This window comes from Hemitrygon akajei, chromosome 12, assembly GCF_048418815.1.
Source record: "Hemitrygon akajei chromosome 12, sHemAka1.3, whole genome shotgun sequence".
Taxonomy (NCBI): domain Eukaryota; kingdom Metazoa; phylum Chordata; class Chondrichthyes; order Myliobatiformes; family Dasyatidae; genus Hemitrygon; species Hemitrygon akajei.
Window position 1 is genome coordinate 19,548,946 of NC_133135.1, and position 288,358 is coordinate 19,837,303.

Below are 288,358 nucleotides of genomic sequence, written 5' to 3' on the forward strand. Positions count from 1 at the left end.
ATCTATCCAGATCAAAAGGAAGCAGCAGTATTCTTTCTTGCCAGTTTTAGGACATTCTATGCCCAAATCACTTTACAGTATTCTGTTAAACAGTTTAATGGGATTTGTATTCATGTCCTCAGGATTTCTGATTGATGCCATAACATTATGCTATTCTACAAATGTGTTATGAATCTAGTCAAAAAGAATTAATGCATGATTTGGCTTCACCACCCTTACCTTATGTTCATAATAGCAAATGCCACATTATTCATTTGCTAGGAAAATTACACCTAAAAATAAATGCAGTCCCTTTAGCAGGGAAAAAGCAGACGTGGATATTAAGGTATAGATTTATGGTCTAAAATATTAGCCTGTAACATCTTTTGAGTGATTGTAGCTACAATTTTTAAATACTGTTTGATTTTCTTTAGTACTAAGTAATGACGAACTTTGCTTTTATTTAACCCATTAAGAGAAAGTGATTTCACATACAAGATGCTTGAATTTGAAGAAGATTGTTTGCTCCCCTTGGAATCTTTGTTTTTTGAAAAACCTGAAGGAAACAAGTACGTACTTTATGCATTACCTCATAAAAAAATCTTTATTTTGGCACTTACTGTCTACAGATCAAACATGCCAAAGACCAAATAATTTTGAGCTTGTAATGCTTCAGCTGTTATGAAATGTTGAGTTAAGTTCCTGCTGAACCATAGAATATACTCTTGCTTGCATTGAGACGTGGTCAATAATCCCAAAAGTAACATTGATCTGAGATCTCACCAAAGCCAGTCAAGTTAGCAATGTGAAAAATCAACATTGATCCTACCCCTTCCTGTCTGACGAATACAGTATTTACCAGTTTTTTCAACTGACACACATTAAGGTCCATTTTTATAAGTTAATATAGTTTCAGTTACTTAAAGGACGGCTCCATATCAATAGTGTTGGTTTCTGTGCACTTTCATTGGCATGTATTCCACTTAATATTAACATTTCTGCTTCTTTATTGCAACAATCTTATTATCAGACAATTTAAAATTCTTTTGTCATATTTTTCTACATTACCAAATTAATGCTGCTTCTCAATAATTCATGTTACATGAAGCTCTAGGATATTTCTATGAAATTAAGCCCAATTTAAATGCAAGTCTTTGAACAACTTGTAAGCCTCTTCCTTTTATTTTTCAAATCAACCTCTCTGCACACATGAATTGATTGGTAGGATCATAGTTAATAGAAAGAGGATTATAAGTTTTTTATCATTAATTCAAAGCTAAATTAGACGATGAGAAGCATTTGACAACAGCTTATTTTAGATAGCACATTTGACATTGTAATATGATCCTCCCGGCAGATGATCGAACAAAATTTGAATGATGTAAGATGTCTAAGAAGGTGGGAAGACATATGTAGAAGCTTAGGGGTAGATATTTCAGAACTTGGAACCCCAGCAGTTGCAAGCATTGCCAGCAAAAATGCTACATTAAAATTTAAATACTCTAGTGGCCAAAAGTGGAAGGCTGTAGAGAAATTTGGTGTTTGCACTCCTGTAGGAGATTGCTTAAATAAAAATAGATATCAATCTGCTTGATCTAAAGTATGATGTTTAAAAGGCATATGTCATATGTACAACATTTGATGTTATGCAAATGATAATATTGTATGATCAGGACTTTTCTGCTGCTTTCTTGTTTTACCTCATCATATTCATGACAGAAATGACAGAAATTAAAGACCATAACACCATAAGATATAGGAGCAGAATTAGGTCACTTAGCCCATCGCGTCTGCTCTGCTATTTCATCGTGGCTGATCTAATTTTCCTCTCAAGCCCAATCTCCTGACTTATCCCCGTATCCTTTCATACATTGATCAATCTAGAATTTATCAAACTCTGCCTTAAGTATACATGCAGGCTTGGCCTCCACAGCTGCCTGTGGCAAAGAATTCCACAGATTCACCACTCTTTGGCTAAAGAATTTCCTCCCTATTTCCGTTCTAAAAGGACAGCCATCCATTCTGAGGCTGTATCCCCTGGTCTTAGACTCTGCCACCATAGGAACTATCCTCTCCACATCCACTCTATCAAGGCTTTTCACCATAAGACAAGGTTACTCCTCTTTCTTCTGAATTCTAATGAATACGGGCCCAGAGCCATCAAATGTTCTTCATATGAAGCCATTCAATTCTGGAATCAATGATTCAGCATCTTCTGATCCTATGTCACCTTCTTCTAGTGATTTGATTTCATTTTTTACCAACAAAGCAACACCGCCCCCTCTGCCTTCCTGCCTTTCCTTCTGATACAATGGGTATCCTTGGACATTAAGCTCCCAGGTATAATCTTTCAGCCATGATTCAATGATACTTTCAAAATCATACCTGCCAATCTGCAACTGTTCTGCAAGTTCATCTACCTTATTCCATCTACTGTGAGCTTTTAGATACAACACCTTCAGTTCTATATTCACCCCTTTCGATTTTGTTGCACCATGCTCAACCTTTTGATTCCTAACTTTGTCTGAGGTCTGCCTCCACAATCTCTTCACCAAATGTTCAGGCACTTTGGTTCCCACCCCTCTGCAACTCTAAATTAAACTCCACAGTGCAGCATCAACAAACCTTCTTGCTAGGATATTAGACCCCTCCAGTTAAGGTGCAAGCCATCCATTCTGTTCAGGTCCTACCTTTCCTGGAAAAGAGCCCAATGATCCAAAAATCTTATGCCCTCCCTCCAACACCAGCTCCTTAGCCATGTTTTAAACTGTATGATCTTTCTAGTTCTAGCTTCACTAGCACATGACATGGATAGCAGTCCTGAGATCACAACCCTGGAGGCCCTGCCCTTTAATTTAGTATTTAACTCCCTGAACTCCCTATGCAGAACCTCATCATTTATCCTACCCACATCATTGGTATCTTCATGGACCAAGACTTCGGGCTGCTCACCCTCCCACTTAAGAATACGGAGGACTTGATCTGAGATATCCCAGACCCTGGCACCCAGGTGGCAACGTACCATTGGGAATCTCATTCTCATCCACAGAACCTCCTGCCAATTCCCCTTACTAATGAATCCCCTATCATCACAGTGTGTCTCTTCTTCCACCTTCCCTTCTGAGTCATAGAGGTAGACTCAGTGCCAGAGACCCAGTCACTGTTACTTTCCTCTGTTAGATCAACCTTCCCTCCCCCACCTCCATCAGCATCCAAAGTGATAAACCTGTTGTTGAGGGGTTAGCTGCAGGGGTACTCTGCACTACTCTACACTTTCCCCTTCCTGACTGTCACCCAATTTACTGTGTCCTACACCTTGGTTGTAACTACCTACCTACATATCTTGTCTCTTACCCCTTCAGCCTCCTGAATGATCTGGAGTTCATCCAGTTCCAGCTCCAACTCCTTAACGCGGTTTCTTAAAAGCTGCATCAGTTGTAGTGGTCAGGGATACTGGTTGTTTCCCTGCCTGCCTGCTCACTGTAAGAGGTGCTTGACATCTCTACTGTCTTAGCTTAGCAGATATAAAGAAGAGAAGGAAAAAATGAGGGTTTCTTTCCTTTGCTTTCTCTAAGTGAAGCCTCGAAGAGCTAAAGCCTTAAGATCACCACTCTGACTATGTCAACTCAGAACATGGCCGCTGCGCTTGCCCTTACCTTCCTTTAATTTGCTCTTATTAATCAATCCCAAACACTGATTGGCCACTGGTCAAAACCTTATTACGCTATTATGAATCACTCTTGCCTTTTATCCTCGTGCAGTGGACCTGTTTGAAGTTCCTCCTCTCCAAACCTCCGACGTCTGGATTGGCTGCTGGTCAAGACACTATTCATTAAAGTGGCACTGTTGCATGTAAACTACTTAAAGTAGAATCAAATATCAAAATGTAGAAATATTAACTGAGATGGAACTTTATTAAATTGGCAGCATCATAGGTAGCTTTAATGTAAGGACAGGGTAGAAGATTTGAGGAATAGGACTTATTTAACTGGTAGTTGTAAAGATGTTGATGATGTTCTAAGTAAACATTTTAACATCAGTCAAAGAATGGGGTTTTCCTTTTTCCACCATTGGAGCTGCCTTATCAGTATTTTACCAGATTCCTCTCCTTCATTTCCCAGGCATCTGCTCTCTCCCCATCTTCCCTTTGCCTTAACAGGGATAGAATTCCTCTTGTCCTTGCATACCAACCTATGAGCCTCATGCTCCACAACTTCCACCATCTTCAATAGGATCCTACCACCAAATACATCTTTACCTCCTTCCACCCCCTCCCACTTTTCTGCTTTCCACAGGCAGTAGTCTCTTCATGATTTCCTTGTCCATTCATCCATCCCCATTAATCTCACTCCTGGCAATTATCCCTGCAAATAGAAGAACTGCTAAACTTACCCATTCACCTCCTCCCTCACCTCTATTTAGGGCCCTAAGCGGTCATTCTAGCTGAGCGAATACTTCATCTGCAAATCTGTTGGGGTCATTTACAGTATCCAGTGCTCCCGGTGTGGCTTCCTCTACATTGATGAGACCTGATGTAGATTGAGGGACCGGTTAGTTGGGCACTTTCATTCCATCCACAACAAGAGCATTTCCCAGTGGCCAACAATTTTAATTCCAATTCCCATTCCCATTCCAACATATTAGTCCATGGTCCCCTCGACTGCCACAATAGGATCACTCTCAGCTTGGAGGAGCAACACCTTATATTCCATATGGGTAACTTCCAACTTGATGACATGAACATTGGTTTCTCTAATTTATGGTCATTATCCCTCTTCCCTTTCCCCTCCCCACTTCCATTTCCCATTCTGGCTCCCCTCTTATCTCTTCTTTTCTCTTCACCTACCTATCACCTCCCCCTAGTGCTTCACCTTCTTCCCTATCTCCCATGGTCTACTCTCCTCTCCAATCAGATTCCTTCTTCTTCAGCCCTTTATCTTTTTCACCTACTCCTCCCAGCTCAATAAAAACAGTATAAATAAGCCAGTTCTAAAATCTGCAGATGAATCATTGCAAACTCCACATTGTCAACACTGTCCATGTCAGAAACTGGAAAAGGAAATGTAATTGTGTACAATCGTGAAACATACTTACCATACCAAGGAGGTAAAGGGTAGCAACCTTTTGTCACAGTTTAAATTCCTTTTGTGCGCTAGTAGCAAAAGGTGTGTGCATGTACTCACACATCTCTTTGCTCAGGAATAGGCCCTTTGGCTCATGATGTTGTTCCAAACTAATTAAGGTAATAATGCCAAATTTAACTAATCCCTTCTGCCTGTATATGGTCCATATCCTGGCCTATTCACATACCTAAAAGCCTCTTTTACAGAGAGAGTGATGGTGCAGATGCAATTCAGAATTAGGAATGTAAAATACCCATCATAGAAACTTCTATGTGCTTCTACAGTGAGCATAATTTGGGGAGCTTTGAATACAGTGGGTGGTAAAACATCTGGTTATTGATGAAACAGAACAGGAACATATTAAAGTGGAAATGACATTTCCTCATAACACTTTATTTCCTTTCTGACAATATTGATGAGAAGTACAGTATGTTAAATTGTAGAAAATCATATATATTGACATACTAAAGTAAATGAACTATATTAATATTTTGATAGGAAACTTGTCAACAAAGAAACAACAAATTGGCAGATAGCACCTCCTCCACCAATTTCTGAAATACCAACTGCACAGGAATTGCAGAGAGAGCTAGAAAGGCTATCATCAGGTATAATGTATAATTTTAACATTCTAGAACTCTTTTTGTGCTTTTTATAATGTATTGCTTTTTCTGTAATTTTTTGACATTTTTAAATTTAAAAGTTTTACAAATCATTGTGAAGAACAAACTATGGAGAAACTCAGTGAGTGAGGCAACATCTGTGGAGGGAAATCAACAGTCAACAGTTCAGGTCAAGAACTCTCATCTGAACCGCCTGATACATTGACTGTTTATTTACCTTCTCAGATGTTGGCTGACTTACTGAATTCCTCCAACAGATTGTTGTTACAGATTCCAGTATTCACAGTATCTCATGTCTCCTTTTTAAAATCATGCTTAGCTGTTTCCATTATTTTGCCAGACTCTCAGCCCTGTTGTTGTCCTTGCATTCTTTGGAACAGAAAGCAAATTTAGGCAATTGTATAATTGAAATATCAGTTTCATAGCTAATCAAAATCTGTGCACTGAAGATAAAGTTCAAAATTTAACAAATATTATTTTGTAGCAGTGTGCTACACACAGCGCTGGAATAACGACACGCAGATGGTGAGTTGCAGTTGCGTAAAAGATTTATTCAAACTTCGCGGCCTCGCTTTTAAGCCTTCCCGTTTCTGCCCTTTCCGGGCGGGAGTGCGCTGGAAAGTGGGTCACCACAGAACTCCCCCCCCCAGAACCGGCGATACACCCCCAATGTCCACAGTCTGAGTCGGCCTTTGTTTGGGAGGTCTGCTTCTGCGCCGCGGTGCCTGAGCTCTGACCGGCTGCGCCAAGTCCACATGGGCCGGTTTGAGTCGGTCCACTGTGAAAATCTCCTCTCTCCCCCCAATGTCCAGCACGAATGTGGACCCGTTGTTCCTGATCACCTTAAACGGCCCCTTGTAGGGCTGCTGTAGCGGTGCCTGATGTCCGCCCCGTCGTTCAAAAACAAACTTACAGTGCTGCAGGTCTTTGGGTACGCAGGTCGGGCTCTGTCCATACTGTGAAGTGGGTATGGAGGCCAGGTTACCAAGCCTCTCACGTAGTCTGTCCAGGACTGCTGCGGGTTCTTCCTCTTGCCCGCTTGGGGCTGGTATGAATTCTCCTGGGATGACCAGGGGTGCATCGTACACCAACTCGACCGACGAGGTGTGCAGATCCTCTTTGGGTGCCGTGTGGATTCCGAGCAGGACCCAGGGAAGTTCGTCCACCCAGTTAGGCCCTTTCAGGTGGGCCATGAGAGCCGACTTCAGGTGACGGTGGAAACACTCCACTAGTCCGTTCGATTGTGGGTGGTAGGCAGTTGTGTGATGTAGCTGTGTTCCCAAACGGCTGGCCATAGCTGACCACAGGCTGGAGGTGAACTGGGTGCCTCTGTCGGAGGTAATGTGGGCTGGTACACCAAAGCGGGATACCCAGGTTGCAATCAGTGCTCGGTCGCAGGATTCGGAGGTGGTGTCGGTGAGTGGGACTGCCTCTGGCCATCTTGTGAACTGGTCTATGATAGTTAGGAGGTGCCGTGCTCCTCGCAACACTGGCAGGGGCCCCACAATATCCGCATGAATGTGGTCGAAATGCGTTGGATGCGTCCACTGTGAGGGCAGTAGGGATGTCTGTTCTGGGGTGCACTAGTATCGCGGCATTTGCCAAGGCTTCTTTGGTTTTAACAAAAGTGGCTGCGGTCTCTTCATCCCAGGTAATGTCCTTGCCCTTACCCGACATCAGGGTGAACAAGGGGCGCATAATTCAGGCTGCTGAGGAAAGGAAGTGGTGGTAGAAATTCACCATACCCACGAATTCCTGCAGGCCTTTGAGCGTGTTGGGTCGGGGGAAGTGGCGGACCACGTCTACCTTGGCGGGCAGAGGGGTCTTTAGTATTCCTGTGGCCTAGGAAGTCGATGGTGTTGAGTCCGAACTGGCATTTGGCCGGGTTGATTGTCAGGCCGTATTCACTCAGTTGGGCATAGAGTTGACGGAGGTGGGACAGATGCTCCTGATGACTACTGTTGGCTATGAGGATGTTGTCCAAATAGATGAATGCAAAGTCCAGGTTGCATCCCACCACGTCCATGAGCCGCTGGAACGTCTGTGCGGCATTCTTCAGGCCGAACGGCATTCAGAGGAATTCGAAAAGGCCGAACGGAGTGATGAGTGCTGTTTTAGGGATGTCATCCGGATGCATCGGGATTTGATGGTATCCCCGGACGAGATCTACCTTGGAAAAGATCCATGCACCGTGCAGGTTTGCTGCAAAATCCTGAATGTGCGGCACAGGGTAGCGGTCCGGTGTTGTAGCCTTGTTCAGTCTGCGGTAGTTGCCGCATGGTCTCCAGCCCCCTGTTGCTTTGGGCACCATGTGCCGGGGGGAGCCCATGGGCTGTCGGACCACTGTATGATCCCCAAATCCTCCATCCTATTGAACTCCTCCTTCGCCATTCAGAGCTTGTCCGGGGGAAGCCTTTGAGCACGGGCGTGGAGGGGTGGTCTCTGTGTCAGGTTGTGGTGCTGTACTCCATGTCTGGGCATGGCTGCTGTGAACTGCGGTGCCAGAACTGATGGGAAGTCCACCAGGAGTCTGGTGAATTCGTTGTCGGACAGCATGATGGAGTTCAGGTGTGGGGCAGGCAACTCGGCTTCACCCAGGGAGAACGTTTGAAAAGTCTTGGCATGGACTAGTCTCTTCCCTTGCAGGTCGACCAGCACAGGCTGTGAGCTCGCAAAAAATCTGCCCCGAGGAGTGGTTGGGCCACAGCAGCCAGTGTGAAGTCCCACGTGAACCAGCTGGAGCCGAACTGTAGCTGCTCCGTACAGGTGCCGTAGGTCCATATTGTGCTGCCATTTGCGGCCCTCAGGGTGGGTCCCAGTTCTCTGTTGTGGATGTTGTAACTCGTTGGAGGTAAGGCGCTGATCTCGGCTCCGGTGTTGACCAAAAAGCAGCGTCCCAACTGTTTGTCCCAGACATACAGGAGGCTATCCTGATGGCCAGCTGCCGGCTGGCTACAGCGGTGGGCTTCTGTGCCCACCACTGGTGGTAGAACACCATTGTTCGTTGGCCTCCGCACTCCTGCCTCTAGGTTTTGTGGGCTCTGCTGCCGGGCCTGGTCTGGTCTGCTGTTGGGCGCGTGGCTTGGTGATCTGTGTGACGGATGCCCCACTCTCCTTCTTGGCTTTCCACAGCACATCTGCCTGGGCCGCCACCTTCCGGGGGTTGCTGAGATCCGCGTCGGACAGCAGCAGGCGTATGTCCTCAGGCAGCTGCTCTAGCTGAGGCAGGGCTTGTGTCCTTCAGCCAGGGCCAGCATCTCGTTCATTAATGCCGACGGCGGCCTGTCTCCCAAACCATCCAGGTGCAGTAAGCGGGCAGCTTGCTCGCGCCGTGAGAGTCCAAAAGTCCTTATGAGCAGAGCTTTGAATGCTGTGTATTTACCGTCCTCCGGGGGCGACTGTATGAACTCCTCAACCTGGGCGGCTGTCTCCTGGTCGAGGGAGCTCACCACGTAGTAGTAACGTGTGGAACCCGAGGTTATCTGCCGAATGTGGAATTGGGCTTCTGCTCGTTGGAACCATAGGTGAGGTCGCAGTGTCCAGAAGCTTGGCAGTTTTAATGAAACTGCATGAACAGATGCGGCGTCGTTCATCTTCGGTCCAAATATCGTTTGGACCGTCGGGGTCACCAATTGTAGCGGTGTGCTACACACAGCGCTGGAATAATGACACGCAGACGGTGAGTTGCAGTTGCGTAAAAGATTTATTTAAACTTCGCGGCCTCACTTTTAAGCCTTCCTGTTTCTGCCCTCTCTGGGTGGGAATGCTGTAGGGGGCGCATATTCACAACCCCTTCCTGTGCGCGGGCTTTTCCCCTTGCTGGTGAAGAAGGCCTAGTGCCCTTTTTGGGGCCGGCCTCTCTGCCGGCGCATGCCATTTTGTGAGCTGGTCCGAGTGCGCTGGAAAGTGGGTCACTACAATTTAATTATTTAAACCTTTCTGTATTACAGATTTTTATTATTGTTTTGTTACAACTTTTAAAAAATTAACTGTTTCTCTTATCCTTGAAAGCTATCAAACACAGTGGCAAGTGGTCAGAACAGGTAGAACTGCTGTCTCACAGCTATCCACAGGTGCTGCTTGTGTGGATTTTACATGTTCTCTCTATGACCACATGGGTTTCAGCTAGGTGATCCTATTTCCCTCACATCACAAGAACAATTGATTACTGTGAATTAGCCGTTATGATAAATGAGTGGCAAAAGAATCAAGAGTTAGCAAGCATTTGAGAGAAAATATGTCATGGAATTACTCAAAAATAGAAAGGAAGAGTGGGATTAATAGTAACTGGCACAGACAGAATTGGTTAAATGTCTGATCTTTATGTAGTAATAAGTCAATCAATATAAATTCGGAAAGAATATGCATCAATTTTAGAATATCTTTTCAGATTTAAAACATCCATTTTAAATGCAACAAGTTAATTTTGTTATCACAAAGATTGTTACAATGCTAGCAACCTCTTGACCTTCAGAGACTGAGCAATTTTCCTAATTTCTCTGTCTACATCTGAAATACTGGGCATTTCCAGTAAGTATAATTTTTTAAATGGATTTATGACATTTGGAACATTTTCTTTACATTTATCTTTAATTATCACACTTATAAATGTTTTATTTCTGAATTTTAACAGTTGGAACTTCACCACTGTCTCATTTAGATTGCTTTACTTACATTTATTTTTTATCAATCTGATCAATATCTTCACTATTTTTGAGTTTTAATATTCCTACTTTTCAGAATGAAACCAGTTCAGTTTCATGTAAATTAAGTCTGTTCTCAGAGTGCCATTTGATGTTCTTGCAGTGGCTCCAAGTGGTTGGAAAATAGAAGGGCTGTCTTTTTTTGTGAATTATTTGTGATAGCTAAATTTAAGTGATCTCAATATTAAGTAAATAAAGTGAAATGTTTTGAAATTTGTGGTAAATCCAGATATAAACATTCATTGGCCAGGTTACTAGGTACTATACATCTGTACATTTGCTCTTAATGCACATATCTAATCAGTCAATCATGAGGCAGCAACTCAGTGCATAAAAGCATGCAGACATGGTCAAGCAGATCAGTTGTTGTTCAGACCAAATATCAGAATGGAGAAAAAATGTTATCTAAGTTACTTTGACAGTGGAATGATTGTTGGTGCCACAGGGAGTGGTTTGGGTATCTCAGAAACTATTGATCTCCTGGATTTTCACAAACAACAGTCTCCAGAGTTTACAGAGTGGCGCAAAAAGCAAAAAAAAATCAAGCGAGTGACAGTTCTGAGGGCAAAACGCCTTGTTAATGAGAGAGAACAGAAGAGAATGGTCAAACTGGTTCAAGCTGACAGGAAGGTGACAGTAACTCAAATAATTACACATGACAACAGTGGTGTGCAGAAGAGCATCTCTGCATGCACAACATGTCAAACCTTGAAATGGATGGACTACACCGGGTTCCACTCCTGCACCTAATAAAGTTTGCCCCCATTCTTGGAACAATACAAAACTCAAATTTATTTTATTTAAAGTCAATGTAAATTGCTTGACTATCCTTCCCAGATAATGGCAGTACCTAACATCAAACCAATCCTTAGAAGACTAGTCATATTTGCACTTTGTGGTGGAAACGTAGCATATTTCCTAGGTTCAACATTTCAACCTTTTATAATAGTCTGCAATGACAGATTGTCACTTGATAGCCAAATCATGGCCCTTGTATTGTCAATCAGACAAGGGCTTTTCAAACAGCATGGTAAATTCACAGCACTGACTTAATTATCATACAATCAGTGGATTCTATGACCTCAAGATTCAATGACGAACATAACAGTTTAATTTACATTTCTGAGTTCAAGGAAAATCAAAGAAAATGAGACTGGATCGACGGAAGTAAATTTGATCATGACTAACTCAGTTTTATCAGGAAGATGCTTCCAAAAAGCCCTTCTTAATTAAGTAAGATAAATATACACATAGAAACTACCATTCAGGATCTGGTGGTTCCAGCACCCACTCATTTGGCAGTAATAAAATTCAATAGTTCATTGATGCCATATGGAATTTCTAATTTGAACAGCCAATTACATTTTCAGTTATGTAAAAACTACTACCTCCCCCAGGTCTTTTGTATGATTTGGTTTTCATGATCAAATGTAAATTATGTCTTTTATAGTATATAAACCTTTCTAGGCTGTTTCATTTTCGAATGTTCTAATTCATGGGTGATGGTATCACTGTGCATGCCCATATTTTACAGCAGTATCTAGACTGAAAAGGTCTATTGCTTTGTCAGTCACTGTTGTACTATAATGAAGTAGTTGCTTAATGTTGTAGATAAAGGCATTAAAAAAATTGGTATAACCTTGCAACAAAACCTTGGCTTTGAGTTGCTTGCTGGCTGGGCTTTTGTCTAAATTTGATTGTGTAATGATGGGGGGAAATGAAGTACAGTAGTAGGCTTTTTAATGTATAAAGCAATCATTATAAATTAATTGAAAGGGTAACAAGTCATTCTGTATGCGCAAATGAATCATATGCCAAAACAATGCACTATTCATCTCCAGTTATATGTCCTTCACTGTACACTTGATGAAGTGTTTTGAGAGGCTGGTGTATCAATTCTGTTTGAATGGCGACTTGGATCTGCTCCAATTTGCATACTGAAGCAACAGGTCTACAGCAGATGCTATCCCAATGGCTCTTCATACAACACCATAACATCTGGAGAGCAAAGATGCATTCATCAGGATGCTCTTTATTGATTACAATTCGACATTTAACACCACCATCCGCTCAAAACTAATCAGTAATCTCCAAGACATGGACCTCAATTCCCACTTGTGCAATTGGATCCTGATTTCCTCATTTGTAGACCCCAGTCTGTTTGGATTGGCAAAAGCATCTCCTCCACAATTTTCATCAGCACAGGAGCACCATAGGGATGTGTACCTGGCCCCCTGCTCTATTAGCTTTGCACCTATGACTGTGTGGCTAAGTACAGCTTCACACCGTATGCAAGTTTGCTAACAATACCACTGTTGTGGGCTGTATCAAAGGTGGTGATGAATCAACATACAGAAGGGAAATTGAAAACTTGGCTGAATGGTGTAAGAACAGCAACCTCTCACTCAATGTCAATAAGACCAAGGAACTGATAGTAGACTTCAGGAGAGGGAAACCAGAGGTCCATAAGCCAGTACTTGTGCAGTTTTATTGCTTAGATACTTGCAGGATTTAGAGCCAACAATTATGAGGGGCTTGCAATATAGTAGCCAGTCAGTATTGTGTGTTACTTAGAGGGCAACTTGCAGACTGTCTTATTCCATGTTCTTTTTGGTGATAGAGGTTGCAGGTTTGAAAAGTGCATTGGTGTAGCCAACAAGGGTGACTGCATATATTTTGCAGAAGCAGTACAGTGCAGGCACAGAATGCAGGGAGTGTAAGGACTGAATATTTAGGATGGGATATGGGCTATTTTGCTCAAGTGGCATGGGCCTTCTTGAATGCTATTGGGGCTGTACTCAATAAGGCAAATATTTCATTACATGCCTGACTTATGCCTTCAAAATGAAACAAAGGCAGTTGTCACAGGATGTTTAACTGCGGATTTATCCTTGCATCATCAACTGCATGTATTTAGTTACTCTAGTTATGTTTCTAGACATTGATGAATAACCCCGGGATGTTGATGGTGGGAAACTCTTCACTGCTAATCCCATTGATCATATTTAGGTCTTTGACTATTTTTGGTTAGAGATTAGCACTTGTGCAGTATGAATATTACTTCCTAAGGCTGACTATGTTTTATTGCATGGGCATGGAATGTTTCAGTGTCTTAAGCATGGTGAAACAACATAGGAACATGAAAGAGGAACTGGAATAGGCCATATGGTACCTTAAGTTGGATGCATCACTCAGTAGGATAAAAACTGATCTAATCTTAGCCTTGCCTTCACTTTCCTTATTATTTAATACCTTGAATATATTTGATGATGGCATAGTAGTATAGTGGTTAGCACAACACTGTACAGTACAATAACCTGGGTTCAATTCCCACTTCTGCTCATAAGAAGTTTGTACATTCTCCCTGTGTCTGCATGGGTTTCCACCAGGTGCTCTAGCTTCATCACATAGTCCAAAGATGCTGGTTGGTAGATTAATTGGTTATTGTAAATTCTCCTGTGATTAGGCTAGGATTAAATCTGGGGATTGCTGGTTAGCTCGGTTCGAAGGGCCAGAAGGGCCTTTCCTGAGCTGTATCTCAATAATATGAAAACTAAAAATAAAATATTCAGTTATTCAATCTTCATGCCTCTTGAGGGTAGAGAATTCCAAGATTTATGGCTCTCTGAGTGAAAACTTCCTCCTCTTCACCATTTAAAATGAACAATCATTCTGAAACTATACCTTCTAGTTTTAGACTCCATCAAAAGGAGAAGCAACATCTTAGCATTTACTATGTCAAGCATTTTGAGAATCTGAAATGTTTAAAACTAGATCATCTATAAATTTACTACAATCCAATCAGCTCCATCATCCCTGGCATTAACCTATTAAATTTACTTTGAATTAAAATAAACAATTGTATCATCACTGGGGCAAACATCCATACTTCTGATATAATGATGTAAGGAATGTCATATCTTAAGCAGCTGAGAATAGTTGGTCCTAGAATACTGTTCAGAGGAACTCCTTCAACAATATCCTTGCTCTTGTATTCTAGTCCTAGTGAAATGAATGCAAAAGTTGCATTGGCTTTCCTTTCTGCTGACTCAACCTGCAAGTTAACAATTAGGGAATTCTGCACAAGTACTCTGAATTCCGTTTGCTGCCCTGATTTGTGAATTTTTTTCCTGTCTAGAAAGTAGTTTATGCCTTTATTCCTTCTACCAAAGTGCATGATCATACACTTCTCTACACTCTATTCCATCTGCCTCCTCTTTTCCAAATCTGCTTCGGTCCTTCTTCAGACTCCCTATTTCCTCAACACTGCTTGTTGCTTCACTTATCTTTGTATCATTTGCAAACTTGGCCATAATGCCGTCAATTTTGTCATCTAAATTATTCACATATAATGGGAAAAGAAGCCGTCCCAACACTGACCTCCCTGCAGAACACCACTAGTCATTGGCAGCTAACCAGAAAAGGCCCTCTTTATTCCCACTCTTTGCCTCCTTCAATCAGCCAATCTTCTATCTATGTTAGTATCTTTTCCTGTAAGACCATGGGCTCTTATCTTGTTAAATAGCCTTATGTGCGGCATGGATACATCTGATTTTATCTTCTCCCTCTCAAGACACGGCGAATTCCATCATATAACCAGTGCTTCCTTAGGGTTCCTTTATCTTAAGCTTCTTAATCATATTTGGTTCATTACACAACACCCAATCCAAAATTGTGTTTTCCCCAGTGGGCTCAACCATAGACTGCTCTAAAAAGCCTTCTTGTAAGCATTCTACAAATTTCCTCTCTTGGAATCTGTACCAACCTGATTTTTCCAATCTACCTGCATATTGAACCCCCCCCCCCCCGACTATGGTAACATTGCCATTTTTACATTCCTTTTCTATCTCCCGTTTTAATTTGTATACCACATACTGGCTACTATTTGAGGCGCCAAGCTGTATTTGAAGTGCCAAGCTGTATAGTTCCTAATGCCCTTCCCTTGGACAACATCGGTGGCGTGGAGAGGGGGGACTTGCAGCTTGGGCAACTGCTGGTCTTCCATAAAAAAAAACCTTGCCCAGGCTTGTGCCCTGGAAGCTTTCCAAGGCGCAAATCCATGGTCTATCAAGACTAACGGAGGCCTACTACTACTATTTGAGGCTTACCCCCCATTGGGGTCCTTCTACTCTTGTAGTTTCTTAACTCTACCTACAAGGATTCTATAACTTCTGATCCTACAGTATGTCACCTTTTTCTAAGGATTTGATTTATTTTTTTTACCAACAGAGTCACCCCAACCTCTCTGTCTACCTGCCTGTCCTTTCAATGCAAGGTGTATTCTTGGATGTTAAGCTCCCAACTACAATCTTCTTTCAGCCACGACTCAGTGATACCCACAGCATGGTACCAGCCAAACTTTAAATGTGCTACAAGATTGTCTACTTTATACCATATACTGTGTGCATTCAAATATAATACATTCAGACCTGCATTCATGACCTTTTTCGATCTTGCCCCAAAATTACACTTCAGTACATCCCACTGACTGCAATTTTGCCTAATTATTTGCCTGTCCCTCTTAGTCTCACTACCACAGCATCTACTTGTATGCTAACTGCCACATCCTCAGCCCTATCATTTCTGGTTCCTATCTCCCTGCCAAAAACAGCTCTAGCAAACCTGGACTACCTGATATTATCTAGAACTGAGTATTCCTGGCAAAACTTCGATAATGCTATCATTTTACATTGAGTGCAACCTTACACTCATTGTCAGGAAGACTAAATAATTGATTGTGGTCTTCAGAAAGGGTAAGATAAGGGAACATATACCAATTCTTACAGAGGAATCAGAAGTGGAAAGAGTGAACAATTTCAAGTTCTGGGGTGTCAATATCTCTGAGGATCTAACTTGGATCCAACATATTGATGCAGCTGCAAAGAAGGCAAGACAGTGGTTATATTTCATTAGGAGTTGAGTTGAGGAGATTTGGTATGTCACCTAAAATACTTGCAAATTTATGCAAATTATATTGAAAGGACAGACAGGTAGACAGAGAGATTGGGGTAGCTCTGGTGGTAAAAAATTAAATCAAGTCCTTAGAAAGAGGTAACATACTGTAGGACCAGAAGTTGTAGAATCCTTGTAGATAGAGTTAGAATAGAGAGCATTCTAACTGGCTGTATCACCACCCAGTATGGTGGGTGGAGGGGAGTGCGCGGGGGTGTTATTGCACAGAATCTAAGTAAGCTGCAGAGTTGTAAACTTAGTCAGCTCCATGATGAGCACCAGCCTCCATAGTATCCAAAACACCTTCAAAAAGCAATGCTTCAAAAGGTTGGCATCCATCATTAAGGACTCCTATCACCCAGGACATGCCCTCTTCTCATTGCTACCATCAGGAAGGAGGTACAGAAGCCTGAAGGCACACACTCAACGTTCAGGAACAGCTTCTTCCTCTTTGCCATCTGATTTCTGAATGGACATTGAACCTTCTTTCAGTGAGTGTAAATATTTCCCATAATGGTTTCAGGACAAGAGGTTTTAGCGACAAGATTAAACTGGATTATTCTTCAAGCAAAAGTAGATAGATTGATAGATAGATAGATAGATAGATACTTTATTCATCCCCATGGGGAAATTCAACTTTTTTCCAATGTCCCATACACTTGTTGTAGCAAAACTAATTACATACAATACTTAACTCAGTAAAAAAAATATGATATGCATCTAAATCACCATCTCAAAAGGCATTAATAATAGCTTTAAAAAGTTCTTAAGTCCTGGCGGTTGAATTGTAAAGCCTAATGGCATTGGGGAGTATTGACCTCTTCATCCTGTCTGAGGAGCATTGCATCGATAGTAACCTGTCGCTGAAACTGCTTCTCTGTCTCTGGATGGTGCTATGTAGAGGATGTTCAGAGTTATCCATAATTGACTGTAGCCTACTCAGCGCCCTTCGCTCAGCTACCGATGTTAAACTCTCCAGTACTTTGCCCACGACAGAGCCCGCCTTCCTTACCAGCTTATTAAGACGTGAGGCGTCCCTCTTCTTAATGCTTCCTCCCCAACATGCCACCACAAAGAAGAGGGCGCTCTCCACAACTGACCTATAGAACATCTTCAGCATCTCACTACAGACATTGAATGACGCCAATCTTCTTAGGAAGTACATTCGACTCTGTGCCTTCCTGCACAAGGCATCTGTGTTGGCAGTCCAGTCTAGCTTCTCGTCTAACTGTACTCCCAGATACTTGTAGGTCTTAACCTGCTCCACACATTCTCCATTAATGATCACTGGCTCCATATGAGGCCTAGATCTCCTAAAGTCCACCACCATCTCCTTGGTCTTGGTGATATTGAGACGCAGGTAGTTTGAGTTGCACCATATCACAAAGTCCTGTATCAGTTTCCTATACTCCTCCTCCTGTCCATTCCTGACACACCCCACTATGGCCGTGTCATCAGCGAACTTCTGCACATGGCAGGACTTTGAGTTATATTGGAAGTCTGATGTGTACAGGGTGAACAGGACCGGAGAGAGTACGGTTCCCTGCGGCGCCCCTGTGCTGCTGACCACCGTGTCAGACCTACAGTCTCCCAACTGCACATACTGAGGTCTATCTGTCAAGTAGTCCACTATCCAATCCACCATGTGAGAGTCTACTCCCATCTCCGTTAGTTTGTGCCTTAAGATCTTGGGCTGGATGGTGTTAAAGGCACTAGAGAAGTCAAGGAATGTAATCCTCACAGCACAACTGACCCCTTCTAGGTGAGAGAGTGATTTGTGTTTTTTGAGAGGAGACCACAGAGTTATAGATTATAACAGGTTTAGATAATGTAACCAGTGGAAAAGCTACTTACTTAAATTGATGGTGTAGGAACTAGGGAATACTGAGAGGATGCAAGGAAGAACATTTTTTACACTATCTGGAACACTGTACATAATAGGCATTCTGGAAGTACAAAATATTAATAATTTGTAAAGGAAATTAGATAAGCACAATAAGAGTAGGAAAATGGGACTGATTAGATTACACTATAGAGACAACATTTCCGGGTGCACACTTAAGAAGAGAGTTAAGATGAATAATTTACTCAATATTTCCAGGTGGTTACAAATGTTTTACCCTTACCTTCAACATTCACATACTAGCCTCTGCCATCTTTCATGATAAGTGAATCATTGGATTCTCATCTCGTATTAGCTGTTCAGTTTTCTAGCACTGTATGCAGTAGACTGCAGAGCTTTGACCCAATCTGTTCATTGTGTGATTGCTTTATTCTGTCCATGACATGCCACCATTGTTGATATAGCTGCCTCTTAATTGTCTGTTGTAACTCCAACAGATTGGGACAATTTTTTTAAGCTTGTGCTTTTTAGCTCTGTGTATTAAGCTCAGTCCACAGGCTTGACAGTAGTGATAGAATGAAGAATGTAGCACCACAAGATAATAGATCTTGTTGGTATACACTTTTACTGCTGCAGATGGTCCACAATTCCTTGTGGGTATTTTTAGAGCTTACAGTTACCAGATTTGTTTTATGTCTATCACATCTAGCACCAAGATGTCCCAAGAGTGAAGATGTAATCTTATCGATACACGGACTTTATGATGGTTACTCCTCCCAGTAATGTTATTAACTGATGCATCTGCAGCAGATACATTAGTAATAATTGGGTCAACGTAGATTTATTTTGATTCACTTAACATCTGCAGCTGTGTTCTTTAAATCCAGCCATCTCATTTAATAAAATTGTACATTTGTACACTCTTGTGTTTGGACATTGCAGTCTCCCATCCATAGCAAATTCTGTGCCATTGCTACATTCAATACTTCTTCTATGTCATGCTCAGTGTTGAGGGGTACTGGCAAATCTGTTGAGGGAAGGTAATTGATAATTTTTAGATTTCTTTACTGATTTTTCGCCTGATACTTTGGAATATTTTGGAGGTCTGTGATTATGTTGAAGACTGAATGTTCTTACTGACTTCATACAACAGTGACACCACCACTGGATCTGCATTGCAATTGAAATAGGACCTAACCAGAAAATTTAATGGTGGTATTTGGGATTATGGCTAATCTACTGTTTGAATAGTCAGTGGGATAACTCTTGCAATTGAATGACTTGCTTGTCCAGATCAACTGATATTCTCACCAAGTAGCCTGTCTAGTTTTAATTTAATTGTGTATTAATAAGTGATCTTCATTACACCTCAGTAATTTATTAGGCTAAGAGTCAACCATATTGCTGGAGACTGACAGATTTTCCTCCTTGAAGGAAATAGTGAACCAGTTGGGTTTGCAGTTTCATGATCACCATTACTTTGGATAAATTATTTAATTTTAATGTAGATGATTTAATTAAATTAATGTAAATCTCCCAGCTAGTATGGTAGGATTTTAACTTGTATCCTTGTTTTTAGTGCTCTGGATTACAATCCAATAATTCATGAACTATGATGTTGTTCTATGATCTAGGATCTCTGATCTTCATCAATCTCAGGAGCTTGGATTTGGGACATATTAAGAGACTTTTTGAGATTTTGTTTATGCCAAAATAGACATAATCTTTGAGGATAGGTAAACACTTTGTTGTTTATTTGAGGCTATAATGGAGATTCATTGAATAATTTGATATAAGACGGAACTTTGATAATGTGATAGTTGAAATGAATGGTATCTAGATATTGGACAAACATGTACATGATAGTTAAATATCATTGTGCATCTATAATCCATGCCCATTTCTCAAATTTGTGGTTCTTGAATTGCTAAAGGAACTTGCCTTTTGTTCATTTTGCTTTTTGCTAACAAAATAGCAACTAGAATCAAACAGTGACATGAATGATATAACTAAAATGACAGCGATATTCACTGTGCATTGCTTCACTTACAGAAGCCTGTTCCTGTAGGCCAGGCAGTAGACATACTGCAGTGTTAATAAATGGGAAAGTATTTCTTCCACTGAGAAAACAATTAAGAAACTATAAAATCAGTGAAAGACCTATTTGAATAATTTAACAAGCCTTGGGAATTTGCACAGGCCACATCTGCAGACTGAAACTGGAGCTTTTTCTGGCAGGAAATGCAGCCAGGTGATGAATAAGGCATGCTAGTCTAAATGGTCAGATTTGTACCAGCAGGACCTCATAAACCTGGTCTGTAATATACATATAATGAAGATGCAGAGGAAAATACAAGTGAATTGATTGTAGATTCACTTTTCTTGCCAAAGTACTTTTTTTTATTACAGCATCACTTGCTTTTGCACTGTGCTTTGTTATAATTCACCTTTGTTGATTTGATATATTATAACTGGATTTAAGGGTAGACTGTCTAAGTCTGAAATATATCTAACCAATAGTAATAAAGAAATGGCCAAATGTTTGATAATAAGTCGATAGAGGAAAAACAAGAATAAATTCCAAGTTAAATTTCAACTTAATGCACAAATGAATAATAAGGAATTTTATGGAAGCCTAACACAGAAAATCAAGTTGAAATAAAAAGAATCAAAAGTGATAGGCTATGAGAATGAGTTTTGATATTTTAAAAAAATAAATCTCTTTTCTTTGAAATTACTGTATATAGTTGTGCAAAAATTTGGTGTGGCTTATCACAAAATTTTAGAGTTTAATTAAGCTAATGATACTTGCAACATTTTTCCACTTCATCTCATTCCTCTCAACACAATTTTTAACTTCAGATAGTTAAAGGTTTTAATATGCTGTACTTCCTTGGTGCTTTCTTATAGAACTATCTGTTAAGCCCTAGATTTCACCTGGCATAGAACCTTGGATATAACAATGTCAAAAAAGAATGTAAATTGATAATGTTGTGTAATTTTTATTTCCAGATTAAAGGCAAATTCACTGTACCAATACAATAGCTATATGTGTTGTTTAACACTTCTCAAAAATTCTTTTATTCCACAAATTTCATTAAGAACATTTTCTAATGTTTACTCTCTGAAATCTTGTTGAACGTGATTTAGTGCTTGCTTTTTCAGATTACATCTTACTTTTTGCTTTATCTTTTCAGGTATCAAGCAATCAAAGAAATTTGTGCCACCTTTAAAGAAGAATATGGAAAGTGATTGTCAGTCGCAAATGGTTTTTGATTCCCAATATATGCATACCCCAATCAAACGAAAAACATTTGAAATAGGGTTAAATAATTCCCTGAAAGATCAATCTCAGTTTAGATTCAGAAATGACAATTCTATTCCTTCAACGATCCTGTTAAATGACAACAGTAAAGGTCACAGCAGACATCAGAATGAAGAGACATTTGATAATTTGAATTGTCTTAGTACTTCACATCATAACCCTGTGGAGAAAGATGAAAGTGAGAAGTCTTTGTTCAGAAAAAGGTAGTATTCTTCTTTTTGTATTATGCAGGACACCCAGTGTTTTTTTTTGAAACAAGATTTGACAATGACTGTTTCCCTCTCAAAATGAATTTCCAAAGGAAAAGGGTTTTGCTTTAGCAAATATGTGTCAATATGCACCATCAAAGAAGTTTATTTTGAGGGCAAATCCAAATAAATACTTTAGTCACTCATGTTTAGACAATAGCAAATGGAATAGATGTTTGATTTTATTTTGGTTTAATTGATAGCATCAGAGCATCTGTCTACTTTGCATGCCTCCCGTTTTCCCTTTCTGTTGATTTCACTGGAAAATAACGGGGCAGGGGGAAGGGAGAGAACTGGAATAGTGGTAAAATGAGTTATGGGACCAATTCTGTTAGTTTCCGTCAAGCGTGCTATTATACTTTGAGAAGCTTATGGTAAAACCAATATGTAGATTAGTGATTTTTTTAATCAATCATCCTATAGAGTTCATAGGAGTAAGTGATTAAGATTATTAAAGTGAATACAATTTGCACCTGCCACTCATAAAATTTTGAAGAGGAAATAATCCTGTTTATATCAGGAAAAAATTCGGTAGTTTAGGTTATGTGCTCCATCAGCTGTCGTTGTGCCTATTTTAAGTGGGCTGGGTGAATTGCTTATTGCAGCACATGGTTTAAATGTAGGTTTGCTGAGTGAATAGAATTTGATAAGACTTCTGATGTAAATCTGTACACCCCTTCAATCCATTGTTTCTCAATAAACACTCTGCTTCCCAAATGAATTTACCTAATGAGTAGTAAACTATATAAACCTCAAATGGCCAAGATACAATCCCATGTGTGTAAAGTAAATTGACTTCAATTGAGGACATGGTTAGAGGACAGCAGCTGATGGGTGTTCCTTTTGGGCAAGGTAGGGGAGAGCTGGCTAGATTGGTTACTGGTAAAATGTTTGCCATACTTGCTTGAAACATTCCTGTACTCATTTACAGAAAGAACAGAATCAGCTGTGGTATTCTCTCTGATGAAATACCATGACTCACTGCCAAATTTTCCAGCTGTCTTCTTCGATGATTATGGCGTCAATGGATTTTCAATAGAAATGTTAACATTTAAAAATGGCTTTAATCCTTTTAGTACTGACATGAGGAGGCTTTTGATCAAACTCGTTTACACTTAGTGGCCACTTTATTAGGTACCTTCTGTGGTTATTTGAATTACTGTCACCTTCAGTCTGGCTATTCTCCTCTGACTACTTTCAGTTACAAGGTGTTATTGCCTGCAGAACTGCTGCTCATTAGACATTTTTTTTGTTTTTCCTGCCATTCTCTAGAGCAGGGCTTCCCAATCTGGGTCCATGGTTAATGGCTAGGTTAATGGTGGGGATCAATAGCATAAAAAAGGTTGGGAACTCCTGCTCCAGAGACTGTTGTGTGTGAAAATCTCAGGAGATTAGCTTTTTCTGAGATACTCAAACCACCCTGTTTGGCACCAACAATCATTCCGCAGTCAAAGTCACGCAGATCACACTTCTTCCCCATTCTGATATTTAGTCTGAGCAACAATTGAAGTTAAATTGTAAGTTAAGAGAGGATGATATAAATTTTTTTATATCAGGACTTAAATATTTATGACCTGTTTCAACATAAGCACTTTAATTATACTGCATACTGGTTGAGTTAAGTGGAAGTATTTCCCACAGGACACACAAGTTTTCTTCATACATTGGGCACCTGTAATCAAATTCCTCCACCTTAGAGTAGCAGCTTTGTGTGATGTCCAATATCCTATAATGTTCCATTGCTCTTGCAGTCAACCAAATCATCCCAATCCACTCCCCCAATCCCCCACCATAAGTATCATAATGTTCATTCATTGCCATCATCGATCCACTCACAACTTCTTCTCAAGTCCCATCATCCTACAGTGGCAGACTTAACTCATTTGCACTCCGTGCAGCTTTCCCCTTCATAGATAGATAGCACATAAATCTGACTGGTGAGAAACTGCTTTATCAAAGTATTTCTGCAATTAATTTCTTTAGGATGTACTGTCAATCTTTACTTCCATGTTTTCAGTCCAAAAAATCATATTCATGAACCCAAACCCTACACAACTGCCAACCCACTGATGCCCTTACTCCCCAAGCTTTTTCACTACCCCTGAGAAAATATCAAGGTTATAGATACTTTTTGAAGTGTTAAACCAATACGTTCACTATTTTCCTTCTTAATTACACATCTAGTGCCTGAAAAATAATTGTATGTGTTTTGCTAGTATTTTAAGAAGTTTGAAAAGTAATTTCATTGTATTTGGTAAATAAAATAGTGTTTCTTAAAGTCTTAAATTTTCAACACATAAATATATGTCACTCTTCCTGCAGATTATTTAAAATGCCAACACCAACCAAAGCGGCAATTGATAACCGTCCAGCTTTTCTTGAGAAGTCCCTGTTACATGATGAAGAACATGAACTTATAAGCTTTACTGAAAAACACAGTGAATGTAGTGTAACAAATGACATCAGACAAAAACAGCAGAATGGCACTCAGTATGTGATAAAAGCACATGTACTTCCTATGATGCCACATTCATTTAATGTAAAAGGTGAGGGATATTATAATAGCAGATACAATTGCTTTTTGTGAATTTTAGTAAAGCCACTAAGTACAAATTAATCCAAATCAGTTTATTATTATTGACATATGTCGTGAGATGTTTTGTGGCAGCAGTACAGTACAAATACAAAAAATTACTATAAATCGTAAAATAATTAAATAGTGCAAAATAAAGGAATAACAAAGTAGCTTTCATGGGTTCATAGACCTTTCAGAAATCTGATGTTGGAGTGGAAGACCTGTCTCTTAATGTGAACAAAACAAAAGAGATGGTTGTTGACTTCAGGAGGGCATGGTGCGACTAATCCCCGCTGAACATAGACAGCTCCTTGATAGAGATCGTTAAATTTCTTGGTGTTCACCTGATGGAGAATCTCACCTGGTCCCTCAACACCAGCTCTATAGCAAAGAAAGCCCAGCAGCGTCTTTACTTTCTGTGAAGGCTGAGGAAAGTCCATTTCCCACCCCCCATCCTCATCATATTCTACAGGGGTTATAATGAGAGCATCCTGAGCAGCTGCATCACTGCCTGGTTCAGAAATTGCACCATCTCGGATTGCAAGACCCTGCAGCGGATAGTGAGGTCAGCTGAGAAGATCATCAGGGTCTCTCTTCCCGCCATCATGGACATTTAAACTACACGTTGCATCCTCAAAGGAAACAGCATTATGAAGGACCCCATGCACCCCTCATACAATCTCTTCTCCCTCCTGCCATCTGGAAAAAAGCACCAAAGCATTCGGGTTCTCACGACCAGACTGTGTAACAGTTTCTTCCCCCAAGCGATCAGACTCCTCAATACCCAGAGCCTGGACTGACACCTTGCCCTATTGTCCTGTTTATTATTTATTGTAATGCCTGCACTGTTTTTGTGCACTTTACACAGTCCTGTGTAGGTCTGTAGTCTAGTGTAGCTTTCTCTGTGTTAACTTTTTACATAGTTCAGTCTGGTTTTTGTACTGTGTCATGTAACACCATAGTCCTGAAAAACATTGTCTCATTTTTACTATGTACTGTACCAACAGTTATGGTCGAAATGACAATAAAAGTGACTTGACTTGACTTGATTTGACTTGAAGAAGCTCTTCCTAAATTATTAAGTGTGGGTCTTCAGGCTCCTGTACCTCTCCCTAATGATAGTAATGAAACCAGGGCATGTCCCAGATAGTGTGGGTCCTTAGTGATGGATGCTACCTCCTTGAGGTGCCGCCTCTTCAAGATTCCTTGATGTGGGATGATTTTGCCATGATTGAGCTGGCTGAGTCTATAACCCTCTGCAACCTCTTGCAATCCTGTGCATTGGGTTCTCCAGTCTTGATGCAATCAGTCAAAGTGCTATCCACCATGCATCATTGCAAGAATCTTTAGTGACATACTAAATCTCATTCATAATTAAGTAGAGCCACTGGCATGCCGTCATGATTGAATCAATGTGTTAGGCCCAGAGTAGACACACAGAGATGTTGACACCAAGGAACTTGAAGTTGCTCAGCTTTTCCACAGCTGACCTTTCAATGAAGATTGGTGTGTGTTTCCTGACTTCCCCTTCTTGAAGTCCATAATCAATTTCTTTGTCTTGATGATGTTGAGTGTGAGGCTGTTGTTGCAACACTACTCAACCAGCTGATCTCTCACTCCTGTACACCTCCTTATCACTAACTGAGATTCTATCAACAACAGTGGTGTCATCAGCAAATTTATAGAGAGTGTTTGTGCAGTACTTAACCATGCAGGGATGAGTGTAGAAAGAGTAGGGCAGTAGGTTAAGCGCACATACTTGAGGTATGTTTGTGTTGGGTGTCAGAGGAGGAGTTGTAATGATTGAGAAATCTGACTAGCTTTGGAGGCAAAAACTAAACACTAATCAGCTTCATATAATTTATTATTTAATTTTCTGTATTATTTAGTATCTTTTTAACCTTATTAAGTCCTCTTCCATTTTTCTTAATTTCACTGGTGATGTCTAATTTAGACAAACTTACACAGGATTTTACCTGCTATTGCAGCCCTATATTAACTAGTTTCATTGAAGAAGAATAGTTAACTGCCTGCCTAATACAATTCAATAACTTAGTAATGGGATATCCAATGTAATGTTTCACAGAATGCTAGTCATTAGAAGGTCAGAAAGCCTCACATACAGGGTTCTCTGAAGTCAAGAAAGAAAATACTCATTGCTGGACGTTTACTCTCCAGTTTTGGCAGTGCCCAGAGTCTATGACATACCATGCCGCTTCCACCAAGTCTCCCCTGAGGTCAATAGAAGGTAAAAGTTCAGAAATTTATTGGCTTCCTAGGACAATCCCTATGGTTATCTGAATCTCATGGGATGGTTATTGAGAGGTAGGAAAAGCATGAGAAAATATATGATTTCCTTAACCATTTTATTTTGTTTCTCCTCAAGTATATTGCATGTAGTCTTAAACACCAGTTTTTTGTATGAGTTGAGCTGTTTTCATCAGTAGGATATGCTGTGATGATAATTTGTTCTACCTCAGGACTAATTGAACTTGTAGATAACAGGCAGTATGCTTGCTTACATTGTGAACATGAACAAAATGTGTATATCAGCAGATGTGTGTGATAGCAGCAGAAAGAAATTTGGAGAGGAAAGGAGGAAAGAATTTTTAGGTAGATACCTGACAATAAGCTGGTTGAAGATGATACTAAGTGGTTACAAGGAGACTGAACTTACTAATGAAAGGAAATTAAAGAGAAACGGTGCCAGGGTGGTGGTAGAGGCAGATAAATTTGGGGCATTTAAGAGACTCCTAGATAGGCACATGGATGTAAGTGAAATGGACTCAGGACTCAATTTCAATTGCATAGCCCCTTAACCTGTCTTTCAAATAAAAAGATGGTTCATTGGTAAATTAAGAAACGCTTTCACAACATAGTTGCATGGAAGTAGGCACAAGAGGGATGTCAGAGGTAAGTTTTTCACACAGTGTGGTGGGTGCGTGGAATGCACTACCAGCAAATGTGGTAGAAGCGGATAAAATAGGGTACATGGGTAGGTACATGGAGCTTGGAAAATTAGAAGGCTATGCAGTAGGGAAATTCTAGACAGCTTCTAGAGTAGCTTACATGGTCGGTACAACATTGAGGGCTGAAGGGCCTGTAATGTGCTGTAGATTTTCTATGTTCTATATGAAATACAGTATATCTCTTGTTAATCCTCTCTAGTAAAAGCAGGAAACAACAAGATGCAAATGTTACAAAATGCAGATAACTTTTGTGAAAGTAATTCAACAAAATAATGACTGAAATGCTGTCCAGTTTTCCTTGATTCTTCAAAGATTTTTAATGTTTTTTCTTGTAGATGTAACAGGCAAGAGTTCAGGAACTTTGAGAGCAGTTACTGAAATTCGTATCCTTTCAATATTTGTGAGCTTTTTATTGTTAATCAAATGAAGGAGACTAATTTATTAAATCCTTTATTTAATTAGAATTTGAATAGTTTTAAAATAATTTCTGCAACAATACTTGTTCTCTTTCAGAAGCTTAGTGAGAGTATTAATTCCAAAAAAAAATCTATTTGAAAGAATTTTAAAGTTATGTAGACTAGACTTTAAAAATGTGTGGTAAAGTGTAATAGGCAATAGAAGCTTTCTCGTTTCTTGATGGAAATATTGCCACTAGATGGCAAGAGCTGCACATGTTACACTATTCTTTTTTAAATATTTGTTTGCTGTTGAAAATTAGTTATGCTGAGACTGGAAAAGACCGCACATTGTTAAATTTTCTGTTTCATTACTAAACATTTAACGATGTATCAGTTGGTAAATGCTGTTATTGAAATGACATTAACTTAATCCTTAACACGAATGTACACAGCGGTACAATTTAGAAGCATTTTCAAAGAATTTCCTTACTTCAACTATATACAGTCCAGAGTGCTAGATGATGTATGTACAATAATTAATAGCTTTATGCTTTTTTAAAATTAAGGCTCTTAAGAAACTTATGTGCATTTATGGAAGAACTGGAAAGGAAAATGTAATGATTGGGTAAGGCTTGACAGAATAAGAAGTTTTCAAAATATTAGCATTTTTCAAAATTGTGCAATTTAAAAACAAGAGGTTTTTGTGAAAACAATTTAATTAGAGGTAACGCGAAAAGTTATCGACTGCAGCCTTCCTACACATTAATCTTCATCATTTCTCAAGCATCTAACAAATCATATAATTGGTCTAAATTTGGAAAGTTTGTTAATCTTGCTCTGGATTTTTCAGTGTTTGTAAAAACAATATTGCAGCACATTCAAATAGAAGAACAATTCAACATAAGAAATTAAAACATGAATATGAAATTTAACTCCTTATGCATGTTCCACATTTAATAAGGCGATGGATGATTGTTTTTCTCAGTGCCATTGTCCTGCACTAATTTCTTGATTCCCTAATATGAAAAAGTTTGCTGATTCCTGTCTTCATTATTCTCAATGCCTTCCTGGGTTTGGAATTCTAAAGGTCTAAATCCTTGAAGGAATTTATTTTTATCTCTATCCTGATTGGTTGACACCTTTTTTTGAAACTGGGACCTCTGTTCCTGGATACCCCAGCCTGTGGAAACATCAACTCATCATCCCCATGCTCAGCCCATTTAGACGTTTCTGTGTTTCAATGAGGTCACCTCATCCTTCTAAACTTGAATAGATGCCCTGTTTAATTTCTCTTGCCATCTCAGGAATGAATCTATTCGACATTTGCTGCACTCCCATTTTGCAAATGTCTTATTTTAGATAGGAAGACTAGATCTGTGCACAAGATTCCACATATACTCTCTCCATACTGTTTATCTTCCTAATTCTTGCTATACTAGCAAGTTAACCTTTTTTGCTTCTTACACAGTCCCTCAGGATTGAGGATGTCTTACTTCTAATTTAATTTTGTAGATTCTGCAATGAGTAATGAAGGCGCTGTTGGATTTACAGAATCTTCTACTGATGAGGCAGATGGTGGCTGAGAGAGGAGTGATCCCCTGCTTCCACCACTTAGGCAAGGACCTCTTTGTGGTCCTGGTGCATGGCCTCAAGGTTTTCAATACATTAATAGAGTATAGAATGCAAAAACAAGGAAGTCATGATGAATGTTTACAAAACACTGGGTTACCCATGGCTGGAGTATTATGTTCAGTTCACAGTGTTACTCTCTGTGTGAAACTTCCAAAGCAGATAGGAGATATTTACTGAAACAATTTTAAGAATAAGGACATTAGTTTCAAGGATTTCTTGGAGAAGCTGGATTGTTTTTCAAGGGATGGATAAGATGGAGAAGGAATCTCATGGAGTTATTGAAGTGTTTTAACAGAACAGTTAGAGAATAACTGTTCATATCAGTGAAAATGCCAAGAAGACATAAAATGCAGGTTTGTGAAAAGAAACAGAAATGGCATGAAGAACAGCTTTGTTTTGAAGGGAATGATTAGTGCATTGAAGGCACAGCCAAGAGTAATAGTAGGGTTATTGTCAATTGTGGCATTCAGAAATGAGTCTGATAAATATGAAATGGAAATAGTTTGCAGGCCTCAGGAGAAAAAGAAGGGACTGTATTTCTTTTGTATACTGTATGGCCATGATCTTTATTGTAATATATCTCTGATTTCTGGCATTGTTATTTAGGAATGTCAAAGATACTCTACTAATGCAGTAAACAAGGATATAGAGAGTGTAGCAAGCCAGTGTGTTTAAATTAATATAATTTAAGTACTAATATATCATACTACCTATATACCTTGGCTAGTTAGCAACTTGCATGAAATGCCGTGGTCTGTCTGATGAAAGTAATCCATATTAAAATCAGGTAGATGCTTCAAAATTTTGACCCAATGATATGTATTCTAGTATGGATGATGTATGGTTTTGGAAGCAGCTTTAATGTGCTGGCATCCTAATCAAACATCTACTTTTCCCTTTGTGGTGGTATTCATAGGTTTTTGAGGTGATGTTGAAACTTTGGTGAGTTTTTAGATGAGCTATGAAACAAATAGAAATTGTTCAGTTCCTTGACTGTTCTTTTTGAATCCAAAAAAGCAAGCAGAAGCTATTCTATCATATTCTTGGCAGGTGCTTTAAATGATGGTAGGCTTTGTGCAGTCAAGAAGTGAGTCAGCGAGAAACCATTCACAAAAGAATACACAGACTTTTACTTTGTGTTGTAGCTGTAGCATTTATGTGGCTGGTTCAGTTCAGTTTCTCATCTATGGTGTTTCTCCAGATGTTGAAAGGTGTTTTTGTGATTAAAATGTGAGTGAACATCAAATGAGATAGATTTATCCTTGCCCAGCAGTTGCAAGGGAATTTTTACTTGGCACTAATCAGCTGGTCTAGATGTTCAGCTTTTGCCAGATGCAGCCATGTTTTATTTTGTATGGATCTGTGAATGGAGCTAATAAAGGCTGAAGACAGACCCTGCCTTGCACAGCATATCCAAGGGCTGAGACGATTGACAAATACAAACAACTTCCTTAGTGCTGTCAGTTTTACCAGGAGATCTTTTTGAAACATACTGTTCAATGATGTTATGATATTAAAGCTGACCTTACCACTGGAATTCTGTTTATTTTTTCTGCGGACCACTACTGCAATAAGTTTGGAAGCTGAGTAATCAAGGAAGACACTTAATAAGCAGATTATAGAAGTACTGTTAAATACACAGTCAATGATTGTCTTCGGCCTTTCACTAACGATCAAGAGCAGGATAACAGAATGATAATCATAAATCTTGGATTTTGTGTACAATATAATGTATAGTGCAAAAGTTTTAGGTAAAAGTATTCATCCCCCTTGGAAGTTGTCATGTTTTATTGTTTAATAACACTGAATTGCAGTGGATTTGATTTGGGTTTTTTTGACATTAATCAACAGAAAAAGACTCTTTTGTGTCAAGTGAAGACAGATCGCCACAAAGTGATCTAAATTAATTACATATAAAAACACAAAATAATTGATTGCATATATATTCACCCTCTTTGAATACAACACACTAAATCATCACTGGTGCAGCCAATTGGTTTTAGAAGTTACATAATTAGTTAAATGGAGATCCATTTTTGGAGACCTGTGTGCAGACAAGGTGTTTCAATTGATTGTATTAAAAATACACCTGTATCTGGAAGGTCCAACAGCTGGTGAGCCAGTACCCTGGCAAAATCTACACCATGAAGACAAATGAAAAATCCAAGCAACTCCGTGAAACAGTTATTGAAAAGCACAAGTCAAGAGATTATATAAGAAAATTTCCAAGTCACTGAATACCCCTTGGAGTACAGTTAAGTCAATCATCAAGAAATGTAAAGAATATGGCACAGCTGTAAATCTGCTTAGAGAAGGCTATTCTCAAAAACTGAGTGACCGTGAAAGGAGGGGACTAGAGAGGGAGACCTATACAACTTTGGAGGAGCTATAAGCTTTAATGGCTGAGATGGGAGAGGCTGTGCATACAAGAACTGTTGCCTGGGTGCTTCACCAGTCGCAGCTTTATGGGAGAGTAGCAAAGAGAAAGCCACTGTTGAAAAAAAAACTGAAATCTTGGCTAGAATCTTCCAGAAGACATGTGGGAGACTCTGAAGTCAGCTGGAAGAAGATTCTATGGTTTGATGAAAACAAAATTGAGCTTTTTGGCCATCAGACTAAAAACAATGTTTGGCGTAAGCCAAACACCACACATTTTCAAAAGTACACCATCCCTACCATGAAGCATGGTAGTGGCTGCATCATGCTGTAGGGATGATTCACTGTAGCAGGCCCTGGATTGCTTGAGAAGGTAGAGGATAAAATTAATGCAGTAAAATATAGGGAAATCCTGGAGGAAAATATGATGCAGTCTGCAAGAGAGCTGTGACTTGTGAGAAGACATTTCTTTGGGTTAATCATCACAGATGGAACCTCAAATCGGGAGCAAAAAAGCAAGATAGGTATTGTGAAAGAATAATCCATTGTTTCAGTTTCATGGGAGATTAGAGAGGAATGTTGTTAAAGACCTGTTAAAATCTCCAAAGTCATCGCGGCTCTTCTTTGCAATTTTGCTCTCATACAAAATTAGTCATTAAAGAAACTAAAAAGGGAGAGCAAAGAAAAGCAGAAGAAAGTAGTTATACTTGCCTTTCCGTTGGCTACATGGAACTATCCATATTCCAATCCTTCACTAGTAATGCTCCCCAACTCTTTCTCTGCTACATTAACGAACTCATTGATGCTACTTCCTGCACCCATGTAAGGCTTGTCAATTTTATCAACTTTGCCACCAACTTCCACTTCCACTCCACCTTCAGATTTATTAGGTCCATCTCTGACACATCTCCATCCTTTCTTGATCTCTCTGCTTCCAAGATCTTTTACAAACTCATTGACTTCCACAGTTATGTTGACTACACCTCTTCTCACCCTGTCACTTGCAAGGATGCTATTCCCTTCTCTCATTTCCTCTGTCTCTGCTCCATATGTTCTCATGATGAGGCTTTCCATTCAGGACATCTGAAATGTCCACCTTTTTTCAGAAAACAATGTTTCTCCTCCATTGCTATCAATGCAGCCCTCATCTGCACCTCCTCCATTTCTGACACATCTACCCTCAGCTCATTATCCATGCTCATCCATGTTCCCCTTGTCCTCTACAAACCTCAGCAATAATATTCTCCACAACTTTTGCCATCTCTAACAAAATTCCCCATCAGGCATATCTTGTCAACCCCTCCCGTCCCCTCTCCGTTTTCAGAATTGTTTGCTTTCTCTATGACTCCCTTGTCAGCTTGATCCTCCCTACCAATATCCTCCCAGGCACTTATCCCTGGAACTGTCCAAGTATTACACCTACCCCGATACTTTCCTCCCTAACTAATTTTCAGGCCCCTAACTAGTCCTTCCATGTGAGGCAGTACTGATGAATCAAGGCTATCATTTATTGCATCCAGTACTCCTCCTACGTGGTCTCCTCTTCATAACTGAGGCCCCACACAGATTGGGGAAATTGCTTCATTCAGCACTGCCACTCTTTCTACATAACAACTAGATTCTCTCAGTAGCCAGCCATTCTAATTCAATTTCCCTTCCCTCAATGACATATCTGTCTGTGGCCTCCTCTACTGCCAAGTTGAGCTAGATGCAGATTGGAGAAACAACACCTCATATTCCATCTTTGTAGTCTCCAACTGATGGCATCAACATTAATTTCTCTCACCTCTGGTACAAACTCCCCTCTCTTTCCTTCCTACCCCTCCCCAGTTTTCCCTTTTCCCTCTAGTCCCACCGTCTTGACCTGCTCATCAGCCTTACCTTCCTTCCCCTGGCTCTCCACCTCCTTCCCTTTATTCCATGGGCCATCATCCTCTAATCAGTTTTCATCTTCTTCAGCCTCTTCCATTTAACACCTTGCAACTTCTCACATCATACTCACTATCCTACCAAACCTTTCTATCTTCCTCTTGTCATCTGGATTCATCTAGCACCTACCAGCTGGTGTAGTCTTGCTCTCACCCAACCTTATTCTAGCTCCTGTCTCTTTTCCAGTCTAGATGAAGGATTTCAGCCCAAAACGTCAATTTCACTTCCCTCCACAGATGCTGCCGGATCTGCTGAGTTTCTCCAGCATTTTGTTCGTATTTATGTGTGTTGTTCCAGATTGGCAGTATATTGTGTCGAGAAAAGTACTTGAGGGCAAACTTTCAGGGCAGATGAGTAGAATTAATTTGACACTTCCAAACAGCACAATAAACTGAACTCCCTTATTCTGTAGGATGGATTCACATGGGAAGGACGTACCACAAAGCAGAATTAACGACTGTGATTAAGAACTATTGCACCTGTGTTTTTTGCAAGATTTACTAACTCTTTAAATTTATTTTTCAATCATCCTGTTTTTTTTCTTGAAAGGAATCTCTTTTTCCTTCACCTTGCAGTTTTTATAGGGAGTGGGTTTCTTCTTTGTTTAATAATTTGTTAATCTGGTTAAGGGTATTTATTAGATTGAGATTTTTGATTAATTTTATATATTTATGCTATGTTCTCAAATATTTTTCTCAATTATAATGCATGTTCTTTACTTTATTGATTGCTCCATGCCTGTTATTTGGAAAATAGAACAGGGAAAATGTACGATCTAAATATGGCATGATGTATTAAAGATGTCATCTTTGCATCCGGGAGAATTTCACTCATTCACTTGCAGGACAAGCAATGATTACCAATCCCTAATTATCTGAACTCATGCCTATAAATTATTCCTCCAGACTTCTGGATAATACGAATAAGATGCTGCAAAAAGAAAGTTCTACAAGTTGTAGATTGTTGTCTTCCAACATTTAATTAATTAGGTTTAAAATTTTCTGCATTTTCTTTAGCTTCTTTATGGTGAAAAGAATTTTGTGATTTGTTCCCCAACTGGTTCTGGAAAGACTGTCATATTTGAACTAGCAATCGTCAGAATACTGATGGAAGTTCCAAAACCGTGGTCCAATATAAAAATTGTATACAGTAAGTTTAATACAAAGGTTTAAATTAAGTCCTTTTATACTAACACAAAACACTTTATTTCTACTATAATTTAAAAAAATAAATGCAAAACCGGTGCTGTGTTTCCACCTATATTCTGTTAATTCTGTTGGTATATTCAGCTGGCATATTTCAACTAAAATACAGTTTATTCACAATGAAATCTGTACATAGATGTGATTGTGAGATACACAATTGCAGAAATACAGCCAAACCATTATAATAGCCCCCTATGAGAAGAAGGAATGATTTGCATTTTTAGTCAATAATTCTGAACTGGTTTACAAAATGAATACTGTGAGTATGTACAGTATAATTGTGCTTTATCTTTAATTTTGAAAGGAACTTGTCCAATTTGTTCCGTGACGTTTCTTCAAGACACGTAATGGAATCTTTCCTTTTCCTAGTGGCTCCAATCAAAGCTTTGTGCAACCAGCGATATGAAGATTGGAAAGAAAAGTTTGGATCTATTGGATTAATGTGCAAAGAACTTACTGGAGATACAGAAATGGATGATTATTTTGAGATCCAAGATGCACATATTATCTTAACTACTCCTGTAAGTTTCTGCACTGAGGAAACAATGCAAATATAATAAAAATATAAAAAGGAGTGATAACTCAGTAGAAGCTACCTTTATTAGAATGTTTCCTTAAATTAAATTCCCTTAAGTTTATTTTCTTTGCATTTACAACAATATGATGTTTCATTGGGCTTCATAGACACATAAATACTTTTGAACTGGTAGCTAACCAGGATTATTAGAGAATTTTGTAATGAAAGCATCCTCCTAGTGATCTCAAGTTCCAAGTTTCATTCATTGCATTATTTAGAGCAGGGGTTCCCAACCTTTTTTTATATACCATAGACCAGTACCATTAAGCAAAGATCCATGGACCCCAGGTTGGTTTAGAGCAATTACAGATTGTAATTATTCGGAGCAAATAACACAAAATGTTAGAAAACAGAAGAGTGCTATTGCTGAATTATGGAAATTTATGTAAAGAAGGAAGTAATTCATGCCATTGTGTCTTTGCTGATTATTTGCAGGAACTGTCAATTGTATTTATTTTTATATTTCTTATGCCCTTTTCATTCTGTTTCCAGTATTTTAACATTGTTCCTGTTTGGACATTCCATATCCTTAAAACTTAAACTGAGAATAATGTTAACCGCTTTCTTTACTGTAATTTTAATTTTATGTCTTCTAGTTCCTGGCTCTCAGATTAGTGGAATTAACAATTTGCAGTTTAATAATCTAAATACTTAAATTAGTTTTCACTGGATGAGCAAATGTCCGTGTAACTAAAGCCTTTCCTTATCATCTTTGGAGTTATTTTTCACCAAGAATCCCAAAAGTGGACACAGTAGCAAAGGCATATCAATGACTTAATTGGTTTAGGATTATCCCTTTTGCAGTCTTTACTCCTGTAGATAACTCTAGAATTTCATATGCTTAATTTTTTGTTTCTTATCCTCATCTGTATCAGTATAACTAAATTCAAATGATAAATTAAGCAGAATAACGAAGACAAAACAGAACCTTGAGAAATATCAGTGTTTACAACCCTGCAATTAACCATTGTGCATTGACCATATGCCCAACCGTATTCTCTTTAATAAAGTATGCTGTCATTTTATCAACATGTTCCATGGATGTCACATTTTTAAATGCTTTTGAAATTTCATATCTAAAGTACTTTTATCAATATTGCTATTTCTTCAACTTTACTTAAATTTATGAAATATGACTGACTTTTTACAAATTTATCTTGAGTGTCCTTAGTTAACTGTTGTCATTCAGAGCAGCTATATGACCTTACTAAAATAACTATATGACTTCTAGAAGGTTATCCACTACCAACATTTGACTAAATTACCTAGTTATTTTCTTTATATCCCTAACATGTGTTTTGAACAAATGTGTTAAATTGACAAGCTTTCCATTTTCTTATATATGAAGGCTTTTTGGTGATTGTGGTCTTGGTCTTTTCTACTTCCAGAGTACAATATATAAATAGGTACGGTAGAATATCAATGTTCACAAATAGGGTATTAGAGTATAGGTTTGATGAATGTATTCCTACATGAATTTTTAATTACAATAACTAAGGAATGGAGCATACCCCCATTGATAAATAAGGAATGCTGCACACTCAAACTAATTGAACAAAACTATTTTGGGAATGTTCTTATGGTCCTATCAGAAGTTGTAGCCATGTAGTTTATATAAATGTATTTTTGACAAATTTTGTCGAGTTTCCAATTTTTTTTCAGGAAAAATGGGATACTATGACAAGAAAATGGAGAGACAATTCATTAGTACAGCTGGTACGGCTTTTCCTAATTGATGAGGTAATGGTGTATATATTGCACAGTGAAATGTTCCAACTTTTGAAGTCATTAAGCTAAAAATTGTGCGGTACCTATAAGAGGCATGTCAAAGTATACTGCATGAGCTTAAATGGCAAATATATTATGGTAAACTATGTATACCTGTATGGACACGCCCCTCTGCTGACTGCTCCTATGGCTCCTCCTACAGACCCCTGTATAAAGGCGACTGGGGCACTGCTCCTCCCTCAGTCTTCGACAAGTCGCGCTCTCTTTTCGCTGTTAATAAAAGCCTATCGTTCACTTCCAGTCTTCTATAGTTATTGATGGTGCATCATATATCTCCAGCTGTCATTGGAGAACTAGCAAAAGAAAACTGTAGATGATAGGGCTATGGTGTAATCGAAAGGATTGGAATAGTAGTTGCTGTATATAGGGTTAGTCCTTAATTGCTTGTTTTCTTCAAAGATTCTGTCCTGGATTGCTTGAATGGTGTGGATGGGAAGAAATGGGGGTTTGTCAGCCTGGGCAGAAGGAGTGAACAGCCCATATGACCTCCTATTCAAGTTAGGCATAATGACCCTATTCATTTCACAGAACTCAAGCTCAAAGTGAAATGCCTTAAGTGGTTTGTTAACTATTTACTTTAAAAGTGTTGTTACTGAATTGGTTTGAGTTGTTTTTGTAACCATTAAAAAACGAATTTAATGCTATTTGAATTGTTGTTATATATCTTTGATTATTATCAGTAATTTAAAACTGATTTAACTTTTGACAATAGCAGGCTATCAAAAAGCCATTAGAATATGCTTGGGGCAAATCTCAGGGTTTGCGTGATCTACATTATGAAGCAAGCCACTTGAGGCTGTATATACCAGGAAAATGTTGTAATAGGATTTACAGGAACAATTATACTAACTTGAAAGCAAGCTTAGTATGAGGGCCAATTCATTCTTGGGCCTCATCTGTGCAGAAGAATCTTGTGCAAGTGATATCAAATCATGCATTACATGCCTTTGTTCTGTATAGTCAATAGTGTCCTATGTATTATGTACATTTAGCAATCTAGTTTTGTGGCACATGAAAATGTTGCTATATGTTGTAGCACTCTAGGCTATTGTTCATTGAAGTTAAAAGTTGCTGTTCATTTCACCAAGTTATTACTTTTTTTTAACCTTTGAAGAAATTTCGGACATTTTATATGTTTAGACCTTTTGAAGAAAATTCAAGTTAATTCATTTCCATTTTCTGAAGTGGCAAATTTCTATTACTGTAGGCACATGTTGTGAAAGATGAAAGTCGTGGTGCAACCCTTGAAGTTGTTGTCAGCAGAATGAAAACAATTCAGTCAATTGTCTTGCGTTCATCTGGTCAGCCTGCAGATAAAGTACTGAGATTTGTTGCAGTTTCAGCAACTATTCCAAATGTTGAAGATGTAAGTCTATTCACATCTTTCTGGATAAAGTAAGATTTCAGAAAGAAAGTAGAATCATTTATCATGACATTTTAAATTTTATTTGTACATCTTTTGTTTTGCCTTCTAAGATTGCAGAATGGTTATCTGATGGAAAGGGACCAGGAATTTCCATGAAGATAGATGAAAGCCATCGACCTGTAAAGCTCCGCAAAGTTGTACTTGGATTTCCTTGCTCGAATAATCAAACTGAATTCAAATTTGACCTGAGCCTGAATTACAAAGTAGCTAGCGTTATACAGACATACTCTGAACAAAAACCAACTTTGGTGGTATTTATCCTTTTAATTCTGATTATGACTTTTAAAGTTGATTATCAATAGTTCAATGATGTTTTATTAAAGGACATTTTTAACTTTTAGTTCTGTGCTACAAGGAAAGGCGTACAGCAGTCTGCATCCATACTTGCAAAAGATGCCAGATTTATTATGACCATGGAGCATAAGCAAAGGTAATATTGAAATCATGTTGAAGGGCACACTTTTTGAAGTTTGGAAGGTGAATTTGTAAATTCACAGACCTGGATGAAATCTCAAATGTTACCCACCGTAATTCTTTTTTATATGATTAGACAGTAAATAACTAGTCAATTTCAGACCTTAAGATAACTTACTTATTGCCCGTTATGTTGCTGGCTGTTACGGCAGCAATGAAGGTCTTCCATCTTTGTCTGTCCAATCTATTACACACAGATGTAGAAGAATTACTGTTCATGTAACAATTTTTTTGACCAGTCAGGTTTATTAACCCTGAGTTGAGGATTGGTGGTCCACTCTTAGTCTTTGATCTGTTTGGCATGGGTGACCCTACCAAGAACCAAAGCACAAGACCCTGACTCTAGCCAACATAGTTCTCTGGGTCATTGAGGCATGGAAGTCACCAAACCCTACAGCACAGTTTTGGTCCTCTTGGATAAAGATCATAAGATATAGTAGCAGAATTAGGCCATTTGGCTTATCGAGTTCTCTGCCATTTCATTATGGCTTACTCCCAATATCCCTTCTTGCCCTGACTGATCAAGAATCTATCAACCCCTGCCTTAAGTATACCCAATAAATTGGCCTCCATAGCCACCTGTAGCAACAAATTCAACCGATTCTCTACTCTCTGGCTAAAAACATACCTCCTCATCTCCATTCTAAAAGGACACCCCTCTATTCTGAGGTTGTGTCCTCTGGTCTTAACTCCCCCACCATAGAAAACATTCTCTCCACATCCACTGTAATGAGGCTTTTCAACATTTGATAGTTTTCAATGAAGTCTCCCCTCATTCTTCTGAATTCCAGTGAGTAGAGGCCCAGAGACATCAAATGCTCCTCATATGACAAGCCTTTCAATCCTGGAATCATTTTCATGAACCTCCTTTGAACCTTCTCCATTGTCAGTACATCTTTTCTTAGGTAAGTGGCCCAAAACTGCTCACAATATTCCAAGTGAGGCCTTTCCGATGTTTTATAAAGCCTCAACCTTAATAATAAACATAATCATAATAAGTACTTTATTGATCCCGAGTGGGAAAGTCTTTAGTTAAAGCAGCAACATTTTAAAATGCACTAAGCAGTGTGCAGACTTAACTAATAATAAGGTACAGAATAATAATATCCACAATGATAATGTATGAAATAATAAAGCAGAGACTATTGTACTATGATGTATGATTGTACATAGAAAACCTACAGCACAATACTTTCCCTTCGGCCCACAATGCTATGCCAAACATGTACTTATTTAGAAATTACCGAGGGTTTTATATTCTAGTCCTCTTGAAATGAATGCTAACTTTGCATTTGCCTTCCTCACCACAGACTCAACCTGCAAAATATAAATTAAGAAAAGCCATTTATTTTTGGCTTGAGATGTTGAAGTGACTATTATTAGGTACTAAAGAGAAACTGACAATCATAGCTTTAAGTAAAGTCTTTATGTTCTTGTCACATCCATTTATTTATACCTTGCACATGACATATAATATGGAGGGAATATTTTGTGCTAAATGATTTTGATTTGTATTGGTCTAGTAAAGGCTGTTTTCTTTTCAAACATTTTCTTTCTTTTGTAAGGAATAATTTATGCATAGAAATAAGAAGGTAAAAAAGGATTGTACAATCCAACACATTATCCCCCAGAACTTCCTCTATCTCCAAAGGGATCCTACCACTAACCATATCTCCATATCTTTACCTCCCACCCTCTCCACCTTCCACAGGGATCACTCCCTCCATGATTCCCTTGTTCATTCATCCCTCCCCAGTAATCTCCCTCCAGGCACTTATCCCATACACCTCTTCTCTCACCTCTATTCAGAGCCCCAAACTGTCTTTCCAGGTGAGGCAACACTTCACCTATGAACCTACTGGGGTTGCCTTTTGTGTCTGTTGCTCCCAATATAGCCTCCTCTACATTAGTGAGACCTGTCAAGCACCTCCATGCCATCCACCACAAGCAGAACTTCCCAGTGGCCAAACATTTTAATTCTGATTCCCATTCCTGTTCTGACGTGTTGATCCATGCCCTCCTCTTGCCAAGGTGAGGCAACCCTCAGGGTGGAGGAGCCTTATATTCTGTCTGGGTATGCCTCCAAACTGATAGTATGAATAGTGATTTCTCCTTCAGGTGAACAAAATTACTCCACCCCCTCTCTATTCCCCAATCTGACCTATTATTTCCTCCTTGGTCTTTTCCCTCCCTTTCTCCTATTGTGTACTCTCCTCTCCTATCAGATTCTTTCTTTTCTAGCCCTTGACCTTTCCCACCCTCTGGTTTCACCTATCACCTTCCAGCTAGCCTCTTTACCTTCCTCCCACCTTTTAATTCAGGCACCCCCTTCCCACTCTGTCCTAAAGAAGGGTCTCAGCTGAAACATTGACTGTTTATTAATTTTCATAGATACTGCCTGACTAGCTGAGTTCCTCCAACATTTTGTATGTGTTGCTTTGGATTATGTAACTCTCAAAAATAAATCTGTGGGATTAGTGGGTTGCTTCCTTTAACTCTTGCAGAACCAAAGGCAGTCCTACACCTTCTATTTTGAGTCCTTTGACAGTTTGTTATTGGCACTTATTGACTTAAGATATTTGACCTTCAAGAAACATACATAAAATATTGTGCTTGCGCTTATTTGTAAGTCTTTAAAGAAACATCATCTTGAATTTTTAAGGAAAAACTTGTTTTGTTTCAAAAAGTAATATCTGAATTTATTCTTTTATCCAACTCTTCTGAACACAATAGACTGCAAAAATATACTAATTCAATCAAGGATGCAAAGCTGAGAGGTAAGTTATTTATATTTTGAATTGTTTTATAAATGCAATTCTATGTTTTTCCTGAAGCCTAAAATGTGTTTTAATAGATCTGTTCACATATGGAGTTGGTTACCATCATGCTGGCATGGATCTATCTGATAGAAAAACCACTGAAGCTGCCTTCACTGCAGGAGATTTACCAGTACTTTGTAAGTCCTTTTGGATGGTGCTTTTCTTATTCAACTTTCTTTAAAAATGTTTAATTGTTATAATATCTTGTTTGCATCTTTTGGGCAGTTCAAGGTAAATAGTTTTAGGAGGCAATTAAACATGATTAAAAGTGTATTTTTACTTTCAAGTGTCTTGGAAAACAATAGCAAGATCTGGGGATTGTAACATGAATCCTTACATTAAGCTCCAACTACAATGTAACATGTGACTATCCATTCCTTTAGTTGACCAAATAACAACCACCAACGATGAAGTAGTAAATAATTTCTATAAACTTAGATAGATGAGCACTATACAAAAATGTCTATTTTGGAAAGCTACATTTTGAACTCAGAATATCTGATTTTACATTAGAATCAGTATTTTTTAGATGTGTGCAGAATTACCTAAAACAGAAATTAGATACCGTGACAGCCTACTAAGGTTATCAGTGCTTGCTTTGTGACTTTATGGAAAGTAGGATTTTCTTCAGTAACAAAGTCTTTGGCCTGAACTGCTGAGAACTGCTACACATAAATGCAGCAAAGTAGAAAACTGTGATCTTATAGTTAAAATAAGTTTTGTTTCAATTCCCTATGGAGAAAAGGAGAACAAGAATACTCCTGGATCGACAGGATTCCCTCTCCATAGAGTTTGCCCTGGTCTCTTTCCTTACCCCTCACTGTCCTCCTACACTCAGGATATACTGAAATAAAATTCTTCACCCAGGTGTGTTGCCTATAAACGTATGATAGACAGTGGCTGATTGTCATTATTAATTAAATGGAACCCAGGGTCTCGTTTATCAGATTCACAGATTGCTAATCTTTGGCCATAGAAGTCCACAGTCAGTAGCTCACAATGTATTAGGAAATTTGTGATCATTTAGTCCAATTAACTTCGTAGAAAGCGAACTATATATCATACATCCTCACATTTTCCCAAAATGCATAATTTTTGTTTTGAAGAGCTATGACAGTTGTGCAGAGTAAGATCTTGAGAACATGGGGACAAGTAATCTTTCAGTTTGTTTAGGTTGACATTGCTGCATATTATTCCTCCATGTTTGAAATGCTTTCCCTTGCCAGAGGGTAATGTGCCAAAAGCATTTCTGGGCAATAGAATACTCCAGCTGTATCTGGCAAGGAGGGGGGAGGTGTACCAGTGTGGTTTTGTTCCAGGTCTGTTCATCAGACCTTGACCTTCTATCATCTTAGAGCTCCTTGTTATTAGCTAGTTCCGTCATGGGCAAAACCTTCCAACTCATAGATGTCAACAAAATAGAGAGAGTACAGAGAAGATTTACTAGAATGTTACCTGGGTTTCAGCACCTAAGTTACAGAGGAATGTTGAACAAGTTAGGTCTTTATTCTTTGGAGCATAGAAGGTTGAGGGGGGACTTGATAGAGGTATTTAAAATTATGAGGGGGATAGATAGAGTTGACGTGGATAGGCGTTTTCCATTGAGAATAGGGGAGATTCAAACAAGAGGACATGAGTTGAGAGTTAAGGGGCAAAAGTTTAGGGGTAACACGAGGAGGAACTTCTTTACTCAGAGAGTGGTAGCTGTGAGGAACGAGCTTCCAGTAGAAGTGGTAGAGGCTGGTTCGATTTTGTCATTTAAAAAAAATTGGATAGGTATATGGACAGGAAAGGAATGGAGGGTTATGGGCTGAGTGCAGGTAGGTGGGACTAGGTGAGAGTAAGTGTTCGGCACAGACTAGAAGGGCCAAGATGGCCCATTTCCATGCTGTAATTGTTATATGGTTATATGGTTATCAGAGATCTTCAAAAGGCGGTACCTGAAGAGGGTGGCATCCATCATTAAGGACCAGGACACACCCTTTTATCAATACTAATATCCAAGAGGACTCACAGGAACCTGAAAACCCACACTCAATGTTTTAGAAACAGCTTCAAACCCTCTGTCATCAGATCTCTGAACAGTCCATGAACACCACCTCGTTATTAATTTTTACGGTATTTTTTGTAGCTTAGAATCATTTTAATATCTTGCAATGTACTGTTGCTGCAAAACAACACATTTTACAGTATACATCAGTGATAACAAACCTGATTCTACATGATCTCCCTTTGTCAGAGCCCAGTGTGCAACACCAACCACATCTTAAAAATATTCATGTTCCAGCATCTTCCACTGCTTTGAACTGGAGTGGAAACAAATTATTCACTACTTTGTGAGGCTGAGTAAAAGTTTCCTCATTCATATCTAAATATAAGCACAATTTCAATTTTGAAGATTTATTGATTTGTGTTTATATATGAGCTTTTCCAAGCTGATGATTGGAAGTTTTCTTCTGTGATTATTTTCAGTTACTACCAGCACTTTAGCCATGGGAGTGAACTTGCCAGCACATTTAGTGGTCATTAAATCCACAATGCATTACGCAGGAGGGATGTTTCAAGAATACAGTGAAACTGATATACTTCAAATGATGGGCCGAGCTGGCCGACCTCAGGTAGTGATGTAACAAATAACATTCTTCTGGAATCTATATCGGGTCCCAGTTTTGCACCATGTATATCAAATAATGAAAGATTAAATGTCTGGATATCAGTGACTCTTACAGGGTGACCAGAGGTCTTAATAATATTGGGGCTGTCTGGAATTAAGGGCTTTGCCATGTCACGCAGTCTGTATTATTTGGAAGTTATTTGGCTTCAATTCTCAATCTTATTCTTTACTCACTTAGGATTTCCAGAATAATGTTAAAAGTTTTGTACCACTTGGGCCTTAATTTTGAGATGCGGTGTTTGTGTTTTCGACTGTCTCTGTCATGCAAAGAAGCAAAATATTTGAAATACCAGTTGGAAAATGTGAGGAAGGATAGAAAGGAGCTGTTTCTCTTAGTCGGGCCTTGCCTCCCTTCCATGCTGCTATAGTCTTCACTGAACTCTCATTTATTTCCTTTACTACAGGCTCCTGCATCTAGCCCAAATTGAGGCCTTGTAAGTTCTCAGGATATGGTTTACTTATGCCTTGTTTAGTTACAGTAACACTTACCTGGTTTGCTAACCCCCTTCAGATAAAAGTCAGCATTCCTTGAGTCTTCCTATTTGCCTATTGCACCTGCATGCTAGTCTTCTGTGGTTTGCAAGCGAAGACCCACAAATACCTTTCTTCATTTAAATCAACTTTTATAGTTTTCCTCCTAAAGTAAGCACCTTCACATTTTCTCATATTATACTCCATTTGCGAACGCTTGCCAAGCCTATCAGTGTTTCTCTGGAAACTGTAGAAATATTTCTCCTCACAACTTGCCTTTTTTCCAGATTTTCTATTATTCACGCATTTGGCTGCAGACATTCTCTTCCTTCCTCTAAACCATAGATACATTTGTAAGCAATGGTGATTCTAGTATTAATATCTGCGGCACCCCTCTGATTATAGATGGCCAACAGACACTTTTCTCCTTACTCATGATTCCTGTTAAATTGCCATGCTTGTTCTGTATATAAATTTCCACACTATAAAGATTTATTTTACAAAGCAACCTTATGTGGAACCTTGTTGAATACTTTTTAAAAATTCAAAATGTATTATATTCACCAGTTCTCTTCCATCTAGTCTAGCCATGTTCTCTTTGCTCAATCACGCTACAGTATATCTTTTCAAAAGTTCTTTTTCCACCTCATGTATGATGGCTTCTCAAATATTTCTTAGCAAGAATTTTTAAAAATTCTTCCCATATTTGCCTCTTTGTTTATTTTCCTTTTCTTAATTAACTTTTTTTAGCCCTTTCTTGTTGGATACTCAAACTTCCCTCAAATCTTTGGGCCTATCTCCAACTGTTGTCACTTTTTGTTTCTTTTACTTCCAAGCCAAACTGTTTGGATTCCACCCAGTAAAGCTTGGGATTTCTTTTAAATTGATAGATGGAGAAGAGTAATTTAAACTGGCAACACACCTAGATAGTCCATGAGCCTTTGAATTGAGATCAATCTACCTAGCACTGCCACTAGCAGTTTTACAAGATGTTTGTGCCAGCATGCCTTATAAATCTAGAACATTACCCAGCATAATATACATATATATACTTACTGTAATTGATTCACTTGTTCATTTATTTTTTTCTGTATTATCATGTGGCACTGTATTGCTGCCACTAAGTTAACAAATTTCATGACATATGCTAGTGATATTAAAACCAATTCTGATTCCTTTGTTGATGGACACCTAATCACCTTAAAAGTTATTCAAAGATGAATCTCTAATCTTTTTTCAAGCAATTAAAGTTTAGAATTAATTGACACAAGTATTGTGGTTGATACTTTGCAGCAACTTCAAAGTCAAAATCAAGTTAATTGTCATGTGTGTGCAGGTGCAATGAAAAACTTAACTGCTACAGCATCACAGGCACATAGCATCAAATGCACAACATTTACAAGAATTTTTTACATATATTAACATACATTATACAAGAAAAAACAGAACAAAAAAGAATGAAAAAATAATCAGTCATTAAGGAAAAGGAAAGACTTCCAGTTGTTTTTTTAACTACTTCTTGGTATCTAATTGTGTTCTTGTCTGGATTAACATATAATGAAGTTAATTTAATTTCCTTTTGAAAATTTACCTTCTTGGTTGAAAGTGTTACGAACCCCGTAACTGGGTCACTTACCAGCAAAGATAGAGAGGTCCGTTGAAGTCTGATGGTACTATTTTTAACAGTATTTATTGGTAAAAATACACAAAAATAATATCAATGCAAACATACAGATAATATACGTCGTCAATACTAATTCTAAAAGTGCGGGTATAATGATAATCAATAAGAAATAAGCTCTATCGTTGTCTAGGGGATAATGTATTGTCCAATGGAAATATAAAAGTCACTCAGTTCATTCAGGCTGCAGCCTTTGGTTGGAGTCAAGAGAGAGATTTTTAGAAACTTGCCAGCTTTTCCTTTTTATGATTTCGATCCTTCGAGAGTTTTGTTGGTGTGGCCTCTTCCTTAGCTAAAGCCGTTCTTCCATGGCGAGCCCTCCAATTCCCAGGCAAGGGAAAAGGACGCACGCGAGCCCCACCGGCTGTCGCTGTTAAACGCTGTCACGGGATTTCTAGCGTTTCTCCTGGTGCGTCTGAAGGGGTTGTTCCCCAGACCCTCTTTTATCCTTACTCACTGGGTCTCAGATGTCAATCAGGTTGGGATGATGCAATCCCTCAACCAGCCCACTCTGGTCACCCCCTGAGGGCTTCAATGAATAGTACAGTACTCAATACACAATTCCGTCTCCAAGAGACAATAGCCATTATCAATGGTTCCGTCTTGCTGAGGCCAGGACACATCCCAAACCCTTGTGGATTCTGCGTGTCTCTCTCTCATTTCCTGGGTCCCAGACCCGAATTAGTAGCGATCTTGCGATTCTCAAAAAGGAGGGGGCTACTTTGTACCCTTCGGCCCCTCAGAGTTGTGGCACATTCGTAACAAAAGCAATTTATAAACTTTATTGCTTGTTACCATTTTAGTCTGAAAGATGAAAGGAAGATCTATGTGTCTCTGTTCTGTGGCTTGCACTTCTGCAGGACAATTCAATCACATTTTTGCTTGTGAAAGTGCCAGTGTTCAACTTTACTCATGATGCCTACAATTGTGGCAGCATTTAGTAGTACCTATGCTATTTCTTAATAAAATTGTTGAACCACTATTTGCTCATATTCATACCTGTGAGATATAAATTTGTTTTATGTACAGAGCTGCTTATTGTCATAAGAAATGTTTGGTTTATGGATGCATAAGTAGAAACACTCTGGGAGTGAACTCACATATAAAATACAAACTGGATATATGAAAAATTCCTCTGCTACAAAATACCGTCAACATGGTGGAAATTCAGTGGTGCAAATGTTTACATGACCACTGTAGTAACAAGAAATTGTATGTCTAATACAAATTTGAAACAATAGAACATAAGTTTAGGGTGATATGTACCCTGCTGAGTTTAAACTGTTTTTTTGGATAATAAATAGGGTAGTCCTTTGGTGTGGTCACGTGTTCAAAAGTCATGGTCAGCTGTAGTGATCAAAAGTAATAAGGCTCCAGAAATACATGCAAAATAGTTGCCTAACCTGAGTTAGAAGAATGCTAGGGGAGATTTGATCCCTGACTCAAGAAAGTGACTCTGATTATTGCAGGATCAGAAGTATTGGAAGATTCTGTAAAGGTAATTTCTGGACTTTTTAATATTCTGTATATACAAGTGTAAAACATTAGTCACAATCAGAATCAGGTTTATTATCACCAACATGTGTCATGAAATTTGTTAACAGCAGCAGCAAAACAATGCAATACATGATATATAGAAAGAAGAAAAAATAAGTAGATCAATTACACTAAGTATATGTGTATATTAAGTAGACAGATTAAAAATTGTGCAAAACAGAAATTATATGTGTGTGTGTATCTATATATCTATATGAGGTAGCGTTTATGGGTTCAATTTCCACTTAGGAATTATATTGCAGAGGGGAAGAAAGTGTTCTTGAATCACTGAGTGTGTGAGGTAATTTCCAGACTCTTTAATACTCCGCCTAATCATATATAAAACTTTCAGTTTTTGAATATTGTCTGCAATTTCTTTCAGTTTGATACCAGTGCCACGGTAGTCATAATGACTAGAAATCGAACAAAGGACAAGTACACACTGATGTTAAATGGAGCATATACTATTGAAAGCAGGTACTCTTTTCTATATAAAAAAAACAGAGAATGCTGGTGGTTCTGGCAGGGTAAGCAGCAGCTGAAGATGAAAAATGGAGTCAAATCCTTAAGTATCCTTCATGCAAGGCATCAACTCTCTCTCTCCAGTGATGCTTCTTGGCTACCCAGATACTTAGAGCATTCTCAGTTTTTACTTTAGAATCAGAATCAGATTTATTATCACTGGCATGTGTCGTGAAATTTGTTAACTTCGCAGCAGCAGCAGTTCAATGCAACACATAATATAGATGAAACGAATAAATAAATAAATAAATAAATTACTGTGTATGTATATTGAATAGATAAAAAATCATGCAAAAACAGAAATAATATATATTAAAAAAATGAGGTAGTGTTCACAGGTTCAATGTCCATTTAGGAATCGGATGGCAGAGGGGAAAAAGCTGTTCTTGAATCGTTGAGTGTGTGTCTTCGGGCTTCTGTACCTCCTACCTGATGGTAACAATGAGAAAAGGGCATGCCCTGGATGCTGGGGGTCCTTAATAATGGATGCTGCCATTCTGAGACATCATTCCTTGAAGATGTCCTGAGTACTTTGTAGGCTAGTACCCAGGATGGAACTGACTAAATTTACGACACTCTCCAGCCTCCTTCAGTCCTCCCATACCAGACCATGAAGTAGCCCTTCAGAACACTCTCCATGGTACATCTATGGAAGTTTTTGAGTGTTTTTGTTGACATACCAAACTCTTCAAACTCCTAATGAAGTATAGTCGCTGTCTTGCCTTCTTTATAACTGCATCGATATGTTGGGACTAGGTTAGGTTCTCAAAGATCTTGACACCCAGGAATTTGAAGCTGTTCGCTCTCGCTACTTCTGATCCTTCTATGATTATTGGAATGTGTTCCTTTGTCTTGTCCTTCCTGAAGTCCACAATCAGCTCTTTCGTCTTACTGATGTTGAGTGCAAGGTTGTTGCTATGACACCACTCTACTAGTTGGTATATCTTGCCTCTGTACACCCTCTCATCTCCATCTGAGATTCTACCAACAATGGTTGTATCATCAGCAAAATTATAGATGGTATTTGAGCTATAAGTAGCCCCACAGTCATGAGTGTAGAGAGAGTAGAGCAGTGGGCACCCCTTAGGTGCATCAGTGTTGATCAACAGCGAGGAAGAGATATCATCAATCCACACAGATTGTGGTCTTCTGGTTAGGAAGGATCCAATTGCAGAGGGAAGTACAGAGGCCCAGGTTCTGTAACTTATCTATCAGGATTGTGGGATTGATGGTGTTAAATGCTGAGCTATAGTCGATGAACAGCATCCTGTCATAGGTGTTTGTATTGTCCAGGTGGTCTAAGGCTGTGTGAAGAGCCATTGAGGTTTTTAACATCTGCTGTTTTATACTCCAACTCTAATTTCCTTAGTTGAATTGAATGATACCATAACGGGCTTACAGAAAATTCTTCCTACAAGGAAATATTTCCTTTTAAAATGCTACTCAAAATAACTTTAACACTGAAATGTAATATATTTCATGTATTCCACATTCCTGTCATGCTCAGACTCTGAAAGTGAAGCTTTAACTGTTAGTTTTGGTTTATTTGGCATGAATATGGACAAGAAGTCAATGACGATAAATGGCTGGCAGTATTCAGAAAGTATTGAGATAAACATTTAAATCCCCTAGGCATAGAAGGCGATGCACCAAGTACTGAAAAATGGGATTAATACAGATGGGTGCCCGCTGGTCTGTGTGGGTTGAATCTTTGTCATTTATCTATCCAATTTCTCTAGAAGATCATGGTGGAACCAGCCTCTACCACAACTGTAGTATGTTCCAGATTCCAATTGTATTTAAAACAGAAGTTTTTCCTATGTCACTGACTTCTCTTCCCTGATAGTTGATATTTGTGATTTCTCATCCTCAACCCACCCACCAAAGGAAATGGTCTTCCACCATCCATTCTGTCTAAACCATTCATCATCTCTTGCAGGTTTCCAAAGAAAACATCTTCTCCAAAGAAAACATTCCCTGCCCATATAATCTGTTGTTGCAATAGTAGATCCTCAACCCAGCAACCATTCTCATAAATCTTCCCTCGATTCTCTATATGTCTTTATATCCTCCTTATAATGAGGCAACCAGAATTGCATACAATACTCCATTTGAGGCTTGACCCAGTGTTTTATAAAGATTCTGCATGACTTTTCTGCTTTTATACTCTATACCTTAATTGATAAAGCCCATAATTGTATATATCTTATTAATTGTTGTCTCAGCCTGTCCTACCACTTTCATTGACTTTTGCACCTATGCCCCTAGAACCCTGTGCTCTAGCACCCTTTTCAAAACAGTATTTCTTATTCTGTATTTGCCTCTCCTTATCTTTCTTACCAGATGGATCACCTCACATTTCTCACATTAACTGTATTTAGTATAAATCTACCCATTCAGTCAGCCATTAATATCATGGCACAATTTATCACTATCCTCTTCATAGTTAACAATATTCCATTTTTTTGTCACCTGCAAATTTAGAAACTACAAATTACAACCCAAATTGAAATCATTAATGTAGAACAAAGAAAACAACATGCTGACACCAATCCTTTGAGAACTCACTATCTTGGGTCTGATAAATAACCTCACTACAATTGGTTTTTTTTGCCAATTACTTAACTAACTTTGTATATATGTTATTAATTATTATGTACTTCTGCTTTGCTGATAAGCCTCTAATGTAATCACTTATCAAAAACTCTCTGAAAAACAATGTACACCACATAAACTACATTTACCTCATTAACTCTATTAGTTACCTCTTCAAAAAATTGGTGAGACTTTATTTGTCCTTAACACAGCTGTGCTGCTTGCCTTAATTAATCCATTGAGGGATGACCATGAGGAAGTGAACTTTCAGTGGAAACTAGCAGCAAAGGTGATGGATCTTGAAAATATGTGTTCCATTCTGAATTTCATAAAAATGTATTTTATTGTTTTGAGGAAATAACCATACACTCCTAATGTCTTTTTAGAGATAATAGAAATACATGGAGCTCACATGTACAGTGCATATGTTACAGGCAAAATTACAAACAAATACAAATAGAATTAAAATCTAGTTCGCAAGTATTAAGAATTTATTTGTCATTGGTGATGTCCTCTTTAATTTGTAGATGTTCACGATGTAGGTCACATCCCTTAGACTGACTTATTTCACCCATCCAGTATTAATCCAAAGTCATCCAATGCAGCTCTTGAACAATTCCATAATTTTTCTGTAAATTTATATTACATATTGATTACATTGCGGATGGGTTGTTTTTCCTTTTATCAATTCCATTTAAGTTTTGGAACTATATATTCCAAAGTCCCGATGACTGATTTCAGACTCTGAGGCTGACAGGTGAACCTACAGAAAGCATCCAGCCCAGATGGAGTAACTGCCTGAATACTAAAGACCATTCCGATCAACTGACTTAAATGTTCATCAATATCTTTCGCCTCTTATTTAGGCAGTTTAAGGTACCCTCCTGCTTCAAGCAGGCATTAATTATACCAGCGCCTAAGAAGAATATGGTAACCTACCTCAATTACTGTCATTCAAAAGCACTTACATCCACTGTGATGAAGTGATGAGATTGGTGATGAAATATATCAACTCTTTCCTGAGAAGGGTCTTGGATCTGCTCCAGTTTGTCTACCATCACAACAGGTCAACAGCAGATGCCATTTCATTGGCTTTTCATTCAACCTTGGAATATCTGGAGAGCAAAGATGCATGTATCAGGATGCTCTTCATTGACTACAGCTAGGCATTCAAGACTATCATCCCCTCAAAACTAATCAATAAGCTTCAAGACCTTTCCCTCAATACCCCCTTGTGTAACTGGACCTTTGATTTCTTCACATGCAGACTCCAATCAGTTTGGATTGGCAGCATGTCATCCACAATCTCCATCAGCACAGGTGCACCACAAGGCTGTATGTTTAGCCCCCTGCTCTACTCACTTTATATTTATGACTGTGAGGCTAAGGACGGACCCAATGCCATATTCAAATTTGCTGATGACAACATTGTCATTGGCTGAATCAAAGATGGTGATGAGTCAGCATATAGGAGGGAGATTGAAAATCTGGCTGAGTGGTGCCACAATAACAAATTCTCACTCAATGTCAGAAAGACCAAGGAGCAAATTATCGACTTCAGGAGGAGGAAACCAAGGAGTCAGTCCTCATCAGGGGATCAGCGGTAGATAGGGTCAGCAACTTTAACTTCCTCTGTAACTTCCTCTGGAGGAACTCAGCAGGCCAGAAGAGTAAACAGTTGATGTTTTGGACTGAGACTCTTCATCAGGACAAAGAACCACACACCTATAGAAGTTTGTCAAAGTTTTAGATAACATGCCAAATATTTGCAAACTTCTATGAAATTAGAGGTGCTGTCATACTTCCTTCGGTACTTAAATGCTAGACCCAGGACAGATCCTCTGAAACAGTGGTCCCCAACCATCGGGCCGCAAAGCATGTGCTACCGGGCCACGAGAAAACAATATGATTTGGCGATATGAAACGATATGAGTCATCTGCACCTTTCTTCATCCCCTGTCACACCCACTGATGAACTTGAATGCAAGCAAGATCATTACCCATGTGAGGTCATCAGTTGCCTAAACGCAGTGGTACCCTAGCGCCAGGGATCACTGGTTGGCCTCGGGTAACCGGCCACCTCATGTGGCCAGCGAGAAGTGCCGTTGCTACTGGCCTGGAGCACAGACAGATGGGCACCACCTCTAAACCTGTTTAGTACACTGAATGTTCGTGGGGAACCCAGTGCTAAAATATTGGCAGACGACCTAATTCGGGCTCAGGGTTTCGTAAGTAGCAGAGCAACTACTTCGTTGCAATCTACTGAAAGTCATCCCTTGAGCCAAACTTTTGTCGGCCGATAGATCCTACCTACCTACGGGGGGAGGGGGCGGGTGCGCGCCTCCTTGCACTCCTGCCGCACTCCTCCTCGCTCGGTTGGTCACTCACTCCAGACTGCAACCGCCACGGCCCCAGCACGGGGACCTCCAGCCCTTACCTTGTCCTCTCACCCCACCCACGACCAGCCGCACCTGGCCAAGGCATCTGGCGGTGAGCGGGTGGGCGGGAGGCTGGAGTTTGGGCCCAGAGGCTATCTAATGAGGCAATGATGCCCTCAAAACTGCTTTGGCACTTTAAGTCCAAGCACCCTGCACTTAAAGACAAACCCGCTTCGTTTTTTGAGCGGAAAAAACGTGAGCAAGCAGAACAGAAGCAAGTGCTGAGAGCCATGAAAACTAAATTGCAGAATAGACTGGACATAAGGAAACCCCTTCGAGTATCGCTGTCTCCCATCACCCTTCGAAGGAACCGTCTTGTTGCAGGGAAACAAGGCCAGGGCTCCCACTGATTCAGCGATATTGGTGTGTTGCAATGCTTTTATATGTTCATACGAGGAAAATATGTGCTGTGTGTTTAATATTAAATTTGTTAGATAAACCCTTTTAGAAACAAAATTGAGTGTTATAAGTGACTCATAGTTGCCTTATCACCTATATTCCGGTCATGATTAACACCCCTCCCCCCCCGTTGGCCGGTCCGCAAGAATATTGTCAACATCAAACTAGTCCGCGGTGCAAAAAAGGTTGATGACCCCTGCTCTGAAATAATAACAGAGGAATTTACAAACAAGAGAAAATCTGCAAATGCTGGAAATCTAAGCAATACACACAAAACGCTGGAGGAACTCATCAGGCCAGGCAGCGCCTATGGAAAAGAGTAAACAGTCAACATTTTGGCAAAGACCCTTTGTCCTTCATTTTCTAAATTATTGTACTTCAATGCTATTAATTCTTTAAAAGTGTTTTACTTTATTTTTTGAAACATTGAAATATTTTTCTATCTCATTCAATTTTACGAGTCTTTAAATGTGAAATTTAAAAATATTTATTAAGTTATTGATAGTTCTTACAGCCATGAAGTTTAAAAATACTAAAAGCCACTGACAGATTTTTTCAGCCAGCAAGATGCCACCTTTGTGCCAGTGTCTGCTGATCTATTGTGTTGTCCAAAGCCTTTTTTGCTGTTGAGATTCCTCCAAAAGACTCCGGGATGTGAAAGACCTAAGTGGCTTGTCTTCCACATTTAGTCAATGTAATTGCTGCCTTCGAAGCAGTGATTTCCAGTAAGGGTGCCAGGTAACGTCCATCTTAAGACCCCCTGTTATCAGCCTTGTTTTATGCTCACTTCTGTCTTCCAAGTGGCCAGAGTAGAAAAGCAGTGCAATTAATCAGCTGGCTGTTCTCATGGTTTTCTACAAGGATGATCAAATACAGTCATCAATCCAGTATATTATTTCTTGCTCTTTCTTTACAGATGCAGCTTGACCATCTTTTACCCAGAAATTTTATTTGTTGTTACTAATAATATTTAAAAAGTCTAAATCTTGAAATATAGTACAGAAGTTTGGCTTGGACACTAACTTGGAAAGCAACACGTTATATTTATTTTTACTGTAATTGAATTAAATTTCAGATGCTACAATCAACACATGACTAATCACATATTGGTAGATATTCATAATTTCTGTAATGTATTTGTTATCCAAAATACTTTTTTTTTCTGGAAGCATTAGATGGTAAGTATTTAAGTTGATGGATTTTGAAATTTCCCATTTCCTTCTTTTGGTAGTTTACACAAGCATCTTGTTGAACATTTGAATGCAGAAATAATACTGAATACCATCACTGATGTTAATGTGGCCTTGGAGTGGATACGCTCAACATTTCTTTACATAAGAGCTCTTAAAAATCCAAATCATTATGGTAAGATTTAATATTCCTTAAGTAAAATGCTATAGAATTTTGTGTTTTCAAATTGGATTTGCCTTCTAAGTGTGCCCAAGCTGTTGAGTTAATTTCACACAATTTGAAGGCAAATCCATTTTTATGTTGTTAATTATGAATGGCTGATATACACATTTTAGCATAATTTGTAATGGATAGAAAGTGTTTTAGCATTCTGTAAATGCAATAAAACACAGGTTGTAATAAATTAAAGATCTGTCCGATGGATTAATATACTAAAGTTAGTGTACTAAAGGGAGATGATACTAAAGACTTTAGATTGTCTTAAGGTGTGTCCACAAAATATCAGACATCCTGCAACTGGAGGGGCATAGCATGTTGATTACTACACTGATGACTCTGACTATCCTGGTATAAATATAAATTGTTCCACAGTTGTTATCCACTTTTTTACTATAGTTCACTATGGTCTTGCATTTAATGAAATAAACATAATTATGGTAAATGGCACGATTTCATGAAGAGATAATGTCAGCAAAAATATTTATCAGAAAGGGTAAGATGAGGGAACAAACACCAGTCCTCCTAGAGGGATCAGAAGTGGAAAGAGTGAGCATTTTCAAGTTCCTGGGCACTAACACCTCTAAGGATCAAAACTGGTCCCGACAATTTGATGCAGCTATAAAGAAAGCAAGACAGCGGCTATATTTCATTAGGAGTTCGAAGAAATTTGTTACGTCACCTAAAACACTTGCATATTTCTACAGATATACCACGGAGAGCATTCTAACTGGTTGCATCACTGTCTGGTATGGGGTTGAGGTGCTATTGCATAGGATTGAAGTAAGCTACAGAGAGCTGTAAAATTAGCTAGCTCCATCATGGGTACCAGCCTCATTTGTATCCAAGACATTTTCAAGGAACGATGCCTCAAAAAGGTGGTATCCATCTTTAAGGACTCCCACCAACCAGGGCATGCCCTCTTCTCATTGTTACCATCAGGAAGGAGGTAATGAAGCCTGATGACACACACTCAATGATTCAGGAACAGCTTCTTCCCCTCTGCTATCCGATTTTTGAATGGACAGTGAACCCATGAACATTACCTCACTACATTTTTTACTTGTTTTTCCACTACGTATTTAATTTAGCTATTATATAATTTTTCACCTCCTGTGGGTGGTGTGAATGTCTATTTTTTCCTTAATCTTGAGTCCTCTACCAGAGGCCCGGGAGCTTGATGGTTCGGCACAGTATCCTTGCTGTTCCTAGTAGTGCTCTCTTCTGGACTGAGATTTCAGATGTTGTTCCTGGGATTTATTGCAGCCACTTTTCCAGTCCAGGTGTCACAGCTCCAAGTGACAGTTCACCACCAGGATTACTCTGTCTTTAACCTTCCACATTCTTTCAATCTGCTCTTTCAAGCCCTGGTATTTCTTCAGCTTCTCATATTCTTTCTTCCTGATGTTACTGTCATTTGGGATTGCCACATCTATTACTATTGATTTCTTCTGCTCAATGTCCAGTATTACTATGTCTGGTTGGTTTGCCATTACAGGTCGACCTTCTATAATCCAGCACCATTGGGGCATGAGGAGTGCTGGATTAGTGAAAATGCCGAATTACAGAAGGGTCACGTTAAGCAATAGCTAACCACCTCATCATATTTTTAAAATATCATGTAAATCAGTACAAATTAGGTAATAATGGAACAGAATATTAAATTGAAGCAAGTGAAATTTTAATAAAGTAATGTAATGTACAGGCACAGATAAAATAAAGGGTACAGGTAAATGTACAGGAATTAACTCATACAGAACAGTTGAGCACTTCCGCTTCTAAAGTGAGACGTTTAATATACCTGCAGGCAAAGTCACATGTTTGCAAATGTGGGGTTGTCAGGATCATCAACATCTTCATCATGAAAAATGAGTGAAGCATCAGGAACTGGTGCTGAAACTGGCACAACAGTTTCTTCAAAAACTGTTGATGATGGTGGCAGCACATCTGGGTGAGCAGAAGCAGAAGTCGGAGAAAGGAGGTCTTCTATACGCCACATTTCATGCGACCTCCAGGCGGCCAGGGATTCGGCACTAAGCTCTTCCCTCTTCACTCACAGTTTCTGAGGGAATCCTCATTAGTTTCTTTTCAACAGCTTAGTAATATGCTTAAATTCAGCGGGTCGCCACATCTGATCTGAGGTCGTAGGCAGAAGAGAACTGAGCGCCGGCTGGGCGACACCGGAGAGCAGTGCACGACTGCTGGCAGGTGGGCGAGGAGGCGGACTGACCCAGTGCGCACCAGCTACCCCGCCGCTGGTGGGTGAGACGGATGGCTGCCGGGCGGCCCTGCCTCACTCAAATGACATTAATAAATGCAGGAAAACAAGCAGGGATCGCCTGTCTGTGCTTATAAGAGCACGCCAATGCATGAACAGATCTAGCGCAATCAAAACTGCGCAGCAGATTGGTACGGTGGCCTGGGAAATTTGGAATTACAGTTGCGCGGAAAATTTGAAATCAGTGCCGGATTATCGAAGGAACTGGATTACAAGTACTGTAGTCAGATTAGTGAAGGTCGATTGTACCTGCTTATCAGACTGTATTTGGAAGTCCCATAGGTTCTCTGTCATTCTGCACTACCTTCTCGGGTGTTTCCCATTTGGACTTGGGAGTGTCCAATCCATACTCATTGCAGATGTTCCTGTACACAATTTCTGCAACTGGTTCTGCTATTCAGTGTACACTGTCCCTGCCTAAATCTTGCACCCTGCTACAATGTGTTGGATAGTTTCAGTGGATTCCTTGCGCAGTCTGCATCTTGGGTCTTGGCTGGTGTGATAGACCCTTGCTTCTGTTGCTGTTGTGCTCAGTGCCTGTTCTGTATAGCCATGTGCAGCACCTGTTCTGTGTAACCTTGAGCAGTGCCTCTGTGCTGTTCCTTAGTCCTGTCATTTCCAGCCATTGGTAGGACTTTCTTGTAACAGCCACCTCTGACAACTGGCAATAGTACATCCCACCAGTGGCTTGTCCTGCCAATGTCTCTGGTCCTCTGGCTCTGCATCACCCACTTCCATTTCCATGTCCTTTGCCAGCTGTCTGAGTTATTCTCCTAGTAGGTTGGCCTCAGGATCTTTCTGACATTTTTTTTGTTTGATCAGTCATCAAGTTGAGTCCAACTCTTTGTAACCTCATGGACCCCTGCACACCGAACCTTCTTGTTGGAAGCTCCCTGTCTAAGATCCCCCAAGGTCGTACGCATTATCTGAGTAATATTATCTATCCATCATAGCTTCTGTCATCCTCTCCTTCTTTTACCTTCTGTTTTACCCAACATGAGTCTTCTCTAAGGAATCCTGTCTTCTCATGATGTGGCCAAAATATTTGGGCTTTTGTCTCATAATCAAGTAGTCTGGCTGTATTTCTTCAAGTATTGACTTGTTGGATCTTCTTCTTGTCCAACAAACTCTTAACAATTTCCTCCAGCATCCAAGTTCTAAGGCGTTGATTCTTTTGTATTCAGTCTTACTAATAGTCCAGCTCTCACAGCCATACATCACAACTGGAAATACCATAGACTTGACTATACAGATCTTTGTAGACAATGTTATGTCTCTGCTCTTCAGTATTTTATCTAAATTTGCCATTGCTGACCTCCCCAGAAGTAAACGCCATTTGATTTTGTGGCTGCAGTTACCATCTTACAAATCTTTGAATCAAGGAAGACAAACTCCATCACTGCTTTCACTTCCTTTCCATTTATTACCATGGAGTTAATAGGGCTGGTCAACATAATCGTGGTTTTCTTAATATTGAGCAACAAGCCAGCTTTTGCACTCTCTTCTTTCACTTTGATTAGAAGCTTCCTCAGATCCTCCTCACTTTCAGCCATTAGAGCATATCTGAGGTTGTTAATATTTCATCCGGCAATTTTGATTCCAACATTAGGGTCCTTTAGACCAGCTGTCCTCATGAATTGAATTGAATTGACTTTATTTCTTACATCCTTTTCATACATGAGGACTAAAAATCTTTATGTTACGTCTCCATCTAAATGTGCAATGTACAATCATAATAATTTATAATAAATAGAACAGTCTATGTAACATATGTTACGGATTGATTCAGCAACAATAAATATATAAGTGAGGCTGGGTTTTTATAACAAATAAAACATTTATTAAACACTGAAAAACAAACCCCAAAAATAAACAAACCACTAACGCAACCGGAAATCAGCTGCTGTGCGGCAGCTTAAACAGTTCTTAAAGGAATAAAGCGAAAACTGTTCTTCAAAGTAGTACTGCAAAAGTTCAAAATGCTTACAGTCCATTTAAGGGAGAGACTTTTTAGACGATTTAAATTCTCTTTCACGTCGTGTTGCTGCGGCTCCCAGTCGAACTATACTTTTCTCACGGAGAATTTACAAAGATGAAAATGAAACGGCTTAAAGGCACTGACCTTTCCTTGACAAAACTGTACCCAAACCCTTTCTGCTATTCACAGGGGTTATCAGAGGGACAGCCAACGAATTCTTTCCAAATGAGGATCAAACAAGATCAAACCTGTTTCACCGTCGAAATCGACTTTCCTCGATCTTTTAGCTCCCGAACTCCGATCTTCACTCTCCACTGATTTTTTAACTGGCAGTATTATAAAGAAACTGCCGGCAATGACCTTTTAAACTTTAGGCATTAAATAAAACTCCATCTTTCAACCAAACTGCATCATAATATTGGACCACGCAGTGGCATGGAGTCAAAATGGCAAATCCAGCCACGAACTGCCTCTCCTCACAGGGAAGAGTCCTCCTTTTATACCCTGTAAAAAAAACCTGTCACATGACCTCTACTGGCGGGGAAAATGACGTCACTCCACCATCACAAGACCACTACCTTAAGTCCAGTATAGCTTCAACACCACTGTCACGTGACAGGTACAAGATACCCACAGGTACGTAACACATAGAAATGCACTCAAGTCAGTGTGAGTTAATCAGTCTGATGGCCTGGTGGAAGAAGCTGTCCCGGAGCCTGTTGGTCCTGGCTTTCAGGTTGTGGTACCATTCCCTGGATGGTAGCAGCTGGAATAGATTGCGGTTGGGGTGGCTTGGGCCCCTAATGATCCTACAGGCCCCTTTTTCACACCTGTCTGTGTAAATGTCCTGAACCATGTGAAGTTCACAACTACAGATACACTGGGCTGACAACACCATTCTCTGCAGAATCCTGTGATTAGGGGAGGTACAATTCCCATACCAGGCAGTGATGCAGCCAGTCAGGATGCACTCAATTGTGCCCCTGTAGAAAGTTCTTAGGATTTGGGGCCCATACCAAACTTCCTCAGCTGTCTGAGATAGAAACATAGAAACATAGAAAATAGGTGCAGGAGTAGGCCATTTGGCCCTTCGAGCCTGCATCGTCATTCAGTATGATCATGGCTGATCATCCAACTCAGAACCCTGTTCCTGCTTTCTCTCCATACCCCCGATCCCTTTAGCCACAAGGGCCATATCTAACTTCCTCTTAAATATAGCCAATGAACCGGTCTCAACTGTTTCCTGTGGTAGAGAATTCCACAGATTCACCACTCTCTGTGTGAAGAAGTTTTTCCTCATCTCGGTCCTAAAAAGCTTCCCCTTTATCCTTAAACTGTGACCCCTCATTCTGGACTTCCCCAACGTCGGAGACAATCTTCCTGCATCTAGCCTGTCCAATCCCTTTAGAATTTTATATGTTTCAATAAGATCCCCCCTCAATCTTCTAAATTCCAGTGAGTATAAGCCTATTCGATCCAGTCTTTCTTCATATGAAAGTATTGCCATCCCAGGAATCAATCTGGTGAACCTTCTCTGTACTCCCTCTATGGTAAGAATGTCTTTCCTCAGATTAGGGGACCAAAACTGCACACAATATTCTAGGTGCGGTCTCACCAAGGCCTTGTACAACTGCAGTAGAACTTCCCTGCTCCTGTACTCAAATCCTTTTGCTATGAATGCCAACATACCATTTGCCTTTTTCACCACCTGCTGTACCTGCCTGCCCACCTTCAATGACTGGTGTACAATGACACCAAGGTCTCGTTGCATCTCCCCTTTCCCTAATCGGCCACCGTTCAGATAATAATCTGTTTTCCTGTTCTTGCAACCAAAGTGGATAACCTCACATTTATCCACATTAAATTGCATCTGCCATGAACTTGCCCACTCACCTAACCTATCCAAGTCACCCTGCATCCTCTTAGCATCCTCCTCACAGCTAACACCGCCACCCAGCTTCGTGTCATCAGCAAACTTGGAGATGCTGCATTTAATTCCCTTGTCTAAATCATTAATATATATTGTAAACAACTGGGGTCCCAGCACTGAGCCTTGCAGTACCCCACTAGTCACTGCCTGCCATTCTGAAAAGGTCCCGTTTACTCCCACTCTTTGCTTCCTGTCAGCCAACCAATTCTCTATCCACATCAATACCATACCCCCAATACCATGTGCTTTAAGTTTGCACACTAATCTCCTGTGTGGGACCTTGTCAAAAGCCTTTTGAAAATCTAAATATACCACATCCACTGCCTCTCCCCTATCCACTCTACTAGTTACATCTTCAAAAAATTCTATAAGATTCGTCAGACATGATTTTCCTTTCTCAAATCCATGCTGACTTTGTCCGATAATTTCACCTCTTTCCAAATGTGCTGTTATCACATCTTTGATAACTGACTCTAGCATTTTCCCCACCACTGATGTCAGACTAACCGGTCTATAATTCCCCAGTTTCTCTCTCCCTCCTTTTTTGAAAAGTGGGGTTACATTAGCCACCCTACAATCCTCAGGAACTAATCCAACATCTAAGGAGTTTTGAAAAATTATCACTAATGCATCCACTATTTCTTGGGCTACTTCCTTAAGCACTCTGGGATGCAGACCATCTGGCCCTGGGGATTTATCTGCCTTTAATCCCTTCAATTTACCTAACACCACTTCCCTACTAACATGTATTTCCCGCAGTTCATCCATCTCACCAGACCCTCGGTCCCTTACTATTTCCGGAAGATTATTTATGTCCTCCTTAGTGAAGACAGAACCAAAGTAGTTATTCTGCCATGTCTTTGTTCCCTATGATCAATTCACCTGTTTCTGACTGTAAAGGACCTACATTTGTCTTGACCAATCTTTTTCTTTTCACGTATCTATAAAAGCTTTTACAGTCAGTTTTTATGTTCCCTGCCAGCTTTCTCTCATAATCTTTTTCTCCTTTCCTAATTAAGCCCTTTGTCCTCCTCTGCTGGACTCTGAATTTCTCCCAGTCCTCAGGTGTGCCGCTTTTTTTTTGCTACTTTATATGTTTCTTCTTTGAACTTGATACTATCCCTAATTTCCCTTGTCAGCCACGGGTGCACTACCTTCCCTGGTTTATTCTTTTGCCAAACTGGGATGAACAATTGTTGTAGTTCATCCATGCGATCTTTAAATGCTTGCCATTGCATATCCACCATCAACCCTTTAAGTATCATTTGCCAGTCTATCTTAGCTAATTCATGTCTCATACCTTCAAAGTTACCCTTCTTTAAGTTCAGAACCTTTGTTTCTGAATTAACTATGTCACTCTACATCTTAATGAAGAATTCCACCATATTATGGTCACTCTTACCCAAGGGGCCTCGCACGACAAGATTGCTAACTAACCCTTCCTCATTGCTCAATACCCAATCTAGAATGGCCTGCTCTCTAGTTGGTTCCTCGACATGTTGGTTCAGAAAACCATCCCTCATACATTCCAAGAAACCCTCTTCCTCAGCACCCTTACCAATTTGGTTCACCCAATCTATATGTAGATTGAAGTCACCCATTATAACTACTGTTCCTTTATTGCATACATTTCTAATTTCCTGTTTAATGCCATTCCCAACCTCACTACTACTGTTAGGTGGCCTGTACACAACTCCCACCAGCGTTTTCTGCCCCTTAGTGTTATGCAGCTCTACCCATATCGATTCCACATCCTCCAGGCTAATATCCTTCCTTTCTATTGCGTTAATCTCCTCTCTAACCAGCAATGCTACCCACCTCCTTTTCTTTCCTGTCTATCACTCCTGAATATTGAATATCCCTGGATGTTGAGCTCCCATCCTTGGTCACCCTAGAGCCATGTCTCTGTGATCCCAACTATATCATATTCATTAATAACTATCTGCACATTCAATTCATCCACCTTGTTACGAATGCTCCTCGCATTGACACACAAAGCCTTCAGGCTTGTTTTTACAACACTCTTAGCCCTTATACAATTATGTTGAAAAGTGGCTCATTTTGCTTTTTGCCCTGGATTTGCCTGCCTGCCACTTTTACTTTTCACCTTACTACTTTTTGCTTCTACCCTCATTTTACACCCCTCTGTCTCCCTGCACTTGTTCCCATCCCCCTGCCACATTAGTTTAAAGCCTCCTGAACAGCAGTAGCAAACGCTCCCCCTAGGACATTGGTTCCAGTCCAGCCCAGGTGCAGACCGTCCTGTTTATACCGGTCCCACCTCCCCCAGAACTGGTTCCAATGCCCCAGAAATTTGAATCCCTCCCCCTTGCACCATTTTTCAAGCCACGGATTCATCTGAAATATCCTCCTATTTCTACTCTGACTAGCATGTGCCACTGGTAGTAATCCAGAGATTATTACCTTTGTGGTCCTACTTTTTAGTTTATCTCCTAACTCCCTAAATTCACCTTGTAGGACCTCATCCCATTTTTTACCTATATCGTTGGTACCTATGTGCACCACGACCACTGGCTGCTCACCTTCCCATCCAGAATGTCCTGCAGCTGCTCAGAGACATCCTTGACTCTTGCACCAAGGAGGCAACATACCATCCTGGAGTCTCGTTTGCGGTCACAGAAACGCCTATCTATTCCCCTTACAATTGAATCCCCTATCACTATAGCTCTCCCACTCCTTTTTCTTCCCTCCTGTGCTGCAGAGTCACCCATGGTGCCATGAACTCGACTGCTGCTGCCTTCCCCTGATGAGACATCTCCCCCAACAGTATCCAAAACAGTATATCTGTTTAGGAGGGAGATGACCTCAGGGGACTCCTGCACTACCTGCCTACTGCTACGCTGTCTAGTGGCCACCCCTTCCCTTTCTGCCTGTGTAGCCTTTACCTGCGGTGTGGCCAACTCACTGAACGTGCTATTCACGACTTTCTCAGCATCGCGGATGCTCCAGTATGAATCCAATCGCAGCTCCAGACGCTCAATGCGTTCTGCCAGAAGCTGCAGTTGGACACACTTCCTGCACACATAGTCGTCAGGGACACTGGAAGTATCCCTGATTTCCCACATGCTGCAGGATGAACAAACCACGGGGCCGATCTCAGCTGCCATGACCTACCCAATACTTGCCTCAACTTTTGAAACTTTCTCCTTTGAAAGGAACTTACCCAGCCTTACCTCATCTTGAAAGAGACGCTACTGTGCCTTTTTCATCACACAGCTAGTGTGTACAGACCACGTAAGGTCTTCGGCGATGTGGATGCTGAGGAACTTAAAGCTGTTTACCCTCTCAACCCCAGATCCATTGATGTCAATAAGGGTTAGTCCGGCTCCATTTCTCCTGTAATCCACAACCAGCTCCTTTGTTTTTGTGACATTGAGGGAGAGGCTGTTTACTTGACACCACTGTGTCAGAGAGATAACTTCTTCCTTGTAGGCCACCTTGTTATTGTTTGAGATTAGGCCAATCAATGTAGTGTTGTCGGCAAATTTAATTAGCAGATTAGAGCTGTGGGTGGCAACACAGTTGTGGATATACAGGGAGTAAAGGAGGGGACTTAGTACACAGCCCTGAGGGACTCCGGTGTTGAGAGTCAGAGGGGTGGAGATGAGGGAGCCCACTCTTACCACCTGCCAGCGATCTGACAGGGAGTCCAGGAGCCAGCTGCACAAGGCAGGGTCAAGGCCAAGGTCTTTGAGCTTCCTGTCAAGCCTGGAGGGAATTATGGTGGTGAATGCTGAACTGTAGTCCAAGAATAGCATTCTCACATAAGCATCCTTCTTCTCCAGGTGTGTAGAGCAGTGGCTATTGTGTCATCTGTCGATCGGTTGAGTTGGAGGGTGAATTGTAGGGGGTCCATTTTGGGTGGTAGCATGCTGCAGATGTGTTCAGCATATAAATTAAATAAGTAGGGTGACAGTATGTAGTCTTGTTGTAATCCTTTCCCAATCTTGAACTCGTTTGTTGTTTGGTGTTCAGTTCTAACTGTTGCTTCTTGATCTTCATACAAATTTCTCATAAGGCAGATCAGATATCCAGCTACACTCATACTCATTCCTGACATACTCATGGATATTTTGGCCTTGGTACTTGCTAGTCCCCAAACTCTATTATTCTGGTGGGTACAGTCACTCGACATTGGACTTGGGATGGAATCCTCCATGTATTGTCAGAAGTTTCAGGGTCTTGAAGTCTGCGGCTTCCAGTTTGTTCCTTGGCTAGCACACTACTGCAGCTGGGTATCTGATGACTGGTAGGGTGAATGTGTTGATGGCTCTGATCATATTCTTCCCATTCAGCTGGCTTTTTAGGGCCTGTCTCACTCTTTGGCGGTTCTTGAACATTGCAGCCTTCCTTGTGTCCTCATTGTGGTGGCTTCCATGTGCCTGCAGGATCCCTAGGTATTTGTAGTTGTCCAACTACACTTTTCTAGTCCCAGTTTCTCTCCTGTACACCCTTGTCAGGTGGATTAGTGAGTATATGTCTCTTTCATTTCTAGCATACAGCTTGATGTCATCCATGTTTAAGAGGTGGATGATGGTTATTCCACTCTTGAACCCGTACCCATATCCACTCTTTGAGATGAAATGGCTGAGGGGGTTCAATCCTATGCATAACGACAGTGGGGATAGTGCAACACCCTGGTATATTCCACATCTGATGGTCACATGTGGAATGCAAAAGTTTTTCAAATACGTAAAAAATTAAAAGAGAGATGAGAGTGGATATAAGACCGCAAGAACATGAGGCCGGAGAAATAATAACAGGGAGCAAGGAGATGGCAGATGAACTAAATGGGTATTTTGCATGAGTCTGCATTGTGGAAGACACTAGCAGTCAGCCAGATATTGTAGAGTGTGAAGGAAGAAAAATGAGTGCAGTTACTATTACAAGGGAGAAGGTGAACTGCACCCTAGGGTTGTGATAGTGATACTTCACTACTAGATGAACTCAACGCCTTCTACGCATGCTTTGAAAGGGAGAACATAACTATGGCTGTGAAGATCTTTGTTGCACCTGATGACCCTGTGATCTCTGTCTCAGAGGCCGATGTTAGACTGTCGTTAAAGAGAGTGAACCCTCATAAGGCAGATGGTCCTGATGGAGTGCCTGGTAAAGCTCTGAAAAAGTGTGCCAACCAACTAGTGGGAGTATTCAAGGACATTTTCAACCTCTCACTGCTACGGGCAGAAGTTTCCACTTGCTTCAAAAAGGCAACAATTATACCAGAGCCAAAGAAGGACAATGTGGGCTGCCTTAATGACTATCACCTGGTAGCACTCACTTCAACAGTGATGAAATGCTTTGAGAGGTTGGTTACGACTAGACTGAACTCCTGCCTCAACAAGGACCTGGACCCATTGCAATTTGCCTATCGCCACAATAGGTCAACGGCAGACGCAATCTCAATGGCTCTCCACATGGCTTTAGACCACCTAGACAACACAAACACCTATGTCAGGATGCTGTTCATTGACTATAGCTCAGCATTTAATACCATAATTCCCAGAATCATGATTGGGAAGTTGCAGAATCTGGGCCTCTGTACCTCCCTCTGCAATAGTCTATGCAGGTTGGTGATAACATATTCTCTTCGCTGATGATCAACACTGGTGCACCTCAGGGGTGTGTGCTTAGCCTACTGCTCTACTCTCTGTATCCACATGACTGTGTGGCAGGCATAGCTCAAATAACATCTACAAATTTGCTGACGATACAACCATTGTTGGTAGAATCTCAGGTGGTGACGAGGGGACGTACAGGTGTGAAATATGCCAACTAGTGGAGTGGTGCTGCAGCAACAACCTGGTACTCAACGTCAGTAAGATGAAAGAGCTGATTGTGGACTTCAGGAATGTTAAGATGAAGGAACACATACCAATCAGTAGTGGAGAGAGTGAGCAGCTTCAAGTTCCTGAGCATCAAGAAATCTGAGGATCTAACCTAGTCCCAACATATTGATGTAGTCATAAAGAAGGCAAGACAGCACTATACTTTATTTGGAGTTTGAAGAGATTTGGCATGTCAACAAACACACTCAAAAACTTCTATAGTTGTAACATGGAGAGCATTCTGACAGGCTGCTTCACTGTCTGGTATGGAGGGGCTACTGCACAGGACTGAAAGAAGCTGCAGCTGGTTGTAAATCTAGTCAGCTTCATCTGGGCACTAGCCTACAAACTACCCAGGACATCTTTAGGGAGCGGTGTCTCAGAAAGGCAGCGTCCATTATTAAGGACCTCCAGCACCTAGGGCATGCCCTTTTCTCACTGTTACCATCAGGTAGGAGATACAGAAGCCTGAAGGCACACACTCAGTGATTCAGGAACAGCTTCTTCCCATCTGCCATCCTTTTCAAATCTTTTTTATTATTATTATTATCCAAAATAACAAGAGTACATCGAAGTAGGTAACACAATGTCTCAAAGGAAAAAAAAACAATGTTTTAAAGATTGAAAAATATAGTGACACAAAAAAAAGAAAAGGAAAAAACCCTACTAAAACAAAGAAAAGTGAGAGAAAAAAGAACCCATTAGGTGTTGAACCCCGGAGCCACGTGTCATACAAAAAGCTTCTAAGGATAAACATCAAACTGCCAGCAAAAAAATTATTCCAAAATTTACAATTAGATCGTGGAGGAAATCTATCAATTAACTCAAATGGTAGTAATGAGCAAATGAACCCCATCTTTTCTCAAAATCAAATATAGGTTCGAAGGTTGGACTTCTAATTTTCTCCAAACTAAGACATAACATCACTTGAGAAAACCATTGTGACAGAGTGGGAGCCGATGTATCCTTCCACTTCAACAGAATGGCCCTCCTAGCTATCAATGTAACAGCCGCAATAACATGTTGGTCAGACAAAGAAATATTGTGGATATTTTGAGGGATTATTCCAATGAGCACATTTAATTTGTTAAGTTGTAAATTAATTTTAAGTGCTTTAGAAATTGTAGAAAAAACTGACTTCCAAAACTGTTCCAGTATAGAACAAGACCAAAACATGTGTCAGTGTAGCTGTCTCAGTTTTACATCACAATCACAATCACTATCAACATTAGGAAAGATTTTAGACAATCTCTCCTTCGTCAAATAGTAACGATGTACAATTTCAAATTGAATCAGAGAATGACTTAGCACAAATCGAAGAAGAGTTAACCAGCTTCATAATCTGCATCCAGTCCTCTGCCATAAAAGTCAAATTAAGTTACTTTTCTCAATCTTGTTTAATCTTAAATAAAGGACGCTTATCCCATTTTAATAATAAATTATAAATTCTTCCAATGGAACCCTTCATCAAAGGGTTCATATTTGTAATAGTATCTAACATGTCGGCATCCAATATGTAAGGAAAATTACTTAAATATTTTTGTAAGAAATGTCTAACTTGAAGGTATTGTAAAAAGTATGAGTATAATAGACAATAGACAGTAGGTGCAGGAGTAGGCCATTCTGCACTTCTAGCCAGCACCACCATTCACTGTGATCATGGCTGATCATACACAATCAGTACCCCGTTCCTGCCCTCTCCCCATATCCCTTGACCCCGCTATCTTTAAGAGCTCTATCTAACTCTCTCTTGAAAGCATCCAGAGACTTGGCCTCCACTGCCTTCTGGGGCAGAGCATTCCACATATCCACCACTCTCTAGGTGAAAAAGTTTTTCCGCATCTCTGTTCTAAATGGCCTACCCCTTATTCTTAAACTGTGGCCTCTAGTTCTGGACTCACCCATCAGCGGGAACATGCTTCCTGCCTCCAACGTGTCCAATCCCTTAATAATCTTATATGTTTCAATCAGATCCCCTCTCATCCTTCTAAATTCCAGTGTATACAAGCCCAGTCGCTCCAATCTTTCAAGATATGACAGTCCCGCCATTCTGAGAATTAACCTTGTGAACCTACGCTGCACTCCCTCAATAGCAAGAATATCCTTCCTCAAATTTGGAAACCAAAACTGCACACAATACTCCAGGTGGGGTCTCACCAGAGCCCTGTACAGCTGCAGAAGGACCTCTTTACTCCTATACTCAACTCCCCTTGTTATAAAGGCCAGCATGCCATTAGCTTTCTTCACTGCCTGCTGTACCTGCATGCTTGCTTTCATTGACTGATGTACAAGAACACCTAGATCTTGTTGTACTTCCCCTTTTCCTAACTTGACTCTGTATAGATATTAATATGCCTTTCAGTTCTTGCCACCAAAGTGGATAACCTCACATTTATCCACATTAAACTGCATCTGCCATACATTCGCCCACTCACCTAGCCTGTCCAAGTCACCCTGCATTCTCATAACATCCTCCTGACATTTCACACTGCCACCCAGCTTTGTGTCATCGGCAAATTTGCTAATGTTACTTTTAATCCCTTCATCTAAATCATTAATGTATATTGTAAACAGCTGCGGTCCCAGCACCGAACCTTGCGGTACCCCACTGGTCACAGCCTGCCATTCCAAAGGGGACCTGTTAATCGCTACTCTTTGTTTCCTGTCAGCCAGCCAATTTTCAATCCATGTATGAAAGAGAATATTTATCAACTAATTGTTCAAAAGATATCAGTCTATCTTCTTTAAATAGATCTAAAAAAGAATTAATACCTTTATTTTTCCAAAATAAAAAATTGGATCATTCAAAAAAGGCTTAAAAAATAATTTTGATAAATTAAACTACAAAGTTTAAATTTTTTAAGATTAAAAAAATTACAGAACTGCAGCCAAATTTATAAATAATTCTTAATCACAGGGTATAAATTTAAGTTAACAACTTTAGCTAATCGTATAGGTAGAGCAGCTCCCAATAACGAGGTTAAATAAAACTGTTTCACAGCTTTCAATTCCTGATCTACCCAAATTGGCCGCTCGTTCTTATCAACCCAGTGTAACCAAAAGGACATATATCGCACATTAACAGCCCAGTAATACATTCTTAAATTAGGCAAAGCAAGACCTCCATCCTTTTTCAATTTTTGTAAGTGACATTTACTAATTCTTGGTCTTTTATCATCCCAAATAAAAGATGAGATGATAGAATCAATTCAATCAAAAAACTTCTTAGACAAAAAAAGGGATATTCTGAAATAAATATAAAATATAAAAGTTAGGGGGCAAAAGTTTAGGGGTAACACAAGGGGGAACTTCTTTACTCAGAGAATGGTAGCTCTGTGGAATGAGCTTCCAGTAGAAGTGGTAGAGGCAGGTTTGATTTTGTCATTAAAAAAAAATTGGATAGGTATATGGACAGGAAAGGATGGAGGGTTATAGGCTGAGTGTAGGTAGGTGGGACTAGGTGAGAGTAAGCATTCGGCACGGACTAGAAGGGCCGAGATGGGCTGTTTCTGTGCTGTAATTGTTATTTATGGTTATAATTTTGGTAAAATCATCATTTTGACTATATGGATGCGGCCAGCAAGTGAAAACGTAAGTGGGTTCCATCTACTAAATAAATACTTCATAGAATCTACCAAGGGAACAAAATTAGCTTTATAAAGATCCTTGTATTTTTTAGTGATTATAACGCCTAGATATCTAAGGGAATCCGTAACTTTGAAAGGAGTATTATCATACATAGAAACAGATTCATTTAAAGGAAACAGTTCACTTTTATTAAAGTTAATTTTATATCCTGAAAAATCTCCAAATTCATTAAATAATTTTAGCAAGGCAGGGATCCCTCTGCCATCCGATTCCTAAATGGACATTGAAGCTTTGGACATTGCCTAATTTTTAAAAATATATACAGTATTTCTGTTTTTGCACAGTTTTAAAAATCTATTCAATATATTCAGATTCAGATTCAGTTTATTGTCATTTAGAAACCACAAATGCAATGCAATTAAAAAATGAAACAACGTTCCTCCTGAATGATATCACAAAAGTATATGACAAAACAGACTACACCAGAAAATCCACATAACGTTTGGCAATCCCCAATCCAGAGTCCGGAGAGGCTGCTGCGTATTAATATCGCGCTACCGTCTTAGCGCGTTCCCCAGAAAGGAGCTCCAAATCCACCAGACAAACAAGACCAAAAACTAAAGCTACAAGACTTGCACAAAAACCACATAGTTACAACATATAGTTATAACAGTGCAAACAGTAGCATAATTGATAAAAAACAGACTATGGGCACAGTAAAAATAGTCTAAAGATGTTAAAGGACTATGAGTTCAAAAGAAATCACCACACAGTTTCCACAAGTCCCGAGGGTCCCGACAGACTCGCCATCTCATGCCGGCGGCAAAAGGGAATACCCCCGCTATGGACTTCCACAGCGCTGCACGACTCAGCCTCACAGACGCAGCACACAACGAAAGCTCCGTCGAACCCAGCCTCGCAGACACAGCACACACCGAAAGTGACCTGACCGCAGCGGACTCCGAGTCCGTCGAACGACCATCCCCTCCGGCACAGCTTCTCCGAGCACCATCGTATGCCGAGCGTATTAAGATGGCCCCACCAATGGCCATCGGCAACGCGACCCCGAGGACTGGGGGCCTGTTCTTCCCAGCAGAGTCCCGGACCTCACAGCAGCAGCAGCAATGAAGAAGAAGGTCTTCCTGGAGATTTCCCGATGTTCCTCCGTGCTCCCATGTCCATTTTCAATCGATTATGATTGCGCACAGCACCCCGCTTCACAAATAACACATAATCAGCTCCGGAGTGGCCGCTGCAAGCTGTGTCGTGCCACCATCTTGGAAAATATGTAATTGATTTACTTGTTTATTAAGTTTCATTTTATTTATTATTATTATTATTATTAATTTTTTTCTCTCTCTGCTTAATTATGTATTGCATTGAACTGTTGCTGCTAAGTTAACAAATTTCATGTCACATGCTGCTGATTCTGATTCTGAAAGAGGCAACGTTAGAGATTGTGGAGGAATTAGCAATTATCTTTCAAAACTCACTGGACTCTGGAGAGTTTTCTTTCTCCTAGATGAGCTACCAACCATGGCTAACAATCCCCATTTGCCCGAAGCAACTGGTTTTAAGGCACCAGTAACACAGCTTTGCTCCTTCTCCTGTCAGTAGAAATGGTTTTTCTGGGCTTAGGAGCTAAGCCACATGTGAATGCCAGGCGCTGGCATTGGTATTCAGAGGCTATTTGAGGCACATGCCTTTGGGAGCATTTAATAGGTAGTGGCAGCTTGTCCACATTACCATCCCTGATTAAAACAACCTTAAGGAACCATTAAACTAATAACCAACCACAATTTACACAATAGATTTTGAAACTGCGATCTAAGAATTAAATGTAATGTGTATATGGATACATGAGAAGTGATAACTTATAACTACCTAAGAGTTCAGTGATTCTAAACATTTCTCTTCCTCAGGTTTTGCTACTGGTCTTGACAGAGCTGGAATTGAAGCAAAGTTGCAAGGTACTTGATGTAACTTGTGTCATTGGAACATTGTGGAAGCCTATTTACCAGAATTTCTTTTTAAATCAATAAGACTAATTTTGATTAAAGGAATCTGAGGTGTAATTGTTGAACTTAATTTTTTTGGCATCATGATCTTTGTTGATTAAGGTTGAACAATGGCAACAGTTGCAGCAGAAAGGAAATAGATTTCACTTTGATTTAACATGGCTGAATTTAAACTGGCCTATGTGTTTGAATATTTTGTGGTTATTGTACAGTTTGTCCACGGGGTTGATTGTTAGGAAAATTACAACAATTTTCACACCTTGAGCAGGGAAGGAGATAGGAATGGATTTTACCATTTGAATTTAGAATTATAATCTTTGCCATCACATTGATCCATGGTGTCCCTATTTGTAATTTACCCATAAGCTTTTGATATTTTTGTTTTCTGCTATTTCTGATTTGTTACTCATTCTTGAATTTATTTGATTTTTTTTTCAAAACCTCTTGATCATTTGTCCTATATGACTTGGTGTCAAACTTTACTAGATAACAAAGATGCAGAGTACTTTGAAGCATTTTGCCATGTCTGAAAGGCGGAATAAATGAAAATTTTGTCACAGTTGATAGGGAAATGCCTAAATTCTTATATCCATTGCACAAGTGTGGAGTTTTACTGTTGAAACACTGGGTATCCATTTCAAAGCTACCTTCTCAAAGATCCCCTTATTCAGAGTATTAAGAAGAGATCTGCGAATGAATGAAAATAACTTATTAGTTAGATTTCACACACCAATCAATGAATGTGTGATAAAATCCAGTTTTTATTGTTGAAACAGAACTATGCCTGAAGAATTTGCAAGCATTGTCTTCTATTGGATTGTTAAGAATGGATGAAGAAATCAATTTCAAACCTACAGGTGCAGATTTATTTACATATTTTCTAATAACTTTAAAAATACATCTGTTAATGATCAATTAAATGTGTAACCTTCTCCTTTATGTTTAATAGAAACTGGAAAGTTAATGGCCCGCTATTCCATTGCATTTGAAACAATGAAGCTCTTCTTCTTGGTCAGTGGAAATGAAACTCTATCTGAACTGGTAATTTGCTAATTTGAAAACAAATTATTAGAATATTTGAATGATTTGTTGAACTAATTATTTATGTTGCATGATTTTTAAAAACGAGTTTGTAGCATAATGGTTGTTACTGGGTTAATGGCTGGAGTTTAGGATCATTGATGCAGAGATGTAAGTTCTAAAAATACTGCTATACCAGCTGTAGAATTTGAATGCAAATCTATAAGGGATTACACAATGACACAGCAAGTAATGCAGCTCTAATGACCCAGGCTCAGTCTTGACCTCTGGCTCTGTGGAATTTGTATGTTCTCGCTTTGATTGCATGTGTTTCCTCCAGGGTTTCTGGTTACCTCCTACATCCCAAAGATGTGCTAGTTGTTTGCTTGATAGGCTGATATACTTTGTAAATTGTTATTATAATAGGTGAGAGGCAAAATAATTTGGGAGAGCTGATGGGCACATTGGAGAGAATAAGTTACAGGGAAATATGTAAGTGGATTGCTTGGCGGGTCAGATGGTCTTCTGCATTATGAGAAAACATTTGAGGATGATATGAAACTTGAAAATATCTAAATAATTTTTCTGACCACTATGAAGGAGGAATGCACCATTTACTGATAGCTTTTTTTTTCTGGTTGGAATTGGCCACCTGATTCCCAGTTGAGTGTTTGATTATACCCTAATTTGGACTATATTTCTGAGTTTTGGGATTTTCTTCTTACGCACAGAAAAATTTGTAATGAAATTTAGCAAATTCTCTGTGTCATTATTCTTGAAGTTAGGCAATATTCTTTTTTGTTATATCAGGTAAAACATTGTATTGTGTCCTATATGTTTACTGGAAAGGACCAGTCAAGTTTAACCTACTTTGCGAGCTTTTTCTGAGGAAATTAACAAATCAGTAGGTTTTTGCTACTTTCTGACCACATTTTACATATTTAAGTAAGAAATGCTTTTTTTTGCCTTTTTAAAAATATTTCCTCATAGATAAGAATTTATAAATGGATTGTTTTGAGTTTGATGTGAGCATCCATGTATTATATTAATACTGATATTGTTTTGCTGCTCCTGTGCTCAACTGTTGTCTTTCCTATGTTTATCTCTGATTTTTATCGCTACACATTCTACTCCTAGCATGATCTATTGTGTGTGGTTCTAGCATTTTAAATTAATTTTGTGCCACTTTCCATTCCACCTTTATGATTGTAGTTGGATATTCTTATTTCTCTTTGACTTTTATTTTCCAAGGGTTAAATGCCTTAAATATCAAAATCCTGCTCTTCCAATTTCATGCAGTAACCAATATCCAACTTCTCATACTTGATATGTACAATGCAGAGAGAAAAGTTTAGAAGATTTGCAATCCATCAATATCAATAAAGTAGCCAATGGCCATGAAAAATTCATGGGGAAAGATTAACCAGTGGAGGTGACAGTTAGGTTGTCTTGTAAGTTACTCTCTCTGTACCGCAAGGCTTAGTGCTGAGACTGCAGCTATTTACAATATACATTAATGATTTAGATGAAGGGATTAAAAGTAACATTAGCAAATTTGCAGATGATACAAAGCTGGGTGGCAGTGTGAAATATGAGGAGGATGTTAGGAGAATGCGGGGTGACTTGGACAGGTTGGGTGAGTGGGCAGATGCAGTTTAATGTGGATAAATGTGAGGTTATCCACTTTGGTGGCAAGAACAGGAAGGCAGATTACTATCTGAATGGTGTCAAGTTAGGAAAAGGGGAAGTACAATGAGATCTAGGTGTCCTTGTTCATCAGTCACTGAAAGTAAGCATGCAGGTACAGCAGGCAGTGAAGAAAGCTAATGGTGTGTTGGCCTTTATAACAAAGGGAGTTGAGTATGGGAGCAAAGAGGTCCTTCTGCGGTTGTACAGGGCCCTGGTGAGACCACACCTGGAGTATTGTGTTCAGTTTTGGTCTCCAAATTTGAGGAAGGACATTCTTGCTATTGAGGGAATGCAGCGTAGGTTCATGAGGTTGATTCCTGGGATGGCGGGACTGTCATATGTTGAAAGATTGGAGCGACTGGGCTTGTATACACTGGAATTTAGGATGAGAGGGGATCTGATTGAAACATATCAGATTATTAAGGGATTGGACACGCTGGAGGCAGGAAACATGTTCCCGATGTTGGGGGAGTCCAGAACCAGAGGCCACAGTTTAAGAATAAGGGGTAGGCCATTTAGAACAGAGTTGAGGAAAAAGTTCTTCACCCAGAGAGTTGTGGATCTATGGAATGCTCTGCCTCAGAAGACAGTGGAGGCCAATTCTCTGGATGCTTTCAAGAAAGAGTTAGATAGAGTCCTTAAAGATAGCGGAGTCAAAAGATATGGGGAGAAGGCAGGAACAGGGTACTGATTGTGGATGATCAGCCATGATCACATTGAATGGAGGTGCTGGCTCAAAGGGCTGAATGGCCTACTCCTGCACCTATTGTCTATTGTCTCTGTGTTCTTATTTTTTTCATTCCTCATCTATCAGTGCATAGTATAATTAGAATAGCTCCAGAGGCAGTATTTAGTGTGGTCTGAGAAACCGCCAGACTCCCAGATAAACACATCTGCACCAGGTGTACTGAGCTACAGGTCTTGAGAGCTGCAGCTTGATGGCCTTCAACTCATACTGGAGAATGAGGAGATGATAGACAGAAGCTGCAGGGAAGTTGTCATCCTTAGGTTGCAGGTAACTGGGTGACTGTCAGGAGAAGTAGGAGAAGTGCACAGCTAGTACAGAGAACAACTGTGGAGGTTCTCGTCAATAATAAGTATGTAACTTTAGGTACTATTGAGGGGGATGACCTACCAGGGGGAGCCACAATGATCAGGTCTCTGGCACTGAGTCTGGTGCTGTGGCTCAGAAAAGTGGAGAAGTGAAGAGGACTGCAATGTTGATAGGAGATTCTTTAGTTAGAGGAACAGGGATGAGGTCTGTGGGCACAATAGAGATGCATGGATGGATGTTGCCTCTCTGGTGCCAGGATAAGGGATGTCTCAGATCATGTCCATGGCATTCTCAAGGGCGAGGGTGAGCTGCAAGAAGTCTTGGTACATATCAGTACCAATGACATAGATAGTCAAGGTGAGAAGGTCCTGAAGGTAGATTTTAGGAAGCTAGGTAGAAGGCTGAGAAACAGGACCTCCAGAGTAGTAATATCTGGATTGCTGTCTGTGCCAGTAGGGGTAAGAATAGGATGATTTGGCAGGTGAATGCATGGCTGAGGAACTGATGCAGGGGGCAGGGGTTTTATATTTATGATCATTGGGATCTCTACCGAGGAAGGTATGACCTGTATAAGAGGGACGGGTAACACCTGAACCAGAGGGGGATCCAATATCCTTGTGGGCAGGTTGGCTAGAGTTGTTCAGGTGGATTTAAACTAATTTGGCAGGGGGATGGAAACCAGAGTAGTAGTGCTGAAGATGAGGTAATCGGTTTACAAACAGAGGCAATGTATAATGAGATTCCAAGCGGGAGAGTCTGATTATAGGGAAAAATTGCAGTCAACAGCATGAGTTGCAATGTAAAAGTGGACAAAACCAAAAAGGGTGAAAACAAGACTAAAGATGTTATATCTGAATGCGCACAGTATACGGAATAAGGTCAATTAACTTGTAGCACTGTTAGAGATTGGCAAGTACGATGTTGTAGGCATCACCGAATTATGGCTGAAAGAAAATAATAGCTGAGAGTTTAATTTCCAAGAATATACATTGTATCAAAAGGATAGGCAGGAGGGCAGAGGGGGCGATATGTCTCTGTTGGTAAAAAATGAAATTAAGTCATTAGAAAGAGGTGACGTAAGGTCAGAAGATGTTGAATCATTGTGGATAGAGCTAAGGAACTGCAAGGGTAAAAAGACCTTGATGGGAAAGTATATACAGACCCCCAAACAGTTTAAGGATGTGGTCTACAAATTACAATAGGAGAGAGAAAATGCATGCTAAAAAGGCAATGTTACAATAGCCATGGGGGATTTCAATATGCAGGTATATTGGGGAAATCAGGTTGGTGCGGGATTCCAAGAGGGGGAATTTCTTGAATGTTCATGAGATGGCTTTTTTAGAGCAGCTCATGGTAGAGCCCAATAAGGGATCAGCTATTCTGGATTGGGTGTTGTGCAACAAACTAAATTGATTAGAGAGCTTAAGGTAAAGGAGCCCTTAGGGCAAGTGATCATACTGTAATTGAATTCACCCTGACATTTGAGAAGGAGAAGCTGTCATATGTATCAGTATTATAGTGGAGTAAAGGGAATTACAGAGGCATGAGAGAGGAGTTGGCCAGAATTGTTTGTAAAAGAACACTGGCAGGGATGACAGCAGAGTATCAATGGCTGGAATTTCTGGAAGCAGTTTGGAAGGCACAGAATATATACTGTACATCCCAAAGAGGAAGAAGTATTTTAAAGGCCTGATGACACAAGCATGGTTAGCAAAAGAAGTCAAAGCCACCATAAAAGCCAATGGGAGGGCCTACAATAGAGCAAAAATTAGTGGGAAATTAGATTGGGAAGGTTTTAAGTACCAACAGAAGGCAACTAAAAAAGTCACTAAAAAAGATGGAATATGAAAGTAAGCTAGCCTTTAATATTAAAGAGGATACCAAAAGTTTCTTCAGATACATAAAGTGTAAAAGAGGTGAGAGTGGATATTGAACCGCTGGAAAACTATGCTGGAGAGGTCGTAATGGGGGACAAAGAAATGGCAGGTGAACTGAATAAGTATTTTGCATTAGTTTTCGCTGTGGAAGACACTAGCAGTATGCTGGAAGTTCCAGGTCATAAAGTGTGGAAGTTACTGTTACTGGGGAGAAGGTTCATGGAAAGCTGAAAGATCTGAAGGTAGATAAGTCACATGGACCTGATAGTGTACATCCCGGGGTCCTAAAAGAGATAGCTGAAGAGATTATGGAGGCATTAGTAATGATCTTTCAAGACTCATTGGATTCTGGAATGGTTCCAAAGACTGGAAAATTGAAAATGTCACTACACTCTTCAACAAAGAAGAAAGGCAGAAGAAAGGAAATTATAGGCCTGTTAGTCTGACCTCAGTGGTTGGGAAGATGTTGGAGTTGATTACTGACGGTGAGGTTTCAGGGTACTTGGAGGTACATGATAGAACAGGCTGTAGTCAGCATGGTTCCTTCAGGGGAAAATTTGTTAGAATTCTTTGAAGAAATAGCAAGCAGGATAGACAAAGGAGATTCAGTTAATGTTATGTATTTGGATTTTCAGAAGGCCTTTGACAGAGTGCCATACATGAAGCTGCTTAATAAGCTACGAGCCCATGCTACAGGAAAGATTCTAGCGTGGATAAAACAGCGGCTGATTTGACAGGAGGCAAAGGGGGTTGCTTCTGGTTGGCTGTCGGTGACTAGTGGTGTTCCACAGGGGTCTGTGTTGGGACCGCTTCTTTTTACAATATATGTCAATGATTTGGATGATGGAATTGATGGCTTTGTTGCAAAGGTAGAGGTCAGGTAGTTTTGAGGAAAAAGAGAGTCTACGGAAGGACTTAAACAGATTTGAAGAATGGGCAAAGAAATGGCAGATGGAATATCCTGTCGGGAAGTGTATGATCATGCACTTTGGTATAAGTAGTGAAAGGGTTGACTATTTTCTAAATGGGGAGAAAATACAAATCCTAAGGCGTGAAAGGATTTTGGAGTCCTCATGTAGGATTCCCTAAATGTTAATTTGCAGATTCAGTCTGTGGTGAGGAAGGCAATTGCACTGTTAGCATTTATTTCAAAGGGAATTTGATATAAAAGCAAGGATGTGATGTTGAGACTTTATAAAGCACTGGTGAGGCCTCACTTGTTCTTACAGAAACATCTTCTTCTTGTGAGCAGTTTTGGTCCCCTTATCTTAGAAAAGATGTACTGAAACTGGAGAGGCTCAAAGAAGGTTCATGAAAATGATTCCAGGAGTGAATGACTTGTCATATGAACACTGTTTGATGGTTCTACAGCTGTATTCACTGGAATTCAGAAGAATGAGAGGAGTCCTCATTGAAACCTATCGAATGGTAGAAGGCCTTGATAGAGTGGATGTGGAGAGGATGTTTTATAAGGTGGGACAATCTGCAGTCATAGATGACAAGAGCTCTACAGAAGTTCAGTATTTTAGGAGGAGGACATCAAAGCTTCATGAGCCAGTCCTCAGATGATCAGAGGTGGAGAGGGTCAGCAACTTTAAATTCCTCAGTGTTATTATTTCAGAGCACCTGTCCTGGTCCAGCACATAAATGCAATCAGGAAGAAAGTACAGCAGCACCTCTAATTCCTTCGGAGCTTGCAAATATTCAACATGACATCTAAAACTTTGACAAACTTCTGTAGATGTTAAAATACGAGGAACATTTGATGGCTCTGGGACTGTACTCACTGGAATTTAGAAGGATGAATGGGGATCTTGTTGAAACTTTTGGAATGTTGAAAGTCTAGACAACATAAATGTGGAAAAGATGTTTCCCATGGCGGGGGAGTCTAGGACAACAGGGCACTGCCTCAATATAGAGGGGCATCCATTTAAAACACAGATGTGGAGAAATTTCACAGCCAGTGTGGTGAATTTATGGACTTCATTATCACAGGCAGCTCTGGAGGCCAGGTCATTGGTACTTAAGGCAGAGATTGATAGGTTCTTGATAGGACACGGCATCAAAGGTTATGGGCAAAAGGCTGGGATTTGGGCTGAGGAAGGGAAAAATGGATCAGCCATGGCTGAATGGCAGTGCAAATATGATGGGCCAATGGCCTAATTCAGTTCCTATGTCATATTGTCTTATGTGTGGTGGAGAGTATATTGACTGGGTACTTCACAGCCTGGTATGGAAATACCAATACCTTTGAACAGAAAATCCTACAAATAGTAGTGGATACAGCCCACTCCATCACAGATAAAGCTCTCCCCACTGTTGAACAGATCTACGCGGAAGCATTGTTGTAGGAAATCAGCATCCATAGTCAGGGACTCCCACCACTCAAGTCATGCTCTCTTCTCTTTGTTGCCATCAGGAAGAAGGTACAGGAGCCCCAAGCCTCACACTGCCAGACCCAGGAACAGTTAATACACCTCAACCATATGGTTTTTGAACCACAGGGGATAACTTCACTCAACTTCACTTGCTCCATCATTGAAATGTTTCCACAACCTCTGGACTCACTTTCAAGGACTCTTCATCTAGTGATCTTGATATTTATTGCTTATTTTTGTATTTGCAGTTTGTTGTCTTTTGCACACTGTTTGAGTGCCCAGGTTGATGTGGACTTTCATTGACTCTATTCTGGTTATTACTCTATTATGGATTTATTGAGTATGCCCACAAGAAAATGAATTTCAGGATTGTAAATTGTGACATATATGTATTTTAATGATAAATTTACTTTGAATATTGAAATAGTATCCATGTAGTTGTTACTGATTTTGCAGTTGAAGATTAACATGTATCCTACACTTAAACACTTCTGGAAATTTTAACTATTTATTGCTCACTTTGTCTAAAGCAGAAACAAATTACAGATTTTCATCTGACCTCTAAAGGAGGACAATATGTACAGTATGCTAGTAGGGTATTGACATACAAAAGCCTTAAGATTATTTTGAAATAGTACTGGTAGTACAACAGGGATAGCAATAGGCTGTTACTTCTCTCAAGCTTATTCTTCTATTCCATTAGGTAGTGGGATGATCTCCTTCTCCATTTACTTACATTTATGATACATTTATGCATCAGATTAGATTTAAAATGTTAACATTCTTCATTGTTGTAATTGAAATGATAAGACAAAGTAGTGTCCCTGTCAAGAAATCGTCTGTTTAAAAAAATAATAAAAGCTTTCAGCTGCAGTTGAGAATTGGGTATATTATTGTCATCAGATTAAATTTTTGTGATATTTTAAATCTTGCATTATATTTTATATAATAGGTCACAGTAATATCCCAATGCAAGGAATTTGCAGATATTCAACTAAGAATCAATGAAAAGAAGATTCTTAATACTTTCAATAAAGACAAAAATAGAATCACGATCAGGTAATCCCAGTCATGTTCTTTCCATTTCCAATGTATTTACTGATGCTCTGCCTACACAGTATATGAGATAAACATTCCCTAAAACAAAGATGGGAGTTACCATCAGATGATGTTGACAAGACTGCTTTGAGATACTTTGGTATGTGAATTGCCTTTGCACTACTAAGCAGCCTTAACAATTTAAGAAAGTATTTTGTAAATGACCGGTTTAGAATTTAGCTTTACCAGTTTTAAAATGCTTACACAATGTTTGCTACCTTCAATTTTGAAATTTTCAAAGGTCATAGAACTTGGAAAAATGGCAATTCATGAGGAGGATATCGATGGAATTTAGGAGAATACAGACAGTTAGTGAAATGGGCAGATACATAGCAAATGTAATTCAATACAGAAAAGTATGAAATAATATATTTTGCCTGGAAGAATGAAGAGAAACAACACATAATATCATAATAAATCATAATAAGAATAACTTATTTGGTTCATTATGCCTTTTGCTCTGATAAGCAAAATAATGGCTGATCAAAGCCATTATTTACTGCGCAAAGCCAAACACGAGGAAATCTGCAGATGCTGGAAATTCAAGCAACACACACAAAATGCTGGTGGAGTGCAGCAGGCCAGGCAGCATCTATAGGAAGGATCATGGGACGGGAGGCCTCCCCCTTTCTTTCTCCCTAGGCCTCCCATCCCATGATCCTTTCCCTTCTCCAGCTCTGTATCCCTTTTGCCAATCACCTTTCCAGCTCTTAGCTTCACCGCACCCCTCCTGTCTTCTCCTATCATTTCGGATCCCCCCCCACTTTCAAATCTCTTACTATCTTTCAGTTAGTCCTGACGAAGGGTCTCGGCCTAAAACGTTGACAGTTCTTCTTCCTATAGATGCTATAGATTCTTCCTATAGATTCCTATAAGGTCATGTTTGACAAATCTTATTGAATTTTTTGAGGAGATTACTAGGAAAGTTGACGAGGGTAAAGCAGTGGATATTGTCTATATAGACTTCAGTAAGGCCTTTGACAAGGTTCTGCATGGAAGGTTAGTTAGGAAGGTTCAATCTTTAGGTGTTAATATTGAAGTAGTAAAATGGATTCAACAGTGGCTGGATGGGAGATGCCAGACAGTAGTGGTGGATAACTGTTGTCAGGTTGGAGGCCGGTGACTAGTGGTGTGCCTCAGGGATCTGTACTGGGTCCAATGTTGTTTGTCATATACATTAATAATTTGGATGATGGGGTGGTAAATTGGATTAGTAAGTATGCAGATCATACGAAGATAAGTGGTGTTGTGGATAATGAAGTAGGTTTTCAAAGCTTGCAGAGAGATTTAGGCCAGTTAGAAGAGTGGGCTAAAAGATGGCAGATGGAGTTTAATGCTGATAAGTGTGAGGTGCTACATTTTGGTAGGAATAATCCAAATAGGACATACATCATAAATGGTAGGGCATTGAAGAATGCAGTAGAACAGAGTGATCTAGGAATAATGGTGCATAGTTCCCTGAAGGTGGAATCTCTTGTGGATAGGGTGCTGAAGAAAGCTTTTGGTATGCTGGCCTTTATAAATCAGAGCATTGAGTATAGGACTTCGGATGTAATGTTAAAATTGTACAAGACATTGTTAAGGCCAAATTTGGAGTATTGTGTACAGTTCTGGTCACCGAATTATAGGAAAGATGTCAACAGAGAGAGTACAGAGGAGATTTACTAGAATGTTACCTGGGTTTCAGCACCTAAGTTACAGAGAAAGGTTGAACAAGTTAGGTCTTTATTCTTTGGATCGTAGAAGGTTGAGGGGGGACTTGATAGAGGTATTTAAAATTATGAGGGGGATAGATAGAATTGACGTTGATAGGCTTTTTCCATTGAGAGTAGGGGAGATTCAAACAAGAGGATATGAATTGAGAGTTAGGGAGCAAAAGTTTAGGAGTAACATGAGGGGGAATTTCTTTACTCAGAGAGTGGTAGCTGTGTGGAACGAGCTTCCAGTAGAAGTGGTAGAGGCAGGTTTAATATTGTCATTTAAAATAAAATTGGATAGGTATATGGACAGGAAAGGAATGGAGGATTATGGGCTGAGTGCAGGTCGGTGGACTAGGTGAGAGTAAGCGTTCGGCATGGACTAGAAGGGCCGAGATGGCCTGTTTCCATGCTATAATTGTTATATGGTTATATGCTGCCTGGCCTGCTGCGTTCCGCCAGCATTTTGTGTGTGTTACTGCACAAACCCCTTGATTCCTGTAATGTTTGGAAATCTATCTCTGTCATGAAAATACATAGTAATAGTGTTCCCACAGCCCCCTTCAGCAGTAAATTCCAAAGATTCACCACCCTCAGAGTGAGGAAGTTTCTCATCTCTGTCTCAGATGTGAATGACCAACTCCCTATTCTGAGTCTGTCATCTTACGGGAACTTCCACATCTATCCTCTCAATTCCCTTAATAATTTTACACAATTCAATGAGATCACCTCTCATTCTTCCAATTTCAAGAAAGTGCTGGATGTTCATCATACTACAAACACACCATCCTAAGAATTAAAATGGTGATTTTTTTTGCTGCATTCCGCATTACACAATTGTGTCTTTCCTCAGATAGGGAGAAAAGATCATGACACACTGTAATGCCCTGGTTAACAACATTACTTTATTGTGTTTCTACTGCTATGCTGTGAGCTATTTTCATTTTATCAGTTTTTCTGCAAATGCAGTATGTTCTGTTAGTTAAGGTTCATAGACTAGTGTTTTGGCTTAGGCTGAGAAAAAGAACATTTGCTCAGCCTAGGAAAGGTGTGTTCCGGGCTAATGCCATGGAACATTCGAGGGAGCTGGGCAGGATCAGATATCTGAGGTACAGGGATTGGTTTGGGGTTTTTTGTTGGGAGGAGGTGCAGAGCAGAACATAAGGGAAAATGCTCACGGAATGCCGCTTGAAGGAGAGACCCATTGTAAGAAGTGCTTTGTGCAGACAAATGGTTCTAAGGAGGAAGTGGCAGGAGTTAGCCAGTTCATTACAAACAGTCTTCGAGACAAGTTCGAACTGTGGCAGGGGACGTTCAAGCAGAACGTGGGTTCAGCACAAGAGTAATCAAAGCGAAGCACCTGACTATTCCAGAAACGAGCGTCAACATTTATGTGCACATTTAGACTGCTTTAACTGTATGGCCCTTTTCTATTTTTCCTAATTAACTGTATGTTAAAGTTGAAATATCAGTAAGTATGCTTCCACTTTAATTTTATGCTAGTGTACAATCTGTTTTTTCCTGGTGAATGATAACTTTGCACAGGGCAGCACTTATACAGCATTCACCACAATTTTCATTCCCTCATCGAACATCCCAACTTTTCTGTTTGGTTGAACCCAAATCACACCAACCCTAGACATATTTCTTCTTGAAGGTGGCCTTCTCTCTGTTACCCATATAATGCTGAGTCAGGTGGCTGTTAGCTAGATTTAGCTAATGAGCCAAGTTTATTCCGAGCCACGGTGAGAGGGTCACATTTTTTGGGACTCTTCCAGGATTGGAATGCTGTATGAAGCTGTATAAAAATTGATTAAGCGCCGTATTTGTGTGTTTAAGCCAGTGTTTTATGGAAAGTGAGGTACTTTATTAAGGATGGCATGGAGATTAACGTTGGGTGCAAAACGACTACCAGTGACATGACTGAAGTCACGCTGCCCGATAGGATAGGAGTACCTGGAGAGGCCAGCCCATGGCTAGTTCATATTTCTGGAATTTGTGAGAATGTAGCTGAGGGTGAAGATTTTAAAAACAAGTTGTTCTGTTTTCTGTGGAGTTAAAGGAAGACTTGTCTGATATGAAAAGTCTAATAGGTCCTTCAGCTGTTGATTTATGTTCTGAGCTGGTTTTGGCTATTACAGCACTGGTTGATAAATGCCAAAGTGTACCTGTGGAGAGCTAAAGTTATTGTCGGCTAAGTATGTTTTCTGGAGTGAAGCGCACACCTGTTGGGGAAGAAGAATATGAGGCTTGGGCTGAGCAGACATCTCATTTACTGGATGAAAAGCAGACGGGTACAGAGTTTAAACGGTCCAATGGCTAAAGACAGAAAATCCATTAGCCACCTCAGCTAATTATATGCAAGCTCTGGAAGATGCTTTTTGGCACTGCTGAAAATTCAGCCAATCTTGTGATGAAGATTAGGCACACATTCCAGGAGGAAGGAGAGAAGATTACTGCCTATCTTTTCAGAATAAAGAAATTGCTGCACTGGTTGAGAGCAATTGTCTAAGAGCAACTGCTTGAGAGTAGAACAAGTTGTTGAGAGTGCACTATCACATGACATGATTGCTCTAGGTATGCAAATGACCCATAAGATGCACCTTCCTCCATCTTTTACTAAGTTTCTCAGAGAAGTTAGAGCAGAGGAAAAAGTGATTGAGGAATGGAATGTTTTCAAAAGCCAAATAATGTCTTCTGTGGTAGCCTCTGTTGCTAAAGTGACCCCTGATGCCACAGAGATAGAGCTTTTGAGGACTGAGATGAAAAACCTTTAAGCTGAGTTGACTCGGTGGACGTCTACTAATTGTCAGCTAAACTTGACTCATCTGTAAGGAACCTTGCCCCACCTTACTAAGCAGAGGAATACTGTTGAAAAGGGACTTTTGACAAGAGAGGCAACCAATATTTTCTGTTACAACTGTGGAGATGATGGACATTTCATGTGAAACTATGAGGGACAGGAAAATCTTCAAAAAGTAAGTCAACGGTTAATCAAACAGAGAAGAAAAGAAGCAAAAGTACGGAGGGACCCAGTAAAGGAATGGCCTCTCGTCTTGGAGAGAATACTATTTCCTGAAGGTTTAGTGGGACGGAGCTCTGATGTATCCATGTGGATGGAAGGTATTTATGCTAGAGCCATACTTGACAAAGGTTCTCAAGTTACTTTACCTTACTGACCCTTTTACAACCGGTATTTGACCCATTTACCATTGATGCCACTCAGTGCCTTTGAGATTTGGGGGCTTAGTGCTGATGATTACCCGTATGATGGTTAGTTATTGTTGAAACTAGAGTTCTCAGTAACAGATGTTGGAATAGCTAAGGCTATTGATACACTAGTGTTGGCCTGCCCAGATCCGGTTGGAAAAATTGAAGCTTCTATTCTTCTGGGAACAAATACTCCCATTGTGAGAAGGCTTGTGGGGCATGCAAGGAGAGAAATGGGGAAAATTTTTTGAAAATCTTGTCCATTCACCTGGGGTGTTTAGAACGGCTTTTAAGAAAGTGCAAGTTCTTCTTAAGCAGCAAGGTGAGTATAAATGAGGAACTGTTCAGTATACCCAGTCTAAACCTGTCATGTTAAACTCTGGAGGAGTAGCTAGAGTGACAGAGGACACCCTTTTCTGAGAGAGGTCTCACCAGTTAGCAACAGCGGAGATTGAAGATGTTCAGCAGCGCCTGCTTAAACTAAAGGAAGCTAAGTTCAGTCAGAGGGCAGGGGGAACTGAGTCGCCGGAAAGTACGAGTGATAGATGGGGGAGGTATCCCCAGGTAAACTGGAACAGTCACCAGGAGTGCCAGAGGCTGAAGAAGCTGAAGATGAAATAAGGAAGTCTCAGTGAGTTAGGAAACCCCCAGATAGGCTGGCGTATGATGCACCTGAGAAACAGAGTGTTGTGCCAATTCCAATAGTGAGATATGTTACTTCCATTTACAAATGAATTGGGCGTCCTGAAATCATGAAATTTATTTGAATACTGTGTATTAATAATGGATTTATTAGTCCCAAAGGCTTACAAAGTCACCAGGACATGACTGTTTTGGTGGGGGGGGGGGGGGGGGGGGGAAGGAGGTTAAAGAATATAATGCCCCGGTTAAGAACATGTTTTATTGTATTTCTACTGGTATGCTGTGAGATACTTTTATTTTAGCAGTTTTTTCTGCAGATGCAGTATGTTCTGTTCATTAAGGTTCATTGACTAGTGTTTTGGCTTCAACTGAGATGAGGAGCATTTGCTCAGCCTAGGAATGTTGTGTCAGCCAGTCAGTCGAGGATGCCACGGAACATTTGAGAGAGCTGGGTGGGATCAGACTTCTGAGGGACAGGGTCTGGCTTTGGGCTTTTGTTGGGAGGAGGTACAGAGAGGAGCACCCAAGGGAAGATGTTAGCAGAATGCTGCTCGAAGGAAAGACCCCATTGTAAGGAGGCTTTGTGCAGATGAATGGTTCCAAGGGGACATGCCAATACTCCTGAATTAGCCAGTTCAAAATGGTCTTTGAGGGAAGTTCGAACTGTAGCTGGTGTCTTTTATGCAGAACATGGGTTCAGTGCCATGAGTAATTAAAGCGAAGCACCCGACTACCCAGCAATGAGCTTCAGTATTTATGTGCACATTTAGATTGATTTAACAATACTGGGCCCTTTTTTCCCCTATTAATTATTTGTTAAAGTTGAAATGTCTGTAAACATACTTCCACTATAATTTTATACTGGTGTAAGGTCTGCTATTTCCTGGCAAACAATAGCTTTGTATGGGGCAGTATTTACACTGCATTCACCACTATTTTCATTCCCTCATCAGAACATCCCAACTTTCCTGCTTAGTTGAATCTAAATCATACCGACCCTAAACGTGTGTTGCTTACTGAACGTGTCCTTCTCACTGTTACCCATGCAATGCTGAGTCACGTGGCTGTTAGCCAGTGTTAGCTAATGAGCCAAGTTTGATACAAGCCACAGTGAGAGGGTTACAACAATATTTAGGGATTATGTAATTGAAGCAAGATATCATCATACTTTTACTCAAATCCTTTTAGAGTACAGATCAATATACTGTTTGCCTTACTAATTACTTGTTGAATATTAACCTATTTATTAATGTATAATGAAACCAACACTACTTAATCTTCCACCATTTAAAAAAAGTTTTTCTAAACTCTGATGGATATATGTGGGGCTTTTTTCTGGAAAGGAATTATGCAGACTAGGAAAACAACACAGAATACGTCATAATGTAAAAAGGTGGACATGTTGTGTGATCGCGACAGGTAAATAAAGATTTTTTACTTATCCCTTTGATGACAAAGTCTAACAAAAAGATCAGTAGTTTGGTTGAGAAAACTCAGCACAGCATGCACAACAATTGTCAACCAAATTTAGAAATGGCTTGAAATAGCCACTGGATCCAATTATATCCTATGTGGCCTCTTGTCCATACATATGTAAAAACAGAAAAAAGTGAAGACAAATGTATTTGCAAATTCAGAGACCCAATTCATAATGGGGAAACAATGAGATGCTAGAGGCTTTAATCACCAGTTTTATGTGTATCTTTACAGTTGAAGATATTTTTGAAAGAAGTGGATATGGCATGAGGAGGTTGTGAACTCTCTGGTTATCTTCTTTCACAAATTTATCTATTTTGGAATGGTTCCTGTAGGTTATGATTCCACAGTTTAGGAATGGAGGGCGAGTAGAAACAAGGAACTATCCATTTGTTAGCCCAATTTCAGTGGTAGAGAAAATGCAAACATCGATAATGGAGGGTATAAGAACAGAATACCTTGAAAAGATAGATATGAATGCGTAGAGTCAGAATGGGTTTATGAAAGAAAAATGACGTTTGACCATCCTACTGAAGTTCTTTGAGGATCTGACAAGTAGAATAGATAAGGGAGAACCGTAGGCTGCCGTATATTTGGATTTTCAGAAGGCTTTTGATAAGGTTCCCCTTGTTGGTCAACAAGGTTAGAATACACAGAAAGAGGTAAATTATATAGATGAAGGTTTAAAACTGATTATCAGACAGAAAGGGAATAAACCAACAATTCTCGGTTGACCGGCTGAGGGGCTGAGAATAGAGGGGTAAGCCATTTTAGAGGATGATGAATCTTTGCAATTCTCTTCTCCAGGGGACTGTGGTGGTTCAATTACTGACCATTCAAAACAGATATCAACACTTTTCTGGAATTTAAAGGTATCAAGGAGTAAGGGCATATTGGAGTTGACATAGATAATCAGCTATAGGAAGTGTTTCACAAAGTTATTAACATAATGTAGTTATTTTCAGAAAAGTTTATCACCATATTTTCCCTATGATAGAGTTACTACTTTTGAATAGTTGAACACTGACTGCATTAATATTCTATCAATCTTTAATACAGGTTTCCTATAGAAGGAAAGATTAAAACAAATGAAATGAAAGTTAATTGGTAAGAAAAATTGCAAGCATGGTATTTATTTAACATGTAGTTTAAACTTTGATGCCCATATTTTTCTAGATTGCAAGTGTCTAAAAATTAGGAATCTATAAATTATTGAAAAAGCTGTTCAGTACATGGACAGACAGACATACTTTATTGATCCCGAGGGAAATTGGGTTTCGTTACCCAATACTTCCAGCAAATGCAAAAATACCAGACTTGTTCACCTCCAGTTGGTTAATCCAGGTGGATATTATCTTAAGGATTGTTTTTGGAATCAAATTAAATAATTATGTTACTAGTTTTTCAGCTGAGCATAGGATATGATATAGTTTTCAGTAGAAGTAAACTAGCCACAGCAGTGAGAAGTTCACGGCAGCTCAGTAAACTACAACTGTCCCATAACAAGGGGAAGTTTTTAATGTGTGTTGCTTGAAGTTTTTAATGTTTGTGTCTGCTGACCCTTTAAGAATGTTGTCATATTCTGTTCCAAATCTTTATAAGGATGGCTTAAAATAAATATTTTAAAAATCGAAGTTATTTATAGGATCAGGCTGAAACTCAAGTGAGGATACTTTCTGCTGGATGGTAATCAAGTGACATTTCTTATATCCTGTTAGCTTTCAGTAGAGTTTTAATCATGTGTTTGGATTAGAATCAAGATTTTTCCCCAAACATATCATCGCACCTCTTATTCACTGCCCATCCCAGCCTTTTAAGATTCTCTGTCACAAAAGCCAGCATTGGCAGAGTTTTAAAAAATCTGCAGATGCTGGAAGTATGAAATTAAAACAGAAAATGTTGGAAGCTGTCAGGAGGTCAGGCATCATTAATGGGGAGAAAAACAGAATTGATGTTTCAGGTCAAAGAGATTATCGAAATGGAAAAGTTAGAAAATAAACAAAGTTTTAATTTCAAAGAGGGCAAGATGGCAAGAACAGAGGGAATATCTATGTTAAGGTGCAGAATTAAGTTATTAAGTAATAATATTTTTGAAAATTGGTAGTTAGAACCAAGTGTTACAGACAGAAATAGCATAATTGAGACAGAAAGGTAGAGACACATCTATAGCTGATAAAAGATAGGGGTTGTTTTAAGGTCTCAAGAAATGAAAGAGAAATTTTAGAAATGTGGTATGAACTTTAGAGTGCAAAGGTAATGAAATTTGAGTTCTGTACAAATACAGGAAGTAGCATCTGTGTAATGGAAAAAGAATTAAGGAAGGGGCCCTAAATAGGACTGTGCCACATGTCCAACCCATGAGATCCAAATGTACTGAATTTTCCTATGAGGGCCTTAGAGGTTAACTGGGATGGAGCAAACTTGCCTTGGTCAATGCTTTAATGTGTTAGATAGATAAAACTATGTGCTGAGCCAGTTAAGTTTGAGTATCATGCAAAATTGAAGTTATGGTAAGTATGGGGAGCTTTTGGAATTATTATTTTTTTTTACAAACATTGAGTAATTTTGTGGTCATTGTTACTAAGACTTGTTTTTAAGTTCCAGACGATTAATTGAATTTAAATTCCAGTTACCATGCTGTGATTTGACCTCTTATTCTTGGATATTTTGTCCAGCTGACTGGATTCCTGGTTTTGTGACTTAACCACTGCACCTCACTACAGCTTTCTCTAGTCATTCAGTATTTATAAACACAACAGATTCTGCAGGTGCTAGAAATCCAGAGCAACACACACAAAATACTGGAGGAACTCAGCAGGTCAGGCAGCATCTATGTTAATGAGTAAACAGGCGACATTTTGGGCTGAGACCCTTCATCAGGAGCTGAAATGTCAACTGTTTAATTACATAGATGCTACCCAACCTGCTGAGTTCCAACATTTTGTGTGTGTTACATTTGATACTTATTACTTTTATTCCTTTAGTTTTAAAAAATAATACTTCTGCTTTATATTGCTCTAAACATAATATATTTCATTTTTTACAGTCTAATACAAGCCCATTTAGGATGCATTCCAATTCAAGAATTTGCATTAACTCAAGATGTAGCGAAAATATTTAAGTGTGGTATAAGAGTCACTAAATGTAAGCAAAAACTAAATTTTACCTTTTGCAATATACATTGTTTACTGGCCTTTCCTGATTGCTGATAGAATAAAAACCATTGAAGTTGTGTCATCACTAAGCTTAAATTTTAAATATTAATCAGAACTACTGACATTATAATATTAATTGTGAATATAAGCAGGTTAGTATCACTATCACAAAATTATTTTTCCACACCAATCTTGCTAATTTTTTTCTCTCTGACAGTTTATTCCATCTATAAACAATTCAAACTATGAATGGAAATTAGATATTGAAATTGGAAATGTATGTGTTTTTTTGCATCCTTAATACTTAAACATTAATGTTTGAAGGATCATTTAAAGAGTGAAATATTTTCTGAGCTTACTAATTAAGTATCTTGTGTAATTACTTAACCAATAGGCCTTTCTGAATTGCTCATGCAAGAAGAAAAGAAGAACTTTTCAGCATTGTTGAATTCACTAATTTTAGCCAAATGTTTTAGGGCTAAGCTTTGGGAGAACTCTTCCTATGTATCAAGACAACTTGAAAAAATTGGTATGTTTATATCAAAGCAGTATTGTTGGAAAGATTATGTGTGTATTTGTTTCTTGCTTATTAATTATATTTCATAAATTAATTGAAGTTTCAGTAGTAAACTTTGCATTGCTTTTCTTTGAATGACCATAAGTCATGTGTATAAATTCATTCCCAGTCAGTCGCGTTAAACCCAGTGCTTAGTACTCACTGTATGCTCCACACTGTTTTGGAAACTCTATTCCAGAATGGAATCAAATGTTGGAAATAGAGTAGAATGTGCAGCTGCTACAGACAAGAATTAAGTTCTCAACAACATCCCAGATGTCAAGCATTTGGCCCATGTAGCTAGTACAACTAGTTCCTGTTCCACACAAGCAATTTCCAACCCTTTCAGCATGCTCTTTCTCACTCATAAACTTTTGCTTAAGTACTTTAATTATTTTTGATTATTTTGATTATTCTTTATGGTAATAAGTTTCACATTCTATGGGTAAAGAAATTCATCCTGTGTCCTCTGTTGTATTTGTTAGTGACTGTTGTTACGTACCCTGTAACTGGGTCACTTACCAGCAAAGATAGAGAGGTCCGTTGAATTCTGATGGTACTATTTTTAACAGTATTTATTGATAAAAATACACAAAAATAATATCAATGCAACCATACAGATAATATATGTCGTCAATACTAAATCTAAAAGCGCGGGTATAATAATAATCAACAAGAAATAACTCTATTGTTGTCTAGGGGATAATGTATTGTCCGATGGAAATATAAAAATCACTCAAGTTCATTCAAGCTGCAGCTTTTGGTTGGAGAGAGAGACGGAGTTTAGAACTTGCCCGTTTTCCTTTTTATGATGTTGATCCTTCGAAATGTCGTCGGTGTCCTTTTCCTTTTAGCTAAGCCGCCTTCCGTGGTCAGCCCCACCAATTCCGAGGCAAATGGAAAAGGACGCACGTGGGCTTTCCACCGGCTGCCGCTATTACGCTGTCACGGGATTTCTAGCGTGTCTCCTGGTGCGTCTGAAAGGGGTTGTTCCTCAGTCCCTCTTTTATCCTTACTCACAGGGTCTCAGATGTCAGTCAGGTTGGGGAGGATGCCATCCCCCCCAACCAGCCCACGTTGCTCATTCCTTGAGGACGTCGATGAATAGCACAGTGCTCAATACACAATTCCGTCTCCAAGAGACAATGGCCGTTTCCCGTGGCTTTGTATCGTTGAGGGGCCAGGACATTCCAAACCCTCTGTGGATTCTGCGTCTCTCTCTCTCATTTCCTGGGTCTCCTGACCTGAATTAATAGCGATCTTGCGATTCTCAAAAAGGAGGGGGCTACTTTGGACCCTCAGAGTTGGGGCACAGGCATAACACTGTCTTGTGTTTAACGGCCTGTGGTTGTGGACCTTCCAGAAGTGAAATATCTTCTTAATGGTCTATTAAAGGTTTAATAGTGGTGTATTAAACCCTTTATTGTCATAATTATTATGTCCCTTTTGCTTTCCAGAGAAAAGAAACACAATTTGTTCATTCTTACTTGATATTTACAATTTTGTACAATAAATTTCCTTGTAATTTCTATGAGCTGTTTTTCAGTTTCTCATGCCTCTATATCCTTTGCACAAAATGTAAATAAGAACTATATGCTTTGTGCCGAATGTTGTCATGCTATTGCTGAAAGAACTTCCATTAGCATAACCTATTTGTTCATCATGAAATGTTAGATAGACAAATGTGGCAGCTGTTTTGAACATATCAAACAATCATGGAATAATTGACTAGGTAGTCCATTTTGGTGGTATTGTTTGAGGGTAAATGCTTTTCCAGATGTCAATGTAGCCCTTCTGTGTGTGTAGTTATGTATTGTAGGGGACTGAAATGTGGAGTTCAATGCACCATCCCAAATGAAAAATGTCAATGGAGTATTGCACTGAAAAGTCAGATTAGATTACGTGGCTAAGTCATAACAATAGGGCCTCAGTCCACCATGTCCAGGTCTGCAGTAAGAGGACTGCCTTTAAACCATGCTGACAGACCAAGGATTAGTATTTTGAGCATTAAGTCGGCTTGATGTTCAGGTATTCCAAGAGCTATTTCCAGCTAATAGCATGTTAATTTAATATTGGAAAAGCAGCTAGGAATGGGTGCAATATAAATGTATTTTCTACAATTTCTAACCCCAATGGAGCATGCAACACCTATGGGGAAAATAATCAGCTTCCCCTCGGGGAAATTGGCTAGTGATTTGAGGCCTTCAAGCAGTAAATGGCAGAATTCCCAGAGCAGTCCAGAAACTGTTCCAATTCCTTAGCCCCGAGGCAAAATATTAACTACTCTATGCTCATGGAGTTTATGTGTTTCAGGCCTAGTCTATGAGTGATGACATTTGCAAATATATTTCTCAAGGAGAAATTCAAGATGGTAAGCAATTTAGTTTGTCCTGCAGACAAATGATTACATCCAAGGTTCATTAATGTTACATGTTAATTTGGCCATTTCTCATAAGAAAATAACATTAAAAGTAGGATTAGGTGAAGGCTAAATAACCTCCTGAGCCAATCTATCATTAAATAAGATCAGGGTTGATCTAATCTTGGCCTTGTTTACACTTTGCTGCCTGTTCTTCATAAGCCCTAACTCTCCTAAGTGACTTAAAACTGTTTTGTTTTGTTCTATATATTATAAAAGTAAGTTTTTGATCAAGCCTAATAACTTCTTTATGGTTTGGTGTCATTATTTGTGTGCCTTGTGCTTTGTATAATTGTTAGTACTATGTCTTGCACCTTGACCCTGTTCTTTTTCGTTTGTTCGTTAACATGGGTATTCATGTATGGTTGCATGACAGTTATACTTGAACATGAACTTATTTCAGAATGTGTCTGAGGATTCTTGGGAGTTTTTTTTTCCTCTAAAGACACTGTTAAATGTTGTGGCTGATGCACCATCAATAACTCTCCGAGACGTGAGGCGAGATATAGGCTTTTATTGGCTGGAAGAAAGAACAAGCAGCAATTGACCACCACACTACATCCTGGAGACTGAGACCAGGGCTCAGGCTCCAATCGCCTTTATACCGTGGTCCGTGGGAGGAGCCACAGGAGCAGTCAGCCGGGGGGGGGGGGGGGGGGGGCGTGTCCAGACAGGTATATGTAGTTCACCACAGAGGCAAATAGAATGCAAAAATCCTGCATGTTTAAGAACATTCTGAGAAGTTCCATGTTGTTGAGCTTGTGCCTGGAAGTGTGCAATGGTGGGTTAGAGTAACTAAACTATGTTTTATGCATAGGCCCATTCACCAGAGCAGTGTTTCATTACACATGAAGCCTAAGAAACATTAAACTTTACACTTAGAAATGGACCTGGTGATTTGATGGACTAGGTAAGGATGAGGGATGGGTATTCTGATCAGATCAGAATTCAGTGTCATGGGGCCTGATGGACATTTCTTCCAAGGAATGAGTACACATCTTAAACAGGATTTAACTGTGGGAGCATCCATTTGCCTGGTTCCACTACCTCAGAACACATCAGATCAGTCTGATCTAACTTATGCAGTTGAGTCAATCTTGTTTAGAGAATGGACTTTTAATCCAATATATTTTGAGTAGTGCAAAATAAAATCTGTTAAAAAGCCAAGGAAGAGAATTCCGATACTTAAGAGTCTTATTGGCTGAAGGCACTATCACCAGTGATGATGCAGATAAATTCACACCTGCTTAAGTGACTAAAGTGGGAGAAGTACAGATCTCTCAGGGGCTTATATAGCTGAGGGAATTCTACAGGTACATGGGGAGGAGACCATAGAGGAGCTTGAAAACAAGGATGAGAATTTGAAGAGGGAGGGATTGCTTAACTGCAAGTCAATAAAGCTCAATAGACATAGAAATACTTCCTTATGGGCAAAACAATATCAGCTTTCACATCAGACTCAGTTTTATTATCACTGACATATGTTCTGAAATTTGTTTTATAGCGGTAGTACAGTGCAGTGCAAGGCATAAAAATTACTGCAAGCTACAAAATAAATTGTGCAAAAGACAAATAATGAGGTAATCTTCATGGGTTTATGGAACATTCAGAAATACCTTCTCATCACCATCTGAGATTCTGTAAACAACAATGATATATCATCAGCAACTTTATAGATAAATATAAATAAACATTGCTGAATAATTTGGTAAATAAATGTATAATGCAGTTACTACTGTGGATGTATTTATAGGTGCTACTTTGTCCTGTGCCATGGTAAATGCAGGCCTCTCTACATTTCAGAAGATAGAAGATACAAATGCAAGGGAGTTAGAATTGGTATATTAATTTTTCTTAAAACATTTGTACATCTAATAGATGACCATCCCTGATGTTCCCCACAGTGCCGAACGTATCCATTATCTCACTGCTTCTTGTTTCCCCAGCCATTCTGTTTCTCTGGTATTGCTTGGGTGGTAAGCTTGATGTATTATTTTAGCTTGAAGGGTGTGAAGGTATAGAAACATAGAAGACCTACAGCACAATACAGGCCCTTCAGCCCACCATGCTGTGCCAAACATGTACTTACTTTAGAAATTACCTAGGGTTACCCATAGCCCTATATTTTTCTAAAAATAGAAAAATATTTGGCAATATTTGTATATTTGGCAAGTTTATGTTTATACCTCAAAGTATCTTCCCAAAGCACAATCTGTAGTTGCCCAATTAACATGAACAGGCCAGCAGGTATCATGTTCAAGCCAGCAAGGCAGGAGTAGGAAGCCCATCTCTCTGAAAAGATATTATTGAGATTATGATTATAGTTAACAACTTCTACGATTACTTTCCCCAGTTCTAGCCAAGGTCATATGACCTAGGATAAATGCAAATTTGTGATGCAGAATTAAATGTTGGCTTTTAAATTGATAGTCCAGCAAGACTATCATTGCAGCAATTTCTTACTGTCCTGACTATAATGGATGTTTTACCAAGAGCTGAAGTTGACAGAAATGGGATGAAATTTAATAGTGTTACAGTGCCTATAAAATGTATTCACTTCCCCTTGGAAGTTTTCATGTTTTATTATTTTACAACATTGAATCACAGCAGATTTAATTTGGCTTTTTTGACACTGATCAACAGAAAAAAATTCTTTCATGTCATCGTGATCTAAATGAATTCAAATATAAAACAGAAAATAATTGATTGTTTTCACCCCCTTTAATACGATACACCAACAGGCATAGCCAAAATGGGTTTAAAAGTTACATAATTAGTTAAATGGAGATCACCTGTGTGCAGTCAAGTGTTTCAATTAATTGTAGTAAAATACACTTGTATCTAGAAGGTCTAACTGCACACTATATAGGAATATGGGTTTGCGAGATTATGTAATTTATCCCACTGTAGCTTTTTCAGTAACCCACCATGCTTTTTTTCAATGTCTTTAGTCGATTTTAGGTTCCATGATTTAATGAAATCCAAGGATCCTGATATCCCCAAGAGTCTGTTAAGGAAAATTCTTGTGATATGTTAACCATTTTTACTGATGGATCGAAAGATAATGTAACTGGGAATGTTGGTGTAACTGTTTTTATGCCTGAATTACAGGTAACAATAAAGGAACATCTTATTAACTATTTATCAGTGTATACTGCAGAACTGGTTGCTATTATTTTGGGCTTAGAGTGGGTGGAGGAAATCTGTCCTTACCAAGTTATAATTTGCTCAGATTCTTTTTCAGTTTTGACTAGTCTTAAAGCAGCTAGTTCTAACAGCAGGTCTGATCTATTGCTGGAAGCTCTTCAAACTTTATTTCATATTCAAAGTATTGGTTTTCATGTCTGCTTCTTATGGGTTCCTGCATGAGAATGAGGTGAAATTGAGGTGAATGAGCAGGTTAATTGTTTGGCCAAAATAGCTGTTAAAAGTTCGTCTGTGGATATAGACCTTCCACTTAGCATATCAGAAGCTAAGGGGTTGGTGGGACTAAGAATTAGGGGATTATGGCGAGATTTGTGGGATAATGGGCATAAGGGGAGACACCTTTCCAGAATACATAAAACTGTTGAAGGGGGTAAGACAAGAAGGGAAGGAATTAAATTGATTGGATTTAGAATTCGGCTTATTATGCTTAATTATTCCTTGTATCTTGTTGGAAAACTTCACTCTGGGGTGTGTAGGTGTTGTCATCATTATGAAACAGTTGAACACATTCTTTTACAATGTGAAGCATACAAGGTTGAAAGAAAGCCAATGCAGGCTGCACTACTAGCTTTGGGGGTTGACAGTTTTCATTAAAAAATTTGACTAAGCTATGGAAGTGACTTTAATTCACAAAATTGTCTTTCATCTTTAAAATCTATGGGGCTTTTGGGGTAACTTAGATTTTAGTTGATAAAGAAAGTAGTATGGATTTTATTTCCCAACTCTCTACATCACACTCCAGTCCAGTTGCTGGTGGTAATGCACCTTTAAGTTGGACTGCCAACTGCCATTAAAAGTCAGAAGAAGGAGAAGATGAAGGTCCAAATGCGTGTGAGTCAGTATCCTGGCAAAAACTACACCATGAAGACAAAAGCACACTCCAAGCAACTCTGTGAAAAGGTTATTGAAAAGCACAAGTTAGGAGATGGATACAAGAAAATATCCAAGACACTGAATATCCATTGGCGAACAGTTAAGTCAATCATCAAGATTATGGCACAGCTGTAAATCTACCTAGAGCAGGCTATCCTCAAAAACTGAGTGACCATGCAAGAAGGAGACTAGTGAGGGAGGCTACCAAGAGATCTATGACATCTCTGGAAGAGTTACAAGCTTCAGTAACTGCATACAACAACTGTTGCCCAGGGACTTCACCAGTCTCAGTTTTATGGGAGAGTGACAAAGAGAAAGCTACTGATGAAAAAAACTCACATGAAATCTTGGCTAGAGTTTGCCAGAAGTATGCGGGAGACTCTGAAGTCAGCTGGAAGAAGGTTCTATGGTCTGATGAAATCAAAATTGAGCTTTTTGGCTATCAGACTAAAAGCTAAGTTTGGCATAAGCCAAACCCCACACATCTTCAAAAACACACCATCCCTATTGTGAAACATGGTGGTAGCTGATCATTCTGTGGGAATGCTTGAATGCAGCAGGCCCTGGAAGACTTGTGAAAATAGACAGTAAAATGTATGCAGTAAAATCATGGAGGAAAACCTGATGCAGTCTGCAAGAGAATTGCAACTTGGGTGAAGATTGTTTTCCAGCAAGACAATGACATCAAGCATAAAGCCAAAGCTACACAATAATGGCTTAAAAACAACAAGGTTAATGTCCTAGAGTGGCCAAGTCAGAGTCCAGACCTCAAACCAATTGAGAATTTGTGGCTGGACTTGAAAAGAACTGTTCACTCATAATCCCCATGCAATCTGACAAAGCTTGAGCAGTTTTGTAAAGAATGAGGAACAAATACAGTGTCCAGATGTGCAAAGCAGATAGGGACCTAGCCACACAGACTCAAGGCTGTAATTGCTGTCAAAGGTGCATCTACGAAATACGGATTTGAAAGGGGTAAGTAATTATGCAATCCATTATTGTGTTTAATAATTGTAAAAAATTCAGACCAATTTATAGAAATTTGTTTTCACTTTGACACAAGAGTCTTTTTCTGTTGATCAATATCTAAAAAGCCAAATTAAATCCTCTATGATTCAATGTTGTAGAACAATAAAACATGAAAACACCCCTGGTGAATACTTTTTATAGGCGCTGTATATTTAAGAACTATTTGTTATTTTTCCTTCAGTTTTTTTTTCTACTTAATTGTTTAAACAGTATTTTGAAAGTAAATATTGTGGGGTAAAATTACAAGATTCTGCATCTGATATTAACTTCTTTCATCAATAAATCATAATCAAAATTGTTATTTGCAGCATTCTATTGCCGAATTCATCTATTTTCATTTCTCTCACAAATGCATATTTCAGATATGAAAGTTGTTACAATTTGAATACATTTATTTTCTTAGCAGACATTATAGAAATACTAATGTTATTGAATGCTGATTTTCTTGAACTTAGCTCTACCTTGATTATAATATATTAAATGTATGCAGAATTTGAAAGAGATTCATAATCATTATTATTTTGCAGATTGTAAATAGACACCCTCCTTTTGGAAACCAGATACGAGAATCTGTTATTCACCTCCCAAAATATGAACTAAGTGTTGAACAGGTGATCATACCATTCTTAGTTTTTCACATTAAGAAGTGACTTTCCTTTGGCAAACATTTTGACAATTGTTTCTTATAAATTCCTTCCAAAGGAGTTTTTAATTCAGTATACACAATAAAATGCTGTTCCTTTTATATACTTATAACATTGCAATAAATACAAGCAGTATAAAATTTCCTCCATTGAAATTAATTCATCTGTATTTATGTGTTTGATGGTAATGATGTTAAATTCATTCATTCGGAGTTTTTTTTCTTTTGAAGCTTGCAAAATACCATGATTCAGTGGCAGAAATCGTTGTGACAATTACCTTAACAAATTATCAGCAACTACAGAAAAAAAGAACAGCATCTGATAATCACTATACCTCCCTCATCATAGGAGATACAGACAACCAAGTTATTTACAAGCAGAAAATCATGCAAGTATCTAAACTGCTTAAAAATACCCAATATAGAATATTGCTGTTTCTCCAGTTTTGATCTGAGCATACTCATTTTTAATCTTAGTTTAGATGCTGTACATGGAGTTGGTAGAATTGAAAAAGAGGAAGAGGATAAAATATTAAAATGGTTTCAAAAGTAAAAGACTGAGGTTAAACATAAAACCATTCTGCTGATCCAGCTAATATTAATTGGATAAACAGAAAACACTGGCAGTGTACTGAAGTGGTTGCATCAGCACCATGTGAATCCAAAGCACTTGCTTGGGCTGCAGATCAGTTGATTTGCAGGACAGACTGCTCTTGGGATCACCACCATCTAGAACCAAGCTACCAAGTAAGGGAAGAAAAATTCTACCATCACTATAGTGCATCCACAAGAAATGAGAACTAAAGGAAGAAAATAGATGAGCACTGATGGCTTCTTCAATATATTCTAAGGGTAGAGTGAGAGTATGCTCACTGAAAGTCCTTCTTTTGTTTGGTTAGTACCATTTTATTTTGTCATTCTGAGCTACTCAGTGGTAGTCTTTAGAAACAGCAGTAATGGGCTTCGTGCTCCGCCTGTACCATTTTTATTCAGCAAGCGAGGAAAGAGCTGCTAGAGAATCCCTGTATTCTATCAAAAGTTCAATGTTTATATGTACTAAGGAAATTAAATACAATGAAAATGTTTTCTTTGCTAAAGAAAATCAGAATGTATTGTATGAATCACAAGTTATTGATTTTCCTTCCGTTTTACCTCCATCAGTCTGATGGATCAACATATAGGCAACCAGCCTTCGGCAGTGATTTTTTTCAATGGTGCATATTGTAGTCTATGCATCAGAAGCAGGGTTTCACACCATTTCTGTGGTCTGATTGTTGTTAGTGAAGGAATTCCAACATCATCTGGAAGAAGTTTGTATCTTCTCCCCATGAACCGCATGGGATTCCTCCAGGTGCTCTGGTTTCCTCCCATGTTCCAAAGTTGTACTGGTTAGTAAGTAAATTGGTCATTATTAATTGTCCTGTTACTAGACAGGAGTTAAATTAATGGGTTGTGCCAGTAGGACCTATTCTGCACTATCTCTAACTAGAATAAATGAACTTGCTGGAACAGCTCCAAAACTGTGGATTCCTATTCTGGGAACCCAGTTTAGTTGTCCACTAATTTTAAAAACTTGTTTTCTCTTGGCAGTTTCCACTCATGTCAGCCACAATCCAACTCTACCCATAACATGATCATAACCCAAACTTCCAATTCCAAGTATCTAGTACTGACCCCAATAACCCTCTTCCCTAATGATCCTCGGATAATGAATTCTGAGGTCCAAATTTCTCTCCCAGTCTACAGCCAACCTGTTTTTTTACCCCATATGCTCCACAATGGTAACCCTCATGAAAGAAGAACTTGGAATGTATTATTGGTGAAGTCCTATTCAATAGCATGTGAAGTAATGGATGTAGTGCCCTATGAAACTTTGCAGCGTCAATCCCAAGAATAAAGCAAATTTTTCTGCCATGCATTGCCCACTTAATAACCCTTCTAAGAACTAATGAATATTATGAATAACATTTTCCATTTAGTTTAGCTCAGTACCACACCCACTAAACCTAAAAGGTGTTGACCTTGTTTTCTTTCAAAATAGGGATTTAGTGCTACTTAAAAATGGAAGTTGGTCAAAAAAAATTGAAGTTAAAAGACCTCTTAAGGGTGAAGAACTAAGTATTAATCTTATCAGTTCAGACTATGGTAAGTTGAGTTTTATAGTTAATACTTTATATTCAAGAGCTTCAATTTTGCTAGCCTGAGGAAATTAGAGGACACCAGTCTTTTCATGAAATTTCTATCTAAAATCTATTGTGATATTTTTAAGTAAAAGAAAATGTTCAATAGGTTCAATTTAATGTCAGAGAAATGTATACAATATACATCCTGAAATTCTTTTTCTTTTTATACAATACCAACCATTGTACAATATAGTAGAACTCAAACTTCCCATCACTACAGTGGATATAGAAAGCTGTAGACCTAATGCACATAAATGGGCAATTTTATTTATTTAAAATGGTACAATATACACTAAGGGAAGTGGTAGGTCAAAGGGCATATTTCTATGCTGTACAACTTTGATTCAGTGACACTATGTTGCATTTCACTGCTTTTTTTATTGTTAAATCCTGCTTTATTGTTAAATACTCAGCCAGTTTTTTATTTGAGAAAGAATTAGATTCCTTTTATGGAGATCCATTCCATAAATTTGCAATTATAGATTGGGGGGAAAATTCTGATGCCCTTAGGGCTGCAGATTTTATTTTTCTCTAAACTGTAAAAAAAAAGTAGATAATTTGAAAGTAGACCTGTTGCAATTTGCCTAATGCACCAATAGGTCAATGGCAGATGCAATCTGAATAGCTCTTCATATGGCCTTAGACCACCTGGACAACACAAACACCTATATCAGGATGCTGTTCATCAACTATAGCTCAGCATTTAATACCATCATTCCCATAATCCTGATTGAGAAGTTACAGAACCTGGAGCTGTGTACCTCCCTCTGCAATTGGATCCTCAGCTTCCTAACCAGAAAACCACAGTCTGTGCAGATTGGTGATAATATCTCCTCCTCGCTAACTATCAACACTGGTGCACCTCAGGGGTGTGTGCTTAGCCCACTGCTCTACTCTCTCTATACCCATGAATGTGAGGTTAGGCATAGCTCAAATACCATCTATAAATTTGCTGATGATGCAACCATTGTTGGTAGAATGTCAGATGGAAATGAGAGGGCATACAGGAGCAAGATATGCCAACTAGTAGAGTGCTGTTGCAGCAACAACCTGGCACTCAACATCAGTAAGATGAAAATGCTGATTGTGGACTTCAGGAAGGGTAAGACAAAGAAACACATACCAGTCCTCCTAGAGGGATAAGAAGGGGAGAAAGTGAGCAGTTTCAAGTTCCTGGGTGCCAAAATCTCTGAGGACCTAACCTGGTTCCAACATATCAATGCAGATATAAAGAAGACAAAACAGTGACTACACTTCATCAGGAGTTTGAAGAGATTTGGTATGTCAACAAATACACTCAAAAACTTCTTTAGACATACCGTTGAAAGCATTCTGACAGGCTGCATCTCTGTCTGGTATGGGGGGGGGGGGCGACTGCACAGGACCGAAAGAAGCTGCAGAGGGTTGTAAATTTAGTTGGCCCCATCTAGGGTACTAGCCTACAAAGTACCCAGGACATCTTCAAGGAGTGGTGTCTCAGAAAGGCAGCGTCCATTATTAAGGACCTCCAGCACCCAGGGCATGCTCTTTTCTCACTGTTACAATCATGTAAGAGGTACAGATGCCTGAAGACACACATTCAGTGATTCAGGAACAGCTTCGTCCCCTCTGCTTTCCGATTCCTAAATGGACATTGAACCCGTGAACATTACTTCACTTTTTAAATATATATTATTTCTGTTTTTTGCATGAATTTTAATCTATTCAATATACATATACTGTTATTTACTGATTTATTTATTTATTCATTTTCTTCTATATTATGTATTGCATTGAACTGCTGCTGCTAAGTTAACAAATTTCATGACACATGCTGGTGATAATAAACCCGATTCTGATTCTGATAGAGTAACAAGTGTTTTCCAGTATAATTCCTGCAATTTTTATGAACTGTAAAGAGTTTGTAAGTTAATATGAATTATGTTTTAGATTTTGTAGTGAAGGTCTGTGGTACCTTGGTTTCATAACAACATGTAAGCATGTAGATACAGCATAGAGAATGGCAGAGGTTTATTAGAAAGTAATCCATTTAAGATTCACATGTTGAGATTCAAAGTTGTGGTTCAAACTTTCAAGTCATTTGTAGCAGGTGACTGGATTAAAGGAAAGGGCAAGAAAAGTGCTATCCTTATGCAGAAAATATAATGTAATAGAATGGGGAGAAAGATGGAACCTAATCCTTTTATTACTTGAAGAAAGATGAGCTCGCAACACATTGACCATCCTTTTCCTCACACAGATGCTGCAGTCAGTATGTTCTTCCATGTGTTGGTGTTTTGCTTCAGATTCCAGGATCTGCAGTTTCTTATTTCCTGCAGTCTCCAAATTGGCTAGAGTAGTGGAAAAAAGACAAGCTAAGCAAACCAGCTTTTGTTAAATAACAAAATTTTAAAATAACATCAGTGATAAATCTGATTTATAAATTACAGCTCTAATTTATCATTTGAAACTAATTTTCTTGAATTAAAATCATAGATATTTTGCTATGGATTTTATATGGTGCATTTGAACATTACTTAATGAAAAAAATTAGAACGGTGGATTCCGGTTAACTGGGACACATCAGGACCAATAAATTTTGACCCTATTGAGCGGCTACCCTAATTAGCCAAAGTTTCATGGAAATAGCTGAAAGCTATATATAAAAAAAACAATCTACCTTTTAACTGAGTAGCAAATGAAAAATTTTAATGGAATACAGAACAATTTGGAACTCTACCAATACTACTACTATAGTACGATAAAACTGTGTATTCGTTCCTAAAAGATATGGGCAGAGGATGCTGTCACATTGTTTTGGTTGACTGTAAATGAACACATTCAGCACACACCTTGTGTAGGTTATGGACAGTTCTTGTACAATACTTTTGACGATTGCATCCTCTAAATATTTATTTTCATTGCAACATTCAAGATGATTGTCAGTATCTTCAAATTCTTCGTAGTTTCTAACTTGTTGCAGAGGTGAAAGCATTTCATTTTCACTCATGGCTGCTTCTGGCATTTCCAAGCATGAATGCTTCAAACTGCAGTGAGCAAAACAGTCTCGAATAGTCTCACTGCTTATTACTCTCCAACTAACGGTGACAAAAGTCACTACTTCTGAACACAAACACTTAAGTAACACTATTTACATATTGTTCACTTTAAGCACGATGTAGTGTCTAACGGCCACACAAGTGCACATATCTGACAGTAGTTAGAAACTGCTCGGCAAGAGTCTCCTGCTCCAATTAAGAGGCACAGTGTCCCAAATAAACAAAGGGAATCCTGGCTATTTTCTCAATTAGTTTTTGTTCTTTGTCACAAATATGCTGCAGCCCTGTTTAATCGTTGGCCCAATTAACAGGAATCCACTTGAATAAGAATTTCATGTAAATAAAAGAAGTAGAGCAGTTTGCCATATTGTCATAGGATTAATGGGGAAATCAATTAAGCCATACTGTTATTTAAATATTTTCTTCCTTTCAGTAAGATCATGGCTAATATTCAGCATTAGTTCCACATTCTCCCAATTTGCTGGCCGTGACAACTCAGCACCCTCCCCTTGTCTGACACAAACAAACACACAAGATCTACTAAGTTTGTAGAGTCTATTAGTAGATGCATGCTGATGTAATGATTAGAACTATATAAAAAAAACCCAGAATGTAGGATGCTTGTATAGTTCATTTTGTTGCAAGTAAAGCTTTTTTGCATGTGAAATCACAGGCAGTTGTCTTTGCATAGTGGAATTAAGGCAACATGAGCCCACCATTCACCCTGCTTGCATTGCCATCCAACCCTCCAGCAATTCCTCTTGAGGTTTCTGTACTTCCCTTTATGGGAAAACACTGACTTTTAGCTGTACTTTGTTTTCACTTGTGCATTCTTCAGATGAAAGTTGTTAACACAATATGTTGTTTCTACTTTTCCACCTAGTTGGATTGGATATTCAGCAAAAGTATACAGTTTTTTATTCAGGACCAAGGAAGTTTGGAACACATATTATTCATGGTAAATCAGATAGACAAAACTCTCAGTTAGCAAAACGAAATGGCACAGAAAATTCATCAGCAGTTTCCTCTAACCATGTGATTAAAGGTATTCTTTAAATTCTTAAAAAGTTGATGTAGAAAATTACCGATGTCATGTGTTTTTTTTAACAAGACAGCTAATTATGTTTATCCGGTTGTGTTGGAGAGAGTCAAAAACTGGATACTTTTTGCAAGACCTTCCATGAAACATTTCTTTTGAAGTGTACTAAGGGATAAATTTAGTCTAATACATCAGTAACTTCTAATCTTAGGATCCATTATTGTCAACAATAGTTGTTTCTATATTGGAATTTAATAGTACTATATTTCTCTTCACTTTATATATTTGAAAAAAATATTTTGCTGTTAACTTTATTAACTAAGTGTATGTTTGAGATGCAAAACAGTTAGTAACAGATACATAAAGTAAATGGGGTATGAAAAAACAATTGACAATAGACTGTTTCATAACACAAAGAAACAAAATGAAAGTCTGCTTATAGAAAGTCTTTAAGAAGGCAAATAAGATTTAGGCTATTATTTTGAGGACAATGGAATACAAGAGTGACAAAATCTTACTACAGCAATGCAGGTCTTTTATGAATCCCCATTAGTACTGTCTATGATTTTGATCTTCCTTTTTTTTCATATAAGAAAGGACATACTTCATTTTAAAGGCATTGCAGCAATTAGGGTGTAGTCTGATTATCGAAATAAGGAAGTTTTCTTATGGGGAACAATTGAATAGAAGTTTATAAGAAAAATAAATCAATCTTACTAATGGATAAGATATTGACAAGGCTTGTTAGGCTTGGTGCTGTGAAGATGTATACTCTGGTTGTGGAGTGTAGAGTTCAGGAAATAGTGTCAGGTTAAGAACTGTCACAAGACTGAAATAAGGAGAAAGTTCTACTCAAGGATTATGAATCTTAGGAATTCTCTATCTCAAAGCTGAGGACATATGGTCACTAAGTACAGTTGGAGGCTGAGGTAGTTATTGGAATACATAGTATTTGGACAGGAGAATAGAGTTGAGCTCTAGATCAGTTCAGCCAGGGTTTGAGGGGTCATTTGGAAAAGGAAGCAATATAGTGAATATCTTCAATTTTGGTTACTTTGCTATTAACCGAACATTAACGGGACCATGCAGTGTTGGTATATTGTGATGAGTAAGCAATCATTTCTACAGAAAAAATGGTGAGAAATTGTCAGTAGTTTGCAAAATATTTCAAAACAATAATCTTCAAATCAATATCTTATCAATATCTCTAAGGTGACTGAAAAAATTGAGACAGTCTGACATTTGAAGATTAAACTTTGCATTGAACTTCCTTATCTTCATTATATCTCAATTATAAATACAGGATTTTCCAATGATGTCAGTTGCACAGCACCACGAAAAAGACACTGTAATCATTACTGCAAGAATAAAGATAAATGTGGTCATGAATGTTGTAAGTACTGAAATATAGACACTAGTAGTTTTGTGCTATTAAAATTGTATATATCCAAATGTAGGCCTAAAATGTGAAGAGATATTTCATCTCCATTCCCATGTTGGGAGCTGAAGGAGGGGGAGAGTGGGGTTTGATAGCCATAATCCTGCAGTCCCACTTTTACAGTTCTCCTATGAGCAGTCAAGAAAAATGCCTTTTGGATACCTTTGTGGGCCTTTAAGTATTTAGCAAGATTCATATAAAATCCTGGTTCAAACATGATGCCACTCTTGCACAGAAAGGTGTTATGCCATTTCTATCAGACCAATCTGGTTGAAGAAAGAAGCTAACAACAAGATAGCAGCGTGACTGGTCACAGCAGATTCTACGGGTTCAACAAAAGGCGCTATCATTCTACTTAAATAATGTCTAATGATCACAAGATCTTCCTATACATTAAGAACTCAAAGTACTGCAGGTCTACACCATCAGCAAGTTGCTCGTTGGCAGAGATAATGAAGGAGCTGTGCAACATGCTGCTGCCTGAGTCGATGGAGGCTTACAGTCAAGTAGTGAGTGGCCACCACGGTCACTTGTGAGTGCAAGACCTCTTTGAGCATTGTTAATCTGGAACACTGCAAGTTTGATTCGCTAATTTATTGGATGTGAGCAGTGAGAGATGGAAGAGGCCTAGTCCTTAGTCATAGCGAGGATTAGGCCTGAAGCCTCAGTGTTATCTGTTTGCAGCCAGCCAGAGTGAAGGTCGAAGTAATTGTACTTCACAGGGGTGGTATGGCACAAAATCCAGAATGGAATTGGAGCTGCCCTCCCAGGGTTTTGCTCAGCAGAAGACAAGCTCATTGTGGCCGAATGCAAACTTTTTAGCAGCACTCAATGGACCTGGGCCTCAGGCTGCAGGGATGCTTGCTTTTCAGCTGCCAGAGGGGAGGAGTCCAAACCTTTGCGCTCTACCAGGAAAGCATAGCACAGTTATGGTGAATGAAGATTTAAGATGGGTCTGGACATAGAAACGTAGAAAATAGGTGCAGGAGTAGGCCATTTGGCCCTTCGAGCCTGCACCGCCATTCAGTATGATCATGGCTGATCATCCAACTCAGAACCCTGTACCTGCTTTCTCTCCGTACCCCCTGATCCCTTTAGCCACAAGGGCCATATCTAACTTGGACTATATACATGTATATTTATCTGGTTATGTTTTTATTGATATTCTATATGTGCTTGTAAATGCGAGGACCAGTCCTCAAAAGCCACAGATTTGCCCCATGGGAGTCAGTTGTCGGTGCGAGAACTGGGCCTCAAAGCCATGGTGTCACGTAATGGGCATCAGGTGCCAATGGATAGATGATATCGATGGGCTGGGGTGGGAGTGGGGGGTGTCTGGACTAATATTTATCAATGCAGAATTGTATATTCTGCGCCATTGTATTTTTATTGGTTTTCTTATGGGTTTGACTTGTATGCATCACGTTGCGACGTTGCATTTGGGTGGGGGGTGGTGGGCCTCGGAACTTATTATGTAATCTTTTACTAATGTTTTTATGTTTTTATGTAACTCTTATTATGTGATCTTGTGTGTGCTTACTGTATGTGACTGATGGTAATGTGTCTTTGTACTTTGACCCCATAGTAGCGCTGTCTCTTTTGGCTGTATCCATGAGTATTCATGTATAGTTGAATGACTATTAAACTTGAATTGAATTGAAGATTAGTCTTTCTATATCTTAAAACTTCCCATGTTAAACCAGGGAGTATCAGAAAATTTATGCCCCTATGACTCTTTACTTCGAAATACCACTGCCTTCTAGCCTATGAAGAAGATTCTCAACCCCTTATTTACAATTTATTTGCTCCTTCTATATGTGGTGTTGTACAAAATCAGCATTCCTGTTAGCCAGTTGTTGTTTGTCATTAGTTCTGGTTAGGACTGCCGAGATGAATCTCAGAAGTTAAAACCTCCAAGCCTAATGCCACCATTGGTAGGATGGTTTCCTGCTAATTGAGATCCCTCCAGTATCTTCAACCACACCCAAACTAATACCACAGCTATAATTACTTGAACTTTTCCATATTTTTTCCCAATGCTTTTAGATCTATCCCAAAAGGTCTCATCACTTTAGCTTGATCAAATCTTAATTTTTGTTGCAATTGCTAATCTAGCGATTTTTTTTTTGTTTTGCTTGCAGGTAAGTTTGGTGTATCAGTCATGCAGACTGATATTACAAGAGAAGCAACAACAAAACTTTCTTCCTATTTCGGTGACCTTAAAAGTAGAAGTGAGACTTCCTCAGCCCCGTCAGTTAAGCGGCTGAAGGTAACTTTTCTCTGCATAGTGAAGTTTCAACAAACTACTTCATAAAGATTAAAATAGTTTAAAAATTACACTTTCTTATAACAGGTAGAGATGCTAAATGAATTGGGATCAGTAAATCTTCAGCAGTTTGCATATGTGCCAAAACGTCCATTGTCAACAATACCAAGGTAATATGATTCACCTCTTAAATAAAAAAAAGTTTATTACATTCAATATGAAGATTAAATTTTATCACATTATGCTTTTCATGTGGAATTATCTTCAAGGTACTATGAAACAAGCCTTGCTCCAACAGCTCAAGCACAAAACTGGGATCAACTAGACATCTGTAAAAGAAGTTATCAACAACTACAAACACATGGTGATGAAGGTATGTTAGTGCATTGAAGAATTTTCTTTCACTTATGCTGGTAGTAATACTATCTATGTCAATTTTCTCTCTCTAACACAATATACTTCTGGTTTAGTGGAGTTCCACAGAGATCTGTGCTGGGACCTCTGCTGTTTGTAATGTATATAAATGACATGGATGAAAATGTAAATGGGTAGGTTAGTAAATTTGCTGCACTTGGAGGATGTCAACAGTTTTGGGTACCTTATCTCAGAAAGGATGTACTATCATTGGAGAGAGTACAGAGGAGGTTCATGAGGATTATTCTGGGAATGAAGGGGTTAACATATGAGGAGCATTTGGCAGCTTTGGGCCAGTACTCACTGGAATTTAGAAGAATGCGTGGGGATCTCATTGAAACCTACTGAATATTGAAAGGACTAGATAAGGTGGATGTGGGGAGGATGTTTCTTATGGTGGTGTATCCAGAACTAGGGGGCCTCAAAATTCAGGGGCGTCCTTTTATAACAGAAGTAAGGAGGATTTTTTTTTAGCTGAAGAGTGGTGAACCTGTGGAATGCTCTGCTGCAGACTGCAGTGGAAGCCAAGTCCATGGGTATATTTAAAGCGGAAGTCGATAGATTCCTGATTGGTCAGGGCATCAAGGGATATGGTGAGAGGGCAGGTGTATGGAATTGAATGGGATCCAGGATCAACCATGACTCGATGGGCTGAAAAATGCCCTAATTCTTCTCCTATGTCTTATGGTCTTAAATATCTAATACTAGTGTTGAAGGTAAGAGAGAGTAGGTTCAAGGGGGATGTGAGGGGTAAGTTTTTTTTTCTCAGAGTGGTGGGTGCCTGGAATGCGCTGCCTGATATGATAGTAGTGGCAAATACATAAGAGGCTTTTAAGAGATGTTTGGATAGGCACATGGATATAAGAACATATGAGCATAAGAAATAGGAGCAGGAGTAGGCCATCTGGCCCATCAAGCCTGCTCTGCCATTCAATAAGATCATGGCTGATCTGGCCATGGACTCACCTCCACCTTACCTGCCTTTTCCCCATAACCCTTAATTCCCCTACTATCCAAACTTGTCTTAAATATATTTACTATGTTAGCCTCCACTGGGCAGAGAATTCCACAGACTCACCACACTGTGGGAAAAGCGGTTCTGCCTCATCTCCTTCCTAAATCTACTCCCCAAAATCTTGAGGTTATGTCCACTAGTTCCAGTCTCACCTATTGGTGGAAACAACTTTCCTGCCTCTATCTCATCTATCCCTTTCATAAATTTATGTTTCTATAAGATCTCCTCTTATTCTTTTGAATTCCAGTGAGTACAGTCCCAGACGGCTCTATCTCTCCTCATAGTCTAACCCCCTCATCTCTGGAATCAACCTGGTGAACCTTCAAAGCCAGTATATCCTTCCTATGGAGACCAGAACTGCATGCATTACTCCAGGTGCAGCTTCACCAGTACCCTGTATAGTTGCAGCATAACCTCCCTGCTCTTAAATTCAATCCCTCTAGCAATGAAGTCCGACATCCTATTTGCCTTCTTGATAGCCTGCTGCATCTGCAAACTAAACTTTTGTGATTCATACACAAGCACTCCCAAGTTCCTCTGCACGACAGCATGCTGCAATCTTTTACCATTTAAATAATAATCTGCTTTTCCATTTTTCCATCCAAAGTGTATGACCTTACATTTACCAACATTGTATTCCATCTGGCAGACCCTTGCCCACTCACTTAACCTATCTGCAGCCTCTACGTATCTTCTGCATAATTTGCTTTTCATTCAATTTAGTATCATCAGCAAACTTAGATACACTACCCTCTGTCCCCTCTTCCAGATCATTAATGTATATAGTGAACAGTTGTGGGCCCAGCACCGACCCCTATGGCACACCGCTCACCACTGATTGCCAAACAGAGTAACACCCATGTATCCCAACTCTCTGCTTTCTATAAGTTAACCAATCCTCTATCCATGCTAATACATCACCCCCAACTCCATGCATCCTTATCTTATGGATAAGTCTTTTATGTGGCACCTTATTGAACACCTTCTGGAAATCCAAGTAAATAACATCCATCTGTTCCCCTTTATCCACTGCACTCATTATATCCTCCAAGAACTCCAGAAAGTTTGTCAAGCAGGCCCTGCCTTTGCTGAATCTATGTTGCATCTGCCTAATGGATCCATTTCTTTCCAGATGCCTCACTATTTCAAGTCAAGTCAAGTCAAGTCACTTTTATTGTCATTTCGACCATAACTGCTATGTACAGTACTTAGTAAAAATGAGACATTTTTCAGGACCATGGTGTTACATGACAGTACAAAGCCTAGACTGAACTACGTAAAAACAAAAAAAAACTACACTAGACTACAGACCTACCCAGGACTGTATAAAGTGCACAAAACAGTGCAGGAATTACAATAAATAATAAACAGGACAATAGGGCAGTAAGGTGTCAGTCCAGGCTCTGGGTATTGAGAAGTCTGATAGCCTGGGGGAAGAAACTGTTACATAGTCTGGTCGTGAGAGCCCGAATGCTTCGGTGCCTTTTCCCAGACGGCAGGAGGGAGAAGAGTTTGTATGAGGGGTGTGTGGGGTCCTTCATAATGCTGTTTGCTTTGCGGATGCAGCGTGTTGTGTAAATGTCTATGATGGCGGGAAGAGAGACCCCAATGATCTTCTCAGCTGACCTCACTATCCTCTGCAGGGTCTTGCGATCCGAGATGGTGCAATTTCTTCTTTAACGATAATTTCAGGCATTTTCCCAACTATAGAAGTTAAACTAACTGGCCTACAGTTACCTGCTTCTTGCCTACATCCTTTTTTGAACAGTGGCATGACATTCTCCATCTTCCAATCTGCCGGGACCTGCCCAGAGTCCAAAGAATTTTAGTAAATTATCACCAAAACCTCTACTATAACTTCTGCCATTTCTTTCAGTGATGCATTCCATCAGGACCAGGGGACTTGTCTATCTTCAGGTTTACAAGTTTACTCAGCACTACCTCTTTATCGATGGCTGTTGTATCAAGGTCCTCTGCTAAAGACAGATATTATAGATGTGATGGGAGGCTCTCCCCACCCTTACTGTCCTTGCTTTCACTGAAATATACTTTTGTTGAGCACCATGATAAATCTCTGAAAGTTAGATGTGTCCTCCACTGTGAAGACAGACACAAAATAGTCATTCAAAGCCTCTGCCATTTCCTCACTACCCAATATCAATTTCTCCTCTCATCCTCCAAGGGACCTACATTCACTTCAGCCACCCTTTTCCGCATTATATAATTATAATAACTTTGACTATCCGTTTTTATATTTTGTGCTAGTTTATTTTCATAATCTATCTTTCCTTTCTTTATTGCTCACTTTATGGTTCTTTTAATGTCCTCACAATCTTTCAAGTTTCCCTACTCTTGGCGACTTTGTATACACGAGCTTTTAGTTTGATGACTTCTTTTATTTTAGTTATCCAAGGTGGCTCTCCCCACCTTTACTGTCCTTGTTTTTACTGAAATATACTTTTATTGAGCACCATGATAAATTCTTTGAAAGATTTTCACCGTTTCTCAACTGTCCCACCATATAACCTGTGTTCCTAGTCTACACTAGCCAAATCCTCCCTCATCCCATTGTAATCTCATTGTAGTCGTATAAGGAACATGTTGCAGGTAGGAGGGATTAGTGTCTGGGAGTTTTTGATTTGCTTTTTAGCTGGTTTGGCACAACATCATGGGCTGAAATGCTTGTTCCTGTGCAGAACTGTTTTTGTGTTTAAACATAGACCATAGAAGAGGGGCGAATTGGTAGTGTAAAGGTTAATACAGTGCTTTACGGCACCAGTGACCCGAATTCAATTCCCACTGCTGTCTGTAAGGAGTTTGTACATTATTCCCATGACTTGTTCCATGATTAGGCTATTGTTAAATCAGGGGTTACTGGGCGGTGCAGCTCAAAGGGCCTACTCTGTGCTGTATCTCAGTAAATAAATAAGTGAGTTCAGTACAGGGACAGGCTTTACAGCTCTCTATGCACTGGTCCATAATGTCAAATGAACTTAATCCCTCTGCTTGCACCTAGTCCATATCCCTCTATTCTCTGCCTATCTGTGTGGCTGATTAAATGTCTCTTGAATGTTGTTCTCACAGCTGCTCCCACCACCTGTCTGGAAGGGTCCAGACACCTACCACTTTATTTAAAGAAAAACTTGTCTCACACCTCCTTTAAACAATCCCCCTCTCACAGGCATCCTTCATGTTATGGATATTCTGGTAACAGAAATTCACTCTTATAGAATTCACAAAATGCAATTCACAAAACGCAATCCAAAAAGTTGCTTTGAGATATGGAACAAAATTGGCTCTGACAAAATTTACACGGATGAAAAAGTAAATAATAGTACATTTTTTTCAAACTCTGACATGTGCACAGATGGGATGCAGAAAATCGCAGCGTGAAATGTTTTCAAGAAAGGAATCCCACCCTTTTATCAAGACCCTTTCTACATTCTGGATATTGCAGATGTCTCAGTATCAGCCTTTCATCAGAATGAGCTGCATTGTCTGATACAGTTCCACTTCCAGCGTGTTGGGCCTCAATGAGCACTTTCAGTTTCTTACCCTCCTCCTTCTCCTCTCCTGGAGCTTGCTACTCCCCAACAATCCCAGATCGCAGATTCATGTATCTGAAGCAGATGCCATGAGCCAAACTATCACATCTCTGGATTGAAGCAATTAACTGCTGTGTTGCAAGGGATATGAGTTGGGTGCAAAAAGCAGTAATGAGGTTAAACACTCCATGTTATCAAATGTATCAAAGAAGTATACATTCTTTGTGTGTTTATATTGGTTCCTCTTCCTCTAGAAAGTCAACTGACTTTTGCAAATTAACATGATTAATACATCAAAAAATCTCTTTTCCACAATTTTCTCTATTCTATCTGCCACGGGCATACGTATTTCTAAATATTTGAAGTTTAACTTGCAGTTTAGGTAGGATTTTAGCATTCATGCATATTCTTTCTTGTTAAATGGTCCCTTGGGATCAAGAAAATAGATAGATAGATAGATAGATAGATAGATAGATAGATAGATAGATACTTTATTCATCCCCATGGGGAAATTCAACTTTTTTCCAATGTCCCATACACTTGTTGTAGCAAAACTAATTACATACAATACTTAACTCAGTAAAAAATATGATATGCATCTAAATCACTATCTCAAAAAGCATTAATAATAGCTTTTAAAAAGTTCTTAAGTCCTGGCGGTTGAATTGTAAAGCCTAATGGCATTGGGGAGTATTGACCTCTTCATCCTGTCTGAGGAGCATTGCATCAATAGTAACCTGTCGCTGAAACTGCTTCTCTGTCTCTGGATGGTGCTATGTAGAGGATGTTCAGAGTTTTCCATAATTGACCGTAGCCTACTCAGCGCCCTTCGCTCAGCTACCGATGTTAAACTCTCCAGTACTTTGCCCACAACAGAGCCCGCCTTCCTTACCAGCTTATTAAGACGTGTGGCGTCCCTTTTCTTAATGCTTCCTCCCCAACACGCCACCACAAAGAAGAGGGCGCTCTCCACAACTGACCTATAGAACATCTTCAGCATCTCACTACAGACATTGAATGACGCCAACCTTCTAAGGAAGTACAGTCGACTCTGTGCCTTCCTGCACAAGGCATCTGTGTTGGCAGTCCAGTCTAGCTTCTCGTCTAACTGTACTCCCAGATACTTGTAGGTCTTAACCTACTCCACACATTCTCCATTAATGATCACTGGCTCCATATGAGGCCTAGATCTCCTAAAGTCCACCACCATCTCCTTGGTCTTGGTGATATTGAGACGCAGGTAGTTTGAGTTGCACCATATCACAAAGTCCTGTATCAGTTTCCTATACTCCTCCTCCTGTCCATTCCTGACACACCCCACTATGGCCGTGTCATCAGCAAACTTCTGAACATGGCAGGACTCCGAGTTATATTGGAAGTCTGATGTGTACAGGGTGAACAGGACCGGAGAGAGGACGGTTCCCTGCGGCGCTCCTGTGCTGCTGACCACCGTGTCAGACCTACAGTCTCCCAACTGCACATATTGAGGTCTATCTGTCAAGTAGTCCACTATCCAATCCACCATGTGAGAGTCTACTCCATTAAGTATAAAAGATCTTGCAATGGATTCTGATTGAATTGGCCATTGGTTAATTTGAGCAGCCACTTGTTTAAAACATCACCTAAAGAACAAAAGCTAATTGACAAAATAGCCGGCATTTCCCTTTGTTTATTTGGAACACTATGCTGTTTAGTTCAAGCTGCAGACTCTTGACAAACAGTTTCTAAGTAGAGTCAGTTGCATGCACTTGTGTGGCTGTTAGACACTACATCATGCTTAGAGCGAACAGGTCTTAAATAATGTCAGTTGTGTGTGCTTGTGTTCAAAATCAGTGATTGTTGTCACTGATAGTTGGCAAGAAATATGTAGTAAAACAATTCAGAACTGTTTTGCTCACTACAGTTTTCAAGCTTGGAGATGCCAGAAACAGCCGGGAATGAAAATGAAGGTATCGACAATCATCTTGAATGTTACGATGAAAATTAAGATCTGGAAGATGCAATTGTCAATAGTATTGTATGAAGACAGTCCATTATTAACACTAGGTCCTGCACTGATTTTGTTCTAACATTTACAATCAATCAAAAGAACATTCCAGCATATGCTGGATGAATTACTCCCTTGATAACTAATGCAGAGTTCTACAGTACTGTAGTAGTATTGATTGTGTTCTAATTTGTACTGTTTTTTCATTTAAATACATTGTCTTTTTTACATACCTTTTTAACTATTTCCATGAAACTTTGTCTAATTGCGACAACCACTTAATTGGGCCAAAATGTACTGATCCTCGTGTCCCAATTAACCGGAATCCACTGTATATTAGTGTTGCCGATTAATTTTTGACCAAGTAATTGAAACTTACTTTATTTTTGTTAGGAAAATATTCCTTGATTTCATCAAAACCCAGTTCAGCTGTGATTGTGCCACACCAAAATATGCTCAGGACTTTCAATTACAACTCTTCCAATGCAAACGACAGTGGGTACTGGTCATCAGAAGGTATAAATGTGACTTTTGACCTAGGAGATGATTTATGGAGTGACTTTGATGATGAGAAGCTGGTACAAGCTAGCAATTTGGTCAGTTCAGAAGAAACCAATATTAATTACCAAAAAGGTAATAATATAACACTGAAAAATTTGACTGTGCAACAGCCAAAAGAATTGTATATTGAGGTTGATAATACAGTTATTTTAGAATGAAATAATTTTACACAATTGTTGAATTTCTTGACACCAGTCAGTACCATTTTAGGTGAGATTTACTGTTCACTTGCACTGTTTGGAGGTGCTGCAGAGGAAATTCACCAGGTTGATTCCAGAGATGAGGGGATTAGACTATGAGGAGAGATTGAATCACCTGGGACTGTACTCACTGAAATTCAGAAAAATAAGAGGAGGTCTTATCAAAACATATAAAATTATGAAAGATTAGATAAGATAGAACTAGGTGACATAGCCTCAAGATTTGGGGGAGTAAATTTAGGACGGAGATGAGAAGCAACTGCTTTTCCCAGAGAGTGGTGAATCTGTGGAATTCTCTGCCCTATAAAGTAGTGGAGGCTACCTCAGTAAATATATTTAAGACAAGATTGGATAGATTTTTGCATAGTAGGGGAATTAAGGGTAATAGGGAAAAGGCGGGTAGATGGAGATGAGTCTACAGTCAGATCAGCCATGATCTTATTGAATGGTGAAGCAGGCTTGATGGCCAGATGGCCTACTGCTGCTTCTGTTTCTTACATTTTTGTGTTCTTATGTTTTAATACGTCACAATCAGTATGATTTTCAAACATGTTGGTTTGAAAATTGATAATCACTGCTCAGTCACGGAAGAACAATCTTTTCCTAATACTGAAGTTGAAAAATAACATTATTTGAAGGCCAATTCACATGAAACGTATTCATATTCACACTGAACTTGTATTCATAATCACACTGCTGCATATTCACTACCATTGTACACTGATCATTGACCCTTCCTTGTATCTTTAAGATTTTGCTGCAACCAATACCACCTTGTAATCTCCATTTTTCTGAATCTAAAATTCCTATTCATAGTGCTCCAAAATATACTTTGCAGGCACCATATGTGGACCTCTTTGATGGAAACACAAACCATCAGTTCACAAATCATTTTCCACCGAGCTGTCTTGGAGGAAACACTTTTGCTGGATACACTACCACAAGATAATCCTCACTCAGATCTAACCATGTTGTTTATGGAAGCGTACACATCTGACTAGATTGCATGCAGGTCAAGCTCATTCTGACTCCACTTCTCTAAACAAGCCCTTTTAAGCTGATTTATGCCGTGTCTCAGAGTTTCATAATCACTACTATATTAGGGAGGACATTAATCTATCTGTTCCACAAGGCTGGATCTCACCTACTTCTCTGTCAACTCCCAGGAGCAGGCAGAATGGTGACAGGCTTTTCCTTTCATTGCAGTCTTCTCCCAAATTGGGGCATTCATTGTCTTCACAAGTAACTTCCTGATAACTTACTACCTGGAGGACCTGGTTGTAAGAAAAATCAGAAATCAAATGAATTTTAAGTGAGTAAAAAAGGGAAGGGAAAAACTGCGTTACACCTTGCCAGTAGTAGAATGAAGATAAAGGGCATTAATTACACCAACTTTAGCAATGTAACAAAATTGAGAAATCTCCAGATGGTGGCATATTCAACTCACAGCCATCATTTCTTGTGGGAAAGAATCTGGCAATGTCCTCGGAGTTTGAAGTCTGTTCATTCCTGGGAGCTCGAAGCTTTCAACCCTCTCAATGTGTATTCATCCTGGCAAAGAATGGTGCACAGCATATGACAGTAAAAAAAATTGTAAATGGAAGAAATGTATCCTAAAGAGTCATTGGAGTTATAGGGGGGAAAAACAAACCAATTGTTTGAAATTCAAGGGTTACTTATAAAGTCATTTTAAGATTTTGGTTTCATCCCGAGCCATGTGTAAGTGTCACTACCGTGTTGAGTCTTCTTGAACAGTACATATTGCTTAAATGTCTAAGAGAAAATAATATTAGTAGTTCTATACTTTATGTTCAGAGTAATAAAGTCTTTTAGCTGTGGTCAATTGAATGTATAGTAATATCTTTATATTATTTATATAGATTCTTCCTTTAGTACATATGCAGATTTTACAGACTACATCCAACTCCAGAACCAAACAATAAACAGTAAACAAAACAGGTAAGATTTACAAAGTAAAAGCCTGTTGATTAATTGTCTAGTTTTCCAAAGTATATAAATAACAATGGCATTCTTGGATGAATGCTTTACACATCTACATCAGATTTAATCTCCCTTCTTCTGATCTAAATATTTACATGGTGGAGCTGCACGGCAGACTGAAGAGGCTGGACAGTTGTAGCAATAGAAACGTGATCCATTTTGAGGTATGTCCCTTGTCGACAAGAAATCACCAAACTGCAGATTCAGTTGGTAAAAAATCCCATATGCACCATGTTTGGGACTCTTCAGATGTCCCAGACAACTGAATTTCTATTTAAGTGATACATGATGTTGGAATAAATTTCCAGTGTACCAGCTAAGTTTCAAGGCAGTGTAAGAACCAGAGCCCTGCTGAGTGCAAAGGACACGTGGGAACTAGGACTCCAGGTAGATGAAAGCAAGCAAATGTCACCCAGGTAACAAGATGCTGAAGCGTGGGGATTTCCAAATAGTTGGATAATGGGATTGTCAGAGTTTTACTGGTAGCCAAGCTTCTCTCTCTCTCTGAACCCTGAAGAAAATAGCTCAAAAGGGAAAAGAGGTGTCAACACTATTGAAAGGCAGGCATAAAACTTAATTGAATATTCTGTATTCATCAAAAGCAAAAGTTCTGTCAATGTCTGTTACCTATTGAATGTAGGGTAATGGTGATGGGTAATTTACTGGGCAAACAATTCAGAAGCTTAGACTAATGAACATGAGTTGAATCCCACCACAACACAGCCAATTAGTTCATATGAAATAAAAAGTTAGCCTCACTAATGGTAACTGCTAAATACCAGATTACTGAATCAGTAAATACCAATACTAAATGCTAATTACTGAATCCTTTGCCAATTCTGGCCTCTCTGTCAGCTTCAGACCCACAATAAAGTGATTCTTAAATACCTTCTGAGATTTCCAAACAAGCCTCAACGCTGAAGAGCAATTAGGGCTGGACATTAAATCCTGGACTTCCAGTGATCCTTGAAAGCAATGAAAAATCAATAATTGCATTTCCTGCACTTTCTGTTACTAGATTGATGTATTAAAATCTGTATTTGTGTTGTATCCTTATAGTATAAGTCTATACTCTGTAAAATAACAATGCGGCAAGTTTAAAAATGTTTAGTGTTAAACAGGTCAAAAACTAATTTTGGTTACAGATTGCAGATCACAATTTTTGTTGTGATTTAAGAAGTTCACAGTCAGCCCGGGGTTATTTTTAATCTTGATTTAAATAAGAAGCAAAACATAATAAGAAGAATCTCTTTCTGACCAGCGAGTCTTTTGTGTAGTGTAGATCCAGTCATAGCATTAGATTGGAATATCTCAGTGTAACACTGTGGCTGGAGCCACATTACACAATCTGAGAGGTCCAGCAAAAGCACCAGAATGGTTTTGACTGCTGGCGAGGCACCAGATTCAAAGCTGATGCTTAAATTAAATGCATGTGATTGACATTCACAAACTTGCAAAAACAATGGGACAAACATAGAAAAAACAATATAAAATACAAAAATATATTTTTGAAAAATTAAAATATGATTAAAGGCAAATAAGTACTTTTAATTCAAGTGAATTAGATCAAATAACAAGCAAATTAACATTTTACTTGCTATTCTCTCCACTGGTATTTCTTCCCATTGATTTAAATGGGCCCCTGAAGCTCGCATAGGCTCAGCAGATAGATTTCCCAACCCAAGTACTAGAAAATCTAAGGAAGTCTGCTGGCAGTTAACCAGAGCAGAAGACTGGATTTTAAAACTTGTTCAGAAGTCCTGATCTGCCACCCAATTAAATGGTTAAAGCTAAGCTTGTCTGAGAACAACTCTCACCTTCAAAAATAATAACACCATAAGGCATAGGAACAAAATTGGGCCCGTCAGGTAAGTTCCTCATCAGGACTACTTAATCTTGAGATGAGTCTCAAGAATATTCTTGTCTCATTGGCAAATAACTATATCCTGTCTTTGTTTGTCCAGAATGGAAAAAAAAACAGATGCAATTTGCAAATCAATTTCACAGCAAAGTTTAGGTAACCATTGTATTGAAACAACAAATATGGCATCCTGACTAATGACTGCAGATTTATATTCCCAAGGAGAACAGTCAGACCATCAGGTTGTAATATCAGTCTATTGGTTTTGGACTCATGTTTGCTGATATTAGTTTTTTATTTCCAGATTTATCTTTTCATCTGACTTGCAATTCTCAAACTATTATGGTGGGATTTGAACTCCTGTTGTATGAATGAAAAGGATGTATCACTGGTTGATTAACTAGGTTCATGTTTACATACCCAATTTGAATTGTTAGTTCAGTTTGCAGAATGCTATAAGATTTAGAAAATAAGGTTTTTTTTCAGGAGCAACACACAAAAATGCAAGAGAAATCCAACAGGTCAGGCAGCAACTACGGAGGGAAATAAACATGCAATATTTCAGGCTGAAATGCTTCATCTGGACTGGAAAAGAAAGGGGCAGGTCAGAATTTCTTTCAATCAGCAGAATTTGAAATGAAAGAATTGATAGCTCCCTTAAATAAGTGCATAGTTAATAATATCATTATACATATTTTACATAAACTTCCCTGAATGGAATGTAGATCTTTTAGTCCTTGAATTTGCTGCAGTGAGCCTCATGATGAAAAACAAGATTTCAAAATACCTTATTGAGAGTATATTTGTATAAGAGATTAATAAAAGCTGCTCTGAGCTTATTTGGGAGTGCATTGTGCTCTTTTATTTGAAATAGTCTTATAATCCTATTTTAAGTAGAGTGTTTTGAAACAAGCAATGGAAATACTAATTATTTCAGGCAATGGAGAGAGAAAAACAGAGTCAATGTTTTAGCTCAAGGACCTTTCATCAATACTGGAAATCAAGTTTGTGTTAAGTTGCAGAGAAAGGGAGGGTAGATTGAACACAAATGCTGGCTGTCTGAAATTCCTGAATTCCACTTTGACTCCTGATGACTTGATTGTGCCCAGACAAAAAATGAGGTGCTGTTCCTTAAACTTACCTTGGGCTTTTTATCAACTTTGCATGAGGCTAAAAGCACACTCAGAGTGGATAATTAATGTGAATTTGTAGTTTGAGAGTCTCCCTCAAACTGAATGGAGGTGTTCAGCAAAGTGGTCATCCAATCTGTATTTAGATTCTCCGCTGAAGTTTTGGACCCTTTATCTAAGAAAGTTTGTGATGACATTGGACAGGGTTCAAAGGAGGTTTACCAAAATGCTTCCAGGATTGAAAGGCTTGCCATATGAAGAGCAGTTGATGGCTCTCTGACAATGTAAAACACACTTGTTTTTCACTTTTTCATGTTGTTTCTGTTCTCACTCCACATACATGTTGCCTGACCTGCTGACTATTTCTGACATTTTATGGTGTTGTTTCAGATTTCCAGCACATGCAGATTTGCATCAATTGTATTCTCAAAATTTGTTACTTCCAGTGTATATCATGATTATGGGTTTCTAAATATATGTGCCATTGATGCTTTTAGGCATGGATACCTACAAACAATGGAAAAACCTTGCTATTTATCTATTAACTCAACAGTTCAAGAAACAGTAAGTTATAATTTAAGAGATTAAACACAGTTAACAGTCATTTCATTTTCTCCAGCCCAGATTGTAGCTTGAATCCCAAATGTCACTCAAATTTGCCATTGTGAATGATGGTGTCTTTTTCATTTATTGATGAACTAACTTGCCATAGTGTTGGTGCATCCCAGTTTGGGAACAAAGAAAAAGGTTGCTGCTTATTCATTGTTGAATTTATACTTACGCTTGCATAAGTTTAAAAAAAATATATTTATATATCATTAAACATGATAAAATAATAAGAAAAAGGTATCTGATTTGAAATTAAGTTTTTAGTAGATTGTTCAGTGATTCTGATCAAAGTCTATTGATAATTCCCATCTCAGCCTTCCTACCCTACCTCCCTCCCACTCATTTTAATACAGATAATAACTCCACTTTGAGAATTAGTGATTTGAGCAGGGTTGCTGTCTGCAGCAACTTTAGCAAAAGCTAAATTACTTGACACTACAGTATCAATGTACTCACAATTTTAGATTTTACAAACATTTAATTTACCCTTTACTATTTTATTAGAAAGTTAGCCTGTTCAAAGCTTCCATGACTATAATATGGAAATAATCTTCACATGAATACACTATTTACACATTAGAACAGAATTGTGCAGTATCAGTAGCAAATAGAGTGTGGAAAAGTACATTGAAAAAACTTAACCAGATATCAATGACTTGTAAACTTCTAATTGTTGAGGGCCCTGCTATTCTCTGTATATTTTCTGATCTGGTTAAACTTCTTATTTGCCTGAGTTAAACTCTATTTACCATTCCTTTGTCTATTTTTCTGGTTGACCTAGATCCTATTGTAACCTTAGACAAACATCTTTGCTCTCCACTCTACCACCAATGTAAATCAACTGCAGACTTACTAATTATAGCACCTACATTCTCCAGATCACTGACATAAATGATGTACAATAAAGGACCAAGAGCTGAACCCTATGGCACACCACAGACAACAGATCTCCTGCCACCTGTCTCCTACCACCAAGCCAATTTTGTATCCAGTTTGCTATTTCGCACTGGATCCCATGTATTCTCACCTTCTGGATCAACTTACCATGCTGTGGTGAACTAGATATACCTGTCTGACTGCTCCTGTGGCTCCTCCCACAGACCCTGCTGACTGCTCCTGTGGCTCCTCCCACAGACCCCTGTATAAAGGCGACTGTGGTCTGCTGCTCTCCCTCATTTTCCCAGGATGTAGTGTTGTTCTTCAGTCAATAAAAGCCGATATCTCACTTCCTAAGTCTCAGCGTGAGTTATTGATGGTGCATCACATGCAGGACCTTGTTAGAAGCCTTGTTAAAGTTCATACAGACAATGTCCACCGACCTTTCCTCTTCGATCCTCTTGGCATTTCTTCAAAAACAAACTCAGTTAAATAAATGAGACATTGCCTCCCACAAACAAACCATGCTGACTATCCCTAAATCCTATCCTTCAGAATCCCTTCTTGTAACTTTCTCACCACTGGCCTTTAGTTCCCTGACTAGTTCTTGCAACCCTTCTTGTATAAAGGCATAACTTCAGTTGTCTTCCAGTCTTCTAGTATTTCACCTGTGTCTAACAAAAATACAAAAGTGTCTCACAGGGCCCCAGACATCTTTTCTCTTGCTCCTGACAAACTCCTATGAAATAAGTCATCAAACTCCATCAGAGATTTATCCATCTTTATGCACTCCAAAGAGACCTTAACTAGTTCCTGACTAATGCCATCAACATTAGCTTTATCCCCACTTATGACTTTAACTTATGGAGCTGTTCTGTCTTTTTCCATAACTTTCCTGAAATTAATTGTATTGTGCTAAATAATTACAATATGCAGAGGCTTCTAGAACACAAGGTTAATTAGAATAAAAGTAATTTCTCATCATTTATTGTTTACAAAAATGTTAATTTTATATTGCAGTCTAAAATCTGTGAAACAATAAACCAGACAATTCTTGACCAGGATTTAGAGGAAAATACAAGTTCTGCATCTTCCAAGGCAAATGCAGTGAAGTACTCCAAACATAGTAGGCCCTTGGACTGCTTTCATCAGATTAATAAAACTACTGCATCAGAACCCAGGTAGGAGCATGTGTTTCATCTATGTGTGCTCCCTTGAGCAGAAATCAGTTAGTGAAATGAATCTGTGAACATCTAGAATATTGCATGATAAACAGCGTTAGATTTATTATGTATATTAAATTATTTTGTTTCACTGTGGTTTTCTGTCTTTCAGATATGCTGCAGAAGAAGAATATGATGCTCTGCTTAGCATTTTTGATGGCATATTTTAGAATACACTGAAAACTTGGAGTTGTAAATACGTTTTTGTTTTATCGACAAATTGCAACAGGTTTAAATTTGTTAATTCCTACCGGCATGTGCTAACTGGAATACAATTTGAAAAAGCTAAAAGAAAGAAAAAAAGTCTGCTTCTATTGTCATTTCTCAAATTAAACTTAATGTTTTATTTAGTCAATAGATCAAATCATTTTAAGTATTATATTGCTGAAATGAGAAGACAAATACCACAAGATACAACTGACCAAAAACTAAATTGTGCATCAGAAATTCCCCTTTACTATTTTAGCAGAGGTATAATTCTGTTTAGTTTTAATGAATTGGTGCTTCTCATTTAAAAACAGAGCATTGTCAGGTGAATGTATTAGTCTTGCAAGTTTCCTAAAGTTTGTAGTCAAACCTTGAGATTATACTCCTTTACTATTAAACGATGGCTGTTAAGTTGTATGAAAGAGAGTTGAAGTCTTCCTACATATGTAATTGCATGTAAAGTGTAAAATATTTCCCTTCATTCTCTTAATTATCTTAATTATAGCTAATTTATGTCAGTTGCAGAAGTATTCTTATTCCACTTGAAGAACTGGTAGACTAGGCTGCTTTTTCTGTAGCACTTAGTGAAGAACAGTAGCTAGTGGAAACCTGGGAGCTCAAGACTCTGCCTATTTCGTGTGTGTGTGTGTGTGTGTGTGTGTGTGTGTGTGTGTGTGTGTGTGTGTGTGTGTGTGTGTGTGTGTGTGTGTGTGTGTGTGTGTGTGTGTGTGTGTGTGTGTGTGTGTGTGTGTGTGTGTCCAAATAATTACTTGTAAAAATAAAGCTGACAAATGTAAACTAATTTAATGAATTAATCATTATATTTGTCCTTTTTAAGTCACCTTATTGTATCGAAACTTATTGCAATTTAACTTCAGCAAAGATAATTGCGTGAATAAAGGTGTTTTTTCCTTCAAGTGTCAGTCCAGTTTATTGAAGATCTAATTTCAATCTGTTATTCAAAATAATACATTTTCTATGGTTGCGAGAAATGATTGTCTGATTGCTTTTGCCTGCTCACTGACAAAAGGATTCCATTTCTAAAAATCCACCTTTTTTTCTACTTTCCCAGTTTCCAATTCCATTCCTGTCCTATGGGTATTGATTGCACAATTTGGTATTTTTCCATATTTGAAATTGGAGAGAGCCAACTAGCTATTTTTCAATTTGAAACCGCAAAGTTGAGCCAAATGCTATCCTCATCCAACATTCACATGTGTGCACTTTCTAGAGGGCTGATGGTAATTGGTTTATTGTTGTCATGTGTACTGAGTACAGTGAAAAGCTTTTGTTTAAGTGCCATCTACACAGATCATTCCATACACTGTATAACAAAGTACTACAAAACATAAAACAAAAAAGCTAAATGCAGGATATAGTGTTAAGTTACAGAGAAAGTACAGTGCAAGTAGGCAAGTGCAAGGGCCAGTTAAAGATCAAGAGTGTATATTTATTATACAAGAGGTTTGTTCAGGGGGCATATAACAAGGGGTTAGAACTGTTTTGGAGTATGATAGTATCTATTCTCAAGCTTTTGTATCTTCTGTCTGATGGGTGTTGGGGGTGAGAAGGATCCTTGACTATGATGATTGCTTTCCTAAGATAATAGCAAGTGTGGACAGAGTCCACAGAGGAGTGTCTGGTTTTTGTGATAGATTGCACTGCATTCACAACTCTCTGCAATTTCTTGTGCTGTTTTGGGCTGAGCAGGTGCCCAAGCTGTGATACATCCAGGAAAGAGCTTTCTGTAGTGCATCTGTAAAAACAGATGAAGGTTATTGAAGACATGCTGAGTTTCTCTAGCCCTCTGGTTAAAGGTGCTAGTGTGCTTTCTTGGTCTTAGTTTCCAAGAGTGAATTTTTGGGTTTAGGTCATTCACAGTTAGCAAATGGCTTCGGCCACCAGTCTTCTGTTCTTTGACAAAGTACTGTGGATTGAGTTCATAACAATATATTTCCTAAAAGCTGTGAACCCAGTTCATTTGTAACAATGCTGTTCCTAAAAGCTGTGAATACTGGAATACTAGCCCAGACGCTGTGGATGGAAGTGTGAAGTTTACGGGTAGTTTTGAAGATGGCATTATCTATACTTTGTAAATATGAATTGTGCTCTATGTTAACATGTAAAATACCAAATAAATGTATTGTGGATTTAACTTGCATTCCTAAAGGCTGTGAATACCAGCCCAGATATGTTGGTGTCGGGAGGAATGGATGAAGTCAGAAGGTGTGATGTTTTGTATATAGCTTCAGAAGAAAGCATTGTCTATACTTTGTAAATAGGGATTGTCCTTTATGTTTAGCAAATAAATATCGAGTCCACATTGAGCCAGCAGACTTTTTCCACCAAAGGGTCTCTGTATGATGTTTGTTGTACCTTGTTGTGTCAAATAAAGAAGCTGCTTTGTACCTACCAGTAACGCTCTCTCCCATGATTTCATTCAAGCTACAACAGTTTCCATGTGACTGGACAAGCTTATGGCATTTAAACTAAGGAACTTGAAGCACTCAGCCACTCCACCTCAGAACCATTGATTCAGACTCTACCAGAATCTTTTGTTTGCTAACAAATAAAGAAGAAAAAAGTAGTAAAACTCAATCATTTTTTCTGGTAGTATTATTTAAAAGCTTATACATCCTAGAGATCTGGTTATCTACATTCTACAATTTTGAAAGGAGTGATATATATGGAGCTAGGGGATGCATTGGTTATCATCTATTAAATTTTGGAACAGTTCCTGTAGGTTGGAGACTACTGTATATGACCCCACTATTTAAGAAATGAGTGTAGGAAAGGAGGGAAACAATAAAATTGGTAGGTGGGAAAATACTGGAATTTATAATAAAAGATATGGTATCTGGACACTTAGAAAATAATAACATAATTGTACAAAATCAACATGGATTTATGAAAGTAAAATTATGTGGCTAATCTATTGGAAAATTTTCAAATAGATTGCAGATAAGAGGTTGCTGAACAAATTACAGTACAAAAGAAAGGGGGTAATATATTAGCTTGGCTTAAAATCCAGTTAACAGATGGAAAACAAAGAAACATGACCTTTTCAGTGTTGTAGACTGTGACTACTGGGGTAACACAGGGATCTGTGCTTTCGCTCCAACTTTTCACAATCTTATTATCAATAATTTGACGAGACCAACTGTAACATTTCCAAATTTACTCATGACATAGAACTCAGTGTGAACATGAAACAGCAAACGAGAATTCAAGGAGTCTTCAGGAGCATGTAGTTGAGCTGGAAAAATGTGAAGTTATCCAATTTAAGTAAAAACATACAAAAGTAGTTAATTTTTTAAAAATGGAGATCGGGAAGTATTGATGTTTAAAGAGATCAATCCTGGTGGTATAAGCTTTGGGGCTTTTGCCTGATTTAAAAGGGGAGAAGAGGGAATATTTTGGGTGGGTGGGGTCTTTGACCTTTGATTATGCTTATACTCCTTCAAAAATTCAAAATTGTTTGAAGTCATTTGCAGTATACAGTGTGAAGGAGAACAAAATAATTGTTACTCCAAATTGCATGCAGTACAAATAAAAACAATAAGATAAAGAACACAATAATAATAAAAAATAATAAATATAAATATGTAAATAGCTTATATACATTGTATGTTGATAAAGCGACACTAGGCATATGAGTGTCTGTACATTAGGTGACTGACAGGAAATTATAAAGTGGTGGTGGGGGTGTAGAGGGGTGGCTTAATATGTAGAGGTGTTGATCAGCCTTACTGCTTGGGGAAAGTAACTGCTTTTGAGTCTGGTGGTCCTTGTGTAGATGCTACTTGCCTTCCTCCCTGATGGGAGTGGGACAAACAGTCCATAAGCAGGGTAGGTGGGAATCCTTCATGATGTTACTGGCCCCTTTCGAGCACCTTTCTATATATGTCCTTGATGGCAGGGAGGCTAGTGCTGGTGATGTGTTGGGCAGTTTTGACTACCCGTTGCAGAACCTTTCTGACCGCCACAATGCATTTTCTATACCATGCAGTGATGCAGCTTGTTGAGATGCGCACTACTGTGCATCCATAGAATGACGTATGCACAGTCCACCTCTCTTCTCCCTCCTCAGATCGGAGAAGTGTTGGTGAGCTTTCCTGATTGTGTATAATGTGTCCTGGGACTATGAGAGGTTGTGCAAGATATGCACTACAAGGATTTTGAAACTGCTCGCAGTTTGCCCTGCTGTGTCACCGATGTAAAGAGGGTATGAAAGATACTTGCTCTGGAGAAACTTGTTTCTAAGATGGCAGGTCTATGATATGAGGAGAGATTGAGCAGGCTAGAGGCTAGGCCTCTATAGGCTGGAAGTTAGAGAGATGAAAATGCTTAGAAGATTCAACAGGGAAGATTACAAAAAGGATGTTTCCTTTGACTGAGGTGGTCTGAACATAACCTCACAGTCACAAAATTAGGTGTGGAGAGGAAAAAAATCTTCACTCAACTGGTGAATCTCTTGAAGTCTCTACCTCTGGAGGGGATAGGAGGCTTGGTCATCAAGTTCATAAGAAAAAGAGATAAGTTGACTTCTGGATGTTAGAGGAATGAAAGGATAGGTTGATAGGGCAGGGAATGGTATTTGGTGGAACATGCTTGGGAAGGTGCAGACAGAAATGGACTCTGCCCAATACATCATGGGCACAAACCTCCCCACCTTCAATAGTATCTACAGGAAGCACTGCTTCAAGAATGCAACGTCCATCGTCAAAGATCTCCACCAATCAGGCAATGCCATCTCCTCATGATCACCTTGAAGCAGAAAGTACAGAAACCTGAGGTCTCACACCTTCGGGTTCAAGATCGCTATTTCCCTTCAACCATTTGGGTTTTGAAACAACTGGCAAATTCTAGTCACTGGAGTTTAGCAACAATATGACCACTTTTGCACTAAAATTGACTTTTTTTCTGCTATAATTGTCTTCTTTCTTGTGAAAATTGTGTATAATTTATGATTTTCACGTGAATACCACTTATATGATGCTGTTGCAAGTAAGTATTTAATTGCATCTGTGTATTCATGTACAGTACTTGTGCAAACAAACTATTAACTTGACTTTGACCACTGCTTCTCTTTCTCAGACTCTTACGATCTATTCCACTTGGCAAAGGAGTCAAAACCTAGAAGGCATTGATTTAAAGCAATTGATAGGTTTTCTGGAGAGATGACCGAACTAATTCAGAATTTTAAAAATGCTGATCTCAGGACAATGACTCTATGAAACCACCTCATTGTGAAAACTCATCTGACTCATTAATGTACTTCATGAAAGGAAATCTGCCATCCCTATTAATGTGACTTATAAGGAACTCCAGATCTATCAGGGTGATTGACTGTATTTCCCTCCTCAGGTCAGACCAGTAAAAGGCTTCACTGTGATGTCCACATCCTGAGAATGAATACATATTTTTAAAAATAGTATTTTTCCAAACTCTTCTGTCAGCGTGCCTTAATGCCTTGGGATGCTTAAAGGAAAAATATGCTTACCTTCACAAAGTACTTTTTGGGACATTGAAATGCAGTAATTAAGGAAATAGAGCAGCCAGATTACTTGCAAGTAGGATGTAAGGCAGGAATAGCCACAAGGCCATAAGACATAAGAGCAGAATTAGGCCATTTAGCCCTTAAGTTTGTTTGGCCATTCCATCATGGTTGATTTATTACCTCTCTCAAGCTCTGCTCCATAACCTTTGATGCCCTTACTAATCAAGAACCTATCAAACTCTGCTTTAAATATACTCAATGATGGCTCCACAGCTGTCTGTGGCAATGAATTCCACAGATTCATCACCCTTGGTTGAAGAAATTCCTCCTCCCCTCTGTTCTAAAGGGACATCCTTGTATTCTGAGACTGTGCCCTCTGGTCTTACACTACCTCTCAACAGGAAACATCCTCTCCATTTCCACTCTATCTTGGCCTTACAATATCCATTAGCTTTCAATGGGATTCCCCACTTGTTCTTCTAAACTCCAGCGAGTTCACGCCCAGAACTATCAAACACTCTACATATGTTAACCCTTTAATTCCTGGGATAATTCTCATGAACCTCCACCGGACCCTCTCCAATGCAAAACAATCTATTTTTAGTGGTATCACAAATACAAGAAAATCTGCAGATGCTGAAAATCCAAAACAACACAATCAAAATGCTGGAGACCTCAGCAGGCCAGACAGCGTCTATGGGAAAGAGTAAGCAGTGGATATTTCAGGCTGAGACCCTTCATCAGGACTGGAAAGACAGGATAAGAAGATGGGGAGGAGGAAAAACAAGGTAATAGGTGATAGGTGAAACTGGGGAATCTGAAGGAGAGGATAGAAGACTATGGAAGAAAGGGAAGGGGGAGGCGCACCAGAGGGAAGAGATGGGCAGGTAAGGGGTGAGAGTAGGAAACATGAATGGGGAATGGTGAAGGGGGGAGTAAATTATTTACCACCAGAGACCAACTATAAGAAAACATTCGCAACACTCCATAATGTTGTCTGCAGACAAGAAACAGCCCATCCCAACATATTTCAAATTACAGTTAGTGACTAACCAGGCCTGTTTGAAGAAAACCCTGCCGAGTTATCACCAGTATGTAACCTGTTGCACCAGAGTTCCCAACGTGCAAGACTAGTACTACACTATGATAAGAAATGCTTATCATTCCTTCCCTAAACTGTATTTTGGCAAGTCAGATCATTTGGCTCTATCTGCATTTAGACAAAGCCTAAAAGCAAGGTTGCAGAGATTCAAAATGGTGGCCATGGGAGACAGTGGAATGACTACAGGATTGCTTTGAACCAGTGGACAGGGCTGTGTTCAAGAATCTGTGGACCTGAATGATTACACCAGGGTAACAGACTTTATTAAAGCAGCTGTCATGAGTGTGTCCCCATGAAGTCATTCAGGGTCTTCTCCAATCAGAAGCCCTGGATAAACCATAAAATCTGGAATTTGCTGAGGGCCAGATTAGAGACATTCAAGTCTGGAGATCAAGAATGCTACGAGAGGTGCAGATATGATAAACAAGAGAAAATCTGCAGATGCTGGAAATCCAAGCAACACACACAAAATGCTGGAGGAACTCAGCAGGCCAGACAGCATCTATGCAAAGTAGTACAGTTGGCACTTGGGAATGGGAAGTAGAATTAAAATGGGTGCTATTCCTAGTGCTGGTAAGTATGGAATACAAACTGACTAGGAAACTGTAAAAATTCCCTGATCTCCTTAGAAGTCATTAATTTTGTTACTATTTTTGTTACATAGGAGGCCATTTTGCTGAAAGTCAATGCAAGCACTCAGAGCATTCACTTCAGTTGTCCTTCCCCTCCTCCCCACCCCCACTTATCTCCATTCTTATCTCATTTTCTCTCATTTGCTCATCAACTCCCTCCACTCTTCCTGCCTCAGGTACACGAAGGACAATTTACAATTTGCCTGCTTTTCTTTGTGATGCAGGGAGAAACCCAATGGAAACCTTTGTATGTGTTACTAGGAAACATGTCACCTCTACCAGAGAGGAAAATAGAAATTTGATATAAAGTCCTATTACTCTTTTTTTGGCTTTGTTAAAACCCCCAACTCTGGTATAACTTGATCAAGTACCAACAAACGTGTAATGGTTAAATTGATACATAATCTTGGTTGCCTGCATTTAAGTTTTTAAACTTATTTTGTTTACTTAGAGAGATAACGTGTGGAGCAGACCCTACCAGCCCAGTAAGCCACACTGTCCAGCAACCCACATATTTAACATCAGCCTAATCACAGGACAATTTACAATGACCAATTAGCCTTCTAACCAGTATGTCTTTGGGGGGGGGGGGGGGGGGTGGGAGGGCCACAAATAAACCACATAGTCTCGGGGAGAACATACAAACTCCTTACAAACAGCGCCGGAACTGAACTCCAAGCTCCAATGTACAGAGCTGTGACACTATTGCACTAACCGCTACACTACAGTAATAACTTTTAATACCTCTACAAAAATAAATTTTTGATTCACTTGCCAGGTTGAGCATTTCTTCACTAATATTTCAACTGGCCTGTCAAGTAATAAGCTCAGAAAGAATTCTAAAATAGAACAAGAACTTTCCAAACATAAGCACTTGGGATATTGCTTTGTAACAGAGTAAAATAAAAGCATGAAATGATTAATTTCACTGCCTTGAAGCCAAACATAATGTGAAATATTTAAAATTTTGAAAATTTAGTTTAAGGAGGTAATTATGGAATCAAGGTTGACAGAATTTGAAAACAGAAAAAGCTGTAAACATTCAGCAGGCCCAGCAGTATCTGTGCAAAGAGGTACAATTAATGTTTAAAGACCAGGATCTCTCATCAGAACTGGCAAGGTTTCCCCAATTCCGATGAGCTATCGCAGATCTGAAACATTAACTGTTTCTCTTTCTGCAGGTATTTGCTGACTTTGCTGTATGTTTCTGGCACTTGCAGTTTTTCTTTGATTTTCAGTGGAAATGTAGATAATGTACCTCCACATTCAAAAGAGAAAACAGTATATTGTTGAGTGGTAGAAGAGAGAACAGGTTTATCTTCTAATCTGAAACTTGGGTTTTTAGGTAATTGGTTCATTCCAATGTAAGAATCTTGTTTACATTTTAGAAAGACAGCTGGTGAAAGCTAGCCATTTGCAAGGAGGGGAGAAAATACAGGTACTGTGTCCATACAAGGTCATCTGGCCATCTTGACAAATGCCGGAGGGGCTGGTGGACTGAGCTTTCTGTAAAAGGCAGCGCAGTAGCGTAACAGTTAGCGTGACGTTTACAATGCCAGTGATAGGGGTTCAGTTCCAGCTGCTATCAGTAAGGGGCTTGTACATTCTCCCTGTTACTGCATGAGTTTTCTCTGGGTGCTCGCGTTTCCTCCCACATTCCAAAGACATATTGGTTAGTAAGGGTTCATAAGTTGTAGGCAGGCAATGTTGACACCAGATGTATGGCAGCACTTAAAGGCAGCACAATTCTCGGACTGTATTGGTCGTTGATGCAAACGACACACTTCATTGCATGCTTTGACGTGTATTTGACAAATAAAGTTAAACTTCATCTTTAAAACATTAATGATACAACTCACCTAATCAATGTCAAAGCAACAAATACTCTGTCTAGGTCCCTTATAAAGTGGCCACTGAGTGTACTTATGACCATGGCCTTCTGTTGCTGTAGTCTATCAGCTTCAAGACTCAACGTTTTGTGGGTTCAGAGTTGCTCTTCTGCACACCGCAGTTGTAATGTGTGGTTATTTGAGTTACTGTCCCTTTCCTGTCAGTTTGAAACAGCCTGGCCCTTCTCTTCTGATCCCTGTCATTAGCAAAGATTTTTGCCCACAAAACTGCTGCTCGCTGGATTTTTCTTTGTTTTTTCACACCATTCTCTGCAAACTCCAGAGACCTGTGCATGAAAATCCCAGGAGGTCAGCAGATTCTGAGATGCTCAAACTACTCTGTCTGGCCCCAACAATCATTCCACGATTAAAGTCACTTAGATCACACTTCTTCCCCATTCTGATGTTTGGTCTGAACAACAGCTGAACCTCTTGACCATGTCTGCATGCTTTTATGCGTTGAGTTGCTGCCACGATTGGCTGATTAGATATTTGCATTAACGAGCCGGTGTACAGGTGTACCTAATAACGTGGCCACTGAGTGGATGTTTTTCGTTATCTTTATTCGCACAGATTTTTATGCATTATTTATAAAGTCAGAGTCCTGGAGCACTACAGCACAGAAACAAGCCCTTTGGGCCCATCTAGTCCATGCTGAACTGTTATTCTGCCTAGTCGCATTGACCTGCACTTGAACCATAGCACACCCTGTTGGTGTCGATGTGTTGCTAAAAATCATGGCAAGCGTCATATTTCAAGCTTTACCTGTGATTTTCATTGGATGACCTGATTAGTTGTCTGATGATGGAGATAAAATAGACAGCCCTAAGCAAGACACACAAAATGCAGGATGAACTCAGCAGGTCGGACAGCGTCCATGGAAGTGAATAGACAGTCGATGTTTCGGGCCAGGACCCTTCTTCAGGACAAATCGAAACTGGCTGCCACAAGTAGGGACAGTAAGCCTCCACAAAACAAAAAAGGGAAAGGAACAATAGATGGCTCTGGAGAACAATGCCACTAAATGTGTGAAAGCAAATTATTTGCCCTTTCATGGTGCACCATGTCATTGGCAGTTTTCAGAGAGCACATACGTGGAAGATACTCCTGGGCATAGAAAAATGAGCAAATCTGCTCAAGAAAGAGGCTCCTGAAACACGCAAAAAAAGATCATCAAGAGATAACTGTCACAGTTGAAGCAAGAGAGCAGGAGGTGACGAAACTCCAGGTCAAAAAACAAACAGTAATGTAATACAGATGGTTCTGTTCCTCTGTTTGTTACTATTTCATTTGAGAAAGTCAAGAAAATAAATGAAATTGTAGTAGCGGAGATAGGAAGTCCTATGGGCAATGAAATAATTAACACAGGTGAATAAAAATAAAGTGTGTTTAACTATTTACAGACTTCTTTTATTAAACGCATAGTTGCACTAAAAACTACAGTATTAAATTAAGTACAGAAAAGTACTTTGGCATAGAGCCTAAAGCTTGAATTTGAGCTGTGTCATATAAATGCTAGAGCTGAATTTTAGTCCCATTCCATGAGGTCATTGTTTCAACCCTCTTGTGTAAGAAACAATAAATACTATTGAGGAAACCCGATTGGAAGTTCACATTTAATGGTGAGGAATTTTTAAACAAAAAAATCTGAGGCCATATAGTTCAGTCAGTTTCACATCTGCAGTCTTTGGCAATTTAGGCTTTGGAAAAACTGCGGAATAAAAAGGAAGAATGTTACTCTAAGTGTATCTTAACAATGCTACCCCAAAGCATTTTTCTTACAATTCTTTAAAAAATAAGATCTACACTCAGTGGTCACTTTATTAGGTACACCGGCTCATTAATGCAAATATCTAATCAACCAATCATGTGGCAGCAATTCAGTGCATAAAAGCATTTAGACATAGTCAAGAAGTTCAGTTGCTGTTCAGAACTAACATCAGAATGGGAAAGAAATGTGATCAAAGTGACTTTGACCACGGAGATTATTAATGCCAGATCAGGTGATTGGAGTATCTCAGAAACTGCTGATCTCCTGGTATTTTCATGCACAACAGTCTCTAGAATTTCCAGAGAGTGGTGTGAGAAACAAAACAAAACATCAGGTAAGTAACAGTTCTGAGGGCAAAAATGCCTTGTTAATGACAGAGATCAGGGGAGAACGGCCAGACTGGTTCAGTCTGACAGGAAGGTGACAGTAACTCAAATAACCACACGTTCCAACAGTGCTGTGCAGAACATAAGAACATAAGAAATAGGAGCAGGAGTAGGCCATCCAGCCTATCGAGCCTGCCCCGCCATTCAATAAGATCATGGCTGATCTGTCCGTAAACTCAGCTCCATCTGCCTGCCTTTTCCCAATAACCCTTAATTCCCTTACTATGTAAAAATCTATCTAACTGCATCTTAAATATATTTAGTGAAGAATCCTCAACTGCTTCCCTGGGCAGAGAATTCCACAGATTCACTACTCTCTGGGAAAAACAGTTTAGAACATAGAACATAGAACATAGAACATAGAACATAGAACAATTCAGCCCTTCAGAACCTTCAGCCTGCAACATTGTGCTGACCCTTAAACCTTGCCTCCCATATATCCCATATATATATAACAGAAGAGCACCTTTGAGAGCACAACATGTCGAACCTTGAAGTTGATGGGCTACAGCAGCAGAGAACCATGAACATACCCTCAGTGGCCAATTTATTAGCTACAGGAGATACCTGATACAGTGGCCACTGGATGTATGTAAGTTACCAGTTAGGATATTGAGTGGTATCAAAGTGAAGCACCAACAGTGGAAATCTGAAACAGAACAGCTCCGATAGCATTTTAAACAGCAGGATGAGTTAATTTCTGAAGGACAAATCCTAAATGAAGGTGTCAATCAGAGCATTAGTCTAGCTCTTTCTCCCCCCAATGCTGACAAGTTTGCTTTGCAGTTCCAGCTGTTCCCATTTCTGTACTTTCACAACCTTGTTTTTGTACCATTCAACATCATTTTCACCTCGCACTTTGTTTGTATAGTGCTTGTGGAGAGTGGTGATGTTTTGATTACCCATGAGGATAACAACCAGGAAGTTTATATTACTTTTTTTTAGAAAATTATGTTTCTGTAGTGGAAACAGCTGGAGTTATGTTTTCATTGAACCCGACATCTGAATGACAAACTTGGAAGACAGAAATTCCTTCTAGATTTTTTCACTGGGCTTGTACCGATTTGTAACTTTTATAGTGTTGCTATTAGTCCTCTCTCTACAAAGAGAAATTAGTTCCAGCAGAGATGGTAATTATTTTGTACCAGCAGCAAGCCAGCACAACCTACAAAACAAAATTTTGTGAGTTATTACTTTTCAGCAAGGAAACAGGCAATTCATTTCACCAGAATACACCTTTCATTTCTTTTCCTTTGCAATGCACACAAAATGCTGGTGGAACTCAGCAGGTCAGGCAGCATCTATGGAGGGGAATAAACAGTCAACCAGTCAACATCTTTTCTTCCTTAAGACATGGGAGCTGAAATAGGCCATTTAGCCCATTAAACTCTTCTGCCATTCTATCTTGTCTGATTTATTATCCTTCTTAATCCCATCCTCCTGCCTTTTCTCCATAACCTTTGACACCCTTAATAATCAAGAACATATCAATGCTGGAGGAACTCAGCAGGTCAGGCATCATCGATGGAAAAAAATAGAGTCAACATTGTGAAATCCGTTCAGTGTTGGGGTGAGTGAAGTTATCCACTCTGGTTCAGGAGCCTGATGGTTGAGGGGTAATAACCGTTCCTGAATCTGGTGGTGTGGGACCCATGGCTCCTCCATCTCCTACCTGATGGCAGCAGCAAGAAGAGAGCATGGTCTGGGTGTTTCCTGCTTTATATAACCAGTTTGTTACCCAATCACTCCCATGGGGTTGAGTGATGTGGTCATCTCTACATGACCAGCTCAGTGACATTAGTAGAGTTACTGGCCCTCTACTCCAGGGACCCAGGTGCAATCCTGACCTCCAATCCTGTCAGTACGTTCATTGCATAAACTCCCTGAGATCACCAGCCTTTGCTCTCATGTCCCAGAGATATACCGACTAGTAGGTAACTGGCCATTGTAAATTGTCCCAGTGCATGAGTAATTATGAGAATCTTGCGGTGTAGATGGGAACATGTGGAGAATAGACTTGGATTAGTATAGAACATAGAACATAAGAATAGGCGTTTTGGCCCACAATGTCTTTGCCAACCATGATGCCAGTTTAAACTAATTCTATCTGCCTACACATGATCCATATCTCTCCATTTCCCAGCCTGTTCATGTGGCTGTGTAGATGCCATTTAATTATTGCTATACTACCTGCTTGCACAATCTCTGACAGCATTTTCTAGTTGCCTTTAACCTGCTTTGTAAAAAAAAATCTTGCCTCTTAAGATTCCTTTAATTTTTCCTCCTTAAAGCTATGCCCCTCTATTAGAGGGAAATCAAAATAAAGAGCTGCAGACACTGAAAGTCTGGAAATAAAAGCAGAAAAAAAAATTGTTTATCTAACTTATCCTTAAATGCATCTATGTTAATCTTTTGCTGACATTCATCTGCAAAGAACTTGCACAATCTTTGTTTCCCAATATCTTATACAATATTGATATGAATATATAAATGATACATCTAATACCCAAATCACAACCGTTTATATAATTGATAAAGGACAATGAACCCAGCAGCCACCCTCATAAAATAACACACACAAAAAAATTGGATTGTTTTCTGCAGATTGGGCAGCACATGTGGAAAGAGATATGGAACCCTTCATCGGATGAATGACATAATGGACTATTGATGCTGGAATCTGAAACAGAAAATGAGCTGGTGAAGGAATTCAGCAGGTCAAGCAGCACTTAAGGAAAAAAAGGAAAAGAAATATTGACAGTTTGTTCCACTCCATAGATGCACCCAGGCCTGCTGAGTTCCTCCAGCATCTTGTGTGTGTTTCAAACAATAACATATGTAATACACACAAAATGCTGGACAAATACAGTAGGTCAGACAGCATCTATTATGTGTGTAAGCCTCAGAATACAAGGACATCCTTTAGAACAGAGATTACGATTCTTTAGCCAGAGGGTGGAAAATCCATGAAATTCATTGCCACAGATGGCTGTGGAAGCCAAGTTGTTAGGGGGAGGAGGCATGAGAATGGGGTTGAGGGACAATAACTCAGGGGAGGGGTGGGAGTGGAGGAGGAGAGAGAAAAAAAATTGGGCCAAGACCCTTCATCTGGACTGGAAAGGAAAGAGAAAAGTTAGACAAGAAGGTGGGAGGAGGGGTGGAAGAAGTACAAGTACTTGTTCCACTTGCAAGGATGCAAGGCAGTGTTCATGATTTCATGGACTGTTCAGAAATCTGATAGCAGAGCGGAAGAAGCTTTGCTAAAATGTTGAGCGTGGGTCTTCTGGCTTTGATAATCAATTTACTTTGAACTTTAAAAGTATAAAATGTGGTTGTGCTACCGCATCTGTGACCTGCAGCCACAGTGTGAGGACGTGCAGCTCTTTTTGGTCTCTGGTTTGTACAAAAACAGTCCAGAAGTTACTGTTGCATTTCCGGGACTTTTTGCACTTGACCCATCACATTAAAGTATCAGTTGCACTTGTGACCTACTTTTGTAAATCAATTCCATTGAATTCCATGGAACAGTATTTTGACAGGAGAGTTCAATTGCAGCTATGAAGATCTCAAGGAAAACTCCTTTCTGCCCTTTTTAACTGAATAATTAATCCAACATTTTCAGCAAACCAACCTTCCCTGTTTTATCAGTATTTTCTGTTTTTAGTTCAGAGTTCAAAGTAAATTTATTATTTACTAACCTGAGATTCATTTTCTTGCAGGCATTCAAAGTAGAATGAAGAATACAATAGAATCAATGAAAAACTACACACGAAGACTGACAAGCCACCAATGTGCAAAAGAAGACAAACTGTGCAAGTACAAAATAATGGTAATAAATAAATAACAGAGAGAGCAAGTTCTCAAGAGTCCTCGAAAGTGAATCCATAAGTTGTGTTGAATAATCAGTTCAGTATGAAAATGTCCATTCTGGTTCAGGAGCCTAATAGTTGAAGGGTATTAACATTTCCTGAAACTGTTGGTACGGGAGGTAAGGCTCTTTTACCTCCTTCCTGATGGCAGCAGTGAGAAGAGAGCATGGCCTGTATGGTGAGGGTCCTTGATGATGGATGCTGCTTTCCTGTGACAGTGTTCCTTGTAGATGTGCTCAATGGTGGAGAGATTGGTGTGATTTGCCACCTTTAGTCGACTCTTTCGTTCTTGGGCATTGGTGTTTCCATACCAGGCTGCGATGCAACCAGTCAATGTGCATCTGCTTTTATTTCAGATTCTGGACAGTTTTTTTGGATTTTCAATTACATATAAATTACTTGAATCTGCATGGGTGAATTGTATTAGCTTATTGCTGCAAGAGAAAAAAAGCATCTCCTTCTCTGAGAGAGACTTAGAATCATAGAGAAGTACAGCACAGAAACAGGCCCTTCAGCCCACTTAGTTGGGCTGAACCATTTAAACTGCCCACTCCTGTCAACCCCTGTCCGGACCCTCCTTACCCCTACCATCCATGTACCTATCCAAATTTCTCTTAAATGTTGAAATCGAGCTTGCATGCATCACCTACACTGGCAGCTCGTTCCACACTCTCATGGCCCTCTGAGCGAAGAAGTTTCTCCTCAGTCAGTGAGGCAACCATTTCCTACCACTCTCTGGATTCTCCCACTGTGGTGAACTACATATACCTGTCTGGACTGCTCCTGTGGCTCCTCCCACAGACCCCTGTATAAAGGCGATTGAGGCCTGATGCCCGGCCTCATTCTCCAGGATGTAGTGTTGTTCATTCTTCCAGTCAATAAAAGCCAATACCTCGCTTCTTACGTCTCAGAGTGAGTTACTGATGGTGCATCACCCACAAAGTGAATGTCTAATCCAATTTACAACATCACCTTGAATGCCGAATGACTGAACCTTCTTGGCCAACTTCCCATGTGGGACATTTTCAAATGCCCTGCTAAAGGTCATGTCAACAACATCCACTGCCTTGCCTTCATCAACTTTCTTGGTAACTTCCTCGAAACACTCTATAAAATTGGTTAGATGTGACCTACCATGCACAAGACCATTCTGACCATCCCTGATCAGTCCATGTCTATCCAAATATTCATATTCTTAGAATACCTTCCAATAACTTTTCCATTACTGATGTCAGGCTCTGGATGAAGGAGCTTCACCCTTCTTTCTTTCTGCAGACACTGCCTAACCTGGTGGGTGTCACTATATCTTAAATATGATACATATCATAAAATGAATAAACTTAATCCATCCTAATTAATTAGAGCTAAAGTAAAATTTGATTAGCAATATTATAGTGGAACCAGTTAAGACAATACTATTGCGAGTACAGTACAATCAATTATTCGCAATTGGTTTTAATAAATGTGCTGCTGCAGTCTATTTAATAGAAACATGCTGTTATGAAGACTTGAACTTTTGTAATGCAAATTACATTTTAGTTCTTAGGATGAGCACAAAACTTCCACGGTTTTCCAGTACTGTATCCTCACTTGCAGATCTTGAAACGGTTTATTAGTCGGGGTGTCAAAGGTTATTGGATGATTGCAGGAGAATGGGGTTGAGAGGGTTAATAAATCAGTTGTGATGGAATGGCAGAGCAGACACAGCCAAATGGCCTAACTCAGTTCCTGTGTCTTTTGGTCTTATGTCTTATGGAGAAAAATATTCAGTCAAGGCCAAATGGCCTAATTCTCCTCCAGAGTCTTGTGGTCTTATGTCATGTAAGGTGAGCATGAATAATTTAGGCCAGTTATTGCAATGAGATTGTTGGCAACAATTGGCATACAAATTTCTCTGTCCAAAGCAAATAGTTTGAATTTAGTTGGAAAATGTATATGTTTCACTATATTACTGTGAGTTATTATGCGGTGTCTAAATAAATTATCACTCAATTACAGTCAAACATTTTACCTCACCACAAGTGACTGCTTTTCTATTCAGAGTATGACATAAACTGACATATAAATAGTTTATAAACTCAGTACAGAAGACCAGCTGGTGGAGCATGAATAGAATTTCCAGGTGGTGATATCAATTTTAAAAATGTTTAACTTGATCCCCAATATTCTTCCTTACTTTATTTTTTTAAGTCAAGTTAATCCATGTTTAAAATCAGTGTGCATCAGAGTTGAAATATATGTTATACAAGCAAGTTGAACATTTTGCATAATCTTTATTGAATGTTCTAGCCTTTAAAAGAATGGGATTCAATATGTCATATAGGGATTTTTTTTCCATATCTGTTTCGATTTTGCTTTCAATTAGCATTATGAGTCAGGGTCATTTCAGAGTCAGTGTTTCATGGGAAATGTTATCTTTAGTTATTCGTTTTCTTCAGGAAATTAAATGAATTATAAAATCTGCTGGAAACAGTGAGCTTTCCCTGTTTCATTCTAGGTAATGTAACTTCAAGGGGGCACAAGGTTTCTTTTCCATGTTTTTATTCAGTTTCTCATTGAAAATCTGAAAAGCAATTAACCTACTAACACCCGGTACATGTTTGGACTGTGGGAGAAAACTGGAGCTTCCGAAGGAAACACATGCAGTCACAGAATGTACAGACCTCTTATAGGCAGTGGCAAGAATATGATCTAAATTATTATTGTTACTCTTTCATACATGTGATTACTAAAGTGAAAAGAAATTTATTATGTAAATCACCTGCAAGTGTACCATACTGCTGAATTTAAAATTACATTCATTGAACTCGGTAGCTGGTTTCCAGTTCAAATGGAAATAGTTAGACTATTATGTTCTGTAACTCCAAAACGTAGAACTAAATTGAAAGAAAAAGGTAGAAGCCCAGAGAAAACAGGCTTTTACTTTAAGTGTGTTGACATGGTGGCATGATGACATTAGCCATTCATATACTTTTACTTGTAACCCATAATTAATTATTTAAATGAACAGGAATGCTAAATCAAATAATATATTTACAATATTACTCAAATATTACTGAAATATTAAGTACACAACATTCCTTCCTAATTAGCTATAAACTCCACTTCAATACAGAATTTATATTATAAATTGTACAGTATATAATCTATGAACCATAATTATACAATAGAACTATTATATATTCACTCACTGCATAGTAAATTTTAAATGATCCCATTCAAGCCTGAAGACGTAATCGCTAGGGAGGATTTCTCAGTCTTGTGGCTTTCTTGGCAAGGGTGGGAGTGCCCACTCTGCTTGGCAGGTGAGACTTGCGGGTTCTGAGGCCTCCTCCGTGGTAGTTGTAGGAGTTCACTCTGCGACTGCAGGAAATGGTTCTGACAGCTCTGAATACCTTTCCTCTGGACATGTGGCATCCCGAACACTGCACGGCAAGCTTCTCGATCTGCTGATCTATCCCAGGCTACCACACAAAACTTTGAACCTATGTTTTCACTTTGACGGCTGGCATGTAGCTCCTCCAACACTTCAGCTCTCGGCTTGGATGGTACAACAACTGCCAACTTTCACATAAGGCAACCTCTGTCAAAGGCGAGTTTATCCCGGCGCTGTTGAAAATGAGGGAATTGGAGTTTCTGCTGCACATTAGATAGATAGATAGATAGATAGATAGATAGATACTTTATTCATCCCCATGGGGAAATTCAACTTTTTTCCAATGTCCCATACACTTGTTGTAGCAAATTACATACAATACATACTAATACATACATACTAATTACATACAATACTTAACTCAGTAAAAAATATGATATGCATCTAAATCACTATCTCAAAAAGCATTAATAATAGCTTTTAAAAAGTTCTTAAGTCCTGGCGGTAGAATTGTAAAGCCTAATTACAGCCATTTTGGGTTGCCATGAGGACATGGGACAGTGTGGGCTCTTTTCTGGTTTCCCATTGGATGATCTCTGCAGTAACTGGGAGACTTTCAATTTGCATAAGAGAGAATATATAAAGAGGAGTGTCCTCTTTTGTAAATTTTTCAAGTACTTCTTTTCCAAGGGTGAACAGGACAACCTATCAGTATTTCCATCATAAGTTATTCACTTGAATTTGATATTGTAATTGTGTTCTCCAAGAGATAGAGCCCATTTCTGCATTTGTGTTGCTGCTGTTAGTGGAACACCCTTCTCTGAATTGAAAATGGACACCGGTGGTTGATGAGTAATGAGGGTAAACTCTCTCCCATACAAGTACTAGTTGAAACATTTTACACACCAAACCAGCATTAATGCCTCTCTGTAAATCTGAGTGCAATTTTTCTCCCCCAGCAGTAAGGGAACATGATGCCACGGCTGTATGGCGTTCACTTCCATCATTCATAAATAACACCTGACATACTGCACCTATACCATAAGGCACAAGGTCACAAGGAAGCTTCACTGGAAGATCTGGATCATCATGTGAGAATACAGTCTCTGACATAATCATTTCCTTTACCATTTGAAAAGCTACCTCACACTGCTTTGTCCATTGCCATTTCTTCCCGATCTGTCGTAATGAGTTCAAGACATGGAGGACAGGCACCTGTTATAGTAATTGACAAATCCTAAGAAAAAGACCACAACTGTGTGATGTCCTTTGACCACTGCTTGTTTTTTCTCAGCACACGTGTGTAATCCTTGTGCATCAATAGTGTGACCACAGTAATCGATGCCTGGTTTAAATAATTCACACTTGTTGCTTTGTGCTCTATAATCTTCCAATCCGTTTAACACTATCATGGGATTTTGATGATGTTCCTTGTCATACTTACCAGTAACAATGAAGTCATTCAGATAACACTGAGCACCTGGGCAGCCTTGCAGCACCTGGTCCATAGCTTTCTGCCGGAGTGCAGGTGCAAATGCTACTCCAGAAATAAGCCTATTATAGCAATAACACCCTTTTTGAGTGTTTATGGTGAGAAAGACTTTGGATCCTCTTCTATCTAGTAACCTTAAAATAACCACAGAATCGAAGAGGATCCATTCTTCTTGGCTACTGAGAAAACTGATCTTGCCCATGGGCTCCACTCAACCGTGGAAAGAATTCCTTCTGCCTCCATGCGATCTAGCTCACTGGCTACTTTATCATGGATGGTATGAGGAACTAGACGGACTTTGTAAAATTTGTGTGGCATTTTCACTTAACACTATTTTACCCTTGATGTGTTTGAGTTTTCCAAGTACCTTGAACACTGCTGTGACATCATCCAGTACCTTTCTCATTTCGTTATCAGTTGACTCTGTTGCAGGGGATGTGGCATGCAAATGGTGGATGGATCTCCAATCAAGTTATCCTGGTCTCAGCAATCACTTCCCCACAATGATGGCCCTCTTGATTTTACTACATACAAGCCCAATGTGGCTTGTTGGTTGTTGTATTTCACTGCAACAGATGTCATTCCTACAGAAGTTATCTTTTTTTTCCAGTAGGTGTTCTTAGTTGGATATCAGTTTCTTTGAAATGCCGTCCAAACTCATTTTTGGAATGAGTGAAACAGCTGAGTATGCCCGGGTTGTATGTAGTGACATGTATATACTGTACTCCGATAAGAAACTTTACTTTGAACTTTGATGTGTCTGCCAATACACCTCAAGCAAAAGGAGATGCCTTGGACAACCTGTCACCAAGCCTTTCCCCTTGAGGGAGGTAATCTAACCGCCAATGGAGAGACCTAATGCCGTCTGGTTACATGAACTCCTACGAAGATAGATTAAAATCCATTTTCGGTGTATTAATTAAAGCGCGTTGAAGTTTGTCATTGTACCTGTAGCTCAACATACTTTGTGCATATTGAGAATAAATTCGATTTGGGATTGAATTTCATCGTGGGGGTTTTCCCCGATCCGTGGAGAGCGATTTGTGTTTTCCAGTGGTGTCGAAGGGCGACAGGCGCAGAACCATTTCACCAGATGCCCCAGAGCAGGCGTTCTGATATGCGTTATACAGAGTCCTGGGCGACGACGCGTATGCGTAATACAGGTTGCGGAGCGTGGCTGCGTCAGTTTCGGCGGGGAGTTTGCAGGAGCGATGGCGGCGGCGCTCGGGGCTTTCTGAAGCGTGGATTCAGCTCAGTGACGGCTTGTGGTTACCGGTAAGGGACTGGCGGCGCACGGCAGGCTGGGAAAAGTGGGGTACAGCCCGGTAACCGGCGGCGTTGTTTGGGGTTCAGTATGGCCGCTCCGGTAACAAAGCGCTGGCCCCTCGTTTGTTGTTGGGATGGCGCCAGGTTCGCGTTTAAATCAGATGTAGATTAAAGGGGATGGAGAATAGAAGATCAGCATGTAGCACGGGTAGACAATGGGTTGCTGGAAGTGTATTAATGGGATTTTATTTGTAAATGTTCATTTTGGTAACTTAGATGTGTATGATTGTCATTAAACGTCAACATTTTAAGATGAGAGGAACGTCTATAATTTAAACAGGTTGTGTTTGTCAATTATTGTGAGTTGGATGAAGATCAGACCATATTTTATGAGTAATTAATGCAGAAAACCAGGTAATTGCAAAGGGTTCATAAACTTTTGCATGCAACTGTAGCTCTTTATGGCTTAAGTACAAAACCCATACTTTAGAGGCCTCTCATTTCTACAATAGGGGAATGTCCTCTTAAACATCATATATCATTGGCATGGAAGGAAACCATTTGACCCTTTGACCCTGTTGTCTCAGAGTAATCTCATTAATAACATAATCTCCATCTGACCCCTACCTCTACGTCTACTGTATTTCTTCTGTATGAGTCTTCTCAGTGTGCACTGGATCACATTCTTGCCTCATTCTGCTGAATCCCAACTCCTGAAGAGTTTATGAACTGTCAATTCAGGCCCAGGAAATTTGTTGAAGCTCGATGGCCTTGGCATATTTGTACAATTCGCTTGCACCACTACTTTCCAGAAAGTAACCTTGCTTTAATATTCAAATTTCAAAGTAACTTTATTATCAAGGTACGTGCAGAACTGTGCAAACGTCTTAGGCACATATAGGGTGCCTAGACTTGTGCACAGTACTGTATTCATTAATGTGGAGCGAAGAGTGGGTTTGTAACTGTGACAGGTGCAAAGGAGGGTGGAGTGCCGCAGGATGGATGTGGGACAGGTGGCAGAGAAGGGGTGCCAGGGCCAGGGTGGCATGGGTGCAGACACACCCACCCCTGAGACATTAGGCAAAGTCATTTGATTCTGAACAACTGGTTTACTGATCGTTACAGAATGTCTCTCTGGTGCTTCCACTCCTCCTCTCTCCCTTCCCCTTTTCCCAGCCATGATTCCCTCCTTCCTGTCACCTTCTGCTTTCAGTCCACAATCGAGATCCAAATCAGAATCAGGTTTATCATCACTCACATATATCATCATATGAGGCAGTAGAGACAGGATCATCATGGATGTGGACCAAGTACGTCCAGAGGGGCAGGTAATCGGACAGTGTATCCATCTTTCGCAAACTCTTCAGTAGTTGCATAGATACCTGAAGAGTAGACTATCTGTTGGATGAAAGCAACCAACAACTCTGATAGAGGCAGATGCCAGGTTTTTAAGCTCACCAGTAGGAGGTGGTGCTTTAGCACAGCTGGCCCACCACCTCGAGGGGGTCTTAATCATAAGCTTCAGGAAACTCCTGAAGACAGGTGGCAGATCAACTGATGATCCCACTGGTGATAGCACAGGACAGTGTATTTTCAATTCTTTTATATATATATATATATATATATATATATATATGTGTGTGTGTGTGTAAAAGAAAAAAAAAATTGCACAGTACTCTATATGTCACCGTATAGAACCAGGAGATTCTTCTTTCTGTGCTTTCACAGTAGATATAAAGAAACACTATAGAATCAATGAAAAACTGCACATGAGCCAGAAAAACAACCCATGTGCAAAATATATTTAAAAAAGCAATAAATATTGAAAACATGAGATGAAGAGTCCTTAAAAGTGAGTCCATCGGTTGTGGGAACATTTCAGTGTTGGGTTGAGTGAAGTTATCTTCTCTGGTTCAAGTGCCTGATGGTTGAGGAGCATTAACTGTTCCTGCACTCAGTGGTGTGAGTCCTGAGACTCCAGTACCTCCTTCCTGATGGTAGCAGTGAGAAGAGGGCGTGGCCCAGTTGGTGAAAATTGATGACGGTTGCTGCTTTCCTGCAATACAGCTCCTTTTGGATGTGCTCAACAGCAGGGAGGGCTTTACCTGTGACGGACTAGAACGTATTCACTACTTTTTGTAGGCTTTTCCGTTCAAGGACATTATTGTTTCCATACCAGGCTGTAATGCAACTGCACACCTATAAAAGTCTTTCAAGGTTTTAAATGTCATGCTGAATTTTCTCCAACTTCTAAGATGGTAAAGGTGCCAGAATCAAGACAGATTCTCTGAACTGAAAGCAGTGTGGGATTTTAAAGTTGCTTACCCTTACCACCTCTGGATCCCTCGATGAGGACTGGCTCATGAAATTCCAGTTTACTACTGTAGTCAATAATCAACTTCTTGGTTTTGCTGACATTGAGTGAGAGGTTGTTGTTATGGCATCGTTAGCCAGATTTTCAATCTCCCTCCTATGAGCTGATTTTTATCCACCATCAATGAGAGTGGTATCATCTACAAACTTAAATGTGGCATTGGAGCTATGCTTAGCCTCAGTTGTAGGTATATAGTGAGTAGAACAGGTGGCTAGCACACAGCCTTGTAGTGCACATGTGCTGATAGTGATTGGCAACAACATCTCCTGCACAATCCAAACTGACTGGGGTCTGCAAATGAGGAAATCAAAGATCCAGATGCACACGGAGGTATTAAGGCCTAGGTCTTGGAGCTAATTGATTAGTTTTGAGCAGATGATAGTATTAAATACAGTGCCGTAGTTAATGAAGAGCATCGTGATGTATGCATTTTCACTGTATGCATTTCCATAGTTGAGTAAAGATCCAATGAAATGGTTTTTGCTGTTGACCTGTTGTGACAGTAGTGATTCACAACTTTTTCAACTTCAGCTCTCTCTTCTTGTGTGCCTGGATTTTGATGAACATTTCCATGGCCTTGCTTGAACTTTGTTAGAGTAATCTAGCTTTTCATGCTTTGAGATTTAGTATAGAAACAGAAAATGGTGCTGTATTTGCCCATTGTGCCTGTGCCACCATTTTATGGCTTTCAACTAATTGGACTCTTGGCTCATAAACATTTGGGTATTGATTATAACTGCTGTTTCGATGACAAACTTTGCCATCTTCAGGGATGATAGGGTTTATAATCAATACCTGTACCCAGTTGGAAGCCTGAGAAGAGTTTACTCATAGTATATACTGGGAATGCACTAGTTCCTTTTTATTTGGGTATTTCACGCTATTCTTCACTTCTAGTATTCTTGATGCTGTACCACATGAACATCTTTTTAAGTAATATTTTTACCAATCTTTCCTCAGTTTTTAATGTCTCTTTTTATCTCTTCTATCATGTTAAAATTGTACAAGGCATTGGTAAGGCCAAATTTGGAATATTGTGTACAGTTCTGGTCACCGAATTATAGGAAAGATATCAATAAATTAGAGAGAGTGCAGAGACGATTTACTAGGATGTTACCTGGGTTTCAGCACTTAAGTTACAGAGAAGGGTTGAACAAGTTAGGTCTCTATTCATTGGAGCGTAGAAGGTTGAGGGGGGATTTGATCGAGGTATTTAAAATGTTGAGAGGGATAGATAGAGTTGACGTGAATAGGCTGTTTCCATTGAGAATAGGGGAGATTCAAACGAGAGGACATGATTTGAGAGTTAGGGGGCAAAAGTTTAAGGGAAACACGAGGGGGTATTTCTTTACTCAGAGAGTGATAGCTGTGTGGAATGAGCTTCCTGCAGAAGTAATAGAGGCCAGTTCAGTTGTGTCATTTAAGGTAAAATTGGATAGGTATATGGACAGGAAAGGAGTGGAGGGTTATGGGCTGAGTGCGGGTAGGTGGGACTAGGTGAGATTAAGAGTTCGGCACGGACTAAGAGGGCCGGAATGGCCTGTTTCCGTGCTGTGATTGTTATATGGTTATATGGTTATCTGGTAGCAATATATCTGGTTTATATTCTGTCCATCCCATATTCGAAGTTTGCCTGCTGCTAACGTTTTTCTGTTTGCAGATTTGCCTGTTGAGTTAATCTGTACATACTTCAGCAAAATCCCTCCCTGCTGGCACTCTCTGACATCTCAATTTTCTTTGCTGTTTTCACTTGTAAACTTAACTACAACAAACCAGCCACAATGCATAAAAGCAAGAGCACAATGTGGACATGCTAAACTGAGGCATTGGGTACACTGATCAAGTGTTTTATCTAATTATTTTTAATAAGTTTACACATTTAGTCATTTATCTAAATAATTAAAGGAGATTAATGTCTGAATGTTTTTGTTAAGTAGACTTATTAAAAATATAACACAGTAAATCCCAAACACAAGATTGTGCAGTTGCTGGTCCAGAGTAACGCACACAAAATGCCAGAGGAACTCAGCGGGTCAGGCAGCAACTCTTGTTACTTGCTGAGTAGTAGTAGCGGTTGGCCAATGTGCGCTGTGCAAGGCGGCAGCACGTTACAGTAGCTCCATTTGTTTGTTTGTCTTAACGTTCTTTCGTTTGTTTTTGTACTGGCTCGCAACACTGCGAAATAGCAATGGACATTAATCTGTTTAAGAACATTTTCATCATCCTTCTGGCTCTTGGGATACTTTATTCCATCAAGTGCTGTGACTGTAGTAGCGGAGGCAATATTGTACATATGAGAGAGCAGCCACTAGTAGCCGGGAAGCAGCAGAAGCTTGATATTCCAGACGAGCTGAGATGGAGATACCGAGGCTGCAGATCAGTTAAAAACCAGCACAACAAGAGATGGAGATACAAACCATATCTCCCGTCTATCATTGGGGAACATAAGATCACTGACAAATAAAATGGAGGAACTAGCAATACTCATGAGGACACAGAATGAATATTGGGAATGTAGCGTTATATGTTTCACTGATACATGGCTACCCGAGTAAATCCCAGATTTCAGCGTTAATATGAATGGGTTTTCAATACTGCGAACAGACAGCGTTAATCTATAGTGCGGTAAGAGGAAAGGAGGTGGGCTGGCTATGCTTGTGAACAGCAGATGGTATAATCCTGGTCACATTTCTGTGAAAGAACGAATCTGCAATCTGGACATCGAATTGCTTGCTGTGCGTTTACGTCTGTATTATCCGCCACGTGAGTTCAGCCTCGCCATGTTCCTCATTGTTTACATTCTGCCTTCCAGATGAAGTCCCAATGCTGTGTGTGACGTCTCACACACACTACTATCGCAAGATTCCATACCCAACACCCCATTGTGTTCTTTTCAGTATCAGAAGAGTTCAACCATGTTTCTCTCTTGACAACTCTACCCACCTTCGATCAGTTTATCAAGGATCATGCAAGGGAAAATAAACCACTGAACCTCTTGTATGCAGTATTAAGGATGCACACAGCTCCACAGCTTTCCCCCAACTTGAAAGATCAGATCACAGCCTGGTTCACCTCATGCCCTTGTATGAGCCCAAAGTATAGCAATAGCTAGTTACCACTAAGACACTAAAGAAATGCTCTCCAGAGGCCATCAAGGCTTTGAAGGGCTGCTTTGTGGTTACCGACTGGAACGTGCTTTGTGAACCATATGGGGAGGACATTAATGGACTTGCTGATTGCATCACTGGCTCCATCAATGTGTGTGGACACTGTAATACCATCAAGGACTGTTCGCTGTTCCCCTAACAACAAACCATGAATCACTAGTGATCTGAAGGCTCTTGTCAACCACAAAAAGAGAGCCTTTACATCAGGAGAAAGAGGAATTGAAACTTGCAGAGGGATCTAAAGTAAGAAATCAAGGTGGTTGAAGAGAAGTACAGGAGAGAGCTGAAGAACAAGCTTGGCCAGAGTAGTGCAAGGGTGTTGTGGAGGGGCATGAAGAACATCACTGGCTTCAATCAGCTTAGCTGTAGAGCCTTGGAATGCAGCTGTGAATGGAGTAATGAGTTGAACTAATTCCTCTGTAGGTTTGACAATTGCCGTCCTGTTCACACCCCCCCCCCCCCCCCCCCCACCTCCCTGCACACCAGCCCAGGTACCGAGGCACCCAGAACTTCCTCAGCACCAATGCCTCCCCTCCTCCCTACTCTCCCCTCCAGTTTAACACATGGATAAACAACACAGGCTACCACTCTCTACACCCTCTCCTTCCCCTACATCTACTATCCACACCTCCACTTATCAACTACTATTATCCCAATCTTCAGCTCCCCCAGCCCCCACCTTCCACCAGCTCCCCAGTTATCGTGGACTCACCTTCACTGCTGAGCAGGTGAGAAGGGCTCTGGGGAAACTCAGACATGGCAGAGCATTAGGACCGATGGTGTGAACCCCAAGGCCCTGAAGGAGTGTGCTGAGCAGCTGTGTGGAGTTCTCCAGCACATTTTCAATCTGAGTCTCTGCCTGGAAAGGGTCTGGACTGTGTGGAAAACATCATGTTTGGTCCTAGTATCCAAGAAGGGCTGACAAAAATCTTGAATGACCACCGTCTAGTAGCCTTGACCTCATACTTCATGAAAACCCTAGAGAAGTGGGTCTGGCTCACCTCCGACCGCTGGTCAGATCAGCCCTTGATCCCCTGCAGTTTGCCTACCAGGAGCACATTGGAGTCGTTGATGCCATCATCCACCTGCTGAAGTCAAGTCAAGTGGAGTCACTTTTTATTGTCAATACAAAGTACACTGCAGATGCTGTGGTCAAATCAACACATACAAAAGCTGGATGAACAGCAGGTCGGGCAGCATCCATTGAAATGAGCAGTCAACGTTTCGGGCCAAGGCCCTTCATCAGGACTGAAGAAAGAGAGGACAAGGGCCCTATAAAGAAAGTGGGGGGAGGGTGGAAGTTGCCAGGTGAAAAACCAATCAGAGGAAAGATCAAGGGGTGGGGGAGGGGATAGGTAGGAGAGGTGAAGAAGGAATGTAAGGGGAAAGCACTATGGGTAGTAGAAGAAGGCAGAATCATGAGAGAGGTGATAGGCAGCTAGAAGAGGAGGCAGAGTGAAAGTGGGATGGTGGAAGGGAGAGGGAGGGAATTAGCAGAAGTTGGACAGTTCGATGTTCATACCAAGGGGCTAGAAACTACCCAGACGGTATATGGGGTGTTGCTCCTCCAACCTGAGTTTGACCTCATCATGGCAGTAGAGGAGGCCATGTATGGACATATACGAATGGGAATGTGAAGCAGAGTTAAGTCTGCCTCCTCTTCTCTTTAATGAGTCAACCTATAATGGGGGAAGTGATGACCCCCCCTCCTGTTCAACTATTTTTAAGCTCTGTTTGCCATACCTTGCTGTCACGGACTCCATATGCAATATTACCATCACTTTTTATCTGGACAGTGAATGTGCACCCATTACTGTATAATACAGGCAGTCCCCGGGTTACGTACGAGTTCCATTCCTGAGTCTGTCTTTAAGTCAGATTTGTACGTAAGTCGGAACAAGTACATCCGGTATTATTTAGTGTCAGTTAGTCAAACATTTGTCTTAGTATATAGTATATATTTTACCTTTCTATGCATATAAATCACTTAAGAAACGTATGTATTCCAATAATTAAACCACTGCGTTGCTTACTAATAATTGTAGCTTTCATTGGGGCAGGGACAATCCACATGCTCCATTATTCTCACTTTATCCTTTAAAATTGTTCCGAACGTTGACCGACTGGCTTAACGCTTTTCCAATGACTGATGGCATTTCACCTCTTTCCAAACGCTTTATCATTTCTACTTTATTTTCAATTGTGATTGCTTCCCGTCAATGGAACAGAAACACTGCAGGCGGCTGGTCCCAAGCTGCACCAGCTAAGGACCACCGCACTGAAAACCCCAGGTCCTAAACTCCACCGAACTGAGACAGGTAACAAGTGAGGGCTGTGCTGGGTTTGGGTATTTGATCCTCCACAATATTCCGCGTGGGAATTTAAACTGGAGGTGGCAGTGTTTTTTTACAAGGTTGAGTTGCAAGCTCGACATCAACCCGGCACTGATGGTATGGGAGTCACTGGATCGACATCAACCCGGCACGGGAACAGTCTGTCACTAGATTGAACTCGGGAACCTTAGTTCTCGAGCCTGGTGCTGATCTCACGGTGCCACCAGCCGACTGGAACGGGGGTGGGGGTGGGGTTCAGGGTGAATCTTATTAAGAAAAATTTAAGCCAAATACAAAGTTAACACAGTGTCAACAGCAATGTTAACAGTGTCAACAGCAATGACCTAAAATGGCAAACGGCGTTCTCCTTCCTCAGTTCGTAAGTACGAGTTGTTCATAACTCGGGGACTACCTGTATTACGGTAATTCTTGCACTACCATCTTATCGGTGTGAACTTGGAAATATTGTAAATCCTGCAATCTTTAATTTGTAATTCTTGTACATTTTATTTTTAAGGTAACTTATTTTTTATTCTAGTATTTGTATATCTGTGCACTTGTAATGCTACTGTGACACTGTAATTTCCTTTGGGATCAATAAAGTATCTATAAATCTTATCTTTTGGAAGGGAATAGAGTCAATGTTTCAGTTCAAAACCCTTCAGGACTGGTAAAGAGTTTGGCCTAAAACATTGACTCTTTATTCCTTTCTATAAATGCTTCCTGACCTGCTGAGTTCCTCCAGTATTTTATGTGTATTAGAATACTTAACATATTGCCCTCTTAATTCTCCAGAAGGAAAGAGTGATGAGTATTTCAGGGAGTGTAATTTTTAAGAAAGGATACCCTTTATTTCCATAGCCTCAAAGCTGAGAACTTGGAATGGGTAGTTTGAAATGTAAGGTTTAGGACATTCCAGAATTTTTCAAATACATTTTTACCGATCTTTCCTCAGCTTCAGTAGAACATAGAACATAGAAATCTACAGCACATTATTGGCCCTTCGGCCCATGATGTTGTGCCAACCATGTAACCTAGTCTAGAAACTGTCTCAGATTACCATACCACATAGCCCTAAGCTCCGTGTACCTATCCAAGAATATCTTAAGACCGTATTGTATCCGGCTCCACCACCGTTGCCAGCAGTGTTTTCCATGCACCACACTCTCTGTGTGGAAAAACTTGCCCCTGTCCCTACTTTAAAGCACCATAAACTATGACCCCTTATGTTAGCCATTTCAGCCCTGGGGAAAAAGCCTCTGACTATCCACATGATCAATGCCATTCATCATTTTATACACCTCTATCAAGTCACCTCTCATCCTCTGTAACTCCAAGGAGAAAAGGTGAAGTTCACTCAACTTATTCTCATAAGGCAAGCTCTTAAGTCCAGGCAACATCCTTGTAAATCTCCTCTGCACTCTTTCTATAGTGTACACATCCTTCCTGTAGTGAGGTGACCAGAACTGAACACATGCTCTTGAACTCAGTCTCACGGTTGATGAATGCCAACACACCATACACCTATTTAGCAACGCTGTCAATCTGCATGGCAGCTTTGAGTGTCCTATGGACATGGACCCCGAGATCTCTCTGATCCTCCACACTGTCAAGAGTCTTACAATTAATGCTATACTCTGTCTTTAAATTTGACCCACTGAAATGAACCACTTCACACTTATCTGTGTTGAACTCCATCTGTCACTTATCAGCCTATTTCCGCATCCTGTTGATGTCCCGCTGTAACCTCTGACGACCCTCCAGACTATCCACAACAGCTTCAACCTTGTATCATCAGCAAGCTTACTAACCCATGTTGTGTGTCAACATTTTTTTACTGCGAGTGTCAATTTAAGCGCTTGGACGAGGAGGGTGGATGACGTCATGATAACAAAATGTGGACCGGTTTCTGGGACATTCAGGAGAGAAGGAACAGCGGACTGCGAGCTACCAGCAGGAGAGCGAGCTGGGTAGAGATAGTTGTAGAGGTCTAATCCTTCTCCATGTCCAGAGGATTGTGATAATTAGCGGCACACAGTGCATATTGGATAAGTGACTGCCACTTTATATGATCCATACTTGGATTTCTGGAGTATTCCTGTGGCGACCACTTTTTGTTAACCCATACATGGATTTGGGTGTGTTAGGTGGCAACCACTTGTGTTAAGGAATATTCCGTAACTGTCACCCTGTGATATCCCTAGGTGGATTTTGGAACGCTACTCAACGTCTGGAATCTACTGTGACTGCTATCTTGTTTTCCCAGCATGGATCCTCTGGAATTTTCCGTGATCGTTGCCTTGTGTCATCTTAGTGTGAATTTACAACTTTCTTTCCCCCACCTGTTTCCATGGATTTCTGGAATCATCTAGATTGCCATTTCTGGGACTGAGTTTGAGTAAGATTTAAGAAGAACTGTTCCCAAACCTGACACCGTTTGTGAGCTACAAATGCATAGCACTGTTAATTTTTGTTTAGGGGAATAATTTGTTTAATTGTCTGTATTTTGGGTAGATACTGAAAATATAGTTGTTTAACATTAAAAACTGAGTCTGTGGTCTGTTGCTGCTGGTACTTAACACCCACCCTTCTACTTCATCCAAACACAAAGAGGAGGGGACTCAGAACAGATCACTGCAGAACACCACTGCTCACCGACCTCCATGCAGAATATGAACCATCTGCAGCCACCCTTTGCCTTCTGTGGGCAAGCCAATTCTGAATCCATAAAGCAAGGTCTCCTTGAATCCCATGCCTCCTTACTTTCTGAATGAGCCTTGCATGGGGAACCTTATCAATTGCCTTTCTAAAATCCATTGCCATACCTAATAAAAGGAGACATTAAAGCTGAGGAAAGATTGATAAAAATGTAATTTAAAAAGCTGTTCATGTGCTGCAGAATTGCTGCGGGGAGCTATGGTAGGTGTCTTAAAAGGCACTATATGCATAAGGTGCCATGTAATGAGAACAAGTTGCTTGTTATGTACTTGGCTAAAGAAATACTGGCTTGTTCATGTCACTGGCTTATACATTTTAAAGGTAACTTAAATAAAGCCAGGAAAAGTAGATCATTATTCAAGGAGAAGAAGCCAGTTCAAGTTTATTGTATTCAGCCATGCACATGTACACAGCTAAACAAAACAAGGTTCCTCTGGGACTAGTTTGCAGGACACAGTACATGTGTCTCACACACAAAAATAAAGAAATATTAACGCATCTCAGAGGACCTATCCTGGACTCAACACACCGATTCAATCACAAAGAAGGCTTCGTTAGGAGTTTGAGGAGATTTGGTATCTCACCAAAGACTACAAATTTCTACAGATGTACAATGAAGAACCTTCTGAATGTGGAGGTTGCTGACATCTTCAAGGGTCATATGGTAGCGTCTGTCATTGAGGACCCTCACCATCCATAACAAGCCTACGATCATGGAAGAGGTACAAGAGTCTGAAAACCTACACTCTGATTTAGAAACATCATCTTTTCCTCTGGCATTAGATTTTCAAATCAATCCATGAAGCCAAGAATGTTACTTTGTTATTCCTTTTATTGCACTATTTATTTTTATAATTGATTTTTTTTTTTGTCTTTACACTGTTCTGCTGCCACAGAGCTAATCTCACATTGTATGTCACTGATTCTATTCTATTTGGTTGAGTATAGATTTGATGGTCTTTTAATTTTTTGTACATTCATATGTATACACAGATCTTTCTAAAGACGTACACTTGAATTGATTTGTGAACCATGTATTAATTTAGTGGTTTCCTATAATCTTAGTTGATGGATTTCTAAGGCACATAATTTCCCCTTTGTTCAGAGATAGCCCATCCTGCTGTTCACTGCATCTTCTGGCTCTGTCTTTCCTCAATTCTTATTTTCCTTGTTCTTCAGTTCACTTTGGTTTTGGCCTCCAAAGTTACCCCTCTGAACGTTTCTACATTCCCCTCTTAAAGGAATCATTGGTGACCATATTTGCCCAATCTCGTCCCTGTTCCTCTTTCACTCACCCTCATGTCATCGGTATGGTGTCCACTGTTCTATGCCAACTTTCTCTATGTAATAAGTTCTCTAGAGATGTAGGTAACTATCTGATGTGCACCATTTTAATTAAACTTGTGCATGAACCTGATGCCAAAATCCTCTGTATGTGGTTTAACTCCTGCTGTGATCCATTCTTTTCCATCTGTATTTTTGGTAGATTTGTTCAAAATATTTCATTGAAAAAGAATGAATGAAGGAAGAAACTAGAATTAATCGGTGGTTATACTCTCATTCAATTGGTGATAACATTTCCTTCTCGCTAATGATCAACACTGGCATACCTCAGAGGTGTGTGCTTAGCCCACTGTCCTACTCTCTATATACACTTGATTGTGTGGCTAGGCATAGCTCAAATACCATCTATAATTTGCTGACAATACAACCGTTGTTTGTAGAATCTCAGGTGGTGATGAGAGGGCGTGCAGGAGTGAGATACACCAACTAGTGGAGTGGTGCCACAGCAACAACCTGGCACTCAACGTCAGTAAAATGAAAGAGTTGATTGTGGACTTCAGGAAGGGTAAGACAAAGCAACACATATGAAGGTGAGTGAAAGAAGAACAGGGATGAGATTGGGCAAATACAGTCACCAATGATTCCTTTAAGAGAGAAATGAAGAAACGTTCAGAGGGGGAGCTTTGGAGGCCAAAACCAAAGTGAACTGAAGAACAAGGAGTATAAGAGGGATCAGAAGTGGAGAGAGTGAGCAGCTTCAAGTTCCTGGGTGTCAAGATCTCTGAGGATCTAACCTGGTCCCAACATACTGATGTAGTTATAAAGAAGACAAGACAATGGCTATACTTTATTAGGAGTTTACAGAGATTTGGCATGTCAACAAATACACTCAAAATCTCCTATAGTTGTACTGTGGAGACTATTCTGACAGGCTTTATCACTGTCTGGTATGGAGGGGCTACTGCACAGGACCGAAAGAAGCTACAGAAGGTTGTAAATCTTGTCAGATCCATCTTGGGTGCTTGCTTACCAAATACCCAGGACATCTTCAGGGAGCAGTTTCTCAGAAAGGCAGCATCTATTATTAAGGACCTCCAGCACCCAGAGCATGCCCTTTTCTCACTGTTACCATAAGGTAGGAGGTACAGAAGCCTGAAGGAATTTTCTAATATTGCTCAGCTACTTTTCCATTACTCAGCTTGCACCAGCTTCCTTGTCCCTGTTGATTTTAATTCTTATAATTTTTTTTCAAGGGATGTTGAGAGCTGGACTGGTGTACCACTCCAAGAAAAACCATACATACATGCTGGTGTCTTAAGTCACTGCATCTCCTTATGGTATTTGGTAGTTTTTTTTGTTCAAGATTTCTTTAATCAAACATGCTCAAAGCAGAGTAGATGAAGGCAAGTTTATTTTGTTTTGGAAAAAAAAGTTGCTTAAGAAGTTCTTTCTTTTCATTGGCACACATTCAACCTAGTTCCTTGCCAACGAAAATTGTTCAGAGATGGTATAGGAAGGCAAAAATTAAGTGTTGAGAATGTGCAATGCTTCTGTTGTTTTTTGGTCTTGAAGGAAAACTTCTCATGGGTTTAGAGGATTTGGATCATTTCCCAAGGAATGTAGAGGAGATATGTTGCACTGTTGCCGCTTTTAAAGGCTGTTCAGTTATCCTAAATCTTGATTTTTGTTTTGCAACAAATGCTGTAATTAGGACTTGTGGGAATTTCAGCCACAGTGTTCGGGTAGAATGAGTGCTTCATTTTCACTACTATATTCCGCATGCATAATATATATGCCTATGTACATATATCAATAATATGCCTAGAGCAAACTTGATGACATTCTCCATTTCCTAAACCAGTTATCCTGTGGCTTCTGAGTGAGATTATTACATTGGTGGGTTTGAACTGTGGTTTTGAATGCATTAATTAATGAACCAGAGTTATTTTGTCCTGACAGAGTAGTTTAGATTTTATTTTATTTTATTTTATTTTATTGTTCTTGTCAACACACACAGATCTTGGAGGGCCCTACAGTTTTCATTCTGGATTGTGGTGATCATATGGCAGTAGCTTTTTGAATATAAACTTGCAACAATGCAAGCCAGATGGAGCATTCAACAATCCTAAAGGTTTTACTGCTAAGAACTGATTCAGATATGCTCTTCTATCTGTCGGATTGTATGTAAGCAATAAGTAGTTGAAGTAGCTGTACTCTTGCGGAAAAATAGCCTTGAGAAACTTTGATTGCAGCCTAATGCTGTTCGGTGCATCTTATCTCCATTCTCTTAGATCCTGGTTTTCATATAGTTGTTGCCATGTGAACGATAAGGGAAGTTAAAAATCAAATTGAATAGAAAATGATCAATGGAATTGTACTGTTCTTTATCTTTGGTTTTGTTGTTTCTGGTCTTTTTCCAAACCAAAATTAGTGAGGGTGAACTTTAGCAGTTAATGTATCTTCTGCTATGTGAAAATATTCTTAGGCACAGTAGCAAAATTCTAAACATGTTCCTGAATAAATGACTTTCAGAAACATTGGAAAATTAATGCTGCTCATGGGAAGAGAGAGAAGAGGAATATGTAGGGCAACATGAATTACAAACAAGAGAAAATCTGCAGATGCTGGAAATCCAAGCAATACGCACAAAATGTTGGAGGAACTCAGCAGACCAGGCAGTATCTATGGAAAAGAGTACAGTCAATGTTTTGGGCTGAGATCCTTCGGCAGGCCCGGAGAAAAAGAGCTGAGAAGTAGATTTAAAAGGTGGGGGAGGGGAGAGAGAAACATAGGGTGATGTGTGAAACCTGAAGGGGAAGGGATGAGTTAAAGAGCTGAGAAGTTGACTGGTGAAAGAGATACAGGGCTGGAGAAGGGGGAGTCTGCTAGGAGAGGACAGAAGACAATGGAAGAAAGAAAAGGGGGAAGAGCACCAGAGGGAGGCAATGAGATAAAGGTGAGAGAGGGAAAAGAGCTAGGGGAATGGTGAAGGAGAGGTGGGGAGGGTATTACTCGAAGTTCGAGAAATCGATGTTTATGCCATCAGGTTGGAGGCTTCCCGGTTGTGTTGTTCCTCCAACCTAAGTATGGCCTCCTGACAACAGTGGAGGAGGCCATGGATAGACATATCAGATTGGGAATGGGAAGTGAAATTAAAATAGTGGCTGCTGGGAGATCCCGCTTTTTCTGGTGGATGGAGCTCAGGTGCTCGACAAAGTGGTCTCTCAATCTACGTCGAGTCTCACTGATAAACAGGAGGCCACACAGGGAACACCGGACACAGTATATGACCCCAACAGACTCAGAAGTGAAGTGTTGCCTCACTTGGAAGGACTGTTTGGGGTCCTGAGTGGTAGTGAGGGAGGAGGTGTAGGGGCAGATGTAATGCCTGTTCTGCTCGCAAGGATAAGTGCCAGGAAGGAAATTAGTGGGGAAGGACGAATGGACAAAGGAGTCACCTATGGAGCGATCCCTGTGGAAGACAGAAAGTGGAGAGGAAGGAAAGATGTGCTTAGTGGTGGGATCCTGTTGGAGATGGCGGAAGTTGCAGAGAATTTTGTGCTGGACGCGGAGGCTGGTGGTTGGTAGGTGAGGACAAGAGGAGCCCTATCCCTGGTAGCGTGGCGGGAGGGTGGGGTGAGAGCAGACAAGTGAAATGGAAGAGTTGTGGTTGAGGGCAATGTTGATGGTGGAGGAAGGGAAGCCTTTTTCTTTGAAGGAGGAGGACATCTCCATTGTTCTGAAATGAAAAGCCTCATCCTGAGAAAATTAATTGTTCTTTCAGGCTCTCTGACTGGAGCATGGACCTTTCTATGCTGTAAAACTGTCCAAGACTTTAAAAGAGCAGTTCTGGTTTCCTTCTGTGTTGATCCATTTGTTTCTAATTGTCAATATTCCTTGCTTTTTTTTTAGCAGAAGGCTACCATGATGGCAACCTTGGAAAGCTTGTCAAAAGATTCTTTCAGTTTGCATCAAAATGGACAATTGAAGAATGATTCTGGTAAAGAAAACAAACGTGGTTACAAACTTTCAAGTAAGTTATTTCTTCTGCTTTTGGATTCTTTGATGTCTTTAAATTTGTGTTAAAGCACAATACCAGTTGATTGGACTGAGCAAGGCACCATGAGTATGTTTATTTGCTATTTACTGTGACAAGTGATTTAAAAAAAACTAAGGATTCTTGAAATCACAAATAATATTTTTGTATTGGCTTCCTTCCTGTTTATCCTGTATAACTCGGACTTTAGATACAACACTGAGTCATGTCATCTGCTGAAATTCTCTGTTGAATCAGCAATTTTTGGTATATAAAGGGAGGACAGGAAGATGAATACCGGCCCTGGTGGAGGGCTTTGTCATATGGTGCATACTGAATCATCTGTAGCTCAACATCTGTAAGACAAAGGAGATGGTGATAGACTTTAGGAAGACTAAGCTTGTACTGCTCCCTGTTACTATTGATGGTGAGGACATACAAGTACCTGGGGCTGCACCTGGATGACAGACTTGAATGGAGCACCGACATTGAGGCTGTGTACAAGAAGGGCCAGAGTCGCCTCTACTTCCTGAGGAGACTGAGGTCCTTTGGAGTATGCAGGCCTCTCCTTCACATATTCTACCAGTCTGTTGTCACGAGTACAGCCTTCTATGTGGTGGTGTCCTGGGGCAATGGCATCAACACAGGTGATGCCAACAGGCTCAATAAACTGATTAGAAAGGCTGGCTCTGTTATAGGAGTCAACTGGAAGCTGTGGTAGAACAAATGACCCTCAAGAAAATCCTGGCAATTCTGGACTATGTTTCTCACACTCCGTATTTTACTTTGGCTGAACAGAGGAGCACTTTTAGTAAGAGACTAAGAGACTAAGACAACTGCACTGCTCCAAAGAGTACTATGTGAGGTCATTCTTGCCCTCGGCCATAATGAGTCAACCTATAGCTGGGGAAGTGAAGATCCCCTCCTGTTAGACTGCTTGAGGTAAATATTTTTATATTCTTTCTTCTCTTATAATAATTGCATATTTGTGTACTTATAATGCTACGGTGACATTGTAATTTCCTTTGGGATCAATAAAGAATCTATCTACAGTGATGCTAGAAAGTTTGTGAACCCTGTGGAATTTTCTCTCTTTCTGCTTAAGTGTGACCTAAAATGTGATCAGATCTTCACGTAAGTCCTAAAACTAGATGAAGAGAACCCAATTTCATAAATAACACAAAGACATTATATTTGTTCATTTATTTATTTAGAAAAATGATCCAATATTACATGTATTTGTTGGAAAAAGTATGTGAACTTCTGGGGTAATGCTTTCTACAAAAGCTATTTGGAGTCAGGTGTTCCAATCAATGAGATGAAATTGGAGGTGTAGGTTGAGGTGACCTGCCCTATAAAAAAGACACACAAAATCACATTACTAACAGAGTCTGCTCTTCTAAGAAAGAGCAAAAACATCGCCATACATCTCAAGTTTGCAAAAGACCACCTGGATGTTTTACAACGCTTCTGGGACAATGTTCTGTGGACAGGCGAGAACCTTTTGGCAGAAATGCACATTGCTATGTTTGAAGGTAAAAAGGCACTGCACAGCAACACCAAAACCTCATCCCAACTGTGAAGCATGATGAAAGGAGAATCATTGTTTGGGGCTGCTTTGCTGCCTCAGGGCCTGGACAGCTTGCAATTATTGAGGAAACAATGAATTCAAAATTGTATCAAAGCATTTTACAGGAGAATGTCAAGGTAGCTGTCCCATCACCTGAAGCTTAATAATGCAACAAGACATTGATCTGAAAGACAAGAGTAAATCAACATCAGAATGGTTTAAAAAGAAGAAAATTCATGTTTTAGAATGGGCGAGTCAAAAGTCCTGATCTTAATCCTATAGAAATGTTATGGAAGGATCTGAAGCAAGCAGTTCATGCGAGGAAGCCCAACAACATCCCGGAGTTGAAACAGTTTTGTAAGGAGAAATGGCCTACAATTCCTCAAAGCTGATGTGCAGGACTGATCAACAGTTACTGGAAATGTTTGGTTGAAGTTATTGCTGTACAGGTGTGGGGGGAGGGGTTCACACCAGTTACTGAAAGCAAAGGTTCACATACTTTTTCTAACAAATACATATAATACTGGATCATTTTTCTGAATGAATAAATGAACAAGCATAATGTTTTTTGTGTTATTTATTTAATTGGGTTCTTTTTACCTAGCCTTAGGACTTGCACACAGATCTGATCACATTTTATGCCATATTTATGCAGAAGTAGAGAAAATTCTACACGATTCAGAAACTTTCTAGCACCACTGTATCTATCTAAAATCAAAAAATACTTGAGTTAATCAGATCTCACAAAATGCAGGGAGGGAGAAAGAAGTTGATATTTTTGTTGACCGAAAGCATGAGTTTCAAGTCACAAAAAGCAGTAAGGGTAGAGAGAACTAAGTGAAAAAGTTTGAGTGGTAATGGGAGAGGCATCTTCATGCTTTTTATTAGTGTCTGTTAATGTTTCTCAAAAGCAAGGCTATGTTTCTATAGGAGGACTCCTATATTAAGGGATGGAACAATATAATGTGAAAAAATTCATTGCAAGCGCAGTTGAAGTTGCATTTTATCTTCCGATAACTGAAGGTTTATTTTTGCTGTTGTTTCTGCAGGCTAGAGTGCAGTTTGCTAGCAATAAACCAAAATGCAGTGCACGTTTTGGTTTATTGGAAGAGCATATCGTCTGAGGAGGGGGGGAAGATCTGTTATTCTTTTCAGATACCATGTGTATATTTTTCCTGCTAGTCTTATTTTTCATCAGTTTACTGATTTCAGTTTTTAAATTACTGTGGGCTTTGTCAAGGACTAGTACAGTTACAGAAGGAAAGCAAATCAAATTGTAGTTGTAAGTTATGAATTTATTTTTATATTATCCATTGGACTGAGTAATTGGAGAGTTACATGGATGGGATGACTAAGGAGGGATATGGACCAAACAGAGGAAATTGGGATGAACTGGGTGGGCACTGGTTGGCATTGACTGGTTAGGCTGAAGGGCCTGTATCTGTGCTATGGTGCACTATGATTGATTGTACAGATTGTTAATCTATGAATAAAAAAAAATCACTCATTTGAAAACTGAGCAGGTGTGTAAATAAACCCTGATGCATTCATATTTGAAATCCATAAAATGTTCTTCACATCAAGGGAATAATTACAATATAATGTGTTTAAAGTCACCCATCAATCTTTTGACATGGTAATCCTGAAATGCACGGTAATTATGGGAAAGATTGAAGGGAAGAAAGCAAAAGGAAGGCAAAGACAAATGATGATGGAGACAGCAGCCAGAGAACTGGAAATGAATACCAGTAAATTGATCCAAAAGCTCCAACTGGGCATGGCATCTGATGATGATGATGAATCCTGAAATATGAAGGACATGAAATTGAGATGATTTAAGTCAGGTACAGTAATGTACAGTACTTCCAATGTGGAAGTGCCATTGAAGTTGGTTTAAACTCCATAGGTGCATACATTGAAGTTCAGATGAGATAGAAAGCAACTTTAAATTCCAAATGAACCTCCATTGAAGCATCCTGCGGGACCAATTTCTGGTCAAGTAACTCACAGAATAAGAACTGAGTTCAGTCTCTGCTGGCTACTTGATTAAAATATCCTGAACAAATGGCATGATGGACTATAAAAGAGCAGACCTGACATTAAAGATCTGGGAGGGAGTGGTCTAGCTGAAGACATCTTGAGTAGATATTTTGTGGAGCAATTTCTGAATGAACTACAGAAATACAACATGCCATTGAAGGACAAGTTTCGCTTGGCAAATGTGAATGACCTCTTCTCGATTGCCATTTTAAAAATTATATCATGTTCCCTGAATAGAGACTTACACACAAATAAATCTTTTCTGAAATTATAGAGTCATAGAGCAGTACAACACAGAATCAGACTCTGGCCCAACAAGTGCCCACCCAGCTAATCCCAATTTACTGTGTTCAGCCCACGTCCCTCTAAGTCTTGCCCCTACATGTACTGATCCAAGTGCTCCTTAAATGATACTGTTGTATCTGCCTCAACAATTTTCTCTGCAGCTCTACCCTCATTATTCTCTGTATGGAAGAAGTTGCCTCTTAGATCCTTTTAAATTATTTCCCACTTTACCCTAAATCTATGCCCCATCCTAGTTATGGACTTCCCTACCCTGGGCAAACAACTTTCATGCACCTTATCTATGCCCCTTATGATTTTATAAACCTCCAGAAGGTAACCCCTCATTCTCATTGCACAGTACTACACTTCAAAGAATAAAGACTTGGGCTGGCCAGCCTTTCTCTATAACTCAGACCGGCAACATCCAGATTTAGGAGGCACAGTAGCATAGTCGTTAGTGTAACTTACAGCACCAGCGATCCGGGTTCAATTCTCCTGCCGCCTGTAAGGAGTTTGTACATTTTCCTCGTGACTCGTGGGTTTCCTCCACGTACTCTAGTTTCCTCCCACCTTCCAAAGACATACAGATTAGTAGGTTAATTTGTCACGTGTGTAATGTGTGGCATGGGCTTGTTGGTGTGGAAAGGCTTGTTACCGTGCTGTATCTCTCCGCAGAAAAATCCTTGCAAATCTTTTCTGCACTGGTTCCAACATAACCATTTCTTTACTATGTAAGTGTGACCAAAACTATACATAGTACTGCAGGAGCAGCCTCATCAATGACTTGTACAACTGAAAAAATATGCCTCTATTCCTATCCTCCTTGTCCTGAATAATGAAGGCCAGCATGCTAAACACCGGCCTGTCTACCTGTGATACTGTTTTCAACAAACTCTGCTTTTATATTTCTAGGTTCCTCAGTTCTGTTATACTCCCGAGTGCAACACCATTCACAGTATAAATCCTAAGCTAGTTTGACTTTCCAAAATTCCATCAGCTCAATCCTTTCTCTATTGAAATCCATTAGGTACTCCTCAGCCCATTTCCCTAACTGATCATGATCTTGTAATCTGCGATGATCCTCTTCACTATCAACGATATCTCCTAATTTCATGTCCTCCACAAACTTACTGATCAAACCTCATGCATTTGTTTCCAAATAATTTTACATTATTAGAGTCCCAGTGCTGATCCTACAGAACACCAGTCACTGGCCTCTGTTTGATAAACAACCTCAAACTACCACCCTCTGCTTCCTAGCTCCAAGCCAGTTTTTAAATCCACTTAACTAATTCTCTCTGGATTCCGTGGGATCTGTCCTTAGACCAGCCTACCATGTGGGATCTTCTTGGAGGCCTTGCTGAAGTCTCACTCCACTACCTTACTCTTTTCTACCTTTTTGGTTACACTAAAATATTCATCAATCATGATTTCTCAACACAAACCTATACTGACTCTTTTTTTAAAAAAACTTTTTTTATTGAGTTTTCAAATAATTACAGAAAGAAAAAAAATATACCCTTCCCCCCCTCCCCTTAGCCCCTCCCCCCTAACATCCCTATATAAAAAAAAGAAAGAAAGAAAGAGTGCCTGGATATCGGAAGATCCCCACATGCTCCACGGAGTTCGTAATAACTTTAGTATATATATTTATTTCTTTCCCAAATAACCAATTATTTTATCTTCGGAGCACCTATATATTTAATCCTGTCTTTTGTAAATAAGGGCGCCAAATTTTCAAAAATGTTTCATATTTATCTCTTAAATTATAAGTAATTTTTTCAAGTGGAATACAGCTGGAAATTTCATTCTTCCAACGATCTATACTTAAGTATGCATCCGATTTCCAAGTAACTGCAATAGCCTTTTTGGCTATTGCCAGTGTAATTTTTATGAATTCTTTCTGATATTTATTCAATTTGAGTTTCGCTTTTATCCCTTCAATATCGCCTAATAAAAATAATATTGGATTATGTGGAAGTTGTGTTCCAATAAAACTCTTAATTTGTCCAAAAAGGTTGAATTTTAGAACAAGACCAAGTAGAATGTAAAAAAGTACCGATTTCTTGGTTACATCTGAAACACTGATCAGATAAATTTGGATTTAATTTATTTATTTTTTGTGGTGTAATATATAATTGATGTAAAAAATTATATTGCACTAATTTTAACCGGACATTTATTGTATTTGTCATACTATCAAGACATAGTCTTGACCAAATTGTTTCTTCAATTTTAATATTCAAGTCACTTTCCCATTTTTGTCTTGACTTATGGACTCCTTGATTAATTGCCTGTTTTTGAAACAAGCTATACATACAATAAATAAATTTTTTAGTTTTTCCTTTTTAAATTAAAGTTTCTATTTCATTAGATTTCGGCAATAACATTGTTTGACCTAATTTTTCTCTTAAATAAGCCCTTAATTGGAAGTAACAAAAAAGTGTTGTTTGATACTTTATATTTATTCTTTAATTGATCAAATGACATTAATATACCTCCTTCAAAACAATCTCCTATATATCTAATCCCATTTTGAAACCAATTATATGAAAGTTGATTATCCATTGTAAAAGGAATAAGTCTATTTTGAATTAAAGATCTCTTTGCTAATAAAGATTTCTTTGTCTCATCATCAACATTTATCTTATTCCATAAGTCAATCAAATGTTTTAATATAGGAGATTCTTTCTTTTCCCGTATCCATTTAGATTCCCATTTATATATAAAATCTTCTGGTGTATTTTCTCCTATTTTATCTAGTTCTATTCTAATCCATGCCGGTCTATCTTTCTCAAAAAAAGATGCAATAAATCTAAGTTGATTTGCTTTATAATAATTCTTAAAATTTGGAAGTTGTAACCCTCCTAGATCAAATTTCCGTGTCAATTTTTCCAACGATATTCTTGACATCTTACCTTTCCAAAGAAACTTCCTCACATATTTATTTAACTGTTGAAAAAACTTCTGGGGTAGTTGTATTGGTAGTGATTGAAATAAGTATTGTAGTCTAGGGAATATATTCATTTTTACGGTATTTACTCTACCTACTAATGTTATTGGTAATATCATCCATTTATCAAGATCTTCTTGGAGTTTTTTCAATAATGGTAAGTAATTTAATTTATATAAGTTCTTTATATCATTATCAACACTTATACCTAAATATTTTATACCATTTGCTGGCCATCTAAATTGAGTTATTAATCAACATTGACTATAATCTCCTTTAGTAAGAGGTAAAATTTCACTTTCATCCCAATTTATTTTGTAACCTGATATTTTCCCATATTCTTCTAATCTATAGGATAATTTATGCAACGAGTGCAATGGGTTTGTTAAATAAAGCAGAACATCATCAGCAAATAAGTTAATTTTGTATTCTTCCTGATTAACTCTGAAACCCTTAATATCTGGGTCCATTCTAATTAATTCAGCTAATGGTTCTATCGCCAACACAAATAAAGCAGGTGATAATGGACAACCTTGCCTAGTTGACCTTGTTAACTGAAATGGTGTTGAAATTTGACCATTTGTCACTACTTTAGCTTTGGGATTAGTATTTAAGGTTTTAATCCATTTTATAAAAGATACTCCTAATCCATATTTTTCCAATACCTTAAATAAAAAATCCCATTCCAATCTATCAAATGCTTTTTCTTCATCTAAAGCAACTGCCACACTCATTTCCTCCCTCTTTTGAGCCAAATGAATTATACCAAATAACCGAGTTACATTATCTGCCAATTGTCTATTTTTAATAAATCCTGTTTGATCCATATGTATTAATTTTGGTAAGTATTTAGATAATCTATTAGATAAGATTTTTGCTATTATTTTATAATCAGTGTTTAACAAAGAAATAGGTCTATATGATGTTGGCTTTAAAAGATCTCTATCTTTTTTTGGCAATTCTATTAAAGTAGCTGTCGAAAAAGATTCTGGAAGTTTATGCGTTCTTTCCGCTTGATGTATTAACTCCATAAAAGGAGGAATTAATAAATCTTTAAACTTTTTATAAAATTCAGGCAGAAAACCATCTTCTGGAGATTTATTACTTTGAAATGATCCTAGAGCTTCTTCGACCTCTTTTAATGTAAAAGGCATATCTAATCCCTTCTTTTCTTCCGTATTTAATCTTGGAAGAGTTATTTGTGATAAAAACCTTTCTATCTTGACATTATCATTTTGTGATTCTGATTTATACAATTCAGAATAAAAATTCTTGAAAGTTTCATTAATTTCTAAAGGTTTATAAGTAATTTTATTTACTCTTGTTCGAATTGCATTTATGGTTTTAGAAGTCTGGTCTGTTTTTAACTGCCATGCAAGGACCTTATGTGATCTTTCACCTACTTCATAATATCTCTGTTTAGTTCTCATAATTGCTTTTTCTGTTCGATATGTCTGAAGTGTATTATATTGTAACTTCTTATTAATAAGTTGTCTTCATTTTTTCTTCTGTCATATATCTTTGAGATTCTTTTTCTAATTTTGTAATCTCTTTTTCCAGTTGATCTATTTCTATCATATATTCCTTTCTTAATTTTAGAAGTATAACTTATTATCTGACCTCTCAAATATGCCTTCATTGCTTCCCACAATATAAATTTATCATCAACTGAATGTGAATTTGTATCTAAAAAGAACTGAATCTGCTTTTTCATAAAATCACAAAAATCTTGACGTTTTAGTAATATTGAATTAAATCTCCATCTATAAATTGATTCCTCTTTATCTATCATTATCATTGTCGTTATCAAAGGAGAATGATCTGACAATATTCTCGCTTTATATTCCATATTTTTCACTCTATCTTGAATATTCGTTGATAATAGGAAAAAATCTATCCATGAATATGTTTTATGTCTATTTGAATAAAATGAATAATCTCTTTCTTTTGGGTTAATTCTTCTCCATATATCAATCAAATTTAAGTGTTTCATCAATGATAGAGTTAATTTTGCTACTTTTGATTTTGTGACAACCTTTGTGGATCTATCTAAAACTGGATCTAGACAAAAGTTAAAATCTCCACCTATTAATATTTTGTCATGTGCGTTAGCCAAATTCTAAAAGACCTCTTGTATAAATTTTACATCATTTTCATTTGGTGCATAAATATTCATAAGAGTCCATAGTTCTGAAAAAATTTGACAATGTATAATTACATATCTTCCCGCCGAATCAATTAATACGTTTTGTATTTTAATTGGTAAATTTTTATTAACCAAAATTGCAACTCCTCTCGCCTTTGAATTAAATGAAGCCGCAATAACATTTCCAACCCAGTCTCTTTTTAATTTCTGATGTTCTATCTCTGTTAAATGTGTTTCTTGTAAAAAAAAAGCTAAATCTATTTTCATTTTTTTTAATGTATGTTAAGATTCTTTTTCTTTTCACTGGTCCATTAAGCCCATTAACATTAAAATTTTAAAAATTCAGTAAATTAGTCATTATTTTTAATTATGTTATTCCAATCTATGATAATACCTAATCTTTCAACTTTCGTGGTATCTTGGGAAATCTTTCTAAAATTCTCCATGTTGCTATGTGTGTCCCCTCCGATCATCCAGGCAGAAAGATAGAAGAAAAACAGAGTATAAAGAAAAAAACAAAATACCCCCCTACTAATGTTGTGAAAAAAAAGAACACAACATTACCCCCCTCTGTTGTACGGGTCATGGCAATTGCCATGATTACACACGTGAATCCCGTAGTAATAGATCCAAAGCTCCCCAGCCCCCCCCCCCCCCCGCAACATAAAAAAGTATATATATAAGAAGAAAAAAATACTATTCTCAATTAGTATTTCTGAAATTTTGCTTTTCTCCCCTGTATCATCCTTAAATGTCCATCACTTCCATTCACTGTCTCTGTCTTCATCTTTAATCCATTACACTTGGAAATCTCTATGTGTAATTAGTGAGTAGTTGGAAGTTTTTGTGCGAACTCCTCCACATCTCGACAATCGGTAAAAAATCTTCTTTTTCCATCCTCCAAAGAAATTATCAGTGTTGCTGGGTGACGCATTATAAATTTATAACCCTTTTCCCATAAAACTTTTTTCGCTGGGTTAAATTCCTTCTTTCTCTTCAAAAGGTTATAACTTATATCAGGATAGAAAAGAACTGCCTTCCCTGCTATCATCAATGGCCCGTTTCTCTTTTTGGCACATTGGGCAGCCACCTTCAGGATCTTTTCTTTATCTTGGTATCTTAAGCATTTTATCAAAATTGATCGTGGATTTTGATCAGCTTGAAGTCTTGGCCTTAAGGCTCTATGAGCCCTTTCAATTTCAATTAGAGTTTCTCCTTCCATTTCCAATTTTTCAGGGATCCATTTTTGAAAACAATTATTGGATCTTCTTCTATATCTTCTTTAAGTCCAACAATTTTAATATTGTTTCGTCTACTAAAATTTTCAAGCTTATCAATTTTTTCTAACAATTGTTTTCTTTCTGATGTCCAGGCAGTAATATCATCTTCCATTTTATTCATTCTTTCAACCATGTCTTCAGTTGTAGTTTCCAAATCTATAATTCTCTTTTCCATTTTTTCCTGTCTTTTTGTCATTTTATCAAACACAATCTCCATATTTATCATTTTTTTGATTACTTTTAATGCGTTTAATTTTTCTAATTTATGCATTATTTGCATCAAAGTCTTTTCTATATTTCCAGAAACACTTTTACCTCCATCTTCGTCTGATTTTTTCCAGAGAATCTGAATCTACCTCAGATTCACTTTCACTTTTGGTTTCAGTCGTAACTGGGATTTGTAGTTCTGGTTGCTCTCATTTGCGCATGCTCCTTCCTTCACGTTTGCGCAGTTCTCGTTGGTCTTTTTCTTTAGAAATGGTCGATGTTGCCGCAGTTTCCTGTTCTGTATCGCCGGTGGTAAAATGTACCTGAGCCCGCGGTTCTTTGGCAGAAGTGGGCCTTGATTCTGTTCCAACTTGCGTTGTCTTCACAGTAGTAGTTTTCTTCATCTTCTGTTTGTGAGGCATAACTTGAAACAATCCGGAGTAGTTTATAAGTAACTTTTAGAAAGTATTGACTAACTTTTCTTCACTTAAACATTAATTTACTGATTTTTTACGGGAGAGCTGGGTTCCAGCGTCTTGATCCTACGTCATCACCTGACGTTCCCCCTACTGACTCCTCTTAACTGTATTCTGTTGATGCTGGTATATCCTGTTCCTCAGAATTTCCTCTAATAAATTTCCCCATAGCAGATGAATGGCTGACCACCGTGCACTTCTTGGCTTGTCCTTGCCACCCTCAAACAATGGAACAACATTAGCCACCTTCCACTATTCAGGAACTTCACCAGTGGCTAGCGATGAAGCAGACAACTCAGCAAGGAATTCTGCAGTTTCTTCTGTAGCCTCCCACAAAGTCTGAGACAAATTCAGTCAGGTCCTGTGGATTTTTTCACCTCTATGTACTTTAAAGCTGTAAATACCTATTCCCTGGCAATATGAGTGCACTCTGAAACATCTGCACTTATTCCCCTTATTTCTAAAGCAATCATGATTTTCTTCTCAGTAAACACTGAGGAAAAATATTCATTCAATGTCTCACCTGTGGTTTGAGACATGGGTGGCCCTGCTGGTCTCTTAGTTGTCCTACTTTCTCCCTAGCCCACCTGTTACTCTTAATATAGTTAAATTTCTTGCTATGGTATGATGTCCTAGAATCTGTTGTGGGCCCAGGCAGTCATATCCAAAATGGCAGTTAAGAATACTGTTACAACATTCGCAACACAGCAGCAACAATGAATATTAAATTGAGTCAGGTTTTATAAACAAACATAAACATTTATTAAACTCTGCTCAACAAAAGTGAAAAGTAAACGAACAACTAACTTAACCGGAAGTTAACTGTGTCGTGGTTACTTGAAATGACTTGGAGACACAGACAATTCTTCAAGAAAATTAAACCTTTATTTGCAAACAAAGGCTGAGGCAATCGATGAACTTGTCACCGAAAGCCCACCGAGCTCCGGTGTACAGCATTCTTTATAGTAATTTTTTATCTCAGTTACATTTCGGTTTTATTAGCATACCCAATCAATTTTTAGTTGCATATCATCTATATATGAATTAATTAATCGCTTTTGCCTAGTCCGCGGTACGTCACCATTGTTTTTCACCCGTTTGCATTGGGGCCTTATTCGTGGCCAAGATTATGTTTTTCAGACAACCTCCCTCACAGTACATTCCTGCTCGCAGCATCCTGTCCGCCACCGTTATCTCGTACTAAACAAAGGCGGAGTGTAATACATGGGATATATCGCAGCTAATAGTGTAGCAAAACAAGCAGGTGTACTATAAGTGCCATAGTATGCAGCTAAGAGAGTACAAAGTATCTAGTGAAAACAACACATAACAAAATGTGCCTAGTAAAATAATACATATTAATATTCGGTACCTAGAAGTGATTACATAGTATAGTAAATAGCTAATACATAGTGATTATAGTTCAGGTATATATAATGATTATATCAGGTATATTTCTCAATATAATCCCCCCTTTGAGACCCACAGGGTCTCACACAGAAAGAGAACACTCAGAGGCCGTGCACCAAAGCCAAAATAAAGTCCAGCATTTTAATCCCAAATTTGGGTCAACTACAATTTCCGTACTCGGAGCTCAAAATGATCTCTCTCTGTTATCCTAGGCTGTTGAGCCAAAAACCTGTCCCTCCATAGCTGAGACAGGAAAAAAGACTCAGACACCCTTACAGACTAGTGTCCACATTATTAACACCTTCCAGTCCGCTTGATGCATCGTGCAGACTGTAACAGTACATCATCGGCTTTTCTCCTTGTCTAGGGTCAGATTCAACAATTTCCAGGAGCATCGGGAATTGTTTTGCTGTCGCACGCATTATCAAAGTCTTGAGACATGGAAAAAAACAGCACAGAATAAATGCACAACTTATCAGCACAATGCCTGCAGTCATTGCCAATTTAATCAGCCATGCATCCCATCCCCCTAGTTTGCTTTCTAACCAGTCAAACCACTGATGCCCAAATCCTGCATTCTGTTTGACCTCCTTCCGCAGATCCTTTAATTTATTCATTGCTCTGGTGAAAGACCCTTCTGGGCTAGTATTGTTCGGTATGAAAGTGCAGCATTGATCTCCAAACATCACACACACACCCCCTTTTTCTGCCAAAAGCCAATCCAGTACCTGTCTATTTTGCCACGCCATCCTGCTAGTTGCATCCAGCTGTTGCCCTAAGGCCTCCAGCGCATCGTCAGTGTAGTTGATGAACCTCTGTTGATTGTAGTATATATAATTTATCCATTCAACATTTTTGCTTACCCCTATCACAGGTATGATAACTTCCCAGTGAGCATCTCATGTGGTGTCAGGCATGTCACTCGATTAGTTTGCATGCGGTAACTCATCAATGCTAACGGTAAATCATCGACCCAATTAAGTTTAGTGTCTGCACAAATTTTGTTTAGTTTGGCCTTCAGAGTGCCATTGATTCTTTCCACCATGCCCTGTGACTGTGGGTGGTACACACATCCAAACCTTTGTTTTATTCTCAGTACTTGTAATACCAATTTGACCACCTTTTGGATGAAGGCCGAACCGTTGTCCGAGCTAATCTCCGAAGGTATTCCAAACCTTGGGATCACTTCATTTGTCAGGAACCTTACCACTGTTCCTGCCCCTTGATCCTTCGAGGGTATTGCCTCTACCCATCTGCTGAACCTGTCAATTACCACCAGAATGTATCTTTTTCCTCTTACCGTCTTTATCATATCTACGTGGTCGATCACCAGATGTCGAAATGGTCCTTCAGGCACGGGTATGTGACCTGTTGGGGTTGCAATCCCCCTTCGAACATTATTCTGTGCACAAACCTCACACTGTGCTAAAATATAGTCTACCGAAGCCTGTAGTAAGTAAGGCGACCAGAAACCATCCTTTTTTATTTTCCTTATTACTTCCCCCCTTGCACAAAGGTCCACTCCATGTGCTTCTGAAATTAGGATAGTCAACAAAGGAGTAGGAGCTACCCACAAACCATCCTCTGTGCTCCACAGGCCTTCTAAGTTCTGCTTGCCCCCCCCCCCCCCCCCCCATCGCCTCCACATTGTCTGTTCTGCCAACGTTGCCCTACCTTGCATTTCAACCAGGTCCTCTATCATGGGTTCCAGCTCTAGGCTTACCTGGGGTGCAATAATAACTGATGTACACCCAGACGCTTTCCTGGCTGCTTTGCTTTTCCTGTGCCTGTCTCTTGTGTTAGAACCGCTGTGACATAACCCTCCTGTCGGTTGGATACATACAAATGAAAAACCTTCTCGTAGTCAGGCAAAGCTGGTGCTGACTGCAATTCCTGCTTAATAGTATTGAAAGCTATCTCCGCCTCTCCATTCCACTGTAATCCGTTCTTCAAATTTGTATGGCCTGCTTCCTTCATTATCTTTCTCAGTGGTGCTACAATCTCAGCATATTCTCCAATCCAGTCTGAGCTATATCCTGTCATTTCCAGAAACGTCATCATCTGCCCTACTGTTTGGGGCCTTGGAGCCTTCGTAATCACCTCAATCTGACTCGGCGCTACTGCCTTTACGCCTTTAGATACCATCCTTCCTAAATATTCCACCTGCTGCTTACAAAATTGCAGCTTTTTCTTAGATACTTTATGCCTTCCATACGCCAGTTTCTCTAAAAGTATCACAGTATCCCGTTCACACTGCTCTTCACTTTTAGAGCAAATCAACAAATCATCCACATACTGTATCAGTGTACTTTCCAGTGAAATGCCATCCAAATCTTCCTTCAATATTTTATTAAAAACGTGGTGAATGCTTAAATCCTTGTGGCATTCTAGTGTAGGTGTACTGGTTGCCTCTGTATGTAAATGCAAACAAATACTGACACTGTATGGCTAGGGGAATGCTGAAGAAAGCCGAACACAAATCAATTACTGAAAAGTAGCTTGCTTCTGACGGGATATTAGTCAGCAGTGTGTGTGGATTCGGGACCACTGCTGCCACATCCTCCACTACCTCATTCACTGCTCGTAAGTCATGCACCAGTCTCCATTTAGACCTGTCCGCTTTTGGGACAGGCAACAGCGGAGTATTGCAGGTGCTGTTTACTCTCTTAAGCACTCCTGCCGCTAACAGTCCCTGTATTGTCGGCGCTATACCTTCCTCTGCTTCCGGTCTTAAGGGATATTGTGGTCTCCTAGGTGGAACTGCTCCTTTCTTTAACCTTACCTCCACAGGACTGGCTGTTTCTATTTTGCTCACGTCCGTGTCATGTTGCGACCACAGAATAGATGGCAACTTGTCCAATATTTAATTTTTCTGCCGACCCCTTGCCTGCCCCAACAACGGCATGTGTGGCTGAGGAGTTACTTCAACTTCCTTCATAGTTCCTGTCACATCTATGTTTACCCCTATCTTAATGTAGTTGTTGTCTCCGGATATCCATACCTCAGGCATAACCTTTCTCCAAACCGTTACGGTGCTTACCTGCTTTACCAGGGGTCCTAAGTCTTTAGACTGGTATCCCTCATTTACCAGCAAGGTTATGTGGGGTACAGCTTCCGGTATCCTGTACCATTCTTTCAAGAAGGTATTCCACCTGACTTGCAGGGCTGCCCCCTGCTTCCCAATTACAATGGCTTCCCCTTTTAGGTGTTGTCGAATATCTGTCCTCATGTTCCATCTCCTCTCCCCCTCCTTATTCTGAGCCTCATCAAAAATTACAGTGCAATGTAACTCAGATTTGGGCGCTACAGCCTCAGGTAATATGGCCTGCACGCCCTGTTTCCACTTTTCCCAGGTATCCCAGATCTGATCTTCTATGTCCCCTATCCAAAAAACATTGGCTCTCTTATCTTCTCGCACTATCAATTGAGCCCCTGCTCTTTCCACACTTAACCCATTTCTGGTGCATTCTAATTTTAATTCCAGTTTCAATAAAGCATCTCTGCCTAACAAATTAATCGGAGTTCCTTTAGATACTAGTACTGGTAAGACAATTCCTTTATTTCCCATTTTCAAATGCACTGGAGCCATGCACTGTGTCAACTGTGTTTTCCCCGAGAATCCTACCGTCTTTATAAACTTTCCTGACATGGGAAGGTGAAGGGCATACTGTGGCTGTACGCAAGTGTACGTGGCTCCAGTATCTATCATCATTGGTGTCAGTTGCCCTTCTAACCTGAACCATAGGTTCCTCCTCTGCCTCCCTCGTTATCATTGGGTATGTCCCTTCCCACTCGAGTTCTCGGGGCACCCCTAGTACCTTGCATAGGGACCCCCAGGAGCCGGCATGTAGCCAAACTGTGGCTCCCTTGCCATCGGCTCCTGCTGATATGAGACAGGCCATGGTTTAAATGGGCAGTCTTTCTTCATGTGTCCAGGCTGGCTGCATCCCCAGCACAATCTTTCTGCCTCTACTTTCCCCCTGTCTCCTCTCTAATCCTCTTTGCCCATAACTCCTCTGCCCCCCTCCTTGGGAGTTCCAGTCCTGTCTGGGCTGTTGCTTAACTCTACTCTGTCCCCAATAGGGCATCTGTGGAAATGTTCCGCCGGAGACATTCATTATTGGCATGGGGTTTTCTGGCCCTTGACTGACAGAATGACCGGTTCCTCCATCTAATGGTGTAATGGCTGTACTCACACTAGTGATGGCTGGCAGCATCTTTTTGCTTTTTTCTTTGTCCTTCCTTTTCAGTTCCTTGAGCTGCATTTGCAATAGCTTTCGCTGCACTTCTTCTTGCTGCTCAGCCAGCTTTCGTTTGTCTCTCCGATATTTCTCCACTGCTTGGACTACATGATCACTGAATGTTTGTGGGGTCAATGATGACAGCCCAACCACCTCCTCCAATTTAGACTTGACCTGCGGAGGCATTGCATCCAAAATGCTCTGTCGGAACAGTGAGTTCAGAAACAAGTTATTTTCCACCTCTTGCTCAGTCTCCTGTCTCCACTTTTCAACTGGTTTTCTACATAGGCTGCTGGGTTTTCAGTGTCTCCCAGTAGTTCCCCCTTTAAGGCTTTGGGGTCTACTCTGGGTGGATAAAGCTTCCTGAGGGCCTGCCATACCCTCTGTCTCACTGGATCGAAATTGGCCCCATCAGTCTGTGGACTGTCCACATTCTGTAAGCCAGCCATATCCATCAGTTCTTTCAACTTGGAAGTTCCCATCAATCTTATCAGCAGTGCCTTCAAATCTCCCATAGCCAACAATCGTCCCGTTGTTTCCTCCTCAAAGGCTCTAATCCACTTTCCTGCCCCCTCGTGCAGTCTAGGCAGAGTATTTTTCAGCCCTTCCAGGTCCTGGGATCCCCAAGGGATATACTGTACTTGTCCTGATCCCTTTACCAGCAGTGGCAGCATCTCCTTCTCCCCGTTCCATGTAATCAAGCTTCCTTCCTCACTTGGTTCTTTATCTATTGCTGGCCCTAATACTACTGGCTGCCACTCATACCTTCCTGGGGTATACCTTCTTCCTTGCTCCTTCTCCACTCTAGTCCCCTCTCCCATCTCCAATATCTGCTTCTCCGTCCTCTCTCGTATTTCCTCCAAACTCTCGTCTCCTACCTTCCTCCAACTTCCTCTCAACTCACTCCATTCTTGCTGTCTAGATGATAACTGTTCTCTTCTAGTCTGTCTGTCTCTACAGTATAACCGATACTCCTCATAATCCCTCTTCTCTCTCAGCTGCTGTAGCCTTTCCACTTCTCTTTCCATCTCCCTTCTTTCCTGTTCTATCTTTATCTTTTCTCCCTCTATCTCATTCTATATCGCCGCTCTTTTCCTTCTCGTATTGTTTTTTTCCCTCCTCATTATCCCAAACTTAGACTTTTCCCTGCATGTTTACTGTTCCCGTCAGCAGGGGGCACTGCTTAGGGGTTCCTTCCTCATTATAGGGAGGGGGTTTTTCTGTTTCTTTCGCATCCGGGTACGGAGCTGAAGCCAGCTTCTCACCGTACCCTCCTCTCTCTCTAACAGGCTGTTTTTCCAGCACCTTAGTGCCTTCCTCGTTTGTAATCAATATTCTACCTGTCCTCCTCAGCCTTTCTCCCTCCGTTCTGAAGAGTTTTAACACTTCCATTTCTCGTTCTCTTTTTTGCCCTCTTTTCTTAGATTTATCTTTCGGTTTGTAATTTTTTAATTAGTCCCTCCATTTCTTCGCACAAACTTACATCAAACGTTCCTTCTCTTGGCCACTTTGTGACCAGGTTTTTGGTTCTTTTTTCCCATTTTTCTGAAGTTTTTGTGATCTCATATTTAATTAACAGGAATTTTTTGCTCAGAATCTCTACTGCCGTTCCTTCACCTGTCATGTTATTCTCTCTTTTTAAGGTATTTCAGAGATTCACAGTTTGTTTACTGGATAATATTATTTACTCTAATTCTATGCCTAGTCTATTCTGTTCTGCCCGTGCAGACCTCTATTCAGAGCGGTACCCACAGAACTTGCTCTTTGCACCTCGTCTGTTCAGACCCTTATCTCTTAAGGCGGTATCCACGAGGATTTTCTACTCTAATTCTATTCTGTTTTCCCTTACCCTGCCCGTTCAGCCCTTCGCTCTGTGCGAAGCGGTATCCACAGGGATTTACTCTACTTTTCCTTACCCTGCCTGTTCAGCCCTTCGCACTGTGCGAAGCGGTATCCACAGGGATTTACTCAATTTTCCTTACCCTGCCTGTTCAGCCCTTCGCACTGTGCGAAGCGGTATCCACAGGGATTTACTCTACTTTTCCTTACCCTGCCCGTGCAGCCCTTCGCTCTGTGCGAAGCGGTATCCACAGGGATTTACTCAATTTTCCTTACCCTGCCCGTGCAGCCCTTCGCTCTGTGCGAAGCGGTATCCACGGGGATTTACTCAATTTTCCTTACCCTGCCCGTTCAGCCCTTCGCTCTGTGCGAAGCGGTATCCACGGGGATTTACTCAATTTTCCTTACTCTGCCCGTGCAGCTCTTCGCTCTGTGCGAAGCGGTATCCACGGGGATTTACTCAATTTTCCTTACCCTGCCCGTTCAGCCCTTCGCTCTGTGCGAAGCGGTATCCACGGGGATTTACTCTACTTTTCCTTACCCTGCCCGTGCAGCCCTTCGCTCTGTGCGAAGCGGTATCCACGGGGATTTACTCTACTTTTCCTTACCTTGCCCGTGCAGCCCTTCGCTCTGTGCGAAGCGGTATCCACAGGGGTTTACTCTACTTTTCCTTACCCTGCCCGTGCAGCCCTTCGCTCTGTGCAAAGCGGTATCCACAGGGATTTACTCAATTTTCCTTACCCTGCCCGTGCAGCCCTTCGCTCTGTGCGAAGCGGTATCCACAGGGATTTACTCTACTTTTCCTTACCCTGCCCGTGCAGCCCTTCGCTCTGTGCGAAGCGGTATCCACAGGGATTTACCAACACCACGTGTAATTTTTCTTAACTTCTTATTAATTTATTTGTACTTACCCTCACTACAGTATTCTTGATCAATCCTCTGAGCCTCCTCTGTTAACCCCCAATTCTGCCAGATTCTTTGGACCGGAGAGACCCTTCAGCAGTGGTTCCACACTTCTGAGACTCCAAGACCTCCCCAAAGCCAACAGAATTCTTAGTCCAAATTGTCGCAAAAAGCGCTTACCTTTTGTTTGGGTGCACCCTTAATTCTGTTAGCCTTATGGGGGTCCCTAGAGGACTGGGAAGCGTCCCCAATCTGCCGTTTCTTTTCCACGGGTCTCTTTCCAACCCTGCTCGCGGTCGCCAATTTTGCCGTGGTTACTTGAAATGACTTGGAGACACAGACAATTCTTCAAGAAAATTAAACCTTTATTTGCAAACAAAGGCTGAGGCAATCAATGAACTTGTCACCGAAAGCCCACCGAGCTCCGGTGTACAGCATTCTTTATAGTAATTTCTTATCTCAGTTACATTTCGGTTTTATTAGCATACCCAATCAATTTTTAGTTGCATATCATCTATATATGAATTAATTAATCGTTTTTGCCTAGCCCGCGGTACGTCACCATTGTTTTTCACCCGTTTGCTTTGGGTCCTTATTCATGGCCAAGATTATGTTTTTCAGACAACCTCCCTCACATTACATTCCTGCTCGCAGCATCCTGTCCGCCACTGTTATCTCGTACTAAACAAAGGCTGAGTGTAATACATGGGATACATCGCAGCTAATAGTGTTGCAAAACAAGCAGGTGTACTGTAAGTGCCATAATATGCAGCTAAGAGAGTACAAAGTATCTAGTGAAAATAACACATAAAAAAATGTGCCTAGTAAAATAATACATATTAATATTCGGTACCTAGAAGTGATTACATAGTATAGTAAATAGCTATTACATAGTGATTATAGTTCAGGTATATATAATGATTATATCAGGTATATTTCTCAATAACTCAATTTCTCAATTTAACTAACAGCCAAACTCTGGAATAGTTCTTAAAGTGGTAAATTCGAAAGTCCAACTGATTTATACAGTCAGTAAGGAGAGACTTCCCTGAAAACTGATCTCTTCGAAGACGTGACATTACTGCTGATCCCAGCTGAGAGGTGCCTTGTCCAAAGGATTCATGACGAAGGAAATAAAACGGCTTAAAGGAACTGACCTTTTTTGCTGGAGGGTGAACACTGCACAAACTTTCCTGATCTTTCAGGGGTCATCTCAGATGCAGGCCACTATTCCTGAACGAAGATTCATTAAGGTTGATCCTTTACAAAACCGCCAAACGACACCAAATTTACTCAATCCTTCAGGTTCCCGTACTTTGGTAAAGTCTTCACTCTCCAATACTAGACTGTAAAGGTAAATCAAAGATGCAACAAACCAGAACCAGCAGCGATTGGTGAAACTGCCAGCATAATGGTTTTTGCACCTTACAATAGAAAGTAAAAACTCCACTTTAAAACGAAACTGCATCATGAGACGAATACGCAGCAAAACTAACTAATGAACTACCTAATGATCTAACCTGCGTCTCAACAGTAGTTTCCCCTTGTATACCTATTGGAATATGCCATCACATGACCTCACACCGGTAGGGCAATTACGTCATGTGACCTCACACTGGCGGGAAGATTACATCACCTCACCATCACAAGACTATTACATCATGCTCACAAGATACTCAATTACATCATGGCCATAAGACAGTCACAAGATACCCATGGGGTATGTAACAATACAAAAGTTGGAAAGGTAAAAAAATGGGATTTGCAAAGCTTTCCAAGCATACAACTAGTGAAAACTCTTAACACAAAGATCAATGACATCAATTGCAGATCATAGAAATCGCAATTGTATCAGTATAGCTGTAATTACTTGATATACAGATAAAAAATGTGGAGCTCTTCAATGTGTCATCACATATGGTCAGTGAAACTCAAGGTATCAATTTGATAATAGTCTGTCAACTGAAGGGTATCTGCATTAAACATCTAAATGTAAAACTGGTTTCTCTGAAGATAACATGGAAGAATTGATGATGTACTGTGGGGTTTTTTAAGGCCCACTGCTTATTTACTTATAATAGATACAGCATGGTGCAGGTCTTTCCAACCCAACAAGCTGCACTGCCCAGCAATCCACCTATTTGACACTCGTCTAATCACAGGGCAATTTACAATAACCAATTAACTTTCTAACCAGTGTGTCTTTGGACTGAGAGAGGAAACTGGAGCACTCGGAGGAAGAACATGCAGTTCACGGGGAGAAAGTACATACTCCTTACAGATGGCACCGGAATTGAACTCCTCAATCTCCAGAATGGCCTGAGCTGTAATAGCATTGTGCACAACTGCTGCGCCACTCTGCCATCCAAACATCGGTGAGGACCTCACATGGTCTGTACACACCAGCTGTGTGGTGAAAAAGGCACAACAGCGCCTCTTCCACTTCAGATGGTTGAGGGGGTTTGGTATAGGCCCTCAGATCCTAAGACCTTTCTTCAGGGGCACAATTGAGAGCATCCTGACTGGCTGCATGACTGCCTGGTATAGGAACTTTACCTCCCTTAATCACAGGACTCTGCAGAGAGTGGTGCGGACAGCCCAGCTCATCTGTAGTTGTGAACTTCCCATCATTCAGGTCATTTACAAGGACAGGTGTGTAAAAAGGGTCCGTAGGATCATTGGAGACCCAAGCCATCCCAACCACAATCTATTCTAGCTGCTACCATCGGAAAGCGGTACCGCAACATAAAAGCCAGGACCAACAGGCTTCTTCCACCAGGCTATCAAATTGATTTCATTTTATAGCTTGTCACACCAGACAGTCAGCCATTCTTGTCTGGCGTGTAGTGTCGGGATTGGTCTCCTATCGGATTAACCAGGTCGCGGTATGAACGTTCCTGACTTGGCCTGCGTTTTTTATGAGGCTGAGTGGCTAGCTTGATGCTCAACCCAGCACGAATGGAAAGCGTGCCCGCCGGGGGAAGGAGGCTGACTGGGATCGAACTTAGGAGCCTTCGCTTCCTAAGTCTGGCACTGATGCTACTGCGCCACCAGCCAGCTAAATTGATGAACTCCCACTGACTTTAGTGTACTCTATATTACATTGACTTTTCTATTTATTATAAATTACTATGATTGTACTTTTAGATGGATAATGTAAAGATTTTTACTCATGTGAAGGATGTAAAAAATAAATTCAGTTCAATTCAATTCAAGTCTGCATATGCCTATTCTAAATTTGTTTGTGAATGCTTTGTCCTTTGGTACACGGGCAGATCACTGGGATCCAAAAGGAAGCAAAGTTCCTTGATATAAATTCAAGAGAGAAAAGTCTGTTTAGGTGGGAAAACCGTCCATTCAGTTGGAGGCTGCTACAAAATAGACCATTATCTCAGAAGATGAAATGATACCCAGTTTTTTTTTGGTGAAAAATTTGAATCCAACTTTCTGTTCCTTACTGTTTTAACTTCACCTTTTCCCTTTGGATACCATTGGTGATTTCTTGGCTAGAGTACAGTTTATGATTGTTACTGTTAAAAAACTTTTCTGGTTCATTGTGGATTGATATGAATAATCTGCATCTTAGCTTGCTGTGCTTTACCTGTGGGAAGTCAACACATTGTTCATATATAATAGAAAGGTGTCTTGGAAATGGCTTAGGAATGAATTTCTAGGGGGTTTGATTCTGTCATTGTAAGGCCTCAAAATTGTGTTGGACATTACATCTGCAAAGTATTCTTTTACAGTTTGGATCCTGTTCTACAGTATGTTTAAACTTTTCGCATTAATGAGTACATGACCAGTCGAAAATTACAACTGCTTTAAAGTCAAAGTTGCATTGCATTATTTTCTTAGATATAGACTGAGTACCATATAAAGAAATTTCATTGAAAAGATTAAGATTTTTGAATGAATTTTTCAGAGTATTGCAATAACAGTTTAACCTCTTTTTTTGAAGCGGAGATTAAAGTGGATATTGAGAGACTCTATGAAGTAGTACCACACCTATCAAAATTTTTTTCCGTTGAAGACAAAATTGGTGAAGGTATGTTTAAACAATTACATTACCAATACTTGGAAACAACAGATGCCTTTGCATTTATATATTGATCTTTATATCTTTTAATTGCTTTCTGGCATACCAAGATGTGAAGCTCGTTCTCTTTAGCTCTTGGCCTTTAATGGGAACTTTTCCTTGTGAAGTAATTCAGCATTAGGCTTTAGTAGAAGAGTTACAGACATATTTACTGAGACCCTGACATATCAAGAAAACAGACCTAACATGATATTTTTTTCCTGATGTATCATGTCGTGCCAATAGAACAGATAATTTAATATTTCAGTATGCAGTTCTGGCAGTGTAATGCAGATGAAATTGTGGATAGCCAGTCTTAAATTCTTGTGCCAATAATATAATTTTTGAAACTGATGAATACTCAACATCTAGATATACTAATACTCATTCTGGCATCACCATTATTCCACCCCCATGGCCATCTTTAAATAAATATGCTGAAAAAAGAGCATGGTTAACAACATTTTATTGCAAATCGTTGAAATGCAGTCCAAGTCCATTTTGTCTCGAATTGGCATATTCTCTTCAACCTGCATTGTAAACTGTTTACTAAAGGCAACTCTTGTACTTTCAGAAAACCATCTGACTGAACAACAGACTTAATTTCAACCACTCATGAAATTATTATTATTGGCTTTGTCTGAGAAATGGTCTTCCATCCTTCAACAATATCTGTTATTCAGAGCTTGATGTTAATGACCCTGCCACCTCCTCATTATGTTTTATAACTCCAGAAGCTAACTGAATGAAAACCACAGGAGCTGGCATATGTTTTGTCTACTTAGTTTTTCTTTAGTGAGGTGCTCGCATATGATGTGCGGCATAATGTCATTCAAATACTTACATGAATTAATAAAGCATATTCACAATATTACTGAAATATTGAATGTACTACACTCCTCCCTACTTAGCTACAACTCAGCAGGTCAGGCAGCATCTATGGAAATGAATAAACAGTCAATGTTTGGGGCCAAGATCTTTCTTCAGGACTTGAAAGTAAGGGGGAAGATGCCAGAATAAAGAGGTAAGGGGAGGGGAAGGAGGATAGCTAGAAAGGTGATGGGTAAAGCCAGGTGGGAAGGAAAGGTAAAGGTCTGGAGAGGAAGGAATCTGATAGGAGAGGAGAGTGGACTATAGGACACAGGGAAGGAGGAGGGATATATAAAATAGACATCCACAGCATAGTAAATTTTACATTGTCCCAATCAGGCCTGAGGATCTAATCGCTGTGTAGGATTTCTTACTCTTATGGGATAATGTCTTTCTTGACGAGGGGGGTGGATCACTTTGCTTGGCAGGGGAGACTTGTAGCTATGAAACAATCTCAGGTTCTGGGGCCTCCTCCATGGTAGTTCTAAGAGTTCATTCCAGGACTTCAGGAAGTGGTTCTGATAGCTCTGGATACCTTTCTTCTCTGACAATTGACTCTGCTCTCCTCAACTGATCTTCAAATGACATGAGACGCAATCTCCTCAGTGTAGGAGAATGGTTCAGCTCTGTCCCTAATCTTACCAAGTACCCACTTTTTTGATAATCTCTGTAGTCCCTTGCCAGGACTGCTCAACAAGAAGTGAAACATTGAACCTCCGTGTTTGAGGAGCCCTCAGTTTGTTTCAGCTGTTTGTTCTATGTCCTCCTTCTGAGACTGGGTTTGAGGAGTTCCAAGCTTGAGGTCAAGGGATGACCCAGGATCAGCATAGCCGGTGAGTTGGTGGTTATGGAGTTTGCTGCATTATGATATGCAAAGAGGAAATTGGCAAGCTTCTGATTCAGTGTAGTATGTTGTGCTGACACTGCTTGCAGTGTGTTATTTAGATTCTGGACAAGCCTTTCCATCAAGGCATTTGTAACTGGGTGGTATGGAGTGGATATAACGTCTTATTCCATTAATTTTCTGTGATGACTGAAACTGTTCTGCAACAAACTGTGATCCATTGTCAGTGAGTGTCCTAGAGCATCAGTCCTTGAGAAGAGATTTCACAACATATCAACAGTGTGCGAGTCTGCAATGGAAGCTATTGGGTACACTTCTGGCCACTTCATAGCTGTATCCATTACTATCAAGAAATTTGTGCCTGTGAATGGTCTGGCAAAATCCACCTGAATCTTCTGCTGAGGCAGTGAGGCTGCTCCCAGGTATATAGAGAAATAAAGGAGGGGGCTTAGGACACAGCTTTGAGGGGCACCTGTGTTGAGGATCAGAGAGGTGGTGGCGAGGAAGCCCACTCTTACCACTGGCCGGCGATCTGACAGGAAGTCCAGGATCCAGATGCACAAGATAGAGTGAAGGCTGAGGTCTCTGGGCTTCTTGTCAAGCTTGGAGGGAATTATGGTTTTGAATGCTGAACTGTAGTCCAAGAGCAGTATTCTCACATAAGCATCTTCTCTAGATGTGTAAGGATGGTGTGTATAGCTGTGGTTATTGCATCATCTGTCATTTTGTTGTTGGTAGGTGAATTGTAGGGGGTCCAATATGGGTGGTAGCATGCTGCAGATCTAGCCCTTTGCTTATTATTGAGGTGAATGCAACACCAGTCATTCAAACAAGTTACCTTGGTCATTTTAGGTACAGGTGATAGAAGGAAGATATTTTAGTCACATGGTCGTTATATCTTGGAGTGCACTGGCTGAGAGGGAGGTGGAGACAGACTCATGTTATTTGTGGCAAGGCATTGGAGGCTATGGAATTACTGTTGGTGAATGAGATTGGTATGATTCCTTAAAGGCCAAAACACAAGTGTGGTCCAAAAGGCCTCTGTCTTTAATATTCAGATCCTACAATTACATCTGTGCGACTTTTGTGGTTTCTTAGTGCTACTCAAGACTCCTTTCACAGTTCTTTTCAGCATTTCAGTATCCTAATCAATATTTGTCCCACAATAAAAATGCATTTAAAAAATCCAATCCTTATCACTTTTCTATTCTTTGCATCTTACTGGTTGAATTTGATTTTTTTGTTTCCATAATGAGAAGAGTGATCACATTTGGAAAGTTCATTGGTGGAAAATACTGTGTAATATCCAATTATAGCAGTTGCATCACCCAGTCCATCACAGATAAAGCCCTCCTCTGCATTGTGTGCATCTACAAGGAACATTTGTCACAGGAAAGCAGGATCCATCATCAGAGACCTCCTACCACCAGCCAGGCCATGCTCCATTCTCATTGCTGCTATTAGGAAGAAGATACAGGAACCTAGGACCCAGACCACCAAGTTCAGGACTAGTTATTACCCCACAGCGATCTGGTTCTTGAACCAGAGGGGACACCTTCACTTGCCCCATCACTGAATTGTTCCCACGACCTATGGACTTCACTTTCAAGGACTCTTCATCTCATGTTCTCAATGTTTACTGTTTATTTATTTATTGCTATTATTGTTTATTTTTCTTTTTGTATTTACGCAGTTTGTTGTTTAGCTCATTGAATGTTGGCCCATTCTGTTGGGTGTTGTCTTTCATTGATTCTATTGTGTTTCTTGGATTTGGTGTGTATGCTCGCAAGAAAACTAATCTCAGGATTGGATATCGTGGCATACACCTACTTTGATAATAAATTTACTTTGAACTTTGAAAAGCAAAAAAGCAACATTTTTCTTTCCTTGATTGAATCAAATTTACTGTTGTAAATTTCTTTTGTTTCAGCAACTGCATTTTAGTGTGTGGTCTGCCATCCAATGGCAGAATGAGTGTATTTTTTAATTTTCGCTCTAATTTTATATGTTCTTAATTTAATTTTCTTATTTTAATTAAATTAAAAGTTTCTTCTAGGCATCAATAAACAATGATGCCTTTGTTGTTAAATAGAACTGCCTTAATTCAATATAACTTGCTTCTATTGATAGTTTTATTCCATTTGAGCACAAGAAACATTGTTATTGCTGGAGGAATTCAGATAGTGCTTCTAATTTGCATTCTATAGTATGATTTACATTAAGACATTGTTTTTAACAAAATCCACCTGCTTTTCTTTATCTGCTTTATTTCTGGAAGCGGCTATCAGATACCTTGGCTTCAGCACAGTAAACTGCAGTTTAAATCTCTCGTTTTTTTTATATATGGCATGCCAAATATGTGATGATGTATTGCTGATGTGTATAATTTCTACTTTTTGTATTTTATCTACAGTTAAAAAATATTTGTTGGTATCTGGTTGTGTACTGAAAGATTAGCACCAGATTATTTCCACAAGATGTCATTATGTTTTTTTTTTAGAAGATTTATTGTTTTTGTCCTTCTGCAGGTACATTCAGTTCTGTCTATTTGGCTACTGCTCAACTGAAGTCGGGTAAAGTAGAGAAGTTTGCACTAAAACATTTAATTCCCACAAGCCATCCAGTTCGTATTGCTGCTGAACTTCAGTGTCTGACAGTTGCTGGGTCAGTATCAACTCATATACTTAACTCTTCATCTGACTGCTGATATAGTTGGTGTAGAAAACATAAAATTTTATTTGCCATTCAATTACAGTTAATCAACAATTTTGTTGTCCAATAGGTAAATGAAATTTTGGATTAAATTGATAATAGGAAACATCATTTATGTTTATATTAAGGTTTTTTGAACTGATTTATTCAATAATTGTTAAAATAATTGTTTCTGTGTTCAGTTGTGGAATTAACTTGACTAAAGATTGAAGCGTAATTTTAATAAAAATGCACTCCCAACTCCTTTAGTTATAGAAGAAATGAGGTGTAAAGTAAAATGCTACTGTATGTTACTTTGGCTATAAATACATTTAGTTTGCTCTAAGTTGTAAAAGATCAATACCAAAAATACATTAGAGGTTTCTTCTGTTTCTCTCAATTTCCTCCCTCTCACTTGAAGGATAACTTGCACACCTTATAAGGCTAGTAATCTTTTCTCCTGCATTGGTCCTGGACAGACTGGAGGGAGCTTGGCCTCACTGAAGCCTCAGTTTAGCCAAGTCCCACATATTATGGAGTACTACTTTTCAGTAAGACCGTTTTCTTTCACTTTATGTCCTTGAGATGGAAGCCAGATAAATTCTATTGGCTCAGGCCCTACAGCAGAATTCATTGGCTATTAGTCGACACAGGATAAATACTGATGTTTTTTTTGGTCTGTTGAGTACATTCACTTCCATCTCATGAGAGCCCAATCTCTCTCAAATAGAATTAGATTTGAAGACTGAGTGCTTTTTGAAAATTTTTGCACTTTTAATTTTTGTTTACACATAGACCTTCATTTCAAATTCTGTTGTAGTGAGCAAAAAACCAAAAGAAATTCATGAAAAATTATTGGCTGATTTTGAGTCTACCTTGACCTCATAACAGTGACTACTGAAAACATTAATCAATACTTGAAAAAGATGCTTCTGTTTGAGGGCCATTTTACTAGGATATTTCTCCCCTCTTTTTTTTCAAGCTTATAATTTGTATCATTAACAAACTGGCAAACTTCTTGGTGACTTGCTCACATTAACTTGTTCATTGAAAGGAGATCAAAAACTTCAAATGTTTGATTCAGCTATTAATGTACATGTTGCCAGAATTATGGATAATGAAGTAGAAGTTCAGTTGTTTCTTCTGGTCTCCAAAACCACAGAAATAAGTCTTCAAATGTAATTCACTTTGAGAGATTAGGCTTGCATGATAGCTGAGTGAGTAAATGTAAGTTACATAGTACCCATAGAATACTACAGCCAATCTAGTCCATGCCGAGCTGTTCTGCCTAGCTTCATTGACCCCGCACCTGGACCATAGCCTCCCACACCCCTCCCATTCATGTACTGATCCAAACTTCTCTTAAATGTTGCAATCAAATCCATATCCTCCACTTTGGCTGGCAACTCATTCGATACTTTCACCACCTTCTGAGTGAAGAAGTTCCCTCAAGTTCCTCTTAAATATTTCACCTTTCATTCTAAACCTATGTCTTCCAGTTCTTGTCATGCTCAATCTCAGTGGGAAAAACCCTATCAATATCTCATAGTTTTGCATACCTCTATCAAATCTCCTCTCATTCTTCTACACTCCAGAGATAAAAGTCCTAATATATTCATTTTTTCCCTATAACGTAGGTCCTGAAGTCTTGGTAACATCCTTGTAAATTTTCTGTGTACTTTTTCAATTTTATTGATATCATTCTGTAGGTAGATGATGAGATCTGCACACAATACACCAAATTTGGCCTCGCCAGCATGTTATACGATTTCAAAATAATATCTCAACTCCTGTACTCAATACTCTGCTAATCCTGTAGTTGTTAACTGAGCCCTGCAGCATCAACTGAGACTGTACGGTTTGTCTGGCTGATGTCCCAAGGAAACAGAGTGGAAGAAACAATGATCTTGCTGACTCCATCTGAATTTGTTGCAGGCAGAATCTGGTGTAACTAATGATTCTCCTATAACAAATAACAAATATGTTTCATATAAAGATTTTTAAAAAAAGTTATTATTTAGTAGTCTTAATCAAAAGCATCGCAGTCCCTGGACATCAATGCAGGATAAAATACTGGAAATGTTCATGTCAAGAAGCCATATCTGTGGAAAGAGAAACAGTTAATGTTTCAGGTTGAATGCCTTTTGTTGGAATTGCAGGAATTCCTCAGGACAGTGTCCGATATTCAACCATGTTTAGCTGCTTTATCAGTGACTTTCCTTCAGTCATAATATCAGAAGTAAGGGGATTTGGTAAAGGATGCACAACGTTTTGCGAATCAGCATATGAAGCGTACAACAAGACTTGGACAACATTTGGTCATGATCTGTTAAGTAACAGGGGTGAAGGCATTGATAGTCTCCAACAAGTGAGTGTCTAACCATCTACCTTTGATATTTATTGGTATTACCATCAATGTACACTCACATTATCAAAATCTGTGGATCACTATTGACTAAAAACTCAGTTGGACCAGCCAAAAAATGCTGTAGCCATAAGCAGATCAGGCTCGGTATCCTGTGACTAGTGACTTGCTTCCTGACATCCAAAATCTTTTCCCATCATCTACAAGGCACATGATTGGGTTCTACAGGTGGAATAATCCACACCACCCCGGATGAGTACACTGCAAGGAACTCAAAGCAAAGGCTATTGAGGGCAAAGCAGCTATGTACTGTACTCATAACAATATGTACTGCAATTATTTGTCCATGCAGTTGTTTGTTACTCTCACAGCACCTTTCAAGCTAACAACCTCTTTCAATAACATAGACAACATCAGCAGGCACATGGGAAAACCATCACCTGCAGGTTCACTTCTCAGCCATGGACAATCCTAACTTGACATTTTGCAGGTCTGTACTCAGTGCTGGGTCTAAATCTTGGAATTTCCTACCCCAAAGCATTGTAAAAATACTTTCACCAAAAGGATTACAGCAGTTCAAGGAAATAACTCACCACTGCCATGAGGGAAATTAAGGATTTGCAGTAAACATTGACCATACTAAAGACTCCAAATGCTGAAAATTAATTAAAAATGCAGACTAATCTATCACAAATTGACTACGTTAAAGAACTGTCAGCCAGTGTTCATTTCAATCTCCATTACAAGTTCACATCTGTACATTATTGGTGACCTGTTCTATGCATCCTCTGTATGTTGACTGAAAGTATATTGCCAAAGGTTAAGTAGAGCAACACACACAAAATGCTGGAGAAACTCAGCAGGTCAGGCAGCATCAATGGGAATGAATAAACAGTTGACAATTTGGGCCGAGACCCTTCATCAAGTAATTGGATGGTTAACACTTCTCAAGTCTTTGCAATTCCATCTATGTATCTTTACTGGTCAGGATATTTGTTCTACTTCAATGTATTCTATTTCAATTTATAACAATTTTGTGATTACGTTCATGCTGATCATAAGGTATAATTTTATTTTGGAAGGCTTATTTAGCATTTTGTCTCTTTTTATTGATTAACTCTTCAAACTATTGACAAAATATTAAAATTACTACAAATGTAGAACAGGAGTTTGGTAAGCATGTTGTTGACCAGTTAATAAAGGTGCTTTTGGTCACTAAAAATTGTTAAGGATAAAACTGACTTTTGATTGGGAGTAAACTTGTTTAATTATTGTTACATGTACATTGATACAGTGAAAACCTTGTCTTCCGAGGTTATAGATCAATTTCTTACAACAGTGTATTGAGGTAGTGTAAGGTAAAACAGTGAGTGCAAAATAAAGTGTTACAGTCAGATGAAGTACAGCACATGTAGACAATAAGATGCAAGCTCAGAGTTTGAATTGTAAGGTCAAGAGTCCATCCTTTCACACTAGGGAAACATTTAAGTCCAGAGCACATGAAAATTATCAGACTCAACTTCATTAATTTGGATTACTTTTGGGACAGTTGTTTGAAAGCTTGTGTCTGGTCATTTTATGTCCCTTTTAATGGCATAGCTAGTTTTGTCATTATGATTTTTTTAAAGCATGGAATGCTTGGTCAAGGAACATCTGTGAATATAGAATCTGAGTTAAGTTCTAACAGTTCCTACTTGAAACATTAACTTGGTTTCAACCTTCACAGATGTTGCTTTTTGTCTTGGATGTGTCCAACATTTTCTGTTCGGATTTCCAGCATCTCTAGTTTTCTTTTGATTTTAGATAATTGCAATTTGATATTTAATATGATCCTTTTGCAACATTAAAATATGCTTATTTTATAGTATGGTAACTATTTTTGTTCAGTAGTACTTGTAGTGCTTAACTCGGTTGTTGCAAAGATGCATAAATAATACTGATCCTGCATTCTTTTAAAAACTAAATCCAAATAACCTGTGCATTTTTCTCTGTGGTCTCTTCCATGCTATCCATGGGATGTGATTATTGTATAGCATTATATTATAGTAATCGTTGATTTGGAGATGAGCTCAGATCCCATATCAGACTGGAAATAAAAGGAAGAACATTGATAGTGACCAGGGAACTTGTGAAAGCCCAACTAATTCATTGATGTTTTTCAGTAAAGGACATTTACTGTCATTCTTAGGTCTGTCTCTTAGGTGATCCTAAACTCCCAGTCCTCTTCATTACCCTCTGAAATGATCTAGCAAGCAACACAAGACTATTAGAGTTGTGTGTCAAGGTCAGTGGCACCAAGACCCCATGTAAAATAAAAATGGAAAGACATAATCTCAGAAAAACCTGCAACAGACCAATGAATCAGAGGTGTAAGAAGTGGCTTGAGATGTTTGCTTTCAGGTTTTTCCCCTCTTGTGCTGTGATGAAATTAGTTAGCATTTCTTCAGGAATTTAGCCAAGGCAAGAATTGCTTTAGTGGGATTTTGTTGATTAAAAGCTTGCCATCTGCAGTAAATTGGAGCTTATGTGTATCCATAGAATTTTTTTTTGCAGCTGTATCAGAAATTTATATATTTTTCTAATATTTTGAAGTTGCTGCCGTATTGTGGCTTTTCAGCAGTGAGAACCCAAAATATTGTGGAATGAACCGGAAATGATTAGAGAGCTTAAGGTAAAAGAACCCTTGGGGGTAAGTGAATATAATAAGATTCACTCTGAAATTTGAGAAAGAGAAGCTGAAGTCAGATGCATCAGTATTACAGTGGAGTAAGGGGAATTACAGAAGATGAGAGAGGAACTGGCCAAAATTGATTGGAAAAGAGCAGCAGCAATGACTGGAATTTCTGGAAGCAATTCAGGAGACACAGGATATATACATCCCAAAGAGGAAGAACTATTCTAAGGGGAAGGTGACACAACCGTGGCTAACAAGAGAAGTCAAAGCCAACATAATAGCCAAAGAGAGGGCATATAATAGAGCAAAAATTAGTGGGATGTTAGAGGATTGGAAAGCTTTTAAAAACCAACAATAGGTACATTTAATGTCAGAGAAATGTATACAATATACATCCTGAAATTCTTTTTCTTCACAAACATCCACGAAAATGGAGGAGTGCCCCAAAGAATGAATAGCAGTTAAATGTTAGAACCCCAAAGCCACTGAGCACTCAAGCATGCGGTAAAGACACAGACTTGCAGTACCCCAAAAGCTACTCATTCACCCGGTAATTTGACGTAGCACAGGCTCTCTCTCTTGCTAAATAAGGGGAAAAAGATATCCCTGTTTCACAGCAAGAGAGGAGACGCAACATAACAAACTCGCTGACTTAGGCTCGCTGTTGCATCTCTTTTTAGACCATAAGACATAGGAGCATAATAAGGCCATCTGGCCCATCGAGTCTGCTCTACCATTCAATTATGGCTGATCCTATTTTTCTATCTCCTCCTCAACCCCAGTTTCTGGCCTTCCCCCAGTAACCTTTGATTTCATGTTCAATCAAGAACCTATTAATCTCTGCCCTAGTTATGTCCAACAACCTGGCCTCCCCAGCTGCATGTGGCAAAAAATTCCAAAATTCACCACCCTTTGGCTAAAGAAATTTCTCCCCATCTCTGTTTTGAAAGGGCGCTCCTCTATCCTGAGGCTGTGCCCTCTTGTCCTAGACTCTCCCACCATGGGAAACATCCTTTCCACATCTACTCTGTCTAGGTCTTTCAACATTTGAAAGGTTTCAATGAGATCCTCCTTTATCCTTCTGAATGCCAGCGAGTACAGACCCAGAGCCATCAAACATTCCTCTTATGCTTCCCCTTTATCTATCCTACTTGTAATCTCCTCAAAGAATTCCAACAGGTTCGTCAGGCAGGATTTTCCCTGAAGGAAACCATGCTGACTTTGTACTATCTTGTCCTGTGTCACCAAATACTCCATCACCTCATCCTTAACAATTGATTCCAACCTGTTCCCAACTACTTGTCTATAATTTCCTTTCTGCTGCCTTCCTCCTTTCTTAAAGAGTGAAGTAACATTTGCAATTTTTCCAGTCCTGTGGCACCATGCCAGAGTCCAATGATTTTTGAAAGATCATTTCTAATGCCACCACAATCTCTAACACTACCTCTTTCAGAACCCTAGGGTGCAGTTCCTCTAGTTTGGGTGACTAATGTACCTTTAGGTCTTTCAGCTTTTTGAGCACCACCTCTCTTGTAATAGTAGCTGCACCCACTTCTCTTCCTTCACACACTACAACATCTGGCACACTGCTAGTGTCTTCCACAGTGAAGACTGACACAACATACTCATTTAGTTCATCTGCAATCCCCTTTGTTATTTCTCCTGCCTCATTTTCTAACGGTCTTAGATCTACTCTCATTTCTCTTTTATTTTTAACATACTTGAAAAATTTTTTACTATCCACTTTGATATTATTTGCTAGCTTGCTTTCATAGTTCATCTTTTCCCTTCTAATGATTTTTTTTAACCTGTACATTTTTAAAAACTTCCCAATCCTCTAATTTCCCACAAGTTTTTGCTCTGTTGTATGCCCTTTCCTTTGCTTTTATAATAGCTTTGATTTCCCTTGTCAGCCACGGTTTTATTATTTTACCGTTTGAGTATTTCTTCATTTTTGGAATACACATGTCTTGCACCTTCCTCAATTTTCCCAGAAACGCACACCATTGCTGCTCTGCTGACATCCCTGCCAGCAGCTCCTTCCAATTTACTTTGGCCAACTCCTCTCTCATACCACTCTAGTATCCCTTATTCCATTGAAATACTGCTACATCGGACTTTACTTCTCCCTGTCAAATTTCAAGTTGAACACAATCATAACGTGATCACTGGTTCCTAAGGGTTCTTTTACCTTTAGCTCCCTAATCGCCTCCGGTTCATTACATAACACCCAATCCAGTATAGCTGATCCCCTAGTAGGCTCAGTGACAAACTGCTCTAAAAAGCTATCTCTTAGGCATTCAACAATCTCACTCTCTTGAATTCCATTACCAAACTGATTTTCCCAACCGACCTGCATGTTAAAATCTTCCATGACTACCATAAAATTGCCCTTTTGACTCACCTTTTCTATTTCCTGTTGTAACCTGTGGTCTACCTCCCAGCCACTGTTGGGAGGCCTATATATAAATGCCAACAATGTCCTTTTACCCTTGCAGTTTCTTAACTCAACCCACAAGGATTCAACATCTTCCGATCCTATGTCACATCTTTCTACTGATTCCTTACCAGTAAGCCACACCACTGTCTACCTTCCTATCCCTCTGATATAACGTGTAACCTTCGACATTCAGCTCCCAACTACAACCATCCTTCAACCACAATTCAGTGATGGCCACAACATCCTACCTGGCAATCTGTAATATTGCAACAAGATCATCCACCTTATTTCTTATACTATGCACATTTAGATACAACACCTTGAGTACCATATTTGCTGTCCTTTCTGACTCTGCATCCCTAATGATTTGATACTCAGCCTGTTGGCTGCAACTAAGTCCCATCACCTGCCTGCGACTGCATGCTACCTTAATTTTTTTTACCATCCATCCTTTAGTGAGTCCCTTCACTCCAGCTCCCACCCCCTTGCCAGGTTAGTTTAAACCCTCACCAACAGCTCTAACAAACCTTCCCGCAAGAATATTGATCCACCTGGGGTTCAGGTGCAACCCGTCACTTTTGAACACGTCATACCTCCTGCAGAAGAGATCCCAATTATCCAAGAACCTGAAGCCTTGACCCCTGCACTAACTTCTCAGCCATGCATTTATCTGCCAAATCATCCTATTTCTGCCCTCACTGGCACATGGCACAGGCAGTGACTTTGTCTGAACTCTGCACCCAGAGACTCAGGTCTCTGGACACACAGCCCACAGCAGCTAAACCGCTGCTCCTGATGTTCCGTGTTCTTCCGTGACACCTCAGTCAGCTGCACCGGCTTTGAATCAGCCCGTCTCCAGAGCCATGAAAATCTGGCACCCTGAAGGCGCGCTAGTCTTCCAGACCGCATCCTTGGGATATTAAAAAGCGGCCAGTCATGAGGCCTTGAGAGCGGGTCCCATTCCCGCAAAGAACCAAAGTCAGAATGTAACTCTAGGTCAGGGTCTTAAAAAAAGAACCTTGAAAAGGGAAAAAAGAGATACCAAAGATAGAAATAGAGCAGTTTCCGGAGATGCAAGCAAAGGATTAGCCATTTAGCACCATCATCACTTCGCCCTCATTTCCAGAAGGCAACTTTTAAAAAAAAAGTCATCAAGGAAAAGATGAAATGTGAAAGTAAGCTAGCCAATAATATTAAAGACAATACCTAAAGTTTCTTTAGATGCATGAAGTGTAAAAGAGAGGTGAAAGTGGATATTAGACCGCTGGAAACAATGCTGGAGAGGTAGAAATGGGAGACAAACTGAACAAGTATTTGCATTATTCTTCACTGTGGAAGACAGTACCAGTATGCTGGAAGTTCGAGAGTGTCAGAGGTCAGAAGTGTCTCAAGTTGCCATTACTAGGGAGAAAGTTTTTGGGAAACTGGAAGTTCTGAAGATAAGTCACTTGACCAGATGGTGTACACCCCAGGGTTCTGAAAGAGGTGGCTGAAGAGCTTGTCAGGGCAATAGTAATGATCTTTCGCAAGATTCTGGAATGGTTCCGGAAGACTGAAAAATTGCAATTGTCAGTTCACTCTTCAAGAAGGGAGAGGGGCAGAAGACAGGGAATTAACTGCTTCTTTTTACGTTATATGTCAATGACTTGGATGACAAAATTCAGGATTTTGCAATGTTTGCAGGCGATACAAAGATAGGAAGTTTTGCCATCCTTGTAACCTAATGAAAGGGTTGACTAGTTTCTAAATGGAGAGAAAATTCAGAAATCTGAGGTGCCAAGTGACTTGGGAGTCCTGTGCAGAGTTCCTTTAAGGTTAACTTGCAGGTTCAGTCTGCATTGAGGAAGGCAAATGCAATGATGGCACTTATTTCAAGAGGACTAAAATATAAAAGCAAGGAAGGATGTAATGTTCAGGCTTTATGGAGCATTTGGGAGGCCTCACCTGGAGTATTGTGAGCAATTTTGGGCCCCTTGTCTTAGAACGCATGTGATGACACTGGAAAGAGTGCAAAGGTGGTTAGTGAAAATGATTCCAGGATTTAATGGCTTGTTATATGAAGAGCGTTTGATGGCTTTGGGCCTGTGTTCACTGGATTTAGAAGAATGAAGGGTGACCTAATTGAAACCTCTATAGAGTGTATGTGTAGAAGATGTTTCCTGTGGTGGGAGAATCTAAGACCAGAGAGCACAGCCTTAGAATAGAGGGGCATACATTTTGAGTGGCAATGAGGAGGATCTTGGTGAATCTGGGAAATTGTTGCCACAAGTGACAGTGGAGTCCAAGTCCTTATGTATATTTAAGGCAGATGTTGATTGCTTCTTGATTGGTTAGGGCATGAAGGGTGTTATTGCGTGAATGAAATTGCCGGAGAAAATTACTGGTAGATACAAAGCGCTTCTTTATTCGACAAAACAAGGCACAGTAAGCATCATATGGAGACACTTTCAGTGGAAAGGTCTGCTGTCTCATTGTGGGGCTTGATATTTATGTGCTAGACACAAAGGACAATTCCGTATTTACAAAGTGTAGTCAATGCTTTCTTTCGAAACTACGGACAAACTTTGCACCTCCTGATTCACATCTATCCCACAGACATCAGCATCGTCTGGACTGGGTTCCAGCTTTTAGGAATGCATTGTTCAAAATTAAATACACAATGCATTTTCAGGGAACAGAAGACTGGTAACCAGAACCATTTGCTAAATGTAAATGATCTAAACCCAAAAATCACTCTAACAAAGGGATACGGGAAGAATTCAGGAGATAGGGGCTGAGAGGGAAAATGGGTCAGCAGTGATACAATGATGGGCCAAATGGCCTAATTCTGCTCCTATATCTTATGGTCTTATATTGAATTATTAACACTAATATAATTTTGTCATTTAAGTTGGTTTACTGTTACTCAAAAGTGATACAGCTCTCACTGTAATGATCTTACTGTTAAATAGAGGTTGAAGGCAAAAGATGTGACTTGTGTGTGCTGTCTATGCTCAAATTGCAGCTCTACCAGACTCAAGTGCGTACATTTGTTGATTCAGATTTGTAATCGGTGGTACATTTAGACAACATGCATATTCTGTTGATAAGGGTTTATCCTGTGTCTGGTGCAGTTGTCATTCTTAATGAGAAACCTTGAAGTGAGTTTGAGCAGATGTGCTGCTGAAGTTGCCTTGATGTACTGAGGTAATCAATCTGAAAGGAAGAAAGCTGTTTTTACAAGGAGATTGCACTTCTGTTTTGTACTGCATCAACTCCTTTTACTTTAGACTTTGTATAATCCAGCAAGTGGAAGTTTGTGTTGTGTTTCAACAGAAGTAGTTTTCAATATTTAATGCACTTTCAATGTTAACTATTGCACAAGGCCTGGCCATGTCAGTTTCCTGTAGGGTCTACCTTATCATCAAATTGGGCTGCATGTAGTTCTTGTCTATTAATGTATACTGTATAGACTTTTGTTGCCCCCTCTGTTCCAAATCGTAGTTACTTTAACTTGCGTTTTGTGTTGACATTGAACCCATCTTATTACGTGTGCTTGTGAGTTTTGTCGTGATAGCATCATATATGACAAAAGAAATCTGAGGTATGGTAATTTATAAGGTCAATGCCATTCAAATATTAAGCAGTTATAATTTAATGCTACTTTAGTTAAACAAAGTCAAGAACAAAGTTATCAAACTATCTGCTTACAGCAAACTGTTCTTTAAAAGTGGATTTGTATTTACATACGTTGCTATGCTAAAATATAGTATATATTTTAGTATTTAATACAGCAACTAGACCAGATGGCATACTTGTGTGGGTCCTCAGAAACTGCACTGACTAGCTGGTAGAGGCTTTTAGTGAAATCTATAACCTCTCTTTGTCCCTTACTGTGGTCCCTGCATGCTTCAAGACATCAGACGTCGTACCAATTCCAAAGTAGTCAGTGGTAACGTGCCTTGACGACTACAGACTGGTTGCGCTCATTCCCTTAGTTGCCAATAACCTGGAGAGCCATCCCTGCTACTGTGGACCAGCATCAGTTTGCCAGTAAGCCAAATAGATCAACCAGGGACATCATCTCCAGTTCTGCCTTCAACATCATACTCCCCAACAAGTTGACTGTTAAACTACACAATCTGGGATTCAGTGCATCAATTTTCAACTGCATTCTGGACTTTCTTACCAGATGCATCCAGCAATCAGACTAGGCAAGTACACAACAGCCTCCCTGACCCTGAACACCAGTGCACCTCAGGGATGTGGTGTAACTCGGTATACCTCAGTGTACCTCACTGAGCCCACTCCTTTTCACACTTTTCACCCATGACTGTGCCATTCCCTGCCTATGCCACCAACTCCATCATCAAATTTGAGGCACCACAGTGACTGGATTAATTATAAATAACACTGAAACAGCATACAGAGAGGAGAATGGTGAATGGTGCAACAACCATCACCTTTCACTCAACATCAAAAAACAAAGAAATGATTATCGACTTTAGGGAATTAAGAAGGGAACAAGCTCCACTACTCGTAAGTGGTGAAGCAGTGGAAAGGGCCTCCAGCTTTAAGTTCTTGGGAGTGAACCTCATAAAAGAGCTCTCTTGGACCACCAACACCTCCTTGATAGTAAGGAAGGCTCAGTAACATCTGTACTATCTTAGTTTAACAAGAGCAAACCTGCTCCAAAAGATGCTGGAAAACCTTTATTGATTTGTAATTGAGAACATACTGACTACTGCGTGACAGAGTGGTACATGAGCTGCAGCATGATTGACCGAAAAGCTCTTCAACGAGTGATCACGACTGCAAAGAACATCATTGGGACACAACTATCGGATATGGAAACTATCTACATACTGTCTATAGTGGGCTTGTAACATGATGGACTCATCCCACCCCAGTAGCACCTGTTCAATCTCCTGCCATTCAGCAGCAGATGCTGAAACAACTCTGCACAGACATCCGGACTGAAACAGTTTTATCCCAAGGGCTGTCGTGCAGCTGAACAATGCCCCCCTACCCACCCATAGTCCATCGGCACTATGGACAGTCTCTTTAAGTGCAATACATGGGCATGTGCAGTATTTAGGCTTAAATGGAGCAGCTACCTTCCTTTGATATCAGAGCTCTTGAATTTCAGCTTTAATTCTTGATGCCATTTTATATTTAATCACTGCATATTATGGCATGGGCAAGTGCAACACTTGAATGGGGCAGCCACTATTTCTTGTTTTTAATTCACTTGTAACTTAGATGTCATTCTAAATATCTCAGATGTTATTTTAAATTTAGTCATTGTGTTTTTAGTAATGAAGTTGCCAGTATGATGTTTTGCACTGAATCGAGCACTGCAATCTTGTTGTCCTCAGGAATGACAACAAAGCTCTAACTATAAAAATTCTTAATTCATTTGGTCTCTTAATAAGGATGCTTTAATACATGTTGCTATCAACATTCTGATGTTAATAGGAGAATGAATAGCTCGTTAAATATATATCTTTTATAGATAAAAGATAATTCTGTTTCATATCCTTTATGTATTTTAGTTAATGTGACCAATTTATTTATTTCAGGGGTAAAGACAATGTAATGGGAGTTAAATACTGCTTAAGGAAGGATGATCATGTTGTTATTGTCATGCCATATCTGGAGCATGACTCCTTTTTGGTAAGTTTTTAGTTCAAATTGCATTTGTTGCATCTATCCTCCACATTAACTTAAAACATGAAGCTACTGATTTTTGTTTTAAACATCCACATTCTTTTTCAGGATCTTCTGAGTTCAATGAAGCTGGAAGAAGTAAGAGAGTACATGTATAACTTACTGAAGGCCTTGAGACGCATTCATCACTTTGGCATCATTCATCGTGACATTAAGCCAAGCAACTTCCTGTACAATGGGTGTCTGAAAAAGTATGAATTTCTACTTAAGAGTGTTTGTGTCATGATGTAATTAAAGCACATAGTTTGGCTAAAGATAAGCTACACGTAATTTAATTGAATGCCAAAAATTTTTAGTAAGGTATTTTATTGAAAGCATGCTGTGATATAAGCCCAGTTAATACAAGTAAGTACTGCATGGATTTGTCTGAATAACGAGATTGAATTCTTTGATCTCATAATAAGGCGAGTCGATGAAGGCAGTGTGAGAGATGGATTTTATCAAGAGCTCTCAAGGTCCCATGTAGTGGATCAGTTATGAGTAAAAGCTCATAGAGAATCAAGAGAAAGGCAGATTGTATCCAAGATTGGTTCAAAGACAGGAAGTTGAGTATTGGTTGATTGCTCTTTTTCGTGACTGGGGTTCCAGAGTCCCAGCATTTGGCCTTTTGCTTTCTTTCACTTGGACTTCATCATAGAGGGTATTGTAAAGAAATTACAAAAATTGTTTGTCTGCCTTACAATGAGTAGGTAAGGCTTAAACTGCTGAAAGAGATGGGTGATGTGTTTGGTTGTGCAGAAGAAAGCCAAATGACATTTAATCCACAGAAACATGAGGTAAAGCTTCCCCAAAAGCATTATCCCTGCTTGTCACTAATCTTACGACATAAGATTCTGGTCACAGTTTTACAGAAAAGATATGATTTCCCAGGAAAGAGTACAGAGGTGATTTTTGGAAATCTCCTTACTGGAAAGTTGTAACTATAAGAAAAGTGTGCATTGGCTAGTCTTATTTGGAACAAGGGAAATAACAGAGTGAAATATGTATAAAATTTTCAGGGGCCATGTTGAAGAAGGAATGTCGTAATTCCTTTAGCAGAGAGGTCAAAAATGGAAGGGCCTAGATTTAAAGTAATTAGCAAAAAGGTAGGAAGAGAGATGAGGAAAATATTTTGAAGTAGGCGTGTAGGGGGCTGAAAGCTATGGTAATAAAGGAAGACATTCATCACATTTAGACACTGGTTGAAGAGCCATGACTTGAAAGGAGGTGGCATTGTGCAGGGAAGGTCATAAGCATGAGAAATTCTGCAGTTGCTGGAAATCCAAAGCAACACACACAAAATGCTGGTGGATCTCAGCAGGTCAGGTAGCATCTATGGAAATGAATGAACAGTCGTTTCAGGCTGGGACCCCGAGTCCTGAAGACATTTCTCGGTACAAAATGCTAACTGTTTATTCAATTCCATAGATGCTGCCAGACCTGTTGAATTTCATCAGGATTTTGTGTGTGCTGGTAAATCAGATTGGATTGAGTAGGTCTTTTTGGGCTAGTAGAATTGCAATTGGCCAAATGGGCCTCCTTTATGTTGTATATTTTCCATGATTATGTAATCATGAGATTTGACTCCATTCCTTGTGGTTTTACCACAGTGAAAATGTCTGTGTCCTTTCTGTTAATGTGTCGTGGTTTATGTAATGCCAGTGGAGCAGACAGTGGATTATTTTGTCTGGGTGGGTAAGCAGCATAGACTTGAATGCCCATCAATGAATTTCTTGGTCACTCAACAAGCTGGTAATGTGGTGCTTTGACTGAGAGGAGAGTTAACCTTCATGTCAAATTATTTTATCTTTTTACTAATTGTTTGTCTCGTGTTAAATTGCAGATATGCTTTAGTGGACTTTGGTTTGGCCCAGGGAACATCTGACACTAAAATTGACCTTCTAAAGGTAGTAAAGACAGAAGACCAACAGAGAAGTTGCATAAAGAGTAAATCAACTACCAGCTCTGGAAATAAGCTTCCCCATTGTGAAACGTCGAGTAAACTCTTGGTTCAACACAGTGCTGAAAAACAACCTATTAAAAGGCCCTGGCCCCCCACACAAGCTAAACCTGGAAAGGTTCTGTCTTTATTTTCAAATTTTTTTTCATAACAGATGTTAGTAGAAACATAGAGAATATGGATAGGAGGGTGAGAGGGTTTTAGGCAAAATGCAAGCAAATGGGACCAGCTCGGGAGGCAGCATGGATGAGTTAGGCCAAAAAGGCCTGCTTTCAAGCTGTATTACTCTGACTATATAATAACAATAATAGTTCTTGTTGGTTCTGTGTTTGCACCAACAATTGCTCAGTTGTTTTTGTTTAATGGACAATAGCTAAAATGTGCTTATAATTTCATAGAATTAATTGTGTAGTTCATTCTTGTGATTAGCTGTTTCCTCTAAAAGTGTGGTGGTGTACAAGATTGGTTATCACAATACACATCCCATTATCCAGGAAATGTCTTTCAGAATCAGGTTGTTATCACAAGCATATGTCATGAAAGTTGTTTAGTAGCAGCAGTATAGTGCAAGATATTAGAAAATATATGATAAGTTACAATAAAAAATAAAATTAATTAACAGTGTAAAGAGGAATAGCGAGTTGATGATCATGGACCATTTAGAAATCTGATGATGGAGGGGAAGAAGCTGTTTGTGAAACTTTTATGAGTGTGCATCTTCAGGCTCCTGCATCTCCTCCCTGACGGTAGGAATGAAAAGAGGGCACATTCTGGATGGTGAGGGTTCTTGGTGATGGGTATCGCCTTTTGAAGATGTCCTTAATGGTGGAGAGACTTGTGTCCATGATGAACATGGTTGAATCTTCAGCCTCTTTTGACCCTGTGCATTAGTAGCTCCACATCAAGTGATGATACGAGTTAGAATGCTCTCCGCAGTGCATCTATAGAAGTTTGCTAGAGTGTTTGGTGACATGAAGTATAGTCACTGTCATGTCTTCCTTGTGATTATATCAACGTGTTGGACCCAGAATAGATTCCCTGAGATGTTGATGCCCAGGAACTTGAAATTGCTCACCTCTTCCACTGCTGATCCCTCAAAGTTAAAAGTAAATTTTTTTTATCAGAGTACATGTATATTACCATATACAACCCTGAGATTCATTTTATTGCAAACAAACTCAGCAGATCTGTAGAATAGTAGCTATAATAGGATCAATGAAGGATCAAATAGAGTGCAGAAGACAACAAACTGCAAATGCAAATGTAAATAAGTAGCAATAAATAATGAGAAAATGAAATAACAAGGTAAAGAGTCATTGAAGTTAGATCATTGATTGTGAAAACATCTCAGTGGATGGGCAAGAGTGCCGTTATCCCCTTTTGTTCAAGAACCTAATGTTTGTGGGATAGTAACTGTTTTTGAGCCCAGTGGTGCTAGTTCTGAGAGTCTTATGCCTTCTACCTGATGGCAGCAGCAAGAAATGAGAATAGCGTGGGTGGTGGGGACACCTTGATGATGGATACTGCTTACCTTTCAACAGCATTTTATGTAGATATGCTCAATGGTAGGGAGGACTCTACTTGTGATATACTGAGCCAAGTCCACTACTAAAGTTTTCTGATCAAAGGCATTGGTATTTCCAAAACAGGCCATGATGTAGTCAGTCAATACATTTTCCACTACACATCTAAAGAAGTTTGTCAAGTGTTTTTGATGTCATGCCGACTCTCCGCAGATGATCAATGCTGATCAGTGTGTGTTCTTCCGACTTCTTCCCCTTTCTGAAGTCCACAATGAATTCCTTAGTCTTGGTGATGCTGAGTGCAAAGTTTTTGTTGTGACACCACTCAACCAGCCAACCAATTTCACTTCTATACACTGCCTCATCGCTATCTAAGATTCTGCCAACAGTGGTGTTTGAGCTACGCTTAGTGCATGGTCCTGAATGTAGAGAGAGTAGGGCTAAGCATCCTTGAGGTTAGCTTATGTTGATTGTTGGTGAGATGTTATTTCCAGTCCACACTGTTGTCTCCTGATGGGTGAATCCCGCTGCAGAGGAAGGTTCAGCGGTCCAGGTTTTGAAGCTTATTGATTAGAACTGAGGGCAAGATGGTGTTGAATGCTGAGCTATAATTAATAAATTGCTGTTTGATGTAGGTTTTGCTTTTGTACAGGTGGTCCAAGGCCAAGTGGAGAACTAGTGAAATTGTGTCTTCAGTGGACCTATTGCATAATATTTGTAAGAATTTACTTAAACTGTATAGTATAATTTCAAAACAATTCTTCATAGTCTTCTAGTAATGATGCCATGTCCATTCCAATATTAACTGGTTAAATCAAAACTTATTTGCACACTTCCTCTTATGCAGTGTGTTCCCTCAATCTTAATATCTACTTTTTTGGCATATTGGGGCTTATCTTGGTGATAGGTTTCCCCTTGATGGGCTATTAGATGTTTAGAAAGCTCGATCCTTCAGAGTTAATATGGGGTTTTTGCATTTTGGTATCTTGAATGTCCAAGATGAAACTTGGATCACCCAACTATGTAATTACCAAGATTTTTGCTCTTGCAATCCTGTGTCAATTGTATTCAATTTTATTTTTAATGTTCTATGAGAAAATATAACCAACATTGATCGTGCATTTGCAGTTTTGAGTCCATACTACCATTATTTTCATTTTCTGTATTTCCCTTTCTGTGTTCTGTTTACTGTATTATGCCTATCTTGCATTGTTTTTAAACCAAAAATATATAGTCCAGATCTCTCAAGCATTTCCTCATTACTTAACTCATTGATAGTAAGGAGTAGCTTCGTGTCTTTTTATTGCTTCCAAGCCTTGCAATTGATTGGCAGAAACTGGACCCGTTTCAAGCTGTTGTCTCTTACTAGTTACAGATCTACCCCCTTTTTTTCCAGTTGCATATATTCTGCATTCCATTTTCCTTTTTATTTGTATGGCACATTGCCCTAGTCATTGCATTGACAGTGCAGATGAAGGGTCTCAAGCTGAAATATCAACTGCTCCATTTCCCTATACAGATGCTGCCTGACTTACTGAATTCCTCCAGCATTTTGTGTTTTTTTTGCTTCCTTTGCCCTGAATAGAGTTTCTAGTCATCTGACAGCATACTGATTATTTTTGTGTGCATATTGTCATTTATATATTCTGTCCAATTCCTGCTGCTAACCAAGTAACTAATTAAAATTATTTGGTTGATTATACTTTGTAGTTGTGATTAATGGTATAACAGTATTTCATTATTTTTGTTATATCAGTTTGATAATGATTGTCAGGAATGTTGAAGTAAAAACAGCTTTTGCGCTGGATAATTGCTGAGGCAACTAACAAGGCCATATGTGGTTTATTGAAATGTTCATCTCAAACTTTGAGGCTTTTACCATTGTACAAATTTCAGCTTGATTGAATTTGTTTGATTGCTGATCTATCATGCCCTGGACTGTATATATATAGTGTTTGTTTGGAATTGTTACTTAGGCTTATTGGATTTGCAGTAACAAGATGCAATTATATAAAATTGCTGCAAAATTGAAGCTGTGCTGGAGAAAGGAGAAACTGAATTTGCTAGAAGGATGATTGATAACCAGAGTATAAAGAAGTAACAAGATGAAGTGGAAGAAGCTGAGGGGAGATCAGAATATTTTTTGCCCAATGATAATTCATTCCTCGACAGTGGATTCCATGGTAGCATTCACAAGGAATTGCTTATGCACTGTATAAATCTCCAAAATGCCAGTGGGGTTGGGGAGGTGGTTGGGGAAGCAAGGAAGATGGGATGAAGTACAGAACTCTTGGCTAAAGCCATTGCTGTGTGCCAAGTGGCTGCAACCTCTACCATATGCATGGGATTCTGTTTCCACAACATTTTATGGTTCACAGTTTCTTTCATTATCTGTCACTGTTTAGGGTTGCATGTTTTAAAACATTAAGTCAAAAATTACATTTAGGGTTTTGTTTGGTCTATATATATGTTATTTTACATGTGTCACACCACCTGAACCGCAAAAACAGATTTAAGTTTTTTTTTATTGTAGGGGGAGTCTTCAGTTCCACGATCTGTATTTGGGGAAAGAAATATGAATGTTCGTAGCTCTGGAATTAGTGAGGGAGTAAATATAAAGGTAAGGAAACTACAGCAAGGAATTAAAAACACCTTGAATCAACTGATTTTTACATTGTACGTATTTTGGAGATCAACATCAGTTCTATTAGCTAACATCTTGCTTCTATGACTTGAGTGATTTATGTACTCTATGTAATCCAACAGCTGGATTTTTATTTTGGACAGTTAATAGTAGTCCAAACTGGATACTATACTTACGGACTTGAGTACCAACTGATTACTTTTAAATTACTACAGTTTAGTAATTTGACACAACAGCAATCCTCTATTTGGTATTGAGAGCTCTTGAATTAATTCTAGTACTATTGGCTGTGCAGTTTTCATGTGACTGTTATAATAGCCAAGCTTTTAAGCTGTTACTGGATGATGTTTCTTCTGTTTTGTCACTCAAACAGCAAAATTCATCCTGGTGACTTGTTGTTTTGCTCTCCTTCCACTTATTTGCCTCTCCTTTTGAATCCTAATACTTCCTTTATAGATCTCTGGAATATAAACCCAGTTAATCACTTGCATCTCTGATTTGCCACCTTGTAGCTAATAAACCTTCAATCACGTGACTTCTGCTGTTGCTGATCTGCTTATTCACACCTTATCTCAACTATTGATTCCCTAATTGCGCTTCAGAGTCATCTCCCTCACCATGATTGTTGTTCAGTTTATCTCGGTTTTAAATCCCTACAGACTGTATGACATGCTTGAATATTTGCAACAGACTGCAAATCTGCACAACCATGTTATATGTTATTGACCAGAGTTGCTTGGTATTTCAGGATCACACAAAATGCTGGAGATCCTGCTGGAGCAGGCAGGGAGCATCTAGGGAAAAGAGTAAACAGTTGACGTTTTGGGCTTCCTGCCCTGCTGAGTTCTTCCTGCATTTTCTGTGTATTAATTTGATTTCCAGCATCTGAAGATTTTTCTCTTGTTTGTTTTTCACGATCATACTGGACTCAAAAGATGATTTGTTTCCTTAAAATTCTTGTCCACTGTCCTCTCTGCTCCAACTTCCAATAGGTTTTAAGTGCTTGTGCATTTGTTTGTTAAAACTGGGACCATCTGCTTGACTGCCTCTGCAGCCTCCCTTACTTTCCTTAATTTTGTTATAGTATTGAAATAGGGTAAACAGAAAAATCTCCATAATGAAACCTGATTCCAATTAGGCTTAGTTTGCTAATCTCTCTCACATCCCTGGTCACTGTCACTTATAAACTTTCTAAGGTGCCTGGAAAATCACCGTCCTGTTCAAACAACTCTATTTCTGTGGAGTTCCGGGATGGCTTTGTCAAGCACCTCCGCACTATCCATCACGAGCAGGACTTCCTGGTGGCCAAACATTTTAATTCCGATTCCCATTCTCATTCCAATTTGTTGATCCATGGCTGCCTCTTGTGCCAAGATGAGGCCACCCTCAGGTTGGAGGAGCAACACCTTATGGGTACCCTCCAAACTGATAGTGTGAATATCGATTTCTCCTTCTGGTCAACAATATTCTCTCCCCCCGCTCCCCCCATTTCCCACTCTTGCTCTTTTATTTCTTATCACCTGTCTATTATTTCCCCCTGGGTCCCCTCCTGTTTTCCTTTCTTCTATTATCCACTCTCCTGTCTTATCAATTTCTTTCTTCTCCAACCCTTGACTTCTCCCACTCAACTGGCTTCATCTTCCAGCCAGCCTCTTTCCCCTCTCCCCACCATTTAATTCAGGCATTTCCCCCCCTTCCCTCTCCATCCTGAAGAAGGGTCTGTGCCTAAAACTTTGACTGTTTTCTCTTTTCCATAGATGCTGCTTGACCAGCTGAGTTCCTCCAGCAGTTTGTGTGTGTTGCTTTGTAGAGTTGTTGTTAACCATCTCTTCCGACTTGGTTCCCATGTAAACTGAAATTCTTAGTGGTTCTGTTCTGTCATTGGCCATCAATCCCTTCTGCTATCCACAATCATCATTTTTCATTTCAAAAAACAGAATAATTTAACCCCCTGCACTTGGACACAGCTGCCACATCTTAAACCTGCCTTTCCTAACCAAATCAAACCTCACATATCTGTCTTTCCTGGAACCAAAATGTTGGAATTCCTCCAATTAGGTTTCTGTTGTTGCCATGGATACTCCTAGTAAGTTACAAATAATTATGAAGCTGATAAACAATCTTTTCTTGGATTGTCGCCCATTGCAGTCTTTGTCAATCAACCAGATAGATTTCAACTCTTCTCCTTTATTGTTCATAAAAGAGCAACTTTAGGGGTGTAACTGCTTCCAGTTTTATCAATTTCCAGTCATAGCCAGAAAATGATGAGTGAAGCTTTTTCTTGAGTTATCCAAGATTCTAGTTTGTCCTCTTTTTGTGTGTTGCTCTGGATAGCCAGCATCTGTGTAGAAATCCTTGTGTTTCTGATTTACCCTCTCTTGTTCCTCTCAGTTCTGCTTCACAGTCAGTTCATCCAGTATCCCATACTGCTCATTTGACTTCAGACTTCTGAAATTATTCCCCTCTATGCTAATGTTGGGAAGATTAAAACCATTGCCTTTAATTACTGCCATAGACTCTTGTTCCTGGCTTTTGATTTTATTAATTTTAAATTTAAAGAAATAGGAAAATGCTTTAAAAACTTAGCGGGTAATGAGAGGGAAATATTTATGTTTCAAGTTGATGGTCTTTCATCTGAACATCTGTTTTCCTGGCACTATCTGTAGTTGATTTTTGATGTATGCAATGGACTGAGCTTTCAAACACTTCCTACACCTTCACCAGGACCACAGGGGTTGTGTTTGGCAGTGTAAATTCTACAGCTGTTTTTGCTCATCTGCTGATATCCTCATGTATACTTGTAACCACCTGTATTCCACTATCTGTATGCTTGAAGTCATCTAGAAGTTCTGCTGCTAACTCTCACTATTCTCTACCTGCTGACTAATATTTTTTTCCAGTTTTGTAACTTGTCGGTTATAAAACCAACATGTTATTTTTGCAGTTTCCATTTCATTTCTAAAGCCTCCTCCATCTTTCATACGTTCCTTACCTTATCCCTAAACTCAGAAATACTTTCCTAAGCACTTCTGTCTCACCCTTTCAAGCATTCTTAAAAATTACCTTTCTGCCCAAATGTAGGCTGCTCTGTTCTAATATCTCCCTACATGATCTGTCTGAAACCTTGTTGGTAACACTCCTGAGACGATTCAAAGTTCAAAATAAATTTATTATCAAAGTACCTGTACTGTATGTCACTGTATGCACCCCTGAGATTTATTTTCCTGAGGGCATTCAGATTAAATATAAAGAAACGCAGTAGAATCAGAAACCATGCACAAGATGAAGAACAAATATTCAAAAGACAATCTGTGCAAATACAAAAAGAAAATCAAAACCAAAATAATAATTATAATAAATAAATTAGCAATAAATATCGAGAACATGAGATGAAATGAGTCCATAGGTTATGGGTGTAGGTCGGTGTTGGGTGAGTGAAGTTATATTCTCTGTTTCAAGAGCCTGATGGTTGAGGGATAATAACTGTTCCTGAGCTTGGTGATGTGGGTCCTGAGGCTCCTGTATACCATCGTGACAGTAGCAGTGAGAAGCGAGCATGGCCTAGGTGGTGAGGGTCCTTGATGATAGATGCTGCTTTCCTGCAACGGCGCTCTGAATACATGTGCTCAATGGTGGGGAGGCTTTTGCCTGTAATGGACTGGGCTGTACCCACTACTTTTTTTTAATAGGTTTTTCCAGGTCTTGATGCAACCAGTCAGTATTGCACATCTATTGTAGGTTGTCAAAGTTTTAGATGACGTACAGAATCTTCGCAGACGACTGAGTAGAGGCGCTGCTGTGCTTTGTCCTCCAACCAAGAATCCCAGCAACTGAGCCCACGTGTCAGGGGGTTCAGGATATCATCAAGAGAGTAAAGTCATCTGCTGCCCCAAGGCCAAGTGGTATACCCTACAAGGTATATAAGAAATTCCCAAAACTCCTCCAGAGGTTGTAGAAGATCATGAGGAAGATTTGAACCAAAGGCTCTATCCCACCAAGCTGGAAGATGGCTGAAGGATGCTTTGTTCCCAAGGAAGAAAGTTCCTGTACAATCACATGAGTTTAGGGCAATTTCCCTCCTTAGTGTGGAGTGCAAGGTAGTCTTCTCAGTGCTTGTGAGAAGGCTGACTTCTTACTTAATAGAGCACCACAGTATCAACACATCCATCCTGAAAGATGCCATCCTGGGTTTTTCTGGGTGCCTTGAACACACCTTGAATCAGCCATTGATCTGCGAGTCCAGGCAGAAGAAGGGCAACCTAACAGTTGTCTGGATAAACCTAGCCAACACCAGCAGATCAATTCCACATATCCTCATCCTAGACCACTACCATATCCTGCCAGTAATGAGAGACAGGATCACCAGCTGCCTGGGAGGATTCAAGCCAGGCTTCACTTCAGCCCATTTTACAACCAGATGGCAAGACCTCCAAAAAGGGATTCGAACTGACTGTACCATCTCCCCCATCTTGCTTGAAACAGGTAAGAGCCTTCTCATTTCAGCAGCAGCAGACATAACCTGACACCCAGTGATGGAGCCTAGCATCCAACAGCATGTAATAGTCATGTTAACCCATGTTCAAACAAAGTAAGTATTGGAAACTCTGGACAATGTAGCTACCTGTGGTAGGGTGACCTTCAAGGCCAGGAAGTCCAGATGCATGGTGATCAAAAAGGGCAAGGTTACTAGTAAGTTCAGTCTTCAAGTACAGGGAGAAGTCATTCAATCCATAGAGGAAAATTCAATAAAGTGTCCCGTTGTCATTGGTAGTGGAGGAGTTCAAGGGGGCAAAGTGTGGAACTGTGTTAACACCGAGGAGCTCTGATGACAAGCTAATAAACTAGGCAGGAGTCAAAATAAAATCGGGCTGAAAGTGAGCTGCCAACTCAGCCATAGACCAGGTAGTGAGCTCCCTGCAATTGAAAGAATCATTGGTAGCCCATGCCTGGGACGGCAAGGCCTCGGCTCTGCACACTTCCAATGATGAGGGAGTGCAAGTGTGAGGGATAGGCATGACATGGTCCAGGCAGAGGTTTGGAACCGTGAAGGCAAAAGGTGGTTATTGAAGGCAGTGGAGTTGGGGACACGGTGCCTTGATGAAATGGGATCTTCCCAAATGCAAGATCACTTGGGCAGAGCTTTGGAGTCTGAAACTGTTCCACATTTCTTTCCTCCTGCGATTCATATATGACCCTCTCCCTACACCATCACAGGTGCATACATGGGGGGAGAGAGAGCTGCAAGCTTTGTGGGCAGTGAGATTCACTAGGACGCGTATTGTCAGGATGCAAAACAGCTTTAACACAGTGAAGGTATGGGTAGCACCACGACAAGGTCTTGCTGTCCCTTGCTGACATACTGGAGCAGGGGAAGTGTAAAAAGAGACCAGTTGGCAGAGAGGCAAACCGGGCAGTCATTTTCATCAAGGAGAGGGTCATGCCAGTCATATCAAAGAGGCCTAAATCCAATCTGCTGAAAGCTGCCAGATTATGGGAGATGAGGGTCAATGTGAGGAGGACGCTGCAGTTCCTGGAGGTGGTGCAAGCAACACTTTGATCAGACATCGTTCTGTTGTCCACTGAAGACAAGAAAACCATTTCGGTGGAGCTCACAGTACTGTGGGAGGAAGAATGCGAGGAGGCTCACAAGAGGAAGGCTTTGAAGTACCAGTCCTTCGTCCAGGAGTGCACGGATAAAGGATGGCAGACATGGCCATTCGACTGCAGATTGGCTGTGGAAGGTTCCTGGCAAGTTTGGCATGGAGGTTGCGGTCTGTGCTGGGCCTTGATGAAAAGAGCAAAAACCAAGCAGCTCGCAAGATGGGGGAGGAAGCAGAAAGAGCCTCTTGCTGCATATGGAGCGGGCAAGAGGAGTTGAGCTGGAAGTCAGGAGCAGATGGGCAGTGACTTGGCACTGCTGACCCACCAGCTGGAGAGTGTAATAATGCTTAGGTGTCAAAACATGAACCAAGCAAAGATCTGTCACTATGAACTGAAAATAGAAGGTAATTATGAATATTCAGAATATTCTGGTTGCAGAAATTGAAGAATAGGCATGGCTTTAAATTTTTATAAAGATTTTAAAGATAAAGCATTTACCGATCACGAAGCAGCAGAGAAATTCATTAGTTTGCCAAGATCATCGCCAATAAAAATCTAACACCAAAACAAGTCTACAATGCTGAGATTTTGTACCTTACATAAACCTAAAAAAAGTAAAATACAAATACAGTGTACTGTAACCTTGCCATCAAAACACAGTATCTTAGGTGGAGACTGAAAGCCTGCCGATGTTTGTTGTTTAACAGCTTATTCAGGTATTCTCCCAATGTTGTTGTGCTGCATTTCTTATCCTGCGCACATTATGTTTACATTATATTAATTGTAGGTGATTTTTTTTACTGTTAACTACATATGCATGACGAACAAGTGTAAGACAAATGCTGCTTTCCGGTAGCGCATAAATTCTAAGTCGGAAATGTTGGCTATCCCAAACTATCTCAATGTATATTCCAAAATCCAAAATCCCAAACACTTCCAGCCCCAAACGTTTTGGATAAGGGGTACTCAAAGGCTTTGAATTGAGAATGCCCAATAAATTCAGTTAATTAAATATACTTTAAATTTAGTGATTCTGATATTAATATGAATGCTATTCTCATGCATCAGGTAATATTTGAAGAGAACAAAACAAATTATCTGTTAAATGGCCTCAGAGCAACATGCAGAAGAGTTTTCTCTGAGGATGCAAATGGAAAATTGTGCATGTTGAACTGAAGTGAAGCTGCACCTTAGTTTCTGTGCAAACTGATTTGTATGAACCATTATTTATTAGGATGTGAATTAGTGTGCTCAACTGATAGGTTGACTCCGCGATGATTAATAATACTATTGTTCTCATGGTATGAATCTATGGGATTCAGTAAATTTTTGAGAAGTAAAAAAGTAAATTGTCTTTAAGAACTGCTGTTTACTGAGTGATATACACTTGCTGATATTTTGGGATTTTAATATTGCAGCTTCATAACTTGCATGTGAGTTTCAAAGTACTCAGGAAAACCAGATTGCAAACACGTGAACAGATTGGGCAGCCATTGGATGACTGCTGGTTTAGATACTTACTGAATTTGCTCATGAGTTTCTCCTTTCTTAGACTCAATTTTTGTTTTACAGCCAGCAAGATCTACAAAGATAGCAGATATTTCCTCCAGGAAAATATTAGTGGCCAAACGCAAAGTGGGATCATCAAAAGGTGCTTCAAGTTGTTCAATCCGGAAGCCCAGCATTTGTCCAGCAAACCTGACCTGTGATTGTTATACCACAGACAAGATTTGCAGAGTTTGTCTCTCAAGGTAAAGTAAAATGTACAACTTAAGAATTAGTTCTTTGTTAAGAAACATAAAATACAGAAATGAATTCCTTTGTCAAAATACCACAACATTATAATTTAAAAAGTCAGTCTTATTTAAATATTTGAGGCAATTGTATAATAGTGCACACGAGATTCTGCAGATGCTGGAAATCTAAAGTAACACACAAAATGTTGGAGGAACTCAGCAGGTCAGGCAGCATCAATAAGAGAGGAATAAACAGTCAACACTTGGTGCCGAGACCCTTCATCAGGACTGGAAAAGAAGGGCTTCTTCCCCCTTCCTTCCTGATCCTAATGAAGGGTTTCAGCCTGAAACGTCAGCTCCTTATTCATTTCCATTGATGCTGACTGACCTGCTGAATTCCTCCCACATATTTGTGTTGTATAATAGTGCAGTAAGATTGTGAACCATGCTTACTAGAAATTTACTTAATATTTGAAACATAAACTGTTATAATATGGACTAAACTCAAAATTAAGCTTAAGGTCTCTATTAATATGTAATGATGTCAACCTCCCTTGCACTTGACACTTCTTTATGAGCTTGTATCTTTGACTTACAGGTTAGTACAGATTAAGGACAGTATCCCTTATGTACTTGAGCCCACAATGGAAAAGATAGATATTCCTTCAACTCATTTTGCTTACTATTGTTGAAGGCTTTAGTTCTGAGTTTCAGAACAACCTTGGATGTTTTGCTTTCTGATCCACATTCAGTATTCTATTACCCAATTAGTTTAGAAAAGAGGAAGCTCTGGTTTTTGCCATCCTGTTGTTCTCTTGACATCATTGGAAATAAGTTTGTTTCCTTCTTCCTCTCACATTGTATCTAGTCCTGCATGAACTAATTGCATTCACTGCACTAGGTGGCAGTCTGCTCAAAGTTTAACTTATTTAGATGTGAAGCTATTGACCTTAAGGTTATGGCCAAAACAAACTTATCTAATTCTGGCAGTTCAGTAGAGAACCACCAGCAAGGTCCACTTGGTGGGTCAGCATGTTCCTAACTTGCCACATGTCACTGCAGAAATCAAAAGCATGTCTGCTCTCCGCAGTTCATCTCCCTTCCGCTCTGCAGCTGAAATCTGCACTGAAACCAAGAGCAGAATGTAGACATACTAAGCTGAGCCGTTGGATGTGCTTGACAGTTATACAGTCACTGATCAGCAAGTGCTTAATCTTCTTTAATTATATCAGATAAATGTCTAAATGTGTTTAAACAATAAAATAAATCCCACTATTTTCAGACGATATGAGGCATTTGGATGTCTTTGATTAATAGGAACATTTAGAAACCTGCGGGGAAAGAAAGAGTTGGAGTAATATTCATTCTTACTGTGGGCTCAAGCTCATAATTACATTAATGGAGAGCTATTAGGGCAAGGTTTCAGGATCCACCTCTTAAGGTCTGAGAGGGTAGTTGGGGCTGTGAGGCCTGGGGCTCCATTACAACTGCCAGGAGTGAAAAAGTTCATGCAACTATTTGGAATATAGTTGAACACAAGGTGTGGGCTATGTTGAGTGTAATCTAACCTGTCCTTATTCCTTGTTCGTTGTACCATTTACCACTTGCCTGCCCCAGACATTCACATCATCATTCTGGCTTTAATCCAGCAGTACCCAGCCTTTTATATGCCATGGGCCAATACCATTAAGCAAGGGATCCGTGGACCCCAGATTGGGAACCCCTCCTTTAAGCATTAAACCACACCTTGTTCGGTCCATCCAGCACTCTCTTCTTTGAAAGTCACAATACAGCTGCATTTTCAGCTATCTACCCTTTATCCTATTTTCGCAAATCATTCCTGTAACCATCAAACTACTTTAAACAAATCTTTGCTTCTATCTCAAAGTTCAAAATAAACTTTATTATTATCAGAATACATACATGTCACCACATATTTGCTCAAATTCACCTTTAACCATTTATTTTCTAATTACAATTCTGTTTTCTCTCACTTTGGTGAGACACAACATTTCGTGGGCAGCTAACAAAACTAATAACTATGCTATTAAATATACTTTTTCTGGACTATGACCAGTACAATCCCACAGCCTGTAATTTCCCTTTGGGAGCTGTGCTTTTGAACCACGTGTATGACCTGGTGATTCGCAGTATCCTGAAGGATTTGGTGAAATGGATTCTCGGGAATGCAGCTATGACTGCACCAGCCATTGCTGGAATGGACTCTGGGTCAAATTGAAGTGACAGGGCCCAGGCCCAAGAGCAAAAACACTGACTGATGTTTAACTGATTTTAAGCGCCAAGCCAGATTAGAAAGATTAAGGCATTGAGGCCAAGGTTGTAAGGCAAACTGGCTCACTCCTATGTAAGGCTTTACTCACCTCAGCACTGAACTGGTTCCATGGCTATGGACTCACTTTCTGCTGGTCATGTTGTGCGCATTATTTGTTTGTTTATTGCTTGCATGATTTGTTCTTTGTTCGTGCATTAGATGTTTGGTGGTCTTTATGGTGTAGTGTTTTATTTTGTGGATTTTATTGTATTTCTTTATCTTGATGCTGCCTGGAAGAAGATGAATCTCAATTGTATACAGTATACTGTACATACTTTGATAAGAAATGTAGTTTGACTTCTTCAATAAACAAGTCTGTTCAAAGGCATAGTAGAACTAGATTCTTACCACTAACATTCCTGGGGTCCTGATTGATCTGACATCAACTGTAGCAGCCACACAGTAAAGTAGATCTAAGAATGAGTCAGAGGCTGGGTATCATATAGTAAGTGACTTGCCATCTGAAACCCCAAGCTTTCCCACCATCCACAAGACAGGTCAGGAGTACGATAGAATGAGTGGAGTGCCACCAACTCTGTAGAATTTCAACGTTGTCCAAGGCAAAGTAGACACTCTAACAACCTCCCTCAGCATTGATTTCCTAAACAGTGGCTAGTAAGTTTGTACAATTTACAACATACATTGTAGTTATTCACCCAGACTATACCAAAGACACCTCCGAGACCAGCAATCTCGTGAGTTCATCGGGCACATGGAAGCGCAGGTTCTTCTCCCAAGTGGCACAACATCCCGACTTGGACCTTCATTGTCACTGGATGTAAATGCTGGAACTAACTAACCAACAACATTGTGAAAGTAAATTCACCACAAGGACTACAGTGGTACAAAATACAGGTGTCCCCCGCTTTACGAATGTTCACTTTACGCCACTTCACTTTTACAGAAGACCTACATTAGTAACCTGTTTTCGCATTACAAAGAGGATTTTTGCTTTTACGAAAATTTTGACCATATAAATTAATGGTTCTTCGCTTTACGCCATTTCAGCTTAAGAAAAGTTTCATAGGAATGCTCAACCTTTGTAAGGGCGGGGGGGGGGGGGGAGAACACTTGTAGCTGTTCACCAGCTTCTCAAGGGTGATTAGGGATGGACAGTAAATGCTGGCTTTGCCAGTGGTGTCAGAATGAAAAAATTTAAGAGGAGGTCATTAAGATGGCTCATTCCTGACATCCCAGAAATGTTCCATTATCTGCAAAGCATAATTTAGGAGTGTGGTTGAATATCACACTTATTGTGGATTTCCAGCAGCTGCCAAGTCCCTAGTATTTATTAATTCCCTCCAGCATTGCCACAAGCGACAACAGTGTTTTACCTTTTCCAAAACATTCCGTATTTTATCTACGTTCTATATTCATAACCTCTGTTCCCAAATTTACATGGTAAAAGAGTGAATTGGAGCGGTGTCACTGGAAGTTACCATCCAAATTGCAAGCAATTCTGATGGGCTAAATCATGGAACTTCCAACCCGACTGCTTTGTGAGACAACATTCTTCAGGACTGCATTGTTTCAAGGAGGCAGCTCAGCTATACCTGCTCAAGTGCATTTGGAGATGGGGTAATAAATGCTACCCTTACCAGTGAAATGAATACTGAAAAATTGAACTAAAGTCTGGGGTATAATTAAAATTGCAAAGAAGTGAAATGGAAAATCTACTAATCTAAAACGTTGTTGTACTAAGGCAATCCAAGTGCATTTGTCAGAGATGTGAAATATGGTGGGTGGTGGGAGTTGAAGCTTTTGCTGGAACAGTTGGGTGGGAAAGAGTTGACGCTTTTGCTGTTGCTTGAGCTTGTGAGGGGGAGGAGGGGTCTTTGGGGTTCTAATGTTTTCTGTCATTGATTCTTTGTTTTTTTTCCTGTTTCATGGATGTCTGCAATGAGTAATGATTTCAGGTTGTATACTGTATACATTCTCTGATCTTAAATTGAATCATTAAACCATATGTTGAGGCTTATAATCTGAGTTTTACAACAGCCCACTTAATATGTTATAGTGGGGGAAAAAATTAACTTCATCTTTGCTTGATTCTTGAGAGGTTATTTACAAAGCAACACACTCAAAACAAGGGAGGAACTCAGAAAGTCAGGCAGCATACATGGAAATGAATGAACAGTTGACCTTTGTTCAGGACTGGAAAGGAAGGGGGATTTCTGGCATCTTCACCTTTCCGGTCTTGAAGAAGGGTCTCAGCCTAAAACATTGACTGTTTATTCATTTCCATGGATGCTGCCTGTCTGCTGAGTTCCTCCATCGTTTTCTGTGTGTGGCTTTGGATTTCAACCATCTGCAGACTTTCTGTTGTTTGGGTTACTTGCGTGTCATCAAATAAACCTAACTTTGTTTTTGTTAGACGTCAGCAAGTGGCCCCAAGAGCAGGTACTCCAGGATTCAGAGCTCCAGAAGTCTTAATGAAGTGCCCTCATCAGACTTCAGGTATGTAAGGGTTAAAATAATTTTGTTTTGGCTTCAACAGGAAACCAGGCTTAAGTAATGTGGGAGAAAGGTGTGTGGGTTGTTGCAGCATTTATGTTAAATCACCCTTTTCCTTAAAATTTCTTCAAAACAAAGACTTTTTGTATGTTCCCCTTGAGAGGAAACATTTGCCTGTGCAGGTCATAAAGCAATTGGGGATAGCTCAACACACTGGTCTTTTCCTTCAAATAGACCAATTTTGATGAAATATTAGGAACTGTGACTTTGGCCAGGTGTTGAGTTACTGTAATTGTTGGCATTGAGTTTTTTTCATTGGAACTTGCTTGGATGCATTATTTACCCCAAATTTGAATTTCATGGATTGAGAAAAGTACAAAGGAAGCAACCGTGTTTAGTACAAAATTGATAAAGTTCTCTTTCTAATTTTGTAAGGGAACACCAACAGATGTTTGGTGTCATTTATAGTCTCTTAAAATGCCATGTACGTGATAGAATATTGAAAGACAGATCGGTATGCTATTGCATGCAACAGTTGAAGAGAACTCCGAAACTTGGCTTTTCAGTAACTATTAGCTTCCCATTGTTTCCCTTACTACTGAAAATAGGCATAAAGTTAAAACTGGATAATCTTAGGTTATCATCAACAGTGGGGAGCAACTCATCAAATTTCTCTTTCTCAGGGAGGAGACATTTTTTGTTGTGAGGGCCTAATTATCAGACCAATAGGATGCATTTTAATGCTGCAGATATTTGATACACTGGATTTTACTGACATCAGTTTAAAAATGTTTTAAGGTTCATTTCACAAATTTAACTAAGAGATAACCTTGTACAGCAAATGATATTTGAAATGTGTATGTGTTCTTTACAATCTAATAAAACAAATACAACTAAAGATAATTTTGCTGTCATGACATTCAGATGTAACGTAGATAATAACTCTTTTTATTAGGTATCATAATTGTATTAGCAAAGTCAAATCCATTTCAGTAAAGGAAGCTCCCTACAGTACATATTGAGCGAGCAAATACATATAAACTAAATTATGCCATGTATGCATGCTTTGTGATTTTCTTTCAAATAAGCACCAGTCATCCTTTACATAAAGAATTTTTAATGCAATGTTTGTCACTGTGGAATTTTCATTAAGTAATTCAACTGGTTAAATATTTCAAACTAGGAATGCTTCAAATGAGCACAGGTTCATTTTGAGTTCCAAAATCCACTTCTATTTTCCATTCAATATGTTCTATTCAAGGCAATCCCTGGGACTTGATGGCATGCTTCCTGGCATTCTAAAGAGGTGGCTTTGGAGATAGTTGATACTGTACTCTGGTTTCATCTTCCAAAATTCCATTGATTCTGGAATGTTCCCCAGAGACTGGAAGCTAGCAAGTGCAATCTCTCTCAGAAAAGAGACAAACCCAATAGGAAACTGCTGAATAGTTAGCTTGACATCATTAATGAAGAAAATACTAAAATCTTTTGTTAAAATACAACTAAACACTTAAACTGATGGTAGGATCTTGGAATTATGAAGGAAATAATTTTTGAGAAATTTTGAGCTTGAAGCAGAATTGAAACGTGAAATAATTTGTGTGGTATGTTTGGAACTACAGAAGAGCTTTGATATGGGGCTATGTGAGATAGTTAAACAAAATGAGAGAACTCAGTATTAAGAGTAATCTACAGGCATTCTCCCCAAGGTTAACGGACAGAAAACAAATCAGTTATTTTTGAGTTCTGAGGTAGTCTAGTTGGAATCAGACTATTCAAACTATAAATAATTTGACTGAGTGATATGGATAAAATGTAGTATTTCCAAGTTTGCTAGTGATACGAAACTGCATTGTTTCAGAGGGATATAAACGGGTTAAGTGAATGGGTAAGGATGGTATGTAACATGAAAAAAAATGTCATTCACTATGGAGAAAAGATACAAAGTTCATTTTAAATTGTGAAAGATTTAAAAGTTGGTGGTTTTTAGAGGGACCTAGCTGTTCATGTACATAAATCAACAAAGTTAAACTGAGGTACAATAGAGGTTAAATTATATTGGACAAGCAAGAGTATGCAGATGGTATAATTTCATATATTGCAAGAGGACTTAAGTACAAGAGTTTCATTTGAATTGATTTGGATTTTGTTTAATTTTTAAATTTCTTTATGAATATCAGAAATGTTGAACATTTGACAGCTTCCCCACTCATGTCACCCACCCCACCCAAGACTACAAATTGCATGTCATATGTCAGCATGCAGAATCTCTCCACTTGCGATCTAGCCAACCCTCTGGGAAAATTTTGGTTGTCTGGATCACTCCAGGCAATTTTGTGGCTTGTACAGTAGAAACCAGCTCGCTTCTGAATTCAGATTCTGGGTTTTTAAGTAAATTACTGGTCACATAGTTGTCAATGTTCTGTATCCATAGACCGTAGGCACCCACATGTACATCAGAAGGAAAGTGTTTAGTTAACACAAAAGTATTTGGTGGGTTGAAATAGAATAAATATTAACCAGTCCAATCAAACACCCATTTTGTTAGTTAAAGACTGATTGAACTTTGCAACTTGTTCCCTTTTCCAAATCAATGTAATGTGATATGTACAAGTAAAAGTAAATTGAATGACTTATTTGATCATGGCATGGCAAATGAAGGACATCAGTGTCATCTCGTGGGATGTCTATTTTAAAATTTGTATGTGACAGCACCTTTTATGTTAGAGTTATTTTTTTTGTAGTTCAAAATTTATCAGCTTCAGAGAACAGTTTTTTAAGCCTTGTAAGTTCTATTGTAGTGGTTTTAAAATATGTGTTAGGAAATCAGTTACCTTTAGCCTGGCTTTTTAAGTGTGGACCCAGGTTATGCTTTTGTTTTGCAGCTATCGACATGTGGTCTGCAGGCGTCGTCTTCCTTTCCTTACTGAGTGCCCGTTATCCATTTTTCAAAGCCAGTGATGATTTAACTGCATTGGCACAGATAATGACTATTCGTGGATCGAAAGAAACAATCCAGGCTGCTAAGTTATTTGGTAAGTAATATGCATCGTAAAATCATTTATTTTTAAGATCATTGAGTGTTTTCATTGTTTCTTAAAAATGTTAAGACAAGTCATAATTATTTTTAAATATCCAATAATTTCATGTCAAAGGCAATGTTTGGGTATAGTTGTATTTGTCACAGATTTTTTAAAATATTCTTTGAATATCTACTAGTTTTCTTTCTATGCGGAACCAGAAAATTAACATTGACAATTGAACAAAAAAATATATTTTGATGCAAATATTTTCTTCTGTCATCGCGGCCTGTTGTTACTCAGCTCATTTTATTCTTCAGTAATTACATAAGAAATAGGAACAGGAGTAGGCTATCCGGCCCATCAAGCCTGCCCCACCATTCAATAAGATCATGGCTGATCTGTCTGTAAACTCAGCTCCATCTACCTGCCTTTTCCCCATAACCCTTAATTCCCTTACTATGTAAAAATCTATCTAACTATATCTTAAATATATTTAGTGAAGAAGCCTCAACTGCTTCCCTGGGCAGAGAATTCCACAGATTCACCACTCTCTGGGATAAACAGTTTCTCCTCATCTCCGTCCTAAATCTTCTCCCCTGAATCTTGAGGCAATGTTCCCTAGTTCTAGTCTCACCTACCAATGGAAACAACTTTCCTACTTCTGTCTTATCTATCCCTTTCAAAATTTTGTATGTTTCTATAAGATCCCCTCATTCTTCTGAACTCCAGAGAGTATAGTCCCAGGCAACTCGATCTCTCCTTGTAGGTTAACCCCTTCATCCCTGGAATCAACTTGGTAAACCTCCTCTGCACGGTCTCCAAAACCAGTATATCCTTCCTCAAGTATGGAGACCAGAACTGCACACAGTACTACAGGTGCGGCCTCACCAGTACCCTGTATATTCGCAGCATGACCTCCCTGCTCCTGAATTCAATCCCTCTAGCAATGAAGGTCAACATTCCATTTGCTTTCTTAATAAGCTGTTGAACCTGCGAGCCAACTTTTTGCGATTTATGCACAAGCACTGCAAGTCCCTCTGCACAATAGCACGCTGCAATCTTTCACCACTTAAATAATAATCTGCTCTTTTATTATTCCTTCTAAAGTGGATGATCTCGCATTTACCAAAGTTGTATTCCATCTGCCAGACCATGGCCTTAACCTGTCTAATCCCTCTGCAGACTCTCCACATCCTCTGTACAATTTGCTTTTCCACTCAGTTTAGTGTCATCAGCAAATTTTGCTACACTACACTCAGTCCCCTCTTCCAAATCATCAATGTAAATGGTAAACAGCTGTGGACCTACACCGACCCCTGCGGCACTCCACTCACCACTGACTGCAAACCGGCAAACACCCTGGGTTGCATCCCATGAGGACCAGGGGACTTATCTACCTTCAGGCCCTCTAGTTTGCTCATCACTGTCTCTTTAGTGACAGTGATGTTATCAAGGTCCTCAACTCCCATTTCGTCCACAACATCCTTCTTTGGCATACTAGACGTGTCCTCCACCGTGAAGACCAACTCAAAATAGTCGTTCAATGCCTCAGCCGTTCCCTTATCACTCAATATCAATTTCCCCTTCTTGTCTTCCAAGGGACCTTCGTTACGTTAGCCTCCCTCTTCCGCTTTATGTATTTATAAAAAAAACTTCTGCTATCTGTTTTTATATTTTGTGCTAATTTACTTTCATACTCTATCTTCCCTTTCCATATTTCTTGTTGCTTTTTAAAGTTTTCCCAATCCTCCAGTCTCCCACTACTCTTTGCGACTTTGTACACATGAGCTTTTAATTTGATACTATCTTATATTTCTTTAGTTATCCAAGTAATTCCAGTCAGTCCTCATGCTAAATGTCTGCCCCAAATTTCCCTTTTCAGATTTCATTATATCTGCATTTGTTTGGTGAATCTACTTGGCTTCCCTAGTGGGAATATACTGAACTTCAGCTTTCCAGACAACCTTGCTCATGACTGCATGCCCAGGTTCTGCATATATAAGTTTGTAGATGATACCACTGTAGTGGGCTACATCTCAAATAAAAATGAATCAGAGTACAGGAAGGAGGTAGAGCTTATTGACATGGTGCCATGCCACCAACCTTTCCTTTTATGTCAACAAAATAAAGGAGCTAGTCATTGACATGCTCTTGTCGAATTCAACAATTTTAAGGTTGAGAACTTCAACTTCCTAGATGTGAACATCACCAATAGCCTATCCTAGTCTAACCACGTTGATGTCACAGCCAAGAAAGCCCATCAATGCCTCTACTTCAAGAGGCTAAAGAAAGTTGGCATGTCCCTATCAACTTCAAATTTTTTATTAATGCACCTTCGAAAGTATTCTATCTGAATGCATACACGAGAAAATCTGCAGATGCTGGAAATTCAAGCAACACACACAAAATGCTGGTGGAACGCAGCAGGCCAGGCAACATCTATAGAAAGAAGTACAGTCAATGTTTCAGGTTGAGACCCTTCGTCAGGTGTAACTGAAAGAAGAGATAGTAAGAGATTTGAAAGTGGGAGGGGGAGACTTGAAATGATAGGAGAAGACAGGAAGGGGAGGGATGAAGCTAAGAGCTGGAAAGTTGATTGGCAAAAGGGATACAATGCTGGAGAAGGGGGGAGTATCATAGGATGGAAGGCCTTGGAAGAAAGAAAGGGGGAGGGGAGCACCAGAGTAAGATGGAGAACAGGCAAGGAATTATTGTGAGAGGGAAAGAGAGAAAAAAGAAAAAAAATTTAGGGATGGGGTAAGAATGGGAGGAGGGCCATTAATGGAAGTTAGAGAAATCAATGTTATCTCGACAGTAGAGGAGGCCATGGATTGACATACCGGAATGGTAATGGGAAGTGGAATTAAAATGTGTGGCCACTGGGAGATCCTGCTTTCTCTGGCAGACAGAGCATAGGTGTTTAGCAAAACGGTTTCCCACTCTACATCGGATCTCACCAATATATAGAAGGCCACACCGGGAGCAACAGACTCACAGGTGAAGTGTCGCATCACCTGGAAGGACCTCTACCTCTACTGTCGAGATAGTTTGCTGGGGTGATATACTGTGTCCAGTGCTCCTTCTTACCCCATCCCTAATTTTTCTTTTCTTTTTTCTCTCTTTCCCTCTCACAATAACTCCTTGCCTGTTCTCCATCTTCCTCTGGTGCTTCCCCTCTCCTTTCTTTCTTCCAAGGCCTTCAGTACTATGATACACCTGCTTCTCCAGTCTTGTATCCCTTTTGCCAATCAACTTCCCAGCTCTTAGCTTCATCCCTCCCCCCTCCTGTCTTCTCCTATCATTGCAGGTCCCCCCTCCCCCTCCCACTTTCAAATCTCTTACTATCTCTTCTTCCAGTTAGTCCTGACGAAGGGTCTTGACCTGAAATGTCAACTGTACTTCTTCTTATAGATGCTGCCTGGCCTGCTGTGTTCCACCAGCATTTTATGTGTGTTGCTATCTGAATGCATAACAGCTTAGTATAGCATCTGCTTTGCACATGACCGTAAAAACTGCAGAGAGTTGTGGTCACAGCTCAGCACATCACAGAAGCTGTGTGGACTTATTGATGCCTCTTATTGCTTCAGTAAAACACCCGGCGTAATCAAAGACCTCACCCACCCTGGACATTCTCTCTTGTCCCATCTCACATTGGGCAGAAGAAATGTAAGTCTGAAAGCACTTACCACCAGGCTGAAGTATAGCTATCCCACTATTATTCAAGCTGTAAACAGATCTCTTGTACAGTGAGATGGACTCTTAGCCTCACAATCTACCTCATTATGATTTTGGACTTTATTGTTGACCTGTGCAGCACCTTTTTGGTTGCCTTTACACTTTATTGTTATTGTTATAACTTATTCTAGCTCAATGTACTATGTAATGATTTTATCTATTTAAATAGTATGCAAGATAAGCTTTTGGTAATGGTTCCATCATAAATCAGAATCAGATTTATTATCACTGACGTGCATCGTGAAATTTGCTTTGTGGTGGCAGTACAGTGCAAAATATAACAAAACAAAACTCGCTGTTGGTACATTTGACAATAATAATCCAAAATTTCAGCAGAGTCGGTGAGCTTTGTGATTGCTTTCTAGCCTGTGAATCATCGAGACTTTGCCTTTCTAGCTAAAATGTCGAGAATCATCTTTGGCTGAGGTTTAGCCTCATGCTGCTAATGTTTATGAAATTCTACTCCAACATTAACATCACCCTCTAGGCAGAATAGAGAAAGAAAAAAATTGTAGGAAGTTGTAACCACCGTTTTCTCAACAGGGTAGCAGTAGAGCAACACTACATCTTGAAGTTGTACACACTTATCATGGTGTGTCTTATGTTGATTTACCCATGTTACATACATCATTACATAGAAACATAGAAAATAGGTGCAGGAGTAGGCCATTCGGCCCTTTGAGCCTGCACCACCATTCAGTATGATCATGGCTGATCATCCAACTCAGAACCTTGTACCTGCTTTCTCTCCATACCCCCTGATCCCTTTAGCCACAAGGGCCATATCTAACTTCCTCTTAAATATAGCCAATGAACTGGCCTCAACTGTTTCCTGTGGCAGAGAATTCCACAGATTCACTGCTCTCTGTGTGAAGAAGTTTTTCCTCATCTCGGTCCTAAAAGGCTTCCCCTTTATCCTTAAACTGTGACCCCTCGTTCTGGACTTCCCCAACATCGGAAACAATCTTCCTGCATCTAGCCTGTCCAATCCCTTTAGAATTTTATATGTTTCAATAAGATCCCCCCTCAATCTTCTAAATTCCAGTGAGTATAAGCCTAGTCGATCCAGTCTTTCTTCATATGAAAGTCCTGCCAACCCAGGAATCAATCTGGTGAACCTTCTCTGTACTCCCTCTATGGCAAGAATGTCTTTCCTCAGATTAGGGGACCAAAACTGCACACAATATTCTAGGTGCAGTCTCACCAAGGCCTTGTACAACTTATTACAGTCAAGGCAGAGCTACAGGAGCCTGAAAATCCTTAGGAACAGCCTCTTCCTGTCTGAGATCAGATTTCTGAATGGTCCATGAACAATACCTCATAATTCCTTTAACTTTTGTGCTGTTTACTTAATGTGTTATTAATAGTGATCTAATGTCTTTGTACTATACTGCTGCAACAAAACAAGATTTCATGACATTTAAGGCAGTGATGATGTACCGGATTCTAATTCAAATACAGACAGATGGCGCTTCTCTGAATTGCAGGAGAGAAAGGTTGACGACATAATACGTTGTTTGCATCCTTCTGTCTCAAAAGACAGTGGGTAGCACTGTCAGTGGTGATGCACTTCCGAGAGTGGTTGAGAAGTCTTTCTCTAGAGTGACAGACGCTTCCACACTGCCTGCAGATGAAGGAAGATGGACGTCTTGTTGGAGCGGCTCTCTTCGTCTTTCAAGTTCTCTTGGCAGCCAGCTTGTTGATGTGGGTATTTTCTGCTCTTTGCATGCCCAATGGAACTGCCAAACCCCAGGCAGCCTGCTCGTCTCACACGTCTTCCCAGTTGTTCACATCGATGTTGGCCAGCTTCAGATCCTTTTTGCAGTTAATGTTGAAGCGAATTTGTGGGTGACCAACTGGGCATGCACCCCCTGCCAGCTGCCCAAACAGCAGGTCTTTCAGGATTCAACCAGAGCGCATTCATCTGATATGTCCTAACCATCTGAGCCACCTCTGGCTGACGAGGGTAAACGTGCTGGGGATACCTGCACGTTGTAAGACCTCTATATTAGCGGCTCTGTCCTGCCAAGCAATGTGCAGCATCCATGTGAGGCAGCGCAGGTGAAAGCTGTTCAGTTTCTTCTCTTGAGTAGCATATATTGTCCAGGCTTCTCTGCTGTAGAGGAGAGTGCCAAGGACACAGGCCTGGTACACACACAGCTTAGTGTACACAGTCTGATGCTCAACATTACATGACAGAGTGTTTGTGATGGTTGGCCCAAGATAGGTGAAGTAGTCAACCACATCTAGAGTGACTATAGATTGTGATGGATGGGGGGAGTCATTGTCCTGGGCCATGATACTTCTTGTCTTCAAGTTGATGATCAGCCCAAACTCCTTGCAGGTATGGGACAAGTGGTCATTAAGATGCTGTAGTTGGGTTCTGTGTGAGAACTCAATGCTGCGTCATCAATGAACATCAGCTCACAAATGAAGACCTCGGAGCGAAGGCAAGCAATGTTGAAGAGGTTGCCGTCGGCTCTGGTATGTAGGTAGATGCCATCAGCACATTCTCCAAAAGCATACTGAAGCAGCATGGAGAAGATAATGCTGAGAAGTGTTGAAGTAGAATGCAGCCTTGTATACTCTGCTTCTCACGGGGAAGGCTTCCAAAGTTGTGCCATTAAAGCAGACAGTACTGTGCATGTATTCAGGAAGGAAGTGACCATGCTCAGTGGTTTGGAGGGCAGCCTATCTTCTGCAGCAACCTGAAGAACCTACTTTTGCTGACCAAAACAAACACCTTTGTCAAATTAATGAATGTGATGAAGAGTGACAAAGTGAGAATTGTACCAAAGAAGCTGCACCACCCTAAGAGGAAGAGTTAACCACGCATCAGCATTTGCTGTGCATCCAGTGCCAAACAAATTCATTGACTGCTTTGAAGAGACTATGAGAGTCTCCACCTCTGATGACAACTCAATCGAGAACAAGTGGTCCTGTGTCTTATGATACCATCTACAGCTATAACTGCGTTCAGTCAGAGTGAACACACACAAGCAGACTGGCTTGAGGAAAGCTTGGCAGGCAGTGACTGAAGCCAAACAAAGAGCCCTCCTTGCCTACAAGAATGATCCCAACCCCAGCATCCAATACACGAGAAACAAGGCCCAGAAGACTGCCCACTACTGCGCCAACGATTACTGGCTGAACTTGTGCAACAGTGTCCAGACTGCTGCAGATGCAGGTTGCACGAGGCATGTATGAAGGCATCTGACAACAAGACTGCCCCTCTGAAGTCTAAAACTGTAGAAATCTTATCTGATCAAGGCAAGCGGTTTTAATGCTGGATTGAGCACTACATAGAGTTGTACTCAGCCCAGAATGTGGTCATAAGCACTGCAGTTGAGGCTATCCTAGATCCAACAGTCATGGAGGAGCTAGATGCACTACCAACACTTGGAGAACTCAGCAAAGCCATTGACTATCTTGCTTGTGGGAAGGCCCCTGGAAATGGTGATATCCCTCCAGAAGTTTTGAAGAATGGCAAACAAGCATTGCTGCACCATCAGCACAAGCTCCTCTGTCTGCTGGGAGAAAGGCTACGTACCACAGGACGTGAGATACCAACATAGTAACCATGTAGTGTCCCCCAGCAGCCAGGCCATGCTCTTTTCTCATTGTTACCATCAGGTAGGAGGTACAGAATCTTGAAGGCACACACTCAGCGATTCAGTAACAGATTCAGTAACCTCTGTCAATTGATTCCTAAACGGACACTGAACCCAGTGAACACTGCCTCACTTTTTAAATCTAATTTATTTCAGTTTTTGCATGATTTTTAATCTATTCAATATACATATTCTGTAATTTATTTATTAATATATTTTTACTCTTTTTTTTCTTGTCTATTATGTATTGCATTGAACTGCTGCTATTAACAAATTTCATGACACATGCCAGTGATAATCAACCTGATTCTGATGTACAAGAACAAGGGTGACCACAGTGACAGTAACAACTACCTCAACCTTGTGGGAAAGGCCTTTGCCCGAGTCTTTTTGGCTGAACGTATCTATGAGGAGTTGCAATGTGGTTTTAGAGCAGGTAGATCCACTGTGGATATGATCTCACTATGCCAGCTGCAGGAGAAATGTTAACAGCAACATAGACAAGCGCCTCCCATCATATTTAGCTGAAGTTATGCAAGATCCAAAGAGTGAAGAACATGGAGAGTTGAACTTCCAGGACTTCATTAGGAAATTAATAGCTGGTTTTATATTAAAAATAATGTTGGCTTTCTGAAAATTGCCTGGCACTATTGAAAAGGTTAATATAGATGTTTCAAAACTGAAGAAAGTCTTGAGCTGGAAAGTTTTGACAAAAACACAATATTTAACCAAGTAAACTGGCCAGATGTGTTGTTAGAAGTCTTTATAATAGACGTGGAGGGGGTAGTTCTGAGAAATCTTTCATAATTGACTTTGAAATTGAAAATAATATGTAGTTTATTAGAACACAACAAATGTGTGCCTCCTTTTACTAGAGTTCATTTGATGGAAATATTAGCATCAGGTCTGTGTATCATTTGAAGATTTTGATAATGACTAAATTTGTTCCATATTTGATTCACTTGAGACTACCACATGCAAAGAACACAAGTTAATGTTGCTTTCATGGAAAGTATGCCCTTAGTTTGAAACTGTACAGGGTTTTTAAAACATTACATTGTTATTGCATGAGTATGGGTTGTTTATTGGGTCTGTTTGCAGATGGGCATATATAGTTCAATAAATTGCTCCATGGAGTGGTTGGTCATCAAATCAGCACACTCCCTTTTTAGGTCATAATGATGGGTTTTCTCATTGCCAAATGTAATAATTCCTTTCTGAAATGACTTGTACATTTTGATGCAGTTCCTTGTGGGTGCACAAACATGTTTTGTTAATTATATATTTGTAAGACACTGCCTGTGCATGGAGCACATTGGCTATGGGTGTTTAGATTGCCAGATGTAATGGCCTAAGTGAAAGGAATTTCAGATAATTTGATGCAGTTCCTATTGGGTGAAAGCTGGCAATAGGAAGATATAATTGCAAACAGAAAAGTTAAACTGGCATTATATATATTACATTGTCCACCCACTGAGTACAGTGCGTAATATTCTGTAACAAATGATGTGGAAAAGTTTCAGAAAGATTTGCTTGAGTGTCATTGTAGAGAAGTGCTGACCATAAAGAAATAGGCACTGATCCAGGTCTGTTCTGTTATTTTTGGTGCTCTGTGGAGAACTATTAACTATGAAGAATGTGATAACATTCATATGCAGAAGAGGTTTTCATTTGTGAGCAAGGAACAAACCCAAAGGAAGTAAATACAAAATAGTCACTAATGAAACCAAAGAATTCAACAAAGAAGTGAGACTTGCATGCCTAGTGCTTCTAATGATCTCGGGGTGCACGAAGCTGCCTCAAAACAATATATTAGATTTAAAATATGGTTAATGTGGTTTCACTCCACAAACGCTAATTGATAATTGTCTCAGTATTGGGCCAGGGCTTCCTTGAGCAGCTTGCTGCTCAACTACCTGCTTGACCTGCTCTTCCCTGGAGGAGGTTTCCATATAAGAACTTTTTTGGGATGGATAGTGCTGACCTATTCAGCAAGGCCACAGAAATCCTCTGGCAGCCTTTGAAGCCATGCTTGCAGATGGAATTGGCTATTGAGCAACTTGAATGAGCATGTGTCTGAACTTCACCAAAGTTCCAACCTTAAATGTGCAATTAAAAATTGTGGATTTGAAACAGATGATTAGTTGTGTGGGACTGATTGCTTTCTGCAGAAATTTCAGACCAATATATTTTTAGTAATCTTGATCGAAGCACCAGAGGAAGGCAGTGTGTTGGGATCTCTGCCTTGCTTTCTTTGAAATGGTTCTGCCTGCGAAAGCAGATCTACCTAGGTTTAACATTTCATCTGAGAGGTAGCTGCAACAACATGAAGTGTCAGCCTTCATTCATCTGGTGAGTGCAAAAATCTAGGCTAATACCAAAGTAATTTTGAGCTTGCAACTTCTGACCACATGCCTTCAGTTGAGCCAGACTGACACAAGATTATTTTTTATTGCCATAAAGAAATTGGAATGTGGAGCTTGTGTGACATTTGGACAGGTTATGCAGCAACAGCAATTCTGATGATTGGATAACATAGAAACTTAGAAAACATACAGCACAATACAGGCCCTTCGACCTACAAAGCTGTGCCATGTCCTTACCTTAGAACTACCTAGGCTTTACCCATAGCCCTCTATTTTTCTAAGCTCTATGTAGCCATCCAGGAGTCTCTTAAAAGACCCTGTCGTTTCCACCTCCACCACTGCCACTGGCAGCCCATTCCGCATACTCACCACAATGTGTTTAAAAAAAAACTTACCCCTGACATCTCCTCAGTGGCTCTGGATATTGAGGAGTCTGATAGCTTGGGGGAAGAAACTGTTACATAGTCTGGTCATGAGAGCCCGAATGCTACGGTGCCTTTTCCCAGATGGCAGGACGGAGAAAAGTTTGTATGAGGGGTGCGTGGGGTCCTTCATAATTTTCATTTTTGAAAAGAAGTAAGGGTTCGGAGATCATCTACACTTGGGGAAGCAGCAATTAGTCAAAATTTTAATGCATGGCTTTGTTAAGGAGTGATCATGTCACAGCAACTTGAATGACTGAACATTTTGAAAAAGTTGCTAAGTGTAATGATGACGTCAGTGTGGTCATGGGGTGTACAGTACTGTGCAAAAGTCTTAGGCACATATATAGCTAGGGTGCCTAAGACTTGGATAGTACTGTAGACCTCAGTACTGCCGCCAAAAAAGAAATACAAATTTCATGACATATGTGAGTGATAAACCAGATTCTGATATGGGTCTATTGTGGACTGAGAGTGGGAAGGGGGGAATCATGGATAGGAAAAGGGGAAGGAAGAGGGGAGAGAGTGGGAAGCACCAGAGAGACATTAGAAACATAGAAAATAGGTGCAGGAGTAGGCCATTTGGCCCTTTGAACCTGCACTGCCATTCAGTATGATCATGGCTGATCATCCAACTCAGAACCCTGTACCTGCTTTCTCTTCATACCCCCTGATCCCTTTAGCCACAAGGGCCATATCTAACTTCCTCTTAAATATAGCCAATGAACCGGCCTCAACTGTTTCCTGTGGCAGAGAATTCCACAGATTCACCACTCTCTGTGTGAAGAAGTTTTTCCTCATCTCGGTCCTAAAAGGCTTCCCTTTATCCTTAAATTGTGACCCCTCGTTCTGGACTTCCCCAACATCGGAAACAATCTTCCTGCATCTAGCCTGTCCAATCCCTTTAGAATTTTATACGTTTCAATAAGATCCCCCCTCAATCTTCTAAATTCCAGTGACTATAAGCCTAGTCGATCCAGTCTTTCTTCATATGAAAGTCCTGCCATCCCAGGAATCAATCTGGTGAACCTTCTCTGTACTCCCTCTATGGCAAGAATGTCTTTCCGCAGATTAGAGGACCAAAACTGCACACAATATTCTAGGTGCGGTCTCACCAAGGCCTTGTACAACTGCAGTAGAACCTCCCTGCTCCTGTACTCAAATCCTTTTGCTATGAATGCCAACATACCATTTGCCTTTTTCACCGCCTGCTGTACCTGCATGCCCACCTTCAATGACTGGTGTACAATGACACCCAGGTCTCATTGCATCTCCCCTTTTCCTAATCGGCCACCGTTCAGATAATAATCTGTTTTCTTGTTCTTGCAACCAAAGTGGATAACCTCACATTTATCCACATTAAATTGCATCTGCCATGAATTTGCCTACTCACCTAACCTATCCAAGTCACCCTGCATCCTCTTAGCATCCTCCTCACAGCTAACACCGCTGCCCAGCTTCGTGTCGTCCGCAAACTTGGAGATGCTGCATTTAATTCCCTCGTCTAAATCATTAATCTATATTGTAAACAACTGGGGCCCCAGCACTGAGCCTTGCGGTACCCCACTAGTCACTGCCTGCCTTTCTGAATAGGTCCCGTTTACTCCCACTCTTTGCTTCCTGTCTGCCAACCAATTCTCTATCCACATCAATACCATACCCCCAATACCATGTGCTTTAAGTTTGCACACTAATCTCCTGTGTGGGACCTTGTCAAAAGCCTTTTGAAAATCTAAATATACCACATCTACTGGCTCTCCCCTATCCACTCTACTAGTTACATCTTCAAAAAATTCTATCAGATTCGTCAGACATGATTTTCCTTTCACAAATCCATGCTGACTTTGTCCGATGATTTCACCTCTTTCCAAATGTGCTGTTATCACATCTTTGATAACCGACTCTAGCATTTTCCCCACCACCGATGTCAGACTAACCAGTCTATAGTTCCCTGGTTTCTCTCTCCCTCCTTTTTTAAAAAGTGGGGTTACATTAGCCGCCCTCCAATCCTCAGGAACTAATCCAAAATCTAAGGAGTTTTGAAAAATTATCACTAATGCATCCACTATTTCTTAGGCTACTTCCTTAAGCACTCTGGGATGCAGACCATTTGGCCCTGGGATTTGGCCATATCTGCCTTTAATCCCTTCAATTTACCTAACACCACTTCCCTACTAACATGTATTTCCCTCAGTTCCTCCATCTCACTAGACCCTCGGTCCATTACTATTTCCGGAAGATTATTTATGTCCTCCTTAATGAAGACAGAACCAAAGTAGTTATTCAATTGATCTGCCATGTCTTTGTTCCCTATGATCAATTCACCAGTTTCTGACTGTAAAGGACCTACATTTGTCTTGACCAATCTTTTCCTTTTCACGTATCTATAAAAGCTATTACAGTCAGTTTTTATGTTCCCTGCCAGCTTTCTCTCATAATCTTTACATTCTGTAATAAGCCAATTGTTTGGAATCAAATAACCTTGCTTGATATCTCAGAGCTTTGTGTGTCTGCAACCACCCCCCCCCCTCCCAGCACTGTCACGTGTCCCACATCCCTCCTGCAGCACTCCACCTTCACCGTTCCTAACATTCTTTGATCCCACCAGATTTGCAAATTTACCCTCTGCCCTATGTTGGCAAATATAGTACTTTCCAAAAGTCTTAGGCACCCTAACTATATACGTATGTGCAAAAGACTTTTCAAGTCGTCACTTTATATTGTCATTTCGACCATAACTGCTAGTACAGTACACAGTGAAAATGAGACAACATTTTTCAGGACCACGATGTTACATGAAACAATACAAAAACTAGACTGAACTACGTAAAAAAAAAACACAGAAATAAAACTACACTAGACAATAGGTCAGTAAGTTGGTTTCAGTCCAGGCTCTGGATATTGAGGAGTCTGATGGCTTGGGGGAAGAAACTGTTACATAGTCTGGTCGTGAGAGCCCGAATGCTACGGTGCCTTTTCCCAGATGGCAGCATGGAGAAGAGTTTGTCTGAGGGGTGAGTGGGGTTCCTCATAATGCTGTTTGCTTTGCAGATGCAGTGTGTAGTGAAGAGAGACCCCGATGATCTTCTCAGCTGACCTCACTGTCCGCTGCAGGGTCTTGCAATCCAAGATGGTGCAATTTCCGAACCAAGCAGTGATGCAGCTGCTCAGGATGCTGTCAATACAACCCCTGTAGAATGTGATGAGGATGGTGGGGGGGGGTGGGTGTGGGAGATGGACTTTCCTCAGGGACGCTGCTGGGCTTTCTTTGCTATGGAGCTGGTGTTGAGGGACCAGGTAAGATTCTCCGCCAGGTGAACACCAAGAAATTTGGTCCCCTTAACGATCTCTAACGAGGAGCCGTCGATGTTCAGCGGGGAGTGGTCGCTCGGTGCCCTCCTGAAGTCAACAACCATCTCTTTTGTTTACATTCAGAGACAGGTTGTTGGCTCTGCACCAGTCCGTTAGCCGCTGCACCTCCTCTCTGTAAGCTGACTCATCATTCTTGCTGATGAGACCCACCACGATGGTGTCATCGGCAAACTTGATGATGTGGTTCAAGTTTGCACAGTACTGTACATGGACTTCAGTAAGATCTTTGACAAGGTCCTGCATGGGAGACTAGTGCCAAATGAGGTCCAAAGAAAGTTGGAAAGTTAGTAGTAGTAGTAACACAATCACTCGAGTAGAGTATGATCCCGTAAGGAGTTGTCAACTCCAGTGCAGTTTGGAAAGAGTAAGTGATGGCTGTGGTTAGTCATTAGGTCTTTCAGTTGTTCATTTTCTCCTTTTGCAGTTGCTGTTCATTCTCTGAGGCACAGTGGAGGTCTCTCATGTAGAGTAGAACAGATTTCCTTCAGGTATATATATTAAGTGCAATGTCTTCCCAGTTTTTAGATGTAATGTTGAGTTTCTTCAGGCTGATTTTCGATGTTACCTTAGAAGCGTTTACTTTGCACACCAGGAACTCACTGACCTTCCTTCATATGGGAGTAAAGGAGTTTGTGGTACACGAGTTTAGCATCCAGATGACATCACCTATCCATCGGAGTTGGCATTGCTTTATCGTGGTGCAAAATTGGTGTGGTATTGAATAATACAGGGTTGTTTTTGTGATTGGAACTAATGGTATACCTGGGAATTGCCACTGGGACCTTTTACCCTTTGTTAGTGATGAATAATGTGGATTATAAATGTGGGAAATACAGTCCTACATTTACAATCCAGTAAGTCAGCTGACATGAAAAAAATATGGTGTTAATAGTGAGGAGGCTAATCCCATAATACAGTGCAGTATTGATGGGCACAGCATTGGCGGGTACAATTTAACCATGATGAATATTAGGTGATGCATTTTTATTATGACTCGTAAGGCAAGGATATATATGTACAATAAATGGTGGTACCCTACTGAAGAACACTGGTATCCTGGTAGACCAGTCCAAGGATTCGTGAAGCAATCTGCTCAAGTATGCAAGATGATTAAAGAGTAGGTGATATTTGTCTTCATTAATCAGGACATAGAATAAAGAACAGTGAGGTTATGGTACAGTCTTAAAAATAAGGTGGTTAAGCCAAACCGAAGTGCTATGTTCAATTTGGAGTGCTGCACTACAGAAGGATGTGATTGTACTGGAGAAAGGGTGAAGAGGAACTATGATGAGAGGCTGGATAGGTGAGGGACTCCTGACTAATTATATGTATTATGAAGGCAATAGATAGGAAAGAACATTTTCCCCCATTGCAAAGATGCCAAAGAGTACTATGCATACATTTAAGAGGTAAGGTGGGGGTCTGATTAAACAACTATTTCTCCGAGAGAATGGAGGCTGAGTCTCAGTGGAAGTAGCAAACAGTTTCCAAGAGGATCTCAGTGGGTGGAGCAGCTTCCATTTGTTGGGAGGGGGCATGTGGGGAGTGTTGATAAATGAGTTCCATTTGGCTGTAGTACAGAACACTAAGGCACTCATCAGTGTAACCGAAAGAGATGGGGAGTAGTGCCAGAGAAAGTATGGATGAAGGACAATGGTTCTAGAGGTAGAAGTGACAAAGATGGGCCTGGAACTCATAGTGGGCGAAGGGATACAGAGGTAAGCTTTCCATTGATGACTGATTGCTCAGCACCAGAGAGGTGGCAAGAGAAAGTCAAAGTAGATTTATTTTACTACCTTGAGATTCATTTCCTTGCAGGTATTTACAAGAAAATAAAGAAATACAATAGAATTATACATAAAGACGGGCAAGCAACCACTGTGCATTTTGAGGCTAGCTGAACACTTAAATCACCAGAGCACAGAAATCTGTGAAAAATAAGAATAGTACAAGTGGGTACATGATGGACAGCATGAATGTACTGGGCCTAATGGCCTGTTTCTGTACGTTGGTTCTAAGAAAATAATATTTCCATAAACCACCAGGTGCTCCGTTACAGTTTATCCTTCCAAAGATACAAGACTTCCTAAAATAACAGATAGACATCAAATCTGGAGGCCTGGCTTAGCAACGCAATCTAATGAATTAAACATATCCCTTTCAAAATAAGGGAACTTGTGGAATTTAGTTCAAATATTTGTTGAACCACTGGCTCCTCTGTGCCGTCCCTTTCAGAAGACTCTAGAATCTTGGGAGGTCAAAATGCCCTGCTTGGCAAGGTCCAGATTATTAATAGAAATGTCAGTGCTTGCGATATATTAAATAATTTCTGCTGTGAGCAAAATGCCCTGAATGTATAAGATTTGAGGAAGTTATCATTTTCTTGGAGGCCACCCTAGACTGTGCTCGTTTGTTTACCTACAGTGCATTTTAACTACGTTAGATTCTGCATTCTGTTTTCTTCTTACTGCTTCATTGTACTTGAGCATGGCAGAATCTGACGTTTGGATGTCATAGAGTCATAGAGAAGTACAGTACAGAAACATGCCCTTTGGCCCATCTAGTCCATGCCAAAACCATTTAAACTGCCTTCTCCCATTGACCTGCACCATAGCCTTCCATATCCCTTCTATCCAAACTTCACTTAAACATTGAAATCGAGCTTGCGTGCTCACTTGTGCTGGCATCTCATACCACACTCTCACAACTCTGAGTGAAAAAATTTCCTCTTATGTTTCCTTTAAACTTCTCACCTTTCATCCTGACTAGATAGCACACAGTTTTTCACTGTGTTTGAGTTCAACAGATGCGAGGTAATGTCACAGCTCTATAAAGCCCGGGTTAGACCATACTTGGAATATAATAAGCCCATAGGTTGTGGGAACATTCCTTTCTTTCTTTTTAAATCTTTTTATTAATTTTAAGAAAAACATTAGTGAAATATGAATACAAAACGTTTGAGAGTACATAATTAATAGATTAAATAGACAATCAGATACGTAATAATCAATATATAAGGCCTCCCAAACTCATAGTATTAATGTAAAAGAATCGAAAAAGAGGAAAAAAAACCCCAACTAAAACTAAAAGAAAACTTTAAAAAAAAACTAACCAACATGGGCAATTGCATAATGTTAAATACATACAGTAGTGCCGATAACTCCGAACCTCCATCCAAATAATTAAGGATAATAACAGTAAGGTTTAGGATCAGACCATTTAACTCATATGAAAATGTTGAATAAATGGTCTCCAAGTTTCCTCAAATTTAACTGAAGAATCAAAAACCACACTTCTAATTTTTTCTAAACCCAGACAAGAAATAGTTTGAGAAAACCACTGAAGTACAGTTGGAGGGTTAATTTCTTTCCAATTCAGTAAAATAGATCTTCTAGCCATTAATGTAACAAATGCAATCATTCGTCGAGATGAAACGGATAGACGATTATTATCTATCATTGGTAAACCAAAAATTGCAGTAAAAGGATGCGGTTGGAGATTGATATTTAAAACTCTTGAAATAATATTAAAAATATCTTTCCAATAATTTTGTACACAAGGACAAGACCAAAACATATGAGTCAATGAAGCAACATCAGAATGACATCTGTCACAGGTTGAATTAACATAAGAATAAAATCGAGCAAGTTTATCTTTAGACATGTGAGCTCTATGTACAACCTTAAATTGTATTAGGGCATGTTTAGCACAAATAGAGGACGAATTTACCAATGATAGAATTTTTTCCCATTCCTCAGTAGATATAGGACAATGCAATTCTTCTTGCCATTCCTTCTTAATTTTTTCTGATACATCTGGCTGTACACTCATAATCATATTATAAATGATAGCTACTAAACCCTTTTGACAAGGATTGAGGGCTAAAATTCTTTCTGTAATGTCCAATGGCCATTCTTTCGAAAAAGACTTTAATTCATTATACAGAAAATTTATGACTTGCAAATATCTAAAAAAATGGGTTTTAGGTAAATTATATTTATTAGATAGCTGTTCAAAGGACATAATGTTATCATCCAAAAACAGATCACGAAAACATGTTATACCTTTTGTTTTCCATAAAAGAAAAGCTTGATCTATAGATGAAGGCCGAAAGAAGTAGTTAGATATTATAGGACATGACAGCATAAACTTATTCAAGCCAAAAAATTTACGAAATTGAAACCAAATTCGTAATGTATACTTGACTATGGGATTAGTTATCTGTTTATTCATTTTGAATAACGAAAAAGGAAGTGAAGATCCTAAGATTGAGATCAGTGAAAAATCTTGCACAGATTTACATTCCAAATTTACCCATTGTGGGCAAGCAGCTGTAGTCGATTCTTGTGTCCAGAATATTAAATACCGTATATTAACTGCCCAATAGTAAAATCTTAAGTTTGGTAGAGCCAAGCCGCCCTCCTTCTTAGGCTTCTGTAAATATTTTTTGCCTAGTCTAGGATTTTTGTTCTGCCACAAATAAGATATTTTAGAGACAACCATATCAAAAAAAGATTTAGGAATAAAAATTGGTAATGCTTGAAATAAATATAAAAATTTAGGTAGTATCATCATCTTAATGGCATTAACTCTGCCTACCAAAGACAAAGATAATGGAGACCACCTATTAGCAAGTTGCTTAATTTGATCGATTAAAGGTAGAAAATTAATTTTAAATAAATCTTTATGTTTTTAGTAATTTTAATACCTAAATAAATAAAATAATCTGTAACAATTCTACATGGTACATGATTATAAATTGGAACATGCATATTTAATGGAAATAGTTCACTCTTATTAAAATTCAATTTATAACCAGAAAAGTTACTAAATTGAGCGAGCAAAGAAGAAATAGCAGGAATAGATCTTTCAGGGTCAGATATATATAATAACAAGTCATCCGCATATAATGGTACCTTATACGTCGTCTCCCCACGGGTAATACCGAAAATATTGGGTGATTCACGAATAGCTATAGCCAAGGGTTCTAAAGCAATGTCAAATAATAAAGGACTTAAAGGACAACCTTGCCTTGTACCACGAAATAGCTGAAAAATAGGGGATCTTTGATTATTGGTAAAAACCGAAGCTAAGGGTTTATGGTATATTAATTTAATCCATGAAATAAATTTTGAACTAAAATTAAAATGTTGCATTGTATTAAATAAATATGGCCATTCAACTCTATCAAATGCTTTTTCGGCATCTAAAGAAATGACACATTCTGGTATTTTAGATGAAGAGGTATAAATAATATTAATTAATTTTCTAATATTAAAAGATGAATAGCGATTTTTAATAAATCCAGTCTGATCTTCAGAAATAATTCGGGGTAATATATTTTCTAATCTAATAGCCAAAATTTTACTAAAAATCTTAAAATCCGTATTCAACAAGGATATAGGCCGATAGGATGCGCATTCAGTAGGGTCTTTATCTTTTTTAAGAATTAAAGAAATAGAAGCTTCATAAAAAGATTGTGGTAGTTTACCTATACTTAATGCATCTTTAAAAATTTTACAAAGCCAAGGAGAAAGTATGGAAGAAAAAGATTTGAAAAATTCTGTAGAAAAACCATCTGGACCAGAAGCTTTACCCGAATTCATTGAAAAGATAGCCTTTTCTATTTCAGACTCCGTAATAGGTGTATCCAAAAATACACTATCCTCAACAGTTACTTTTGGAATATTCAATTTCCTTAAAAATTCATTTATTATAGAAGAGTCCTTAGTACATTCTGATTGATATAAGGAATTATAAAAATCTTGAAAGGCTTTATTTATCTCTTTGTGATCGATCGTCAAAGTACCATCTTGTTTACGAATCCTAGTAATCTGTCGTTTATCCGAAACAATTTTCAATTGGTTAGCTAGTAATTTACCAGACTTATCTCCATATATATAGAATTGGGCTTTTGATTTAATTAACTGACTTTCAATCGAGGAGGGTAATAGTAAGCTATGCTCCATTTGAAGTTCCACTCTTTCTTTATAAAGTTCTTTGCTAGGGGTCATTGAATAAATCTTGTCAATTGCTTTGATTTTATCAACTAGTGTTAATATTTTAGAATTAGTTCGTTTCCTAACTCCAGCAGAATATGAAATAATCTGTCCACGAATATATGCCTTAAAAGTATCCCACAAAGTTCCACTAGAGATCTCTGCTGTAAAATTTGTTGAGAAAAACAAATCAATTTGCTGTTTAATAAAGTTGACAAAGTCAGGATTAAACCTCCAACCTTTAGTATTAATATATGAATCCGTCATCTTAATAGATAACTTCAAAGGTGCATGATCAGATATGGTAATAGAGTCATATTTACAATCCATAACATCTGTAAGTAAATGGTGATCAATGAAAAAGTAATCAATTCTTGAGTAATTATGGTAAACATGGGAAAAGTATGAAAATTCTTTGTCGTTAGGATGTAAAAAATGCCAAATTTCACAAATAGCTGAATCAATCATAAAAGAGTTAATGAGAGAAGCCGATTTATTCGGAAGAGTTTGGGTGGGCTTGGATCTATCCATCAAAGGGTTTAGACAACAGTTAAAATCCCCACCCATTATCAATCTGTATTGATTCAAATTAGGAAAGGATGTAAATAAACATTTAAAAAATTCAGGGCAATCAGTATTTGGAGCATAAACATTAACTAAAACAACTTTTTGATTAAAAGGTAGACCAGTAATAAGCAAAAATCTACCTTGCGGATCTGAAATTGTTTCATGATGTATAAAAGAAGTTGATGAATCTATAAAAATAGAAACACCTCTTACTTTGGCTTGCGAATTTGAGTGATACTGTTGTACCTTCCAAAACCTAAACAACCGTTGACTATCCACCTTCCTTACATGAGTCTCTTGTACAAAAATAACATTAGCATTCATTCTATGGAATACTTTGAATATTTTTTTCTGTTTGATCGGATGATTTAAACCATTAGTATTCCAAGAAACAAAATTAATAGTCCTATCCATATTGACAATATTTATTACAATTAACACATAAGTTTGAAAAAAAAGTGAACTCATGAACCCGGAAGAAGGAAGTAAATTCAAGGAGAAACCAGAAGTCACGGCACTGCGACCATTTTTGTAGTTTCATATAAGCCCATGAAATAAAACTAAGCAGAAAGCAAGCAAAAAGAAAAGAAAAAAGAAAAATCCCCCTCCCTCCACCCTCAAAACCCCAGGAAAAAAGCCAAAAAGAGGCAAGCAAGCAATCTAATACTAAAATTACCCCCGTGTCTCAAGACAGCAACTCAGACACAACAAAGTTAAAAAAATACAAACAACCCACATTATAAGAGAGGGTTGGTATAACAAAAGTTAAAATATAAAATTAGTATTATAAATGTATATAAACAAAAGGGTTAAAAAAGAATTAAAACGATAAAACCCATAAATGACTAATACTGGATTGATATTTTAAATGAAAGTTTAAAACTTACAAACACATCAAAACAGATATGACGTTCCAAGCACTAAAGTCTGTCGGGAAGAAGAACCAACATTTTATTTTTTTTAAAATCTTAATATTTAAATGTTAAGAGTATAAAAAAGCGTATCTCAGCTTAAAAAGAAAAGCAAAAAGGAGAAAAAAAACCCTAATAAGTTATTTTCAACGCTAATAGATTAATAATATGGAAAAATATTAAAGTCAAAATAAACCGAGCAAAAAGAGCTTTAACCGTATATAAGAAATACATGTAAGCCATACCCAAAAAAAACCAAACATCATTCTGTAACAGATCCAAATCTATAGGCTAAATTACATTAGTCAGCCCGATAGAATGTCATTGTTCCAGAAAACTTTGAGCATCCGCTGGAGATTTAAACAGCCGAAAAGTTCCGTCCTCAAGAGTGACTCTCAAGTGTGCTGGAAATAACAGCGCTTGCTTGCAGCCTTTCTGGTGAAATTTCGACATAACCAATCTAAAAGCCATTCTAGCCCTTAAGACTTCAGGGCTATAGTCTTCCAGAATGCGAAATTTAAACTCTTGATAGCAGATCATACCCTTTTTTCGAGCCGCCGGAATCAAACGTTCTTTGGTATGAGGGTAATGGATCCGAAGAATTACATGTCGTGGTTTCAAACTTGAATCAGACCGAAAACGGGAGACACGGTGTGCCCGATCGATTACCGGGAGAGAGTCCAGTACCTCTGGACCCAAGACATCCATTAGAAATTTAGAGAAGAAAAAGGTAAGATCACTGCTCTCAAATTTTTCCGGAATCCCAATTAATCGAAGATTTTGTCTTCGAGAGCAATTTTCCAAATCAGTAATTTTAACTTTATAACGATCCATCTGTTGAGAAGTCGAAGTTTGCTCTTCTTGTATTTTTTCAATTATACGATCTTTCTTGCGAGCTGCTTCTTCAAGAACCAAAATACTTGCTTGTTGTTTTTGTGATTCCAGTGAAAGTGTCTGGAGCTTTTCTTCAACTAGTTTCAAACGCTCATCAAACCGAAAAAACTTTACGGTTATTTTTCTCTCCAGTTCTTCAAATTTGTCTTCTATAAGCTTCACAATTGTTTCTAAAGTTATCGGTTCTTTCGTCTGTTTCGATTCTTTTGCTCTAGACATTTCAGCAAGTTGAGAATAATTCAAATAGTTAAAAAGAAAAATTCTGTATGTTTAGACCCCTTTAGAATAAGTATAAGAAGATCCTTTAAGGGGTGTTTGTAGGTTATAAAGACGTAAAAGGTTTGGAGCAAAGCCTAGAAGCGGTTTACTCCATGAGCGCCATCTTGAGACTCGTGGGAACATTCCAACGATGGGAAAATGAAGTATCCCGTTTGGTTCAGGAGCCTAATATTTTTTAATAACTCTTCCTGAACCTGGTGGTGTGAGTCCCGAGGCTCCTGTACCACCTTACTGATGGCAGCAGCAAGAAGAGAGCATGCCCTGGCGAGTGGGATCCCTGATGATAAATGCTGTTTTCCTGCAACAATGTTTCATGTAGTTGTGCGGATGGTTGGGAGTGATTTACCCATGATAGACTGGGCCATATCCACTATGTTTTGTGGGATAGGTGTTTCCATACCAGGCTGTGATACATCTAGTCAATATACTCTCCACTACACATATATAGAGTTTTAGATGTCATGCTGAATCTACGCAAACTCCTAAGGAAGTAGAGGCACTACCATCTTTTGTTCCTAATTGCACTTTCGTGCTGGGCCCAAGAAAGGTCCTCCAAAATAATAACACCGAGGAACTTAAAGTTGCTGACTCTCTACCTCTGATCCTCCGTTGAGCTCTGGCTCATGGACCTTTGGTTTTTTCCTAAAATAATAATCAACTTTTTGGTCTTGGTGACATTGAGTAAGCAGTTGTTGTTAAGACATCACTCAGCCAGATTTTCAGTCACCACTGATTTGTTACCATGTTTGATTCAGCCTATGACAGTGGTGTCATTGGCAAACTTGAACTGTTCTTAGCCACAGTCATGTAAAGTGAGTAGAGGAGGAAGATGTGGAATTAAGGTTTAGGAAAAATTCTCTACACCTCTCAACAGTACGGTCCTCCTCAATCTGACCTCTGCTTTGCCAAAAAGAAAACAGAGCAAAGAAGTCACACAGGATAGAAGCTATAAAATGGACTGCAAATAGTGGCATTGTTTCTTTTCCCAGTCTGCTGATACAGTTCCCATTGTCTTTGCCAGTTGTGTGTGCTGGCAGTTTGCACATACATGGATTCAGTTTAACTGAGGCACATCAGGACCGGTAGATTTTGATGCGAATGAGTGGCTGTTTCAATTAGCTGGAGATTCATGGAAATAGATAAAAAGGAATAGAAAAAACAAACTGAGTAACAACTTGTGTATTTAAGTGAAATGCAGAGCAAATTAGAACACTCAGTAGTTCTACTGTACTATAAAACTATTAGTTCTGAATAGTTATCAATGGAGGAATTCATCCAGTGTACGCAATGAACAAGGTCAGCGCAGCCACCTGGTGCAGGTAATGGTCTATCTTCATAAAATACTACCGTTAGTTGCATCCTCCAGATCATTTTCAATTGCGATCGTTTTCCGTCAACGGAACAGAAAACTGCAGATTCAGCAGCAGCCGAGGGTCCTCTGCTGCCCCAGGTCCTAAAGTCCACCTGCATGAGACAGGTTAAATGGGACAAGTGGGGGCGGTGCTGACTGGAAAAGCGGGGGGGGGGGGTCAATGTGAATCTTGCTAAGAAATATTTAAGCCAAATACAAAGTTACACTCTCAACACAGTGTTAACGGCAACCACTTAAAATGGCGGACGGTGTCATGATCTGACTTAAAATGGCTGAGGGCATTCTCCTCCATTCGTAAGTACGAGTTGTTCATAAGTCCGACGTTCGTAACTTGGGGACTGCCTGTACAAATACATGAAACTGACGTTATTTTTAAAGCTATTCACTCTAAGCATGGTATAGTGTCTAACGGCCACACAAGTGTGTGTGACTGATGCCAGTTATAATCTACTCAGACACAGTCTCCTGTCCCAATTAAGCAATATAGTGTCCCAAATCAATTAAGGGAATCTTGGCAATTTTCTCAATTAGTTTTTGTTCTTTAAGAGGTGTTCCAAATAAGTGGCTGCCACAATTAATCAGTTGCCCAATTAACCAAAATCTGCTGTCTTTGGTAGCGTCTTCGCTAAGAGCAGTCAGAGTGCAGATCACACAGAACTACCACCTTGTACACAGCAAACTTCTGAGGATGATGTCACATTTAATCATTGGGCCATGTGTACCATTGGACTGGTTGCCTTTGAGAACAACTGTACAAACTATTCCACTTGGAGTACAGAAAAAACGTTTGCTACATCCCTCCATTCCTGTACTTTTCATTAGCAGATACTTACAGCTCCCAGTAGGAAGCCTGTTCTTTCATATCTGGTGGGGTCGGGGGGAATACTGACAGCTCCAGTAACCTTTGACACTGTTTTATCCAGATACAAAAAAAACCTAAAATTACATTAAAAAAAATTTCAGAGTACACAAAATCTGTTTTGAATCATTTGGGTAGAGATGTTTTAAGATAGATTAGAGATTGTTATGGAAAGTAGATGATAGAAAAAATGTGATGGGAGCTGTAAAAGGCCTGGAGCTAGTGTTGGGATTTCTCTCTCCACCTTCCATTTACTTACTATGTTTATTAAAATGTAAAACTTTTGGTTGCAATGTTGGTCAGTGTTTGCATTTCATCCCCGAATGTAATTTCACAGCAGTAGTTCACTTGGATGTAGTGACTGATCCCTGAGGATGAAGACTCCTTCAGGATAGTCATATCTATAGTACTGTCATACCTCAATGTTGGAGTTCAGCCAAAATGTTATTTTTTGCATCAGAAAATTCAAGTTTTGCTTTCCTTATTTAATGAAAATATACTGTAAAGGATTAGAAACATATCTAGTGGTGGCACTGAAGCATAGCGGTTACCCCAGTCATTCTAAAGCACCAGTAATCACTGATCAGGCTTCGATTCCCACTGCAGCCTGTAAGGAGCTTGTATGTTTTCCCGTGATCACATGGGTTTCCTCCCACATTCCAAAGATAAATGGTTAGGGTTAGTGAGCTGTGGACATGCTGTGTTGGTACTAGAAACGTGACAACACTTGTGGCAAGCCTTAGCACAATCCTCGCTGAATTGATTTGATGCATGTTTTGATATACGTGTGACAAATAAAGCTAATCTTAAATCTTATTTCTAAATTCCAGGTAAGGCTGTGTCATGCAGCAAGGAATGTCCGAAGCTGGATTTGAGGACTTTGTGCGAAAGGCTTCGAGGAACGCACTGCTCCAATAAAAGAAAGTCAAACCAAAGGAGCGAGCCGGTAGATTGTGCATACAGCTTGGGCACAGTGCAAGTTCCAGATGCCAAGAATGATGAAACAGAAGGTGCTTCCTTGTCATGCACACAAGAGTTTCCAAACCAGTCCAGAACAGTGAAACAAGATATTCAATGGAACTCTGATTTCAAAAGCAAAGCCAAATCATCAGACGTGAAGAACTGGTGTGGAGTTCCAGATCTGGCCTATGACCTTCTAGATAAGCTTTTAGATTTGAACCCGGCAACCAGAATAACTGCAGAAATAGCCTTGAAGCATCCATTCTTTGAAGGCATGTAACTGTTTTTAGGATATTTAACAATCTGTATTGCATCTGTGGTTAACCACTGAAATGCAGGACAATACATTCAGAATTTATAACTAAAACTAACCAGCCTCTTTAGGTCAGGTTTTTCTGTTTCTTTAGTCTTTCTTCAGTCACTAGCTCTGACTTGATAGTGAATCTTTTTATTAAAAGGCATGAAATTCATGCCTTTAGTGATTTTATTTAAAATTTTAATTTTTTCCCCAAGATCTTCAATACCAAATGGTTTTCCCTCCAAGCAAGGGAACGCAAAGACTGATAGCAGGGTACTACTTCAAAAGTCAATAGCAGCCTATGTGTCTACACAAAGGTTGAAGTTTTTGGGTGAGTTTTCCTGTGAAATGCATGTCATTAGTTAAATTAATGAGAAAATGGATGTAAATTTTATTTGAAAACTGAATGATTTGCACCCTTTATACCAAAAGCTCAGTAACCAGTAGCCAATGTCTTGTTTGCCATTTGATTTGTTTTCCATTTGCTGTTTATATCCTTACTTCAAAGCAATGATCTTCAATAAAATGATAGTTTATTGAAAAATGGGTGTTTGTCACAGTTCTTGGTCACAATCATTGTTAGTTACACTGATACTGAGGGTTGCATTGATGTTGATGCAGAATTAACTGAAGTTTTTGCTAACAAATGATTGGGCACTAGAATGAAATCCAAATAAGTCCCATTTATTTATGAATTGTTGGCAATTATCATTATAGTTACCCATCAAGTGTTTGGTAGATGTGCTTTAATAGTTACATGAGCTTTTTAAAGACTATGTACTCTTTAGATTTGAGGAGAAATTAGCTACCAAACTATTCATAATTTTATTTCAGATGCATATTTCCCAAAATATTAAACTATATGAAAATGCCTTTTGTTTTTGTTTATTGCATGTTCTTGATGTAGATCAAGGCACCTGTTCAGGAAGGAAAAGCAGAGGTCCTGAAGAAAGAATTTAGAGGGCTAGGCAGAAAGCTGAGAAGCAGGACTATCAGGGTAGTAATTTCTGGATTGCTACCTGTGCCATGTGCCAGTGAGGGTAGAAACAGAATGATTTGGCAGATAAATGCGTGGCTGAGAAGCTGGTGCAGGGAGCAGGGCTTCGGGTTCTTGGATCATTGGAATCTCTTCTGAGGAAGGTATTACCTGGAAAATAAGGGTTGCGGGTTGCACCTGAACCCAAAGGGGACTGATATTTTCGTGCAGGTTTGTTAGAACTGTTGTGGAAGGTTTAAACTAATTTGACAGGGGGAATGGGTACCAGAGTGAAGGGACAGATGGTAAAAAGCAAAGATAGTGTACAGTCAGACTGTTAAGAAGTGCAGGTAGATGATAGGATAACATTGCAGCCAGCAGAGTGAGTATTGGTGCATTAGGGATGCAGAATCAAAAAGGGCAGCGAATACAGTACTAAAAGTGGCATATCTCAATGCATGGAGTATAAGAAATAAGGTGGATGATCTTGTACTTTTCCAGATTGTTGGGAATGATGTTGTGACCATTACTGAATTGTGGCTGAATGAGTTGCAGTTGAGAGCTGAATGCCCAAGGTTACGCATTGTAGCGGAGGTATAGAAAGTTAGTCAGAGAGAGTGGTGTGGCTCTGCTGGTAAAGAATGACATCAAATCATTAGAAAGATGTTGAATCCTGGTGGGTTGAGTTAAGAAACTGCAAATGTAAAAGAACCCTGATGCCAGTTATATACAGGCCTCCAAACAGTATAGCTGGGATGTGGACTACAGAATACAATGGGAAATAGAAAAGGTGTGTCAAAAGGGCATTGTTATGATAGTCGTGGGAGATTTTAATATGCAGGTTGATTGGGGAAAATCAGGTTGGTAATGGATCTTATGAGAGTGAATTTGTTGAATACTGATGAGATGGCTTTTTAGAGCAGCTTGTCATTGAGCCTACTACTGGATCCGTTCTACTGGTTAGGGTGTTATGTAATGAATCGAAGGCGATTAGGGAGCTTAAGGTAAAGAAACCCTTTGGAGGTGGTGATCACAATATGATTGAGTTCCAACTTGAAATTTGATGGGGAGAAAGTAAAGTCTGACGCAGCAGTATTTCACTGGTGTAAAGGAAATTAGAGTGGTATGAGAGAGGAGTTGGCCAAAGTAAGTTGGAAGGAGATGCTAGCAGGGATGACAGCAGAGCAGCAGTGGCGAGTTTCTGGGAATAATGAGGAAGGTGCAGGATAGATGCACTCCGAAAATGAAAAAAATACTCAAATGGCAAAATAGTTACGACTGAGGCTGACAAGGGATGTCAAAGATAATGTGAAAGCAAAAGGAGAGGGCATATAACAAAGCAAAAATTAGTGGGAAGATAAGGGTTGGAAAGCTTTAAAAATCCTACAGAAAGCAACTAAAAAAATCTTTAGGAGGGAAAGATGAAATATGAAAGCAAGCTAGCAAACTCAAGATGGATAGAAAAAGCTTTTTCAAATATATAATAAAAATAAAAGAAATGGAAGTGGATATAGGACACTAGAAAATGAGGCCAGAAAAATAATGGGGGACAAGGAGATGACAGATGAACTAAATGAGTATTTTGCATCAGTTTTCACTGCAAGACACTAGTAGTGTGCCAGATGTTGAAGGGTGTGAGGGAGGGGAAGAGAGTGCAGTTACTATTGCATGGGACAAGGTGCTCAAAAAGCTGAAAGACCTAAGGGTACATAAGTCACCCAGACCAGATGAACTGCACCCTAGGGTTCTGAAAGAGGTAGCAGTAGAGATTTTGGAGACATTAGTAATGATCTTTCAAGAATCATTGGACTCTGGTATGGTGGAGGACTGGAAAATTGCGAATGTCACTTCACTCTAAGAAAGAAGGGAGCCAGCAGAAAATAAATTATAGACTGGTTAGCCTGACCTCAGTAATTGGGAAGATATTGGAGTCAATTATTAAGGACGAGGTTATGGAGTACTTGGTGACACAGGACATGATAGAACTAAGTCAGCATGGTTGCCTTAAAGGAAGATGTTGCCTGACAAACCTGTTGGAATTTGTTGAGATTACAAGTAGGATCGATAACAGGGATGCAATGGATGTTGTATATTTGGACTTTCACAAGGCCTTTGGCAAGGTCCCACACATGAGGCTGCTTACCAAGTTCAGAGCCTATGGCATGACAGGAAAGTTAATAGCATGTTTAGATCATTGGCTGCTTAATAGAAGACAGTGAGTGGGAAAAGAGGTTCTTTTTCAGGTTGGCTGCAGTAGTATTCTGCAGGGGTCAGTGTTGGGACCTCTTCTTCTTATGCTGTATAGTAATGATTTAGATGATGGAATAGATAGCTTTGTTGACAAGTCTGCAGGTGATACGAAGATTGATGGAGGGGCAGGTGGTGTTGAGGAAACAGGTAAACTGCAGAAGGATTTAGACACATTAGGAGAATGGGCAAGAAAGTGGCAAATGAAATACAATGTTGGAAAATGCATGGTCATGCACTTTGGAAGTAGAAATAAATGTGTGGACTATTTTCTAAACGGGAAGAAAATCCAGGAGTCTGAGATGCAAAGGGACTTGGAGTCCTTGTGCAGAACACTGAAGGTTAACTTGCAGGTTGAGTAAGTGGTGAAGAAGGCAAATGCAATGTTAGCATTCATTTCAAGAGGTCTAGAACATAAGAGCAAGGATGTGATGCTGGGGCTTTATAAGGCACTGGTGAGGCCTCACCTTGAGTATTGTGAATAGTTTTGGGCTCCTTATCTAAGAAAAGATGTGCTGGCATTGGAGAGGGTTCAGAGGAGGTTCACAAGGGTGATTCCAGGAATGAAAGGATTATCATATGAACAATGTTTGATGGCTCTGTAGCTGTACTCACTGGAATTTAGAAGGATGAGGGGGATTTCATTGAAACGTTTCGAATGTTGAAAGGCCTAGTTAGGTGTGGAAAGGGTGTTTCCCATGGTGGGGAAGTCTAGAACACAAGTGCACAGAGTCCGAATAGAGGGGCATCCATTTAAAACAGAGATGTGGAGAAATTTATTTTGCCAGAAGGTGGTGAATCTGTGGAATTTGATACCACAGGCAACTGTGGAGGCCAGGTCGCTGGGTGTATTTATGGCAAAGATTGATAGGTTCTTGATTGGCCACGGCATCAAAGGTTACAGGAAAGACTGAAGAGAGGAAAAAAGGATCAGCCATAGAGCAGACTTGATGGGCCAGATGGCTTAATTCTGCACCTATGTCTTAGGGTCTGTTTAATTTCCAAGTTGTGTATTCGAAAATAATAAGCAAAACTGCATTTCTGCCAACTTTTAAATAAAAAGGATTGAAACTGGAGCTTCAAAGGGCACAGACTCAACTCTCAAATGTTATTTGTAAATGCTGATGGCAATCCATTTGTTTTGGGAACTGCGTGTGCAATAGGTGTGTATGTTTGACTTGGAAATGGTTTGACTTTAGTATTGCTGCTACTGCCACTGAACAGTTGATCGACGAGCTTTTAGTTAAATCAGAACTTTTCACTGGATTGGTGGCATCCGTCGGTCTCGAGAGACCATGGATCTGAGTCTGGAGTTTCACTGGATAACTGTATAACAATTACAGCATGGAAACAGGCCATCTCGACCCTTCTAGTCCGTGCCGAACTCTTACTCTCACCTAGTCCCACCGACCTGCACTCAGCCCATAACCCTCCATTCCTTTCCTGTCCATATACCTATCCAATTTTTTTTAAATGACAGTATTGAACCTGCCTCTACCACTTCTACTGGAATCTCGTTCCACACAGCTACCACTCTCTGAGTAAAGAAGTTCCCCCTCATGTTACCCCTAAACTTTTGCTCCCTAACTCTCAACTCATGTCCTCTTGTTTGAATCTCTCTTACTCTCAATGGAAAAAGCCTATCCACGTCAACTCTATCATAATTTTAAATACCTTTGTCAAGTCCCCCCTCAACCGTCTACACTCCAAAGAACAAAGACCTAACTTGTTCAACCTTCCTCTGTAACTTAGGTGCTGAAACCCAGGTAACATTCTAGTAAATCTCCTCTGTACTCTCTCTAGCACCCAATAACCTCTTCATATATCTCTGCATATCTGAAAACTGGTTATTTTCCAATCAGTCTTTCAATCGTTTTATTTAGAGATGCAGTGTGGTAACAGGCCCTTCTGCCCAATTACACCCATGCAACCAATTTAACCTACCAATCCATACATATTTGGAATGTGGGAGGAAACCCACATGGTCACAGGAAGAGTGTAGAAACTCCTTTGGAATGAACCCACCTGTTACAGTGTTGTGCCCACCACTCTGCTATCATAATAGGCCCCAGCAACTACTTTATCTCTTCCATAAAGTGCCTCTGAATACCTTGTTCTACATGGAATAAACTATATATCCAAGTTGTTTCACTCCTCATAGACAATCAATGGCCACAGGGGGTACCTACTCAAGTGGCCACTGAGTGAATAAGTGGCAGTATACAATGTGCTTTGCCATTAGATCACCATCAGCCACATTTAATGGGCTGACTAGTGACTTAAGTGTTCATTATATTTGTCATTTCTTATGATTACAGCTCCAGATTAGAGAAGTTCCAAGGTTACGGTTCAGCTGTTCAGTTTAAAGCAATAAAATACGTCAGTGGGGTTGTGACAGGATGAACTGGTTGGGAAACGGGGTGGGGGAGTGGTGGAAGCTTCATATTTGGCAGCAGTAAGGTGGGTTTTGTACCGGACAATCTTGTGATTGAAATTAACCACTGTAATGGGAAACTGATGTTAAGTTGATAGTATTGTGTTCTGAAATAGTGAATTTATAATAGACATGTGGTACTCTAGACTTCTTGGAGCCTGTAATCCAAACCTTCTCTCTCTCCCTCCCCCCACTTTCTGCCCCTCCCACCACCATCACTCCTGCCAAGATAAAATATATACAGCATCTGGAGTTTAAAGTTATTCATCTAATACACTTCTGAGATGGAGTTTGAATCTATAAAGAATTGGGTATCTGTTCCATTTTGTAATCCACTGTTTTTTCAAAGTTCGTTTTGAACTTTGCTTTTTATTTACATTCATTTATTATTTTGCTAGAATGCATGATGATGCATTCGTTACAAACAGGCTGCTAACTAGCTGGGTGACCTTTTACAAAAACAAATTAGTGCTGTAATTCCTCCTGGAGCTTCTCATTAGTGAGGACTGTACTATGAATGCTGTTTGCACTCAGAACTCAAATTGTCACAGACTGCAAGTGTAATCAAAGTGCAGCCACACTTTTGCATCATAAATCTGGGAATGAGGCAGGTGAACATGCTTCTCATTTATCCTGTATTTTGCAGAATACTGACCTACTGCAAAAATAACACTTCCCAAATTAACCATTTCTGCCTGCTTCAATATCACTGCTCTAGTTTGTTTAGGTTGTCTTGCATTGCTTTCCATACAATTGCTTTATTCTCTGGAATTTTGAAGGTTACATGTTCACTTGACAGAATTTTCAAGATATTGAGGGGCACTAAACAGAGGATTTAATGACTATTTGCTGACAGAGCAAAAATTAGATTCAGGCATTTTGCAAGTGAAGTTAGGGAATAATTCTACACTCAGAGTGGTAGTAAAAGCTTGGAATTCACCTCTGCAAATGCCATTTGATGTTAAGCCAATTGTGAATTTTAAATTTTAGATTTTAGTTCACCAAGGGAAATGTGGAAAAGGCAGGAAATTAAGTTAACTTACAGAGCAGTGTTGATCAGCTGAATGGCAGCATATGCTTGAGGGCAGCTCTGTACCATTTCATGATATGTGAGGACTATAGGTAGGGTAAACGCAAGTAGGCTATTTCCACTGAGGTTGCGTCAGCCTAGAACTAGAGATTGTAGCTGAAGACTGAAAGGTGAAATATTTAAAGGAAACATGAGGGGGAACTTGTTCATTCAGTATGTTGCTAGTAGAAGTGTTTGATGTGAGTTTGATTGCAACATTTGTATAGGTACATGGTTGGGAGGCTATGGAGGGCTATAGTCCAGGTACAGGTCAATGGGACTAGGTAGGAAAACAGTTTAGCAAGGATTAGATGGGTCAAAGGTCCTGTTTCCATGCTGTAGAGCTCTATAACTTAAATTTGATAATGAAATGGGAATTACATTGGGTCAGAGTAAGAGGTATTTGTTCTTATGGTACAGAAATGTACCCTTGTTGTATCTTCCGAACAGCCAATATGATCAATGAGAGTAAATTTGATACAAAGGGTCAGAATATGTGGAGCTTGTTGAAATTACTCTGAGTATTAATGCTATTGATATGCAAAATTAGCAAGTCAATTTGCAACAAAGGTTCGTTTAGTATCAAAGTATGCAACTCTGAAATCCTCCTGTTAGTCATGAAACCAATAAAGAAAAAAAAGGCAGCACAATCAAAACACCCCAAATCCCAACCCCCCACCACACAAAAAAACGAGGAAAAATGGAACAGGCATATCAACCCTCAATCCTTCCTCCCACACAAAAAAAACTAACAAAATGGGCAAGCACATCAACCCCCAAATCCCCTTCCCCCACACACACAAAAAGAGAAAGATCGGGTGAAAAACACATTATAAAAAACAATAAGACTTAGAAAAGGTCTATAGTCCAAGTCCATATCTGAAACGCAGAAAGCCTGTGTGACATTCTCCGGGCACAACGGCAGACTCCCCCCCCCCCCCCCCCCCTCTCTGGTAGTAGAGTGATCAAAAGTCAGGCAGCCTGCTATCACCTTCCCAATTGGCCTCGATGTTTCAACCTCCCTTGTAGCTTTAATTGACGCACAATGGAGTCGAGCATTCAAACAGAATAATGTTACGGTATCTACAGAAGAAAAGTGTATAGGCTGTTGATTGGGCCATCAGTTAATCAGAGCAGCCACTTATTTGGAGCAACTCTTAAAGGATAAAAACTATTTGAGAAAATAGACTGGATTATTTGGGACATTATGCTGCTTAATTGGGGCAGGAGACTGTTGCCAAACAATTTCTAACTAATGTCTGTCACATGCAGGTTGTGTGACTTACACACTACCCCTTGCTTAGAACAAGCAGTTTTTAAATAGCGTCACTTGTGTGTTTGTGCTCAAAAAGCAGTGATTTTTGTCACTGATAGTTGAGAGAGTAATTAACAGTATGGCAATTCAGAACTGTTTTGCTCACTGAGGTTTCAAGCATTCGGGCTTGGAGAAGCCAGAAACGACCTGAAGTGAAAATGAAATGATTTCACTACTTCAAGTTAGGAACTACAAAGAATTTGAAGGTATTCATAATCCTCTCGAATGTTACAATGAAAATGAAGATCTGGGGGATGTAGTTGTTGAAAGAACTGTTTGGTGGCAGTCCACTACTTGTACTAGATGTCCGTGCTGATTTTATTAATTTGCAGTCAATGAAAAGAACATGTCAGCATACATTGAATTAATTCCTACATAGATAACTATTAGGAACTAACAGTTTTATAGTACTGTAGTAGTTTTGGTGGTATTCTGATTTATTATGTATTTCATTCAAGTACATAATTTGTTACTCAGTTAAACGGTAGTTTGTCTTTTTTTATACCTTTTTCACTATTTCCATGAAACTTTAGCTAATTGGGGCAGCTGCTTATTTGGGCCAAAATGTACTGGTCCTGATGTGTCTCAATTAACCAGAATCCACTGTATTTAATATAGTATTCAGGAAAATGCAAACACGAGTCAAATCAAAATGGATTCCAGTGACAGATCTTATTGCTGAATGGCTTTTCATAGAGTTGAGCAAGAAGTTTTCAGAGGAGCAAATGGGATAAGTCTTTCAAAATCAGTAGCATTGAGTTTTTCAATAAATACAGATATTAGAACAGCTGAGGTCACAATAAAAAGTGGTTTCTGATAACAAAACCAAAGAAAAGGAGCCAGTTTACTTGGCTGTGAAAAGTAACATTAAGAAATGGCAAAATTAGGTACTTTAATTTTTCTCCTGCTTCATTACTTTCCAGAGGGTGTCTCACAGGGATCAGTGTTGCCCTGGGATATGATCCATGATTTTTGTCCAACTTGGATAATATTTGGACACTTTTGAATTAGTGGGGTCTATTTGTTCTGTGGAGGCTATTTGTCCTAATGGGCCTATTGGGTAGAGGGTAAGCATTTACAAGATTGGTTTGTGTTTCTTACTCTGACATTTTCACTATCTGTTTTAGCTATGGCAACAGTAACTGTCCCCTGCACTGCTCTACCCAGTGCTGTACAATTAAATCTGATTACTTTGCACTTATTTGCAGCTTTTTTTCGGGACACATGTCCTGTCCACAAGAAACAAGATAATTATTATCAGGCCAGGTACTGATAAGTAAAAAGCTGCAGGTGCTGGATACCTGAATCAAAAACTAAAATGATGCAAATACCGTAAGTAAGAAGCAGCTGTGGGGAGAAAATCCTGATTAGCATTTCAGCCTTTCAGAGACACTAGGTGACATGATGTGCCAGCACTGAGAGGAAGGGGAAGACTTGTTAATCATATAGAACACTACCGCACAGAAACATGCCCTTCAGCCCATCTAGTCTGTGCCAAGCCATTAATTGCTTCGTCCCATTCACCTGCACCCAGACCATATTTCTCTATAGCCTCCTATTCAAGTAGTTATCCAAATTTATCTTAAATGTTGAAATCAACCCCACGTCCACCAATTCCACTGGCTGCTCAATCCACACTCTCACCATCCTCCTCATTTCCCTTAAACACTTCACCTTTCACCCTTAACCCATGACCTATAGTTCTAGTCTCCCCCAACCTCTCAAATCTCCCCTCATTCATTTACGCTCTCGGGAATGAAGTCCTAACCTATTCAACGTTTCCCTATAATTCAGGTCCTCAAGTCCTGGCAACATCCTTGTAAATTTTCTTTCCACTCGTTGATTCTTATTTACGTCTTTCCTGTAGGTTGGTGACACAAATTAAGCCTCACCAACATCTTGATGAGATCAATATAACATTCCAAATCCTGTACTCAATACTTTGATTGGTGTGTGTGTGCACCCCTAACTCCTGGTGGAGTCGTCGGGCGTCGTCATGACAAGCTTTTTGCACTGATCTTTTTGGTGATTGCTCATCATACGGCGTGCCTTGGGCATCTGAAACACGGCAGAGCCCATCCCTCTCCAGGTTTTTTTTAGGAGTTCGAGTTGCTCGCTCGACACTCAACCCAGGCAAGGATGGAGAGCGTGTAAGGGAGCCAGCCAGATTCGAACTCAGGACCTCTCGCCCTGAAGTCCAGTGCTGATGCCACTGATTATTTGTCATTGTTATTTACAGTTTTTCAGAAATTCAATTGTATTTCTTTATTTTCCTGTAAATGCCTGCAAGTAAATGGATCTCAAGGTGGGATATGGTGACATATACATACTTTGAAAAAAAATTACTTTAAACTTCGAACTTTGAAGAGCGAGGGTGGAAAGGGGATGCAGAAACGCAATGCTGAAACTGTTGCACAGAAAACTGTGGTTGCTGGATGTTGTGTATTTAATATTTCAGTATTTATCCCGATGAAGGGTCTTGGCCTGACATATCGACTGTTTACTCTTTTCCATAGATGCTGCCTGACCTGTTGCATCTTCCTTTTCCTCTTCTCGCTTTTTGTTCCCTTTCCCCTGATCTGCTTCTCCCAGAGAACAACCACTTTCCTCACAGCATTTTGCCACTCCTCTACAGCAATACAACCACCTGTCCTTCTCCCCTCTTTCCTTCTCACACTCCAGGGACACCAACAGGGATTAACCTCCACTTCCAGTCTCATGCAATGCAGTCAAAGTAAATTTATTACCAAAGTGTATACATCATATACTACCTCGAGATTTTTTTTTTTCGGTCCAGTACATCACGAGTAGAGCCCTCCCAACCACTGAGCACATCTACATGAAACACTGTCGTAGGAAAGCAGCATCCATCAAAGATCCTCACCATCCAGGCCATGCTTTCTTCTCGTTGCTACCATCAGGTAGAAGGTACAAGAGCCTCGGGACTCGCACCACCAGCTTTAAGAACAGTTACTGTCCCTCAACCACTGTCCCTCCTGAACAAAAGGGGTAAACTACACTCACCTTTTAGGATGTTCCCGCAACCAATGATCTCACTTTAAGAACTCTTTATCTTGTTATTTCATGTTTTCATTATTTATTTATATTAGCAGTTGCACAGTTTGTCTTCTATGCTCTACTTGATCTTTCATTGATCCTGTTACAGTTACTATGCCCACAGGAAAATATCTTAGGGTTGACATATATGTACTCTGACAATAAATCTTACTTTGAACCTTGAACTTTTTTATAGGAAAAAAGTATCATAGAATTTATGAAAAACAATACATAGACAAAATCTGACAAACTGGCATTCAGTGTTCACAATGCGATCTCCTCTGTGACATAGAAACCAAAATCTGATTGTGTGGCTGGTTTGTTCAGCCTCCGGGGGCTACTCTGAAGTTCTTGGTGCCCGACACTTTAATTTTCCATTAATTCACACAATGACCTGTCTGTGTGCTGTTGGCACTATTAAAATGGTGTCTAACTGCCTTATCTTCCATCTGGACACATTGCAGCCTTCTGGACTTGATAACGAGTTCTGCAACTTCATGTAACTTGCTTATGTGCAGTTACATCCATCCATGATGTTAACTCTGACTTTTCTCGCTTTATAACCCAGCCTGACCTGCTAAAAGTGTCTGTGTTGTCTGTGTTTCTGTCCTCGCTCTTCAACTAACACAAGGGATTCTGCAGATGCTGGAAACCTTGAGCAAAATGCTGGAGGAACAGCAAGTCAGATGGAGGGGAATTAACACCCAATGTTTTTGGGCCGAGAGCCTTCATCAGGACTGGAAAAGGAAGGGAGAGGAAGCCAGAATTAGAAGATGGGGGCAAGGGAATGTGTACAAGTTGGCAGGTGTGGGGGAAGATGGGTGTGTGAGTGAGGGATGCCGTTCCTTTGTTCAGCTTCACTCTCATTGCCCCCAACAACAAGAGCACCTTGTTCGTAAATCATCTCCATAGTACCCCTGTGGAATCTTGTTATAAGTTTGTGGTTTTGTGCATGAGACACCTATCATCTTGAAATCCAATGATATTCCAATCTCTCAACCATTTAAAATGTACTCCCCACAAACATTTTTGCACCATGGTGCATAATTCCAGTTATTTCCACATAATGTTCACCTAGCATGTCCTTGCTATGTTTATTTATTTAATCTAATTTATTTAGCGATACAACACAGTAACAGGCCTTTCAATCATAATGAGCCCAAGTACCCCCACGTCACCAATGAACCTACTAACTGATACACCTTTGGAATGTGGGAGGAAGCCCTAGTGGTCACCATGAGAATATACAATCTCCTTGCAGACAGCAGTGGAAATGAACCGAGGCCATTGATGCTGTAATAGTGATTAACTGCTATGCTACTGTCTCTTACAAAACATGGAAACATAGAAAACCTACAGCACAATACAGGCCCTTTGGCCCACCATTACGTGTTGAACATGTACTTATTTTAGAAATTACCTATTGTTACCCATAGCCCTCTATTTTTCTAAGCTCCATGTACCTATCCAGGAGTCACTTAAAACACTCTATCATATCCGCCTCCACCACTGTCGCAGGCAGCTCACCACCCTTTATGTAAAAAACTTGCCCCTGACATCTCCTCTGTACCTACTTCTAAGCACCTTAAAATTGTGCCCTTTCATGTTAGCCATTTCAGCCCTGGGAAAAAGCCTCTGACTATCCACACAATCAATGCCCCTCATCATTTTATACACCTTTATCAGGTCACCTCTCATCCTCTGTCGCTCCAAAGAGAAAAGGCCAAGTTCGCTCAACCTATTCTCATAGCCCATGCTCCCCAATCCAGGCAACATCCCTGTAAATCGTCTCTGCACCATTTATATAGTTTCCACATTCTTCCTGCAGTGAGGTGAAACCAGAACTGAGCACAGTACTCCAAGTGGGGTCTGACCAGGGTCCTATAAAGCTGTAACATTACTTCTCGGCTCTTAAAATCAATCCCACGGTTGATGAAGGTCAATACACTATATGTCTTCTTAACCACACAGAGAACCTGTGCAGCAGCTTTGAGTGTCCTATGGACTCGGATCCCAAGATTCCTCTGATCTCCTTGCAGACCCCTCTGATCTGCAAGATCAAGATCCCTCTGATCCTCCACACCGCCAAGAGTCTTATCATTAATACGTACTATATTCTGCCATCATATTTGACCTACCAAAATGAACCACCTCACACTTAACTGGGTTTAACTCCATCTGCCACTTCTCAGCCCAGTTTTGCATCCTATCAATGTCCCGCTGAAATCTCTGACAGCCCTCCACACTATCCACAACAGCCCCCAACCTTTGTCATCAGCAAATTTACTAATCCATCCCTCCACTTCCTCATCCAGGTCACTTATAAAAATCAGGAAGAGAAAGGGTCCCAGAACAGATCCCTGAGGCACACCACTGGTCATCGGCCTCCATGCAGAATATGAACCATCTGCAGCCACCCTTTGCCTTCTGTGGGCAAGCCTATTCTGGATCCATAAAGCAAGGTCCCCTTGGATCCTATGCCTCCTTACTTTCTTAATAAGCCTTGCATGGGGTACCTTATCAAATGCCTTGCTGAAATCTATATACACTACATCCATTGCTCTACCTTCATCAATGTGTTTAGTCACATCCTCAAACAATTCAAGCAGGCTCATAAGGCACGACCTGCCTTTGACAAAGCCATGCTGACTATTCCTAATCATATTATGCCTCTCCAAATGTTCATAAATCCTGCCTCTCAGGATCTTCTCTATCAAGTTACCCAATAGTAAAACCTAAAATTGGGTAGGGCTAATCCACCCATCTCTTTATTTCTTTGTAGGTAAACTTTACTTAAAACGAGCTTGTTTATTATTCCAAATATAAGATGTTAAAATTGAATCTAAAGAATCAAAGTAGGTCTTAGGAATAAAAATAGGTAAAGCCTGAAAAAGACATAAAAATTTAGAAAGAATCTTCATTTTAATCGAATTAATTCGGCCAATTAGGGATAAAGAAAGAGGAGACCATTTAGAAAGTGTCTTTTTCACATAATTCAATAAGGGGTTTAAGTTTTATTTAAATAAATTCTTGAAGTTTTTAGTAATTGTTACACCTAGATATGTAAATTGACTTGAAACAACTTGGAATGGAAATTTGGCATTTGATGACATTAGGTCATTTAAAGGAAATAGTTCACTTTTATGTAAGTTCAGCTTATATCCTGAAAAAAAACTAAACTGGGAAATTAAAGAAAGAACCAAAGGTAAAGAAGTTTCAGTGTTAGAGATAAAAAGTAAAATATCATCAGCATATAACGAAATTTTATGAGTCATACCTTCCCTTAGTATACCAGGAATGTCCTTAGATTCTCGAAATGCTATTGCTAAGGGTTCTATAGCTAAAGCAAAAAGTAAAGGACTAAGAGGGCAACCTTGTCTACTTCCCCGCTGTAATTTAAAGGGCTTAGAAATTTGAGAGTTAGTAATAACCTGAGTGGTAGGAGACAAGTAAATTAATTTAACCCAATGACTAAAATTAGGCCCAAAATTAAACTTTCCTAAGGTCTTAAAAAGATAATTCCACTCAATCCTATCGAAGGCTTTTTCTGCATCTAAGGATAATATACACTCTGATATTTTTTTGGATGGTGAATATATCACATTCAATAACCAACGTATATTAAAATGTGAGTAACGATTTTTAATAAATCTTGTCTGGTCATGTGATACAATAGATGGTAAAATATTTTCAAGTCTTCAAGCTAAGATTTTGGATAAAATTTTTGCATCAACATTTAATAAAGAAATCAGTCTGTATGAAGAACGTTCAGCTGGATTTTTATATTATTTAAGAATAAGAGAAATAAAAGCTTCATAAAAAGATTGAAGGAGTTTACCTGATTTAAAGGACTCTGATAAAACAGAGGATAAATAAGGTGTAAGTAACATAGTGAAAGTTTTATAAAACTCCCCAGGAAAGCCATCAGGTCCTGGGGTCTTACCGGAATGAAAAGCACGTATAGCCTCAGCCAATTCTTCATTGGAAATAGGCTGATCTAACTGTATTAGGCTATCAGCAGACAATGTAGGAATGTTGATATTACTGAAAGAAGCATTCATATAGGTATCATCTGAAGAAGAGTCAGACTGATACAACTTAAGGTAAAAGTCTTTAAATACGTTGTTAATTTCAGAATGGTCAGATATCTTAGTACCATTATCTTTAAAAATTTCTGTGATTTGACAGTTAACTGTAGAAGATTTTAAGCGATTGGCTAATAAACTACCTGTTCTATCCCCGTGAATGTAAAATTGAGTTTTATCTCTCAACAGCTTTCGTTCAATTGGGTAAGTCAGCAGAAGATTATACTTGGATTGGATTTCAATCTGATTATTATATATACTTGGATCTGGAGATAGGGCATATTTTCGATCAAGATCTTTTAATATCGCTGATAGGTCAGACCTTTCTTTGTCAGCTTTTTTCTTTATATAGGTAGAGTAAGAGATAATTTCTCCACGAATATATGCTTTAAAAGTATCCCAGACTATAGTACCAGCAGTATCTCCTTTAAAATTTTCTTTAAAGCTTTTGACTGTACTTCCTTAGAAGGTTGGCATCATTCAATGTTTGTAGTGAGATGCTGAAGATGTTCTATAGGTCAGTTGTGGAGAGCGCCCTCTTCTTTGTGGTGGCGTGTTGGGGAGGCAGCATTAAGAAGAGGGACGCCTCACGTCTTAATAAGCTGGTAAGGAAGGCGGGCTCTGTCGTGGGCAAAGTACTGGAGAGTATAACATCGGTAGCAGAGCGAAGGGCGCTGAGTAGGCTACGGTCAATTATGGAAAACCCTGAACATCCTCTACATAGCACCATCCAGAGACAGAGAAGCAGTTTCAGCGACAGGTTGCTATCGATGTAATGCTCCTCAGACAGGATGGAGAGATCAATACTCCCCAATGCCATTCGGCTTTACAATTCAACCGCCAGGAGTAAGATATGTTAAAGTGCCGGGGTTAGGACTCAATGTATTTAAGTAAACTACTTAAGAACTTTTTAAAAGCTATTATTAATGCTTTTTGAGAGAGTGATTTTAGATGCATATCATATTTTTACTGAGTTAAGTATTGTATGTAATTAGTTTTGCTACAATAAGTGTATGGGACATTGGAAAAAATGTTGAATTTCCCCATGGGGATGAATAAAGTATCTATCTATCTATCTAAAGAAAAAAGTAATAAAAGAATTTATACCTCTTCCCACCCTGCCAAATACAAAAATTCTATTCCCTACTCCCAGTTCCTCCGTCCCTGCCGCATCTGCTCCAAGGATGAGGCTTTCCATCCCAGGACATCCCAAATGTCCTCTTTCTTTAAGAATCGTGGTTTCCCTTCTGCCATCATCAATGATGCCCTCACCCGCATCTCCTCCATTTCCCGCACTTCAGCCCTTACCCCATCCTCCCGTCACCACAACAGGGACCGTGTCCCCCTTGTCCTCACCTATCACCCCACCAGCCTCTGGATCCAGCATATTATCCTCCGCAACTTCCGCCACCTTCAACAGGACCCCACCACTAAGGACATCTTTCCCTCTCTACCCCTCTCTGCTTTTCGCAGGGATCATTCCCACCGTGACTGTCTGGTCCACAGATCTCCCACCTGGCACTTATCCCTGCAAGCGTAAGTGCTACACCTGTCCCCACACCTCATCTCTTACCACCATTCAGGGCCCCAAACAGTCCTTCCAGGTGAGGCAACACTTCACTTGTGAGTCTGTTGGGGTCATCTGTTGCATCCGGTGCTCCCACTGCGGCCTCCTCTACATCGGCGAGACCCGACGCAGATTGGGGGACTGCTTCGTCGAGCACCTCTGCTCCGTCCGTCACAATAGACAGGACCTCCCGGTTGCCACCCACTTCAACTCTGCTTCACATTCCCATTCGGATATGTCCTCATATATGGCCTCCTTTACTGCCATGATGGGGCCAAACTTCGGTTGGAGGAACAACATCTCATCTACCGTCTGGGTAGTCTCCAGCCCCTTGGTATGAACATCGAATTCTCCAACTTCCGGTAATTCCCTCCCTCTCCCTTCCCCATCCCATCTCTACTCTGTCTCCTCTTCTAGCTGCCTATCACCTCCCATGTCTCTGCCTTCTTCTACTACCCATAGTGCTTTCCCCTTAGATTCTTTCTTCACCTCTCCTGCCTATCCCCTCCCTGCTTCCCCTCCCCCACCCCTTGATCTTTCCTCTGATTGGTTTTCCACCCTGCCCCCACCTTCTTTATAGGGCCCCTGCCCCCTCCTTCTTTAGTCCTGACGAAGGGTTTCAACCCGAAATGTTGACTGCTTCTTTCAATGGATGCTGCCCAACCTGCTGAGTTCATCCAGCTTTTTTGTACGTCTTGATTTGACCACAGCATCTGCAGTGTACTTTGTGTTTACTCTGGGTATTGAGGAGTCTGATAGCTTGGGGGAAGACAAGTGTCAGAGTTGTACTGTATATATATATATCCTTTGACAATAAAATGAACCTTTAAACCTTGAACCTCTCATGACGGGGCCATAGGGTGGACTTTGAGTGATCTACTCCACTGTGCTACTCCTAAATGCAAGTTTATTATTCTGTCTTTTGCACTTGGTAACATCTAATGCACTTTGTAACTATTAGATCTGTTTTGCTTTAACTTGGGAACACATTGGCCCTCTGCTTAATCCAGTCCAACTGTTTATTACTTGACGTAGTGTATCAAATGATTCAAGGGTTTACTGCTGCCCATGCTTAAGGCCTCCCATGCCCTCCAGCATAGTTGGCCAGACATCCTAGAAATCACAAAAGTAATTAGGGCTCTTTCCTTGGCCACAAGCCAATGCATACTTATCCAACTAGCAATAAGGAAGGGCTCTCTGTAAACATATCTCCTCTCCTAGCACCAAGGCTATCCAACACAGACAGAGTACCCCCCCCCCCCCATCAACCCCCTACAGTCAACACAGAAAAAGGCTCTTCGGCCCATCAAGTCTATGCTGAACTAGCACAACTGAGATGACTGCTCTACGTTGAGTTGAACAAACAGTGAGGTTTGTGAGGCTGCCTACAGCAGGGTGCCTCCAGCCCAGCTGGAGCTCACAATAGCAGACAAGCTCAGTGGCCGCGTGCGGGGAAACCAGTTCATGCTCCTCGTGCGAATTTCCACAGCTTATTGAGCCTCCTTATAATCTACTAAAATGTCTCAAGATAGGACGACCTCTCTCATTTGTTTAGTTCACTGTGATCTGTCCTCACTGGATTTGCTATTTGCAGTGTACTTACTTGAAATTTATGACCATAAAACCTAGGGGCAGAATTAGGCCATTCAGCCCACTGGGTCTATTCTATCATTCCATCATGGCTGATTTACTATCCCTCTCAACCCTGCTCTTCTGCCTACTCTCTGTAAGACCTAAGACGATATAAATCAGGGTTAAATTACAGTCTATATAATGAAAGTGAAAAGTGAATTCACAGTTTTTTTCTTCAATCTGCTGTATTTTAACATAAGTAAAGAGTTGAACTTGGGACTTGACAATATAGCTGCATCTTATCATGCTTTTTTTTTAAAGTAGCTTTCACTTTATCTGCACAATGTGCTTGAAAACTTATTGCTGTCATTTCCAGAAATGCTCTTTGTGGCAATCTACCAAACTTCCACATATGGTGGAGACACAAAGCAAATGAAACAACAGCTATTCGTTTCTATGGGAGCACAGATGTGTGCTCCATGATAGCTGTGTTTAGCTGCAGAGCAAAGATTACCATCTTGGTTAACGGAATTGTATTCCTATTCTGTATTTCAGGAGCTCTTGGATAATTCTCGTTTCAGTCTTGATAGAGGCCTAAGAAAAACGTGGAGGTTGAAGCCTGTTGGCCGCAGCTGAGGCAGCGAATCTCTGAGAGTCTGCTGGGGAGGTGGAAACCCAGTGTCTGCAGGCCCGTGTCCAAGTGCACCGGAGGCTGGAGGCCTTTCCTGGGTTTAGCGGATTGTGCATGTGCATAGGTGAGAGGGAAGAACGGGGCTTGTGTTGCTCTTCCGAGCATGGTGGGTGTGCTGGGTTTGCGCCGGACCATGTGGTGACACTTGCGGGCTGCCCCCAGCACACGCCCTTGGGTGTGTTGGTTGTTAACACAAATGATGCTTTCACTGTATGTTTCAAGTTAAAGTTCAAGTTTATTGTCATTCAACCATACACATGTATACAGCTAAACGAAACATCATTCCTCCGGAGGCAAGATGCAAAACACAGTATATATAGTCACACAGCACATATTGTTACAATCCAACACATACAGTCACTAAATAATATTAGTACAAGCCCCGGAGTGGCATGGCCTGAAGATCGACAAGTTGGCATAAAGTGCATGTTTATGTGAGACAATTTTGATGCACACATGACAGATCTTCCATATAATGAATCTTCAGTCTTCCATATAATGGAGCATATGCCAAGCTGGAGAAAGCTGTTTGCAAAACCAAATACCGCATTATGAAGGGTTCACTCCACACTCTACAAGTAATCAAGTATACAGGAACAAAGGGGGGAAATGACTGCCCCCTGAGAGACCCTGAAGCAGGACAATGTGAAGCATTCTATGTTAAAACACATTTGCTAAATTCAGTAGGAATGAGAGAGGGGAAGGTTCTGGGAAAAGAGAAACTGATCCCCAGAACAAGCACAGCTTGCACAGTGTTAGCAGGAGGAAGTTAGCATTTCACGAGAGTTTGGGAGGATGTATATTCTGTGAGAAGGTGATGCGTTCTGGCAGATGTCAGGCTTCGAGGATGGGGTGTTTATTATCTCTGCCTGTTTATAAACTCCTGGCCAAAACAATTTTCCTCAGTCTGCTGCAGTTTATTTTCGAACAGAATGTTCTCTGCTGACCTGACTCTTTACGATAAGTTGTTCTGAAACAGTAAAATACAGTATTTAGCAGGAGGGCAGCTGGATGAAAGCAGATGTTTATTCCGAAAATCATTTTGCTACCCCAATATGCCTCGATCTCTTTCCTTCTAATTTGCACAAATGATGAATTGTGCTGTGTAGTACGTGTGACTGAAGTGACTGCCAGATGACAGGAAATGTTGATATCCTGGATAATTTACCAGTAATCCTAGCTGACTGAATCTAAGATATATTCTGTGGTACAAAAGCATCTGGATTTTCAGGCAGCCTGTTAAAAACATCAGGTTCTTTTAAAACTTGCTGCGTATGCAACATCATATCTGCTTCAACTTACTGGAGTTTGTTGCAGAAGAAAAGATCAAAGTTCAAAGTAAATTTATGATTAAAGTACGCACACTGTATGTCACCACATACAACCCTGAGATTCATTTTCTTGCGGGCATTCACAGGAGAACAAAATACAATAGAATCAATTGAAACTACACACAAATGCAGACAATTAACATGCAAAAGAAGACAAACTGCAGACACACAAAATAAGAAAAAATAAATACCTACATAAAACGAGTTGTAGTATCCTTGAAAGTGAGTCCATAGGTTGCGCAGTCAGTTCAGAGTTGAGGTGAGTGAAGTTACCCATACTGGTTGAGGAGCCTGCTGGTTGAAGAGTATTAACTCTTCCTGAACCTGGTGGTGTGGGTCCTAAGGCTCCTGTATCTCCTTCCCAACAGCAACAGCAAGAAGAGAGCATGTTCTGATGGTGGGGTGGATTGTTAGTTAAAAATCAAAGTTTGGAAGAGTTTGAAATTGGGGTGGGGTGGGTGGGGTGGGTGGTGAGGGGGTGACAGGAGGGTTGGGTGAGGGGGGTAACAGGAGGGTTAGGTGGTGAGGGGGTAACAAGAGGTATGGGTGATGGGGGTAACTGGAGGTGGTGATGGGGTAACAGGAGGGGTGGGTGATGGGGTAACAGGAGGGGTGGGTGGTGAGGGTAACAAGAGTGGTGGGTGATGGGGTAATAGGAAGGGTGGGTGATGTGGTAACAGGAAGGATCGGTGGTGAGGGTAACAAGAGTGGTGGGTGATGGGGTAATAGGAAGGCTGGGTGATGGGGTAACAGGAGGGGTTGGTGATGGGGGTAACAGGAGGGGTTGGTGATGAGAGTAACAGGAGGGATGGGTGATGGGGTAACAAGAGGGGTGGATGATGGGGTAATGAGGTGTGGGTGATGGGGTAACAGGAAGGGTGGGTGATGGGGTAACAGGAGGGGTGGGTAATGGGGGTAACAGGAGGTGTGGGTAATGGGGTAACAGGAGGGGTTGATGATGGGGTAACAGGAGGGGTGGGTGATGGGGGTAACAAGAGGTGTGGGTAATGGGGTAACAGGAGGGTTGGGTGATGGGGTAACTGGAGGTGTGGGTGGTGGGGTAACAGGAGGGTTGGGTAATGGGGGTAACAGGAGGGGTGGGTGAGGAGGAGTAACTGGGTTGCTGGAAAATTACAGCAAGTATAGAATTTGGCACAAGGGAAAGAAAGTCCCGACAGAACTGGGAAACCTACCAGCTGGTTACCAGTTGTCATCTTTGGCAAGGTTAGGCATGTTGGGGAGAAGGCCCCAGTTCTGAGTCACACAGATGTCACCTCAGTAATCAGTATTAGTACCACAGGGTTATACAGTCTGGAAGCAGATAGGAAAATAGTTGTGGTTTTAGGAGATCAATCAACCTTGTCCCAGGATATCACTGTAGAACTTCTTTGGGGCAGAGCCTTAGGCCAACTATCTTGTGCTGCTTTAGCAATGACTTCCCTTCCATCTTAAACTGTCATGGTCCGGATCGGTTCCCCTTTAAATTTAGTTAGGTTGTGATCCGGATAATTGGCGCCTTGATCCCTTTTAATTTTGTTTCACGCGTCCCTTGAGCTTGGCAATCAAGGTGATCTACCCTCGACCCAAACCAGCAGCTTATAAGCCCCTGGCTTTGGCCGTTTGGGGCGAGAGTGTTAAGAAGCCTTCGCAAGTCACCGCCACCACTACGACAAGCCAGAGTGACCCAGCCCGCATCGGAGTACCAGCAATTCACCTTCCGTCGCCAGAGTGAGTCCGGGCAAGGTCAATCTACCAGGGGTGAGTGGAAGGCGAGTCCTGACTCGACGTTTATGCCCCTTGTCTGTGTCTACCCCTGAAGAAGAGTCCCGGCTCGGTGCCTGAGCTGAAGGCGGAGTCCTGACTTGATGTTCATGCCCTTTATCCATGTCTACCCTTCAAAGAAGTCCCGGCTTGGTGCCTGAGTGAAAGGCAGAGTCCTAACTCGATGTTCCTGCCCTTTGTCCGTGTCTATCCCTCGAAGAGTCCCGGCTCGATGCCTGATCTGAAGGAGGAGTCCTGGTTCAAGTTTCCTTGTCCTGTGTTTTGGTGTCCACATTTCTGGCTGCAGCGATCCATGGTATCCAAGTGTCCGGCGGCGGTGAATCAAGGTCCCAGGGTCCAAGTCCAAGGGCCGCGGCTGTCCATGCTCCCCCTGTCCAAGTCCAAGGTCCGCGGCTGTCCATGCTCCCCCTGTCCAAGTCCAAGGTCAGTGGCTGTCCATGCTCCCCCTGTCCAAGTCCAAGGTCAGTGGCTGTCCATGTTCCCACTGTCCAAGTCCAAGGTCAGTGGCTGTCCATGTTCCCCCTGTCCAAGTCCAAGGTCAGCGGCTGTCCATGCTCCCCCTGTCCAAGTTCAAGGTCCACGGCTGTCCATGTTCCCACTGTCCAAGTCCAAGGTCCACGGCTGTCCATGTTCCCCCTGTCCAAGTCCAAGGTCAGTGGCTGTCCATGTTCCCCCTGTCCAAGTCCAAGGTCAGTGGCTGTCCATGTTCCCCCTGTCCAAGTCCAAGGGCCGCGACTGTCCATGTTCCCACTGTCCAAGTCCAAGGTCAGTGGCTGTCCATGTTCCCCCTGTCCAAGTCCAAGGGCCGCGACTGTCCATGTTCCCACTGTCCAAGTCCAAGGTCAGCGGCTGTCTATGCTCCCTCTGTCCAAGTCCAAGGTCAGCGGCTGTCCATGCTCCCTCTGTCCAAGTCCAAGGTCAGCGGCTGTCCATGTTCCCCCTGTCCTAGTCCAAGGTCCGCGGCTGTCCATGCTCCCCCTGTCCAAGTCCAAGGGCCGCGACTGTCCATGTTCCCACTGTCCAAGTCCAAGGTCATCGGCTGTCCATGTTCCCCCATGTCCAAGTCCAAGGTCAGCGGCTGTCCATGTTCCCACTGTCCAAGTCCAAGGTCAGTGGCTGTCCATGTTCCCCCTGTCCAAGTCCAAGGTCTGCAGCTGTCCATGTTCCCCCTGTCCAAGTCCAAGGTCTGCAGCTGTCCATGTTCCCCCTGTCCAAGTCCAAGGTCAGTGGCTGTCCATGCTCCCCCTGTCCAAGTCCAAGGTCCGCGGCTGTCCAAGCTCCCCCTCTCCGAGTCCAAGGTCCGCGGCTGTCCATGCCCCCCCTGTCCAAGTCCAAGGTCAGCGGCTGTCCATGTTCCCACTGTCCTAGTCCAAGGTCCGCGGCTGTCCATGTTCCCCCTGTCCAAGTCCAAGGTCAGCGGCTGTCCATGTTCCCACTGTCCTAGTCCAAGGTCCGCGGCTGTCCATGTTCCCTCTGTCCAAGTCCAAGGTCAGCGGCTGTCCATGTTCCCACTGTCCTAGTCCAAGGTCCGCGGCTGTCCATGTTCCCACTGTCCAAGTCCAAGGTCCGTGGCTGTCCATGCTCCCCCTGTCCAAGTTCAAGGTCAGCGGCTGTCCATGTTCCCACTGTCCAAGTCCAAGGTCTGTGGCTGTCCATGCTCCCCCTGTCCAAGTTCAAGGTCCGTGGCTGTCCATGCTCCCCCTGTCCAAATTCAAGGTCAGCGGCTGTCCATGTTCCCACTGTCCTAGTCCAAGGTCCGCGGCTGTCCATGCTCCCTCTGTCCAAGTCCAAGGTCAGCAGCTGTCCATGCTCCCACTGTCCTAGTCCAAGGTCAGCAGCTGTCCATGTTCCCCCTGTCCTAGTCCAAGGTCCGTGGCAATCCCAGTTCCCTGTTTCCAAGTCCCAGGTCCGTAGCGATCCAAGTCCCTCGTCCCATAGTCGAGGTTCGTGTTTCTCTTTGTCTTCGATTTCCCGATCTTCTGTGTAGCGAGTAATAAACGCTATTTTATTGTACCGAAGAAAGACGTGTTTGTGTCCTGCGTGAGGGTCCTCTCCCAGCACCCTTGTCCCCACCTCGTGACATAAACGCAGAAATAGGGATGCGCAGTGGTTAGTGCAATTGCTTTACGGCACCTGTGATCACTGATTGGGGTTCGATTTCCACTGCTGTCATACAGTCAAAGAAAAGTACAGCACAGAAACAGGCTATTCAGCCCATCCAATCTGTACCAAACCATTGTACGTTCTCCCACAACTGCATTGGTTTCCTCCCACATTCCAAAGGCCAGCTGTTAGGGTTAGTAAGTTGTAGACAGGTTGGTTAGGGTTAGGGTTAGTAAGTTGTAGACAGGTTGGTGGCAGAAGCGTGGTAATACCTGTACCCAGCAAAATTTGTGCATTGTTGGTAGTTGATGCAAAACTACACATTTCACTGTATTCTTTAATGTACATGTTACAAATGAAGCTAATCTTTATCCTTCCAGTTCCTTTCCTTTGCTTTTGTCACTTTTAATTAAATGTAAGTGTTACACTGGCTGTATTGTAGGTAAATTCCAGTTGGATTAATGTTATTTTGATTGAATTCTACCATACAGCTCGTTCAAATCATGCTCACCGGGATGTTTGATTATAATACAGTGCATATTTGCATTTTTGGTATGTTTCACTGTCATAAAACATCGTTTCCAGTTTTAAAGAATTAAGGACATTACATTTAGAAAGCGGAGTCATACAAAACACTATGGCACAGAAACAGACCCTTTGGCCCATCTATTCTGTGCCAAACTATTATTCTGCCTAGTCCCATCAACTTGCACCTGGACCACAGCCCTCCATACCCCTCCCATCCAAGTCAAGTTTATTGTCATTTAACTACATACATATATACTGTCAAACGAAACAATATTTCCCCAGGCCAGGGTGCAAAGCACTGTAGTACAGATAACGCACACATAATATTGTATGGTACAGAACAGATTAATTGGTGCCACTTCCATGAACTTAACCAAATGTCTTTTAAATGTCGAAACTGAACCCACATCTATCACCTCTGCTGGCAGCTGCTTCTGTACTCTCGCCACACTCTGAGTTAAGAAGTAAAGGCATCACATTTTACATCCAATTACATTTACCCTGTTATATTGCGGTAAAAGATCAATCATTATGATGGTGAAAAAGACACGAAGAGTAGACTGGTTAGCTCCTCCATCTGATGTGCTGGAATGGATATTGAACACTTATTCAAAAATCTGCACAATAGATTCTACAAATGTTGGAAATCCAGAGTAACACACACAACATCAACATGAACATTGATTTCTCCAACTTCTGGTAATGTCTCCAAAATCCGCTTCTCTCCTTTTCCATTCTCTACTTTGGCTTCACTCTTACCCCTTCTTTTCAACTGCCCATCACCTCTCTCTGGTGCCCCTCCTCCTTCCCTTTCTCCCATAGTCTATCCTCTTCTCCTACCAAATTCCTTCTTCTTCAGCCCGTTTGCCACCCAGCTTCTCACTTCATCCCCCTTCCCCACCCACCCATCTACATTCCCTCTCACTTCTCTTCATCTTTCTCCTTCTAGCTTGTACTCCTTCACCTCCCGAACCCACCCCCACCTTTTTATTCTGACTTCTTCCCGTTTCCTTTCCAGTCCTGATGAAGGGTCTCAGCCCGGAATGTCAGCTGTTCATTCTTCTCCATGGATGCTGCCTGACCTGCTGATTTCCTCCAGCATTTTGTGTGTGTTATTCAAAAATCTGCAAGGTCTTATTTTTCGTCTTGCCACAAGCATTGGCAATTTCCTGTAAATTTATGGATAATATTATTTTATATATTGCAGTGTTGTCCATATGTGTTCATTAATTGCAATAAATCTGGATTAACCTTGGGGCCACCAAGTACTGGCAAAGTTGACTGGCATTTATATGCTGCTGCAGGGAACACAGGTCCAATTTCTGATTGCTATCACCTTGCAACTTAATCCCCTTGCACAGAATTCCTGAGGGAACAGTAACATAGTAATTGGAGATCTTGGGAATTGTATTTGTTTATTGCAGAATTAAGTTCATGCAAGTGAAAAACTTAAACTTCCTCATCTCTTACTATTTGCGTGAGACCATCAGTTAACTCAGCTAAGCAACACACCCAAATTTTGGAGGAACTCCGCAGGTCAGGCAGCATCTGTGGAAATGAATGAACAGTCGATGCTTCAGGCCAAGACCCTTCATCAGGTCTGGAAAAGGGAGGAGAAGCCAGAATGAGAAGTTGGGGGTAGGGGGAAGAAGTACAGACTGGCGAGACCAAGTGAGGGGGAAGGTGGGGTAGTGGGGGAGGGTCTTGAAGTGAGAAGCTGGGAGATGATAGGTAGAAAAGGTAAAGGGCTGAAGAAGAAGGAATCTGATAGGAAGGGAGGATGGAGCATAAGAGAAAGGGAAGGAGGAGGGGAACCAAAGGGAGGTGATGGGCAGGTGAGGAGAAGGGAAGGGGGGAAGAAGAGAGCCAGAGTGGGGAATGTAATAACAGAGAAGGGGGATGGGGATAAGAAAGTTAGAGAAATCAATGTTCATGTTCGGCATCTGTAGAATCTCTTGTGTTTTTTTAAATGCAGGTAAATGTTGAGGGCTGTAATGAGCTGGGACAAGAATGTCCCAGGGGTCTCTCTTCCCACCATTACGGACATTTACACTGCACGCTGCATCCGCAAAGCAAACAGCATTATGAAGGACCCCACGCACCCCTCATACAAACTCTTCTCCCTCCTGACATCTGGGAAAAGGCACCGAAGCATTCGGGCTCTCACAACCAGACTATGTAACAGTTTCTTCACCCAAGCTATCAGACTCCTCAATACCCAGAGCCTGGACTGACACCTTGCCCTATTGTCCTGTTTATTATTTATTGTAATGCCTGCACTGTTTTGTGCACTTTATGCAGTGCTGGGTAGGTCTGTAGTCTAGTGTAGTTTTTTTCTGTGTTGTTTTTTATGTAGTTCAGTCTAGTTTTTGTACTGTGTCATGTAACACCATGGCCCTGAAAAACATTGTCTCATTTTTACTATGTACTATACCAGCAGTTATGGTCGAAATGACAATAAAAGTGACTTGACTTGAACTGACAGAACATGGGAAGTAGACCATAGGAATAGGATCAGAATTAGGCCATTTGTCCCATCGAGTCTGCTCCATTATTTCATCATTGCTAATTCATTTTCCCTCTCAGCCCCAATCTCCGGCCTTCTCCACCTATCTTATGCCCTGACTAATCAAAAATCTATCAATCTCTCTCCTAAATATACTCAGTGACTAGGCCTCCACAGCTGCCTGTGGCAAAAAATTTCCACAAATCACCACTCTTAGTCTAAAGAAATTCCTCCTCATCGCCATTCTAAAAAGATACCCCTCTATTTTGAGGCTGGCTCCTCTGGTCTTGGACTCCACCACTATAGGAAATATCCTCTCCACATCCACTCTGTCGAGGCCTTTCAACATTTGATAGGTTTCAATGAGGTCACCCCTCATTTTTCTGAATTCCAGTGAGTATAGGCCCAGAGCCATCAAGTGCTTCTCATAAGACAAGCCTTTCAATCCCAGAATCATTTTCATAGACCTCCTTTGAACCCTCTCCCATGCCAGTAGAAAGATTATCCTAGTTTTCTGCTCTAGATAGATAGATAGATAGATAGATACTTTATTCATCCCCATGGGGAAATTCAACTTTTTTCCAATGTCCCATACTCTTGTTGTAGCAAAACTAATTACATACAATACTTAACTCAGTAAAAAAAATATGATATGCATCTAAATCACTATCTCAAAAAGCATTAATAATAGCTTTTAAAAAGTTCTTAAGTCCTGGCGGTAGAATTGTAAAGCCTAATGGCATTGGGGAGTATTGACCTCTTCATCCTGTCTGAGGAGCATTGCATCGATAGTAACCTGTCGCTGAAACTGCTTCTCTGTCTCTGGATGGTGCTATGTAGAGGATGTTCAGAGTTTTCCATAATTGACCGTAGCCTACTCAGCGCCCTTCGCTCAGCTACCGATGTTAAACTCTCCAGTACTTTGCCCACGACAGAGCCCGCCTTCCTTACCAGCTTATTAAGACGTGAGGCGTCCCTCTTCTTAATGCTTCCTCCCCAACACGCCACCACAAAGAAGAGGGCGCTCTCCACAACTGACCTATAGAACATCTTCAGCATCTCACTACAGACATTGAATGATGCCAACCTTCTTAGTTACTACCGTAATTACCTGTTTTCAAAATAACCAACTTTGCCCATGATCAGTGTCCATGCTTGGAAGAATAAAATGATTATTCAGTCACACAGATGTGAAGGTATCATTGAAGTGGCACAATAGTAATGTTACTAGAGCCACTATCTCACGGTTTAGAGACCCACGTTCAGCCCTGACCTTGGGTGCTGAGTATATGGAGCTTGCATGCTCCCCTGTGACTGTGTGGCTTTCTTGCTTGTGCTGTAGCTCCCTTCCACATCCCAAAGACAAGGGATAAACGTACGTTAAATAGCCACTGTAAATTGACCCTAGTGATGAGCGGTAGAACATTACAGCACGGTGCAGTCCATTCAGCCCACAATATTGTGCCAAACTTTTAACTTACTCTATGATCAATCTAACCCTTCCTTCTTACATATCTCTTCATTTTTCTGTCATCCATGTGCCCATCTGAGAGCTCCTTGTCCCTAATGTATCTGTAGGTTAATTAGTCATTGTAAATGGTCCCATGGTCAGGCTAGGGTTAAATCAGGGGTCGCTAGGCAGTGCAGGTTGGAGAGCTGAAAGGGCCTGTTCCACGCTTTATCTCAAATAAGTAAATAATAAATAAAAATCTGCCGCTACCCCCCACCCCTGGCAGGGTGTTCCTTGCACTCGCTGCTCTCTGTATAAAAACACTTACCTCTGACATCCCCTATACTTTCCTCCAATCACCTTCGAATTATGCCCCCTCGTATTAGCTACTTCTGCCCTGGGAATAAGTTTCTGACTATTCACTCGATCTGTGCCTCTTATCACCTTGCGCACTTTTATCAAGTCACCTCTCTTCTTCCTTCACTCTCAGGAGAAAAACCCTAACTTGCTCAACCTGGCCTCAAAAGACATGGTTTCTAATCCGAGCAGCATCTCCTCAGAACTGAACACAATATTGCACATGTGGTCTTACCAGGGTTTTATAGAGCGGCAACATGACCTGGCAGCTCTTGAATATCCCTTCTTAACAACCCTATCAACTTGGAGTGATGGAATTTGAGATGAATGTAGGATTAGCGTAAATGGTTGGCACATCCGTGCCTGTTTCTGTGCTATACCTTTCCATCACTGTGACGGTTCAATCAGAAGCACAAAGTTTATAATAAGAAGGCAAAATTGTTGGCGTGTCAGCTTCCATTGTTTATTTATTTATATTATCGATTCTTCTTTTTGTATTTGCGTAGTTTGTTGTCTTCTGGTTTCATTGATTTTGATAGTGTTCTTATTCTATAGATTTTTGAGCATGCTCACAAGAAAATGAATTTCAGTGTTGTATATGGTGACATACATGTACTTTGATAATAACATTGACTGAATGAGAAAGAGTCAACATTTCAGATCAATGACCTTCAGAAGTACAATATGTTGTTAGTTGCGAGCAAATACAGATGGAGGGATAGATGGGAGAGAGAAGGACAGGAAGGAGGGATATTGTGGATAACATAAGTTGGTAATGGTGATTTAATCTCCCTTGCAGGAATCTTCTCCGGTTCTTTCTTTGACCTCCTCCTTTGCTGCCTCTGTTGTTGCTCAAAACTTGTGCCATCTTCTGGAGTCACAATGTAATACAGCACATAAATAGGCTCTTTGGCCCAACTTGTTCATGCCAACCAAAGAATCCTCCCTACTAGTCCCAGTGTGCCCATAACCCTCCAAGCCCTTCTCCTCCACATACCCTTGCAAATACCTCTTAAACTTTGCAATAGATCTGCTTCAACCATTTCCTCTGGCAGCTCATTCCAGGTACTCTCTACCCTCTGTGTTTCGGTCTCTGTTAAATCTTTCTCCTCTTATTTTGTATCTGTGCCCTCTTTCAAGGACTCTTCATCTCATGTTCTCGATATTTATTGCTTATTTATTTATTATTATTGTTTCTTTTTGCATTTGCACAGTTTGTTGTCTTCGGCTATCTGGTTGAATGCTCTAGTTGTCCGGTGTTTCATTGATTCTGTCATGGTTATTATACTGTAGATTTATTGAGTATGCCTGCAAGAAAATGAATCTCAAGGTTGCATATTGTGTCAAATATGTACTTTGATAATAACATTTACTATGAACTTTAGTTTTCTGCAGACAAGACTATGACCATAAACCTTATCCATGCCCCTTGTGATTTTATGTGTAACGCGCTGTAAGGATTCACTGCTAATGTAATGGCTTCTTTGTAATGTTTCACTGCTAAGGCCTAATGTAATGGTTTCTCTGTAATATTCACTGCTGAGGTAACAGTTTCTCTGTAGCAGCAATGTTTGGGTTATGGCTGGAGATAACAGGACTGTGGTGTACGTGTTAGCCAATCGGAGATTGTTGCTCTGTCTTGTGAATCTGGAAGGATGTTTTATCATGGTCTTTTATCGAGGAGCGATGAAGAGGGAAGACACGTGTGGAGAGAGCTGGTAGACCACCAGATAGAGTGGACTGGGATCTGAGGGTCCGAAGGTCAGTGATGCTCGGAGGAGACCAATGGTGGAAGAATGACTACTTACTGAGCTCCAACGTGAACTTTTGACTTTACCTTGAATTTGGTCCTTTTTTTATTTTCATTACTAACCCTATATTCAGATTAAGAGTCATAAAGTTCAATCATTTAATTGCATATGGTGTACTGTCTGATATTTTGCATTGTGGGTTTCTAACTGGGCGGTACATCACACAACATCCACACAAACATGATTTCCCAGTTTGGCAGGGCCAGAGGCTGTTATCCCTAAATGAACACGAGCTGGGTGAGCCTGAGGGTTACACATGAAATTCCATAATGTGTTTATTTTTCATTCTCATACACTCCAAGGAATACAGATTGAGTGTGGCCAACCCCGGCCAATGACTCAGTCCCTCTAGTCCAGGCTGCATCTTTGAGTCCATTACTTCATCTACAGGATGACATGTGCAATGTTGTTGGCTTCCCAGACAAATGCACATAACTATCAGCCGGATGATAATTTACACTTAGTCCCAGTGGGTGGCTTAATCCATGAGACCATAAGACCTAAGAACAGAATTGCACTATTCAGCCCATCAAATCTGCTGTGCGGTACCATTATAACTGATATACTATCCCTTTCAACCCCATTCTCCTGCCTTCTCCCTGTAGCCTTTGAGACCCTCACTAATGGAGAACCTATCAATGTCTGCTTTAAGTACAGTAAACCCAATGGCTCAGCATTCAGACTTGGAGGCAAAGATGTTCTCAGCTGTTCCAAGCAGACCCTCACTCAGTGATGTAGAAATATCAGGTGAAGGGTAACTCTGGGCAGAGGTTGATCTCAGGTAGAGTGTCTAAAGACAGCGCCTACAACATCCCAGGTCATGGAAAAGCAGACCTCCACCCATCTTAACCCCTCCCCACCACACAATTGAGCTTCATTACCCCTGGGTAATGAAAAAACAAAAAATCAGGTGACAACATCCAAGCTGGAGATCCATTTCAGGGGATATAGGGCAAGGAAGGTCCTGGATCTGGTCGGTCGGCTTCTCAGGGGTAACCCTGACCCTTAAAGGTGCGTACTTCAAGACAAGGTATCCTGCTGAGAGCTACCACAGCGCAACTGGTGTCTGTAGAGACGGGAGATAGAGAGCAGAATGTTTTGTCTGCAGAAATGAAAGAGATGGTGGATGCTTTGGATGCCATCTTCTGAAATTCCATAGATTCAGGAACAAGGGGTCTTCAACCTAATGTGCCAGCTCCCTTTCTCTCTCCAAATGCTGTATTTCTTTTTCTCTGTTTCTTTTCCCATGGATCCTGACTGCCTTACTGAGTGCTTTTAGCATTTTTCTGTTTTTACTGTGATGCATTTCCTGCCCTATACGACTGTGGAGGCTCTGAGTTCAAAAGAAGCAGAGATAGAGCAATTTCTGCATGTTCAGGGAATCAAAAAGGAATATGGTGCCAAGGTAAAAGATCAGCCATGTTTTTGATGTAAAGCAGATCCAGGTAAAGGGTGGGGAGGCCTGCTCCTGTTCCTATCTCTTAAAGCTGTCAAAACAAATACTTCAAAAGGAAACAGATTAGACCACAAACTAAGATCATAAGACTTAGTCGCTTCTGCAGTTACCAGTTTAAGATGGTGCTACCAAAGACGTGTGGTGGCTTACTAGTAATTCAAAAGCAAGGAATTGATCAAAATCATTACTAGTAACACTTTTTTTGAAGTAAATTGTGGTAAACTATCACTGCGAGCAATGAAGGAGTGAGTGAAGGTGCACTGCAAAATCGACACATTCGGATTTGAAGCCGTGCTCGTTGAAGTAAGTGATGCGGAGGGGAGAAGATGGGACAGAGGAGTTCTGACGGCCGACCAAGTAACCCATGCACAAGGGTGGATTGCTCTAAACACCAAGCTGAATTGGACAGGTTGAGAATGGCATCTCCGGCAGTGAAAGCCAGGTCCAAAGTGAATTGATGGGCGGTGTTTTCAAGGCCCGGAGTGACTTGTCATGGCGAGGCCCGGCCCTAATGTGACTTATGATTGTTGTATGTTTGGACAATCGATAGGCTGTTTGGACAATCCAAACATCGGCCCATATAGACTGGAAAAGCAGGGTGTTGACAGTGGGCACCGAGCCAATTTGAGACATCGAGAATGGCTCCTTCGGCAGCAAAGTCTAGGTCCAGAGCGATTTGCCGGTGGTGGGGTGTGGTGAACTAGATATACCTGTCTGACTGCTCCTGTGGCTCCTCCCACAGACCCCTGTATAAAGGCGACTGTGGGCTGCTGCTCTCCCTCATTTTCCCCAGGATGTAGTGTTGTTTATTCTTCCAGTCAATAAAAGCCGATATCTCGCTTCCTAAGTCTCAGCGTGAGTTATTGATGGTGCATCAATTTTATTGACTGGAAGTTAAAACATGGAAACCGTTTTACGCCCAGAACGCTTAGATTTGGACCCCCAAGACCCTGAAGCAGCTCTTGCCTTTGAACACTGGCTTGTATGCTTCCAATCATACTTGGAGGAGGTTCGTGCCACCGACTCAGCTGTTAGGCTCAGACTTCTCCTCTCGAGGGTCGCCCCAAAAGTTTATTCATTCATCAGGGACCTCTCAACCTACGAGGGGGCGCTTGACGCCCTCAAAAGACAGTACCTGCGGCCGGTGAACGCAGTTTATGCCCGGCATCGCTTGGCAACACGAAAACAGCGGCCTACGGAGTCGACTGCTGAATTTCTCCGAGCTCTACAGGCACTCGTGCGGACTTGTGACTGCCAAACGCTCACAGCGGAACAGCATACGGAACTCTTGGTCCGAGACGCTTTTGTGACTGGAGTCAGGTCAGTGAATTTGCGCCAGCGGCTGCTGGAAAAAGCTGATCTTACCTTACGCTCAGCGATAGAGACGGCTGATACGTTGGAGGCTGCGCAGCTGTACGCCGAGGTGGTCCAGCCGCGCGATTCCCCGGTTCCGAGCGAATTCGCCAACGCCGCTGCCAGTCGCGGTATCACGAACTCCTCGAATTCGCCAGGTATAAAACTCTGTTACTTTTGTGGGCTTCAGAAACATTCCAGAAACAGCTGCCCAGCTCGCGAAGCGACTTGTTCCAGCTGCGGGAAGAAGGGCCATTTCGCCAAGGTCTGTAAATCTAAACCGCGCCCGGGGTCGAGCAGCGCTGCGTCTGAGACCTGGGGGCCGCCATTTTGCATGCCCGGATGTGGACAACCATCTTTGCTGGCATCACCATGCCCCGCCCCTACCTACCCGTGTGCGACCTGGGAGCCGCCATCTTGCATGCCCGGATGTGAGCGGCCATCTTTGCCGGCGTCACCAGGCCCCGCCCCCGACTCGCCCCGTTCAACGCTGGCTACCGTGACCCTCGATCAAAATTGATGCACCATCAATAACTCACGCTGAGACTTAGGAAGCGAGATATCGGCTTTTATTGACTGGAAGAATAAACAACACTACATCCTGGGGAAAATGAGGGAGAGCAGCAGCCCACAGTCGCCTTTATACAGGGGTCTGTGGGAGGAGCCACAGGAGCAGTCAGCAGGGTCTGTGGGCGGAGCCACAGGAGCAGTCAGACAGATATATCTAGTTCACCACATTCACCCCCCCCTTTGTTTTAAAAAAGTCCCCAAGTATATTTACAGGTTAAGTCTATCAGGTGGTCGAATCTGTCGCTGCGATCTACGTAGCTCCGGCTGCAATTGCACAGGTGCCGGAGGTGGTGATGGCATAGGTGCCGGAGGTGGTGATGGGAGGTGGTGTTTGCACCGGAGGCGGAGAGTGGGTTGGTTCTGTCCCAACTGGAGGTGTCAGGGATCCCTCGCGTGTGTGCGAGGTCCCTGGAATAGACACGTACGGGATGCCCGGTACATGAGCGTCGTGAGGAGTCTGGGTGTGGCACGGTGTGTGCGGTGTCACCTCGGGTACAGGGTTCATAGTTACCGTGGAATGTTCGGGGTAGTGGTCTGCTGCTCCGGCAGGCGCCAGGTCGCGGACAGAGACCGTGTCCTCCCGCCCATCAGGCAAGACCACGTAGGCATACTGGGGATTAGCATGCAGGAGGTGAACCCTCTCGACCAGCGGGGAGTACTTATTACTCCTCGCATGTTTACGTAGCAGCAATGGCCCCGGGGACGTCAGCCAAACTGGTAGGGTGGTCCCAGTGACAGACTTCCTGGGAAAAGAGAATAGGCGTTCGTGAGGGGTGGCATTAGTGGACGTACACAACAGGGAGCGGATAGAGTGGAGTGCCTCAGGGAGGACCTCCTGCCATCGGGAGACCGGCAACCCTTTTGACTTAAGGGCTAAAAGTGTGGCCTTCCACACTGTGGCATTCTCCCTCTCCACCTGGCCATTCCCCCGGGGATTATAACTCGTGGTTCGACTAGTAGCAATGCCCCTAGCCAGCAGGAACCGGCGCAACTCGTCACTCATAAAGGAGGACCCTCTATCACTGTGGACATAGCAGGGATATCCGTACAGAGTGAAGAGCTGGCGCAGGGCTTTTATGACCGACGTGGTAGTAGTGTCGGGGCAGGGAACGGCAAAGGGGAATCGCGAGTACTCGTCAATAATACTGAGAAAATAGACATTGCGGTCGGTGGAGGGAAGGGGGCCCTTAAAGTCAACACTCAGTCGCTCAAAAGGGCGGGTGGCCTTGACAAGCTGCGCAGTGTCAGGACGGTAGAAGTGCGGTTTGCACTCAGCGCAGATCTGGCAGTCCCTGGTCATCGTCCTGATGTCCTCCAGGGAGTACGGCAGGTTCCGGGCTTTAATGAAATGGTAAAATCGGGTGACCCCCGGATGGCAAAGATGGGCATGAAGGGCATACAGCTGGTCGAGCTGTGCGCTAGCACACGTTCCCCGGGATAGGGCATCAGGGGGCTCATTGAGTCTGCCAGGCCGGTACAGGATATCATAATTGTAGGTGGAGAGTTCTATTCTCCATCGCAAAATTTTATCATTTTTGATTTTGCCCCGCTGTTGGTTGCTGAACATGAACGCAACCGAGCGCTGGTCGGTCAGCAAGGTGAACCTTTTGCCGGCGAGATAGTGCCTCCAGTGCCTAATAGCTTCCACTATGGCCTGGGCTTCTTTCTCCACCGCGGAGTGCCGAAGTTCAGAGCCTTGAAGGGTACGAGAAAAAAACGCCACTGGTCTGCCTTCCTGATTGAGGGTAGCAGCCAGCGCGACGTCAGAGGCGTCACTCTCTACTTGGAAGGGAATGGTCTCGTCCACCGCATGCATCGTTGCTTTGGCAATGTCCCCTTTAATGCAGCTGAAGGCCGCGCGGGCCTCGGCAGAGAGGGGAAAGGTGGTAGGCTTGACCAGGGGGCGGGCCTTGTCTGCGTAATGGGGGACCCATTGGGCGTAATAGGAAAAAAACCCCAGGCACCGCCGGAGGGCCTTGAGAGTGGTGGGAAGAGGGAGTTCTAACAGGGGGCGCATACGGTCGGGGTCAGGGCCAATGACCCC

At 40.1% G+C, this 288,358-nt stretch overlaps 2 protein-coding genes and 1 long non-coding RNA gene across 7 annotated transcripts; all 3 read left to right on the plus strand.

The window, feature by feature from the left end:
* Positions 1-453: 453 nt before the first annotated feature.
* Positions 454-21,535, plus strand: LOC140736549 (uncharacterized). The gene is made up of 3 exons (XR_012100963.1): positions 454-548; positions 5,601-5,710; positions 21,421-21,535. It is a non-coding gene; the product is annotated as an uncharacterized lncRNA (long non-coding RNA).
* Positions 21,536-24,128: 2,593 nt separating this feature from the next.
* Positions 24,129-127,828, plus strand: hfm1 (helicase for meiosis 1). Its single transcript, XM_073063920.1, has 35 exons — positions 24,129-24,342; positions 27,676-27,723; positions 28,191-28,261; positions 34,692-34,824; positions 35,250-35,401; positions 37,120-37,197; positions 38,453-38,611; positions 38,722-38,922; positions 39,013-39,101; positions 41,879-41,922; positions 42,000-42,101; positions 44,437-44,582; positions 48,709-48,803; positions 55,512-55,645; positions 73,233-73,280; positions 74,105-74,185; positions 74,278-74,369; positions 82,299-82,405; positions 90,529-90,576; positions 92,516-92,613; positions 93,019-93,153; positions 97,353-97,438; positions 101,236-101,319; positions 101,583-101,740; positions 103,393-103,496; positions 107,456-107,617; positions 108,915-109,004; positions 111,191-111,318; positions 111,403-111,485; positions 111,585-111,688; positions 118,670-118,909; positions 120,918-120,996; positions 124,527-124,593; positions 126,535-126,695; positions 126,850-127,828. The coding sequence occupies exons 1-35, from the start codon at positions 24,129-24,131 to the stop codon at positions 126,905-126,907; spliced, it is 3,879 nt and encodes a 1,292-aa protein (XP_072920021.1). The 3' UTR covers positions 126,908-127,828.
* A 20,300-nt stretch (positions 127,829-148,128) lies between these two features.
* cdc7 (cell division cycle 7 homolog (S. cerevisiae)) lies at positions 148,129-252,598 on the plus strand. 5 transcript variants are annotated; one of them, XM_073062660.1, is made up of 13 exons: positions 148,131-148,236; positions 160,544-160,693; positions 164,016-164,136; positions 187,448-187,534; positions 191,807-191,942; positions 205,010-205,103; positions 205,206-205,348; positions 206,980-207,214; positions 211,153-211,239; positions 218,437-218,615; positions 223,307-223,389; positions 226,272-226,421; positions 251,627-252,598. In XM_073062660.1, the coding sequence occupies exons 2-13, from the start codon at positions 160,688-160,690 to the stop codon at positions 252,034-252,036; spliced, it is 1,731 nt and encodes a 576-aa protein (XP_072918761.1). In that variant the 5' UTR covers positions 148,131-148,236; positions 160,544-160,687; the 3' UTR covers positions 252,037-252,598. The 5 variants fall into 5 exon arrangements, with proteins under 5 accessions (XP_072918763.1, XP_072918761.1, XP_072918765.1 ...); XM_073062664.1 differs by having other exon boundaries at positions 206,980-207,043; XM_073062661.1 differs by having other exon boundaries at positions 164,019-164,136.
* The last annotated feature ends 35,760 nt before the right edge of the window (positions 252,599-288,358 follow it).

Bases quoted from the DNA above. Each gene is read 5' to 3' on its own strand.
- hfm1 (XM_073063920.1), top strand. From the start codon at position 24,129: ATGCCAACACCAACCAAAGCGGCAATTGATAACCGTCCAGCTTTTCTT. The intron at 35,402-37,119 runs GTAAGTTTCTGC...ATTTTTTTTCAG, and splicing joins ATATTATCTTAACTACTCCT to GAAAAATGGGATACTATGAC. The intron at 101,320-101,582 runs GTGATCATACCA...TTTCTTTTGAAG, and splicing joins ATGAACTAAGTGTTGAACAG to CTTGCAAAATACCATGATTC.
- cdc7 (XM_073062660.1), top strand. The intron at 187,535-191,806 runs GTATGTTTAAAC...GTCCTTCTGCAG, and splicing joins TGAAGACAAAATTGGTGAAG to GTACATTCAGTTCTGTCTAT. The intron at 223,390-226,271 runs GTATGTAAGGGT...TTTGTTTTGCAG, and splicing joins GTGCCCTCATCAGACTTCAG to CTATCGACATGTGGTCTGCA.